Here is a 273,422-nt window from a genome sequence, read left to right as displayed (position 1 = left end):
ATTTAGTATTATTATAGGCGAATTCAGCTAGTAATAAGAGACCTACCTAATTATTTTACTTTTATTATAGAATATACGGAGGTAATACTCTAGCGTTTTATTTACCCGTTAATTTATGGGTAAAAGGCTATACTTAGCCTACGTTTTATCTTTATAGTAAAGTATAGCTCTAACTANAACTTTCTAGTAAAAATACTACTATAATTAAATATAATCCCTCTAGAGATTCCAAAACAGTATATTACTTTATTAAAAAATAGATCTATAATTTCGGTTATAGTAATAGTTTTAACTATTAGTAGGTATAAAGCTATTTTAGTATAGCGGTTAACTACTATATATATCACCTTATCTACTAGGCGGTAGGCCTATAATAAAGTCTATTATAATCTCCTGCTACAGCTTATCTAGGTAAGGCAGCGCTTAAAACTCGCCGTAAGGGCAATATTAAGGCGTATATATATATTAATATAAGTTATAGGTAGAGATCTAGTTCCTAACATCTATATTTATATTAGGCTAATAGTACTTATATAAAAGTAAACTTAGAGTCTTTTCTTACTAAAGTACCTAGCTAGGGCATTATTATAGTAGATCTATAGGAGTTTTATATAAACTACTAGGTCTAGGGGTATATATAACCTCCTATAGTAATAAAGTAGTCTAGCGGAATTAAACTGCTATACTAGCTTTAAGCGGGCGTATTAACGGCATCTTGCTATATTTAAGCTGTTACTGCGCTTTTATAGTATAAAGCTCTTTAATAAGCTTAATAACTATTTTTATACTAGACTTATAAGCACTTTCTTAAGCACTTACTTCTCTAACTTAGGTCCTTATTATATGCTACTTAATGGCATATATATAGGTTACCCAGTTAAACTATAATACTATATTACCTAGGCGTGCCTCCTTTAGGTCGCTAGCCTATAGCTATAAAAACAACGCCTTTATAAAAGGCTCGCTTTCCTATATACCTAATAGGACTTTTACCTTAGGTTAGTAGCCCTATATTTTTAAAGTTTTTTAAAATAGTAGTAGTATAGTATCTTCTTTTAGTGGACCCCCTACGCCTAGGGGTTNCCTTAATAGCGCNTTTANAGGGTTTNTTTTTCCNGCCCTATATTTAATTATAAAGTTATNGGNAGCTAATACTATANCTTATNTAGCTTACTATTTATTAAGGGCTTTTACTTTTATAAAACCCTTTAGATTATTATAATCTAAGAGTACTTCTAGGTAGCTTAATAGCCCCTTAATATAGTATCTCTAATACTTAAAAGCCTCTATAATAGCTAGTAGCTCTTAATTATAGGTTTTATAATTATACTTTACTAGCAAAAGCTTTCTAAACTAAATGGCTATTAGATACTAAAGGCCGTCTTTAAATATCTGTAATATAATTACTACTAGGCCTTATATTAAGGTATTAGTCTTTAACCGGGTTAGTAAGCCCGGCGTATAGTATTATAAAAGCGGCACCGTTATAAAGGTATTATAAAGCCGGCGTATTACCTACTCCGCCTCTTTTAGCTAACTAAAGGGCCTAGCTTTACGGCCGTTCTTTACTCCCTTAAGGAGATTAGTAATAGGCTTTGTAATAGTAAAGTACTTATAAATAAACTAGTAATAGAAGTTAGTAAAACCTAAAAAGACCTAAATATTCTTATAGGATTAAGAGCTCTTTTATTTAATAATAGCTTCTACCTAGCTAAAATCTATTACTATACCTTTAGGGCTAATAATATATTTTAGGAATTTAACTTCCTGTATACTAAGCCTATATCTCTTAAGGTTTATATATAGTTAGTATTATTATAACTATAAGCTTTACAGTATATAGGAATTAAATAAGCAACTTAATTATAAATCTATGGAAATTAAGAGGTATATATATATAAAATGGTAGCTAAAATAGGAACAGTAATCTGCAAGTAATATTGATCTGCGATTAATATATAGGGTAGCGTTAAGGCTATCTCGGTAGCACCCGTAGTTGGTTATACACCCCCCTAAATTTAATAGTGTAGTTAAAGCTATAGAAGACAAATAAAGGTAGAAAACTGTACTAAAAATAGGAAATTTAGATACAATTTTAGGAGTAGTATAGGGTAGGGTAATAGTAAGGCTTAATTTAATTCACTAATAGGCCGATATTAATGCTCTGGTAACGTTATAGACGTTATATTTAGTAATGTTGCGGTTATTACAACTAGTGACGTTAAGACATTAAGTTTGGTGACGTTAAGACGTTAAATTTGGTAACGTTGCGGTTATCGCAACTAGTGCCAATATAGGCTGTTTAGGAGTTGGTAACTATTTAGTGTCCTTTATAGGAAGCTCTTCTAAATCATTTAATTTAGGAGATACCATTTTAATCTGTATTTAAGGCAGTTAATTAATCCGTACTTATAGTAGATCCTTTTAATATATAGTTAAGGTAGATATAGAGGTAGGTCTTTTTAATCTGGTTAAGTGACGGTGGCGTCGTTTAGTATAGTAAGGCTTTAGATATAGCCGTTATATTTAATTAAGTCTCTTAATAACTCTGGTGACGTTAAGACATTGAATTTAGTAACGTTAAGATGTTAAGATTAGTGCTAATGTAGGCTTAACTGGTACTTTGGAATTAAAATTAATTATTCCTGTATTAATATTGGCTTTAGCCCAATTTAATTAATTAATTAATTAAATTGTTTTAGTGTTTAAACGGTCGTTATACGGCTCTGGTAATAGTTATCTCTTAATTAAATATTATTTAGTAACTGTCTATCTAGTATCTAGCTAAGTCGTAGTAGTACTAGATCCTTCTATACTATTTTAGTAATTATCTATCTAGTATAAGCCTCGTATCTAGCCCATTACCTTATATCTAGTTTGCCCTATAAGCTTATAGTACTAGAAGTCGTCTATTATAACTAGTTATAGGAGGTTATTCGCTATTAATTTAAAAGGGTTAAAAAGGGTCCAGTTAGCGTCTTAGTATAACCTTATTTTAACATTCCAAACTTTTAATTTAATTTATAGGTTGTCGTTCGTTAGTTAGGTTCGTACGCTTAGTTTAATTATCCGTTTAATGTAGTATTAGTACCTCCCTAGGAAGCCTTAATTTAATTTAGCGATAGGCCTATATTAAGGCTCTAGTTTGGTTTAATTTAATATTTAGTTCAGTTAAATTAATCTAGTATTTGCTAGCTAGTCATTTAAACGGTTGTCTAGTTTTAGCAACAGTCCTTTACTAGCTGCCGTTAGTTTAATGCCTTCCTTATATCTACCTAATATCCTTATCTCTTACTATTAGTATATTTAAGCTAGCTTATACTCTAGCTTTATACTCTAATATCTCGCTCTAGCTCTATACTCTAGCATCTCACTCTAGCTTTATACTTGGGCTATTATACTAGCTAGGCTTTTACTTAGACGCCATATAAGGTTATTACGCTATAGTAGATAGGTTGACTTTATTAATTAGTTATATATCTAGGTTAAAAAAGGTTAGGGTTTATACGGTTGGGTTTATACGGTTAGGTCCAGTTCGGTTTAATTAATATTTAATTGTCCATCTGTTTAGTAAATAAAGGTAATTATAAGTATAAGAGCGGTACCTAGAAGAAGCTTAAAACACTTATAAAGGTAAAAGAAGTAGTAACTTCTTAAACGAGGTAGCAATTAATTGCTTAATAAGCGCTGAATGTATAGATCAGATATAGTACGGTAGGTAGGCCGGGCTTATAACTATAAGCTTTGCAGTATATAGGAATTAAACGAGCAACTTAATTATAAATCTATGGAAATTAAGTGGTATATATATATAAAGACGGTATAAGAAATAAAATAAAAGGGGAGACTAATACGTAGTTAAAACGGGGTAATATAAGGTATACAAGAGTAGTGCTAACGCTAGTAACTAGGGTAATATACAAGGTCCGGTAGTCGGTTACAGTAGGCTTAGTCTTATAGAAATCCTGCGACCTAAGGATTCGCTATATAGTTCTGGCGCTAATATTAGTGTTAAAAGCAAGTTATTTAGTACTCTTTTCTCTGCTATAGTAGTTACGATAGACCTTCTCTATAACTTCTTAAATCTTAGCAGATATACGTTTAGTTAGGTAACCTAATTAAGGTGTATCTCTAAGGTAGATATTAAGAATTATACAGCTTTTGGCCTCATTAAAGCCGCGTTTTCGTGCTTCTTAGATAACCAATTTAATACGGGAGACGCTTATTCTAGTAGCGGCTTAAATATTAGCATTTATACTACCGTAAATCTTTATAATAAGGGCCTAAGCCCTTATATAGATGTTATATAAGTTACTTATTATAAATAGTAAGATATAATAAGGATTTAATAAATTTTAAAAGCTTATAGAATATAGTATTAAGGGGAGAGCTATATACGCCGCAACCCCGTAGTACGCGCTAAGCATTACTTACGCTATACTAAGCTACTAACAGCTAGCGCACACAGGGGGGGGGCTAGGTACTTTTAGCTACTACCTCTATACTAGCGCTAAGTATAGTCTCCCCTAGCGTCTAAATAGTAAAGACTTCCCCTTACTCTAAGTATAAAAATTATAGGCAATTTATTAGACCCTTAAAGGGATTCTTAACATTTTTATTTTTATTTTTTTATATCCGTTATATTATACTACGTATAATACTATACATATAGCCTTAGGCTATAGCGCTATAGTTTTATATATATAAATCCTTTTTAGGTATCTTAATATATACTAGTAGCTATATTTTAGTAGTTTATAAACCTCTAAACTAGAAGTTTATAGTTTCCTAGTAAACTAAGTTACTGCAACTACTAGGGAATAAAAAAACGGTAAGAAAAACTATAAGAAATTCTAATACCTGTCCCTATCCTTTTACTCTCTATAGTCCTTTTAAAAGCCTAGTAGGAGTTACCTCCTTCTAAAGTCCTATTTGTTTTATTTTTCTATAAAACCTTCTACGCTAATACTACGTACTATATACTAGTTTAGCTACTTAAAGAGTCTTACAGTCTTTACTATTAGTAAAGTGGTTTTCCTTATAATTAATATAAAGAGGGGTAGTGTGCTTATAAGGCCTGCCTAATATTAAATAGGTAGGATAGTAGTAGTCTTTAGATAAATATACAGCCGTATAGAATCTATAGGCTCTAGTAGAGTATCTATCTCCTATATAGCCAAATTTTTGGCAGTTAGTGTACTGCGTAGTAAGAGAGACTTTAAGGTATTTTTACTACCTTAGTAGCTATACCTGCAATTAATATCTCTTTTTACTTAAGGATTTCTTATCTTTTTTCCTTATTCTCTATAGTAAAAACTATAGAGCTAAATCTAGTTTATAGATTATATCTTTTTACGCTAGATAAAATCTATCTAGGTAGTCCTTATATCCGTATAAAATTAAAGGTCTTAATTTCTTCTTTTAGAAGCTTAGAGCCTCCCTCTTTTAGAAAAGGTAGGGTAGGAACTCTATAGGCTATAATTTAAACCTAGGGTTCTAGTTTTTATTCTCTTTAAAAAATAAAGCAGTTATACTAGATATCCTTATATTTAATTAGGAAATCTATATTATACTCTTCTATAGTTATAGATTCTTAATATAATATATACTTTAGTACGTGGCGTAGCGTATACTAATAATACTTATAGGCTAATATACCTCCTATTATATGGGATAAGAAGGAGGATAAAAATAAGGAGGATAAAGAGGAGGTAGAGGAGGATATAGAGGGAAAGGAGAAGGAGAAGGAAGAGGAAGGAGGGGAGAAAAGAGAGTATTTATATTTCTATCGGCGTTTTACTATTACTCTACTATTGCTTTACTATTGTCCTACTAGCGGGGCGTAATCTATATTATAATTTAATTACTTTAGTCCTTCTACCTACTTTCTTTTCTATTTACCCCTTAGAGTAAAGTAACTTTTTTTATAATTTATTATATTATACTATATATAATACTACGTATACAGCCTCTAGGCTATAGCGCTATAGTTCTATATATATAAATCCTTTCTAGGCAACTTAATATATACTAGTAGCTATATTCTAGTAGTTTATAAGCCCCTAAACTAGGAGTTTATAGTTCCTTAATAAAATACTAAGTTACTATAACTACTAGAGAATAAGAAAATAGTAGGAAAAACTAAATCCTAACCCCTATCCCTATTATTTTACAATTTATTTCTATCCCTTTACTCTCTATTATTATTTTACTAAGAGTAAAGTAACTATTATACACCTCCTTTATATCCTTATTAATATCCTTTACTAAAACCTATTAGTTATATTCTTTTAATTAGCCTTTTAACTTAACTAAGTACTATAGGGTTTAGTTATATCCCTTACTTCTATATATTTCTTCTACCTTATACTAGGTCTTTTAGTCCTTTTAGTTATCTAGCTTAATAGGCCCTAGTAATAGGTCTCTATATTAGGAAAATATTTATAAGCTAGAATTTAAGTTAAGTTTATTAAGCGCGTTTTACGTAATTAATATATAATTAACTAACTTAATATATTTAAAATTTAAATAATATATAGTTAACTAACTTAATAACTTTAAAAGCTAACTATATATTTCTTAATATGCAATTAAGGTAATATATTATATTATTTTAAAGTTATATACCTATTTATATTAATTTAATAATATAAGTAAGTTATATCTAGGGGCACAAAATATATATAGTATCGTATACTCTTTTAGATAGTGGTAACTGTTAATTCTATTAAGGTAGACTACGTAGTCTATATACTAACACGCCCTCCCCCTAATTAGTTAATGCTTTATAAGTAAGTAGTTAGTATACTAAATACGTAAATACGCGTTTAGTATACTAGGTGCTATAATTATATACTAGCGGCACTTAAAAATAGACCTACTTATATATAGCCCCTGTAATTACTTTGATAGAACTATAAAATATAAAAGGAATATATAGGAAATCCCTCCTAAGGTGCCTTTTAGGCTGCCTTCTAAATGGTGCTCTAAGCTAGCTATAAGTCCTATTTACGGTCTGTAAAATAAACCGTATAACCTTTTAATAGGCCGTAAATAAACTATAAGTACTCCGTTAGTCTTATTCTACCTATTTTATAACCTTTAGATTAAGCTTATTTATATTAATTAGGGTTTTAAAAGCTTAGTATAGCTTTACCTTAGTTATAGCGTCTACTAGGTTATCTCTACTACTAATCTATTTAACCTCTATAATCTTACGCCGTTTATAGGCCTAATATAAGCACATTAGGTCGACTATAAGCCTCTTCTCTTATATTATACCTAGTTTAACTATATAGTCGTAATGGGACTTTAAATCGGTATATAGAACTAGGGGTAATTACTCTAATTATAGGATCTTCTGGATTATTAACTTAATTACAGCTCTTATATTAAAGCTATAAGCTAGTATATATAGTTTAGAAGCTAGTATACTATAAGTTACTTATTTATATTTAATTAAAGACTAGTAAAGTATATTTACATCCTAATTATAGTCTATAAGTACAATTATAAAGCTGATTTATAATAATAGGTCCCTATTATTAGTAAAGGAGGCGTCCGTAAATACTAGTAAGCTAAGGGAATTTAGGTCTAGTAGTATAAAAGTAAGTCCTTTTATTACATTATTAATTTACTACTAAATACGCTTATTAAGCTACTTAATATTTTCTTTTTATAGATCTGTTACTTAGGCTACAAAGGATAAATTATAGGCAGATTTAGGTTAACAGACTATAGCAATATAGGCGCCTCTTATACGCTATACAACGTATTAATCCTTTATATTTATAGTCTTATAGGTCTCTCTATAGAAGCTAGTAAGGTCTATAGGCTTTACTATAATAAGCCTTAGGTTTTAAGCTTAGCGTTCCTAAGTTAGCTAGATTAGGTTGCCCTTTTATATAATTAAACCTCTATTAAACTTAATTAGAGTTTACTTAGTTAACTACTCTTATGGCTTTACTAGGAACTTAGCTTCTTATAGTTTAATCTCTTTAACGTTTATAAAAGTCTAGTCCGCTAAAAAGAGAGTATTATCTATTTAGAGTCTAATAATACTAAGGCCGTTTAATGGGGTATATAGAAGGTAGGGGTTATATATTAACTGCTCCATCTTAAGTTTATAGATGTAATACTAGTAATATATCTTAAATTAGTAGTTTTTAGCTTCTAGCACTCTGTAAAGGGGTTTTATAACTTATAAAATTATTCCTAGTTATAAATTAAGCTTAAGGGGTAGTTATAAAGATATTTCTACTTAGGTAGGTATTAGACTATACGTAGGCTTATAAGATATCCCATAAGTAAAGGGCTGTAGGTTTAGTTTACTATAGTTTAGGCATAAGTATAAGTATAATCCGTTAACTAACTTATTAAATTATAGGTAATTATATAAGGACTAAGTCCTTTTCTTAGTTATTATAAGCTTATATAATAAGCCTTAATTTCTTAAAGGCTTTATTAGTACTAGGGTGCTTAATTTTATTAATAAAGTATAAGTTAAATATATAGACGCCTTATAGAACGTCTCTCTCTATTATAACCGCAAAGATGCCCTTTTTAAGTAGTTTATTAATCTCTTTACGTTATAAGTCCGTAAAAAGGGTTTTCTAGACTAAGACTAATATATCTATAGGTAGGAGTTGCCTTACGGATATACCTATAAAGGTTAAGTAATTCTTTATTATAGGGTTCTTAGTTATAGGGTATTTTTAGAGGCATCCTTAGCCCTACTTTATAGTAGGTTTAGTAGGTTTAGTAAGTTTATAGGGGATTTCTAGAGTAGGTAAGGGTGCTTTTAGTTTATCTAGTTTAATATTATAGGTGTTTTTAAACCGAAAATAGGGTTTTATAGATATGCTTCTAAAGCTAGTTAGTATGCTAGGGAGTTATATATAGTATGTTTTATCTTTTATAGCTAGTAAATAATAAGGTCTAGTCTAATTGCCGCTCTTATACTATATAAGGACTTTAGAATTAAGCGGGAGGTTGTATACTAAGGTTATATTAAGTCTATTACAGTAGTGCAGAGCGCTATTAATAGTTTATTTAGCCTGTAACTTAACTATTTTAGCTATTACCTTCTATATTATAGCTGCTTAATTTATAATAAATGGGGTAGGAGGGTCTAGTTTACCTATTTTTAGATAAGCTCTATAAACTAAGAGGGTAGGTACTAGTCCGTTAAGGCTAGCGGTATTATTAGTGGCTTTTACGGCTATCTATAAAGCTAGTTCCTTTTAGATATCCTTATACTTATCCGTAATAATCTAGTAAGCTCTTTATAGAGCTAGGTAAGCTTACTTAATAAGCCTAATAGACTAGTACACCTTAACTAGAATAGCTTTTATTAAAATAGCTATAGCCGTAGTATACTATTGGAATTCCTTACTAATAAAGTTCTTATTAGCGTTATAGGTAATATACTTAGGGGGTCCAACATATATATTAATCCAGTAGGTCTATAAAATATCCTAAGTATATTTTATAGATATATTTTACAACTAATAGGCAGGTTAACAAACTATAGTAATATAGGCGCCTCTTACGCGCTATATAGCGTATTAGTCCTTTATATTTACGGTCTTATAGGTTTCTCCGCGGGAACTAGTAAGGTCCGTAGGTTTTACTATAATAAGCTTTAGATTTTAAGCTTAGCATTCCTAAGTTAGCTAGATTAGGTTGCCCTTTTATATAATTAAGCCTCTATTAAACTTAATTAGAGTCTACTTAGTTAACTACTCTTATAGCTTTACTAAGAACTTTACCTTTTATAGTTTAGTCTCTTTAGTATCCACAAAAGTCCAGTCCGCTAAAAAGAGGGTATTATCTATTTAGAGTCCAATAATACTAAAACCATTTAATAGGGTATATAGAAGGCAGGGGTTATAGGTTAACTATTCTTTTTTAAGTTTACTAACGTAATACTAGTAATACGTTTTAAACTAGTAGTTTCTAGCTTCTAGCACTCCCTAAAGTAGTTTTATAACCTATAAAATTATTCCTAATTATAAATTAAGCTTAAGGGGTAGTCATATAAAGATGTTCCTACTTAGGTAGATATTAGACTGCATATAGGCTTATAAGATATCCCGTAAGTAAAGGGCTATAGGTTTAGTTTGCTGTAGCCTAGGTATAAGTATAAGTATAATCCGTTAACTAACCCGTTAAATTATAAGTAATTATATAAAGACTAAGTCCTTTCTCTAGTTATTATAAGCTTATATAATAAGCCTTAATTTTTTAAAGGCTTTATTAGTACTAGGGTGCTTAATTTTATTAATAAATCGTAAGTTAAATATACGGACGCCTTATAAGACGTCTTTCTCCATTATAACCGCAAAGACGCCCTTTTTAAGTAGTTTATTAATCTCTTTGCGTTATAAGTCTATAAAAGGGGTTTCCTATACTAGAACTAATATATCTATAGATAGGGTTTATCTTACGGATATGCCTATAGAGGTTAGGTAATTCTCTATTATAGGGTTCTTAGTTATAGGGTGCTTTTAGGGGTGTCCTTAACTACGCCTTATAGTAGGTTTAGTAGGTTTAGTAAGTTTATAGGGGACTTCTAGAGTAGTTAGAGGTGCTTTTAGTTTATCTAGTTTAGCGGGTGCTTCTAGTTTATCTAGTTTAGTAGGTGCTTTTAGTTTATCTAGTTTAACGGCATAGGTGTTTTTAGACCGAAAATAGGGTTTTACGGACATGCTTCTAAAGCTAGTTAGTCTGCTAGGAAGTTATATATAATATATTTTGTTTTTTATAGCTAATAAATAGTAAGGTCTAGTCTAATTACCGCTCTTACGCTATATAAGGACTTTAGAATTAAGCGGGAGGTTATAAACTAAGGTTGTATTAGGTCCGTTACGGTAATATAGGGCGCTGTTAATAGCTTATTTGGCCCATAATTTAACTATTTCGGCCATTACCTTCTATATTATAGCTGCTTATTTCGTAATAGATAGAGTAGGAGGGCCTAGGTTACTTATCCTTAGGTAAGCTCCGTAAACTAAGAGGGTAAGTATTAGTCTATTAGGGCCAGCAGTGTTATTAACGGCTTTTACGGCTATCTATAAAGCCAGTTCCTTTTAAATATCCTTATACTCGTTTATAATAATCTAGTAAACTTTTTATAAAGCTAAATAGGCTTATTTAATAAGCCTAACGGACTAGTACGCCTTAACTAGAATAGCTTTTATTAAAATAGCTATAGCCGTAGCGTACTATTGGAATTCCTTACTAATAAAGTTTCTATTAGCGTTGTAGGTAATATACTTAGGGGGTTTAACGTATATGTTAATCTAGCAGGTCCATAAAATATCCTAAGTATATTTTATAGATTTTTGCAACTAACAGGCGGCTTAGTAGTAGGTTACCTTATTAATTATATATAATACTAGGCTGCTGTTAATATATATAATATCTACGTACACTAAGTAGTTAAAATTAAGGTCCTTATAAAGGGTGAACTTAAATTAGCCTAGGAAATATCCGTATTTCTAGTAAAAGAAACAGTATTTAGTTAGGTAGTTAATTACCTTCTTATTAACGTTATTATGTCTAGAGCGTTTAAGGACTCTATATAGCCTTTCGGCTAATAAGTAGCCAAAACGGCAGTATAGGCGGTAGATTTTAGTACTAGTAAGGTAACACGGGTTATAGTTAAAAGATTCCTAAATATAGGTCCGTAAAGTCTCTCCCTATATAAGAAATGGGTATCTAAATCGTTATATAATTAGTAGGGTAATATACTTACTTTCTAGGGCAGTTACGGGGCCAATTAGGGTATCCGTAACATTATTATAGTAAACCTATAACCTATCTATATCCGTAAGATAAAGTAAAAAAGGGGTATCCGCTTTTACTACGTGGAAGTTAACTGGGCTAATTAGGGTCTTAACTATAACTAATCTAATTAATGCGGTTAAGCTGATACCGAATTAGACGTTTACGGCCCTAGTTTGCATAGTATTAATATCTATATTGTTATTTATAGTGGTCTTATATATAAGGTATTATCCGTAACCTATAGTAGACTTCTTAGAGGCACCTATATTAATTATAACGCTATAGAATTCTTTAGGGGTATAGCGTTCTGTAGTAATATATGTAAATAGGTCCTATTTATAGTCTATAATATCCGTAACGGGTCTAACGGGTATACTTATAGGTTAGTTTTTAGGTGTAATTAAGTGTATAAAGGAGCGGTCGGCTAATATGGTCATAATATTAAAAGCTTAGGTGTCCGTAAAAGGTCTAAAAGTAGTTAGAAACGTCTCTAAGATCTCTTATTCCTAAGTATTTAAGTTAAAGTTAATTATAAGGGCTTCTATTAACTTGTTAAGAGACTCCTCTACCTCCTTTTCTTTATAGTTTAAGATAAACTAGTTAATCTAATTGTTAAATCTCTTTTTAGACTTATTACGTTCTTCCTAGGTATACCTTATAAACTAATATCCTTTTTTACTATATATAAAACACTTCTAGCTAGTTTATCTATAGGGGTATACTTTTATATAAGAGTTGCTGCGGGGGTTATAGGTAGGGCTTAGTCGGTACGGGTACTGCTAGTAGTAGTAGCGGTCCGTAAAGTAGGCGTCTAAATTAGTTTACGGATTTTGTAGGTTTGTAATAAAGGCTTAAGTACTACCTAGCGGGTTTAAGACTTTATACATTATAATAGAGGACTGTAAATTATTAATAAGGCCAGTTAAGGTGTCTATAGGCTTATAATAGGTATATTTATAGGGCTCTACTTACTAGTAAGCCATAATAAGTTTGTTATACAAAAAGTTGTCTGTTTAAAGCTTAATATTAAGGCCGTACTATAGGTGCTAAAGGTCTTTAATAAGGATTTACAGGCACTTTATAGTTAATTTTTTGGTATTCTTATTAATTACGGTCTATAGCTTAGTCGCATTCTATTAGGTAAGGATATTACACCTATATTCTAGTTCTTTAAAGTAGTTATATATAGCTTTATATAGCTTATTAAAGGAAACACTAAGGGGGTTACTCTTAAGGTTAGTATAGTAGTAGTTAAAGGTTAGGCCGCGTAGTATAGTGGAATAGGCTTAGCTAAATTCCTATTTAGGAATATTAGCCTTCTAATAAAGGTCCGTAAAGATAGTAAGTTTAAAGTTAAAGTTATCGTTTTTACTGCTATACTTAGATTTATTAGTATAGAGCTTAGCTAAGTTAGCTAGCTCCTTACTATAGGTCTTTACTTAAGTAGGTTGTAGATCTATAACTTAGGTAGGTTATAAATCTATAGCTTAGGCAACGGGAGGGTTTTAGTCCATATTTTAGTTTTTAGGGGTATTACGGTCTATAACTTAAGTACTAGGTATACTTTAGCCCGTAAAATTAATTTTAAAATTACTTAGGTTTATAGGAGAAATATAGTTAAGTAGGTTAGGTATAAGGCTAGTAATGCTATTAAGTTTAGGAGAAGCAAAGAGTTTATTAGTAGCTTTAACCTAGTTTAGGATTTCCTCTTTAGTCCATTCTATTTGGTTTATCTTTTATATTATATTATATAAGAACTATATAATAGTAACTCGTTTATCCTTTTTAACCTATACACCTTAGTAATATAAAAGGGTTTGTAGGTTATAGACGGTAGTAGGGTTATAAGCCTTAAGAATAGCTTTCATGAAGTCCATAAAGTCTTCCTTATATTACTTCCATAGGTTGTTATTTAAAAGCTTATAATATCTATATTTAAGGATTTTAAAATTAATATAGTTGTTAACGCCGTCTATAGACGTAAGGTTAACTCCCTAACTTTACTTCTTTTAACCTTTACTAATTTGCTTAGTTATATCTACTATATTATATAGCGTAGTATATCTATATAAGCTATAGTAGGTAATAGTAGCTTATAGCGGGTAAAGGAGGTCTTATAACGGTCTGTAATAGTTTAAGAGGTCTTATAGTAGTCTATAAAGGTAATTAATAGGTCTGTAATAGTTTATAGAAGGGTAAAAAGTTCTATAAAGGTCTAAAGAGGTTTAAGGTTTAAGGGGGTTAAGAATAGGGGGTTTTGTAAGGGTCTATATTTATATTTATAAACTTCTAGTAAACTGTATTAAGACTTAAATAATAATAAATTCAATTTACCGCCCGTCCCGGTCCCCCTAGTGGGTCTACGCAGGCCAATACCTTCTATAGGAAAAACTCTAGTTTAGAGAAAACCTAAACACGGGCTACGCTGGAGAGACGACAGTGTCCCGACATCGGAGCGCCGGCGGCTTGCCTTCTTCCTGTCTATAAGTCTGCATATTAAGCTTATTGGCCGCGCTTCGCGGACAATCTTACTCTGCCCCTTCTTCCCTTATCCTTTTGCCATTGTTCCTTTTACTAGTCCTTTTACTAGTCCTCTAAACTTTAAAAGGGCTGGTATTTACTTATATCCTCTGCATCCATTACCTTTATAGCTTAGAACTGGGTTAAGGCACCTAATTATATTAGCCATTTTGCAGCTACTTAGGCGCTTCTTTTGTTGTTTAAAACTTCTTAAAGGTATTCGGAAGCGCATTCTTCTATAAAGTCCGCTCTTTAGTAGCGTGGGCATTAGAACAGTATATAGTGGACTATTTACCTTATCTAGCTACATTTACACTATAGGAGAATCTCTAGTACTCTAATAGATATAAGCTATGCATTAAGCCCTATTACCTCTATACAGAGAAGAAATAGTGCTATAGCCTCTGCCTTTGTTAAGTCCTTATATAATAGGATTATGGGTTTCCCCTATAGGGTCCTCTATGTTATTTCTGTGCGGTCTTTAGCCTTTACCTATTACTATCGGCGCTATTCTAAGTCTGCCTATTTCGCGATAAGGGTGGTTACCCGCTAGCGGTGCTAGTGACCTCCTATATAATGGCGGCGCTCTATCTACGCTCTGCCGGCGTTCCGCCAGCTACGCCTAGGGGGGTTTATTATAGCTTCCTACTCTATATAATCCTTCTGGTGTATAAGGAAGCCCTATATCTTATTCTTATGGTCCTTTACACGGTCTTTAAGCGCTTTTAATAGTACTATTGGCCGTCTTGCATTTCGCCGGCGTTTTATTAGTATTTTCTAGATACTATTAAGTGCCTCTACTAATTCCTTTTCTACCTTATTAGGAGCTGTCTTAGCGGCTCTTTAAAGGGCTGTTGTTTTAATATAGAGCTAGATTAGGGGAATAGCCGCTTCCTTCTCTATTACGGCTATTGGTGTTTGCTAGTATGCCCCTGTAATCCTATAGAGACACTTATTCTGGACCTTCTATAGCGGTTTAAGCAGGCTTTTCGCCGGCGTTCCGCTGTTATCCTATACTCCCCACACTTAAGCGCTATATAGCATCGCTAGTTAGACGGTGGCCGTATATAAGAGTCGCGAGTGGCGCATTAATGGGCCCTATATAGATATGGTAATCCTTAATATTACTTTAAATGCTACTAAGCCCTTACTTGCCGCCTTTTTAACCTGTTCTTTCTACTAGAGCTTAGGGTCCACCTAAATCCCTAGGACTTGCATGCTGGTTTTCTAGGGAGCTGTTTCGTAGCTGGCGATATATATAGTAGACGCAAGGTCTATAGTGGCATAGCGCCGTCGCCTTGTAAAATATATAAGTTAGTACTTCTTGGAGGCGAACGTTGCGCCGTATCGGTTTGCCTATACAGTATAGCATTTATATACAGCCTCCAATCGTCGACAGTTTTCCGCTGCGGAGTCCCCCTAGGTAATAAGGTTTATGTTGTCTACAAAGCCAAACCCTAGCGTGCCGCTATTAGGGCTTTAGAATTCCTCTAGGAGCTTTAATATAAAGAAAAGAAATAGAACTAGCGATAGGGGAGACCCCTAGGGGATACCTGTCTGTGTTTAGATCTAGTTATTCTTATATCCTATAAATTTAATGTAGGTCTTATATGCTATTAGGAAACTTTATATAAAGTTAATAAGCTAGTTTAGGAAGCCTTTTTTTTTTAGGATGTAGAGAAGCCTCCTATAGGAGACGTTATTAAATACCCCTGCTAGGTCTAGGCTTAGCATTAACACTACGCACCCATAGCGCGTTTGCCACGCTATTTATACATAGGAGCTAAGCAGTCCTACCGCTAATAGTGTGGATTACTTATGCCTTACTTCTATCTAGTTCTAAGGGAGTAGCCTATACTCCTCCGCAGCCTTAGATATAATATTAGCTATATACTTTTCTAGGACTTTTGCTAGCGTATTTTTAAGGGCAATTAGTCTATAGCTATCTAGGAAAGAGTAGTCTTTTTTTCCCTCTTTACGTAGCACTATAGTTATAGATTCTTTAAGGCTTTCTAGTATTATTCCGTTAGTAAAGTAATAACTAGCTACTTCTACTAAGTCTTTTACAATAACTAGGCTAGCTACTTTAAGGACCTTATTTAGTATACCATCTAGCCCTAATGCTTTTCTATTTAGAAGGCTCCTAATAAGCTTGCTAATTTCTTCTATTAAGATAGTAGGACTAATATTAAGTACATTTTATTCCCTTATTGTCTCTATATTACTAAGGTCTGCTATTCCAGTTTTAGAAAAGAACTTAGCTGTAAGGATATCAACCTTTATAGTGTTATTGTCTATTAAGGGGTCCTTAGTAGACCTCCTAAGGTCTAGTAAATAGGGGTCCGCCTTTGCTACGCTTACTTTTCTACTCTATTTTAATAGAATCCAAAGTCCCTTATTATATAGTTTTGACTAGTCTATAGTAAGTTTATAGATAAAGCGTCTCTAGTTGTTATAACTAACTCTCCTAGTCTCTTTTTATAGCTAATTATTTAAGGCTAGGTATCTTTAGTGGTCTTAGGGGTTGTTATAAGCTTAGAGCCGTCGTTGCGCCTAGTGGGCGCTAGCGTATAGCTATATAGCCTATAATAACCATTCCCGGCGGGCCTATTAGCTGGGCTATACTTATAGGCAGTGTTCTTTAAGTGCTTGCTTAATCCCTTCCTAAAGGGTATAGAGGGGATCTTTAGATGTAGCCTAGTTGAGCTCCTAGATGCTTTAGAGGAAGTTTTATAAGTTTAGCTTTCTAAGGGCGAGGCGCTAGCGTTCTGCTTATAAATAGCCTGTGTTATTAATTTAGATGCGGATGGGTATATAGTCTCTTATAAGGGCCTATTCCTTAACTATGCTATAAAAATTAACTTTCCTATATAGGTCTGGAAATATAAACGTGAGGTTAATTACACTCTCCTATTGCCCTCTTTTCTATATAGGTTCTCCTTTTAGTATAGCGAGTATAAGACCTCTAGCGTTGGTTTTGGCTAAAAGGCGTTCCGCCTGCTCCTTGCTAGCTATATGTTTTCCACCCTATATTAGGTAGTGGGCGTTAAAGTCGCCTAGGAGTATAATTTCTCCCTTAGCTTCCTTAATAGCTGTTTTAACTTTAGGCCATGTCCTAATCTAGGGGCTATTTCCGCGTGGGTTATAGATGTTAATAATTATAGTCTCTAGTCCTTCTAGGCGCAACTAAAGAGCTACGATAAAGGGGCCGTACTATCTGCGTTTCTAGTACTCGGCATTAATATTCTAGCTAATTATAAAGCAGACCTTTATTATAGGGAGAGCGTTATATATAAGCGTGAATCCCCTAGGGCAGTATGTTAATTTAGTGTACTTATTATATACTGGCTCCTAGACTACGAGGACCTAGTAATCCGCCAGCGTAACGCTATTAAAGAAGGGGCGATACGCCCCTTAGTTTGCATTTCCGTAGTTATACTAAATAATTATACACCTACTTATTTTAAGTAAATATAGGCTCGTCTATATCTATATCCTATTCCTCTTTATTTTTACTAGTAATTATTATTGCTCTATTAGCGCGAAGCCGGAGCCTTAACTATAATCTGTTTCTGCTTATTTTATTAATAAAAGATAGTTTACCTAATCCCCGTTTAAGTGGTTATTCTTAGGTCCCTAGGTAAGACATTTCCCATCCTCTTTTCTTATTAGTGATAATTATAAAGTTTCCTAGTATTAGGGGGTGGTGTATTATTTTTGCGGCTTCTCGTATACGGAGCGACTGCGTTAAGAGGGCTATCCTCTTTATTTAGATACCCTTAAGGTAACTCTAAAAGGTCCTACACTCCTTTCTTTACTATACTTTATGGGCTTTACCGTAGTTAACGCAAGATACCCTCTCCTTAGGGCAATTTGTGGTGCTATATAGTCCTATATATTACCTATATTTAATTTGCTTTCCGCACGCGCTTTATATATATCCCTATTAATTACAATAATAGCATTACTTTATAATTAGGCTGTTCTTAAATAACCTAGTCTTAAAAAGCTAGGATTTAATAACTATCCCGCTTTTTATAATCTTTTGCTAAATTGCCTAAGTTAAAACGCCGATTATAATTATTCCTCTAGTCTTCTTAGGTTCTCTTTAGGCGCTATTAGGGTTTGCCTAGCATTTCGCCTGCGCTTTAAGGTTGTATAGCTATTAAATCCAGCTAATAGTTACCCTAGGCACTAGACGCTTTATAGCTTCGCAGATAGATTAGATTAGTTCTAAGTTATTTACATTCCTTCTACTATTAATTAGGGTCTTAAGTGGGACCCTAGGTACTTCTAGGAGGTAGTCTTTTTTTAGTATCTTAATTTCTAGCGCGTTTAGTCCGTTTAGGATTTAGTCCTTTATTATTTAGGAGGGGATATAAACATCTATATCCCTACTATTAAGGGTGCGTACGGCGTATACGCTTAGTATTATCCTTTAAATAGTCTTAAGGAGCTCCCCTAGTTCTTAGCCCTAGGGCTCTTTAAGCCAGACGCGTACGGTTGCTCTCTGCGGTGTTACGACTGCGTTTACTATATAGGCCGCCTGCGCAGCGACAGCTGCCTAGGTCTGGCCTTATACTAGGGGGACTCCCAGACCTAAGGGTTCTCCTTTACGCGTTTCCTTCTAAATTTCCTTAACGCTAGCTTTAATCCAGTTAAGTTAAGCCTTAGTTTCCTTTTCCTAGGTTGTCTAGGGGGCTAGTTGTATTAAGAGGGCCTTAACGCGTTATATTGCCTCCTAGATGACAGCGAGTATCTAGTGCCGTAGAGTTTCTTCCTCCTCTTTTATAAGATCGTCTTTAATTTATCTAAGTATTTCCTTTAGTTTTTGCTATTACTGGTTAAGCTAGCAGCTATCCTTTTCGCGTTATTACCTACCTGGTTTATAGTTTAGCTCCCTTATATTATAACTTTCGCGACTCTAGCGGGAAGCTTGCGCCCCGCCGCCGTCCCCTATGCTTTGCAGATAGGGGGCGACGTGGTTTTATGGGGTTTCTCGGTGCGGGGGGTAGGATTCCGATGTCGGATTGCTTTATTGAGTGGTTTTAGGCTGGTTTCGCTGCTGTTGCGGCTTTAGAGGTGTTTTTAAGACTTAAATAAGTATATAGAGTTAGTAATAGTCCGTAATCCCTTAACTTCTAACCTTTTAGTAGGTTGTATTAGGATTAAACGGGTAGTTGCTATTATATATCGCTTAGGGGAGGTATTAAATAATTACTAATCTATACGCGCTTACTAATTAGTATTTATATTAATTTAATAATATAAATAAGTTATATCTAGGGGCACGAAATACGTATAGTATTATATACTCTTTTAGATAGTAGTAACTGTTAATTTTATTAAGGTAGACTATGTGGTCTATATACTAACGCGCCTCCCCCTAATTAGTTAGTACTTAAGTAGTTAGTACATTAAACGCGTAACTACGCGTTTAGTATACTAGGTGCTATAATTATATAATAACTAATCTAATTAATACGGTTAAGCTAATACTAAATTAGATATTTACGGCCCTAGTTTATATAGTATTAATATCCGTATTATTATTTATAGTGGTCTTATATATAAGGTATTATCTATAACCTATAGTAGACTTCTTAAAGGTACCTATATTAATTATAACGCTATAGAATTCTTTAGGGGTATAGCGTTTTATAGTAATATATACAAATAGGTCCTATTTATAGTCTATAATATCTATAATAGTTTTAATAGGTATACTTATAGGTTAGTTTTTAGGTATAATTAAGTATATAAAGAAGCGGTTGGCTAATACGGTTATAATAATAATAATAATAATAATTTATTGCTTAACGTCCGATTCGGATCCCTATTAGGCCCACGCGGACTACTCCTTATTTACATATAGGGAGAAAACTCTATTTAAGAAAAATAAGAAAACCCCGTGATCCATCTCCCCGCCTTTTAAGACTCGCCTACTTAGCGCCTATAAGTCGCCTATAGTGCTTTACTATCTTACTATTTAACCTCCTTAGGAACCACTGCTACCGTAATAAGCCTATAGACGCGCTAGTATTATAAACTATTACTCTACTACTGTAGAGTTACTAGGGGGCACCTACTGCTTGCCCCCTTGCCTTCTATTACCATTTCCCTTATAACCCGGAACTAATTTAGCATATTTTAACTAATAAGCTACTAGGTAACCGCCTTAAGGCCTTTTTATATTAAGAGCAGTGTATTATAGTTCTCTATGCTAGCTGCTAAGAGTATTATTTCTTAATTGGTGCGTAAGAGGCATAGCAGTATTATGTGTTTTAGTGTCTGTCTTAGCTAGCCACATTCGCATCTTAGGCTACCTACTAAGATACCCACCTAGTAAAGCCAATCTTTTAGTCCTATTATTCCTGTTCTTAAGAGTGTTGCTATTATATTTTCTGCCTTTGTTAGGCCTTTTTAGAGCCCTTAGGTATTTACCCCCTATGGCGTTAACTATGCTATAGCTTAGGTTTATCTTGCCTAAGTTAGCCTCTATACCTTTAACTCCTATTTACCTCTTTAGCGTTAGTCTAACCAGTATTATATTACGGTAGATGGTTTCCTAGCGTTCTTATATATTCTACTTTGGCTCCTTTTTCTATCTTACTATTATCTTTACTAACCTCTTATACGTCTCCCTTTCTCCTCTATATAGGCCTAGGCCCTAAAGCGGCACCATTCTTCTTTTACTTTCTTTACCTATTTCTCTAATATCTCTTCCCTACTTTAGGGTTGTTAGTTTATTCTTCTATAAGGCACCCTAAGGTCCCTCCATAGTTTATTTAGGCGTGTCTTAATATACTTTATAACATTAGAGTTATATTTATTTTGCGTCCTTTATATTACAGCGGCTTTAATATATAACTATAGGGGGGGAATATTGGATTCCTTCTTAAGTAGTACTGTAGCCGTTTGCTTGTACCCGCCTATAATACTCTAAAGGTAGGCTATTTAGACCTTTTAAAGTGGTTTAAGGAGTAATTTAGGGGGGCCCTTCTTAGTTTCTCTAATGGCCCAAATACTAGATCTATATGTTATAGTTGGCCGGACAACTACTATATATAGTAGGCGTAACCTCTAGAAGTATAGACCCTATATAGAATTAATAATCCTAGATAAAGTAATAAACTATACTTAGCCTTTATGGGCCGCTTATACCGCATATACGCTCTACCGGAGCTTGCTGTCTACCTATACTCCTAATACCCTTAGGCCCTAAACTGGTTAACCCCTAAAGCCTTAAATATAAATTATATACTAGAGATCTGCAGATTAGTTGCGTTTTCTTATAAAACGGATTAGCTGGTATTTCTCTGGTAAGAATTGGACTCTATAACATTTTACCTATTCTATATAAGTGTTATAAGCTTTCTCTAGTGTTCTGTAATTTTCTACGGCTATTAGCCCGTATGTAATTAGGTTTATATTATTAACGAAGCCTATCCCCTAGGTCGCCCCTTCCTTAAAGGAGTTAAGTAGGTTGCTTATAAAGAAAAGGAAGAGTATAGGCAAGAGGGGTAATCCTTATGGTATTCCTGTTATAACTGCGATAGGGGGGCTCTAGTATCCGCTAAAGACTAATAATATTTCTTTCTGGCCTATAAACCCTTAGATAAATTATATAATCTATTTTAGGAAGCCCTTTGCCCTAAGGATATATAGGAGACGCTTATAGGGTATATTATTATAGGCACTATTAATATCTAGGCTAAGCATTAATACTATAAAGTCCTTTCGCATCGCCTATACAGATTCAATGGTGGTAGCGAGTAGCGTAAGTACTAATAGTATTAAGCGGTTCTTTCTTGCCCCTATTTAGCTTTGTAGTAGTAGGGCGTATTTCTTTACTATGTCTACTATATGTTTCACTATTACCCTTTCTAAGATCTTACTAAGGGTGTTTTCTAAGGCAATAGGGCGGTAGCTTCCTAGGATTAAGTAATCTACTTTACCTTCTTTTTATAAGATAACCGTTGTTATAGATCTTCTAAGTCGCGGGTAGTAGCCTATAGTAAAGTATACTCTGGCTATATCTATAAGCTAAGGTGCTATAAGTGGCCTATAGGTTTTTAGGGCCTTATTTAGAATTCTATCTAGTCCTAGTACTATATTATTTAAAAGGCGGCTAATAGTTCTAGCTATTTCCTCTATTATTATATCGCTGTTAACCCATAGGCAAGTCACCGGTGTTTTACCCGTAATATTACTAAGGTCTGCTAGAGCTGGTTAGGGGAAAAACCTTTCTATAAGGATCTTTACCTTTTTATTATTATTATTTATAGCCTATAATTCTCCTACTCTTTATAGGGGTGGTAGGTATAGGTCTTCTACTAGGCGCCCTACCTTTTTCTTTACCTATTTTGCTATAGCCTAAAGGCCCTTATTATAGGGGAGGCTTAAGTTAGAAGTATACTTATTTATAAACTATCTCTAGTTATTCCTTGCTTCTTTTTTTAGGGTATTCTTTAGCTAGTTTCTTATGTCTTTATATTATCTCTTGTCTTTAGGGTTATAGCTACTTATATATTTCCTTTTTACTTATTATTGGCTGGTAACTAGAACTGTATATTGTGTAGACTATATATATTACGCGTAGGGGCCCGGTTTTAAGATTGGGCAGTGCTCTTCTAGCCTATTTTTAATCGCTGCCTAGATCCTTTTTAGTCTTTGGTTAATTTCCTTAGGGGTAGCCAATAAGCCTCACTTGTTTAGTATTAGGTGGATTTCTTTTAGGTCTTAAAGTTGTTATTTAACTATATTAAGGAAACTATTTATCTTAAGCTTCCTTATTACGTATCTTTTTTTATTTAGTTATACTTTAGTATCTAGGTTTAGCTATATCTAGATAGGGATATAGTCTAGGGTAAGTACCCATTTTTCTTTAAGGTTATACCTTTTAAGTCTCTAGTATAGGCCTTCGTCTATAAATATAAGGTTAATTATACTTCTAGCGGTGCCTTATTGCTATATAATTGCTCCTAGGGGGGTAGCTAGCTTAAGGCCCCAAATATCTATAGCTCTTAGTAGGCACTCTAACTATTAATCTGTAGCAATATAGATACCCCCCTACCGCGGGTAGTAGAGGTTTATATATCCTAGTAGGATAAACTCTATACCTTTAGTTTCTAGTAAGCTTATTACTAATATAATATTCTCTATTTATAGGACCCCTTTAACCCTAGGGTTATATACATTAATAATTTATACCGGTCCCCTATATATTTGGATTATTATAACTATAATATCTAAGTTAACTGCCTACTATAACTATAAGGATAGGCTAATAGCCTTACTAATTATAAAGCATACGTATATGGCTGCTTTTGGTTTATATAGGAGCTAAAATCCTTAGGGGCAGTATATTAATTATATAAAGGTATTATAATACGGTTCTTATATAGTAAGGATATAGTATTTCTCTAGGTCTAGACTATCTAGTAGGGGCCTTATAAGGCGGTGGTTTATATTACCGCAGTTATACTATATAATAGATAGGTGGTGGACCCCCAGCAAGGGTCCTTCGACTCTCCTTTATTCTTTACTTCTTCTATTTCTACTTTCTCTAGGATATTTAGAGCTTCTGTTTCTTATATCTATACCCTAGTTACTACTTATTTTATATAAAGCTTTCCATTCCCATATCTTATATTCCTATTAGCGCTTCTATATCTAAATCTATTACTATTACCAGTTCTTCCCCTATTCTTACTAGTTAGCTATATACCCTTTATAGGTTGGCTGCGAATATTATATTTACCGCATTAAGTCTAATTCTTAATTATCCTAGTCTTAAGCCTACTATTACTGTCTATAGGGGTCTTCCTACGGGGCGTCCTCTCCCTTATATCCCCTATAACCCTTATATCCCTAATCAGTCTAGTAATATCGCGCGGCGTTACTTCTAGCCCGTTAAGGCTTGGGATAGCTAGCCTAGCCCTTTAGTATTAAAGGTAGGAAACGCTAGGAAGGCGCCTGCGTCCCCCTAGCTTATTACCTATTATTTCCATTTATATAACCTAGCGTACAGTTATTCCCGCAGCTGTTAAGCCCTTGCCTTCTATCTCCTATATTTAATGCAGTCTTCTCTCTCCTATACCTTATATATACTTCGGTAGCAGTTTACACATTTTATTTAGTCTTAATTTAAGCAATGTCTCGTATTATAGGGGCCTGTATAGTGGCCGTAGCACACCTATACTGCGCATATAGATTAGGTGTGTCCCTATTATATATAGCGATAGCATTATTCTAGGCGTAGTCTGTGGTTATAGAGCCTTATATTATATATAAGGCCATTTATAATTATTCCTTTTTAGATAAGGAGTTTTTATATTTTTGGTGTATATATGCTAACAATAAGGGAGCTATACGTTCGTTTAGCGTCTCCCTAGTAAATCTCCGGCGACCCTTATATTCTCTTATTATTCTTATTATATACTTAGTTTACATTTTCCTGTTAAAGCTATTAGATTTAGGTAATTTTAAGTCCTAGTATAAGGCGTTCCGTTTGTTTTACTATCTCCTATATAATTACTATATTATCCGCCTAGCGTCCCTTTTCTACCCTAAGGCTTATAGGAACCGCTAAGACTTTAACTAGGTAATCCTTACGGAGTACTTTTATACCAATACGTTCTCCTAGCCTATCCTCTACCCTTATAGCTCGTTCCTTTACCTATTAGTCCTTTAGGGTAACTCTAATATCTCCGCTCTTAAGGTGTCGGACTATAATAGCGTTATAAACCTCTTTATATATCTTTATAAGGACTTCTGTTTCTAATTATTCCCTAAGCCCCTCTATTTATTTTATATTTAGTCGTATTATAATTATATACCCAGTTATTAACTTAAGGGGGGTGGGTTCCCTATACTATAAAAGCGTAGCTATAGCGGCCTAAGTGCGGTTCGCCGGTAAGGGGGGGTTATACTTATTTTTAATTTTGCTTAGCCGTTAGAGGATTTAATTAAGGGTTTACTAGAAGGGTGCCTAAGGTTCACTAGACTGGCGGAGCCATTCTACTAGCTGCATTAGTTCGTTATAGCTAACGGTTACTCCCCTATAATTCTAGATACTAGACACGTCTAATAGGCTTTATATTTTATTAAATGCCTTCTTAATAGAGGTATTTCCGCTTTATAGTGTGGTATTCACCCGTCTTTATTATGGAGGGCTATTGCTAGGTATAGTTCTAGCGGTCACACACGAGTGCGAGCCACCGTTGTTTAATGTGTGCCTCCCCTACGATGCATGCATCTTAGGGGGATTCTCTAGGTGTTTTTTAGGGTTTTTTTAGTTGGTTTTAGTCTTTTTGGGCCGGGTGCAGCAAGAGCTCCTTATTTACTTTTGTTAATACGGTTATAATATTAAAAGCTTAGCCGTCTGCAAAAGGTTTAAAAGTAGTTAGAAATATTTCTAAAGTCTTCTATTTCTAAGTATTTAAGTTAAAGTTAATTATAAGGGCTTCTATTAACTTATTAAGAGACTCCTCTACTTCCTTTTCTTTATAGTTTAAGATAAACTAGTTAATCCGACTATTAAATCTCTTTTTAGACTTATTATATTCTTCCTAGGTATACCTTATAGACTAATATCCTTTCTTACTATATATAAAGTACTTCTAGCTGGTTTATTTATAGGGGTATACTTTTATATAGGAGTTGCTATAGGGGTTATAGGTAGGACTTAGTTAGTATAGGTACTACTAGCAGTAGCAGCGGTCCGTAAAGTAGGTATTTAAGTTAGTTTATAGGTTTTATAGGTCTGTAATAAAGGCTTAAGTACTACTTAGTAGGTTTAAAACTTTATATATTATAATAAAGGACTATAAATTATTAATAAGGCTAGCTAAAGTATCTATAGGCTTATAATAGGTATACTTATAGGGTTTTATTTCCTAGTAAGCTATAATAAGTTTATTATATAGGAAGTTGTCTATTTAAAGCTTAGTATTAAGGCCGTGCTATAGGTGCCAAAGGTCTTTAATAAGAATTTATAGGCACTCTATAGTTGATTTTTTAGTATTCTTATTAATTATAGTCCATAACTTAATCGCATTCTATTATATAAGGATATTACGCTTATATTCTAGCCCTTTAAAGTAGTTATATATAGCTTTATATAGCTTATTAAAGGAAATACTAAGGGGGTTACTCTTAAGGTTAGTGTAATAGTGGTTAAGGGCTAGGCCGCGCAGTATAATAGAGTAGGCTTAGCTAAACTTATATTTAAGAATATTAGCCTTCTAACAGAGGTCTATAAAGATAGTTAGTTTAAAGTTAAAGTTATTATTTTTACCGCTATACTTAAATTCGTTAGTATAGAGCTTAGCTAGGTTAGTTAGCTCCTTACTATAGGTCTTTACTTAGGTAGTTTGCAGATCTATAACTTAAGTAATAGAAGGGTTTTAGTCCGTATTTTAGTTTATAGGGGTATTATAGTCTATAACTTAAGTACTAGGTATACTTTAGCCTATAAAATTAATTCTAAGATCTCTTTAGTCTATAGTACAAATTTAGTTAAATAGGTTATCTATAAAACTAGAAATCCTATTAAGTTTAAAAGAGGTAAAGAGTTTACTAGTTTTAATATAATCTAAAATCTACTCTTTAGTTTATTTTATTTGGTCTTTCTTATATAGGGTGTTTTATAGAGACCGTATAATAATAACTCGCTTATTTTTTTAACCTATACGCCTTAGTTATATAAGAGGGTTTATAGGTTATAAGTAGTTATAAGGTTATAAGCCTTAAAAATAGCTTCTATAAAGCCCGTAAAGTCTTCCTTATATTATTCCTATAGATTATTATTTAAAAGCTTAAAGTGTCTATATTTAAGGATTTTAAAATTAATATAGTTATTACCGCGGTTTATAAACGTAAGGTTAACTCCCTAACTCTACTTCTTTTAACCTTTATTAATTTACTTGCTTATATCTGCTATATTATATAGCGTAGTATATTTATATAAGCTATAACAGGTTAAGAGGAGCTTATAGTGGGTAGTAGTATCTTATAGCGGGTAGAGGAGGTCTTATAACAGTCTATAAAATTAATTAATAGGTCTATAATAGTTTATAGAAGGGTAAAAGGTTCTATAAAGGTCTATATTCGCGTTTATAAACTTCTAGTAAACTATACTAAGACTTAAATAAGTATATAGAGATAGTAATATAATCTATAATCCCTAACTTCTAACCTTTTAGTAAGTCGTACTAGGATATAAATAGGTAGTTACTATTATATATCGCTTAGGGGGAGGTATTAAGTAATTACTAATCTATACGCGCTTACTAATTAGTGTTTATATTAATTTAATAATATAAGTAAGTTATATCCAGGGGCACGAAATACGTATAGTATTGTATACTCTTTTAAATAGTGGTAACTGTCAATTCTATTAAGGTAGACTACGTAGTCTATATACTAACGCGCCCCCCCCCTAATTAGTTAGTGCTTTATAAGTAAGTAGTTAGTACACTAAACGCTTAAATACGCGTTTAGTATATTAGGCGCTGTAATTATATAATACCAATTACGTAAATAAATTTTTATTATTTTCTTAGCCTATAGTATGCTAGCTTATAATATATATTAGGATTTAAATAATTTTATATAGTCTTATATAGTCTTATTACTTAAAGGCTCTATATAAGGCTCTATATAAAGCTTTATATTAGAAAAATTTTTACTAGCATTTTTACAGCATTTAGTAGCATATTACGGCCAAATACGCATTTTGCGTATTGTAACGTATAGTATATAGTATTAACTTAGGTGCGGTATACTGCCGCATTTAATAATATAGTATAGCTAATTGCGCATTTATAGCCACCTAGAAAAATAGTACTTAATATGTAATTAATATATAATGCCCTTCTTGCGCATTCTATATATCTTATTTACTTTAAGCAATAAATAAACGTTGCTCTTCCTATGTATTTAATAGTATTTACTTAGTTTATATAGTTAGTATAAAATATATTATATTATTTTAGATAATTTAATATAATATAGTAACGGTTCTTTTCTACCTGCCTACCTATCTACCTTCTTACTTACCTACCTGCCTGCCTACCTGTCTATACCTATTTATACCTATATATCTATACCTACCTATCTATACTACCTTAATTTAATTAATCGATTAAATTATTTATAGTATTCGTTAGCTAGTCGTCCAAACGGTTGTCTAGCTCTAGTAGCGGTTGTCTAAATCTAGCAACGGTTGTCTAGTTCTAGCGACAGTTATCTAGTTTTAGTAACGGTCCTCTACTAGCTGCTATTCTAGTGCCTTTTTAGGTAGAGAGGATATAAGAAAGGAAGAAAAGGTAAAAAATAAGGTGGCTATATAGGGGTATACTTGGCAGAGGTATATGTAGAGGCTATTAGGAATATAGTAGGGACTTAATATAAAGCCTCTATATATAGAGTTTTACGTAAAGCCTTATATAGAGCTTTATATAGAGCTTTATATAAAGCTTTATATAGAGCATTATATAGAGCTTTATACAGAGCTTTAGGGGGTAGTAATTTTAATATTTATTAATAAAGTATTTAAAATTATAAAATTATAAAATTATACTTTATATATGCTTACTAATATTAATAAAATTTATACTTTTATACTTTTATATATACTTACTAATATTAATAAAGTATATATATAATATAAAATTTATAAAATTTATACTTTTATGTATGCTTAGTAATCTTATAGTTAGCATTTAGTAGCTAAATACTAGAAAATGTTAGAAATGCTAAAAAATGCTAAAATGGCTAAAAAGTAAAATTAAATACTAGTAAATTTTTTCCTAATATATTTAAAGCTCTATATATAAAGGCTCTATATAAGGCTTTATACAAAGCTTTATATATAAAGGCTCTATATAAAGCTCTGCATTAAGTCCCTACTATATTCTTAATAGCCTCTCTTATATAGTTACCTTATTTTTTACCCATTCTTCCTTTCTTATATCCTCCCTACCTAGAAAGGTACTAGAATTACAGCTAGTAGAGGATTATTACTAGAATTAGACACCCGTTGCTAAAACTAGACAACTGTTACTAAAACTAGATAACTGTTCTAGAGCTAAATAACGATTATTAAAACTAAATTACGACCTTTTAAATAACTAGTTAGCAAATACCATAAACGATTTAATTAATCGATTAATTAAATTTAATATCGGCCTATTACCAAATCAAATTAAGGCCTCTTAGGGAGACACCTTAAATAACTACTATTTAAATATATAGCTAGCAAACGGCTATAGAGAACAATATAAATCAATTAAAGCCTTTAATTAGGCCGACCCCTCCCCTAAATTAAATTAGATATTAATATAGGCGGGTAGGCAGGTAGGCAGGTAGGCAGGTAAATAAGTAGGTAGGTAAGTAGGTAGATAAGTAGGTAGGTAGATAGGTAAAAAAGGACTATAGCTAGAACTAGAGACTATCGCCAAAACTAAACTACGTCGCTAAAACTAGACAACTATTACTAGAACTAGAGAGTATTGCTAGAACTAAATAACCGCCCTAAAACTAGAATAACTGTTACTAGAACTAGACAATAATCGTTTAAATAATTAGCTAGCGAATACTATAAACAATTAATTAATTAATCGATTAAATCTAGAGCCTTTAATATCGGCCCATTATTAGATTAAATTAAGGCCTTTTAAGAAGTGCCCTAAATAACTACCGTTTAAATATATAGCTAGCGAACGGCTATAGAGAACGATTTAAATAAATTAGAGCCTTTAATTAGGCTACCCCTTCCCTAAATTAAATTAGACACTAATATAGGTAGGTAAATAGGTAGATAGGTAGGTAGGTAGGTAGGTAGGTAGGTAGTAGGTAGGTAGGTAAGTAGAAGAGAACTATCGCTATTATATTAAATTATCTAAAATAATATAATTTATTTACTAGCCTTATAAATAGCTTTTAAAGTAGCTTTATTTATCTAAAATATACTATTAGTATAAAAGAGGTAAATAGCTCTAAATATAATGTGTTTACTAAATACGCAGTTTGCACGTATACTGCGTGTTTAAAAAAACAATATAATATAGGCTAGTTAGTATTACGGCACTATTATAGACACTAGTTAGGGGCTTGGCCGAGCTTAGCTAACCCTTAACACTATATATATAGACGTGTCTTTTCCTTAACTTCTTCTAGTCCTTATCTTGGAATTCTTATTCACTAGCTATTATAAGATTCTATTCTTTTAACTAAGCCTTATAGGTCGGTTAAGTTCTAAATACCCTTAACTACGCGCCAATTACGTTAACTACTAACTATTAAGGCTATTAAGAGGGGGACCATATTTTGCTAATATAATAGTACCCTTATATTATTTATATAGCTTTATTAGCTATATAGAATATAGGGTAGATATAGTAAGATATAAGTAGATATAGCCGGTATACTTACTTTCTAATAAAGCGTGCTATAAGCTTCTTATTTAGCCTTTTTTATTTAAGGTTCTTAGTTAATAGTAGGACTAAATCCCTATATTATATATCTATAGTTAGTAATAATTAATATATATTTTACCTATGCCTTAGTAGCGCTTTCCTTAGCGTTTCGCTAATACTTTACGTTTAAGGGATATTCTTTTAATTCTCTTAAAAACGGCTAAGATAGAACTACTATTATCCGCCTTAACTTTATATTTTAAACGTAGGTAAAATCTATAGTAGATATAGAACGGGCTTATACCAATTATCTATATTTAGTATTATTATAGGCGATTTAGCTAGTAATAAGAGACCTACCTAATTATTTTACTTTTATTATAGAATATACGGAGTAATACTCTAGCGTTTTATTTACCGTTAATTTATAGGTAAAAGGCTATACTTAGCCTACGTTTTATCTTTATAGTAAAGTATAGCTCTAACTTAAAACTTTCTAGTAAAAATACTACTATAATTAAATATAATCCCTCTAGAGATTCCAAAACAGTATATTACTTTATTAAAAAATAGATCTATAATTTCGGTTATAGTAATAGTTTTAACTATTAGTAGGTATAAAGCTATTTTAGTATAGCGGTTAACTACTATATATATTACCTTATCTACTAGGCGGTAGGCCTATAATAAAGTCTATTATAATCTCCTGCTATAGCTTATCTAGGTAAGGCAGCGCTTAAAACTCGCCGTAAGGGCAATATTAAGGCGTACATATATATTAATATAAGTTATAGGTAGAGATCTAGTTCCTAACGTCTATATTTATATTAGGCTAATAGTACTTACGTAAAAGTAAACTTAGAGTCTTTTTCTTACTAAAGTGCCTAGCTAGGGTATTATTATAGTAGATCTATAGGAGTTTTATATAAACTACATTAGGAAATTTTTTTTAGGTACGTTGTTGCAAGCGAAAATCGGGTCTGCAAAACCTGCGTAAGTCGCGATTTGCGGCAATTCGCAGCAATTTGCTACAAACACGCAGCTACTTATAAGTAGCCTATGCAAATTGCTATAAATACGCAGCTACTTATAAGTAGCCTATACGAATTACTGTAAATTACCGCAAATTGCTACAAATACGCAGCTACTTATAAGTAGCCTGTGCGAATTACTGCAAATTACCGCAAATTACTAAAATCGCGACTTAAGCCAGCTCTGCATAAAGCTCCGCATAAAGCTCCGCACGAAGCTCTATATAAAGCTCTGCACGAAGCTCTACACGAAGCTCTATATAAAGCTCTATACAAAGCTTTATATAAAGCTCTGCATGAAGCTCTATATAAAGCTCTATATAAAGCTCTATATAAAGCTTTATATAAAGCTCTGCACGAAGCTCTATATAAAGCTCTATATAAAGCTCTATATAAAGCTCTATATAAAGCTCTATATAAAGCTCTACACAAAGCTCTATATAAAGCTCTGCACGAAGCTCTATATAAAGCTCTATACGAAGTTCTACACGAAGCTTTATATAAAGCTCTACGTATAGAGGCTCTGTATAAAGCTCTGCACGAGGCTCTGTATAAAACTTTGTATAAGGCTCTGCACGAAGCTCTATATAAAGCTCTATATAAGGTTCTGCACGAAGTTTTACATAAAGCTCTATACAAAGCTCTGCGTATAGAGGCTCTGCACGAAGCTCTGCATAAAGCTCTATATAAAGCTTTATACAAAGCTCTATATAAGGTTCTGCACGAAGTTCTACACAAAGCTCTATATAAAGCTCTGCGTATAGAGGCTCTATATAAAGCTCTGCGTATAGAGGCTCTATATAAAGCTCTGCGTATAGAGGCTCTATATAAAGCTCTATACGAGGCTTTACACGAAGCTTTATATAAAGCTCTATACAAAGCTCTGCACGAAGTTCTATATAAAGCTCTATACAAAACTCTATATATAGAGGCTCTATATAAAGCTTTATACAAAGCTCTATATAAAGTCCTATATAAAGCTCTATACGAAGCTCTATACAAAGCTCTATATAAAGCTCTACTAAGACTCTATATAAAGCTTTATATAAAGCTTTATATAAAGCTCTATATAAAGCTCTATATAAAGCTCTACACAAAACTCTATATAAAGCTCTATATAAAGCTCTATATAAAGCTCTACGTATAAAGGCTCTATATAAAGCTTTACGCAAAGCTCTATATACGGAGGCTCTACACGAAGCTCCGTATAACATATATTACTTTAGGTCCCCGCTATATTCCTAATAGCCTCTACACATAGGTAGCCACCTTATTTTTTACCCTTCCTTCCTTACATCCTCCCTACCTAGAGAGGCACTAGAACTGCAGCTAGCAGACAACCATTACTAAAACTAGATAACCGTCACTAGAACTAGACGACTGTCCCTAAAGCTAGACAACCGTCGCCAGAGCTAGACGACCGTCGCAAGAGCCAGACGACCGTCGCCAGAGCTAGACAACCGTTATCATCTAGACAACCATTACCAGAGCTAGACGATTGTCGCAAGAGCTAGACAACCGTTACTAGAGCTAGACAATTGTCGCCAGAGCTAAACAACTATTATTAGAGCCAGACGACCGTTGCTAGAGCTAGACGACCATTATTAGAGCTAGACGACCATTGCTAGAGCTAGATAACCGTTATTAGAGCTAGACGACCGTCGTCAGAGCTAGACAACCGTCATTATCTAGACAACCGTCACTAGAGCTAGACAATTATCGCAAGAGCCAGACGACCGTCGCCAGAGCTAGACGATCATCGCTAGAGCTAGACGACTGTTATTAGAGCTAGACAACCATTGCCAGAGCTAGACGACCGTCGCCAGAGCTAAACGACCGTCGCTAGAGCCAGACGACTATTATTAGAGCTAGACAATCGTCGCTAGAGCTAGACGACTATTACTAGAGCTAGACAACCGCTAATTATTTAAACAACCCAGCTAGCAAATACTAAACAATTCGATCGGTCGAATTAAACTAGAGTATTATTATTAGTCTATTACTAAATCAAATTAAATTAAGCCCTTCTATAGAGGCACCCCAGATAACTACCGTTTAGAGATAGTATAAATAGATAGGTATAGACGGTAGGTATAAACAGGTAGGCATAGATAGTAGGCATAGATAGGTAGGTATAGACAGTAGGTATAGACAGGTAGGTACAGATAGTAGGTATAAATAGGTAGGTATAAGTAGGTGGGTATAAATAGACAGATAGATAGATAAATAGGTAGGTAGGTAGGTAGGTAGGTAGGCAGGTAGGCAGGTAGATAGGCACTAGGCTAATTAACAATTTAGAGGCTCTAAGTATTTTATATAGTTATAATATAAATATATTTAAAAGTATATTATAGCAATTTATAGGAAATGTGCAAAATATATAAAATATATAAAACGTGCGAAACGTACGAAATGTATAAAACGTATAAAATGTATAAAACGTATAAAATGTATAAAACGTATAAAACGTACAAAACGTGCAAAATGTATAAAATGTACAAAATATGCGAAATGTGCGAAATGCAAGGGCTACGTATAGGCTTCGCGCGGATTACCGCAAAAAATATAGGCTTCGCGCAGGTTGCTGTAAACTACCGTAAAAAATATAGGCTTCGCGCGGGTTACTATAAACCGCCGTAAACCGCACAGGACTATATACGACCACCGCAACCGTATAGTTTGCAGTAAATTGCCGCAAATTGCTGCAAACTGCAACAACGAGCCAAAAAAAAAATTTCCTGATGTACTAGGTCTAGGGGTATATATAACCTCCTATAGTAATAAAGTAGTCTAGCGGAATTAAACTGCTATACTAGCTTTAAGCGGGCGCATTAACGGCATCTTGCCGTATTTAAGCTATTACTGCGCTTTTATAGTATAAAGTTATCTATAGTCTAAAGCTCTTTAATAAGCTTAATAGCTATTTCCGTACTAGACTTATAAGCACTTTCTTAAGCACTTACTTCTCTAACTTAGGTCCTTATTATACGCTACTTAACGGCATATATATAGGTTACCCAGTTAAACTATAATACTATATTACCTAGGTATACCTCCTTTAGGTCGCTAGCCTATAGCTATAAAAACAACGCCTTTATAAAAGGCTCGCTTTCCTATATACCTAATAGGACTTTTACCTTAGGTTAGTAGCCCTATATTTTTAAAGTTTTTTAAAATAGTAGTAGTATAGTATCTTCTTTTAGTGGACCCCCTACGCCTAGGGGTTNCCTTAATAGCGCNTTTANAGGGTTTNTTTTTCCNGCCCTATATTTAATTATAAAGTTATNGGNAGCTAATACTATANCTTATNTAGCTTACTATTTATTAAGGGCTTTTACTTTTATAAAACCCTTTAGATTATTATAATCTAAGAGTACTTCTAGGTAGCTTAATAGCCCCTTAATATAGTATCTCTAATACTTAAAAGCCTCTATAATAGCTAGTAGCTCTTAATTATAGGTTTTATAATTATGTTTTACTAGCAAAAGCTTTCTAAACTAAAAGGCTATTAGATACTAAAGGCCGTCTTTAAATATCTATAATATAATTACTACTAAGCCTTATATTAAGGTATTAGTCTTTAACCGGGTTAGTAAGCCCGGCGTATAGTATTATAAAAGCGGCACCGTTATAAAGGTATTATAAAGCCGGCGTATTACCTACTCCGCCTCTTTTAGCTAACTAAAGGGCCTAGCTTTACGGCCGTTCTTTACTCCCTTAAGGAGATTAATAATAGACTTCGTAATAGTAGAGTACTTATAGATAAACTGGTACTAGAAGTTAGTAAAACCTAAAAAGACCTAAATATTCTTATAGGATTAAGAGCTCTTTTATTTAATAATGGCTTCTACCTAGCTAAGATCTATTACTATACCTTTAGGGCTAATAATATATTTTAGGAATTTAACTTCCTGTATACTAAGCCTATATCTCTTAAGGTTTATATATAGTTAGTATTATTATAACTATAAGCTTTACAGTATATAGGAATTAAATAAGCAACTTAATTATAAATCTATGGAAATTAAGAGGTATATATACGTGAAATGGTGGCTAAAATAAAAATAGTAATTTGCAAGCAATATTAATCCACAATTAATATATAGGGTGGTGTTAAGGCTGTCTTGGCAGTACCCGTAGTTGGTTATACACCCCCCTAGATTTAACGGTGTAGTTAAAGCTATAGAAGACAAATAAAGGTAGAAAACTATACCAAAAATAGGAAATTTAAATATAATTTTAGGAGTAGTATAGGGTAGGGTAATAGTAAGGCTTAATTCGATTCGCTAATAGGCCAATATTAATGCTCTGGTAACGTTATAGACGTTATATTTAGTAACGTTGCGGTCGTTATAACTAGTGACGTTAAGACGTCGAGTTTAGTGACGTTAAGACGTTAAATTTGGTGATGTTGCGGTCGTCGCAACTGGTGCCAATATGGGCTGTTTAGGAGCCAGTAACTGTTTAGCGTCCTTTATAGGAAGCTCTTCTAAATTATTTAATTTAGGGGATACTATTTTAATTTGCATTTAAGGTAGTTAATTAATCCATGCTTATGGTAGATCTTTTTAATCTAGTTAAGCAACGGTGGCGTTATTTAGTATAGTAAGGCTTTAGATATAGCCGTTATATTTAGCCGAGTCTCTTAATAACTCTAGTGACATTAAGACGTCGAATTTAGTAACGTTAAGACGTTAAGATTGGTGCCAATATAGGCTTAACTAGGGCTTTAGAATTAAAATTAATTGTTTCTATATTAATATTGGCTTTAGCCCAATTTAATTAATTAATTAATTAAATTATTTTAGTGTTTAAACGGTCGTTATACGGCTCTAGTAATAGTTGTCTCTTAATTAAATGTTATTTAGTAACTATCTATCTAGTATCTAGCTAAGTTATAATAGTACTAGATCCTTCTATACTGTTTTAGTAATTGTCTATCTAGTATAAGCCTCGTGTCTAGCCTATTGCCTTATATTTAGTTTACCCTATAAGCTTATAATACTAGGAGTCGTCTGTTATAACTAGTTATAGGAAGTCGTTTACTGTTAATTTAAAAGGGTTAAAAAGGGTCTAGTTAGCGTCTTAGTGTAACCTTATTTTAACGTTCTAAACTTTTAATTTAATTTATAGGTTGTTATTCGTCGGTCGGGTTTATACGCTTAGTTTAATTATCCGTTTAGTATAGTATTGGTGCCTCCCTAGGAAGCCTTAATTTAATTTGGCGATAGGCCTATATTAAGGCTCTAGTTTAGTTTAATTCGATATTTAGTCTAGTTAAATTAATCTAGTGTTCGCTGGCTAGTCGTTTAAATGGTTATCTAGTTTTAGCAACGGTCCTTTACTAGCTGCTGTTAGTTTAGTACCTTCCTTATATCTACCTAATATCCTTATCTCTTACTATTAGTATATCCAAGCTAGCTTATACTCTAGCTCCGTGCTCTAGCATTTTACTTTAGCTCTATGCTCTAGCATCTCACTCTAGCTCTATGCTCGGGCTATTACACTAGCTAGGCTCTTACTTAGACGCCATATAAGGTCGTTATACTATAGTAGATAGGTTGACTTTGTTAATTGGTTATATATCTAGGTTAAAGGAGGTTAGGGTTCATACGGTTGGGTTTATATAGTTAGGTCCAGTTCGGTTTAATTAATATTTAATATAATTAATGTTTAATCGTCCGTCCGTTTAATAAATAAAGGTAATTATAAGTATAAGAGCGGTACCCGAAAGAAGCTCAAAACACTTATAAAGGTGGAAGAAGTAGTGACTTCTTAAACGAGGTAGCAATTGATTGCTTAGTAAGCGCTAAATATATAAATCAGATGCAGTACGGTAGGCAGGCCGGGCTTATAACTATAAGCTTTGCAGTGTGTGGGAATTGAATAAGCAACTTGATTGTAAATCTATGGAAATTAAGAGGTATATATACATGAAATGGTAGCTGAAATGGGAACAGTGATCTGCAAGCAATATTGATCTGCGATCAATATATAGGGTGGCGTTGAGGCTGTCTCGGCAGCACCCGTAGTCGGTTACAATAACCTATATAGTACTTCTACTACGTAGCGCCAATATTCCTCTAGATTTTGAGGGGAAATTAGAATATTATTAAGGTAGACTATATAGAAGACATCTGCTAGTCCTAATAAGGCTCGATTAATATAGCTCTAAAAGGTTACTAGTCTATTAGTTAGCTTAAAAGGTAAAACTAAATACTTAAAGTGACCGTAACGCGTACGAAACGCTACTTTTTACTTATTACCTAATGGATATAAAGGCGGTAATACGCATTTATTAGGTCTAATTTAGTAAAGATTTTAGAACCTACTAAGCGGTCTAAGGTCTTACTAATTAATAGTAGTATAAGACTATTCTTAATTGTTACCTTATTAAGGCCTCTATAGTCTATATAAAGCTATAACTTTCTATTTTTTTAAAGTATAAATAGGATAGGTGCTCCTATATTAGTAGGACTAGTACTTAATTAAATCTAGCCTTTAGCTAAGGTGTTATCTAAGTACTCCCTTAGGACCTCTAGCTCCTTAATTAAAAGGTTATAAAGCGGTTTATACAGGACCTTCTATTCCTCTTTTAGGTTAATAGTATAGTCGCCTTAGTAGTATTAAGGTAGCTTCCCTACTTCCTTATATAAGAAGACATTACTAACTTTTTTTAACTATAAGGGAAGGACTAGTAAGCCGCCGCCATTTTATATACTAGGTATTAGTCTAGTAATTACTAGGGCGAAGACCCTAAATTCTATCTAAAGAGACTTTGTAAAAACCTTAAGGGTTTATAGTAATAGGGACGAGCTGTTTAGCTTCTATTACTATGTCTTTATCTTATAGTTAATAAGAAGTTATACTTTCTTTAACCCTAATATACCTAGGATAATAGTAGGGGATGCGTTAGCTATCCTATAGTAGATAAGAGTTACTTCCCTAATTCTACCCTAGCTGTTTTTTATTCTTAGTAGTACCTTATAGGCTTTATAGTAATATACCTAAGTTTTATTTAACTAGGAGTAAGTAGGCAATTTTATGTCTAGCGTTTTAAAGTTATACTTTATAGCGAATCGCTAGTTAATTATATTTACTTTAGCGCTAAGATTAAGTATTACTAAGGCCTCCTTTTAGGTCTACTTAGATAGAACTTTACCTAAGATAGTAATAGCTTTCTTGCAATCTAGTAGCAGCTTACATCCTATAGGTATAAGGGGCTTTAAGGGCGCTTACCTTTTCCTAATATAGAGATGGCGTTTACGCTATTAGGCAGCTATTACTATTATTACTCCAGGCACTATCGCCACTAATATCCTAGCTTACTATAGTTTTTATAGTTTTTATTAAATAGGGTTAAACCCCTAGTGGAATTACTTCGCCCCGCTGTTAAGTCGCTAGCAGTAGTTTTAGAGTTCGCTTTCCCTAAGTTACCTAATAGGGTAGTCTTTAGATTTAAGGTCGTGACGTGCCTATTACTCCTAGCTTATAGGGCGCTTGCGCTTTTCTAGATTTCCTTTAATAGAATAGCTAGGGAAACTAGCTACTTTTAAGTTTATGGGAATTCCTAATAGTTAATAATAGTGAGCCGTAACTTTAGCTATATCTTTGCGAATAGATATATTATTAGATACTTTATATTATAAGGAGGGTTAATTTACACTTTTAAGAAGGTTAGGTAAGTAGTAAACTCGTTTATAGGTTAATTGGTTTACTATTTTGCCCTTATATAGGTTAGGGCTATATAAAGTTCTTAATTAATAGGACTCTTAATCTAATTAAGTAGGAATTCTATAAGATCCTCCTAGGTAAACTATATATCTAAATAGTTATCTTTGTATTATAACTAAAGGGTTTTATTAGTCCCCTTTATATATTATATAGTAAACGTAACTTTAGTATCTTTATTCGCGAAGGCGTCGGGCTTTAAGTAAAATACTAGCTTTAAGCTATTACGGAAGTCTTAGTGCTCTTAAATAGTCTTACTATTATATAGAGAAATCTTCTCTATTTTAACGGCCTGTTTTAATAAAGTGCTTATTATATTAGTAACCTTCTACTTAAGGTTTAGATATATTAAGCTACTATTTAAGTACTCTAATAGAATACTCTAAGGTAGTAGATCTGGGTTAGAAATAGGAGTTAACGTTATATTAGGAAAAAATTTACTAGCATTTAATTTTACTTTTTTGCCATTTTAGCATTTTCTAGCATTTAGTAGCTAAATGCGGCATTTATAACTAAGTCTTAGCATTTAGCTACTAAATACGGCATTTATAATTAAGTCTTAGCATTTAGCTACTAAGTGCTAACTATAAGATTACTAAGCATATATAAAAGGATAATTTTTATAAATTTAATATGTTTTATTTTTTGTATGTACTTTATTAATATTAGTAAGCATAATATAGGTAATAGGGTTATAATAATTAACTACCGCCTTTCTAATTAGGCTTACTGCGAGAATAGTTTAGAATATTAAAATACTGCCTTTTTAACAAGTGTATGTGCAGAGCCTCTATACGCAGAGTTTCGTATAAAGCTTTGTGTAGAGCCTCCGTATAAAGTTCTGCATAAAGTTTTATATAAAGCTCTATGTACAAAGGCTCCGTATAAAGTTCTATATAAAGTTCTGCACGAAGTTCTATATAAAGCTCTATACAAAGTTTTAGGGGCCGTTTAGTTGTAACTCCATATTTAATATAGAGGCTCTATATTTAACCGAAATGGAGCTTAAATCTAAATATAAGGTTGTCGTTCGGTAAATCTAACGACTTTTAAATATGGAGCTCCTCCATATCGGTAAGCGCGTTAAATTTGCAAGCTATACTGTATATAGTAGTTAAAATGAGGTTCTTGGCACCATTTTAAAATGGAGCTTTAAGCTCTAGTTCTATATTCTATATTAATATAGAGCTCCCGTATACGCGCCAAAGTGACGACTTCTTATAATATGGCAACTCCATACACCCCGATCGCAATACTGCAGTCGCATTTGCAAGCCTTATACAATATTATTATTTTAACCTTTATAATCGCGATAAGCTTATTTCTGGGGGGCGCTTATACTTAGCATACTAATATATAGCAAGGAACAAGGTGGACGACGTAGTTGCTTTACAGCCATAAGTAACAACTTTTAAATGTAACTTGTATAAGGCCTAAGGTGTTTAGGAAGCTCCTTAATTAGTTATAACTATATAGCGACTTAAAGGACACAAAGCTTCTATTAGCGGCTAAAAAGTTAATAATATTCCTAATAACATTTAGTAATAATTCGTTATATAGATTACTAAGTAAGGTAACTTAACACTTATCTACAACGATCTACTAGTAAGTATTTACCTACTAGCTAAACTTTTAGTACTAATTTACTGCCTTATAGAGCCGTATATAAAGTCCTTCCTAGCCTCCTAAAACTATATAAGGAAGTCATTCGGCTCCCTTAAAATTTTACTTTAGAAGAGATTGCTAATAACCCTAAACAATATCCTTTCTTTACTAATTATATTAGAGCTCTTAACGGTACTTATCTACTAGTCTTTATAAAAGGCGGGTATATAAGGTAAGCTCTATAGCGTAAAAGGAAGGGAGGATTATTACAGAATATTCTTATAGCTATTAATTTCTAGATAAACTTCCTATACGTTTTAGTGGGTTAAGAGGGCTCTACTTATAACTCTAGAGCCCTTAACCTAGCAAAGGCTAAAGGATCTAAAGCCTTACCTGGTAGATACTATGTTATAGATATTAGGTACTCTAACACGCCTATAACTCTAACTCTCTACTATAGTGTACGATATTATTTTTATAAGTAGGTATAGGTAAATATAAAGCTATAGAACGCTAAGGAGCTCTATAATCTTTAATATACAGCTTTAAGAAATATAGTAGAGCGTATTATAGGCGTTTTTAAAAATTATTTCTGGTACTTTAAGGCTAATAGGTGTAGTCTCCCTTTAAGTATATAGGTAGATATAGTATACGCTTTAACTATAGTATATAACTTTATAAATCTAAATAATTTAGATAATCTAGGTTACTTTCTAGAGGTATAGGATAAGGTTATAGATAAGGAAGACGCAAGGCTTGTAGAGGTAGAAAGCGATACAGCTATAAACTAAAGACGTAATAAGATCGCGGAGCTTATATAGCGGAGTTACTATAAGGCAATTAGTAGGCCAATTAATTAAGAATATACGGTAGATTTAGGTGTATTTACTATAGAAATCTATATAGCTTCCCTCTATATATTGCTCTCTAATTAATAATATAATAATAAGGCTTTAAAGAGCGACTTAGATCTTACCTAAAATCTTACCTAAAGCTTGCTCTCCTATATATCCTCCTCCCTACTAGCTAAAATATCGTTAATTAGGCTTCGCCGAAGCTCTATAACCCTAGCCGTTATAAAAAATAATCTAGCAGTAGATTCCGTTTTAAAAGCTTGTAAAATAGCTAGTTGCTTTATAGGATTTAGGTAACTAAACTTATGGATAAACTCTATAGAGGCCTTCTCTTAAGGAGACTTCTGGGCCATTAGCTCTCTCGTAGCCCTTATCTCTCTTATTACCTTCTCTACCGTCTCCTCTAGTGCCTTTGCAACTCGCTGTCTTCCTTACTAGCGCTTCGCACTAAATTTAGTGGTTTTAGTAGCTTACTTAATAGCCCGCTTTTATATAGCTAGTAAAAAAGGTTAACTTAGCGTTAATAAGGAAGATTTAGAAGGACCAGGGCGTTTAACTAAAGGTAAGCTTAATTAACTGCGTTTAATAGAGCTAAGAGCTAACTCTAACTCAGAGGCCCCATTTACTTCCTCCTCGTTTTTCTCTTTATCTTCCTTATCTGTTAAACCTAATGCCTGCGAGGTGTCACGGGACACCCCCGTAACACCTTGCATATATCTACCTATTTCCACCGACTTAGCAATTAGAGACTAACTGCGAAATGGCAATTTAACGGCAATCTAATAGCAATCTAACGGCAATCTACGGCATTCTGCTATATTCTGCCAAGTTCTACTAAATTCTACTAAGTTCTACTAGGACTACAACCTAAACCCTATTCTACCTATGTATGTATTAACTAAGTAACCAAGTTAACAATATATGCCCTTTCTTCCCGTTTTCTTACCTTCTTTCCTTATATAACGTCTTAACTTTATTACGCAGTTTATATATATAGCTTAATAATACCTACTTCGCTATATATTATTACCGCTTATGCTTACTCCGTAACACTATATTGCGTTAAAAACTTACACTACCCTCTAAAAATGCAGAACGACCCTAAAGCCCCTATAATGGCTAACGCTATTATAGCCGTACTCTAAGAATAATTAGTAGGTATATAGAAGTCCTTTATAAACGCCCTTATATAGCACTAAGCTACTTTAACTTAATAGCAAGCCGAATAAGAAGCACGATAATAACAATTAATTAAAGCACTTTAAGAAGAAGTCCGCATCCTTAAAATGCCTATATTAAGGCCCTAAAACTAAACGCTATCTCTAGAGATAAATACGCGGAACACAAGCCCTAAATTAGTAGTAGTTACTTACCCTATAGAGCCAACTACCATACTAAAATAATCTAAGAAACTATTAGACCCCCTAGTATTTACCAGTAAATAATAAGAGCTTTAGTTATTCTTAAGCCGGCTTAAAAATAAGTTAACTGGTAATACTAACCGCTACCTAACTAAAGCTAACTAACTCTATTACGCCCTAAGTTAACTAAAAGGAGACGCAGCTAACCTTATTAAACCTCTCTAACTAAACTTAGTATAAAGCCTAGTTACACTTCTTAAAGCTATATACGGTAACCTAAACCGCCAAGCTACCGCTTAAAGAAAGATAAACCAAATAACTTAAGAAAAGAAAAGTTTCCTAGTATACTTCTCCAAATTCAACCGCTACGCAAAGGAAATAGGCTAGAATAACTCCGTACTAATTAATAGCCTCGTTAAATCCCTAAGCCCTAAACTAAAAACCTCCCTAATAGGCGTAGACCTCTTAGAAACTCTTAATGCTTACGTAAACGTTATTAACAAATAGTATAATAATATACTACGCCTCACACTAAAGCCCGTTTATTAGTATAATATAACAACCCTATAAACGCCTACTAAGTTATTATCTTAACCTAAGCACCCCGACGCCATAGATATTAACACTAGGACCCTAGGATATGCCCTATTAGGGTCCTCTAAATAAAAACAACGCATTAAGCTAGGCCTCTGCTTTAAATATAAAAGCGGCTCCCACCTCTTAAACTACTACTTTGTCTCTATGCCCCAAAACAATTTATAAACGGCCAGCACTGGCAGCCGTTTACTATATTAATCTTCCGGTTACCGTCCCTAATCTTTATCTAGTTCTAGCCCTACGTCTAGTAAGTACTACTTATAAGGACAAAGCTCCAACTAACGTCCTATAAAAACCCCGCCCTAATTACCTCTAAAAGGAAGGTCCTAGAGCTAAGTTGCTCTCTAGAACAGCTCTACTATAGGATCTTATTAAACGCATTTAACGTTATAAACTCCGACTCTTAGGACCGTAGCATAACTATTAACTACCGCCTTTAGCAGAATAGTTAAAAGGCTAATACTCGAATCCTAATTAATACAGGAGCTAGCGGCATAGGATTTATTAACAGGATCTTTGCGTAAGATAATGGTTTTACCTTAACCCCCCTTAACCGGCATATTAACGTATTTGGATTTAATAGCAAACGCACTATCTTAGGCCGTATTACCCACGTAGTAGCCCTAAGACTTTAATACCTAAACTATAAAGAACTAATTAAGCTTTTTATTACTACCCTAGGTCACCTAGTAATCCTTAGACAACCCTAGATAAAGCTATATAAGGTAACCATTAATTAGGACAACCTTAAGCTTCTATTTACTACCTCCTATTATAAGCAGAAGTATTATATAACGTACTACCTTAACCCTAAACTAAAATCTAGGAAATCCGCTAAGATCTACTAGCCTAAGATTTCTACTAATGTCCACCCCGTGCCTAAGAAATCCACCAGATTCCACTAACCTAGGAATTCCACTGAACTCTATAAATTGGCCCTAAGCACTGCACCGCCCTAAGCTAAGTAAAAGCTTAAGCTCTATACACGAAAATACTAAAAGGACTAGTATTTTACCATAAAAAGGATTCTTAAAAAACCTAAACCTAAATCTAATACTAACTCTATACCTAATACCGAACCTAAACCTAAATAAGAAACTATGGATAATCTAAGCGAGCTCGGCACCTTAGATATCTATATAATTAGAGCTACCCCGCTAGCGCAACTTACTAAGAAACCTAAATATACGATCTTCGCTGTTATAATGGCCGATATTAAGAAGGCCTTAGCACTAAAGAAGTATACTAACCCTACTACGAAGGTACTAATAGAGTATTATTATTGCCTAGATGCATTCTTATGAAAGGAAGCTGATAAGCTATTAGAATACTAACTATACAACTATAAGATTATACTTAAAGAAGGAAAGCAGCCTAGATTTGGACCCTTATATAGAATATCCTAAAATAAACTCTAAGTACTATAAAAGTATTTAGACGAAAACCTAAGCAAAGGATTTATTAGAGCAAGCTCGTCGCCTATAGCCGCACTAGTAATCTTTATTAAGAAACCCAGCGGCGGTCTATACTTCTGTGTAAACTACTAAGCTCTTAATACCGTTACCGTTAAGAACTAATATCCGATCCCGTTAATATAAGAGACGCTAAACTAACTAAGTAAGGCTTGTTACTACACAAAGCTTAATATCATCTCTATATTTAACCGTCTCCGCATTGCAAAAGGGGATAAATGGCTTACTGCATTTCGTACCTAATATAGACTATTTAAGTACTTAGTAACACCCTTTGGCCTTATAAACGCCCCAAGCTTGTTTTAACATTATATAAATAATACTCTACGCCCCTACCTGGACATCTTCTATACTACTTATATTAATAATATCCTAATATACAGTAATAACCTAACCAAATATTGAAAACACGTTAATCTTATTTTATAAGCCCTATATGGAGCTAGTTTATAATTAGATATAGATAAATACGAGTTCCATAAAATAGAAGTCCTATACCTTAGATTTCTTATTTCTATAAATGGTATATAAATAGACCTAAAAAAAGTTAAAGTAATTATAAACTAGTAAAAACCTGAGAACGTTAAGGACGTAAAAGCCTTTATAGGATTTACTAATTTCTACTAACGGTTTATTAATAACTTCTTCGCCCTAGTTTTACCCCTTATAGCTCTAACCTAAAAGGATAAAGTCTTTGTCTTTAATAAGGAATGTAAGAAGGCCTTTGCCTATCTAAAGGTTATATTTACTATTACGCCTATGCTTTAACACTTTAACCTAAACTAAATAAGTGTTGTAGAAGCCGACTTATCTAACTACGTTACTAAAGGTATTCTGTCTTAATATAATAAGAATAGAGTATTATACCCTATAGCATACTTCTTAAAATGACTAAGCCTAGCTAAATATAACTACGAGATCTATAATAAGGAATTGTTAGCTATTATTAGGTATTTTAAATAATGGCGACCCAAACTAGAAGGCGCTGGATTTCTAATTAAGGTCCTTAACAACTATAAGAACCTACAGTACTTCATAACTATAAAACAGCTAAGTTATCGTTAGGCCCGCTAGTTAGAATATCTATTTTGTTTTTAATTTTTAATTACGTACTGCCTAGGTGTCTAAGGTTAAAAGCCTAATACCCTAACCTAACGCTTATAAGATACGCTAGCCCTAGAAGAAGCGCGCTCTTACCAAAATCAGACCCTACTTCGCCCTAAACTATTTAACCCTCCTACTAAAGATCTTATGGTATACGTCCTTAAAATAACTAATTAATTAATTAAACAGATTATAGTTAATAAATACCTAAATAATGAGTTTATCTAAGAGACGCTTAAGCTAATATAAGATAGCATTAGACGCTTTAAAAAGATTTCTTTAAGTAAATGCAAAGCCTATAGAAACCGCTTATATTACTAGAACCGTCTAGTTATCCCTAATTACGATAAGCTTAAGCTTAAACTCCTTAAACACGTATATGATTTACCTATCGCCGGCCACCTAGGCCAAGAAAAGACCCTAAAATTACTCTAATGGGAGTATTATTGGCCGAATATATATAATATAATACGAAGGTATATCTCTAGCTGCTATACCTACTAATGAGCTAAAGCCTTACATAAGACGTATAACGGTCTTTTAAAGCCACTACCTGTTCCAAACCAAAGATAGAAGGATATCTTAATTGACTTTATTATTAACCTTCCTAATAGTAGAGGCTGTACGAATATTATGGTAGTTATAGACCGACTATTTAAAATGAGACACTTAATTGCCTACCCTAATATATTAATGCCTGCTATTACCTAACTATTCCTAGATTACGTATAGAAACTCCATAGACTCCCTAAAACGATTATCTCCAATAAAGGCAGCCAGTTTGTTTTGGTATTCTAGAAAAAACTAACTACTTAACTCCGCATTAAAGCACTATTATTTACCGCATATTACCTAAAAACGGATAGCTAAACGGAACGCGTAAATGCTATAATAGAATAGTATATTCGAATATACACGTCATATTTATAGGATAACTGGATTAACTGGCTTGCATTTACTAAGTTTACTATAAATAATTCCGTCTCGGAAACCACGAAAGTCTCCCTATTTCTAGCTAATTACGGCTAGTACCTATAAATGGGTTTTAAACCCTTTAGTAATATTCCTTACCCTACTTATTACGCCTTATAAGTTATAGAAGTAAATAAATTTATAGAGAAGATAGAGGAACTATAATAGTTTCTTACTAATGAGATAATATAGGCTTAATCTATTTATAAAGCCGCAGTGAATAAGAAACAAACCCTAGCACCAGCCTACTAAATTAGTAATTTTATCTGGCTAAATACAAGAAATCTAAACATAAAACGACCTACTAAGAAACTTAATTAGAAGAACGCTAGCCCTTATAAGGTCGAAAAGGTTATCTCTCCTTATGCCTATGTCACGGAACCCCACCGCAGGGGCCTCTATAGGAGAGCCCCGTGCTCTCGCATACACCTCACATACAGCTTATGTCAGCTACGCGTAGGTATATCACCTCCTTACGCCCTCGACCCTTACGATCGATCGCGCAACGTCTTATAGACTCCTTAAATACATACGTCTTATAGCCACTGCCCCGTCCCGTGATATTACGTTACGCCTTTTTACCACCAACACCCAGCCTATAACTAATTCTACGTCTCTGTAATACTATAGGCGCTGCTAAAAGCAGCGTGCCTATAAGTTACCTTACTTTATACTTCTAAGGAACCTATAATAGTAAGATAATATTCCTTACTAGCCACTATATTAAACCTAAAGAATAATCCAATACCTATACTTAACCTACAACGCCAATTAATCCTAGAAGAATTCGATTTATTAGCTTTAGCCTTAACCCCTAAGAAGATGGACACTAATAATATCTTATCTTTTATTAACTATATAACTACGGACAAGTAAGCGGAAGGGCTACTACCTATTAAAATCAAAATACGAGACGCTAAGACGTTTGTAAAAATGGTAGCACAAGAACCTAATAAATACTACCGCCTTCTATAGAACTACCACCTAAAGCTTATATAAGCCGAGATGCGTACTGCCTAAGATCGCGATATTATTTAAGACCTATAAGCTTATAAGGCGCTCGCCGATAATACGCGTTAAGAAACCGAAGATAACTTTTACGTATCTAAACGCGACGTCTAACAGTTAAAGAAGGCTAAGATTATACTTATTGCTACAGTTACTAAAAGAGAAGGTATAATTAAATACTTATAATCTTAGCTTAATAAGCATATTTATAATAACGCTAGACACCTCTCTACTATATATAACGCCACTTAAGTCTCTACGCCCCCGGCAACTTTACCTACTTAATACTTAACGGAGGGTTAGCGCTAAGCAGCTTTACCTAATGGGAACCCCTACTAAAGCGATAATAAAAGCTATAACGACTGAACCTAAGCTGCCACTATAGGGTTTAATGCACATTACCCTAATCCCTTAGTTTTTTAGGAAAACCGTAAAGAATACAGCTACTAAAAAATGTAAATCCGTAAGAAACTAACTTAGAGCGCCTGCCTTTTTCCTATAGAAGACACTAAGATTAGCTACATTATTAGGCGAATAAAGGGTACACCATTTAATAGACTCTTCGCCTAATAGGAGACCAATAGCCCCTAGAAGTGGCAGTCCTACTAAAAAGTCCTTAATAATCTTAACCTAATATACCGCGACTATAACCTACTAGCCACCAACTAAGCTAAACTATATACCCTAAAGATAAGCCCCACTAAATTATTTAATAAGTTTTATATTAAATTCCAGGAATATACCGGAGCCCTCGCCCGAGACGATACTAAAGACCAGGAAGATCTCCTTAAAAAAGTTACTTATCGCCTTAGTTACGCAGCCGCTAGCTATAACTACAATAATGTTTATAATATAGTAGCAGCTATATAGAAGATTAAACAATAACTAAATTAGATTGCTACTATAAACCTTTACCCGAAGACCTCCTTATAGAAGCCCTCCGGACCTACTAAACCACTAACGCCTACTACCCTAAGCAACACTACTAGTCCTAATATTAACCTTTCTATACTAACCTTCCCGTAGAAGCTACTAGATGGAGAATGCGAGCTACTCTAAAAGCTAAAGCGTTGCTATAGATGTCGTTAAAAAGGCTATTACAGCTATAGCCTAAACTGCCTAATAGCTAGGTTTAGCAGCTGCCGCCTAATACCTAACCTAGTACCTTAAACACTAAATACGTTGCTATATACCACTACCGTATAAGATAAAGACACAGTAATAGCAGTAGAGTCGGATACGGAAATAGAAAACGCTAAGTCCTAGCCCTAAGTTACAGGTTAGGACGCCCTAATAATAAGGGGATCTATATATCGGCCTGCTTAATAAATAACTTAGTAAAGATAAATAGACAGAAATAAATAGTTTTACCTATAATAGGAACTACTGCTAAAAAACAATATAAAAGCCGTTCTATAATTAATTGCGGAGCTACTAATAAATTTATAGATACCTAATTTGTGCGCACTTATAACCTACTTACCTTACCCCTTACTAAAGCCCGCGCCCTATAACTCGCTAATAGTAGTTATACCGTATAGAAGATTACCTATATAGCACAACTTTACCTAGATATAAATGGGCACCAGAAAGAACTTTGGGCCTATATTACACTACTTACTAACTACCCTATTATCCTCGGAATAAACTAGCTTAAATAACACAACCCCGCCATTAACTGGAAAAAGAGAGAAGTAACCTTTAACTCTAAATACTATAGAGAGACCTGCCTAGGATATAGCCTAGCCGCCTCTATCTACTCCCTAGGATACTAACCTAAGGAACCCCTTATTACCCTACCTACAACTAACTGCCACTATATAAGTGCCGCAGCCTTTTACCGCATAGCACGTAGGAAAGGCTAAACCGTTACCGCAGCCTCCTAATTACAACTATATAAGCTTAATAAAGAATAGGACTACGTCCTTTACAGTAATAGGATAGATATAATTAACCTCTTAGAAAATAATGCCCCCGCAGAACTCTACGGACTTTTACCTTTAGACTTTAAGAAGTTTATAAAGCTTAAAAAAGGACTTACTAATAAGGAACTCCGCAAGCTCCTCCCTAAAAGGTACTATAACTTTATTAACGTGTGCTTACAAAAGAGCGTAAATATACTCCCCCCACATTAACCTAATAACTATGCCATTAATATTAAATAAGGAAAAACGCTACCCTATAAAAGACCCTACCTAATATTAAAAGACAAACTTCTAGTTATTAAAAAGTATATCAACGAACACCTTAATAAAGGGTTTATTTGCCCCAGTATGTCCTTAGCAGCCGCCCCTATTCTCCTTACTAAGAAGCTAGGAGGAGGTATTTAATTCTGTATTAACTATAGAGGACTTAACGCTATTACGATTAAGAACCGATACCCTATACCGCTTATACGTAAGACTCTTAAGCGGCTTAGCTAAGCCAAAATCTATATTAAGCTTAATATTATCGCCGCCTTTAACCGCCTCTAAATATAAGAAGGTAATAAATAGAAAACCGCATTTGTATTACGCTTTAGCCAATTTAAATATACCGTTATACCCTTTAGCGTATATAACGGCCCAGGCAGCTTCTAAAGCTATATTAATAACGCCTTATAGGACTACCTTAATGACTTCTGCTCTACGTACCTAGACGATATACTTATTTACAGCAATAACCCTTTTAAGTATACTAAGCATATTTAAAAGGTCCTATAGCGCCTTAGGGACGTAGGACTTTATATTAATTTAAAGAAGTGCAAATTCTTAGTTACAGAAGTAAAATACCTTAGACTAATTATTACTACTAAGGGTGTCTATATGGACCCTAAGAAGGTATATATAATTACTAAATAATAAACCCCTAACTGCATTAAAGACGTATAAGCTTTCCTTAGTTTTATTAACTTCTATTAAAAATTTATATATAACTTCTTAGGTGTTATAGCACTACTTATAGCAATAATGCGAACAAAGGGCCTTTTCGCGAAAGGAAGAAAAACATATTTATATTTTATCTGGACGCCTAAATGCAAGAAGGCGTTCCAAAACCTTAAAGATGCTTTTACTAAAGTACCTATCCTAGCTTACTTTATACTAGGACGACAACTCTATCTTAAGACTAACTCCTTAGACTACGTTAACGCAGGCGTCCTCTCCTAGATAGGCAATGACGGTCTCCTCCACCTAGTCATATTCTATTCGTTTAAGCTTATACCATAAGAATATAACTACAAGATTTATAATAAGGAACTTCTCGCAATTATATAAGCGTTTAAGGAATTCTAACCGGAACTCTCCTTAGCAGAACCTAACTAGCCAACTAAAGTTCTTACGGATTATCGTAACCTTAAGTACTTTATAACTATAAAATAGCTAAACTAACACTAAATACGCTAGAATAAGTTCCTTTCTAGTTTTAACTTTAAAATCGCATATAGGCTAGAAGTATAAGGTACTAAGCCTAATAGCCTAACACGCCGCTTATAAGACCTTCCTTAGTCTAAAGATAACCCCTATAATTAGTTCTAATAATAAACGATCCTAAAAGTACGGAATTTGGCCTTAGGTATGCTACCTATAATAAAGCTAACTATACCTTAGCTCCACACTATAGAACTAAAATTACCTCCTAAAATTAACGAGCTTATTACTACGGTATATAACACCTCTATTAACCTATTACTGCATTAACTTATTACCGCAAAGACCGCCGGCGCCTATACGCTGCTAACTAAACTCTAAAGCTTAGGCTAGATTAATATAGCAGCCTTAAAAGTAAAAGAGAACAGGCTCTATTATAAAGGCCGTCTATTTATCCCTAACTTAGAAAATCTATAACAGCAACTAATCTAAATAGCCCACGACCTCCAATTAAGCAGCCATTTAGGCAGAGGAGGAACTTATAAGCTTCTTAGCCGATACTACTTCTAGCCTAAAATAATAGACTTAGTTAAACGCTTTATAGGCGCCTGCTATAGTTATAAGCGCGCTAAGGCCTTTAATATAAAGTACTAAGGACTACTGCACCCTCTACTAGTACCCATATAATAATAGGCAGATATTACTATAGATTTCGTTATTAACCTACCACCCTATAAGCGATATAGCCATACCTATAAGAATATCCTTATGATAATATGCCGACTTATAAAAGAGCGCCACTACGTCCCAACTAAAGGCGTAGCCGTTAGCGACGTTACTAACGCCTTCTTCCGCAAAATCTATTGATTACATGGGTTACCTAACTTAATTACATCCGACTAAGGTATATAGTTCGGCTCTAATGTATGGAGACGAATCTGCTAACGCCTTGGCATCTCCGTTAAGATGTTTATATCCTTCCACTACAAAACTACTAGGTAATTAGAAAACGCTAATGCTAGCATAAAAGCGTACCTACGATAAGTAGTTGCCTATAGTTAAGATAACTAAATAGATTACCTCCCACTAGGTAAATTTATAGTGAATAACTACGTCTTAACTACTATAGGACTTACCCCGTTCTTCGCGAATAAGGGATATTACCCCCAATTCGGTATAGAACTACCAGAACCTATTAATAAAAAACTGCCATATAGAAAACGCCTTAAGATGCTACTTGCCGACTAGCATATAGACCGTATAAAAAATCTACTCGACTATTATAAGGGAGAAATGGCCTAGGCTTAAGCAAAGTAAGCCTACTTCGCTAACCGTTATAAAACGCCACCACTGGAGATGCGTGTTGGTGACTGGGTATGGCTAGATATACGTAATATCTCTACGCAGAGGCCTATAAAGTCACTTAATTATAAGAACTTTAGCCCCTACCTAATTAAATAAGTTATTAACAGGGGAGCCGTATACGAGCTAGAGCTCCCGCCTACCTTAGCTACCCACGGAATATGGCCTGTATTTTACCTATAGCTACTACACCTTTACTAGCCTAACCCTTTACCGGGGCAGACACAGCCTAAACCCCTACTAGTACTAATCTAAGACAAAAATAAAGACGAAAACTATAAGGAGTGGACCGTTAAACAAATTATTAACTCTAAATACTTTAGTAAAGGTAGAGGACAACGGCTCTACTATAGAGCTATATACACAGAATTTAATATAAATTAGCTAGAATGGCAACTATAGGAAGACTTTAAAAATGCAAAGGATCTAATCAGCGACTTTTACTACGCGAACCTATAGAAACCGGGCCTAAGTAGAGATTTTATACCTAATCCTCTATAGGAGCCCTTATAGAGTTAAACCGTTGTACATTACTATATAGGGGCAAATTGCCGTTAAATTGCCGTTAGATTGCGGTAAAGTATAATTACATAACCGGAATATTATTAAGATGTCTAGGAACTTCAACCGGCGGTTAAAGTTATCTAATTAGTTAGATTTTTAGATGCTAAGCCTTATTACATAACATTGTTTTAAGCCTTTAGTAATACCCCCCTTTCTTCTTTTCTATACCCTAAGTGTCCCTTCTATATATATATAGTAACTACAGCGTCGCTAGAGCTCCGCCTCTATAGGAGGGGGGGTAGTGTTACGGAACCCCACCGCAGGGGCCTCCATAGGAGAGCCCCGTGCTTTCGCGTACACCTTGCGTACAGCTTATATCAGCTACGCGTAGGTATATCACCTCCTTACGCCCTCGACCCTTACGATCGATCGCGTAACGTCTTGTAGACTCCTCGAATATATACGTCTTATAGCCACTGCCCCGTCCCGTGACAGCCTACCGACTAAAGCTCCCTAATATGGTTAAAATCCACCCCGTATTCTATACGTTAGTCCTCTACCCTACTGCCCCTATATTAGACGCCCTACTTAGATAAATATAAGACCTTCCCCTACTAGTTAAAGTAGATAGTGAAAACAAGTACTTTGTTAAAAGAATTAACGATATTAAGTACGATAAACGGAAACGCTAATATATATATCTTATGAAATGGAGAGGCTTTACTAAGTCCTTATAGGAACCCATTAACTCTATAGGACTTATATAAGCCGCAGAAGACTTTTACAAACTCCACCTAGAACTACTATAGCCCTATCTCGCAGAAGCTTAAGTTTAAAGGGGGGGTACTGTTATAGGACACCCCCGTAACACCTTGCACACGTCTACCTATTTCTACCAACTTAGCAATTAGAGACTAACCGCGAAATAACAATTTAATGGCAATCTAATGGCAATCTAACGGCAATCTATGGCATTCTGCCATATTCTGCTAAGTTCTACTAAATTTTGCCAAGTTCTGCTAGGACCATAACCTAAACCCTATTCTGCCTATATACGTGTTAACTAAGCAACTAAGTCAACAATATATGCCCTTTCTTCCCGTTTTCCTACCTTCTTTCCTTACGCAACGTCTTGACTTTATTACGCAGTTTATATACATAGCTTAATAATACCTACTTCGCTATATATTATCACCGCTTATGCTCACTCCGTGACACGAGGCCACTATTAAGAGAAGTTCGGGGTCTATACAGCTCTTAATTACTTTATTAATTAACCTTATATAATTGCCTATCGCTAGAATTCCATTAAACAGCTCCTGCATTAGATTTAGGAAGGTAGGCGGCGTATTACGAAACTTCTTAGCGGTAGGATTAGCTTTAAAGTAGGCCTTTATAACTTCCTTACTAGCAATAGATACGCCTTTATCTTCGTTTTACCCTTAGCTAAAGAGGCTATAGAGGTCCTTCCACAGCTTCTAATCCTTCTTATAGTTATTATACTTACTCTTAATTTGCTTAACAGTAATAGGCTACTAGGTTATAGTAAGCGTATAATTAAGGGCAATCTTTTAGCCGTTAGCTTTATAGGAGCTATCTATACAATATCCTTTCTGAACGGCCTCGATAAGGCCTTCTAACATCGCCTCCTCCATCTCGTCTATCCATCTTACACGCGCATTTCTGTGCCCCGTGGGCGTCGCGGGCGTCGCAGGCGTTACTATAACTCTACTACGGCTCGTACGGGAGGTAGGTAAAGATATAGGAAACGTTAATCGCAGAGAGGGCGTTAGCTAAGGAGGAGGCTCTATTACTACACTAAAGTAGGGAGTCGTGATAGAGGCCTAGTGGCAGAAAGAGGTTTATTTAAATCGCTTACTAACGGCAATTACGTATTATGCAAAGTTAAATATAGAGCCTTATATAGAGCCTTACTAAATAATCGACTTAATTATATATTTAAATAAGCTACGGTAGTAGCCGTCACTAATTATAAAACGGGTGACACTAAAAGGCGTATAGATTGACAGATTATAAATATAGAGGCGATTTGTAACCGAATGGTCCCTTATACAAAGCTCTACGTACAGAGGCTTTATATTAAGTCCCTGCTATATTCCTAATAGCTATATATATGCCTCTACCAGGTATACCCCCTATATAGCCACCTTATTTTTTTTACCTATTCTTTCTTCCTTATATCCTCCCTACTTATAAAGGCACTAGAACGGCAGCTAGTAGAGGACTATTACTAAAACTAGACAACTATTGCTAGAACTAGACGACTACCGTTTAAATAACTAGCTAGCGAACACCATAAACAATTTAATTAATCGATTAGTTGAATTAAACTAGAGCTTTAATATTAGCCTATCGCCAAATTAAATTAAGGCCTCCTAGGGAGGCACCCTAAATAACTACTATTTAAATATATAGCTAGCGAACGGCCGTAGAGACCGATTCGAATTAATATAATTAATTAATTAATTTAATTAGGTAAAGCCTTTAATCGTGTTATGAACGCTTTAAGTACAATATTATAACTACTTAGAGAGGAGTTGGAAGAAGCTAGTTGGTTAATACAGGCACGGTCTAAGATAGAACCCGTAAAACCATATAATAAGGAATAGTAAGCAGAGTTACGTAATATAATCTATGTAATCTATATAATCTGCGAGATCTATAATAGAGCAAATAGAGCAGACAGAGCAGATAGAGCAACGACTTTCTTAGGAGTATAGTTGTGTATTTAAGGACCCACAGTCCCTACCTAAATAGTTCTTTCCTTATAGTGATTCTTAGAATATAATTAGAGTTAATCTATTAAGCAACCACTTTACCAGTTATTATTACGTTATTAACTTACTTGCAATACCTATATACCTAGCCCATTAACAAGTCTACCGTAGTTCTTACTATAAGGCTCCGTTACACAATTACTACCATAGTTATAGTTTTAATAAGTCAAACAATATGCTACCAAAAGCAGCCACTATAACGCCATTAACGGCGGTAACTACGTTAGGATTAGGTAACAACACTAGTATAGCAGACACTAATTTATAACAACCTATAACAGTAAGACAGTTATAAGCAATAGTTAATCAGTTAACGGGAGATAATGCGGCACTTAAAAATAGGATTAATAGAATAGGAGTAGTAAAGGTTAAGTTACTATCAATTAAAAGATTCTTAGGAGAAAGATCGAAGCTTAAAGGATTCCTTACGTAAATANACTTNAAGNTTNCGNANGAAGGAGTAAANCTNGNAATAACTATNGATTAAGTAGTATATGCAGGATTGTTCTTATTAGGAAGAGCACTTAAATAGTTTAAGCCTTACCTTATAGAGATATAAGTAAATAGAATAATAACAACAAACCAGGAAGTACGGTTTATGTTTTTAAGCTAAAATAGATTTATAGAGTAACTTATATAAATGTTTGGGGACCTAGAAGCGACAACTATAGCGGAAAGAAAGCTTTAGGACCTAATACAACGAACTTTAACAATTAAGTACACAATATAATTCTAAACGCTAGCTATATAACTTAAGTAGAACAATAAGGCGCTTATAGCACAGTATAAATAGGGACTTAAAGTTAAAGTCTAGGACGCAATTATTCTAATAAAAGATGCGGATACCCTAAGGGAATTAATAGATTAAGCAATTAAGATTAATAATAGGATCTTCTAAAGGGAATAGGCTAAGAGGGGCCAGTGTAACGGAACCTTATAGTAGGAATTACGATGGGTTCTATTAATAGGCTAGGTGTGTAGGAAATGCAAAGATAGTAGTTAACAACGTAATAATAACTAGTAGAGTGGTTACCTAATAGATTAACTCTAATTATATTCTAAGAATCACTATAAGGAAGGAACTATCTAGGTAGGGACTAAGGGTCCTTAAATATACAACTATACTCCTATAAAATCCTTCTTATATATAATGTACGTGTTATATATAAGGTACGTAAGTTCCCTTTATTCCTCGCGTTTCTTATATAGCACCTTATATAACCTTAACTACTATTCCTTATTATATAGTTCTATAGGTTTTATCCTAGACCGTGCTTATATTAACTAACTAGCTTCTCCTAACTCTTCTCTAAGTAGTTATAATATTGTACTTAAAGCATCCGTAACACTATCTCCCTTCTTTTTATCTTCGTCCTTAAAGATACCTAACATCTTTAAGTTGTTTATTAGAGGTATAATATCCATCTAATTAATTTAGTTAATATTATTACTTATAATACCTAAAGCTTCTTCTTCTTTATACGCGCAACGTTGTGCTCGCACTATTACTGCAATATTATTACTTAGTGAAATAATGCTATCTCTATATTCTCGTTGCTTAAAAGAGGGGCTTATATATATTGCGTTGGCAAGTCCTTTGTCCTAGCAATTCTCCTTTTATTTAGAATGCACTAAAGCAAACATTTAATCGTCTTATAATATTCGCTCTACTTCTAACACTAAGTATACGCGTCCTATAACTCTTAATAATCTTTAAGTTCCCTAAGTAATTTATTATAGGGTCTCGTATTTAATCTGCTGCTATAAAGCTTAATAGTGACCTAGCGTAGGCCCTTACTAAGCTTAAGCGTTTTTAGAATGCGGAATAGAAGACTCTAGATACTTATATTACGGCGTCTACCCGTTTACTTTGTCTTAAGAAAGTACGTAAGAAGGTTTATTCTAAGGAGTAGAAACTTATAGAATAGGGTCTTTAGGAACTAAATAATAAGAGAACTAACTCTTCTCTTATAGTAAGGGGAATAACTCCAAGTAGTTTAGCAGTCGCTCTTTCTAGGTCCCTCTTAGGTGACTTATTCTTTAACAATCCTTCTTTATTAATATTACCTAACCTATTTTCTTCTAATACTCCTATACCTTTTCTATAGCATTTTTTTAAATTCTCTAGTAGCTCCTAGGTAGTCTTAGTATAGCCTATCTACTTAACCTTATACTATATTTTATTGTTAATATCCTCGTAACTAACAATCTTTAAAACTTACTATTTATCTTCTTCCTAACCTCTATATATGTCTACCTTATAGACTAGTGGCTTAACATTCCTATATACTGGCTCTAGCATCGCAATATACTATATAGGGTAGATCTTTATTTTAGCTAGTAGGTTTAACTTAAATATAACTAGTAAAATCCTCTATATAATTTTAAAAGGTCCTAGTCTAACGTAGTCCAACTTCTTGCTTAGTCGTTAACTCTTGAAATTTTTATATAGTAGCTATACTTTATCTCCCTCCTTAAGATCTGGTCCCTTAGATCTCTTAGTATTATAGTACCTTTTTATTCTCTCTTATACCTTCTTTACTAATTCTATAAGGTCTATATAAAGATTTATTAACGTCTTTATTCTTTCTTTAGCTGTGCTACTTATTTTCTTCGCTTATTTTAGTAACAACGATATTCTTAGCTTATATCCATAATTTGCCTTAAATAGTAATATGCCTATTTCTTCTTAAGGTATTATATTATATGCAAACTATATAACTAGTAATAGTAATACCCAATTATTCTATACGTGATTAATATAATGCCTTAGATACTACTCTAGTGTCTAGTTTAATCTTTCTATTTAACTATCTATCTGCGGATAATATACAGTAGAAGTTACTGCTTAAACTCCTTATTCCGCCAAGAATACCTTCTAGAATACTGCTATAAATCTTAGATTTCTATCCAATATAATTTTACTTAGTGCTCTATGTCTTATAAACACTTCTTTAACATAGATTCTAGCGATATCTTCCGCTAAGATTTCTTCCGTATAGGCTATAAAGTATCCCCACTTTATAAGCTTGTCTACTATTACTAAAATCGCGTTATAATCTTATCCGGTAATAGGATCTCTTAACTTTAATAACTTAATAATAAAGTCCTATAATATAACCTCCTATAGTCTCTCTAGTGTTTTAATAGGTTATAGCCCTCTATACGGCTTATACCTCGTTAGTTTATTCCTTTAGCAATTTAGATACTCTCTAATAACCCTTCTAACTATCCTCTAGATTCTATTAATAATATACTCCTCTTAGAGTCTTAACACTAAGCCCATAGCTCCATTATGTCCTTAAGTTAATCCCTTATAAAAGTTCTTTATAAACTACTCTACTATGCTTCTTAGGATATACTTTACTTTTTAATTTTCGTATATATCTAACTATAGATCTTCTAGCTATACTTTTAGAATTCTTTATACCCAAAAGCTTTTTAGTATCTTATAGACCTTTTCTAACTTATTTTCTTAAGTTGTTGCGATTTTTAGATAATTATACCTAATTAGTCTATCTGTGTCTTTTTATAGTAAAGCCCCTAATAGCTTATCGTCATTTTATAGTTTAGCCTTTTGACTTAATATATTGGCTCGCGTGTTATCTATACCCTTAGTATACTAAATCTCAAAATAGTATTTTATAAGCATCTCTACCCATTTAACCTATCTTTAGTTAAGTTCCTTTATTGTTAAGAATCCTATTAGGTTCTTATAATCTATTTTAACTATAAATAGTTTTTTTATGCCTTATAAGAATGCTCTTTATTTCTTTAGTACTATAACTATACCTAATAACTCCTTATTATAAATGTTATAGTTTAACTCTAGTGGTATTATCTTCCAACTATAGTATATTACTGGATGCCATCTATCTAGATACCTTTATATAAAACATACTCCTAGTATAAAGTCTAATACATCTATTTCTATAACCGTCTCTAGTCTTAGTTAATAGATCTTAAGAACTAGCTCCTAGGTAAATAACTCTTTAACTTTTTTAAAGAGTTCTTACTATTCTTCTCCCTATACCTATAGTTCTTCTTTCTTCGTTAATCTTATAAATAGTTTAATATCCTTTAACCATTGCGCTATAAACCTTCTATAGTAATTGCAAAACCCTAAAAATAATCTTAACTACGTAACGTTCTCTAGTTCTTACCAATTCACTATAACCTTAATCTTTTTTAGATCTATACTAAGTTGGCCTAGTTTAATAATAAATCCAACAAAATTGGTCTTCCTAGTAAAGAACTCGCATTTCTTAATTACTACTAGCATTTGTTCTTTCTATAGTCTCTTTAAAACCTATTTAATATATTCTCTATACTCTTCCTTATTTATTAAGTAGATAATAATATCGTTAAGGTATACCATAACAAATTTATCCAAATATTCTTTTAATACATTATTAATACGCTTCTAAAACGTTACTAGTACATTTATAAGCCTAAATTATATAACTAATAGTTTATATAGTTCTTCCTTTAACCTAAAGATTGCCTTTTATTTATTGCCTTCCTTAATCCTAATCTAATAGTATGCTTATCTTAGATCTATCTTTATAAAGATTTACGCATTACCTATTCTATCTTAAATTTCGCTAATTAAGGGTAAAGGATACCTATCCTTTCTAGTAATACTATTTAACTGTCTATAGTTAATACACAGCCTTAGTTTGCCATTCTTCTTTAGTACAAATAGTACTAGATAACCCGCTAATAACTACAATAGTCTAATATATCCCTTTTATAAGTTCTCTTAAATAAACTCTTTTAATGCTCTACCTTCCTCTTTAGTAAGCTTATAGATTAGAAAAAACCTTAAACTTATTCCTTCTTTTAATTCTATCTTATAGTCCTATACTATATATTCTAACAGCTTTTCACTTTTAGGTAACTATAGTTTCTTACTATACTTATAGTATCTTCTTAGTATATAGCTTAGCCCTTTTTCCATTTCTTCGTAGATCGCTTCTACTTAGTACTATACCAACTTAGTTTATTATCGCATTTTACGGCGTTAAGTATCTCTAATATTAACCTAACCTATAATCTAATTAATCTTTAGATTATATTCCTGTAACTAAGGCATCCCTAATAGTAATATATTAAAAGACATCTTAATTTATCTTCCCTTAATAGTTAACTAAATAGGTTCTATTTTAAGATTAATAATGCCTCCTCTATAGGCTATCAGATCTCCTAAAATTGTCACTAATAGGTAAGGACGTTCCTTTTATCTATATAGTAATCCTATTCTTTTAACTACTACTAGCAAGATATAGTTCCTTATTACTCCACTATCTATTAATACCTTAAACTGTTAATCTTACTATTTAACTTATAAATTTAGGTATTGTCCTTAAATTCCTTTAAGGGTCTAAGGCTCTACCACTAGCTCCCTCTAGTTCTATAGGCCTCTACTTTTCCTAACTGCTAGCTACTAGATCCCGTTTATACTTAGTCTAACTTAGGCTAATACTTAGTTTATTTTTTATCTTTAATATACTATAGACAGGTATTCTCTAAATATTCCCACCATTATTATCTATCTAGGTATTCTTCCGTAAGGAATCTTCCTAGTTAAAGTATTAAGTCCCCTTATTCTTAAACTTCTACTAAGTACCAACCATATATATACTTAGCGTTTTAATATTTCGCCTCGTCTATTATCCAATATATCCTTATTAGATACTTTTAATTTTTATTCTTTAATGCTCTATATATATTACACGCATTATCTATATATGCTATCCATGATAGTATATAATATGCTTAATGTCTTAGGTTAACTCTTAGCTTGTCTTTATTCTAGAGTTTAAACCTTTCTTATATTAATCTAAGCGTTACAACTTCGTTTACGGGTACTAAGATTTACCTTTCGCTTCTTCAGTCCTCTAACTACTCCTTTAAATCCTTTAATGTTATAATTAAGGCCCCCTTAATATAAGTTATAGCCTTTTTTATAATTAGGTGGTCTTAAACAACTTTTTTATCTAACTATATATAGAAATCTTCCCACTTATTATTATATCGTTGCCTATACCACTTTTAGTACAGCTACTTAAGTATATACGGCTTGTCCGTAAGGAAGTATCTCTTTATTACTACGTCGTAACAGCCTTTAGTGTGTCGTTCCTTAAACCTAGTAAAAATCCCTAGATCCTCTTCTTATTCCAGTTTAGTAAGCTACTTAGCTCTTAATATGCCTACTCTAGGCCTATTAATAATCCTTCGTACTAGCGCTTTATCCCTTATACATCCTAATATGCTAGATCTTTTATTTAGTTTCTATTCTTACTATAAGGTAATTCTTGCCCTAAATTCCTCTATGGTTTCCTTTACGTCGCGTCTTATAAGTAGATCCTTAAAGTCTTTATACTTCTTAATCTTAGTATTAACTTTTTAATCTTTAGGCTAAACACTATATTTCCCTAGTAAGTCCTTTAGGTCTATATATCTATCTCCTAGTCTAATCGCTATTTACGCTATAGATTCTCTAATCTATAAAGAAGCTCCTTACCTCTTGCTTATAGGTGTCCTAATTTATGCTCCAAATTCTTAATTCCTTAGATTCTTTAATCCTAAGCTTACTTCTAACTTAAGCTTAGCTTTAGCCTTAGTCTAACTAGGCTTTACTAGTGTCCTTATCTCATCTTAAGAGTCCTAGATCTTACTTATCTCGTCTTAAAAATCTTATACCGTTAGGAATTCTTATCCTAAGCTTATTCGTATATCTTTAAACTAAGCTATTACTCTACTCCATCGGTTTCTATCCGTTATAGGTCTTTAAGCTTACCTTATCTTATCTTAAGAATCTTAGTTATCTCTTATCTCTTTATAAGAATCTTAAGCCTTTGGCCTTTTGCCTTTATTAAGTAGTAAGCTAGCACTAGCAGTCGTCTGCTTACTTAATCGTCCTTAAATATTACTCCTTCCGTCTTATAAAGCAATAGACGCCGTATCCAACAGTGTTATAATACCCGTTACTAACCCTTACTCTATAGCGGTCTCAGTCTCTACTTCTATTGCGTTATTAAGGTTTAAATACCCCTAGTTAGTTCCTTTACTGTCCTTATCACTATTAATTAATAAGTACTCTAACTCCATTATTATTATTACTAATCATTATCTATATGTTACTGTAACATCTTAATCTAGCTTATAGAGTCGATCTTATTCTTTATCTAACTCTTTAGTTCCTCTAAGTCCTTTTAACTCTGGCTCTTATAGCTAATAGCTTACACCATACTTAGCATCTTTATAAATTTAGCATGCGTTATTATAACAAAACGTAAAACTTTTAATTAAACACTCTTTTATTCCTTATAGTATACTATTATCCCTCTATACGTATATGTTATATACTATTAGTTTAGTTCCCTTTATTATATAGTAATTCTAACTATCTTTACAATCCCTTATAAAGTAACCCTATTTTTCGCAATTTATATAAGCTCCGTCTCTAAACTATTAACTTTATTATAGAGTCCGCCTAAACATCTTCTGCTGTTAAAATCCCTAGTTTAGCCTCTACTCCTTAGTCCTATAATTACTAAATCCTTAACCTCTAGGTTTTTATAGTTTCTTACTCTATCTCTTATAGGCTTCTTTAGTACTACTTAGGTCTATTAGCTCCGCGCTATACCATAGTTTCTAATTTAGCTTTAGTCGTTACGTACTCTACGTCTTATACAACTATAGAACTCTATCCTAGCCTTTCTTAGCCTATTCCCTTTAGAAGATCCTATTATTAATCTTAATCGCTTAATCTATTAATTCCCTTAGGGTGTCCGCATCTTCCATCAGAATAATTACGTCTTAGACTTTAGCCTTAAGTCCTTATTTATACTATGCTATAAGCGCCTTATCATTCCATTTAACCTATATTGCAAGTATTTAAAACTACATTATATACTCAATTGCTGAAGTTTACTATATTAGGTCCTAAAGCTTTCTTTCTACTATAGTTATTACTTCTAGGTCCCTAAATATCTATATTAATCATTCCACGAATCCTACCTAGCTAAAAAACATAAATCGTACCTCTTAATTAGCAGTAGTCATTCCGTTAGTCTGTATTTTTATTAAGTAGGGTTTAAACCATTTAAGTGCCTAACCTATTAGGAATAGTCCTGCGTAGGCTATCTGGTCCATTATTATGGCTAACTTAGCCCCTTCTTACATAACTTTAAAATATATTTGCGTTAGAAATCCTTTAAGCTTTAATCTTTCTCCTAAGAATTGTTTGATCGATAATAACTTAACCTTTACTACTCTAATTCCATTAAGTCTGTTCTTAAGTACCGTATTATTTTCTATTAATTAATCCACTATTTCCTATAATTATCCTACCGTCACAGGTTATTACAAGTCAGTGTCCGCCATACTAGTATTACCCCCTAACCTTAAAGTAGTTGCCACCGTTAATGGCGTTATAGTAGCTGCTTTTGGTGGCATGTTGTTTGACCTTTTATATTTAATACTATAACTAGGTAGTAATTATATAACGGAACCTTATAGCAGGAACTATAATAGGTTCTATTAATGGGCTAGGTGTATAGGAAATGCAAAGACAGTAGTTAACAACATAATAATAACTAGTGGAGTAGTTGCCTAACAGATTAACTCCAATTATATTCTAAGAATTACTATAAGGAAGGAACTATCTAGGTAGGGACTAAGGGTCCTTAAATACACAACTATACTCCTATAAAATCCTTCTTGTACGTAATGTACGTATTATACATAAGGTACGTAAGTTCCCTTTATTCCTCGCGTTCCTTACATAGCACCTCATGTGACCTCGGCTACTATTCCTCGTCACATAGTTCCACGGGTTCCATCCTAGACCGTGCTTATATTAACTAACTAGCTTCTCCTAACTCTTCTCCAAGTAGTCGTAATATCGTACTTAAAGCGTCCGTAACAGCCAGGACAGAGTCCCACAATCGTATAAGACGTAGAATACGCAACGACCAAAGCCAAATCAAAAACTATAGTATGGCGTAAAGCTAATAGACCTAAGTAGTACCAAAGAAACCTATAGAAGATGGAGTAAGAAACTATAGAAACCTAGAGGTTAAGAATCGAGTAATTATAGGACTAAGGAGCATAGGCTAAACTAAGGATCTTAACAACAGAAGACGTTTAAGCGAACTCTATAGCAAAAACAATGGTTTAAAGATAGAGCTTGCATAAATTACGGAAAATTGGGTTATTTTACTAGAGACTATAGAAGTAATTAGAGTTATTACGTAGTAAAGGGAACTAGACTAGTAGTATGTAACGCATACGTACAGAGGGATAATAGCGCGCTATAAGGAACAAAAGAATGTTTAATTAGAAGTTTTGCGTTTTATTATAACAATGTATGCCGAATTTATAAAGACGCCAAGTATGGTGCAAGCTATTAGCTATAAGAGCTAGAGTTAAGAGGACTTAAAGGAACTAAAGAGTTAGATAAAGATTAAAATTAACTCTACGAGCTAGATTAAGATGTCACAGTAATATACAGATAAAGATTAGCGATAATAATAATAGAGTTAGAGTACTTATTAATTAACAGCAATAAGGACAGTAAAGGAACTAACTAGGGGTATCTAAACCTCGGTAATGTAATAGAAGTAGAGACTAAGACCGCTATAGAGCAAGGTTCAGTAACGGGCATTATAATACCGTTAGATACAGCATCTATTGCTTTATAAGATAGAAGAAGTAATATCTAGAGACGATTAAGCAAGCAAATAACTGCTAGTGCTAGCTTACTACTTAATAAAGGCAAAAGGCCAAAGGCTTAAGATTCTTAAGACGAAAGACAAGATAAAAGACGACTAAGATTCTTAAGACGAGATAAGGCAAGCTCAAAAACCTATAACGGACGGAAACCGATAGAGTAGAGCAGTAGCTTAGTTTAAAGATATACAAATAAGCTCGGGATAAGTGTTCCTAACGGCATAAGACTCTTAAGACGAGATAAGGACACTAGTAAAGCCTAGTTAAACTAAGGCTAGAGCTAAGCTTAAGTTAGAAGCAAGCTTAAGATTAAAGAATCTAAGGGATTAGGAATTCGGAGTACGAATTAAAACACCTAGAAATAAGAGGTAAGGAGCTTCTTTATAGACTAGAGAATCTGCAATATAAATAGTAGTTAGACTAGGAGACAGATATATAGACCTAGAGAACTTACTAGTTAAATAAGATATTTAAACTAAAGATTAAGAGTTTAATACTAAGATTAAGAAGTATAAAGACTTTAAGGATCTACTTATAAGACGTAATGTAAAAGAAACCATAAAAGAATTTAGGGCAAGAATTACCTTATAGCAAGAATAGAAACTAAATAAGAGATCTAGCATATTAGGATATACAAGGGACAGAGCGCTAGTATAAAAAATCACTAATAGGCTAAGAATAGGCATATTAAGAGCTAAGTGGCTTACTAAACTGGAATAAGAAGAGGATCTAGGGATTTCTATTAGGTTTAAAGAACAATATATAAAGGGCTGTTATAACGTAGTAATAAAGAGATATTTCCTTATAAACGAGCCGTATACACTTAAGCAGCTATACTAAAAGTGGTATAGATAATAACACAATAATAAGTAGGAAGATTTCTATATATAGTTGGACAAAAAAGTTATCCAAGACCACCTAATTATAGAGAAGGCTATAACTTATATTAAGGGAGCCTTAATTATAATATTAAAGGATCTAGAGGAGCAATTAGAGGACTAGAGAAGTAAAAAATAAATCTTAGTACCCATAAATAAAGTTATAACGCTTAAATTAACATAAAAAAGGTTTAAACTTAAGGATAAAAATAAGCTAAGAGTTAATCTAAGACATTAAGCACATTATACACTATCGTAGATAGCATATATGGATAATGCGTGTAATATATATAGAGCACTAAAAGATAAAAATCGAAAGTATCTAATAAGGATATATTAGATAACAGACAAGGCGAAGTATTAAAACGCTAAGTATATACATAGTTAGCACCTAGTAGAAGTTTAAGAACAAGGAGACTTAATACTTTAACCAGGAAAATTCCTTATAGAAGAATGCCTAGATAGACAACAATAGTAGGAATATTTAGAGAATACCTATCTATAGCATATTAAAGACAAAAAGCAAACTAAGTATTAGCCTAAGTTAGACTAAGTACAAATAGGATCTAGTAGCTAATAGTTGGGAAAAGTAGAGGCCCACAGGACTAGAGGCAGCCAGTAGTAGAGCCTTAGACCCTTAAAGGAATTTAAGGACGGCACCTAAATTTAAGAATTAAGTGGCAAAATTAACAGTTTAAGGCATTAATAGATAGTAGAGCAATAAGGAACTATATCTTACTAGCAGCAGTTAAAAGAATAGGGTTACCACACAGGCAGAAAGAATATCTTTACCTATTAGTAATAATTTTAGGAGATCCAATAGCCTATAGAGGAGGTATTATTAACCTTAAAACAGGACTAATTTAGATAACCACTAAAGGGAGATAAATTAAGATATCTTTTAATATATTACCATTAGGGAATAATAAGGCAGTATTAGAAATGCCTTAGTTACAGAAATATAATCTAAAAATCGATTAGGTTATAGGTTAGGTTAATATTAGAGATATATAATAACGTAAGATACGACAATAAACTAAGTTAGTATAGTACTAAGTTAGAGTAATATACAAGGAGACTAATTAAGGATTAAGCTATATACTAAAAAGATACTATAAGTATAATAAAAAGCTATGGTCACCGGAAAGTAAAAAGCTATTAAATTATATAGTATAGGACTATAAGATAGAATTAGAACTAGAAATAAGTCTAAGGTTCTACCTAACTTATAAGTTAACAGAAAAAGAGTTATAAGCACTTAAGGAGTTTGTCTAGGAAAATTTTTAAAAAGGATATATTAGACTATCGCAGTTATTAATAGGATATTTAGTACTATTCGTACTAAAGAAGAATAGAAAACTTAGACTATATATTAACTATAGATAGTTAAACAATATCACTAGAAAGGATAGGTATCCTTTACCCTTAATTAGCGAAATCTAAGATAGGATCGGCAATGCGTAAATCTTTACGAAGATAGATCTAAGATAGGCGTACTATTAGATTAGGATTAAGGAAGGCAATAAATAAAAGGCAGCCTTTAGGTTAAAGGAAGGATTATATAAACTATTAGTTATGCAATTCGGGCTTATAAACGCATTAGCAACGTTCTAGAAGCGCACTAACAATATATTAAGAGAATATTTGGATGAATTTATTATGGTATACCTTAATAACATTATTATCTACTTAATAAGTAAGGGAGAATATAGAGAACACGTTAAATAGGTCTTAAAAAGACTACAAGAAGAACAGATACTAGTAATAATTAAGAAATGCGAGTTCTTTACCAAGAAAACCAATTTCGTTAGATTTATTATTAAACTAGGCTAACTCAGTATAGATCTAAAGAAGATTAAGGCTATAGTAAATTGGTAAAAACTAGAGAATGTAATATAGTTAAGGTTATTCCTAGGGTTCTGCAATTACTGTAGGAGGTTTATAGCTTAATGGTTAAAGGATATTAAGCTACTTACGAGATTAATAAAGAAGGAAGAACTATAGATATGGGGAAAAGGACAACAGGAACTATTTAAGAAGATTAAACAGCTGTTTACCTAAGAGCCAATTCTTAAAATCTACTAACTATAGCTAGAGATAGTGGTCGAAACGGATGCATTAGACTATACACTAGGGGCGTGCTTTCTATAGAAATATTAGGATGGATAGCACCTAGTAGCATATTATAGTTAAAAGATAATACTACCAGAACTGAACTATAATATCTATAATAAGGAGTTGTTAGGAATAGTTATAGTACTAAAGGAATAAAGGTTATTCTTGCAAGGTATAGAAAAACTATTTATAGTTAAAACGGATTATAAGAACCTAATAGGGTTCCTAATAACGAAAGAACTTAACTATAGATAGGTTAGATGGGCAGAGATGCTTATAAAATACTATTTCGAAATTTAGCATACTAAGGGTACAGAGAATGCACGAGCAGATGCTCTAAGTAAAAAGGCTAAACTATAAAATAATAAAAAGCTATTAGGGGCTTTATTGCGAAGAGATATAGATAGATTGATTAGGTATAATTATCTAAAGATTATAGCAATACGAGAAGAGAAAACCTATAAATTATTAGAAAGTGATTAGATATAAAAGATCCTAGAAGCATAAATAGAGGATCTAGACTTAGAGTAGTACGAAAATTGAGAAGCAACGTACGTACTAAGAGCTATTGCAAAAGAGTTTGTTAAGTCATTTTATAAAGAACTAACTTAAGGACATAACGGAGCTATAGGCTTAGTATTAAGACTTTAAGAGGAGTATATTATTAACCGGATCTAGAGACTAGTGAGGCAAGTTATAAAGGAATATCTAGATTGCTAAAGGAATAAACCTATAAGGCATAAACTATATAAAGGACTACAATCTGTTAAAATACTAGAAAGACTATAGGAGGTCATATTATAGGACTTTATTATTAAGTTACTAAAGTTAAGAGACCCTATTACCGGATAAGATTATAATGTAATCTTAGTAATAATAGACAAGCTTATAAAGTGGGGATACTTTATAGCATGTTTAGAAAAAATATTAGCGGAAGATGTCGCTAGAATTTATATTAAAGAAGTATTTGCAAGATATAGAGCACTAAGTAAGATTATATTAAATAGAGATCTAAGATTTATAGTAGTATTTTAGGAGGTATTCTTAGTAGAATAAGGAGTTTGAGCAGTAACTTCTACCGCATATTATTTATAGACAGATAGTTAAACAGAAAGATTAAATTAGATACTAGAATAGTATCTAAGGCATTATATTAATTACGCACAGAATAATTAGGTATCGCTATTACTAGTTATACAGTTCGTATACAATATAACACTATAAGAAGGAATAGGTATGTTACTATTTAAGGCAAATTACGGATATAAGCTAAGGACCTTACTATTACCACGCTAAGTAAAGAAGATAAGTAGTATAGCTAAATAGAGAATAAAGAGTTTAATAAATCTTTATATAGACCTTATAGAAACAGCTAAGGTAGTATAGCAAAGGATAAAAAGGTACTACGACGCTAAGAGATCTAAGGGACTAGATCTTAAGGAGGGAGATAAAGTATAGCTACTATATAAAAATTTTAAGAGTTAACAACTAAGCAAGAAATTGGACTATGTCAGACTAGGACCTTTTAAAATTATATAGAAAATTTCATTAGTTATATTTAAGTTAAACCTACTAGCTAGAATAAAGATCTACCCTATATAGTATATTGTAATACTAGAGCCAGTATATAGGAATATTAAGCTACTAATTTATAAGGCAGACACGTATAGAGGATAAGAAGAAGACAAATAGTAAGTTTTAAAGATTGTTAGTTATAAGGACGTAGACGATAAAATATAGTATAAAGTAAAGTGGATAGGCTATAATAAGACTACCTAGGAACTACTAAAGAACCTAAAGAACGCTATAGAAAAGGTATAGGAGTATTAAAAGAGAAAAGGTTAGGCAATATTAATAAAGAAAAATTATTAAAGAATGAGTTACCTAAGGGGGACCTAGGAAGAGCGACTGCTAAACTACTTAGAGTTGTTTTCTTCTCTATTAAAAGAGGACCCGTTCTTTTATTACCTAGTTCCTAAAGACCTTATTCTATAAGCTTCTACTCCTTAGAATAAACTTTCTTGCGAACTTTCTTAAGACAAATTAGTTAAGTAGACGCAGCAAGATAAGAATTAAGAGCCTATTGTTAAGCATTAGCAGCCTCTTTCTTAGCATTACGCGAATAATAAAGTTCCGCCAAAGCGACAGATAACTTATTATTAAGCTTTATAGCAGCAAATTAAACACAAAACCCTATAACAAATTACTTAGGGAACTTAAAGATTATTAAGAGTTATAGGACGCGTATACTTAGCGTTAGAAACTAAGCGAATATTATAAGACAATTAAATGTTTACTTTAGTGCACTTTAAATAAGAGAAAGGTTGCCGAGATAAAGGACTTACTAACGCAACATAAACTAACCCCTCTTTCGCATAACGAGAATATGGAGATAGTATTACTTTACCAAGCGATAATATAGAAGAGACTGTACGCGTATAATAAAGAGTTAAGGAAAAAGAAGGTGCTTTAGGCATTATAAGTAATAATATTAACTAAATTAATTAGATGGATATTATACCTCTAGTAAACAACTTAGAGATGCTAGGTATCTTTAAGAACGAAGATAGAAAGGAGGGAGATAGTGTTACGAACGCTTTAAGTACAATATTACGACTACTTAGAGAGGAGTTGGAAGAAGCTAGTTGGTTAATATAGGCATAGTTTAGAATAGAACCCATAGAACTATATAACGAGGAATAGTAAGCAGAGTCACGTAATATAATCTATATAATCTGTATAATCTGCAAGATCTATAATAGAGTAAACAGAGTAGATAGAGCAGATAAAGCAATAACTTTCTTAGGAGTACGGTTGTGTATTTAAGGGCCCGCAGTCCTTACCTAAATAGTTCTTTCCTTGTAGTAATTCTCAGAATACAATTAGAGTTAATCTATTAGGCAACCACTCCACTAGTTATTATTACGTTATTGACTTACTTGCAATACTTATATACCTAGCCCATTAACAAGTCCACCGTAGTTCTTACTATAAGGCTCCGTTACAAATCGGGCCGGCCCTTCCCTTAAATTATAGATAGGTAGGTATAAATAGGTAGCGTAAACGGTATATATAGATAGATAGGCATAGATAGGTAGGTATAAACAGTATGTATAAATAGTATATATAGACGGTAGGCATAGATAGGTAGGTATAGACAGGTAAGTATAAACAGTAGTTATAGATAGGTAGGTATAGGTAGGTATAGATAGATAGATAGGCAGGCAGGTAGGTAAATAGGTAGGTAGATAGGTAGGTAGATAGGTAGGTAGGTATGTAAATAGGTTAGTAAATAGGCAGGTAAAAAAAAACCGTCGCTATATTATATTAAATTATCTAAAATAAAATATTTTATTTTATACTAACTATATAGACTAAGCAAATACTATTAAGTGTATAGGATAAGTACTTAATAATAACTACGCAGGAAAAGTAATACTTATTTATTGCTTAAAATAAGCAAGATATATAAAATTTACGAGGAGGGCATTATATATTAAAGGCACTATTTACCTAGGTAGCTATAAATGCGCAATTAGCTGCACTATGTTATTAGTTTCTATTAAATGCGGCAGTATACCGCACCTTAGTTAATACTATACGCTATATATTACAGTGCTATTACGGACCTTATATTGGCAGTAGTAGTACTATTAAAGAGAGATATAAACGGACTAGTGGTAAAAGTACAGAATGTACTAGAACTAGTTAAACCATAGAATAAGGGGTAGCCGAGTTACGTGGTGTTATAGTACGTGCGGACTATCAAGGTACGATGTACGAGGTGACTATATATTATTGACAAACGATATTATGTAAGGATCTATGTATAGAGGTAAGGCGGTATATATATGTCGCTTAGGGGTTAGGTCCGTGCTTATGCATACGCGTATACAAGCCATAACAACGCGTTAGGTCAGTGCCGTAATATATAGCTAGTTACATTATAAGTTTAGAATGTAGAAACGTAAGAATATCGGAATATAACGTACTGTAAGGGATATTATTGCGGACACCTTGGGTTGCCCTTAGGACAACCCCCGGACGCCCCTTAGATAGTCGCCGGTTACATGCCGAAGGCACGTGCCTGTAGTATATAGTCTCCACGATCCTAGAGGCCTTACCTCCTTAAGGATTCGTCTCTTTCACTAATCTATCCTGTTCCAATTGTGTCCTTATAGCCCCCTATCTATAAGATCCCCTTATATTCAAATCCTTCCTACTCTTTTTTAGAAGGGTAGTCGGCTTTAAGGACCAGATTATTTGTTTATATCTTTTATTTATAACCACTATTCTCCCTTAAAATCTCGTAATAACCTAAACAGAAACTCCACGGATACCTTATAGAAAGCCGTCGCGTAAAGGCAGGAAGGTCCCTCTAATAGCGAGAGATTGCGATAATATAACCCTCTAGGCAAGACGGCTAAACGAGCCCTAATACCTAGATGCTTTAGGAGCTTAAAGACTCTTATATACCTACGGTTACTAGTAACGCTAAGGAAAATATAAATACCCTTTACGACGGTTATAACGCTGCTAAAAAGCAACTAAAACCCCTCTAGCCCTACCTAGGCTAATTAGAAGATTAAGCGCTAGAGGTAACTCTAAGATCTTCCCCTAAGCTAGAAATGCTAGAGGAATATATTAATATATCTAACTAGGGAACTAACCGGAACCCTTCCGGAAGACCATCGGCCTATAATTGGCATAGTGGCGGTATATAGACTGCTTATAAGCCAAGCGGGCCTACCCCTTTAGGTAATTTAAGCTAATTACTAACTTAAGACCTAAGCCTCGTTAGGAAGCCTATACTAGCTACTAGTACTAACACTACCTCTATAACAGGAGCCTCTCTAGGCCTAAGTTTAGAAGGTTAAAAGCCCTATACTAATCTCCTTTAAGATAGATATTGGGAAGCTATCGCAAGGCTCTCGGAAGCCATATAGGAGGAAGCCACTAATAAATATATTAGAACCCTTTAAGGGCAAATCTAGATCTAGTAGGGTCTAATCTAAGCTAGATAAATTTTTTTATAACCTAGTTAAGGCTAAAGGCTTCCTAGAAGCTACCTAGTACCTACCTAAGGAGGTATAGAAGACTTAGAGAGTTATTTACGCTATAAATGGAAAAAGGACATAGACCGACTGGCTAAGGCCTTTAGTAGTTTAGAACTCCGCTATAGACCTAACGCCCAGCAGTTAGATGATTGGGTTTATAAGGTAGACAACTTCTTTAAGATGCTAATGATACGAGATAATACTAAAGAGCGTATACGCTGGATTATTAGTAAGATTAAAGACCAATTACTAAACTAAATCGCGCTTAATTAGCTTAATAAAGAGTAAATTATTATATAGCCACAGCTGTAAACCTTCTTAAAGAAATGGACTTAAGATCCGTATATTATATAATATAATAATATATAGCTATTTTAGAATGAGATACAGCTAGACCGCTATAACTTCTACTAGTTTATAAACTTTATAGAAACTTATACTTAGTAAATAGATCTAGAGCCCTTTAAAAATAAGAACGGTAGCATCTGTAAAAAGGAGAAGATTGGGTTTATCTAGGCTAGAATTAAGCTAGCAATTCGTGATAAGATAAAGCGCGTAGGAGCCCTATTACGGATTACTATATATACGGATTTCGAACGAGCAGTTCTAAACGCTAAAGATACGGTAAGGAACTAGACCTCTTCTAGTAGAAAGCTAAAGGGTTACTAAAAGCGCGGGCACTTTAGTAATAATATAGGGCAGACCCAACCTTTAAAGAAGCCGTTCTTAAAGAGAACTTTAAAAGGGTTAAAATTAGGAACCTTAAATAACGGGAAAGACTTCTAGGGTTAACCTAATACCCATTTAGCACCTTTATAGGAACACTTTAAGAAGTTAAAAAAAAACTCCAGAGGTAGATTTTATTGGAAAAACAAATAGGGTGATAACCGTACTAATAATCTAAAAAAAGAAAAGCCCTAGTTGCAGACCTCTCCTAGTTATAACTAGGGCAAGATACGGAAGAAGAGACTCTCCGTATTACTGTTAAGCTAGAAATAATACTCCCTATAGGTAAGGTATAACAGTTCTAAGTACTATATAATAGCGGCGCTGAAATCAATCTTATATAATATAATTTAGTAAAAGAGTATAAACTTATCCTATTATAAAGGTAGTAGAAACCTATTATAGGCTTCCTAAATAAGCATTGGATTAAGCTATATAGTGCCCATAAGCTTATAGTATTAGTGGCCAATATATATAACCGCACTAAGGTAATTAGCCCGCAACCCTTTTAGGCGGCTAACTTTGTAGGTTATAACCTTATCCTTAGATACCCTTAGCTAGCAGAAGCAGATCCTAAGATACGCTTTAAAACTAGAGCCTTTAAATAGTAGAATAATAAAGATTTAGAAGGGCGTATATTACTAATAAGTTTAAAGAATATCCTAGAGAATATAGCCCTAAATAAAATAGTATACGCTCTATACCCAAAGGAGTATTAAATCTAACCCCTATTTAATAGCAAGATAGGTATAGAGCCTAGTATAGGTAATAACCCCTCTATAATGGAGACCCTATAGGGAACTGCTAGATAGGTTATAGAGACATTATAGGGAGGCGGCGATCTTAAGGATTTTATAAGATACTTTAACCGCTATAGGTTACTCTAGCTTAAGCAATATACGGAAAGTATGCTACGGCACCTCAAACGCTGCGTTAAGGAGTTCCCTACCCTCTACTAGCTACCGCATAAAACGGTTTAATATATAGTAGCAACTATATATAAGTAACTACTATAGCGTATAACGCTGCCCGTAAGCATTTTAAGGGAGCTCTAGGACCTACCTAATAATAACGCGGAGGATAAACGCGACCCTAATTTATTAAATATTCCAGTAGGCCTAAGGGACTTACTAAGGGTATTTTCGGGCAGGAGAGCTAAAGTCCTACCGTAGAACTTGGAGTACGATTATATAATTAATCTAGAAGAAGGTAAATAACCGCTAAATCTTCCTATCTATAACCTCTCGCGTAAAGAGCTTAAGATCTTATAGGAGTACCTTAATAGGTTACTAGAAAAGGGGTAGATCTAGCCTAGTAAGTCGCCATTAGGCGTACTAATCCTCTTCGTCCCAAAACTAGATAGAACTATAAGGCTATACGTAAACTATCGCGGTCTTAACAAGATTACAATTAAGAACCATTACCTACTACTACTAGTTAGTAAAATGCTAGATTAACTATTTAGGGCGAAGATCTTTACAAAGCTAAATCTATAAGACGCCTATTATAGGCTCCGTATCAAAGAAGGGGATAAGTAAAAAATCACTTTTAAGACCCAATACGGCCACTTTAAATATTTAGTAATGCCTTTTAGGCTAGCCAATACGCCTACAACATTCTAATTGTATATTTACAGAGCCTTAGGGGGACTAGTTAACCGCACATACGTTATTTATTTAGATAACATCTTAATCTACTTAGAAGACGAGGATTAATACAAGCAACACATCCGCGAAGTGCTAAAACGTTTAGATAATTAGGGCCTCTACGCTAAGGCGTTAAAGTATATCTTTAATACTAAGTAGGTTAAGTTCCTAGGTTATATTATAACGCCTATAGGTGTAGTTATAAACCTAATACGGGTGTAGACGATCTAGGAGTGGCCGAAGCTAGAGAGCTACTAGGATATTTAAGTATTCCTAGGCTTTACCAATTTCTATAGGCGCTTTATCTATAACTACTCGGACGTTACCTAATACCTATTTAACTATATTACGGAAGCTTCCTAAGACCTAACCTAAGGAGTAAAAAGCTTAAAGGCGGTAAGGAAGAAAACTAAGAAGGGACTAACTAAATAGTATAAGCCATGGTTATGGCCCGGAAAGGTTTAAAAGGCTTTTTAGAAACTTCGCGTAAAGTTTATAAAAGCTTTATTGCTATAGCATTTTGACCTAGATTAGCTATTAATAATAATTACTAATATATTAAATTTTGCCCTTATTAGTATCCTACTATAACCTAATAGGCACCTAAACGCTACCCAGCTCCATTAGAGACTAGTAGCATTCTATAGCAGAAAATTCCAGGGACCTAAAGTTAGGTATTATACCCACAATAAGGAACTGCTGGCTATAGTCGACTGCTTTAAATAGTGGCAATACTACCTTAAGCACGCGAGCTATACCACTTGTATACTCTCAGATCACTATAATCTATACTACTTTATAACTATAAAGGAGCTTACACCTCGACAAGCCAGATAGGTAAAGGAGCTTACGTGATTTAATTTTAAGATTAAATATAAGCTAGGGGAAAACAACCCTACCAATAGACTGTTATAACGGCTAGACTATACTAAAGGCTTTAAAACAGGAGAAGGAAAACAGATAATAAATATCTTACTCCCTATATTATAGAATAAGCTCTGGGTATAGGATGCTTAAGTACCTATAGCTCTATACACTAAGTCTTAGGCAGTATAAGCCCTATTAGTTTCTACTAATGTTCTAGCTAGTACCCGGTCTGTTATTAATAAGTGTCCAAATATACCTAAACAGGACGTCCCTAATATATTCTTAGAACCTAGTAATATACCATCCCTAATTGCTAAGCTATCCCTTTAAACTAATAGCGAAGCTATAGAGTAATTGGAACTCGGAGCCCTATAATAACTAAAGGACTTTAACCTTATAGCGGTCTTCCTAATATATACGCATTAAAGAGTTATAAGATCTATAGTACCATCTAGTCTTATACTTAAAGCAGTATAGGACAAAATAGCTTTACCTAGGAACTATCTGAAAGGTTAATAGATCTTATCCATAAGGTATAATGGAGGGACGCTTCCTATACTATCCTTAATGCGGAAGTAGACCGGAAACGTAACAGAAAGGAAGCTACTAGGCGCTACCATTAGGAACTAGACCCGATAGGCCTACTACGTAGAGGTAGTAAGGTTTAGGTGCTATAAAAAGCAAATCTATAACAGAAGATTTTTATAAAGAATTATAATGATCCTTTAGGCGGCCACTATAGTTAAGCAAAGATAGTGGAATTACTTTAATATAAATACTATTGGCTAAGGCTTAATCAGGAAGTAAAGGAGTATATTAGCTATTGTAAGAAGTATTAAGTATACAAGATCTATAGGCACAAGCTATAAGGTCTACTTAAATTAGTTCCCCCCGCTAGTAAGCTATAGCGACATTACGCCATAAACTTCATTACGGATCTCTTGCTATCTAAAAATAGCCAAGGACAAACATATGATTCGGTCCTTATACTTATTAATAGGTTTTTAAAGTACGTTTAATACCTTCCCGTTAATAAGACGATTAACGTATAAGAGCTTACTAACCTAATTAAGGAGAAATGCTTTCTTAAAAATGCTTTCTTAAAGTAGATTAGCCGCACTCTATTATTACTAATAGGGGCAGCGTCTTTATAAGTTAGTACTAGTCAGATCTATACTTCTATTTAAAGATAGATCACCGTTATAGTACTGCTTTTTACCCGTAGATAGATAGGCAAATGGAACGCTAGAACTAGGAACTAGAGTCTTACCTACAGATATATTTAAACTACTAGTAAGACAACTAGTATAAGCTACTTCCGTACGCGGAGTACGCTTATAATTTAAAGCAATACGCATTATATAAGTATGCACCAATCTAGATTGCCTATAGTGTCTAACTATTTGGGTTTAATAGTATACCTAATAATCACTAGCTAAGGCCGCATAATTAGTTATAGGATCCTACTAGAAAGTCTAAGGACATCCACTAAAGAGTATAAGAATACCTCTAGAAATGGGAGGAGTAATAGAAGTATATAAAGCAGAGCTTATAAGATGCCTAAAAGCAGCAGAGACTTTAGTATAACTATAAACACCAGGATAAGCATTTTAGAGTAGGCGATAAGGTTCTATTACGTTCAACAAATATTAAAACCCGTTAACTATTAAAGAAGCTTAATATAAGATACCTAGGTCCCTTTTAAGTTAAGGAACAAATTAGCAAGCTAGCCTATCGTCTCCAGCTACCCCTATCTATAGCCTATATACATCTAGTGTTTTACATAAACCTACTAGAGCTATAGCATAGACTACTATTAAAAAAGAACTTCTATCTAGGTCCAATTAAACACCCTAAAGTAGTGGGCAAGCGGTACGAGGTTAAAGCTATACTATACTATAAGTTTATTAAGAACAAGCTTTAATTTAAAGTTAAATGGCTAGGCTAGCCCGCTAAGGACTCTATATAGGAACCAGAGGATTACCTTAATTATTGCGAAGATATTCTAAAAGAATATTAGGACTAAGGTCCACAATCTACAAGTTATAAAAAGCGCTCTAATACTACGGTGTTATCGCGACCTATGAAGAAAGCTCGTAAAAAGAGTAAATAGGTTAAATCGGATATAGAACGGATAGGCTCCGGAAACCATAGGGATAGGGCTACGGCCTAAGGCAGAACGGGTCCTTAGCCTTTTTACGTATATAGCATAGAATTAATAGGGTATTTTGCTAAAATTGTATACCTATTAATTAATCTATACTAGGAACACTATTTTTAGAGCTCTTAAGCCATTTCTAAAAGCCTTCTAAGGCCTTCCCAAGCACCTAATTAAGGTCCTCAATTGCTACTATATATAAGAACGAATCCTAAAAGTCTAAACCATAAATACCTAATCTAAAAAGCCACTACGCCTTATTATTATTAGGAGTAGGATTAGTATCTATTGGGCCACTAAGTGATGGCTAACAAGAATGGGATCTAGATGCCTTAGTAGGTATATAAGTAGGCATAAAAACAGGGGTAGGATGATAAGGTATAGCTAAAACAGAGACTCTTAAACGCTTAACACTAATATTAGGTCCAAGCCAATACTAATAAAGCTCTTGCGGCGTAAGCTTATAGTTAATAAAGACACACTTAAGCCCAGAATAAACAGAGACGTTAGCTAGCTGGTATAGTCTAGAACCACCAAGACCTTACTACGGCAACTGTTAGTTACCTATCCGCTAGGTACCCGAAGGGTAACCTACCTAATACCGTATTATGTTATGCTCTTTTAAAACTTAACACGTATGTGCGAACTCCTTCCTATAGTAGACAGCGACCTTCTTCTTATCACCCCTATCCTTTACCCTATCCTTAGTATACCAACCTTGCTCTTATATTAGGCGTTACTAGCTAGCTTGCTAGGAATTATAGGTAGTATAAATAGCTATGGCATAGTCTTAAATTTAACCTAGATATTTAGCATTAGCGCTTAAATAGGAGAGAGCCCGGGCGATATAGTAGTTAAGGACATTAAAGGAACGTCGCCACTTAGGCCCAGGCTATTAAAGTTAGTAATGGATATCTATTAAGGATAGAAAAGTTTACCTTAACGCAACTACCGCTCTTAGTACGCATGCATTAATTATAAGGACTAAAGGTATTAGATCTAACGCAGTGCGTCTTATTATAAGCCTCTAGAATCCTATTATTAGATTTCTGGTCTTTTAAAGACGTACAGGCAAAATCATTTAGGTAGGACCAGCACCAGTTGCGGGTTAGTAGAGGTTAGGGTTCTATATATAAAGGCAGGGCTAGGATACGCTGTGGAATTTGCTTAAAAGAGCAGTTAGCAGAAGAATAAAGAGGCATATTAAATTAATAATAAAAAAGAAGAAAATCTTAATAATATATTAAAGATACGTCTAAATTAGACGAAGGTTAATAATAGGAAGTAAGGTGTTAAGGAAAAGGATCAAGCTTAATAAGTAAAGTGTTTTTATACTTCACTATCTAATACCCTTCTAGTAAATAGCCGCAACCTTACCAATATAACTCCGTTATAATAGCGCTATTTAGAAGGAAGAAAACACGCGTATAAGTTATTTAACCATCACTTCCTTATAAAAACTGACTACGCGGCTAGGGGAAGGCAATTAAGACGTTAAATTAAAGACGTATATAGGTTAAATTAGACCTAAAACGATACTATAGTATTAAAGAACAACGTTATAGACGTTCTTAACAATCGTATAATAGCTACAATTACTATTACGAAATGTCCCTATTTACTAGGCAGTAGAGCTACACTAAATATACAGTATAGGACCACTAGATTTAAAAGCATATACACTAAATCTTAAGAGATAAGTCTCTTTAACTAACTAATTAATACCTTAACCGCATCTAATAGCCTAAGGGCAAATGTGGGAGTAATATATTAGTAACGCAAAGGATTATAAAAAAAGGATTATAAGAAAGAATTATAAACTATATCTTAGTAGTTAAAGATAACGGCAAGCCAAGGCTCTATATATTAAATCCTATACCAAAAGGTTCTACGGAACTATACTAGAACACTAAATTACCTATAATACTTATAATTAATTATAGACCGGCATAAAGGCTTAGAAGCAGAGTTGTATAAAAATCCCTATATTAGCCTAGGTAGTTACCGGTATACTTCTAGTAGGCTTCTAATAGGTCTCCTAGTAATCCTTACGTCTTTTCTCCAGTTATGTTTTTTCCTTATTAAGGTTTTTTAGGAGTTTAAAGCAGGGGTTAGATAGATAGATAATATACAGCGGTATACCAATACCTCTCTAATATCTCTCTAAACCTCTTTTAGGACGAGCCCTTATAATCTCCCTACCGCAAGGTAATAGCGATCAGGGGCCAACCGTAAGAAGGGGGGGGTAATATAAGGGATATTATTGCGGACACCTCGGGTTGCCCTTAGGACAACCCCCGAATGCCCCTTAAATAGTCGCCAGTCACGTGCTAAAGGCACGTGCCCGTAGTATATAGTCTCCACAATCCTAGAGGCCTTACCTCCTTAAGGATTCGTCTCTCTTACCAATTTATCCTATTCCAATCATGTCCTTATAGCCCCCTGTCTATAAGATCCCCTTATACGTACCAATATACTAACGTACCAACATACTTAGTACATTTCTTAGGCGCAGTATTGTGTATTTAAAGGACTATAGTCCCTACTTAAATAGTTCTTTTCTTTATAGTAAATCTTAAAATATAATTAAAGTTAATTTATTAGATAACTACTCCACTAGTTATATTTATATTGTTAACTATTCTATACCTATATACCTAGCCCATTAATAAGTCTACCGTAGTATTTTCTATAAGGCTTCGTTATATATTTACTACTAAGGTTATAGTAAAAGAAGTTAAATAATATACTACTAAAAGTAGTAGTTATAATATCGTTAACGGCAGTAACTACCTTAGGATTAGGTAATGACACTAGTATAGTAGATACTAACTCTTAGCTAGTTACGGTTGGATAACTATAAGTAATAGTTAATTAATTAACAGACAATAATAGGATACTTAAAGGAAGAATTAATGGGATAGGAGTAGTGAAGATTAAGCTACTATCTATTAAGCGATTCTTAGGTAAGAAGTTAAAACTTAAAGAATTTTTTATATAAATGCATTTTAAGGTTATATAAGAAGTAAAGCTAGCAATACCTATAGATTAAATAGCCTATATAGAATTGTTTTTAATGGGAAGAGTATTTAAGTAGTTTAAACCTTACCTTATAGAGGTATAGGAAAGTAGTATAGTAACTACTAACTAAGAAGTGTAATATATATTTACTAGTTAGAATATATTACGGCACTGACCTAACGTATACTGTTTTATACTATCTTATACTATTTCCTACTATTAACTAGCCCACTACTAGCGACTTGGCGGCCGGCCCTACTATTTATATATAATACCCCCTTTCTACCTTCTTCCCCTCTTTATACTATAACGTAGTTATTTAGTCTACTTTATTGTAGTACTATGACAGAACGTGTTTATAGAACGCCTTATATAAATATTTAGAAACCTAAAAGTAACTACTATAGTAAAATAAAAGCTTTAAAACTTAATATAATGGACTTTAGTAATTAAGTATATAATATAGTTCTAGATATTAGCTATATAAGTTAAATGAAATAATAAGGCACTTATAGTATAATATAAGTAGGGACTTAAAGCAAAAGTCTCATCGGCAAAATATAGTACCCTTTAAATGGCCTCAATGGTTAGTGGTTGACGCAATTAGCGCGCAGTTGAGGGCATTTAGCAACTCGACCGACTAGCCTATGTCGTGTTTTTTTAATACGTAGCCTGCGCGTAGCCTGTGCGCAACCTACGCGCAACCTACTAGCAATCTACGCATTTGGTAACCATAATTATATTTACCTCTTTTATACTAATAATATATTTTAAATAAATAAAAGCTATTTTAAAGCTATTTATAAGGCTAGCAAAATAAATATTATTATTTTAGATAATTTAATATAATATAGCGATGGTTCTCTTCTACCTATCTACCTATTAACTTACCTACCTNCCTGCATCGCCTACCTATTTATATCGCCTACCTATCTACATCTACCTGTTTATATTTGCCTACCTATCTATATTTACCTACCTATNTATATCTNCCTACCTATTTATATCTGCCTACCTATCTATATTTACCTACCTATTAGCATCTACCTACCTATTTATATCTACTTACCTATCTATATCTACCTACCTATTTATATCTACTTATCTATATCTGCCTACCTATCTATATCTACCTACCCGTTAGCATCTACCTACCTATCTATATCTGCTTGCCTATCTGCATCTACTTACCTATTTATATCTGCCTACCTATCTATATCTGCTTACCTATCTGCATTTACCTACCTGTCTATATCTACCTACCTATTAGCATCTACCTATTTATGCCTACCTGTCTGTGCTACCTTAATTCAATCAATCGATCGAATCGTTTATAGTGTTGGCTGGCTAGTCGTTGTCGTCTGGCTCTGGCGACGGTTGTCTGGTTCTGGCGACGGTCGTCTGGTTCTGGCGACGGTCGTCTGGTTCTGGCAACGGTCGTCTGGTTCTGGTAACGGTCGTCTGGTTCTGGCGACAGTCGTCTGGTTCTGGCGACGGTCGTCTGGTTCTGGTAACGGTCGTCTGGCTGGCGACGGTCGTCTGGTCTGGCGACAGTCGTCTGGTTCTGGTAACGGTCGTCTGGTTCTGGTAACGGTCGTCTGGCTGGCGACGGTCGTCTGGTTCTGGCGACGATCGTCTGGCTCTGGCAACGGTCGTCTGGTTCTGGCGACGGTCGTCTGGCTGGCGATGGTCGTCTGGTTCTGGTAACGGTCATCTGGTTCTGGCGACGGTCGTCTAGTTCTAGCAACGGTCCTTGCCGGCTGCCGTTCTGGTGCCTCCCTAGGTAGGGAGGATATAAAAGAAGGAAGGGTAAAAAATAAGGTGGCTACATAGGGTAGAGGCACGTGTAGAGGCTATCGGGATATAGCGGGACCCGATGCAGAGCTTCGTGTAGAGCCTCTGTACGCAGAGCTTCGCGCAGAGCCTCGTGCAGAGCCTCTGTACGCAGAGCTTCTCGCAGAGCCTCGTGCAGAGCCTCTGTACGCAGAGCTTCGCGCAGACCCTCGCGCAGACCCTCGCGCAGACCCTCGTGCAGAGCTTCGTGCAGAGCTTCGTGCAGAGCCTCTGTACGCAGAGCTTCGTGTAGAGCCTCGTGTAGAGCCTTATGCGAAGCTTCGTGCAGAGCTTTGTGCAGAGCCTCTATGCGCAGAGCTTCGTGCAGAGCCTCTGTACGCAGAGCTTCGTGTAGAGCCTCGTGTAGAGCCTTATACGAAGCTTCGTGCAGAGCTTTATGCAGAGCCTCTATGCGCAGAGCTTCGTGCAGAGCCTCTATACGCAGAGCTTCGTGTAGAGCTTCGTATAGAGCCTCTATGCGCAGAGCTTCGTGCAGAGCCTCTGTACGCAAAGCTTCGTGTAGAGCCTTGTGCAGAGCCTCTAAGTAATAAGACTATAAGATTGTATAAGATTGTATAAGATTGTATAAGATTATATATAATAGTTAAATATATAGTATATAACTTTACCTTAATCGCACGTTAAGAAATATACAGTTAGCTTTTAAAGTTATTAAGTAGGTTAACTGCGTGTTAAAGGATATACAGTTAGCCCCTAAAGTTGTTAAGTAGGTTAACTGCATATTAAGTTAGTTAAATTGTATGTTAAGTAGGTTAACTACGTGTTAAGTTAGTTAAATTGCATGTTAAATAGGTTAACTGCGTGTTAAGTTAATTAAATTGCATGTTAAGTAAGTCAGCTGCGTGTCGAGTTGGTTAAATTGTATGTTAAGTAGGTCAACTGCGTGTTAAGTTAGTCAATTGCGTGTCGAGTTGGTTAAATTGCATGTCAATTACGCGAAACGCGAAAACTAAAGTCTACTTAAATCTCATCCTGCGAATATTTTCCTGATAAGGGTGTATTAGGGATAGAGCACTTATATAAAGAATTACTAATAGGCCTAGGGCAGGCATGCTAAGAGCTAAGTAGCTTACTAAATTAAAATAAGAAGAGAATCTAGGGATCCTTATTAGGTTTAAAGAATAATATATAAAGGGCTATTATAATATAGTAATAAAAAGATACTTCCTTACGGATAAGCCGTATATACTTTAATAGCTGTTCTAAAAGTGGTATAGGCAGCGATATAACGACAAGTGGGAAGATTTCTATATATAGTTGGATAAGCGAGTTATCTAAGACCACCCTATTACGGAAAAAGCTATAAGTTATATTAAGGGAGCCTTAATTATAACGTTAAAGGATCTAGAGGAATAATTAGAGGACTAGAGAAGTAAGAGATAAATTTTAGTACCCGCGAATAAAGTTATAACGTTTAGATTAATATAATAGAGGTTTAAACTTAAAGATAAAAATTAATTAAGAGTTAACCTAAAGCACCTAGCATATTATATGCTATTGTGGATTATATATATAGATAATATATATAAGATACATAAAAATCCAAAAGAGAAAAACTAGAAATACCCTATAAGGATATATTAGGCGCTAGATAAGTAATAATATAGAAATGCTAAGTATATATATAGATAGTATTTAATAGAAGTTTAGGAGTTAGGAGATTTAATACTTTAACTAGAAAGATTCTTTACGGAAGAATGCTTAAATAAATAATAGTAGTAGGAATGCCTAGAAAATACGTATTTATAGTATATAAAGAATAAGAAGCGAACTAGGTATTAGCTAAAGAGCGAGCTAAGTATAATAGGATTAAGTAGCTAATAGTTAGGAAAAGTAGAGGCCTATAGGACTAAAGGGAGCTAGTAGTAGAGCCTTAGACCCTTAAGGGGATTTAAAAATAACACCTAAATTTATAAGTTAATTAGTAAGATTAATAGTTTAAAGCGCTAATAAATAGTAGAGTAATAAGGAACTATATTTTACTAATAGCAGTTAAGAGAATGGGATTGCCTTATAGATAAAAGAAGTAATTTTACTTATTAGTTATAATTTTAGGAGATCTAATAGCCTATAGAGGAGGTATTATTAATCTTAAAATAGGACCGATTTAGATAACAATTAAAGGGAGATAAATTAAGATATCTTTTAATATCCTACTATTAGGACGGGATAAGGTAGTACTAGGGATGCCTTAGTTATAGAAATATAATATAAAGATTAATTAGGTTAATGTATTCCACCACCAAGCCAGCAGAACCACCGAGCCGGCAAGTCCATTTCCCCACCAAAAATCGTAAAAATCACAATATAATATCTTAACAACCACTAAATAATAAATTCTAATAATTTAGATTTAGACTTTTATATACACTCTATAGCTTCTATTAAAGTTATATAGTAAATAGTTTAGTAGTTTTTAAGATATAGTAATTTGGCTATATTTTGGCCCCTAAATTTTAATACCTTAAAAACTACTAACCTATTTACTATGCAACTTTAATAGAAGCTATAGAGTGTATATGAAAGTCTAAATCTAAATTATTAGAATTTATTATTAAGTGGTTGTTAAGATATTATATTGTGATTTTTACGATTTTTGGTGGGGAAATGGACTTGCCGGCTCGGTGGTTCTGCCGGCTTGGTGGTGGAATACGTTATAGGTTATATTAATATTAAAAATACTTAATAACATAAGACGCGATAATAGACTAAGTTAGTATAGTATTAAGTTAGAGTAATATATAAGGAGACCGAGTAAGGCTTAAGTTATATACTAAAGAAATACTATAAATATAGTAAGAAATTATAGAGCCTAAAAAGTAAAAAGCTAGTAAATTATATAATATAGGATTATAAAATAGAGTTAGAACTAGGAATAAGTTTAAGGTTTTTTTTAACCTATAAGCTTATTTAAGAGGAATTAATGGCACTTAAAGAGTTTGTTTAGAAAAACTTACAAAAGGGATATATTAGACTATTATAGTTATTAGTAGAATATCTAGTATTGTTTATACTAAAGAAGAACGGAAACTTAGGCTATGCATTAACTATAGATAGTTAAATAGTATTACTTAGAAGGATAGATATCTTTTACCCTTAATTAGCGAGATCTAGGATTAAATAGGTAATGTATAAATCTTTATAAAGATAGATCTAAGATAGGTATACTACTAGATAAGAATTAAAGAAGGCGATAAATAGAAGGCAGCCTTTAGGTTAAAGGAAGGACTATATAAACTATTAGTTATATAGTTTGGGTTAATAAATACATTAGTAATATTTTAAAAGAGAATTAATAGTGTGTTAGGAGTATACCTTAACGATATTATTATTTACTTAATAACTAAAGAAGAATACGGAGAATACGTTACATCGGGAAAATATTCGCAGGATGAGATTCAAGTAGACTTTGGTTTTCGCGTTTCGCGTAATTGACATGCAATTTGACCAACTCGACACGCAATTAACCAACTTGACACGCAATTGACCAATTTGACATATCCAAAAGTCAAATAACACGCAGTTGACCTATTTAACAACTTTAAAAGCTAACTATATATTCCTTGACACGCAGTTAACCTACTTAATAGCTAACTATATATTCCTTAACACGCAGTTAACCTATTTAACAACTTTAAATGTATATTCCTTGATATGCAATTAAGGTAAAGTTATATACTAATTACGCAAATAAATTTTTACACAGTTTTATTACTTAGAGGCTCTGCATAAGGCTCTACACGAAGCTCTACACGAAGCTCTACACGAAGCTCTACACGAAGCTCTACACGAAGCTCTACACGAAGCTCTACACGAAGCTCTACGTACAGAGGCTCTGCACGAAGCTCTGCACGAAGCTCTGCACGAAGCTCTGCACGAAGCTCTGCACGAAGCTCTGCACGAAGCTCTGCACGAAGCTCTACGAAGCTCTGCACGAAGCTCTGCACGAGGCTCTGCGCGAAGCTCTGCGTACGGAGGCTCTACACGAAGCTCTGCACGAGGCTCTGCGCGAAGCTCTACACGAAGCTCTATCCCTTAACCCGCTGACTGCAATGCCAAGCTGCACCGTGCACCAAACACCGAGAACAAGATGGGGCCGTTCCGTGTGTAGGATTCCGTTCTGCACGACAGGGCCCTGTTGGGAGGAACACCTGGCAAAGCTCCTCTAAGGACTAGCCTATAAATATATATATACATAGAAACCACGGATTTGAATGACCTTATGTCGCTGCAGTTCTTATCACAGTGGCCAAGAATCAGGCCTCTAATTGGCTAATCCTTATCGATAACTGAGAGCCAGAATCAGCGCGGGTTTAAGGGAGATACGAAGCTCTCTACGTACAGAGGCTCCTGCACAAGGCCTCTGCGCGAAGCTCTGCCGTACGGAGGCTCTACACGAAGCTCTGCATCGGGTCCCCCGCCTATATTCCCGATAGCTTCTACACGTGTCTCTGCCCTATGTAGCCGCCTTATTTTTTACCTTTCCCCTTCCTTCCTTACATCCTCCCTAAACCTAGGGAGGCCACGTAGAACGGCAGGCCAGCAGAGGAACCGTTGCTAGAACACTAGATAACTACTATCGCTAGAACCAGACGACCGTCGCCAGAACCAGACGACCGTTTACCACCAGACAACCAGACGACCGTTACCAGAACCAGACGACCGTCGCCAGAGGCCAGACGACCGACCGTCGCCAGAAACCAGACGACCACCGTCGTTAGAGCCAGACGAACTATCGCCCAGAGCCAGACAACTGTCGCTAGAATCAGACGACCGTCGCCAGAACCAGACGACCGTTACCAGAACCAGACGACCGTCGCTAGAGCCAGACGACTGTCGCTAGAGCCAGACGACCGTTGCCAGAACCAGACGACCGTCTCCAGAGTTAACAACTGTCGCCAAAACCAGACGACCGTCGCTAGAGCCAGACGACCGTCGCCAGAACCAGATAACCGTCGCTAGAACCAGACGACCGTCGCCAGAACTAGACGACCGTTACCAGAGCCAGACGACCGTTACCAGAACCAGACGACCGTCGCCAGAACCAGACGACCGTCGCCAGAACTAGACGACTGTCGCCAGAGCCAGACGACAACGACTAGCCAGCGAACACTATAAATGATTCGATCGATTGATCGAATTAAGGTAGCACAGACAGGTAGGCATAAACAGGTAGATGCTAACGGGTAGGTAGATATAGACAGGTAGGCAGATGCAGATAGATAAGTAGATATAGATAGGCAGGCAGATACAGATAGGTAAGTAGATGCAGATAGGCAAGCAGATGCAGATAGGTAGGTAGATGTAGATAGGTAGGTAAATACTAACGGGTAGGCAGATATAGATAGGTAGGTAGATGCAAATAGGTAGGCGATGTAGACAGGTAGGTAATGCAGATAGGTAGGCAATGCAGACAGGTAGGCGATGTAGGCAGGTAGGTAGATAGGCAGGTAGATAAGTCAATAGGTAGATAGGTAGAAGAGAACCATCGCTATATTATATTAAATTATCTAAAATAATAATATTTATTTTGCTAGCCTTATAAATAGCTTTAAAATAGCTTTTATTTATTTAAAATATGCTATTAGTATAAAAGAGGTAAATATAATTATGGTTGCCAAATGCGCAGATTACTGGCAGGTTGCGCGCAGGCTGCGCGCAGGCTGCGTGTCAAAAAAACACGACATAGGCTAGTCGGTCGAGTTGCCAAATGACCTCAACTGCGCGCCAATTGCGTCAACCACCAGCCATTGAGGCCATTAAAAGGGTACCATATTTTGCCGATGTAAATGGGTTTTAAGGAGACTATAAAAAGAATAAATACTAGTAGCAATTAAGAAATGCTAGTTCTTTACTAAGAAAACTAATTTTATTAGATTTATTATTAAACTAGGTTATATTAATATAGACCTAAAGAAGATTAAAGCTATAGTAAGTTAGTAGGAACTAAAAAACGTAATATAGTTAAGGTTAATTTTGGGGTTCTGTAACTACTATAGGAGGTTTTTAGCATAATAGTTAAAGAATATTAAACCCTTTACTAGGCTTATAAAGAAGGAGGAACTATAGGTATAAGGAAATAAGTAGAAGAAGCTATTTAAGGAACTTAAAGAACCATTTACCTAGGAGCTAATTCTTAAGATCTATTAACTAGAACTAGATATATTAGACTTTATACTAGGAGTATATTTACTATAAAAGTATAGGAACATATAGCGCCTAGTAATATGCTATAGTTAGAAAATAATACTACTAGAGTTAAACTATAATATCTATAATAAGAAGTTATTAGGTATAGTTATAGAACTTAAGGAATAAATAGCATTCTTATAAGGCGTAGAGAAACTATTTATAGTTAAGATGGACTATAAGAACCTAATGGGGTTCCTAATAATAAAAGAACTTAATTATAGATAAGTTAAATAGGCAGAGATGCTTATAGAATACTATTTCAAGATTTAGCACACTAAAGGAACTAAGAATGTAAGAGTAGACGTATTAAGTAGAAAGGCTAAATTATAGAATAATAAGAAACTATTAGGAGTAATACTACGCAGAGATAATAACGGATTAATTAGGTATAATTATCCTAAGCTAATAGCAACTTAAGAGGATAAAGAACTAGAAAGAGTCTATAAGACACTAGAGAGCTTTTAGATATAAAGAATTCTAAAAGTATAGCTAGAAGATCTACAGATAGATATATACAAAAATTAAAAAGTAAAGTATATCCTAAAGAGCATAGTAGAGTATTTTGTAAAGGTTTTTATAAGGGAATAACTTAAGAATATAACGGAGTAATAGGCTTAGTGTTAAGACTTTAGGAGGAATATATTATTAATGGAATTTAGGGCATAGCTAAAAAAAAGTAATAAAGGAGTATTTAGATTACTAAAGGAATAAACTAATAAGGTATAAGCTATATAGAGGGCTATAACCTATTAAAATACTAGAAAGACTATGGGAAGTTATATTATAGAACTTTATTATTAAGTAACTAAAGTTAAAAGATCCTATTACCGGATAGAAGTATAATATAATTCTTATAATAGTAGATAAGTTAACTAAATAGGGTTACTTTATAGCATATATAGAAGAAATCTTAGCGGAAGATATTGCTAGAATTTATATTAAAGAAGTATTTATAAGATATAGAGTATTAAGTAAAATTATATTAAACAGAGATCTAAGGTTTATAGTAGTATTTTAGGAAGTATTTTTAGCGGAATAAGGGGTTAGAGCAGTAACTTTTACTATATATTATCTATAGGCAGATAAATAGATAGAAAGATTAAATTAGACGCTAGAATAGTATTTAAGATATTATATTAATTACATATAGAATAATTGGGTATTGCTATTACTAGTTACGTAGTTTATATATAATGCAATACTATAGAAAGGAATAGGTATATTACTATTTAAGGCAAATTACGGATATAAGCTAAGAATATTGTTATTACTATAATAAGTAAAGAAAATAAGTAATATAGCTGAGGAAAGGATAAAGGTATTAATAAATCTTTATATAGACCTTATAGAATTAGTAAAAAAGGTATAAGAGAGAATAAAAAGGTACTATAATATTAAGAGATCTAAGGGACCAGATCTTAAGGAGGGGGATAAAATATAGCTACTATATAAAAATTTTAAGTGTTAATAACTAAGTAAGAAATTAAACTATATTAGACTAAGACCTTTTAAAATTATATAGAGGATTTCACTAGTTATATTTAAGTTAAACCTACTAGCCAAAATTAAGATCTTCCCTATATAGTATATTATAGTACTAGAGCTAGTATACGGAGATATTAAGCTATTAATCTATAAAGCAGATATATATAGAGGGTAAGAAGAAGATAAATAGTAAGTTTTAAAGATTATTAGTTATAAGGACGTAGATAATAAAATATAGTATAGGGTTAAGTGGATAGACTATAATAAGACTACTTAGGAACTACTATAAAATTTTTAAAAAAATGCTATAAGAAAGGTATAGGAGTATTAAAAGAGAACGGGTTAGGTAATATTAAGAAGGAGCTAAAGATAAAGGGATTAGTTAAAGGTAATAAACAAGCCGGATTATCTAGGGAGTCTACTACTAGCGTATTAGTTATTTCCGCCTCTTCTTAACTAGAATTCTTTTTAGCCTCCTTAGCCTTAAGTTTAAATAGACTTTACTTTACTAAACGTAGCTCTTTTAAGCATACCTTTTTATAACCTTTTATTAAACGGCTTAAGTAAGTATAAGTATTTAGTTAAGCTTTTAGAGCCTAAGTCGCCTTATTAGAATAACGCTAAACCTTAGTAAAGGCCTTAGCTAGCTTACTCTTTAGTCTTTTAGCTATTATTAATACGCAAAACCCTAAGATAGATTAGATAAGGAACTAGACGGTTATAAAGAATAATAAAACGTATATATTTAGCGTTAAAGACAGATTAAACATTATAGGATAATCGTATATTCGCTTGTGTATACTTAGTATATAAAGAAGGTTAGCGACTAGATAGAGCCGCGATCGCAATATATATTAACTTTTTCTCTATATAGCGAGAATAGGATAGCATAACTTTACTAAGTAAAAAAATTAACGTTACTAGCTAATTACAACGATTAGATATAGAGGATTTAGTAGAAGGTATTAATAATAATAAAGGTTATTAAACTAAAGACGGGAATGCTATACCTCTAATAGACGACTTAGAGATAGGAGATATCTTTAAAGATAAAGATAAAGAGGAGGGGGATAGTGTTACGGACCTTATATTAGTAGTAGTAGCACTACTAAAAAGAGATATAAATAGACTAGTGGTGGAAGTATAGGAGGTGCTAGAACTAGTCGCACTATAGGATAAGGGGTAGCTAAGTTACGTAGCTAGTTATATTATAAGTTCGGAATATAAAAATATAGGAATATAGAAACGTAACGTACTAACGTATTAATATACTAACGTACTTAGTACATTTCTTAGGCGCAGTATTATATATTTAAAGGACTACAGTCCCTACTTAGATAGTTCTCCTTTTTATAGTAAATCTTAGAATATAATTAGAGTTAATCTATTAGGCAACCACTCCACTAGTTATATTTACGTTGTTGACTATTCTATACCTATATACTTAGCCCATTAACAAGTCTACCGTAGTATTTCCTATAAGGCTTTGTTACAAGTGCGCGGAATGCGCATTTGGCCGCAATATACTACCAAATGCTGCAAAAATGCTGGTAAATTTTTTCCTAACGTACCTCGCCGCGTTAATACTATCTTAGTATTTCTACCTCTTCCCTAAGCAACTATAGTTTTTCTTACTCTAGGAGTTATAGCTTCTCGTTCTATAGCTGTCGTATTTCTTTTTATATAGTATTCTTACCTATAGCTTCTAGTTCTATCTAGGATATAGGTTTACCTATATCGTTCTAGGCCAGCTCCTAGACTTAGTACTACGTACTACGCTAGTATTACGCCTGCATCTCGCTATTAGGTTAATAGGCTATAATATAGTTAATAAATATAGGTTGTCTTTTTAATAGAGGGCTGCCGCTATATAGTCGTAACCTTAGCAGACCGCTATATTACTAGGCCGCTACCCCTAAAAAGGGAGGAGAATTTAGAACTATTGGGGCGCTAAGGCCCTTAAAGTATATAGTAACGTAATAATAGTAGCGGAATGTAATAAGTATTTGGTTCTTAATAAAGTAGAACTATAGAACTAAATTCTACTATTCTCTAGTACGGGACGACTAACTTTATATAGGCGCCAAGCCTGCGCCAAGCCTGCGCTAAGCCTACGCTAAGCTGGTTACGGTAAGTACGTCTCTATAGCCTAACACCTATAGTATACTCCTAAACTTCTTAATTCGCTCCCAATTAATAACCAAAATAGGTAGTAGTATAGCTATAGTCAGAGCTTACCGCGAGAAAGGTAGTATTGGCGGTAGAGTAGGTATTAGCGGTAAAGTAGGCATAGGAGTTAGTTCCGGTAAGGATATATTTAGGCTATTTAGAGTGCCTTTTTTGCTATATAGAGCTTTATCTATAGTATATAGCGGAGAAGTAGGTAAGTAAGCTTTACCCTACCGATTAAGAATATAGTACTTCTATTATATTACCCTAATTATCTTCCACCGTTTAGTTATTTTAGGGGTATCTTAACTATTCTAGCTGTAAGGTAAGAAGACGTCCTTAGTATCGGTTTTAGGTAAAGCATTTTGCTGGCGCTTTATAGGACGAATCTTAGTTAAACCAAGCTCTGCTTTCCGCCTATTTAAACTATATTTAGAGCCCTAGAAAAGTAAGTAAAAGTAAAAGTAAAAGTAAAATATAGGGAAAACGCGCCTTTAACTAATACGATTGACATTGCTTTAAAAGCTTAGTAGATGGGCCGTTTTTAATAAAATTAATACGGGGTTGTATTAAATAGCACTTGCTACACTTAATTAAAGTAGGTTCTACTATAGTTAAGACGCGTATAGTAGTATTAATAGAGATATAAATAAAAAGATTAGTTTGTTAATAGTAGGATTTTAAATATTTTGATGTTCGTCACGTGTATTCTGCAGGTAGATACCGCCTGCGACTTTTTTTTAGACCAATCAAAAGCTGGCTTGGCGGGGGTTTGAAATCTGGGACCCGAAAATATAGACCACTCGTACCTCGGGTCACCGCGCCAAATGACCCCCCTGATATGTGATAGAGCTCAGGATTGCTTACTAAGAAGCTCAATTAGAAACCGGCTTAGCTTATCAGTCTCGCAACTAAATGCAGATTAGGGAGTTGCAAAGACTCACTAACTAGGCTCCCCAGGTATCCATTGACGTCATATTTCCGAAAAGATTCTTCATTCTCAGCCTGATCGTTGTACCCTCGTTCAACATGTCTTCTTCCCGAGATCGTGGATCAAACCAAGCTGAATTCCCAATAAAATCCTCCACAATGTCACCCACATCTCTCTGCCCAACGTGCATCGCATGCCTCAGCCACCACCAAGGCCTGCAAACGCTCGAAAACTCCCCTGGCTCCCTAATGTTCTTCCACCATTTCCAGTCTCAGACGCTTCAAGACTCCGCAACTGCAAATTGCCCCATTTGCAGACCACTCTGGTTACAATTGGAGCCTTTACAGTCAAAGATCCCATACAAGGCAAGCGACAAGCAACCTCTCACGTTCTTGCTGCTCCAACCTCCCGAAAGTTTTGGAGTGGAGAGATCCTATGAATTGGCGGCGTATCTCAATGATGAGGCTACGACGGTTGATGGGATGGAGCATGGGTCTGTTCTGATTTTTTTGTTGCAGGATAGGAGAGGTAGGTTCAATATGTGCGTTATTACTCAATTCGTACGCTACAAGGCTGATCAGGCTGGAAGACTTGGAAAAACATTACAGCTCCACGAACACGTCAACATCAACGGGATCTCGGGAAGCCTGGGAGACTGCTCTTAGATGGCTCCAGAAATGCAATTCCGAACATTCCGAGTGTTTCGTTCCCGAAGAGCCTTCATGGTATCCAACAAGACTTCTTGACATAGGGTCCAACGCAAGCGATCCTGTCAAAGTAGTGACCACAGCCGATTTCCAACCCAAAGGAGGCTATGTGACACTCAGTCACCGCTGGGGAGACGCTGCGATAGTTAAATTGACCAAAAGCAGTGCTCCAAACCTCAGGTCCGGAATTCCTTTGAGCACTCTTCCTCTGTCATTTCAACAAGCCGCCGAAGTCGCTAGGCGTCTGCAAAAGCAACATATCTGGATTGACTCACTTTGCATCTTCCAAGATGAAGATGACAAGTCTGATTGGCTCAGAGAAGCAGCTTTGATGGATAAAGTGTATTCCAACACCTTTCTCAACATCGCCGCAACAAGAGCCGAGGATAGTTCACAAGGACTCTTCGTATTCCGAGATCCCGACTATGAATTGAAACAAATCGAAATCCCATGCTCAACAACGCTCACCGATTCTCGAGAACCGGGTCCAGCCCAGGATTTCATCATGAGCAACATCCTCTTCCTCGAGCACGAGCTGATGGGCGCGCCACTCAACCGGCGTGGCTGGGTACTCCAGGAACGCCTTCTTTCCCCTCGTGTTCTGCACTTTGGATCGGGACAGCTCTTCTGGGAATGTCGAAGAGGCGTACTCTGTGAGAGATTTCCTGACAGTCTGCCGGACTTTATGGCAAGATTGACTAGCACGAAGTTTAAAAGCTTTGACATGGCGAATCGAAAGTCGAATAAACCGGGGATGATGATCAGTGAAGTGCCACAGGGGAAGAATAGCGACTTAGTGATCTTCCATCTTTGGTCGAATGTTGTCAGAGCATACTCTGAAACACAATTGACTTTCAAGAGTGATAAGGCCATCGCTTTGTCTGGTATAGCGAAGGTCATGCGTAACACCTTCAAGGATGAATATGTCGCAGGACTATGGCGACGGTGCTTGGAAGCCCAGCTCTTGTGGTCTGTAGACGGCACGAGGCAAGCGGATTTCCGGCCATCAACGAGATCATTTCCGTACCGCGCGCCGACATGGTCATGGCTATCCGTGGATGGGAAGATCAATCCTGGAAGATGTCTTCGGGACGGTCTTTGTGCTGAAGTCCTTGAGTTAGATTTGAAGTATCGCAATGAGGACACTACCGGACTTATTGTGGATGGTTCTCTCAAATTGAAGGGACGATTGAGACGTCTGCAAGTACAGACACTGTTTGTACCCGTGGAAGAAGGTGTGAACGTTGACATGCCCGGTATGTGGATGTTGACCGTTGGCGGAACAGATCTCGAATCCTCCCGTGAAGGCCTCAAACCCTGGGAACGGATTGCGATTGTCCTTGAGCTTGACATACCGCACGTCGACTTCCACGAATCCAATCGATTACAGGAACTCTTCATCATGTCGATGGGAGGCCCATGGGGTACGTCTGACGATCCATTCACCAACGGAGACGTGTCTCCGTGGCATGACATGCTTCTTCTGAAATGCGTTGATAAGAAGGATGGTGTATTCCATCGCTTTGGCCTAGCGAAACTAAACACTGAAGATAAACCAGACGTTTGGTCACTTGTGCAAGCATACGATGCCGATGAGGCTGAGCTTCCTTGCGCTACTTACGACGCAGAAACTCATTCGCACACTATCATCCTCAAATGAGTATTGGCCGAGCAGTACGACACTATGTGTCGACCCAAATAGGACTTGCTTACTATTTTCAGCTGCTTACTCTCGTATATCTCACCACTCAGCTGCTTACCCTCATAAGTCTTACCACCTGTCTCAGTTGCATACATCTACCCCATGTATATATAGAGGCCCTAGAGCCGCATTTAATAAACAGGGTTCTCATCCCTGATCGTCCGTTCAACACTATGCTACAACTTCGAAAACAAAGAATCAACATTATCCTTATCCAACGTCCTCCAGTGTTCTTATCCATAATCAATATTGATTAACGATTATTGAATATCGCGTATTAACGTTCAATATCAATATCAATACAAAAAGTGGCAATATTCAATATATTAAATATTAAAGCTTTTCGCATATAAAGTGCCAAGTACACTCCTAAGTTCTTAGTAGATGTCTCTTTGGCCCTTTAATAATACGTATATCTTTCCAATTTGGTAGAGAGCCCTATACAAATCTAAAATATCTAAACATTACGAGTCGTTACACACAACATCTTTAAATTTTAAACTCCTAATACGCTTAAGATTCTATTACCACCATGCCTTCCTTATCTACTAATATTACTAATAATAACAATAAGACCTCCTCTATCCTTTTTAAGCTTAATTCAGATTAGTTTACCACTTCTACTAGTAATAACGCCGCTAACAACTCTACCATAAGCTCATCAAATCTATCTACTCTATCTACTCCTCAGCCTCGTAAAAAGCGGAAGCTTACTGCTACCTCTACCTAGGCTCTCTCTCGCGAACTACTTCTACATAAGGCTATCCGCGACGGCAAGAATAAAATCTAGTACTGTTCTATATGCGAATAGGACACCTTATCCTTAACATCCGCTTATACCTACCTGGGTAAGAAATACGGTATTTAAGTATAAGCTAGGGAGGTAAAGGCAAAGAAGCTCTAGCAAGAGCGCCTCTTAAATATTATAAATAAGTTAGTGGCTCTAAAGCAAGTGGTATATAAAGAGCAGAAAGAAAAGATCCTTTAAGGAGCAGTTAATTATAAAGCCTTTAATAAGGCTCTTGTACAACTAATTACCCTTTAAAACTTGCTATATAATGCAGCTACCTAGCCAGAGCTTTATACGTTACTTATAACGGTTAATTATACTATAGAGGAAGTAGTAATTAAGCAATCCTTTATGGTGCATCGCGAAATACTAAAATTAAAGCTTTATCGCTCTCTCTTAAAGATCCACTTCTTAATTAATATATAGGTGTTACTAAATTATTAAGCTTTCTAAGTAATAGTTGCCTATTTTATTAATATAGATATATAGGAGTTATAAAAGGCTCTACTTACTCTACTAGAGCTCCCCTTATATAGTAGTAAAGATTAAGCCGCTACCTTCCTTTAAGTTGCCGAGCGATATAATATTTTAGGTAATATTGGCTATATATACGGTAATAATCACGGCTTAAATAATAAGATATATCGCCTTATATTAGAAGGCCTTAAGGCCAAAAGACTACTAGATTGGAATTCTACCCACTACTAAATTCGATATAGCGGCTATATCGTTAACCTTACCCTCTAAACCTTTCTCTACCTTAAAGATAATAACGCGATTAATAAAGCTGTCCAATAGCTAGAACTTAATAAGAACTTAATAATTAATAAGAATCTTGTAGAAAAGATAAAGAAAGCTTAAGCAGCAGGGTGGAGAGAGATTAGTACACTAGGTAAAGTTTATAACCTTATTATATATATATAAGCTTTAGAGACTCGCTAGAACGACTTTAAAGCTCTCTACAGAAGATCTATTCCTTTAGATAATAATACTTGTTAGAACTCGTAGTTTTTTATACTTATAGTTATTAGAATATAGAACGTTTAATTAGCAATTAACGCGTACGCGACGAAGTAGTATAAGGAAGTAAAAGACGACTTCCTTACGCGCCTAATGATTGGACCATTATTAAGGAGACGTATGCCTTCCTAAAGCCGTTTTACAAGATTACATTAATAAACTAGGGTGACTTCTTATTAATTAATTAAACGCTCTATACTATGGATATACTAATTAAGCACTACGAGTAATTAAAGGTAGGATTTTCTAATAAAATTAAGCCCTAGCTAATTAATGATGTTATAGGATTAATATCGCCTAAATTAACGACTTCTCTCTGCTATTATTACTAGCTGGTACGCCTTTAATAAATACTATAAGCTTACTAACGAGACTTCCGCGTACGCGGTGTTAATCCTCCTATATCCGTTGTGTTGCAAAACCTATATTATAAAGCACTGGAATAAGAAGTGGTATAAGGCGTTATTCGATGCAGTAAGGAAGCTTTAGGAGGAGCAGTATATACATCGCAAAGTTGAACCAAAAGCCACCTCTACTAATTACTCTACTAAGCCTTCCGAAACCGAGCTCTATATGCGCATGCTTAACGTCACTGGTAGCGTAGAGGACGAATATAAAGACTTTACCAAAGCAAAGCCTACCTCGATTTAAGGCACGGCTCTATAGTAGTAGCTTAATCTAACTCGTAGAGCTGATTACCCACGGCTCTCTTAGATGGCTATTAATATATTATCTATACCGTCTATATTAGCAGAAGCCGAGCGAATCTTTTTAGGTAGCCGCCGAATAATTACATAGGACTGCATGCTACTTGGTAGTGCAAATATTAAACGTACGGAGTGCTTAAAGAGTTGGTTAAGAAGTAATATCACAGCTAGTAGTAGACTTGTGGCTATAGATATAGTAGATGAGGCTCTTAATCACGGAGTACTAATAGAGCAGTTAACTATAATACCAAGCCAAAGATCACCAGATTAATAATTTCAATTTTAGTAAAAGATCAGCTAATTTTAAAGCTCTGTAGGGCTTAATTTTAATAAGAACACTATACTAAAGCTCTCTCTATTGTATTTAATATTCAATATTCAATATTCTTTCAATATGAGTTATCAATTCAATATCAATATCAATACGCCCTTATATTGATATTGAATATGGATAAGAACACTAATACTTGTCATCCACTTCTCGGAGCATTGTGCCGCACTTGCCACGCACGACTTACCTAAGATACCAGAGCCTTGCAGTGTGGTCAGTAATAATACAATAATTAATAATACAATTATCATTATTAATCATTATTGATTATTATTAATTAATTTAATTATAATAATATCTGTATTTCTAATCTTATTGCGTTACTTAGGCCTCTATATAATGGTGCTAGGGTATATTACCTACTACATTGCCATATTACCGCATTCTGCTATATTCTACCGGTCCTATAGTTATTCCGAAAATATCAGTAAAAATCGCTAAGCCGTATAACGTACATCAATAGTATATTACTAAGTTCCACTATAACTTGTCTACTAGGTTCCACTATAACTATCTACTAACTTCCACCGTAACTGTCTACCAATTTCCACCGTAACTGTTTACTAAGTTCTACCGCAACTATCCACCAAGTTCCACCACAACTGTCCACCTATTTCCACCGCAACTATCTACCTACTTCCACCGCAACTATCTACTAAGTTCCACCGCAACTGTCCACCAACTTCTACCGTAACTGTCCACCAAGTTCTACCGTAACTATCCACTAAGTTCCACCGCAACTATCTACTAAGTTCCACCACAACTGCCGTTTTCTGCCTATGCCGTAATAAGTAGTAAGTAAGCTAATAGTAGGGTGGTAGAATGTCACGGAACCCCACCGCAGGGGCCTCTATAGGAGAGCCCCGTGCTCTCGCGTACACCTCACGTACAGCTTATGTCAGCTACGCGTAGGTATATTACCTCCTTACGCCCTCAACCCTTACGATTGATCGCGTAACATCTTATAGACTCCTTGAATATATACGTCTTATAGCCACTGCCCCGTCCCATAACATTACGTTGCGCCTTTTTACCACTAATACCTAGCCTATAACCAATTCTACGTCTCTATAATACTATAGGCGCTGCTAAAAGCAGTGTGCCTATAAGTTACCTTACTTTATACTTCTAAGGAACCCATAATAGTAAGATAATATTTCTTATTAGCTATTATATTAAACCTAAAGAACAATCTAATACCTATACTTAACCTATAACGCCAATTAATCCCAGGAGAATTTGATTTATTAGCCCTAGCCTTAACCCCTAAGGAGATGGACACCGATAATGTCTTATCTTTTATTAACTATATAACTACAGATAAGTAAGTGGAAGGGCTACTACCTATTAAAATTAAAATATAAGACGCCGAGACATTTATAAAAATGGTAGCATAAGAACCCGATAAATACTACCGCCTTCTATAGAACTACTACCTAAAGCTTATACGAGCTAAGATACGTACTATTTAAGATCGCGATATTATCTAAGACCTATAAGCTTGTAAGGCGCTTACTAATAACATACGTTAAGAAACTAAAGATAACCTCCGCGTATCTAAACGCGACGTCTAATAGTTAAAGAAGGCTGAGATTGTACTTATTGCTACGGTTACTAAAAGAAAAGGTATAATTAAATACCTATAATCTTAGCTTAACGAGCATATTTGTAATAACGCTAGATACCTCTCTACTGTATATAACGCCACTTAAGTCTTTACGCCCCTAGCAACTTTACCTACTTAATATTTAATAGAGGGTTAGCGCCGAGCAGCCTTACCTAACGGGAACCCCTACTAAAGTGATAACGAAAGCTATAACGACCGAACCTAAGCTGCTATTATAGGGTCTAATATACGTTACCCTAATCCCCTAGTTTTTTAGGGAGACTGTAAAGAATATAGCTACTAGAAGATGCAAATCCGCAAGAAACTAACTTAAAGCGCCTGCCTTTTTCCTACGGAAGATACTAAGATTGGCTATATTATTGGGCGAATAAAGGGTATACCGTTTAATAGACTCTTCGCCTAATAGGAGACTAATAGCCCCTAGAAGTAGTAGTCCTACTAAGAAGTCCTTAACGATCTTAACCTAATATACTATAACTATGACCTACTAGCTACTAACTAAGCTAAACTACGTGCCCTAAAGATAAGCCCCACTAAATTATTTAATAAGTTTTATGTTAAATTCTAGGAATATACCGGAGCCCTCGCCTAAGACGATACTAAAGACTAAAAAGATCTCCTTAAAAAAGTTACTTATTGCCTTAGTTACGCAGCCGCCAGCTATAACTATAATGATGTTTATAATATAGTAGTAGCTATATAGAAGATTAAATGACGACTAAATTAGATCGCTACTATAAACCCTTACCTAAAGACCTCCTTATAGAAGCCCTCCGGACCTACTAAACTACTAACGCCTACTACCCTAAGTAACACTACTAGTCCTAATATTAACCTTTCCATACTAACCTTTCCGTAGAAGCTATTAAATAGAGAATACGAGCTACTCTGGAAGCTAAAGCGTTGCTATAGATGTTGTTAAGAAGGCTATTATAGCTATAGCTTAAACTGCCTAATGGCTAGGTTTAGCAGCTGCCGCCTAATACCTAACCTAGTACCTTGAATACTAAATACGTTATTACGTGCTACTACTGTATAAGATAAAGATATAGTAATAGCGGTAGAGTTAGATACGGAAACGGAAAACGCCAAGTCCTAGCCCTAAGTTATAGGTTGGGACGCCCTAATAATAAGGGGATTTATATATCGGCCTACTTAATAGATAACTTAGTAAAGATAAATAAATGGAAATAGATAGTTTTACCCGTAATAGGAACTACTGCTAAAAAATAATATAAAAGCCGTTCTATAATTAATTGCGGAGCTACTAATAAATTTATAGATACCTAATTCGTGCGTACTTATAACTTACCTACTTTACCCCTTACTAAAGCCCGCGCCCTATAACTTGCTAACGGTAGTTATACCGTATAGAAGATTACCTATATAGCATAACTCTACCTAGATATAAATGGGCACTAGGAAGAACTCTAGGCCTATATTATACCACTTGCTAACTACCCTATTATCCTTAGAATAAACTAGCTCGAATAATATAACCCCACTATTAACTGGAAAAAGAGAGAAGTAACCTTTAACTTTAAATACTGTAGAGAGACCTACCTAGGATATAGCCTAGCCGCCTTTATCTACTCCCTAGGATACTAACCTAAGGAACCCCTTATTACCCTACCTATAACTAACTACTACTATATAAGTGCCGCGGCCTTCTACCGCATAGTATGTAGGAAAGGCTAGACCGTTACCGCAGCCTCCTAATTATAACTATATAAGCTTAATAAAGAACAGGACCACGTCCTTTATAGTAATAGGATAAATATAGTTAACCTTTTAAAAAATAATGCCCCCGCAGAACTCTACGGACTTTTACCTTTAGACTTTAAGAAGTTTATAAAGCTTAAAAAAGGACTTACCAATAAGGAACTCCGTAAGCTCCTCCCTAAGAGGTACTATAACTTTATTAACGTGTGCTTATAAAAGAGCGTAGATATACTACCCCTATATTAACCTAATGACTATACCATTAATATTAAATAAGGAAAAATGCCACCCTATAAGAGACCCTACCTAATATTAAAAGACGAACTTTTAGTTATTAAAAAGTATATCAACGAATACCTTAACAAAGGGTTTATTTGCCCTAGCATATTCCTAGTAGCCGCCCCTATCTTCCTTGCTAAGAAGCTAGAAGGAGGTATTTAATTCTACGTTAACTATAGAGAACTTAACGCTATTATAATTAAGAACCGATACCCCGTACCGCTTATACATAAGACTTTTAAGCGGCTTAGTTAAGCCAAAATCTATACTAAGCTTAATATTATCGCTGCCTTTAACTGCCTCTAAATACAAGAAGGTAACGAATAGAAAACCGCATTTATATCGCGCTTTGGCCAATTTAAATATACTATTATGCCCTTTAGCGTATATAACGGCCTAGGCAGCTTTTAAAGCTATATTAATAACACCTTATAGGACTACCTTAATGACTTCTGCTCTGCGTACCTAGACGATATACTTATTTATAGCGATAACCCTTCTAAGTATACCGAGCACGTTTAAAAGGTCTTATAGCGCCTTAGGGACGTAAGACTTTATATTAATTTAAAGAAGTGCAAATTCTTAGTTATAGAAGTAAAATACCTTAGACTAATCGTTACTACTAAGGGTGTCTGTATAGACCCCGAGAAGGTACGTATAATTACCAAATAGTAAACCCCTAACTGTATTAAAGACGTATAAGCTTTCCTCAGTTTCACTAACTTTTATTAAAAATTTATATATAACTTCTCGGGTGTTATAGCACTACTTATAGCAATAATGTAAACAAAGGGCCTTTTTGTAAAAGGAAGAAAAATATATTTACATTTTATCTGGACGCTTAAATGCGAGAAGGCGTTCTAAGACCTTAAAGATGCTTTTACTAAAGCACCTATTCTAGCTTACTTTATACTAGGACGATAACTCTATCTTAAGACTAACTCCTTAGACTATATTAACGTAGGCGTTCTTTCCTAGATGGGCGATAACAGTTTCCTCTACCTAGTTGTATTCTATTTATCTAAGCTTATACTATAAGAATATAATTATAAGATCTATAATAAGGAACTTCTTATAATTATATAAGCGTTTAAGAAATTCTAACCGGAACTCTCCTTAGTAGAACCTAACTAGCTAACTAAAGTCCTTATAGATTATTGCAACCTTAAGTACTTTATAACTACGAAATAGCTAAACTAATGCTAAGTACGCTGGAACGAGTTCCTCTCTAGTTTTAACTTTAAAATTATATATAGGCTAGGAGTATAAGGTACTAAGCCTAATAGCCTAATACGCCGCTTATAAGACCTTCCTTAGTCTAAAGATAACCCCTATAACTAGTTCTAATAATAGACGATCCTAAAAGCACGGAATTTGGCCCTAGGTATACTACCTATAATAAAGCCAACTATACCTTAGCTCTATACCACAGAACTAGAATTACCTCTTAAAATTAATAAGCTTATTACTACGGCATATAACACCTCTGTTAACCTATTATTATATTAACTTATTACCGCAAAGACCGCTAGCGCCCGTACGCTACTAACTAAACTTTAAAGCTTAGGCTAGATTAATATAGCAGCCTTAGAAGTAAAAGAGAATAGGCTCTATTATAGAGGCCGTCTATTTATCCCTAACTTAGAAAATTTATAACGGCAACTAATCTAAATGGCCTACGACCTCTAATTAAGCGGCTACTTAGGCAGAGGAGGAACCTATAAGCTTCTTAGCCAATACTACTTCTGGCCTAAAATAATAGACTTAGTTAAACGCTTTATAGGCGCCTGCTATAGTTATAAGCGCGCTAAGGCCTTTAATATAAAGTACTAAGGACTACTATACCCTCTACCAGTACCTATATAACGATGGGTAGATATCGCTATAGATTTTATTATTAACCTACTACCCTGTAAGCGACATGGCCGTACCTATAAGAATATCCTTATAATAATATGCCGACTTATAAAAGAGCGCCACTACGTCCTAACTAAAGGTATAGCCGTTAGTGACGTTACTAACGCCTTTTTCTGCGAAATTTACTAATTATATAGGTTACCTAACTTAATTATATCCGACTAAGGTATATAGTTCGGCTCTGATATATAGAGACGAATCTACTAACACCTTAGCATCTCTATTAAGATATCTACATCCTTTTACTATAAAACTGCTAGGCAACCGGAAAACGCTAATGCTAGTATAAAAGCGTACCTATAATAGGTAGTCGCCTATAGTTAAGATAACTAGGTAGATTACCTTCTACTAGGTGAATTCGCAGCGAATAACTACGTCTTAACTACTATAGGACTTACCCCGTTCTTCGCGAATAAGGGATATTACCCCTAATCCGGCATAGAACCACTAGAACCTATTAATAAGAAACTGCTATATAGAAAACGCCTTAAGATGCTACTTACTAACCAGCATATAGACTATATAAAAAATCTACTTAACTACTATAAGGGAGAAATGGCCTGGGCTTAAGCAAAGTAGGCCTACTTCGCTGACTATTATAGAACGCCACCACTAGAGATGCGTGTTGGCGACTGGGTATAGCTAGATATATATAATATCTCTACGCAGAGGCCTATAAAGTCACTCGATTATAAGAACCTTAGCCCCTACCTAATTAAATAAGTTATTAATAGGGGAGCCGTATACGAGCTAGAGCTTCTGCCTACCCTAGCTACCTATGGGATATAGCCTATATTTTACCTATAGCTACTATACCTTTACTAGCCTAACCCTTTATTAGGGCAGATATAGCCTAAACCCCTACTAATACTAATCCGAGACAAGAACGAAGACAAAAACCATAAGGAGTAGACCGTTAAACGAATTATTGACTTTAAATACTTTAGTAAAGGTAGAGGACGACGGCTCTACTACAGAGCTATATATATAGGATTTAATATAAACTAGCCAGAATAGCAACTATAGGAAGACTTTAAAAATGTAAAGAATCTAATTAGCGACTTTTACTACATAAACCTATAGAAACTGGGCCTAAGCAGAAATTTTATACCTAATCCTCTATAGGAGCCCTTATAGAGTTAAACCGTTATATATTACTACGTAGGGGTAAATTGCCGTTAGATTGCGGCAAAGTGTAATTACGTAACCGGAATATTGTTAAGATGTCTAGGAACTTTAACCAGCGGTTAAAGTTATCTAATTAGTCGGATTCTTAGATGCCAAGCCTTATCACATAACGTTGTTTTAAGCCTTTAGCGATACCCCCCCTTTCTTCTTTTCTATACCCTAAGTGTCCCTTCTACATGTATATAGTAACCATAGCGTCGCTAGAGCTCCACCTCTATAGGAGGGGGGGTAGTGTTACGGAACCCCACCGCAGGGGCCTCCATAGGAGAGCCCCGTGCTCTCGCGTACACCTTACGTACAGCTTATGTCAGCTACGCGTAGGTATATCACCTCCTTACGCCCTCGACCCTTACAATCGATCGCGCAACGTCTTGTAGACTCCTCGAATACATACGTCTTGTAGCCACTGCCCCGTCCCGTGACACAGAATATGGCAGAATATAGCAGAATATAGCAGAAATATGGCAGAATATAGCAGAAATATAGCAGAATACGGCATAATACGGCATAATGCGGTAATATGTAAGAGGTAACCTGCCCTAGTACCATTATAGGCAGAAAATAGCAGAATGTGGTTAATATGGCAGAATATAGCAGGAGACACGCCCAGATAGTATTCTATAAGCTTTACTTTAGATACTAGCTCTTTAAGCACTTAGTTTTTTTAACTGTCTTTACTCTAAGCTGTATTCTTTCCCATAATATTATACGACGCCCATTAGAAAAAACTCTCTCTAGCTTATCACTTATTGTAGAAATTAATAGAACTTTAAATGCAAATGCTAAAAGCCATAGCTAACGCTTTTATTGCTGCTCTTACGCCTACTACTAAATTGCAGAAACCTTAGGGTTATACAGCTCTCCAGAATAGTAATTCTTATACTTATCCTAACTTACTAGACGAGTATACTTATTATTAATATCCCGCTTAATACAATTAAACAAGTCAAGCTATTCTTCCTATACTTTGGATTTAGGCTCCTTCTTATATAATATAGAAACTAAATACTTATCTTAATGCTTCTCCTAAAGCTTCTTAACCCTTAATAGGGTATTCTTCTACTACTTCTTTAGCCAATATCTCTTAATATAATTTATATAACGCTTTAGGTAAAGAATAAGAGCAGCTGTATAAAGAGGCGACTTATTAGTTTCCGTATAGTACTTATTAAACTTTACCTAGTAATATATAATTCTAAAAACAAAGACTTTATTGCCACAATATAGTTTCTATTATAGCGTTAGTTTTTGTAAATAAAAAATAAGAATAGACGTATAAGAGCCCTATCTATATGCTTAATTAAAATATCTATAGTAAGAAGCACTTAGTTAAGTGTTATATTATTACCTTATAATTTCCGTATTGCTTTCTTAAAGGGTATAAGGAACTCTAATATTATATAAAGTAGTTGCCAGTTTTATAGAGTAAGACTATCCTTTAGGAGCGTTAATAAGTTTTCCTCTATATACTTATTAACCGCACTCCTATACTTAAGTGCCATAGTAAGTATATAAAACCAGCTATTCTATTGCGTACAATTATTAAGTAGAATCCTTCTCCCTATATAACTCTTAAATAGTTTTGTATGTATAGCTAAGAAGCGTATATAAATGATAATATTATAAAGCTTGCCAAGTACACCTATACGCGAAAATAAGTCTTGCTTCTCCTTCTTTTCCTTTTTACTAAGTTCCTTCCCACTCTCCTTATCCTTTTCGTATAGCTCAATTTGCTTAATATTAATAACATCTTAAAATAAAAATGCTAGAATAGTAAGATTAATAATATAGCCCTAGTAATAGATCCGCTATTACGTGGGATCCTATTTAATATCTTTATTCTTAAGAAGATACTAACTAATCGCACGGTAGAGAGTATTATTTATACTAGAGTTATCGGCAATAATAGCTCTAAGCTTTTATATAATTCTAAAGTTCTTTAGAACTAGAAGTAAAGCATCCTATTAGTCCTTTCCACTATAACTAGCTACCATATAAAGAGCAAGAAGAGCCTTTATTAGTACCTCCTAGTTGTTAATAAAGTAAGCACAGATTGCAAGAAGAAGGTAGTTATTTAGTAAGGTCTAGATATTAATAGTAAGATAAATATTTATTAACGCAGACTAAAGCTTCTTCCGTATAATATCCATTTATAATTAGAATAAATTATTAACCATTTTAGCAATAGTTATATAAGATACTGGGATATAGCTTCTTAATTCTGGATTTAGAGCTTAGCAGAATATATAGAGTTCTAGCCATTTAATAGCCTAAAAAGGAAGGTTTCGTATAATAATTAAGTTAAAAAGAGCCTATTTAATAACGTCCTTATTAAAAATCTTCTTAAGCACCTAAAAATTAAACTTGGTTATATCATTCTAGGTAGAAGCTTCGTTGTAGAGTTGCTTTAATTTCTTATATACTATAACTTTAGTACTACTATCGCTAACTACCAGAATAATTTAATACTTCAACTTTAAGTAATTCCGGAGGTTGGTAGTTACTAATGCGCCATATAAGCACTTAAAGCAGTAGATAATCTTACGGCCTTTTCTATTAAGCTTTAGCTTATTATTATTTAGTAGGCGGGAGTATTAATAAATTAGGGACCTTAAACTCCTCTCTTGTTATATGCTAGAGGCGTTAATTAAGTTAAGAGTACCCATAAGAAGAAAGAAATTAGCTTCTGAAGCCATAATTGTATATAATACCTAGAGAAACCAGGAGATTTAATATTTTGCTCTATAGTAGGGTGCGCCAAGAAATTATTAGTAATTATTAAAATAAGCGAGTAATAAGCAATAATCTTTGATAACGATTATTGATTGATCTTATCATGATAAGATTTATTACTGACCACACTGGAGCCTTGTGTCGACCCAACTGGGCGCCAAAAGAACCGGTCCTACTGGCAGCGCCAATTAGGGCAATATATAACCTCAAATTCCAGCTAACATCTTGAGAAGGCTGCAAGCCTTGGGCCGTTAAACTTACTTAATCGGAGATATGCTTTTATCTCGCGGACAAAGAGACCAGCGAAGAGAAGTAGTTCAAAGAATTTAAGGGGTGAGTTAACAAAGCAAAGGTAGGCCCCGTAAGGCCTGGTGCAGCAAGCTAAGAAGGGGGGAGCCGGGCCGCTGCAGGTGTTCGTGTAGCCAACCAATTATGCAGGGCTCAAAAGCGCGGGGTAATTTACCATCAGTTTAGCCAGGATGCCATGAAATATCCGAATAGTTAACTACAATTTGAGAGTCGACCTCTTTCGTATCCTCTCGCCATATTTAAGAAATAGGAATGGAATTGGAATCATGGCCGCCGAGATGAAGCCAAGTAAGGAGTTTCCCCACCCATAGCCAAGAACGGCATACATGCGCTGTGATGAAAGGGGAAGTAGCGCGGCGGCAAGAGACCGCAAGACAGTATTGGCAGCCATTGCAGATGCAGCATGGATAGTGAACACGTCGACGAGATATGTATTCGCAGGCATCTGGGATATACAGACGTTAGCAAACAGCCTCGCTAGTACTTCTATTTTCCATTAACTTTGTGTGTGGACTTACGAAGGTCATCAGCATTCCAAATCCAACGAAGCTTGTGCCGAGGATAGGCACAATCCAGTGGGCATGAGCTTGGACAGACCAACCATACCAAAATAAGCCAACAGGCATGAAGAAACCTCCCGGGATCATTACTAAGAGACGATGCTCGGGCTTATAATCGCCCTTTTCTATGTGTTTATTCACAATTCGATTGCCATAGGCTGTGAAGATAATCTGTCCGATCGTAGCACCTATACCCAGGCCCGTAAAGGATAGACCGACAATCCGTCCATTCCAATTATATTGCGTTTCATATACGGACGTAAAGGTCGTGAAAAGGATGTAGAGGTAGGCGTAGGTCACTGCTGTATACAAGGATATGATGAAGCAAATTGACGAGCCGAAAAGCATCTTTGATGGTCGTACGATGGAAAATAGGAAGAGATCCCTAGGAGAAAGTCCACTTTGAAGTTTTGATTTTAGGTTAGGGTTTCCTGTCTCTTTACGAAGCCGCTTGGCCTTGCGAGCGAGAATTACAGGGGCGTAGGTTTCTCTCATAAGGATTGCGCACCCGATTGTAAATGCTCCAGACTATTATCGGTGTGAACTGGGTTTCGTAATAGTAGAAATGAGAATCTTACCACTATGGTTACAAGCCAAAAATTCCAGCGCCAGCCTTTGGCTTGAGTTAGGAAACCTCCTATAATAGGTCCGACACAGGGGCCAAGCGCTAATTGCTGTTAGAAAAAGAGTTCTTCAAGGTTTAATGTACTCACTTGGGCCCATCATCCAGACAGCCATCGCGGTGCCTCTCTTTTCTCTAGGTATTATATCTGCAATTGTACCGCCTCCAAGTGTAAGAGGCGCTCCTCCTAAGCCTTATTAAATATCAGTAGAAGTACAAGATAGTATAAGATGTTCAGAAAAAGGTCTCATACAGCCCATGAAAAATCGGAACACGATAAACATGCTCATGCTTGTGCTAACAGCGGCACCGACCGTGAAGCTGATAAACAAAACATTACAGGTATGGTATAACGGAAGGCGGCCGTACATTTCAGACATAGGAGCAATTACTGGTATCAAATTAGAATCGCGCGTCTTTGGCAAGATTTGCAATACTTACTAAGTGGTCCAAATGCAAATCCAAGAACATAAACGGACAACATAAAGCCTTCAAGCAAGGAATTTGTTGAGTGAAATTCTTTCATGATATCTGGGATACCAGGAGCAAACATCGAAGAGGCTAGAGGCGTGAGAAAAGTAATTGCGGATACGATCATAATTGTTCCCCATTTTTTCGTCCACGACCAATTCATTGGATTTTGAGGATCTGTTGGGCCATCCCACCAAATTATATTCGGGTCTGGTGGTTCAGAAGTATCTTCATTCGTTTCTGCTGTTGATAGGGATTCGGCTGACAATTCATTCTTTTCCAGGTCCTTCTCTATGTCCTTTTCCACACCTACTCCCATTTCTTTATCGGTGGTGGACTCATGTCTGGTGGAAAAAGTATACTTCTCCGGATTGCCTATAACGCCAATGTTCGTAGGAATGTCTGCATCGTGACCTTCTTGGACGGCCAATTCGATTATTTCATTTCTGGTTGCAGGTGCCCCGTAAACTGTACTCGCCATTTTGGCGGCCTGTACCGACGGGGATATCAGTGGCTTTCCTGACGTGAAGGCTTTGTATTGGACCATGTACGGATAGAGTGCTCACGAGAGAAAGTTAATCTGCTTCGTTACTCAGCGACTGAATGATGCGTGACACCAATTAAACAACGAGGATCTTCGTGAGTCAAGGATCTGGTAGACGATTTCCGAACATAGAATGCCAAATAAAACAAATAAAACAAATAAATTGGTGAGAGCATGGAATAGAACACAAGATTTTTGAGTGTCGTGAAACCCTTCTCCCTGCAATACACAAGCATCATAGAGGAGAAGGGCGGTGGCTGTCATTTGTAGAACCTCGCCCTCATACAGGCAACTAGTCCACCAGAGGGAAAATATCATGGTGAGTCGGGAAAGGTGGCAGAGAGAGAAAGTGCTTGCTGCGTGCCGATTTCCCGGTGCCCCAGGGCTCTGCGGTTGGAATTCCGCTTAAATCCGTTGTGGTGGTTTTTGGTGCCCTCTCCTACCGCATGTCGCTATCAATCTTGGTTTCAAGCTCCTTGGTGGCTTGAGCCATGCCACACAACACCAAGAGCCCAGGCCGATGCTACAGACACACTTCACCTTGGTTAGCAAGCTTACAAACCTCGCATTAAGAATTAGCCATACAATATGGACCACAACCACTAAAAGCTATGGAACCGTATGAGCGCAAACTAGCGCAGAAAAGCTTGATCTGGACCGGTTGCGGCCCATCGTGTCGGGGAAAAGACGGGAAAGAAACGTGCACCTTGCCCTCTTCGACGCTCCCAAACGTATCAATACCGCAGACTGAATGATCAACCTGGCTGAGATACAAACATATTGTGTTAGCCATCCTCGCGGAATGTGGACCACAGCGATGTTTCTTCGGACGAACACCATGAGATAACCTCTTGCTGATTTCTGAATAATCTTCTCACTCTCCTGTCGCTGATTGAGACATAAGACGAGTACCGAATCCTGTCTCGAAAATGCCGTCCGTAATGATCCTCCTGCGGGCCCAAGAACGGAGACTAGTCGTCGAGGAAAAGACTTCTGTCGTGCCACCACGCATGCACCCCTCTGACAGGTGCACTTTGAGTAGTACCAGAGCGTTGGGATCGAGTTGTGCCACCAACTTACCGCCCCCGAGGGGCCAATATACCAGGCCACCGGGATATATCATCGCCGAATGAAATACGCCCAATTGTCCTACAGTAAATGGTTCTGAGGCTCGGCCGAGCTCTCTTGATAGCATGCAAGGTCGCCCCTTCGCGGAGCCCCTGTGCTAATCCTTTCGGACTTGATGTGACACCCTTCACATTAAGCATTAGTCCGTCTCAGAACCATTGTTAAATATATCAAAGGTATATATATCCCCGATGTTCACCAGTTGCGCGGGCTTTTTTTTTCGTATCGATATCCTTCTAATTCGCGCACCGACTGTCTTTCAGAAATTTCCAGCTCAACCCAACCAAGCGAAAAAGGAAACAAAACCAGGAAATTTCCCCGCTTTTAGACATGATCCCCAGATATTCACCGCGCTTTGTGTCGGCCCGGGATCTGATATGCATTAAGAACGTGGGTCGTCCGGGTCCGATTACGCAGATTGCTTGATGAGACCGCTTCTTACGACCACAGCCATTGTGTTGAGGTGTTAGGAATTATTCCGTTGGATCGACGATATCACCGAAAACCACTGGTTTTAGGCCAAGCATTCTCTCCACCTCGAAAAACAAAACTTTCTCATCTGGTGATCGTTTAGAAGAGTTCGTGACATTGATCGGCATAACGTTATGTTCAAACTAGCAATTAGAAAACAAAATACGCCATCTAGGTGCATTCGTCCGAAAGCGGATGCTGATTGCGTAGACAATGTTAATGCATCACTACTTGTTTCAAACCTGAGTTTCCTCGCCATGGCAGGAGTTATCATCGACAGCCAACGCAACACCCGCTTTCAATTGGGTATAAGAGACGCTGTATCCCTGCGGAGAACTCCTTGTGGGCTTCCATCAGCACTAGCGCAAGCATGCAACTCCGAACTCGTGGTATTGATGACCCGAATAACAAGCCACGATGGCACAGCAGGATGTCGTAGTCATTCTGCCACGCTTTCCGTGCGTATTGAAGGATTGTGACTACCCGGAACATGGGATTGGGCTACACTCATGATACATTTACTGGGCAGATGGGAAAGACGAGTAACGTTTACTTTGTTATTAGTAGAGCGTGGTAAAGCTGAGTCATTATTAGGAAAGCAGCCCCTTTTGCAATTTAAAGATTTCCACGAGATTAAACCAGTCAGACGTACGAAGCTCCTTGATGTGAACATATGATGGCGAGAACGTAGAAGCTTAATTTGATTTCAATTTGTGTAATGGGTATGTAAGAAGGTTGTATGGTTTAGCGTTTCATACCAACTTATCGTAATGCCCATGCCCTAATTAGGTTATTCTAGCTCAGCAGGTTACCACAGCCGGGCCAGACACAGTGTATGCTTTGCCCCCACCATTCGGATTGCCCGAGTTGTTGTAAATATTGATCAAGGTGCCGCTGCAGTTACTGTCAGTATCATCCTACCTACAACTATGATGCAGTTGCACTGTACGCTCCTGGGGAGCTAACGGTCGTGCCTGTCTTCGAACCACCGCCGGTGACCAGTAGCGTTACCAATACTCAATATGAGTATAAGGCCATATTTATATTGATACTGAATAGCAATCCAATGTTAAAAAGATATTAAATATTAAATTCTTGCTAAGCCTCTATATAAATATAGGGTGCGAACCGTGTACAACCAAGGCCTCGACCCAATTACACGCCCGGACGTCGCCTAAAATAGATACTTTACGTCCAAACTAGACACCTTACATCGTCCCTATAACCTTTATACACCTTTTTATACTATATTACGTATAATATAGTATATATCTCTAATGCTTATTATGGTAAAAGCTATGAAACTGGCTGTTACATATATTTTTATATATTCTCTTTTAAGATTCAATATCATTCAGTATTGAACATATCGTATTGATATTGATATTGAATGTTCAATATTTAATACTGATAACACCACTGCCGGTAACATTAATCTAAGCACATATCATCTATACAATGCTTTTATCAATATTCAATACTCATCGATAAGGATTTAATATCCTTTAATAACGCCATAATAGTATATTATTAAATTAAATATAAATTAAAAAGGATTTAAATATTAAAAAATACTAAATCCTTATTAATAAGTATTAGGCATTAATAAAAGTACTATATCCATGCTATATCAGCATAAGGATTTTCCTATCCAAACATATTCTATTCCGTGATAGCGTATATAAAATTGTGCCCGGTCTTGCTGCGAGGTAGAGTGTAGTGCTGCAATCGTTGTTAGTTCTAGCATCTTACAGAAATGATCAGTGATGTAATTGGTCTGGTTGGGTTATTGGTTGGGCCGGTTGGCAAATCGCGAAAATCGCAACCGGTTATGAGTATTAATTGGCTCGCAACTGGTTGGTTAATGAAAATTTTAATTAACCGGTTAACTAGCTAAAAACCAGCTAAACTAGTATAGTTAGTATAGCGCTTTGGTGTTAAGGATTTAGGTTAGGATGTACGCTAAGTAAGGGAGCCAGAGCTAGTAGATCCTCTTAATTCACCACCTCATTTCCGTACGTTAATTTAAGAGTTAATCTAGGTGTAGTTGACTTCTGAATCAATCCGGCGGGCTTTAAAGTAGTACGCGGATTAATCCAATTAAGAAGGCAGTTAATCCAGGTATTTCGCGTCCCTATTTATACGAGCCGCCCTCATCGCGTTGCCCTTATCGCTTTTTCCTTATTACCCTTATACCTACCTATCGTTAATTTAATGGAGGGCTTTATTGTTTCCACCGGCTAATCATCGCGTAGAGTAGGGAGTAGCTTTGCAAGTAATAGTCGTACTATAGGTAAGGCTCCTACCGTCTCTTAAAAGCGTGTTAGCTAGCCCTCTAGTAATAAAAGAAGAAAGCGCTAAAAGATAAACCCGGAGCAAGCTCCAGCAGAGCCTCTTACCTATTACAAAGTTAAATCCAACTTAGAACCTAAGCCGCAGCAAAGCTAGAGCCCCAAATAACCGCGATTTAAGGTCTATAGCTAGTGGTATAGGCGTTATAAAGACCTTATAAGTAAGAAGAGGCCCTAAATAAAGTCCTCGCATATATAGGGTGAAGGAAAAGGATATGCGATCGTTTACGAAGCCTTAGGCGTGCGATATTACTACTACTATTAGTGCCTAGATAAGAAGAAGGATCTGACTTATAAACCTCTATATAAGTAGCCCGTACTCTCTTATAGATACCAGCTAATTTAGAAATAGCGCTTAATAGTAATTTAACAGTTTTAGGCCACTGGAAACAAGCCTATTAAATTAATTAGAAAGGTAATCCGGTTCCAACTTTAGGCCTAATTAAACGTCTTATTAAATAGTAGGAGTATATTTATAATGCCTAGTTTAAAGCTTTTAAGCTTTTACTAATCTAGTAGCTGGTATACTGCCATATTATATTTTACTAGATTAAAAACGTCTACTTTATTAAAATAATTTAGCACCTAAATAAAGGCCTTATAAAGCTACTTCCTATACGGAATATAATACGCAAATAGGTAATAAAGGAGTTTAGGAAGTAGAAGAAGTTACTACAGGAGGACTTATATAAAGCTCGCTTAAATATATACCTGTCCTTTAACTTATAGACATCACCAAATTACTTCACTATTATCGCGATAGTTGCCTATTATATTAATCGCCACGGAGCCCGCTAAACAAAGCTTCTTACTATACAACGGCTTAAGGGAGAGCACACTAGTATAAATATAGCCCAGGCAGTCCTTAATGTAGTTAGCGAGTATAGGATTAATAGTTAAATTGGGTATTTTATGCTTAATAACGCGTTAAGTAATAATATAGCTATTAACTTAATTCTGAAAACTCTCTACCCTAAGATAATAGAAAAGCAGCGGAAACGTCGTTAACTTTAGTATCTTGGCTATATAGTTAACCTCACTGCCTAGGCCTTCCTTCTAGGTAGGGCTATAGATACTACATTAGAGGAGCTAGAGTTAGCGTACAGCAGGTAGGACTTTAAGGCCATTAAGGGTATCTAGAGGAAGTAGGGAGCCCTTAGTCGACTGTATAATATCGTAAGGTATATTAGGATGTCGCCGCAGCGTCACAAGGAGTTTCGGAAGGTAGTAGTAGGTAGTAAGTAGGCAGAATTCGATCAGCTTGAGGTAAGTATTAAAATCTAGAGCCAAAATCTAGAGTTGATTTTCGTAATTTCGCAGTTACTCCCCTTGTATAACGTAATAAGACAGGGGTTTAATTAGATACGGGACCGGATTTTATATTACCCTAGGCTATAGTTGCAATACGGTCGCAATATTTGCAATATTTAAAATATTATAACTAACTCTCTACTAGTTAATTTAAAGCAATTCAACCCGATAGAATTCCTACTTTAGCTCTATTATACGTGCTATTAATTACAAGCAACGTATTTAAAACTTTTATAGTAACTATATACCAAAACGCGGCGAAGGTATAGAAAATAATACCCTTATAACTTACCACTGGTTTCTACTTAAGAAGCTATCCTTAGTCCTACAGCCATTCTATAAGGCGACTATATATAGCCAGGGCCATAAACACATACTTTACTACTGGTTTACTACAATAGATTAGCTTTTTAGGTGTCTTTTTAATGCATAGGAAGATTTTAAAGAACTCTAAGAAGAATATGGTGATAGTAAGGAGTATGCCTATTTAGAAGCTTTAGCTTATGCCTTATAGGAGAAGTACAAGTAATACTACAAATACGTAGACGACAGCGCCGCCTATTACGCTGCATAGGTTCTTCTTCTAAATAAGAAGTAGGAGTGGTTTTAGCAGGAATTTAAGAAGAATAAGAATAAGAAGTACTGGCTATATGGTAATCCTAAGGATCCTAAAGATCGTGGTATATAAGGCCTTGTGGAGGACCTCTGGTTAGAAGAATACAAAGGCAAGTATACAACCGCGGCCGTTTAGAAGTCACCTCCTACTCAGTATACACCTAGTAAAACCTTTAGTGGGCTCCGTACGCATAAGTAGATTAAATCTATACCTCTTAGTAAAGCCAACGCGTACTAAGCCTATATTAAATCCAAGCTCAAACCTACGCCGATCCTCTAGCTTACTAGAATTTACTATATTTCTTATAGCCAGAGCTCGCCTAATTCGCCCTTAATATACTAGCTATACTACTTATAAGCGCCGAGTGCAAACGAGTGTTTAGCTCCGCTAAATACCTTATTACTAACTCTAGTAATCGCCTTAAAGCTGATATTATTAAAGCAAATAAGTGCTTAAAGTCCTGGTATGGGCGCCCGGAGGCTAAGGCCTTTAAGTAAGGCGTTAATCCTAACGTTAATGATTTATATAAGGAAGAAGCTGCCGCTAAAGCCAAAGCTGCCGCTAAAGCTGCTGTCGAAGCTGCTGCCAAGAAGGATTCTAATACTTAGGACGACGCGGATCAACACACTAGCGAGCAAAAGGGTAAGCAGGCAGAGGAGGCAGAGGAGGAAGATGTGGAAGATGAGGAAGATGAGGACGATTCTGTTAAGTACATTATCATAGATAATTAATCGCGACTTTAACACCATGCCAAGACCTACGATATTTTAAATATATGCAATATTACCTGGTTACAGCTGGTTAACCGGTTTGCCAACCGGTTTGGAGCTCCTGATTCGTAACCGGTTGGTTAGGGAGGTCAGATTCGGCCCCAACCAGACCAATTACATCACTGGAAATGATTATAGATAGCAAATTGGCTTACCAATAATCTCAACCCGCAGGAGATACTGTCCCGAAGCGACACAGCTGGGCATGGTGAAGTATGGCCATCCACTATTGGCAATCATACGATCCAAACCCCACTTACCACTGCTATCGAGGCTATTTTGGGAGACTTTGAACCACTGCAGGCCACTCGTGCCAGATGTTGCACCATTGCTGGCTTTCGCCCTGATTTTGTAAGCAAAACTTCCCAGCAGCATAACTAGATCGTATTCCTTCACAAGGAAAGTTCACTAATGCTTCAACTCACATATAGGAGATCACGGACCTTTATAACTCTTCGCAATTGGGTTGTCTGGGTTGTCTGCAACCTGTGCACCACCAATGACATGGCCCCACATAACGCCCATCTTCGCTCCTGCAGGAACGTCAATGACCTTAGAGGAAATGGGTTGGTAAATTCCAATGTTGTAGGCGATATTTGCATTGTTGACGTTCATGATCGGGTTCGGTGCTGTTATTAATGTTCAATAGTTATTAACAATAAGGATTTAGTGCTTTTTAATATCTAAATAAAATTATATTATTAAATAAAAATTTAATATAGTGTTATTGTTAATTAGAGGTGGACCAAAAGATAAAGATTGAGGACTCTGTCTTATTGCAAGAAGCTCTAGAGCCTTATTATATACACGAGGTAGGTGGCAAAAGGATGGCGACGAAGCTGACGATAAAGCTGACGACTACGATTCGTAATTGCCACTGCCTACAACGCCATTCGGTTGGTAATAGGTAATGGGAATAGGTCGACAGTTATTAAAAAGTACTAATCCTTATTGATAAGTATTGAATATTGATAACAGCACTGATCGGGTTGTCCGAGCTAGGAGAGCGGATACCAACGAGTTGGCCGTTGTCGTTGCCGTTGACAGAGACACGCTGTGCGATAGTGTGAGCGTGCGAAATGTTGGAGAGAGCAAGGAGGGGGAAGGCTGATGTCTTCATGGTTGTTGACGTCTTATTTCTTCAAGCTGGATTACGCCAGCAGGGGCGCGATTCCACTGTCAAGTAGAGAAACTCGAGGTTAGACTACAACAGCTGGGGGAGCCTGTTTATATAGCATCATCTAGCGAACAGCCCGCGACTAAGCATCGATATCAGGAAAACCGTTACTTACTCTAATTAGATTCTAAAGGAGACTGCCCACAATAAACACGAAGCAGCAGTCTCACCAGCTGCTCTTTGCCTGACCTTGGCTTCTCCGCATTTGAACCTGTTCGTCTATCTGGATCTTGGGATCTCAAATTAAAAACGCCACACCCGCTGCAACAGTAATAAGCTTATTTCGCACTCCGAGGAGCAGGGATTTTTCGAAAATCGTACGGCGTGATTGGCTAGCCTTGCCTGAAACCAGCGAGGAATCCCTGTAGAACCTTTATATAGCCGACGGCCGGCTACATCCTATTTGAGAAAAGGCAGTTTCGAGGTGAGGAACGGACGGGGATGCTCCGACAAGATGTTTATATTGGAACGTGACAGCAGGAATAACGATGATATGAAGGGGTATATCAAGGATTCTGATGGGTTGGCGTTCTATGATTAGACTTGTAATCGTCTAGTGAGTAATGTTGACCGATTCGCAGGAGGCTGGCAGGTGAAGCGGTTGCTCATCTTTAGTCGTCTCTCTGGCGAGTTTCCAATAATTTGAGTTACAGTAGTTTGTACAACATCTGTCCTGATGTCAATGCGTGTGGATGTTTCAGGAAATCTGCGTGCGCTGCAATAAAATCATTAACCAGAATACTAATATTTGGGCGAGTCTAAGAGTCGCAAGAAAGCGAAGTTGTTATGGTATAAATCTTTTACAATGTGGACTGGTGAGTCATGACGGCAAAGAATGACTGCATCCCGGCCAAGGCGATCTAGGGAATGAAGTCTATACACTGTATTCATGGGTCTCATTTCGCTATTCCAGGTGAGCTAGACTCTAGTACCTCTAAACTTTAGCAAATACCGTGATTTCGGATGCTTAGAGTTCCATAAAGCAAACAGAAGTGTAGATAGCTGTTCATGAACCTATTCTGGCCAATTTTGTAATATACAAAATGCCCTACTCTGTAAAAGAACGAGTTGATTTGTGGGCCCCGTATCTAGGCTTCGCGGATACTCTTCCTTATTGGTGCTTTTGGCCAAGGAAATGCGTGAGTGTACCATAGTTTCCAAATTACTTGCTATGAGTATGTTGGAATTTCTGCCCAAAATACTAGTCGTGCTGAACCCGCAGGGGAGTGTTTCTCGGATCATATAGTCGTCACCGAAATATCGGTAAAAATCGCAACGTCGCGCATCATCCCCCTATCAAAACAATATACCCTGTATAGCCCCACCAGTATAGCTCCAATTTATATAAATAAGAGCTATATTGGTGGGGCTATAAGGGTATTTTTTTAAGGAGGAGAGGGGTTATATTAGTCAACGCAGAGCCTCAATTTAAGTTTAGCAGCTTTAGCAAAACACCCCATATAACTTTACTAATATAGCTCTATATTGGTGAAGTTATATGGGGTATACTGTTTTAGTGGGGGTTGATGCGCGACGTTGCGGCTCTGCTTTTTACCAATATTTCGGTGATGATAATTTTAAAAAATTTAGAATGCTGAAGAATGTTGGCTGAAAGATTATATTCCTACAACCTTCGAGCGAGGTCCAGTCTAGTAGCTGATTTTATTAGATGGAGCTCCGGACTGTTCTAAATTAGTTACTTGACTCGATTACGCTGCCTTTGGTAGCTAATTAACCATTAGTTGGTTATCTGATGGTAACGATCTAGGGTTAAGGCCGGATAACGTGATGGTGATGGCATATGCGATTCATTCCTGCCGCTCTGGTGTTCTTTGATGTCTTCTATGCAGGAGAAAATTCGTTGGGAGTCAAACGTCGGATGGCGATAGGAAGCACCGGCTCGTGATTGTCCTCATAACTGGCGACACTGGCGATCTTTTTTGGTGTAACTGGCGAAGATCTTCCTCTGGGCACGAGTGTAGCTGTTCAAGATCCGGCTTTCCTATCCGACCTGCCCTAAAAGGGTGAGATCAGAGAAGCACATGATAGCCATACCAGGTGGTGTGGAAAAGCCATACTCTAAGGTTGCGACGAGTGTCAGTATTCGATGTGTGGGACAACGTTGTCAGCGTTGTGCGGCATCGGCAGCAGGAGTGACATTAGCACCATGGGGGACTGCTACAAGGAAAAAGGAAGCGGTAATGGCCTGCCTTTTGACGGAAGGCGTGCAGGCGGAAGATGCATGATGATGACGCCGATCTCTGGTTGAACGTGCGGAGGGCCGCGGATCCAAGGGACTTAGGCGCAACGACGCACGACAGGGCGCAACGACGCACGGCAGGTCGCAACGGGAACTACTGTACTTGTGGAGAGTGTGGCTTGCCCAAAGATGACGTCAGTTGGTTTGAGTTTTGGTGTTGCCCGGCAACTCCAAAGATCACAGCATCCCTTTCATTGTTTGACGCTGCCCTCTTCATCTTCCGACGCTCTTTAGGAGAAATTAAGTCCGGGTAAGCAGCCGTTGCGATTCGCGTTACTAGCTGTCGTGTATCGTGAATGGACTTGCGCACACTGCTCAGCCTCAATCTCCTTGCCCCCAGCCGAGAAACGTCATCAACAGTGTCTCCCCACCCTCAAACGCGAATATCAGTCTTCGACCTCTTCGGAACCAACACCGCCCACTCAAAAATTTCCTACTGTCTAGCCAGCAAGCCAACTATTCAGTGTTATCCACAAGGTGAGGCGGCCGACACCTGCCGAGCGATAGAAACGCTGTCATGACTGGTGCCAGACCGCAGACGCCATTGCAGGGGCTATACAATTCTGTCCCTACACCAAACAATCCCACTCACCTAAATCGAGGCTATGGAGCATCTGCCAGTAATGTTTCCTACTTCAATGTCGAGAGCAACGATTTCGCGTCAACCCCCGGCAACCCGATCGACCCATCCCCTCTATCACAATCTCTACGGCCGCATCCACGCATAGGCAAATTCGACGAGAACTTTGATGCTAGCCAGCGGGAATCTCCAATACTGCTTGATGGCGACATACCACATCGCTTTGCCTCTACGGCATCCACGCTAAACCACGGCGCTATGCCGTCTCGAGGAGGAACTTTGAAGAAGAAAGGGTCTCTTCGTAGAACAGGAAGCTTAAAGCGGAGCGGAAGTAGGAGAAGTATTCACGCTGGTAGTATACACGGTGTGAGTATTGAAGACAGCGATCACATCTCGAGCAAGGAGAATAGCGTGTTCTATACTCCTGTTCCAACAACGGGCACACCAACCGAGATTTTAGCAAATCGGTTTCAAGGTATGTGGTCTCCATTCCTTGACTGATGTTAAATGTCTCAACTGGGCCCGCAGCTAATACTACATAATTGACAGCTTGGCGCAAATTACTCAAAGATCTGATCACATATTTCCGGGAAATGCAGACCTCATACGAGCAACGCGCGAAAGCTCTACTCAAAGTCTCTAATGTTACAAATAATACCAACACTCCTACTGCATTCCTGACTGAAGGTGGCCTTAACGAAGCAAACCGTATCCTGCGGGATTTCCACAAGCAGTCTGTGGTGGAGGCAAATAAAGCTCGTGATATTGAGGGTGAAGTTATTGCTTCATTAAATGGACTGCGGGCAGATTTAGGCCAAAAGATCAAGGAAATCAAGTCGCTTTCGGGCGATTTCAAAAATTCAGTGGAGAAAGAGAAGGAAAACACACGGAAAGCGGTCGCTGGTCTTGAAGAGGCTCTCGTAGCTGTGGATACAGATCCATCCGCGGTAACTGGCAAAGGAGATCCCTACGTAGTGCGGCTGGCTGTAGATCGCCAGGTCGAGAGACAGATCGATGAGGAGAACTACCTTCATAGGGTTTGCTTGAACCCACCATCTCGCATATTTGAAACCTGTAGACTGACTTGAACAGGCTTACCTCAACCTCGAAGGTTCTGGAAGAGAGCTCGAATCAATCATTGTTGGAGAGATCCAAAAAGCATATAACGCTTTAGCGGGTATCCTGAAACGAGACGCAGATGAATCTTACGGGACTGTAGACAAACTCCGAAATGGGCCAATTGCAATGCCTAGGGATCTTGAATGGAACCAATTCGTTGAACACGATCCGCATTTTGTTAACCCGAGAGTTTCATTACGAAGACTGGAAGATATCGAGTATCCAGGCAAACATCATCCAGCCACTGCTGAAGTAAGAGCTGGAATGCTTGAGCGCAAGAGCAAATATCTAAAGAGCTACACGCCGGGATGGTACGTATTAATTTCTATTCTTGCTAAGCTTTACTGAATTAATTGTTCAGGTATGTCCTGTCTCCTACTCATCTCCACGAATTTAAGTCTGCGGACCGAATATACACTCAACCTCCTGTCATGTCATTATACCTGCCAGATCAAAAACTAGGATCGCATTCTCAACCAGGCGGCTCGTCGCATAAATTTATCCTGAAAGGTCGTCAGACCGGACCCATGCACCGAGGCCATTCTTGGGTCTTTAGAGCCGAATCCTACGATACGATGTTGGCATGGTACGAAGACATCAAAAGCCTGACAGAGAAGAGTGGCGAAGAACGAAATGCCTTCGTACGGCGTCACGCCCGAAGCGTCAGCCAGGGAAGTCACCGGTCTGTGAGTAGCGATGGAGGTTTAGACGAGGATGAGGCAGACGAAGTTCCGTATTCTGCGAACCAGTCGATGACGAATGAGGCCGTGAGGGAAGAGCCCCCACAACGACCGTCTCCAGGTGGGCGATTCCCAAGCGATATCCAGGTCAATCACTTACAAGCTCCACTTTCGCCTTCTAGTGGTAGCTCGGAGATCGATCATGATTTAACAACGGCGTCTGGAGGCCTGCAAGGGCCGTATCTAGGCTCCGGGTATCAGGAGCACGAACCGAACTACGAACTTGGCCATCCTCAACAGCACGGTGCTCCACAGCCAATTCCTCAACCACAGCAAGCGTATCCACAACAATACGGCTACAATGACGGCACCATGTCTGCTGCGCTAAACTTACCCTCGCAACAATCACAAGCACCTTACCCAACTTCACCGGACCCCGCTCCCGCCGCCTATCAGCCTCAAGCTCCTTATGTATCTCCTATTCAGCCATCTTCGTATCCTAACAACCCTCCTGATATTGAAAGACACAACAGCATGTATGGTGATTGGATGGCACCAGCAGCCAGTGGGGCAGCTGCAGGGGTTTTAGGTACTGGGGCCTATCACCATCACCAACAGCAGCAGGAACCCCAACCACGATATCCAATTGAGGAAACCCCAGACCCAGTCTCACATTCACAAGTCCCAGCACGAGTACCCCTCAACCACACATCTCTTAGCGAACCCGTCAGTCTCACAAGCACAGTTTCCACAGTCCCCACATCCGTTTCCAACGACCCAGCCCGCAACGAGCCTTTTTTAGGCGAGGCTGAGGCAGCTCCCGCTGTTGCCTCCGCGGTAGCGTCTAAAATCGGCGGGCCTGCTATGCAGGAGACAGAAGAGATCTTCCCTTCTGTCACAAGGCACAACACGGATGTCAGCGTCAGTGACTTGCATGTCCCTGGACAGTATCCGCAGACGCCTGTTGCGTGATGGGGCTGGATCTGTGCTTGTATCATATTTTCCTTGTTTTATCTGGTGGAGGTATTTAACTTCTTATACGGTCGCTTATTGCTTTTGCTTGAGATGGCGCCGGGGGCGGGAGCTTTATGTCACGGTCTTCATTCTGCTGCACTCGTTCTAGCGTTGGGTGGAAATGTCCCTTTTCTCTTTTGCTTTCGTAGCAGGCGAAGAGCTTGCAACGATTCGGAGGATTGTTTCTTTGCTGAATTTGCTGATACGCGATGATACCTATGTAAAATGCAAACATCTTATTTATGATATATTCCGTGTTGCGATATAGCTAAAGCGCTCCTGCACACATCAACAACATGCCACAAACATACGCATGACCGTATCAACCGCATCGATCCCCCCAGACAACCAAGCGCCGCAGATCTCCATCCCCATCACCCGTCCACCAACCCCTCGAACAGCCCATCCCGTCTCCTTCTCACCGTCTCCGCCTCCGCCTCCAGCCTCCGCACCTCCCGCCTCGCCGCCTCCTTCTCCATCGGCAGCCCGCGAAACCGCCGCACCTGCCCCTCCAGCTCCTCGACCCGCGCCCGCAACTCCCCCAGCGCGGCCTCCTGCTCCACGAGCTGCACGATCCCCGCCGCGGAGGCCGGCTCGGGCGGTCTGCCGGCGCCGCTGCCGGTGGTGCTGCCGGTGGTGGCGGCAGGCGTCAGGGAGGAGAGGCGGTCTTCGTATTCGCGGAGCTTGGTGCGCAGGTGCTTGGTTTGGCGCGTCCAGTCTGTTGTTTGGCGCGGGAGCGAGGCGGGCGTGGAGAAGGCGGGGGAGTGCAGGGTTGAGAGGTCGGTGCGGAGCGTGGTGAGGTGCGTGGTGAGGTAGGATTGGAGGATATGGAGGGAGTCGAGGTACGTGGAGAGGGAGGCGGAGGTCGTGGTGTGGTGGATTAGGGCGTGCGCGAGACTGGGGTCGGAGGTTACCTTAGCTGGTTAGGGAGGGGTGGAAGGGGAAGGGGAAGGGGATGTACGTTTCTGGGTCTGTGTCGGGCGTGTCGAGAGCTACGGAGGTATTGGCGAGAGCGGTAAGGTTGCGCTGTGCTTCGGGGGTTAGGTGGGCGGATATGGTGTCTAGGATGTGGGCGTCGGAGGAGGGTGTGTCTGTCTTGTCCGACGAAGTTAGCCGGCGTTGTCCACTCTCAGAAAACAAATACAAATCCTCTGCTGTCACATTTCTCTCGTTTTTGCACAGTTGTAGAATGCCTTACCTCCTCCAGCTCTTTCAGTGCCTCTCGTTCTACTCTTGCTATGAGCGCTCGTTCTTCGTCTGCATGCTCATTCACCGTTGCGAGCGCCCGCAGCGCTTTCAGCGTCTCCTCATTGCGCTCGAAATTGGGTATGCTCCGCCCGGCGTATTTATAGCTCAGCCAGCTCTCGATGTGCGCCCAGTCTTGGGCCTGGGCGCGCTGCTGGCGGGCTTTGGACGGCGAGAAGAGGTCTGTGGGGGTGAGGGATGTGTCCATTGGCTTGAAGGAGCAGTGTAAAAATTTAAATCATTGAAAAGAGGGTTGAGATAATAGGAAAATTGGGAGAGTATCAATTGTCGTGGTGGTCGATTTGAGGGTAAACAGCGAAGTTTGTTCTGGCTTGTGGCCCATGCTTTTCGGCCAAGACATACCCCGGATTTCATAGGGCTGAATTGATTCATCACCCCACCTCCAACTTTCTGAACTGCTTCAATCCTTCATCGTCGCAATTTTTATATTTCCCTCTGCGGCCGTCAGCTGTATAGCAAAAGAAACACTCCTTTACATCAATTCTGCCGTCAGGACGGCCTCTGCACCCAACCGCAAAACTCTTCTTCATAACAGTCCTTATCACCGCAATCACCCTGAAGTTTCTACCAAGTCTCCTCCGCTTTTTCAGCGGCCCCTCACAACATAGAAGCATCAGCATGGCCTGGCGCAGCTCCGGCGCAACAAACACAGCTCTCGTCCAAAACCTCACCGGCAATGGCCTCATCACCTCCGACCGCGTCAAGACCGCCATGATGAACGTACGCCACGCCCCCCCCTCCTCCTCCCCTCCTCCGTCACCCCAACCTGAGGCCAAGCTGACGTATCCCGAAAGGTCGACCGCGCCCACTACGCGCCCACACACCCCTACGAGGACTCCCCCCAGTCCATCGGCCACCGCGCCACCATCTCCGCGCCCCACATGCACGCCGCCGCCTGCGAGCACCTGCTGCCGTACCTGCAGCCCGGCTCGCGCGTCCTCGACATCGGCAGCGGGAGCGGCTACCTAACCGCCGTGTTCGCCGAGCTCATCAAGCCCGGTGGTGCCGTCGTCGGCGTCGACCATATCCAGCCGCTCGTCGACCTCGCCACCGCCAACGCGCAGAAGAGCGCCGCTGGCCGCGAAATGCTGGCATCGGGGCTCGTCAGGTTCGTCAGGGCGGATGGGAGACTGGGCTGGAAGGAGGATGCGCCGTATGATGCGATTCATGTCGGGGCGGCGGCGGCGGAGCATCATCAGACGCTGGTGGATCAGCTGAAGGCGCCGGGGAGGCTGTTTGTCCCCGTTGAGGAGGGCTGGGTGCAGCACATTTGGGTCGTGGATAAGAAGGAGGATGGGAGCGTGGAGAGGAAGAAGTTGTTTGGGGTGCAGTATGTGCCGCTGACGGATGCCCCGGCGGGGTGAGACGATGGATGTGGAAAGAGAGGATCAGATTGAGAAGTGGGGTTGGACGATGATGAACTACTGACTAATAGAACGAAGCATTTTAAATGGCATGGATTTGCTCGGCTGGTGACGGGACCATGGCTAGATGCAGATTGTACCTAAGCATTACCTGGAGAATCAATTATTAGTGGCGGTCGATACCTTGTGAGGACGCTGCGCATATTGAAAATCAAAACCAAACCTCTTTTCTCAAGTGGAAAATTGCTTCATGCTCGAGTTTACAATATGCGTTGTTCGTATTTGACATAGAGACGAATGCGTTATGAGCATCCCTACTCCCTCACAACCTCAACCCTCTCAATCAATTCCCCACCCAACCTCGCAATCTCAGCCAAAATCCCTTCTTTATTAATCTCAACCTCGACTCCAGCGCCCTCCTCCCCTTCTCCACGCTTACTCTTCTCCCCAGCCATCGGCACGCTTGAATACCCAACTCGAACCCTCCAGCCCCTCCGTGCCGTCGTCGCCGGATTCCACAGTCCCGCAACAACATCCCCGCCCTCAACATCATAGAACCAAATAACTGCATGCCCATAAATCTGCTGCAGCTCATCCAAAAACAGCGCTACGGGATCATACCCAACCAACTCCACATCCCCCCCCACCTCGGCCTGCAACTGCAAATTCCTAAACACCCCCCCATCCACGCCTTTCTTCTTCCTCGCCCGCCCAGCCCGCGTGAATTTCGCGCGCAAACGCAGCACGAAGTCGTAGTCATCTAGCGCTGACACGAATAGCGTCTCAGGTCGCAGCTCCGGCGCTGCGCCGCGCGCCCTCGCCATCGCTACATCCCACTCCCTGGCCGCGGCGACGGCGGCGCGCGCCAGCGCCGTCATGCGCGCCGCGACGACCTTGGGCGGGCGGGCGCGGTCCGTCCACGTTGCGCCGTCGGCGTCGAGGCTGGAGGCCGCAAACAGCACGACGCGGTTCAGCGCCGGGTCGATGCGGCGCCAGGCGTCGAAGCGGGTCGTCGTCGCGGCCAGCTGCTCGGGCGTCATGCCGGTGGCCGCGCCGTCGGCAGCGGCGCTGAAGTCGACGATGAGCGGCGCGTGGCGCCAGTCCCAGCGACTGAGGAAGAGCAGCGTGCGCAGCAGGGCGGTGCTGGCGCTTGCGGGAGGCGCCCATGGGTGCGGGTGGAGGAAGGTGCGCGCGACGAGGAGCTCGATGGTTTCGGGCGCGAAGTGCGGCGTCAGGAGGTGTGCGGCGAACCATTTCTTGACGAGGCGGAGCGAGGGCGAGAGTGCGGGGAAGCGCGTGCAGAGGGTTTGCATGGCTTGGGTGTGCGCTGGCGCGCGGAGAAAGTCGCATTTGTACGCTGCGAGCGCTAGGGCGGCGGCTTCGCGGTTTGGTCCATCGAGCGCTTTGTCTTTGAGTTTGCGCTCTAATAATGTGGCTTCGCGGTCATGGTGGATGCGGAGGCGGAAGGCGGGGCCTAAGGGTGTAATGATGTCGAGGAATGACTGGTTCTGGAATGGTTGCGAGGGGTTTTCAAGACCGACACGCGTTGTAAGCTCTGTATTAATCCCGGACAAAAGAGAGGAGAGTTTAAGGAGGAAGGCAACCTTGGTGCGTTGGATGGCGGCAAGGTCGTCGGGCCAGCGGCCGGAACCTTCAAACTGGACAATTATGGAGGCTGGATGGGTCATATATTTACCGGTATTAGAGGATGGGACGTTGATAGAGGAGTAGCGAAGCTGAGGATCGGCGGCTAGGATGTGTCTGATTTGAAGAGGTAGGCCGTCCAAGCCTCGAATCTCCTTTTCAAGAGCTGAGAAAGCGTTCATGAGAGGAAGGAACGTAGCTGTGCCAGACTGTCCGGTAAGCCGTCCGGAAGAAAGAAGCCGGGCGAATTGATCACTGGCGATTACTGAGTTGTCTGCAACCTCTGCACTGATATGCCTTCGAAGAAGGTGCTTGACAATCTGCCCTAGAATAGATTCACCTCCCTCTTTCTGCGACCAGACAACACTTTCCAGGATGCTGCCGTCCTTAAAGCGCCTCAATTCAGCTTTCTCACCCCAGAATTGCCGGAAAGATGCTGCCTCTTTCTTGTTCTCTGCTGGAGGCCCGTGATCCACTGTCCGCGCAGCATTGGCAGGGTCTGTAATAAAACCGACTAGAATGCGCCCTTCCCGGCCCTCTGACGGCTTAGCAGAACCGACCTGCCAGCTCGTCTCCTCAGGTAGAAGGATGGAGATCGATGTAACTCGGTCCCCGAGCCCACGGACCAGGGTGCTGTATAGCTTCCGGCAGGCCTGCGAAAGTTTTTCATGGAATTTTCTGTCGCTGAAGTCATAATTCAACGAAGAAAGCGGAACATCGACGATTCCATCGTATCGGTAGAGCAGTGGATCGGCCTTGATAATGAAAGTAGGTTCAAACTGGTCAAAGGTTGAACCTGCAAGCATTTTCACAGCCATACCTGCTTCTTGCTGTAGTAATTTGTATGACCAAGGCGTCACCTTGAACAAGATATTCAGGTTTCGAGGCCCATCAAAGAAGGCCGGATTACCATCACTTTTCGGAATATTGACATCTTTAGCCTGAAACAAGAATGGGGCCCTCGCAAGATCCCGGTTTGCAAGGAATTGGAGAGTCGCCTTAAAAAGTTGGTAACTGCTGTAACCAGCAGACAGAAGTGGCACACCGGCTCCTGGATTGCTTTGCAAAAGAACGGCCATTACAGCGGCCCACTCGAAGTTCCCGAAACCACCCTTTCTGATCTGGCTGTTAAACCCACGTTGGCGAAGCCATATACGCCCTAGTAGACAGGCATCCTTGTAAGCGTCACACTGACTTGATGCCGCATGCAGTAATTTCAGGTATGCTGTGACGGAGCAGTCGGCTTGTAAGGTTGCATTATAGAACGGCGTTGGTGTAAGCTTCGTGGAAGAGCTATTCTCTTCTAAGTCCTTAGGCCGTATGCAATTCTTCTCCGGAAGCAGTTTCTCAGTTGAAAATGTTTTATCTGCAGCAGTAGGGATGATTTGAATGCGACACTTGGAGCCCGAGAAGTCGTCTGGGCTTCCGTCTTGAAATAATATTAGTAAAGGGACTCCAAGAGGGCTAGTAAACACGCTCACCTCCGCTCGGGTTCACAACTATAATTGGCTGTAAATGGTTACCGTTAAGACAATCAAAGGTTATCTTGAACTTATGTTCTTTCGAATCCGTAATACCAGCAGCTATACAGGCTAAGTAATATGCCCGCTTGTAGAAGTATCGATGATTGAGGTAGTCTTTCTCTTGAAATAGAGACTGAAGATCATTAGCAGATTTCCTTAGTTAACCGAAAAGTGTGACATTACCATTGGCATGGTCACGACTAAATCAATTGCTAGATCTTCACCAGCTCTCGTAGCTATCTTCAGCGGATAGCTACCTGTCGCATTTATACCCGCGGGCCTATCATATTGCAGCTTGTATTTGGCATCTCGTGGAGGTCGAGGGTGTGGGAAGGGTACCGCAACTTTGCTGGATTTGAGAAGCGATCTTTCGGCATCATGGACCTTACAGTATTCTGGTCAGCCAAAATGGGTATGAGGGGTTAAATGAGTCCTTGAACGTACCGACAGAGGTTCGCGACTCGGTATTTGTTCAATGATAGTTTTGAGTGTCCGCATCGCATTCTCCGCTGGAGCTTCCTTCTTGGCATACTTCGGTCTGACTTGCTCCAAAAGCTCATCGACTTGCAATTTGAACATATTTGACTTGTAGACTTCGGCAGTGTACACTCCATCCTGGGGTATTTCGTTTCTTTTCTTGCTTGTCTTCTGTTCTCTCTTGACTTGGGAAAGCTTCGCCGGCTGGGTGTTTATGTGCTCTTCTTCCTCGCTCTCCGACGCATCATCCTCAGTTAATGCATCCTCTCCATCTTCACTGTCCATTGATTGCCCTCCTTCAACGTCTTCCGCGTCCTCCATTAAGTCATCAACCTCGTCAGAGCTAGCATTGTCGAAATTCTCCTCAACTCCATTTATGGCACTCAGATCACTGTCCAAAAAAGATGCAGCATCCTCCTCGCTGCTGTCGCTGTGGCTCAACTTCCTCCTCTTAGTGGCGGGCGGGGCCATGTTATCAGAATAGCTCGACTCGAAGTTGCACGAAACTACCGAGCGTAAATTTTCTCGTTGTTCAGGGTCGTGTGGCTTTGCACTTGATGTCTTATCGATAACTCTAAATTTTCACAGCCGAACATCGGACTTTACGGGCAGTCTCCGACGTGGCCACCAGTCATTTTCAACCGCGGAGTACGACTAGAGCTTTTCCTATGCTTAAATTTTGACACGAGCCTAACCGACTGCTACAGACAGCAAGGACATCATGACGGTTCCAATTGCTAACGTCGAGAACGAGGTGGGCGAGACCATTCCGCCTTTGACAGCCCACGTGAGTCACTGCAAGAGCCTATTGCTTGCTGCGAACTGACTCTATGGGTAGGCAGTAAGCGTGTCGCTACCGACGTGGAGCGCAAATGTGGGTTACGAGGAGGGGCAGGAGTGGGTGCTCAGCAGAATGAAAACTGGCTATCCTAGGTGCGCCAAAAGCATTCCTTCACGCGCACGTCTACTAACTTGTGTGGGCACGAAGGTTCTTCATCCACAAGTCAATTGAAAAGTTCGCCGCTGCGGTCGTCGAGAGTTACGGCCTTCTCGGCGAACGAGCGTTGCTCTTTCCATCCCACGCTGTTGCCACTCGCTGCGTCGGTTTCTTCCACAACCAAGCGCCTGAGCTAGGTCCACAGCAAGTCCGGATCGTTGATCTCGTCCCCAGTGCAGAGAAAGCTGGATCTGATGGTGTGGAGGGGGTGTCGCCAAAAGTCTCGGCAGTGATCTTCCCAGGCGACCATTTCAAGATTGCTAAAGCTTTTTGGCAACACTCTGGTGACGGCGTTTCCAGTCGGCGAGCCGAGTATTGCCACAATTTGTTTAGTAAAGGAATCTTGATAGACAGCAAAAAGCGAGAAGAGACCCCACGTATGTGCAAGGGTCCAAAACGATACCGAACGAAAACATCTATAGATATTACCGGCCATCCTTCCGTTACCAGCAACTCCAGCCCTGAAGGGCCTAGTGGGGCTGCTGAGGTGCAAGAACCCACTCAATTTGTAGAGGAAAGATTTGGAAGGAACCTGGATCTATCGCTTACTTCAAATGCCAAGCTAGCCATTAGGCGACGCATCGCTGGCTCGCTGACAGCCGATGTGGGATTGACTGAAGCTCTGGCTTTGGAGGAAGACCATGAAAGGTCGAGGAAAGTTGCAGGATTTTCCGAAGATGATGTATACCTGTATCCAACTGGCATGAGTTCGATATTCAACACCCACAGAAATTTAATGGCTGGAAGAGGGCACCTCAAAAGTATTAATTACGGGTCAGAGGGTTTTTCTAGTTAAGCAGAGGCCCTTGCTAACATGTTGCAGTTTTCCATACATAGACACGCTTAAAATTTTAGAAAAGTTTGGCCCAGGCTGTTTATTCTACGGGTTTGGATCTTCCGAAGATCTCGACGATCTTGAAAAGAGGCTAGAAAGTGGCGAGACGTATCTCGCTTTGTTTACCGAATTTCCTGGGAATCCGCTTCTCAAGTCGCCTGATTTACGCCGCATTCGAGAACTAGCCGACAAATACGGCTTTGTGGTAGTCATTGACGAGACCGTGGGCAACTTCCTGAATGTTAATGTCCTGCCGTATGCAGACGTTGTAGTTAGTAGCCTCACAAAGGTGTTCAGTGGGGATAGCAACGTGATGGGTGGGAGGTGAGTGTGCCGTCTCATGAGGTAGTTAGTTAGCTTACTGAAACAGTGCGATCCTGAACCCCAAGGGACGGTACTACGACGTTCTGAAGCAAACGTGGGAGGCAGATTACGAGGACAACCACTGGGCAGAAGACAGTGTTTTTCTGGAGCGAAATAGTCGAAACTTCGTCTCACGCATTGAGCGCATAAATGCCAATGCGGAAGCCATTTGCGACGTCTTACGAACACACCCACGTGGTATGGTAGCATCCGCTATCAACTGATAGTGAAATTTTCAGCTGATAAGATGGACAGTGAAGCAAGTCAACTATCCAAAATATAGCCCCACCCGGCCTTTTTATGACCAGTGCCGTACTCCTGGGGGGGGCTACGGCGGACTGCTATCGGCGACATTCTATTCTACTGCTGATGCCGTGGCTTTTTTTGACGACCTCGACACCGCCAAAGGGCCCAGCCTAGGAACAAACTTCACTTTAAGGTTCGTAAAATACACCGATGATCGTCGCGACTCGATCTGGGATCTTCCTGGAGGCTAATCTGACGCCAGCTCGCCATATGTAATCCTAGCGCATTATACAGAATTGGATTGGGTGAGTGAATCAAGCCATTGCAGTCCCATGAGCCTTTTTGACACGGCCAGGCCGCTTCGTTTGGAGTCGAGGCAAATTTAGTGCGATTCAGTGTCGGTCTCGAGGACACGGAGGAGCTGGTAAACATTTTCCGCCACGCGCTCGAGGCGATACCGAATTGAAGGGTGCGTTAATCATCGGGGTGAGACGAACAGTCGTATACCGTAGTTGCCCGTTGGTAGAAAATGGTTCTAAGATCGGTATAGTCTTTCGGCGAGGTCATAGGAAAAGGCTTGGTCTAGGAGCATTAGCATTGCGCTCAAGGTTTCCGGTGACTAGTATTTCGATGAACTAGATATACTTTTCAAAAGTGGAGAGCTCTGCGAGCATCTCTAGTTGCGAATGTTATATCACGAGGATATTCTCGGACTCTGCGACGCGGACTCGCAATTCTATGGAGATATTATTGGATTTGGCGAAGAGATGTCGGAGCTGGCCCTGTGGCCCTATGTCGAGGTTATTGCTCAGACACAGCCTGGCCAGGCGATCCTTCTCTGCCTTCGAATTAGAAGTTCTAAGGATAACTACCATGCCCTAACACTAGCTATCAGCGGGACCTACCGCGCTTTATTTAGCTGGTGGCTGTGCTCTGCACGGCAGGAAATACAGCCATTCTCCCCCAAAAAAGAGGGAGCCATTTTTCGGTGTCGCCGAAATTCAAAATCATTTTCTAAGACCCGGCGCGTTTCGAGCTCGTTCGTTTCAGAGTAACGCGCGAAGCTTAAGGACAGGAAAGGCCAGCATCGCCAAAGATGAAAGGACGTGACGTATCCAATTGCAGATCGCGAGCATGAAGGGTCAGCGGAAATGATTGTTGTGGCTTGGGGTGAGATTTCGAGATTGATGACTAGCAGCGACGCCCCCACAACCCTGGAATTTGGAGGCCCTGGCTCTAAACGAGCCGACGAATCAGGGTCTTAGAAAATTTGTTGGCAGACACGAAAGGGATTGGCAGCGTGCATGGCCTAAAAAGCATTTTATTGTTGTTGCAGTGATCGAGGGTCGGTGAGAAATGACGATGTCGAGGTCAATTGTAGGGCCAACCAAGAGGATTGCGGTCAAGCTCCTGGCTCTCCCGCCCGTTAAAATATTCCTGCCGCATCCTGCGATCCTTCGTTCACCGTCTCTCCCGCCCCTAGGGCCGCTCACCCACATCCACCCACGGACGACGGCCCTCATTTCGCTGCATTGAGACATGTATGTTCTTGGAGCTTCCCAATCCGCACGCGGGCGTCGGCCCTGCGACGCTTCTAGCACCTTACGGCAGCCACGCAAGAGACCACACGGCACCTTACTCATGGCCCGTGGGAGATGAATTATCTGTGGGGTAGGCTATGTTAGAACAAGCGATCACGACAGGCCTTTGATCAGCCCTCCAGGATCGTGAAGGTCGGACGCCCATTCCGCCACCTATTAGGCGAATAATCGAGACAACCCTCGGCGACTTGGCAAGCCCTGTGAAGCTTGAGAAATTCCCCGACTAGTAGGGTTTATTTCGGCAAAGCAGCAGCGCAGTGCAGTATAACTTCAGGCTGTCTGCCTGCGATGGTCCTGATTCACTGAGATTAGATTCTAATAGATCCCGTTAGATGACGTGGATGGGTGTAGCTTCAGGTGCAGCTTCAGGTATAGCTTTAGAGCGCCATTGTCCGTATGAGTGCATACTGGGTCCTCATACTGGGTCTCCAGACTAGCTCATCAGGACGACTTCTCTCGGCCAGTTCGTTCGGGGGACGAGGTTTGCAGGCATGCGGTGCCATGTTGTTACCCTTCTGCCAGCATCAAGGGAGCTCCAAGCCTGCTTGCCTGGCCGTGGTCAAACCGAGTGGACGGGTCTGCTCATCTCCACGAGGACCATGGTGGTCATGGTGGTTTGTGGAAATCAGACGATGCTGGCAGGTTGTTTTGGCAGCCATCGGTAGGCAGCTTGGCTCAGGAACGGTGTGGCTGTCAGCCAATCGCGAAACCACCGTCACACTCATCACCTCCCTCTTGCGGGTGCTGACAATTACTGGGCATCGTGCCAGTACGTGCCATTACGCGCGAGTACGTGCGACGGCTTGAGAGTGCGGGGGTTGTGCATGAACCCCATTTACGCTCGTCGGGGCAGGCCTACTCAACCCGAGCCCGTGGCCTACGAGAGTACCTCGATGTCCGGCTCACGGGCGGAGATTAGGCCCGATAGCAGTCTCATCCCTCGCCGCGAGGCTGCTGTGCGTCTGTCCAGAAGCGACCGCTCCCAAGTACAGAACCTCACCGTCTTCAGGTCTCGAGCAACTGCAAGCATTATGGCTTCTGGCAGGTGTTCTAGAAATCTCACTCCCTCCATCCATCCACCTCTCTCTCTCGCCTTCGCGCTGTGTGACTCCAACCTTTCCTGCCCTTGCTGCTGCCCCTGCTGCCCCTGCTGCCCCTGCATCTCTGGCCTCGACTGCTTCCTCTCCATAGCTTCGTTGTTCGTTTCTTCCAGAACTCTGACACGCCCAGACCACACTCTGTTGGCCACCTCCATTGTACAACAATGGCAAGTCATGAGCAATGGGAGCTTTAAGCATTAAGCTTTGGGCCCTGGTCTGGAGAGTCGCGCCTTAAGCCTTGCGGCCGTCGAAAATAGCTACAATGGCATTGCCAGACTGCTCTTGTTGCAGACTTGTCATCAAGCCTATCTAAACAAAGATCGCCGTGGCGCAGCCATGGTGCCTTTGAGTGCTCGGGCGAGGCTTGGAAGGACCCCGTTCCTTCAGCCCTCCCGCCTCACCTATTTTCGCACGCAGAAAGCAGCCGTTATCCGAGGGTCACTTTGAAACCACCGATGCCCGCCTGGTAGGGCTCATGACGCGCAAGAGATGCCAATCATGGACGGCGTTATGCTCCCTGGAAACGCCACCAACACAGAGCCTCCGATGCGGTATTGGTCCCCTCCGCCCATTCTGCGCATTCACCAGCTGCCGGCAGCATATACTGACACAGCAGCAGCCAGGTGTAAAAGCGGTATGCTGCAAGCAATGCTCACGATCGGCAATGCAGTGGCCGTGGGCAGCAGGCGGCCTTCGGGGCGCCTAAATCTCCCAGTGGATTTCTTCCAGGCACGCCCCTCTCGACCACAGTCGCTATCTGGATGCCCCCATGCACTGATGGGCCCGCAGCGAAGCGTATGTAGCATGCCACTCTGGCGCACGACCTAAGAAACGGTCGGGAACTGGGCTGCACACTTCTCTCTCAGTCTGGTCGACAGGGAATTGAATCCTTCAGGCACCGACCACTCACCAGCCGCACTCCGGGAAAATGCTGTTGGATTTCCTAGTACTGTGCTTAGATACTCTATGTATATGTTCTCAAGTCTCCCCCCGGGCATGGCGCAGACCAGATTCTCTAATCTTGATCTATGCAACAAGTCTGCCTTGCGTAGTTCCCGCCAGTCATCATAAGGCTGTTATAAAGCTACCCAAAGTTATCCCGATCCAAGAAACCCAAGAGTGTAAGAGAACCCTGACTAGCGCTTTTATTTCTGATGTTTCCCTCTCGTTGAACATGACCCCTCGGTCTCCCAAACCCTCAAAGTCCTCCACCATCTCACGCAGACTAAGATCCAGGGCAGAACAAAACCTTTCGGCCCAACCGCCAGAGATACCACGGATCCGGAACTTACGCTCGAGGCGTGCAGCCACCCATCTATCATCTTCTCAAGCTATCTCCTCGTCCACTTCTGTAGCGGAGCGGGAACGGGAACCTGTTTGGACTGCTGCAGAAATCCCAGATCCTTTTCTACGTGGAACAACCTCAGACCCAGTAGGATTTGCTGAACGACCGGACGCCGATTCGCACCTTCTTCTGTCCCAAACTCTAGATTTGCCACCTTTCCCCTCTTCCCATCCACGTACTTCAAATCTGTCCTCTTTATCACGAACACCCGAAGCTGGGCAGTGCGATCTTCCACCTTCATCAGGACCGGACCTTCTTTCCTCTCACCTAACTTCATTACCTGAGAATTCACCTGGCGAAGAGTTTAGCCTACGCCTTTCAGCAGAGCCTGAGCTTCATTCAAACCCTTCAGTAGAACTACGGGATATGAGGTACGTCCCTCTGTCCCTCCGAGGTCCGAATTGCTTTGCTAATTCAATTGCAGCACGTTGAACTTCATGGTGCCATCACAGTACGGGTCTCTAGAGCAATATGGCTCTCCAGCGCCGCTGGAGTCCCAAAGTAAGGCTTTCCATAAAAGGCAGTCCATTGTAGAGAGCTGATCATGTATTCTTAGACTATTCTATGGGCCAACAGCAGCATTATTCAGGTTCGCGACAGCAGCAGCATCAGCCTCAGACGTCGTCCGCATATCCAACTTACGCGTCAAGCCCTGCACTACGGGGTCACTCAAGTAGAACAGCAGACCAAACAGCAGTACCACATTATCAATCTACTCAAGTACCACGAAGCCCATACCAGCAACCGCTGGGTTCAATGAGAGCAAGTCCGGGGCCGATAGGTTACCCAGCATCCTCAAACGATGCCTCATCAATTCTCAGCTCCCCACCACACAGCTATTCTTACCCGGCATTGCAGCCTACGATACCTGGGCAAAATATGGCTCCCCTGGGGAGTAACAGCTCGAGTTACCCACCGTACGTCGTCGTCTATCCTCTTCTGGCAGTTTTCTTGCTTACTGACCGCGCGCAGACAAACTGGGTATCCCCCGGCAAGCTACGACATAACCTACAGCTCTGTGCCTACAACATTATACCCCTCTTCAACAATACCCACGTACTCGTATGAAGCCACTGCGGGGCTGGCACCATCCAGCCCAGCACCGACGCCCGGGTTATCGTCATCGCCCGACCAGCGCAACGTGCGAGTGCTAAACTCGCGGCCGAAACCGCAGTGCTGGGAGCACGGGTGCAACGGGCGGCAATTCTCCACGTTTAGCAACCTGCTGCGGCACCAGCGCGAAAAGTCTGGCACGGCGGCAAAGAGCTACTGCCCGCGGTGCGGCGCGGAGTTCACGCGCACGACGGCGAGGAACGGCCACATGGCTCACGAAAAGTGCAAGGCGCGGAGGCCCAGCGACACGAGCGGGTAGAGAAAAGAGCGGCGGGCGGCGCAACGAGCTTCGTAAGGCTGAGCCTCGAGGGAAAGGATCGACGCTCGGACATATCTCTCTATCTCCGGTCTGTTTGCTTCGGACCCGACCCGACGCGTGAGCTGGGAGGATTCCATCAGACAGCACAGGCATTTTCCTGGAGCGGCACAGGGGTTCTCGTTTTGTTTAGGGCAACGGGCGAAAGATTGCGGCGGAGAGGACAGCACATCATTCACCGGCATTGTTTTCATCTACCTGTCCTGTTTTTATCCTGCGAGCAGACGCCGCAAGGGGGCGTGGACCGCCAGGTTGGCATCGGAGGCGCAATCAGCATCAGCGGGTATCATGATCAACGCCGCGGCCTCCGATAACGCCATGAAAAAAATTAAAATTCTTGGGATAAAGTGTTTCTTCTATTTTCTCTTGGTTGTCTGCATCTGGGCGGGAGTCTTCAGCGTTTTCGCATTCGCATTCGCATTTTTGCTGCATTTGGCAAACGGTCTAGGAAAGGGGCTTTTTTTTCTTCGGTTTTATAACAGCGCTCTGGTTGGTCGTGTTTCTACAACTGGGCGCGTTTTAGGGGCTGTGCGGTGCGACATGTGGCACAGAAAATAGGCAAAGTTGGCGAACGGCTAAGCTGGCGAACGGCTAAGCTGGCAAACGGCTATTTTGTTTCTACCACTTGTGTTACCACTTGCCATGAGAGACCCGCTTACCTACCCTTACAACTCCCCTAGTACGAACAGCTGTCAGCGGCGTAGGATTCTTGGGCCCGCGTACTGATCGACCGCGGGGACGGGCGTGGCGGCGGCGGTGGCGGCGTTCAGGGGGTCTGCTTAATCGGTGTGCGGCGGGAAATCAATATGCGGGTTGGGGGCGGGAGGGTTCTGCTCGATGGCTACCGAATTGGGCTTTATTTCTTGTCGGAGCGGTTCGTTCTGGGGTTTCTTCCATGGGAAACCATAAGGTAGATTTCGATATCACTGCATGTAGCTGTTATCACAGGTTTCAATTACAGAGCTCGCTAGGAATTGGAAACTCATTTTACAGTCACATACTCACTTTGCGTATACCATGTTATGAAGGATGAGCAGGATTGAGGATTTGTTAGCACGCGGCGGAGAGACCCGTGACAGGGGAAAGAATTGCTGAAACGTATTCGTGGACAGTAAGCAGTGGGGCGGAGAAGGTCAATATCGTGATGCTAATGGTGGTCGTAAGGGTGCGGTGTCTGGGCGGTGGTACACAGTGCTGGCACTTGTCAGTCAGAAAAACGTGTATTTAATTACGGCCAATTTTACGCAGCTACGGTTATGCTTGATTTATCCATGGTGGTGATCCCCATGGGGCGCGATGCTTGTTCGGGCAAGCAGGGCGACAAGATGGTTGAGGAGCATATGCACACCAACTCTCAAAAGTAAAAACAAGCGACTAGGGCCTGGGTTGGCTGAGGCCACTCTAGGGCACTCTGGGTTAGCTGGAAGTGGGCCGCATGCGCCGCTGCTGTTGGATTTTGATTGAAACGCATGCCAATTTGGCACTGGTGCAGCAACGCAACGCAACCAGCGGCCTTTATCTGGCTCGTTACCCTTTAGCCCTAAGTCGCAAACGGGCGCTGGCCGGCGGGGTCTTCTGGGTTCTGCGCTGCCTGGACTATAGGCCAGAAAGTAGTCCAGCTGGGCGGGTCCAACACCTGCACTCGCGGGTGTTGGGGTTTGAAAGGGAACACCCCATTTTTGGCACGACCGCATCGGGGCAATGCGTGCACACCACTTCGGTCTGCCCGTCAGGACCGCTCGCCCTCTCTCTCGACTTAGAAATCTCAAAAATTCATCGGGCTGATGCTACCCGGTCACGACCGACCCAGTTCTCCGGCCCGGTGCGGACATCTGATAATACGAGTGCCGGAACTGCTGGCTAAATAACGGCGGGCCTCGCTGTGCGGCGTCAAGCCACCATACTTTGCTAAAGTCAGAGAGGCGGTAGCTGCGCCGCAGTCAAAACAGAGTGCTGACAGGCTTGCCACGTTAAACGGTTGCCTTGCTGAGTAATGGGCCGCTGTGAGCCATGCGGGAAGGGCGAGGCGATGGCGGGCGGGAAGGAAGAGTCGGCTGTGGGTTTGGGCTTGAGGGATTCGGTGGAGGTGAAAGATTTCAAGATTTGGGACACACCGATGAGGGTAGGGCTGCACTGTTCCATAGCGTCCTTTAGCGTTCATATACCTCGGCTTTCGTTGCTTGCAGATTTGTTGTTGTTTTTGTTTTTAGCTGCCAAAATACTGCACAATTCCCTGCGCCTGGTTAGAGGTCAGACCGCTCTGACCGCATCGCGTGGCACTCTACAGCATATCCCTGGCTTGAAGCAAATGCAGAATTCAGAGTTTAGAGCTGGTGCAGAGCAGAGGGGGAGCGAAACAACAAGGGGAAGCGGGCCTGGCTGTTCAGCACCACCACCACCAACAGTAAGCCACCACCACCATCACCAGATATCACTCACTGACTCTGTTGCTAGGCCGCGTCTTCGGTCGCATTGGTGGGCCGTCAGTGATTTGTAAAGAAGTCATGCCCCTGTGCAAAAGGTGGTAAGCCGCGAGCGCTTAAGCAGGCACGATCCTTCGGAGTTATAATGACGCTGGGTTGTGGAAGGGTTGCGGGAGGGGTTGCTAAGCCCCCCCCGCCCCCGGCGAAACAGAACGAGCCTGTCACTCCCCGTGGTGGCGAACGCGGACCAGGAACGGGGCCGAGGCTTGCGCAGCCCTGCGGAAGTACGAAACGGCTAAATGACATGGGGAGGCGGTGTCGGCTCGGGCTTACACTCGGCTCGAGATGTGTTTTTAGAACTCGCGGAAAAAGCTGGGCACCTGGGGCACCTGGCTGACGCACTCTGGCTTCAGATTGCGGTGGTGCGTGAGGCGGGAGGATTGGCGACCTGGCCATTCAAGCCAGCCCATAGCTAACGGAAGGATCAGGATGCTTAGGTGGGCTTGGACGCATGGAAGCTTGCTATCACAAAGCGGTCGACGAGGCGGTCTCTGTTCCGGCGAAGCGGCTGCTGGGAGCGGCCATGTACTTGGTCTGCATATGATGCTTCCCTGCCGAAACTGCATGCGTCCTCTCTGCCAGGGTGGAAAAGAAACTTATCACACGGTGAGTCTTGCGCCATCGTTGGTCCTGTCCATCATCTGGACTTCATTTGTTCAATTTCCTTTCTATTGGTCTCAATTTGTTGTTGACAGTAGGTCTAAGTCAGCATTGCAGCCCGCACTATTTATATGGTACTCAGCCTCAGACGGCTCAATGTAGACGATGCTTAAGGGGTCGTTTCGACTGGCAACGCCCGCCCACTTGAGACGCCTCTGAATTAGAACAACACTAGAAAACCCACTCCTGCCCTGCCGACATGTACGTCACACTCATGCTGCTAGACATGTCCCGTCTTATGGTGGCCTGTCTAACTTCCCGTCTCCGACCCGTTAAGCGCATCAAGCGTATCAAGCATATCAAGCGACCTCGTCGATCACACTTCGCTTTGCAATGCAGCCACTTTAAAAATATGTATCCGAAAAGCGACTAGAGAATGAGCTCAATAGAGACCTCGGGTCCGAACAATATGCCGACCTAATTGCTCCACTAGTCTTGCTCTAACTCCCCTCAATAGTCTCAATGGACTGCTTCCCAAAATTCCGTAGGATCCATCGTATTGGATATAGACCCATGACATCAGACAGGATAAGTGGTTATGTCCGAAATGACCCGGGAAATAGCTAGGGAAAATGCTGCTAGAAGAGCATAAGCCCGCTCTTTTTCTCCTCAGAAAATGTAGTTCAGACTGTCTGAATAGCTTTGGCCTCATCATCTGGGAAGTGTGCTGGTAAAGTGCCGTGAGATCAATGGAAGACAAAATTTCGGCAATGGCCTCGCCAAAGGCATCACCACAACCCTGCAACCCAGGCCTCTATAGGCTGTCCTTAAGTTTGAGATATGGAATTCCAAGAAGCCCGGGTCGAAGGGGAAGCTGCCAGTCTTGAGGTGAATTGTCATTCAGGGCTTGTACTCCCAAAGCCAGAATTGTCTGGAGATTGAAATTCAAACTTGAACCCTTGAATTCATCGGTTATTTTCGCTGGGAGGTTTCGAAGGCATCTCTAGAATCTATGAGCTGGAATGGTCAAGATCTCAGTGAAGGAGTGGTGGTCGTGATGGAATGCCCTAGTATGAGTCCTCGCTTTATCAGTGAAGAGAAGGCTACGACCTTTGTATTGCCAGTATTGTGGATCTTGATGCATTTCTACTACTTCCTTCCGGTCACCTTTCCAGCTGCAGTTGAAGCATTGGCATCTACACTCGAGGCGACTTAATCTGCTCGTTTTTGAGGCACGGAAGAGGTTAACGGAGTCCTGGACTAAAGCAAGAAGCAGTAGCTAAATACCTATTGCCGTATTCCAATTATGGGAGTGTGAAGAATGTGTTCTTCAACCGACGTGCCTAGGAGATCACAGGGACGACGTTGGAATTGCGGTATGGTTCGACGCGTTTGGGAATAGTTTATTAACAACATCGCGATTTCATATTAAAAGTACAACCTAACGATGGCATGTTTCCTGTCGCCGTTCCATCCCACAGTGAGTCACCAAGATGTGATAGACAGGAGGCACAGATAGGAGGCGCACTTGGATACATAATGGAGGTACTATAAGAGACATCACGTGAACGATGACTCCTTGTCCAGCTGCCACTACCACCACCACCTCCCTTGCAGACATCAACCTCACAATCACCACCTGCAACAGCGTGAATCCATCGCCCAGCCATTTTTGGACAGGAGAACCACTATCAAAAAGTGACAGTAATCATGGCTTCGCTGACGTAAGCCACTGTAACTGCTTCTAACCTCACCGCTGCCAAGAACCTTGCAGCTTTTATTTGCTCTCCCTTTGTCGACTCATACCTCAGAATTCCTACTGCCTCAGCCAAAATGCTTCCATTACTGTCACAGCTTTTTCGAATACATTTCTCACACACCAATTCTCAATCTATACTAGTCTCTCTAGCTGTTCACTGCTTACGACGGCGCATAAATTGAGGATATTCATGGTAAGGCAGAATCAGCTATTTTAAGTCTGAGAAGCGGATTTTATTCTCAAATAGCATTTTGTGCGGTGTGGCAGATCATGGCATCCATCTTTACTTTCGACCCTGACCCACCGCGAGTATCCTCGCCGTGGTCAACCCCTCCCTTATCGGGCTCGAGATCCCTACCGAGGTTCCACCAGGACTCCTCAGCGCTCAACTCGACTACAGGGTCAGATGGACGTGGGGCTACTTCTATGAAAGTTGAGCAAGATGGTAAAGTTACACGGCTCGAGGCCGAGCCCCAAGATGGACCAACCGAGTACAAGCTACATCTGCTCCTTCGTCGCCGTAGGTCCTTTTCCCTGGCCACTACGGGACACCATGCATCCGGGTCGCTTCACCCCCGTACTGGGAATTTTGCCGCTGCTCCTACCCATCGTACTGTTTCCGACTCAAACCTGTCCAATACGCCGCCGCTCATGTCTTCTTCCCAATCCCGGCAACACCGATTGGAGCAACTGACCACGCAACTACTTTGGCGACTGCAGCAATCGTCTCAATATCACTCATCTTCTGCTAATAGCTTGATCCTTCCGCATCTCCCGGACGAATCCAACCTCTCAGCAAATGCCGTTCCACGTAAGCTTTTACCGGGCCTTGAAGAGAGCAAAGGTGCACTGTATGAGATCGGAGTTGCCGATGATGGGACATTTGTGGGGCTTGCTGAGGACGAGATGGAAGAGAGTTTGAATAATCTTCGGGCCATGGCCGCTAGTCTTGGCTGTCGAGTAGATGTTCTCCGCATGGTCGCCGTGGGTGATTGTGAGTGGACCGAAGTGGTTGAAGTGTCTGGACTGCTGCAGGAAAAGCTCTGGAGCGGGAAACTCTGGGTTGCGGAAGCATTCGTGCGGCCGAATCTGGATCTCCTCGGATCAGAGCCTAATAAAGACGTGCAGGAAGATATAAGACCTGCATCGCCAGCAGTCAGTGGCCCCCATATTAATGATCTGCATTCTGCGACGGAGCAACTCCGGGTATCATTGACCGGTGCGACCATGTCTGGTAAATCAAGCCTTCTGGGCAGCCTTTCAACTGCCACGCTGGATAACGGGCGGGGAAAAAGCAGGCTGAGCTTGCTGAAACATAGGCATGAGATCGCGTCTGGGATGACGAGCTCGGTCACCCAGGAATTGATTGGATATCATGATCTTACCGATCAAGACAGTTCAGTTACTTCAACGCAGATCGTCAATTACGCCTCTGGAAACGTGTCCTCGTGGACTGATATCCATGCCTCTTCGGAGTCCGGACGTCTAGTTCTCCTTTCTGATTCCGCGGGGCATCCTCGTTATCGCCGTACGACCGTTAGAGGGTTGGTCGGGTGGGCCCCCCATTGGACATTACTCTGCATTCCGGCCGACAATGTAGATGATACGTCTAGCAAGATCAGAGGCACGCCATCCTCCCAAGATGTATTAGGGTCTAGTGTGGCAGATGTGGATCTGTCACAAGCACACCTCGAGCTCTGCCTAAACCTAGACTTGCCCCTGGTGGTTGCGATCACCAAACTAGATCTTGCCACGAAAACCGGGCTTCGCCAGACCCTGTCGAGGCTGCTGTCGACCCTGAAAGCCGCCGGGAGGAAGCCTAGCATTCTTTCTGATGCAGCCAGCGGAGGATCCGAAGCATGTTTGCAAACAATTCCCTCAAACGATTTACATGATGCACGAAAGACAGCTGAAATCGACGCAGCTGCACCTCTAAACACCGTTCCCATTATCCTGACAAGTGCTGTAAAAGGCACAGGGATCAGCAAGCTACATGCATTGTTGCATGAACTCCCTACTCCTCCACCCGCAGCTTGGCGCAGCAGTCTCGACTCAATTGACCCCGATGATGCGCCACCTTCCGTCTTATTCCACGTCGAGGACATCTACAGCACCCTATCGCCGAGTAAGCCACTCTCAACACCTGACCCGACCACAGGCCGTGGCGCTATCATCGGCGGGCACCTCCGCTATGGCACGCTACGGGTAGGCGACGAGCTCATGCTNGGCCCGTACCCCGCCGACGCCGTCTCCGACGACAGCGACAGCAGCAGTGGCAGAGGCGGCACCAGCCCTCCACCACCCTCCCATTGCTCCTCCACCCTCCCAACCTCCCGCTCGTTCCCCGGCGCCCTGCACAAAGGCGCCGGCGCGGGGATCCGCCCCGCCCAGCTGCTCGCGCAAGAGAGGCATCGCGAATGGCGTCGTGTCCGCATCACGTCGCTGCGCAATTTGCGCCTTCCTGTGCGGAGCTTACACGCGGGGCAGGTGGGCACAATAGGTGTTGTGCCGCTGGGCCAGCCCATCGCTTCGCCGGCCGTCGTGCGGGTGAGGAAGGGGATGGTGCTCGCGAACGGTGTGCTAAGGGCCAGGAGAGCCATTAACGTGAGGTTCTCTGGGAGAAGCGTGCCAGGCGTCAAGGGGTTGGGCGTGGGCAGCGCGGTGGTGGTCTATGTGGCTAGTGTGAGGGCTTCCGCAAAGGTTGTCACCGTGGCTGCTGAGGACCACCGACACAGTGCTGCGAGATCTGGTGGCGTTAAAGACGACGATGAGGACGCGGCCTTCGGCTTTGGCTTCGATGAGGACGTTAATGGTTTTGGAGGTGGGGCTGAAGGTGAGGCTGATTCTGCCGTCGTCACATTGCAGTTCATTGCGTCAAGGGAGTTCGTCGAGCTAGGTACTCAGGTGCTGGTTATTCCCGGTGGTGGGCCCGGCTTGTATGGCGGCACTGAAAGAGGAGAGAAAGGAATCGCAGGGTTGGAAGGGTTTGTGGGGAGAGCAGTTGAGGAATTCGGTTAAAGGAGGATTTAATGGGCGGAAGAGAAGAGGTAGGGAAGTGATGGTCTCGTTTGCGATTAGTCTTTTGTTATTTGCTTCCAGCATGGCGATGAGCGCAGTTCTGCACTGATAATTGGTTTTCGTTTTAGCCACATGGTGTAATACTCTGCTAGTTTAGTATTTCCCCGAAAAATAATAGTCTCTTCACGAACCTAAGTCTTTAAAGTAACGTCATACAGTGGGATAGTTTTTACTATCGTAGCCCCTTGGCCAGTAGTGGAGAAAGCGTGCCTTGCTGAAACTCATCAGTGAAGAAGAGCATGAATATCAAGAATGGGTTCAGAAATACTATTACATCAGTCTTTAACCTCAGGTCTGCTGGTTGCAACATTCCGTAAAAGTGCTATCGATAATAAAACTTGACATGAAGCTAATTTGAGCAGGTCCTGGAAGCGCATTCGGCGGCATATAAAGGCGATAACCTAAAGCGCCCCATCGTCTACTAATTAACGAATAAAAATCCAACAAGATTAATATGGCATATAAAGAATCCTGGACTGTAGATGACCGGGCGTGAAAGGACGCACAGCAATTTTGGCGTCCTTAAGAGGCAGGAGGTTCAAGTGCACGTTGGGCATCTACCTCTGCAAGTTACCGTGCCCGTGTATGATCACAATTTACTCACCTCCTCTTAGAAGCTAGTCCCGAGCAATCGCACCTGCTCTCTAGTTCCATTACATTAGGTGCTGTTTGGCTAGACACTTTTCAGGCGTACAGCAATGCTCAAGGCTTCGCAGGCACGAGCCCTCGGTGCAGACCCGCAGACTACCGCTTAAACGTAAGACTAGAAGCCAGCAATACACGCCTTTCACACATTCCCAGTTAACTGACGAATATCATGAATTAGGTTTGCCAGATATCTATACGTAGGCACGCCTCAGGCTACCCGCAAACCTAGCTACGGGCTGCCACCCTCCCACCCCTTTTTCCAATCTCCGATTTTAATAAAACAGTCTTGAGGACATGAACCATCAATGTACCGTAATCCCCGACCCGCCCATACGTTGCCCGCAAGCATGCCCGAGGGAAACACCATGCAGCCGTACAAGCCAGGGAGAATATGCACACCCCATCTAAGTCTTACTGCCTTCCAAACCTTGATAACATGGTACCTGAAACGCTGTGTGTAGAAGGTAAGCTAAGTAAAAAAATAAAAGTTGTCGTGCTGCCGATCTATTAGCATGAGATAGCATGGTCGCACAGTCTTTTTCTTAGGTGAAGGGCGGCCGGTCTCGATTGAAATATCGCCCCCTGCCTATAGGGCAAGTTAATCCCGAGTCAAAGAACGGCTTGGATCAAGCTGGCACGCCGTCAATAACCTCGAGATTCATGTACACGTCCGGAGCATCCTTCATTTCCACGCTGTCCGAAGGAGGCTTGGCCGGGTCGCGTCTCACGGCTTCCGTTAAGTCATCTTTGGCGTCCTCTCTGACGTACACGATACCGGTTGATGTTGCTGGCCACTTTTCCTCTTGAGTGAAGATCTCTTTAATGTCCGTGACCTCGGTGACCTTCTCGTCGTTGTATTTGCGCCATATGTTTTCCTTGAAATCGTGGATATAGATCCAGTAATGGCCGCCGGTCGCGGTGCCTCGGTGTATGAATATAGCGTGGAGCCGGTACGGATGATCCTTCAAGCCGTCAAAGTGAGATTCGATACGTTCCTCAAGTTGCTTGATCGGCTCGTCCAGGAGAGCGGAGTCCTTTCGTAGATTGTGAGCCTTAATTCGCATCTGTTCAGCTAGGTCTGATTGAATTGGAAGAGGGTCCAGATCCACAAGCAGCTCTTCATCAGCAGCTTTAAGATCGCTAATGTAATCGGCAGCACATTCGACAACATCCGAAAGACTCATATCAAGCGCAGTTTGGTCCAACTCAGATTTTCGGTGCTGCAGAGCTCTCAGTTGTCTCTTGTATTCCCACTGCTCCTTCCGGCTATCCAGGAGCTGCGCAGGTGTCATTGACATTGTTTGTTGAAGATAGCGATCGAGGTAAAGTGTGTCGTCCAATGCCACATGTCGTTCGTTCTTGAAGGATTTTTCCTCTTTGGCATTATACACTGCCCTTCGCACATTGATGATGAGGATAGGTGGCAAATGGGTTATGAACTCATACTTAGTAGATTTTTTATCATCCTGTGCTGATGGGTCGTCGAGGTCATCGATATCAAATTCATCATCGAGAGCTGAATAAATGTGACGATCCTTATCGCCTGGAGACGTCAGAATGTGGTCCTGAATGTCACTTTTGAGAGTTGTAGTGCCATTTGTGGCTCTTGCATATGTTATGTTTGTGTAAAACAAACTTAATAGGGTTAGACCGATTACTCCTAGAAGATCAGGATAGTACTCACTCCTTTATCATGTCGATCTGCTCGCCATCTTCCATGGTGCTAATAGGCTTGATCGCACATCCAAGCAAGTCAAAGATGTTCATCATGATCTCGGCAGCATCTTGTTGCCTAGCGGCATACTCGACCGTAGTGGAAACGCTGTCTTGTGGCGCCGTTTTCGGCCGAGGAGGTACTGGAGGAGGGCGAGACGGTGGATCTTTGTAGAGGTCGCCAAGGCCAATCACAGCAACTTCAGAATTGTCTTTGAAAGGATTAGCACTATCCCTTCGACCATCCGAGTCATCTTGGTCAGGCTTATCCGCAACCTGAGTGTCGCTACCGTTGGTCGCAGGAATTCCTGCCGTCGCTCCCCAATCTGTTGTAGAGGCATCACCGAATTTAGTCTCCAGCTGATCGGCATCAGACGAATTTGGCATTGGTCCCATTATAGGTATGCCACCAATTTCCCCAAGGCCCTTTGATGGGCTCACCTTCGTAGGAGGATCACCTTGAGCGTCTTTGACTAAAGCCAGGAACGCCAGTTTGACTTCGGGTCTGACACTGGGACTAGGGGCCTGGATCATCATATGGAAGAGCTTTTTCAATTCAAATACGACTAAAAAAATTAGCACGCGCCAAGTATGTCTTCTGGGCTACTCACATTCCTGAGCCTTTTTCACTACCTCTACGCTAGGTTTGCGCCTCCCAACGATCTTATCTTTTATTGCCTCTGGAGTACATTCCTGCTTGTAATCGTCGAAGTTGAGGACCATCTCCCGCAAAGGCTGGATGGTAAAGAGAAATTGGAGGACGCTGTTGAGATAGCATGTGTTCCCAATGTTCTGGCACCCGACAGGCCATGCATCAAGCGGGTGCGTTTCTATCGGTTCTTCGGGCGGTGCAGCGCCATAATCCCCTTCTCCGAATCTTTCCTTGCATATCAACCTATAAGCTTGCTCGAGCCTTGGGATGTTGTCCGGGTCTGCCTGCTTCTGCACTTCTAGTGTTGTCACTAACACGGTCGGGTCAATGGCTGCAACTCGGTCTTGGATGCCGAGAATTTGGTACGCTTCACCAATGTCCATCTCCGGGCCTGTCTTCCCGTTTATTAGAAAGCTTCTAAGTTGTGCGCTGTCGCGGGTCTGGGCAATGATTCCGACTGCTTTCACAGCTATGTCCCTGCTAGTCGGGCTCTCCTCTGTCTGCAATATGTTAGATAAACATCAGGATGTGTGCAAGGTTACTGGAAATATCTTCATGATAAGCGATGAAAGTGTCACTTCATGAAAAGAATTATGATGAAGGTGAATGAAATTTGTGCGAATAAACCAGAACGGGAGGTTGCAGGGCCGCGCTGAAACAAACCGCCCAGACATGTACACACCTTAAACGCAAACATTGCTTGTACAAATTCATCTGATGTTTCTGCATCGATATCAAGCCATGAAAGAGCTTGAGCGTATGTCTCAATAGCTGTGAAGGTGTGAGTGGTTGCATGTCTCCAAAAAGTATTGAGCGCTCACCATTGGAAGCTTCCTGCAGAATTTTGGAACTTTGCCGTGCCTGGCCAATAATTCGAAGCATGTTTCGGGTCTCATCTTCTAACGCAGGGCTTATATCCTGGAGCCGTGCTCTGAATTGACCGACAATGATCTCATCCGTGAGGTGTGCAGAGTGTACGGGATCAATTCCGAAATGTCTATAGGCCTTCGCCACTTCCCTTCTGTTTGTTTGGCCTTGTGAAGCCAAAATCTGGGCCTTTTCCTCCAACACAGCACTTTTCCTCCCTATAGCGAGATCCTGGAGGCATTCGAAATAGTATGCTGCATTGCGAGGGTCGGTTTCAACCTGTCTATCGTAGGCGAACAATATCAACTCGTCGGAAAAATCAGCCCGGGCACCGAGACCAGCGTAATATCTTTATTTAGCCGTTAACCTTTTCCAAGCAACCTCAACAAATACACAACTTACGGATGTTCCTCTACTTCCTTGAGGCTCTTGACCTCAGCGCGAGTCATTGTCCTCTTATTATCTACTCCAGCATTAAAATAGGCGAGTAAAGAACCGATCCAACTTACAGTCTAGAGATCCTAATGCTCTTTCAATTTCTGTTTCTGAAGGTTTTGGCAGGATGACCACGTTCCTAATATTTTGCTTCTCCGAGTCTGGCATGTCCAAGATTAGGACGGAGAGTTCTGCGACAACATCTTCCACTAGAGTGCGCAAAGTATCACTAGCTAGAGGATCGGATTCGGCTGGCGGCCTCGGGAGATACCAGCAAATCTCATCGCCATTCCCATGATTATCCTTTGAATCGAAGAGTTAGATCGGTGTCAATTCCTCACAACTAGGGTTCTCACCACTTCGCAGGTGAATCCAAATTCGCTCAGCATCTCATCACAATCCCGTCCGTAGGTGACCAAAAACTTCCGGTTCAGTAATGGTATCCGCGTTTTACCCTTTTGCGGATACAAAGAGTCGTTCATATACCTGATCAAGAAATCTAGCCCATCAATGGGTCTCGCCATCTGATATTCGGCTCGGTCTGGGTCTATCTGCTTGGCTGACTCTAACCTTCTACGCAGGAGAGTACGATCCGTCATGAGCCTAATGTACTGATCCTTTAATCGAGGAGGCCGCATGCGAATGCGTAGTTCTGCTGGGCATTTCTTCGCCGAACACTGAAATCGAAAGGTTTTAGGAATATTGTGATTTAGGAATGCATCCTGCTCGTTGACATCCTCCTCCTGGTAGATGAAGTGGTGCAAGGGAAAGTCTTTATTGGGACAGGGCGTATTTCGTATCTCATAATCGTGGAAGTCTACGATTAGGTCAAGGTGATACCGGCAATTTTGACAGAATGACGACACTTTATAAACAGTCTCATGGTTCAGCAAGATTCCAGGATTGGAGAATATGCTTTGATCATGTTTCGTCATGAACATATGTTTGCAATTATTAAGTGGTAGCGCCCGTTCTGGAGGTTTCGTTGGATCAAAGTGTGGAGGGGGATCTGTGAGGATATTCCGCCCGACCTGGGTTTCATGGCGTGGGTCATACGTTAAGATATCTAGGATGAGCCGAGGAGCAGTTTTCCCTGAACAAGAAGAGGGTAATTAGCATAAACGAGCTACTTACAAGAACACAGGGCAGGACTTACCAGGCCGAGAAGACATTTCCACCGCAGAACCGTAGGAGGGTTCTACGGTGGGGGGTATAAAACTTTACTCTTACAAGGCGCCTAAGAGATCAAGTGGGATCGTACTGCTGCAGGATATACGGAAGCGATGAGTACGAAGTGAAGCGAGTTGGAAGCTCGCGGATGAAGCATCGCAAGCGGCAAAGCTAGAGTGTGTAAGGCGGCAGTGGTCGAACCACGTAATCTGGGACAAAGTCTTATCAAATAGGAAGATCAGATGCTTCGAGAAGATTCAGCATCGTTAGCTTAGCTTGTCGGCCAAGAATGACCTCTTTTCTTATGCTAGAATGAGACAAACACGCACGCTGAACACACCTCAAGGCGGTGGCAGAATTAAGGTTATGAAGCACGGTGTTTGAGCCGCATGCCGCTGAGCCAAACCTTAGAACACAATACGAGACAGCTAGAAGTCTATCCCATAAACTTCCCATTCCTTTGCCCGCTATGGTTCCCCAACACGCCACCTACCACCCGAAGGATGCCGTTTCGGCTGCAGTCAGGGCCACCATGATCACTGCTAGTGCCGGCGCTATCATTTCTGGCGTCCAGAACGCTCTTACGAAACAGAACGTAGGAGCCTTTGGCATCCTGACCAAAACCGGTGGCACAATTGCAGTTTTCGGTACAGAGCAATCATAAACTGCCTTCATGCAGCTTCTATGAATGGCGCTAACGAAGCCGTAGCTGCTATGGGAGGTTCGTACGAATTCGCCAAGACTGCCTCAGCCAACTTGCGAGAAAAAGACGATAGCTGGAATAATGCCATTGGAGGCTTCTTTGCGGGCACGATGCTTGGACTGAAATGTAAGGGCAATCTCATCTATTCAATTGACATCGCTCAAGCTAACTTCAACCAGTCCGCACCCTTCCAGCAGTCCTCGGTTACGGATCTGCTCTTGCGGTGGTACTAGGCACATTTGACTACGCTGGGGGTACGTTAACGGGTTACACGCGGGACCCAGCGGTCGATGAGGTTGATAGGAAAGAGTTCTTGAGGAAAAACCGCAGGATACCAGTTGAGCAGACAGTTGCCGAGTTAGGGGAGGGCCGAGGTATGCGTAATATATTAGACATACATTATGTCCCAGCCCTAACGATTGCAGGTATATATGGCCCTGGATATGAAGAGAGGAGACGGGAACGGATAAAGGAGAGGTACGGCATTGACGTATCAGCCGCCCCACCCGCCCACTAGACCAAACCGAAAATATCTTTCCTTCTCCAGATATCCGGTGCTGTGTAATAGAGCGGCTCCTAAAGCTGAAGGTAAGAGCCGTGGTTGGCTTTCTGTACATATATATTCTACAAGTTTGCCATTTCGGGACGTAGTCTGGGAATAGCTTGTGCAGACCCTATGGAAGTCTGATAGATCCTGCTGTAAAATTCTAACACAGTACACCTCAACTCCCCTAACAGACTTTGTGTAGCTTTAGCAGTGCCTCAACTAATTGAATACGATCAAAGAGATCATCACACGAGCAATTGCAGGCGAGAGTCCAATGTTTTCGGAAGAAACTCCGAAGTCAGTATTGCGGGTAATTGATTGAGGTTGAAATCAGGCATATATCTGACAATGCATGATCACGAGGATTCTAAATGGGCGCAACAGTGACGATCAGATGAACGGAAAACGGTTTGCCAGCTCCTGTAGCTGGATTGGGCCTGAAGTGCGTCCGTATCACTAAGCTAATAATCAGTAATTGTTGCAGGTAATGGCCGTCATCAATGAGCGCGCGGTCGGTGAGTTACCTCAGAAGCTCACAATACCTGTCGACATAAAAATTACACCAAATTATAGAGAAAAGCCTACTCTATAAAGCTATGAGATCTTCAGCTCCTTATACGCGCGCGACGTTAAGAGGAATTCGTCGCCGTAGAGGCCCTAATTCTACCTCTGCACCGCCGAGCCGCGCAGTAAACACCAACGCTGAACGCTTACGNCCACGCCGCCAGCCCTNNNCGTAGAGCTTTGCGAGAGCTCTGCGGAACGAAGCTCAGGGGGAGACCTGCACGGAGCTCTGCAAAAGCTCTGCACGAAGCTCCGCACGAGGCTCCGCACGAGGCTCCGCACGAAGCTCTGCTCGAAGCTCTGCTCGGGGCTCTGCTCGAAGCTCTGCTCGAAGCTCTGCTCGAAGGCTCTGCTCGAAGCTCTGCCCGAAGGCTTCTGCTCGAGGCTCTGTTCGAAGCCCTATATAGAGCTCCAAAGCTCTACTACACGCAGCGCTAATATACTAGGAAGGTCTACAATTGCCCGTACGAACGCCGTACGAACGCCCATACAATCGTTTCTACAAACGTCTCTGCAATTAATCGCCCGTACGAACGTCTGCACGTCTGCATAGTTACACGTCTGTACGCCTGCACGTGGCTCTGCACGGAAGCTCCTGCACGAAGCTCTGTACGAGGCTCCTGCACGAAGCTCTGCACGAAGCTCTGCACGAAGCTTTGCACGAAGCTCTGCACGAGCTTTGCACGAAGCTCTGCCAAAGCTCTGCACGAAGCCTCTGCACGAAGCTCTGCACGAAGCTCTGCTAAGGTTCTGCACGAAGCTCTACACGAAGCCTCCTGCACCAAAGCCTCTGCCTAAGGTTCTGCACGAAGCTCTACACGAAGCTCTGCACGAAGCCCTGCATTAAGCTCTACACGAAGCTCTACTAAGGCTCTGCACGAGGCTCTGCACGAGGCTCTGCCCCCTAGTAGTAGCAGAGACACTCCGGGCCAGGGAGGATATTTTTTAAGAAGGACCAACTATAGCAACCTTCTAGGTGTTGCAATAGCTTTAAGTAGTAGATATCTATATATCTGTATAGTTTTATCTTATATTAGCAGACTATTCAATAAGATATAATATATGCTTACGCTTTTAACAACGCGTTTTTTAACTTTGGACGAAATTAATGTCAGGACTAAGCAATAGCCGTATAATAAAATTATAATACCATTTAGAAGCCCTAAGTCTTAAAAAATGTGACTATGGGGTTTAATAATAACGGCGTTGTGTGAATGATAAATTAGATATCCGCAATATCCGTTTTGGCGATTTTGCTTACGTTTTTAACAAAACTCGCCAAAGCCTCTCAGACGTGATTTTGCAATTCGGAAGACGGCGTAGGTTATTCCGACGCTAGCTAAAAAAATCACGTCTGAGCTCGCTGAGGTAAGTCGGTGAGGGAGATAGCACCATTGATCGAAGACGATGGCATACGACAGCCCAATCAGCCCAAGTAGATTGACTGCTGGGCAATGGTTGATGGCGAGCATCGGCCGTCAAACGCCCCTTGATGCGGGGTACGTCCAGCACCCACGCAGTTTAGGATGCAAAAATCACCACCGAACGCGCCCTGCGCGCGGGGTCCGCCCACGCGGGGTGTCGCCCCTTGACAGGCTGACGGGCAGCGATCGGTTTTACAAATCATCTTGTGGCTTAAGATGCTCAGGCTTGCCGCTGGGCGTCCCACAACCCTTGTATTATATTTCTCTACCCCACCATTACCGTCATTGCACAGCACCGCCCGCATTGAGTCGGCGTCAGAAGACCTCATCGAAGCGACATCGTGTGCTCCTAAATTCACGCCCAAAGCTCAATTGAAAGTTATGCCTGCTTGCCTGAGCAATACTGTCCTTACAGTTTGCATTAAAGTAACTCACTACTTCCGCGTTTCCGATCTGAAGACAATATGGCTTCCACCGTCGCAACTCAGCCACAGCCACAGCCAGAGGTTGGCTTGAATGAGCGATTTTTTCGCTATTTTCAACATGAAGTTACTGGTATGAACCTGCTCCTTAGTCCTAACCAGACTCACACTGACAAGCATGCGACGAACAGCCCTTCAGGAGCAAATGGAGAAACTGGCACACACAGCACTGGCTGGTGGGGAGAGAAACGATGCAGTCGACCACTGCCTAGCAGGAATCGCCAGGCTATCACATGAAGTCAAAGACGCGTCGAGCTACCTTCCAGCATATGATCAGAGGACATATGGCGAGGTACTTCCTTAATCCCTCTCTAAGCTATGAACCAGTACTGATTTTAGTCCTACTGCTAGGCCATCAAAGCGCTTTCTGAAAAGCTCCAGAAGACACGCTCAGCCTTCGCACCCCGCAGCAAGTTCAGCTTCAAAACCACGCAAAAGAACCCCTCCGCCATCTCCCTCAATGACGCCGCCGAACTCGCAGCTCAGAACCGCCTACGTGTTCCTGGCTACACTTCTAACACATCTAGCGTAAACTCATCCTTCATAACTAGTCCCGTGGATGCCACATCTCCCGTAGAAGAGAGGCCCGAGGCCGAGTTATACACAAATAAGAACCTCGCGGGTGCGACGCAGGAGAGCTCGTCCGCGATCCGGCAGTCATCCTTCTCAGACTCGACCAGCGTCACCATTTCCAGCCACACAGGCGCGCATATCATCCTCCCTACATCCGCCTCGCATACCACTACTTCAGGCACACTATCGAACCTCCGCCATTGCATCGTAGACATGTCGCGGCCCACATCTAACGGTGGCCCCTTCGCAGGTCTCACCCTCAAAAACATCAAAGAGTCATTGATCATCTGCGGCCAAGTCTCCGGGCCAGCCCACATCACCGGCATCGAGACCAGCGTGGTCGTGGCAGCATGTCGCCAGTTCCGCATGCATGGCTCTAAGAACGTCGATGTCTACCTGCAGTGCTCGAGCCGGCCGATCATCGAAGACTGCGAGGACATCCGGTTTGCCCCGTTGCCAAAGACCTATGTAAGTATTTTTGTCGCAATTTGCCCAAGAAACTAGCCCTGACCAGATAATCGCAGATCATGAAAGAAAACGCCCAAACCCAAAATCAATGGGATCAGGTCGACGATTTCAAATGGCTGAAATCAGAGCCAAGCCCGCACTGGAGCGTGCTCCCTCCCGAGCAGCAAATCAAAGACAGCGTGTGGAAAGATGTGGTGCCGGGCGGCCCTGGCCTGGGCTTGGATGAGATCCTGAAAGCCGTGACAGTTCTCAAAGCATGAAATCATAAGCTCAAGAGAGCCGAGCCCGCGGCGGATATTTCGGAACATTCTAGCAAGCAAATGGGCGAATTAGCGAAGAACATTTCAGGTGTTTTTGACATTTTTATGGGAAATATCAGAGTCCTGTTTTTAGCAGAATTAACCAGGTATCACTACTTATAGTAGTCGAGGTGTGGTAAATGGGTAGAGATGCCCTAGTTTAGCCTAGGTAGCATAACGATTGCAATGCTGCCAAGTTTTGGTTTGAGAGGAAGGTTTTGAATTGTCTTGAATTTAGCTGTAATTAATAATTTCATCGTTGAATTCACTGCATGGCTTCTAATCATGCGGCTGTCTGATCTATCAAGGTGGTTTTGAGTGGCTGCGCACTCGTGGAGATTGGAAGGATGTTATCTGACAACACATCGTTTACCGCTGAAATTAAGCGTGGCGGACTCTGTACATCAGCACTGCAATTTTAGCGTGGACGAGGTATGCATAGAACCACATTGGAAATGGTTAATGCTATCTTGGCGTATCGAAGTTACCTTGAGAGACTGAAACGCTCCCGGAGATTTCAAACATCTCGTCTGAGTGTGGCCGACCCAGCACTAGTTCGAAAGACCCGCAGCACGTCGCATAGTACTCCACAGGATGCAGATATACCACCGAATGCATCTCCAAATGACCAGAACACCACCCGAAATGCCCATCTCCTGGATCTTGCTCACTCAAACTCCACCCAATGCGAAATACACCAGCGCGCTGCCGACTCGGTAATGAGAAAGCGCATCAAACAGCTTTCCTCTTCCTCCCACCCCCCCTCCTCCAATTCCACAGCGCCTCCTGCGCATACGTCCTCGCAGTGAGATGCCCACTCTCCTTCCCCGCCTCCTCCATTAGCGTATCCAGCACTCTCCCCTCCTCAATGCACTCCCACAACCCCGTCGCCATCGCCGACGCCCCATCATCCTCCTCTCCCTCGCGGGCCCCCTCCCCACCGCCACTATCCGGATCCCTCACCACCTGCGCCGGCCCATCGACCTTCTGCTGCCCTTCCCCGCTCTCCTCCCCAAACTCGCCCTTGCCCAGCCGATACAGGACGCGCCCGAGCGTCTGGTACGCGACGCAGCGCTGCGCGGCGACCTTGCTCCGCGCCAGCCGCGCCAGCTCCGGGATCGTGTACCCGGCGGCCTCGGGCGCGTCGGCGTGGTGGTGCAGCCCCTTTGTGACGGGGATCTCGCGCGCGCGCCGCGGCGCCAGCAGCGTGCCGCGGAAGGAGAAGCGCAGCTGGTCGGCGGAGAGCGAGCGCTGCGAGGGGTGGTAGGGCGAGCTGGTGTCGGAGGCATCGATGGGGGTCATCCAGGCTAGGCTTGAGGGGTCGTAGGGCAGGTTCGGGAAGTATTTGTCGTGGAGGTCTGTGAGGAAGGAGGGGGAGGAGGGGTCGATTTCGGGGGGCTGCGGCGGGAGCGGGAAGTGGATTGAGGGGGGTGGAGGTTCTGCTGCTTCGTCGGTGGATGTGTTTTTGGCTTGGGAGGAGGGAGAGGAGGGCTGGGGTGACTTAGTAGGTTTTTCGGTGGTGGCTGTGGTTGTTGCCGATTCTTCTTGAGCTCCAGTATTGCTCGTTCCTGGGATGTTGGAGGTGTCGAAAGTAACTTTTTTAGTTGTAGGTTCTGCTTTTGGGGCCTGACTGTCAGCAGTAGGAATGTATGAATCGAAATCTTGCTCGTTCCGCCCATCGTCAAGGTTGGCTCGCGCGAGCAATCTCTGGATAAGACCTGGGCTCAACCCTTCGAAGAGTTCTTGCCGTTCTCTTTCGATCTCCTCAGGTGACATCTCAGCTATACGCTGTTTATTCTCCTCGTCTATCCTTCTCCTCTCAGTATCCTCAAACGTGGTTCCATGACTCGGCTGGATTGCTCCCGCAGACGTGGCGTTTGAAATAGAGGCATCTGGGGGTTGATTCATCCTCAAGGCTTGCTGCTGCTTGAAAGTAGATGTTTTCACCCGCTTCTTATGAGCAGGGAATCCGGTAGCATTTCCCTTGAGAGTAGGTGCTGCGGGTGGCTTCGCAGCTGTGGGAATGCGTTCCTTGATATCTCTAATGAAGTCAGTTAACGGCGGCGCGGGTACGGATCTCCTATTTTCGACTCTGGAGTCTTCCTCCTGATCTGAGTCTAGATCGGCGTAGAAGCGCTCTCCTGCGGCGAAAGCCATTTGCAAGGGTTTGGATCGCAACTGGTCTTCGTTGCCCGCCTCGTTAGTAATTTGTCTACGGGGTCAAAAGGAATGTCTTGGCATTCGGCTCATCTTCCACAATACCCGCACGCCAGGACGCTTGGTACTTGATACTCTTCATTCAAGGGCATGGAACTGCAAGTGACAATAGTGTAAGATATTTCTATATTAACCCTCACTCGCCGTTCTGTTCTCTTGTTACAACATGGACATATAGCGAACTTTCGTTAGCAGATGTATGCGGCGGATTCACCTCAAGGCATAACCCGTGCCACACCCTCCTTTTGGACAGCGTCGCCTCTCCATTTAATTCCAGCACAGCCTTTTCATCAGCACTCTTGTCAAGCGCACCTCTCCTTAACAATTATTTTCATCGTCACTCAGAGTGGTAAAGCAAAAATCAACAGCCATGCATCTGCTTCACACTAGGACTAGTGAACTAAGAGAGTTTCACGGTGATGAGATTCCGGCATATGCAATCCTTTCGCATGTTTGGGGGGAAGGAGAGGTAACATATCAGGATATGCAGGCTTCTCGTTTTCAGGCGGCCAAAAAAGCTGGATTCTCCAAGATATCGCAGACTTGCAGGAAAGCACTCGAAGAATCGTTGGAGTATGCCTGGGTTGACACTTGCTGCATCGACAAGAGTAGCAGCGCAGAGCTCACAGAAGCGATCAACTCAATGTTTCGCTGGTATCAGGAAGCTAAAACATGTTACGTCTACCTTGCGGACGTTCCCGCACGAGAGAATACGGAGGTGTTCGAGCGGGCATTTGCTTCCAGCCGCTGGTTCACAAGAGGCTGGACACTTCAGGAACTCTTGGCGCCTAGAAATGTCTGCTTTTATTCAAGCGATTGGACCTTCCTTGGAACGAAAATGGACCTCTGTGACCAAATCTCCAAGATAACTACAATAAATCCTCCATTTTTGAGAGGCGCCAATGTTCAGCATGCTAGCGTCGCAAAAAGGATGTCCTGGGTATCAGAACGCAAGACAGCCCGCGTTGAGGACATTTCGTACTGCCTTCTTGGCATATTTGGTGTCCATATGCCAATGCTCTACGGCGAGGGAGAAAATGCCTTTCGTAGGTTACAAGAGGAGGTTATCAAGGTCTCAAATGATCAATCACTCTTCGCGTGGGGTGGTGAATTCGGGGATGAGGAGGTAGTAGGATTGCTTGCGAAGTCACCATCCCAATTCAGGAATTCGGGCAACATCGTTCCTTATAACTCAAAACAAGATATCTCGTACACTACAACAAACGCGGGTTTGCGGATAGCACTTCCATTGAGCAATTTCAGTGAAATGGGATTACTTACGCGCTTCAAAATAACCTCCATTGGAATTCAGTTTCGGATATCGTCTCTGGTTGCTCTAGCCTGCCATATCGAAGACAACTTCTGGGATGTTCTAGTGCTACTACTATCCCGGCTGACAGAAGGTCGTTATGTAAGGTTAGGTGCAGGGAAGTGTATGCTCGTTCCGCGCGATGTGTGGATGGAATGCAAAAGCACCGTTAGAGAAATTAAAATTCTCACTGACAATGTTAAATTTGAATCCCCCGTCCTAAACGCTTCGGCTGTGCTCCTTCGTTTATTTCCTCTGAGCAGGCGGAAGCACAAAGTATATGAATACTATCCTGACGGGACTAGCGAACCTTGGCGCGAAGTGGCAAACGAAATCCAACTATCCACACTAAGAACAGGACTATTATTTACTGGAGAAGGGAAGGAAAAGTTCATGTTAAATCTGCAAGGCGATAAAAATTTTCTTGCGCCATACGCCGCCATCGATGGGTTTAAAGGGCAATTTCATTTGGCTATTGGCTCGAGACCTCATCATGACGTGAATACAAAACTAATTTTTCGACACGACCGGCTTGGTGTTGGTCCAAATTTCACCAGTTCTCGTAAATTAAACGGGGAGACGTTTGACGTTACTTTATTTCGTACCGCGGTAATGGGCGAGCAGAGGTTTGTACTAGAGGTGGATATTTGGAGTGAGGAGCAGATGTCAAGTGAACAGATCCAGCAAATCAGGCATTCACGACGATCAATACGACAGACCGGTTCACTCTTTAGCGAATAGCTGGGTGAACGTCGAACTATAATCGGAGGTCATCTAGCCTCACTGTTTGGATCGAGCCTAATCGAAACAAACGTCATACCGTGGCTAGAGTGTGCCATCACTCTCCAACATGATCGCACGTCTTAAATAAGCAAGCCAATCTAAATGACCTCCTTGCATAGCATTTTACATCCAACATTTCCCGGTCCGACAGAAAGACAAAGAAGTCAAAGGATAGGATATCCCAGTACTGCTCAAACAATACATATTGTTCTAACATCCTGCTCCCTCCCGGCGTTCTTTTCCCCAGCAGCTCTCCTAACTGCGCTAGTCCTATCCGTCTCCACGACTCCTTCTCCCTTCCTAGCACCTCTTCCTCGCTCCTATCCACGCTACTTGTACTCCGCTTCACAATGAGATAGCAGTCCTCCTTCACATGCTGCAACTCGAAGCCCCACCACGGCCCCGTCACATCAAAGGTCTCAGGGCCGAAATCGGCATCTAGAAAACAGTTCAGCACATCGCCCGTGTGTGTGTTGCTATGATGCGGCGTCCCCTCCCCGTCCGCCCTCTTCCACTTCGAAAACGAGATTGTCCCGTCTGGGCCTATGCTGCATAGAGCCTCTTTCGCGCCGTCGCTGAACGCCAGTGTGAAGCAGCGGCTCGAAACGTCGATGCCTAGAAAGAGCGTCTGAGCCTAGCGCACGTAAGCAACGGCGTCTTCTCTCCGCCGCACATAAGTTGCTGCTGGAGAGGTGGCTTCTAGGTGGACAATGCACTAGCGCGAGGAAAGCGTCAGTCGGCTGGCGGTGACCTGTCCGAAGGGATCGGGCGACGCTAGAGCGATGTCGATGTCCAAGGCAGTGGCATCACTGCCCAAATCAAGCGCAGAAAGGGTAGATGAGAGTTGCAACTCGCTGTCTGAGTCGGAGTCGTCGAGCTCCGGGGTGAGGAAGTCTACGATGCGGTTCCTTGCAACCCACGTCCAGGTCGGGGCAATATACTCAGCTTCTGAATCGGGCACCAGCTCGTACTCGCGTGACTCTTTCAGCGTCCAGAAGAGGCTGTTTAGGAGGCTGCTGCGCCACATGCCAACAACGTACGCATCGTTCCCAAGAAACTTTTGCGTTTCGCGGGCGAGCCATAGCGACCAGCCTGTCCGTTCGTTTGGTGAGGCGGCGCGCCGAGTAGTTCTTGACAAGCTCATGCCATGTAGTATGGAGTCTGCCGTGTCTTCTCCTCCCTCATCCGCGCTTCAGCGCCAACATCTCTCTCCGTCCCGCGCCACCTCTCCCAGGCTGCGGTAGCGGCGAAACGCTAGACGCAGCCAACCAACCTGCCAGAATAACCATGAGCCCAGCAAGCCAGGAAGAACAGAGAAGCCTTACATCCCACTTGATCAACGACGCCTTCCGAGCCCCCAGGGAACAAAAACAGCTTACTAACCTCCCAATCGCCCCCGACTCGGAACCACAGCTCGTCACCCGCACTCAGCGACCGATAGGCATGGCCCTCGGGGTGCCTGCACTCACGGCACTCCCAGAACAGCTGCTCGCGCCCGAAATGCAGTGTCCGCGGCGCCTGCAGCAGCTCCTGCAGCCCACCCGCGCCCGCTCAGCGGGCTCGCCGGCCCGTCCACGCTCGCGGCCCACGTCTGCAGCCACGGCCGCAGCACCAGCGCCCTGGTGAGCGAGGGTGAGGTGGGGGAGTGGCGCAGGGTTGGCGGGTGGAAGCGTGGGCGGCGGGGGTGCAGGAACCCCTTTTTGGAGTTTTTTTTGGCGGAGGTCGCGGAGAGGGTTAGGTGAGCGTTCTGGAAGATGGCACCCATGAGTGCGGCTTCGCGCGTCCAGTCGTTTGGGCCATCTTGGATGATGCAGCTGGGAGAGTTAGGCGTCAGGGTGAAGGGGCGAGGGAAAGGAGGGGCGCAACGGACAGGGAGTCTATCCAGAATAGGGGCAATATAATGCTCACGTTACGAGCACTGCGTCGCGGAAGGAGGCAGGAAGATCCGCGAGAGGTACCTGTCCTGGTCTCTGCCCCAACGTTGCGGTGGTTGTTGTGCGGGATACTACGCCGCCCCAGCAGTGACTCAGCGCCATGTAGGGCCCAGCGTGCTCCCCGGGCGAGCCATGCCCTCTGATTCCTCTGAACCAGCCGAGCCAGGCCACTCTTTAACATCGAGCCCACTCCTACATGAAATAAGAACGCCTAATCCCGCTTCGTTTGCCGTAGGAGGGAAATGTAGCACAATCTGTGAGTCACCCGCCTCTCAAAATTCTAGTCTCTTTCTCTAGAACAGCCTTATGTCGTGTTCAATGACCGCCGGATCTCGATGGCCATGGCGTGGCATAGTCGGCATCCGACTTGGGCAGATTCAGCGAGGCCGCCGTACGAGGCATGGTGCTAGTAGCCAGGAATCTTGTACGTGAGAGGCCTGGGGGGGAGAGCCAAGAGGAGATGTCGTAGACGTTTGAAGAGAGGCAGAGCATTTGCGCAATGTCCATGTCGCGGCAGTGAATGCACATCTCGGGAATGCCCGAGTCTTGCAGGTGAGCCATTAGGGGAGGTTTGGAAACTTGGGACGTATTGATATCAACCACTCGTTTAGCGTTTGTTCTCGCCTGAACTAAAGATCAAATTTGAAGGATGGGAATTGGAAGTGGGTCGGCAAGAAAGTTGAAAGATCGATCATAGTATATCCGAACATCGTGACATGGCACTTATAAAGTGTGCCCCGACAGGGCTCCTAGATCTTATATACGTACATTTTCGCGAAAGTCTCTAAATTTTGCTCTATCCCTTGCATAGATAGATACGTCCTATCGTAGGGTTCTACGAGAGTTAGACCCGCGAGCACCAAAATCAAAAGTACGCGTATGGTCACGGACGAATTCCACTCCGAGGGATACAGTGACCAGCTTCCACCCCACACCCCCTCTGGCAAAAATTTATTTCGCGGGCCCTAGCAAGCGTAGCGAACGCCCATGCTTGGCTGTAAGAACTTCAAAACTGTTCACGCCCCACAGTATCGTTATCTTTGTCAAATATCGTGAGGTTTCCACCCGTGCGATAATGCTAAATTTGAGCGCTATATTCGCGTTTAGCGGCTGTCGTAAGTCTATAACGTAAGCGTAGGCGTAGGTAAAAAGGGGGGTAAAGAAACTTCAATAAGTCGTTGAAAGGGAGAAGTCGTCAGCATTAATCGTTCTCCTAGACAACCAAAATAGCCCGTGCGTACAGCCATAGGTAGGCGCTCGCTACAATTGCGGTTTAGCGAGCTCGCGTACCGAAGCGAGATAATTTTTTTCCAGAGGAAGCTGGTCATGCACATCACTGTATACAGTTGTGGCAGTATTAATAATTCAAAATTAACTATTATAATATATATTTAGGGCTAGCAGGTATCTACCCTCTTTTTCTAAAGTTGATAAAGGCATTATATTGTAAGTTATTTAAGAAGTAAGATTTGTTGTGTGGTGATACAAAATGTTGATCTCGCTTGTGGATCACGTTGCAAACTTTGCAACATCTTCTATATGACTCGCACCCTATTGTCTTTCACGCTTCAGATACTTAAACTGTTGAACATCAGAAAACGGTAAGCTTTTCCTGGAAATATGGCTTTTGATTGTGTTTACGAAGCTTAAACTTATCCAGGTCTCGATTATATTATCGCCAAAGTCCATATTCAACAGCCTATTTGCCACTTTCGTTGCTATGGCCCCATCGCTTCCAGACCTTCCAGTGGAGCTTATTAACCTTACACTTAGCTTCATTCCGAAGGAAGAAATCGCGATCATACCAGTCCGCAAGGCATGCAGGGCCCTAGCATCCAAAACCATGGAAATCTTCGCAAGGGAATACTTCTCACTGGGTTCGTGGTGCCTAAGACCAGGAGCTGTCTCAGCTCTTACCGGAATTTCAAAGAACAAATTTCTAAATCCAACTTTGGAAGACATCACACTTTTCCGATATACCAACGAATACGAATATGGCTCGGAGGACTCGGGACTCTCGCTGGCCAGGAGGGTCGACATCAAGGAACTTGGCCAGAGCCTACAAACATTGGCGAACCTACGATCACTTTGTCTGGCAGATTTCGGCTTTAGAGGGTTCGAAAAATTTCTCGGCGACCTGCTTGCTACGTTATCGCTTCCCTCGATAACTGACTTCAAGCTCTTAGAAATTATCCTACACTCCTGTGATCTTCAAAATTTTATTACTCTGCATAGTAACACCATCAAAACCGTTGTGTTTGATAAACTAGACCTTACTGCCCCAGCGGAGGGAGCTTGGTCTGGGCTCTTAAGTTCCTTAACTCTGCTTAAAGATGTAAAGCTCATTCGCATTCGTGAGCCACTAAAATGCGGCGATGTCGTCAGATTCGAGCCTGAGGTCAAAAATTATTATACATTCTGGAGATACGTAGACTGGAACACGGAATATGAGTGTGACTGCGATTCTAGCCCGAGCTATGCGGAATACAGACTAGGCACGGACACAAAGAAGGAAGATTGGACCAGAGGACTTGAACTTATGATGGCTGGAAGTAGAACTGTTCAATTTTTCGGCGGCAGTAGCTCTTGGATCAGAGATCCTGATCCATAACTCGTAGCAATATCTTCTCTTTTACAGATTCCAGCCAGAGAATCGCCTGGTTTCGTGAATCGCGAAGAGTAAAGAATCGAGTGCGTTTTATAGTATCCCTTTCCGCTCTTTTTAATGGATTTTCAGGCGTAGATGGGGCCAATCGTGGTGTTGAAGTTGTTGAGTTGTTTTGGTCACGATCGAGTTGAAGCTGGTTAGGTAACATTCAGCCAGCCTTGGTATAATAGCATATGGGACTGCTCCATTAGTTTTGCTCAATGTGTTATACTCTCGTCACGATACGCACACTTATGGAAAAAGCTTGTCCGATAGGTGCAGGCATAGAATCACCTTTAGGCATACCTGATTATTTAAGCCCAGACCCAAACATTAAACCCTAATTTTGTAGTGGAAATAGATCCGAAAAGACCAATCGTGCCATCATGGCCAAACACGCCGACTCCAAAACTCGCTCTACTCAAGCATCGTGCGTCTGCAAATTACTCAATCCCTAGACACCAGCAATTGCTGGGTCGACATTGAGGTTCCAATCAATCTCAGCTTCCTTCCCATACCTCTGCACCAACCATTCGTTGGTCTTCTTGAAGTGTCCGCAGTCAAACTGATGCCTAACGGTTAGCTCATTCATTCTCAATCATAGACCCGGTGCATGGTAATTGAAGACTCACGAAGCCTCTTGCTGCGCTAAGCGGACTTGGGTGAACACTCTTTAGAATCAAATGTTTTTCCGGGTTGACCTTCTGCACATTCCTTGCTGCCGGTGTCCCCCAGGCTAAGAAGACAACTCCATTGATCCTAACCTTAGCAACTGTATCGATCACCTTCTGCGTGAGACGCTCCCAGCCCCTATCTTTGTGAGAATTCGCTTCACCTCGGCGAACGGTGAGTACGGTATTAATGAGCAATACCCCCCGGTCAGCCCACGGCGTCAGCAAGCCACCGTTTTTTGGGGGTGCTTTGAAGGATGGGTAATCTTTGGTGAGGGCCTTGTACATATTCTTAAGGGACGGCGGTGCAGGGGTAGGAGGACGGACGGAGAAGCAAAGACCGTGCGCTTGGTTAGGACCATGGTACGGATCCTGACCCAGGATGACAGCCTTGACACTATGAAGTGGTGTGTGTCGGGACCTACGTCAGTGACGGTCAGCATGTGATGGAGAACTGCACGGTAGACCAGTGGGCGCAGGAGAGAGGAAGTAGGGATGCATACCAGGAATAAACATCCCTCATTGGAGGATACACCGTCTTCCCGTCCTCGATCTCCTTTTTCAAGAACCGCTTCAGGTCAAGAAACTGAGGAGTCACAAGCTCGTCCTTCAGATGAAGCAGCCAGCTTTCATCAAGCGTGTCAATCTCCAGTTGCAGCAAATCCTTCTGCTCATCAGTGAGCTTCGCAACCCATGCATCTTTGTTGAACTTGGATGGAATGGTAGCCTTTGCTGGATCTGCGGAGGAAGCACTAGACTTGGGCGGTCCAAAAAAGGAGGTGATGCTGGTATTGACTTTGGGCTTCTTCGCCTCTGTAGCAATATCTGCTGCCTTACGTTTGAGGGACATGATTGCAGGTGATTGCAATTAGTTTGATGGGATTAATGAAGAAAAGAGGAGGAGGTTGGGGAAATCGGAGATTTATGGGGGCGGCCCATCTCGGGGTTCTCCAGCTGAGAGATCGCTTAGCTTCACGCGACGCGCCCCAACACGAGGTCACGTATGATGTCACACCAAACAGTCGGACGTTCCCAGTGGACAAGCAGCGAGCAGTTGGACCATGGATGTGTTGGATGTGCGCTATACTGCCAAACAATATGACATCAGTGGAGATGAAGCAGAGGCTTAAAAGGCCTCTTGTTTCCCGCTTTCTGAACACTTCGTTAGCACTTTATCTAAATTCAATATAGTTTCAATCAAACTTCAATACATCAATCGCAATGACTACCAACACCAATCCCGGAAACTTTGCCAATCGCCCCACTGAGGAGGTTCGTGAGATTGCTGCAATGGGCGGTCGTGCTAGCCATGGAAGCGGAAACACTGCTGAGTCTGAAGTAAGTGACCTTTTAGCATAAGACATGACGAAAAGTTGTGCATAGAGGCACTAGCAAAGCCGCCCAGCAATTATAACACTATTGTAAATCATTACGTGACGCTTGTCATGAGTGCTGGGAGAGTTGCTTCACTTTGTGAAAGCACCTTTGCTATGCTCGAAAACCAACAACCACCGCTTACACACAACTTCAATTCTCCTTTCACGGCCACCTTGTACTGACTCTCTTGATGTAGACATATCCCGACCGTAACCCAGACGGCACCTTTACCAAGGGAAGTGAACTAGCGCGAGAGCTAGGAGCCCAAGGCGGCCATGCTAGTCACGGAAGCGAACACGCCACTGAAGTGAGCTCTTTTTACCAAGTCGTACATACTCTTCAATGACTTACCTAGATGTAGTCTCATCCCGACCGTAATCCTGACGGTACCTTCACTAAGGGTTCCGAGGCTGCTAGAGAGGCCGGAATTAAGGGAGGTCATGCCAGCCATGGAGGCGGAAACACTGAAGAGACTGAGGTAGGTATTATTTTGCCCAATGAGACTGGCAATTTACTGACATTCGCTCATGCAGACTCTCTCTGGCCGTAACCCGGATGGTACTTTCACTAAGGGATCTGAAGCCGCCAAGGAGGCTGGAGTTAAGGGCGGACATGCTAGTCACGGGGGTTCTTGAAGCTGGGGAGCTTTGCTAATCTGACTGCAAGAAAATAAGCCTATTATGGATTGGGGTGATAGCAATCAATGATCGTATGGGCAATGAATTGATGAATAATTCAGAATTAACGAAATTGGCATTGTAACCGTCAATTAGCAGCTTAAAAATATCTCAGAGACATTCGGCAACTGTGACTGGATAACTCGAATTGTGATTGCTAATGAGAGCGACGATTTGAGATTTGTTAACAGGTATTTCATTGAAATTTGAAGACTCTCAGAGCCTGATGCGGACATCCTGAAAAAGTTACTCGAAATGACAAGACGCTGTCAAATCCAGGAGTAAGTACTGTTGGCCACGGAGGTAGCTTTCGACCGTATTACAATTATCTTTGATGCCTAGTACCCTATGTAAAGACTACCCTAGTGCTTACCCTCGTATTTCGTATGTCTTAGTACGTATCTCTATTGCCTATACCTCCCTCCTTTCCTATTCTAGCATCTTCCTCGTGTATATATAGACCCTCAAGAGCCACCTTAAATAGAACAGATCACTCATACAATTCTGTGTCTCTACCTACCAGCCAGCTTAAGTCATTTCGTGATACCTACCTAGCTAAAAGTTATAAGCCCAGTAACCTTCTAAGCACCAGGGAGATCTCAGTAGCCAGACGACTACCACTAAGCCTCTTTAAGCATAGTTCGTCACAAAATATCGCGTGCCTTACGCGTAAGCGCGTCTCTTTACGCAACCTCAAAAGAACCTCAAAACAAGAGCCACTATAGCAACCAAGGACTTTACGAACCCTCTTTTACTAACCCAGAAAGACTGGCCTATATAGTTTCAATTTATCCATTAAAAAGCAAGTTTTGCGAAGATCTGGGACTATATTAACCCAGATAAAACGGAGAACAAAATCAAGCAAAACACTGAGCCAGCTATACCTTCGATAGCAGCAGCTCCTACAGCTCCTACAGCAGCACCGGCAGCTCCTACCGCACCTATAGCAGCACCTGCAGACCCTACAGCTCTAGCAGCAGACCCTGCAGCTCCAGCAGTAACTCCAGCGTCTACTAGAACAACTACACCTGGGTTATCAAGTTAACAAGAATAATAACCTAAGCAATCTCTAGAGACACAGAGAATACTCTTTAAGCTCTATAAGCTATAATAACAGAACTACCTAAAGCGGGAAGAGAAGCTCCATACATTTGTAGCACTTTTGCATACCACCATAGGCACCAACTTCTCAGGGTATCTTAAGAACCTTACTACACCACATTTAATTATAAGACAGTTAAGGAAGGTAGTAAAGCCATCTTAAGCTACGCTATAGTAGATAGTATTAGACAATCTTAAAAAAAGAAAATAAGGGCCTAAATATTAGACTCTGGAATTATGGCTTTAGCTTTATATTACCATTATATAAAACGGCAAAGAGCTAGAGGAAGGGCTAATAGAGGTAATAGAAAGCAGCGTTGTATAAGCCTTTATCCAGAACTATAAGGAGATCTGTCTAGCTCTATACCATACCTTTATTTAGAAGGTAGTGAAGAGGTTAAAGAAGCTCGAAATATTAACAATAATTAAGAAATTTAACCTCCTCTATAAGCATCCAAATACGGGACGTAACGCCTATACTATACTATTAGGGCAGCCGTCTGCAAATCCTATAACATCTACCACCTTAGCACCTTTTCAATTACCTAAAGCAAAGTGTTTTACTTATAGTTTACCCTATAAGTTAAAGAATTATAAGTAGCTATTTTAGTCTCTTTAAGGTCTAAATTTTATACCAAATAATAAGTGTCTATAGAGGTGTTAGGAATAGCTTAAGGGCCTAATAAATAAGCAGTATTATAAAAAAAGGGTTAAGCAAATTAAAAAGGAAGGCCCTAGGTTAAGGACGTCTCTAGCTTCTACTAAAAGGATTAAGGATCTAAATAGGCCCCGAGCTACAGCGGCTACTATAACAACATCCTACTTATTATTATTATCGCAGGAACATCCGGATTTATCCTTAATTAACGCCTAGGGGTATAACACTATAGCAGATACCCACTTCTGCAACAATATTAGATACTTCCATAACTTTAAGCTAAGCATGTCTATAGCAACGGCTGGAGATTCTAGAGCAGAAATCTATAGATACGGTAATATTAACTTGGCTATTAAGGTAGGCGAATAACGTCTAACTAGGTATCTAATATTAAGGAACGTAGTATACGCTCCTTATTTTTATACCAATCTAATATCCGCAGCAAAGCTCTATAGGGTTAGAATAATTATAGACTAATTTATAAACCACCTACGCTATAAGGATAACGGAAGCCTATTTACTAACCTTACGGAATACGGAGGTCTCTACCTTATTAATGCCATTGCCTACTTACTACCTACTCCTACTGCCTACGCTACGTCTACCAGATTCTTTAAGACCTTAGTATATAACAAAGTATAGCATTAACGCTTACTACACTGCGATATAGAGTTAGTAGATTATCTACCGACTACGGTAGATAGGGTTAAGGTGGTTAAGACGGATAGAGGAAGAACTCCGTATAATGTACCACTTTATAAACTATATATTCTCGGAAAGATAATATAGTAGATATCTCGCAGAATATCTGTAAAGGGAACCTACCCTTTTAAACGTATACACTTTAATATCATTATAGAAGAAGACGGGTTTAATGGAGATACATATATAGCTTATTTTTAGTGTAACTACATAAAGTACTATTATGCCTTTCCCATTAAGAACTATAAGCAAGAGACGCTATTTCCACTCTTTAAATCAATAATAGCATTAGCGAAGAAATTTAATACTTGAGGTATCTACATTTAGCATATAGATAAGGAGCAAAGTATAGGCGCTAGGGTAAAGAACCTTATCCAGCTTAATAGAGGTGTTATTAAGCAATTAATACCAGATACTCCTACTTAAAATAAACCTATAGAGAGGTTAGGGAGAGCCATTTCCGAATAAGTAAGGACTACTGTTATTAAAGCAAAGTTACCCGTGGATTTATGGCCCGAGTTCGTGCTCCTTATAGTATTCCTACTTAATTAAACTCCCATTAAGTCCATTAACTGGAAGACCCTATTTAAGATGCTGTATAAACGGAAGCTATGGCTAGCAGGGCTTTATATAGCCGGATCTTTAACTTACGTACTTATTAAATATAGCATTCCTAAGAAGGCAAAGTTTAAGCTATAAGCCTAAATAGGCTATCTCGTTGGTATAGAAGCGTTAAATATCTATAGAATATAGATACTAACCACTAACCACATTATCCAATCTCGTGATGTACGAATTAATAAGTTAAAGAGATATTAATCTCCCAAAACACTAGAACACCTTATTATCTTATAGGCTTAAAAGGACCATTTTTAGCAAGTCCAGGACCTATTAGATAATCTTTAAGATGGCAGTAAGGACTAGATAGAGAACTTTAACAAAGAACTAGATGTAAGACTACCGCATTTAGTAAGTATTAACATTACTCCTATATTAAAAAGCATTCAGATCTTAACAGAAGAACTCCGTTAGCTACCTACCCCAAAGCTAACTCCAGAACCGTCTATACCATTAGCGTCTTCGGCGCCTCAGCAATTACTATCTACGGTAGCATCTACGCCATAGATATTATCTACCACTTAGTCATCTTCTAAAGTCACTAAACCACCATTTGTAGACCCTATACCTTGTTCCGAACCTTAGATAACAGCAGGCTTATTATTAGGGGGTAAGAGACGTTCTAGCCGTGAAAAGCGGCCTATAGTAAAGAAGAAAGATATACCAAATCAGGATCTATAATAACGAGCCTTTGCGGTTTAAAATAGTAACGGTAATAATATTATCAATCCAGATACGACACTATTGGCTTACGCGTTCTATACTACTGCTACGAAAACATATAGATATTAAGATAACTTTCCACCACCACCAAAGTCATAAAAAGAGATGCTTAATTATAGGTACGCTATGGAGTTTAAAGTAGCTGCTTATACCAAGATAAAGGCCTTAATGGGAAAATATACCTGGGACGAGGTACGACTAGTTAAGAAGGTTTATTAACTTCCTACTATATAGGTCTTTACATATAAGGAAGATTTGGACGGCTTTATTATAAGATTTAAAGCTCGTCTAGTCGTCTGTAAAAACCTTTAAGTAGTCTTATAAGAGAAGGTTAAAGCTATTATAGCAGCCTATTAGACCTTCTGTCTACTCTACGCTCTTATTGCCGGCTTCAACCTAGATGTTATATAGATTAACGCCGTTAACGCCTTTATTAATGCCTTAGTTAACAATAAGGTCTACCTTATTCCCCCTAAGGGTGTAGACCTACTACCTAGATTCTCTCTCCGTTTAAGAAAGGCAATATACGGACTACGGAAATCTCCAAAATTATAGTTTTTAGAAATGTCTGCTGCTCTGCAAAGTATAGGTTTAAAAGCGGTACTAGATAAGCCATATCTCTATATATACCCTACTAAACCTATCTTTATATTCTTCTATGTTAACAATATCCTAATTATAGAATACCTGAGCTATTAATAGCAGATAGAGGACATCCTAAAGCAGCTATAAGATCGATTTAAGATCCGTAAAATACCTTAATTCACATTATTCCTAAATACTCGTGTCATACGAGATTGATAAAAGGGAAAGCTTTAGCTCTATCTAGATTAGTATCTTAAGAAGCTAGTCTTAGTATACCATCTAGAATATCTAAAGCTATCAGCTACACCACTATTGGGCCAGGAATTAACACTATATAAAGGAAAAGCTACGCCGAATTAGATAAAAGGATATTAACGCCGTATAGGTTCTATAACGTATCCTACATCTACTACACAACCAGACGTTGCTTTTTCTGTCAGTAAGCTGGCTAAGTTCTTGTAAAATCCGTCACCAGCTTATCTTATGGAGATTAATAGATTACTCACCTATCTCTATAATACCAGATACCTCGCTCTTAAGTTCTCTACTATTATACCGTATAAGATAAACCAGGTTTTAAAAGCTACTTCTAATACTAGCTTTACTAACAATACTCTAACACGTCGGAGCTCATAGGGCTTCTTAATAAGCTTATTTAATAGGCCTATAGCATAGCAGGCAACTAGATAAAAGGTAGTAACTAAGTCTACTACGGAGGTAGAACTCCTAGCTCTCTCACACGTCGGTAGGGAGGTCGAGCATATAGTGCGGATATTTAAGGCCATTAGATTCGACCCAGAACAGGATATTATTATTAATTATAACAATTAGCAGTTAGTACGGATCATAACAAAAGAAACTCCTACGGTATCTATAAAGCTCCAACACGTAGATATTTATTAATTCTGGCTTCGCCAAGAGGTCCAAAATAGAAGCTTTATTATACAGTGGGTACCAATAAGCAAAATAGCTGCAGATGGACTAACTAAAGCTCTCTCAAAGCAAAATCATCAAAAATTCGTCGATGTAGTAGGGCTCCGCGATATCAGACATCTGGTAAATTAACACTCGGACAGCAGCAAAGCTCACCACTAGGTCGTCTATCCCAACTACCTAATCCGGTAATCCAGCTCTGCCGCTCTACGTCAGATCTGAGGGGGTGTGTTGGCCACGGAGGTAGCTTTCAACCGTATTACAATTATCTTTAATACCTAGTACCCTATGTAAAGACTACCCTAGTGCTTACCCTCGTATTTCGTATGTCTTAGTACGTATCTCTNTTGCCTGTACCTCCCTCCTTTCCTATTCTAGCATCTTCCTCNTGTATATATAGACCCTNGAGAGCCACCTTGAATAGAACAGATCACTCGTACAATTCTGTGTCTCTACCTACCAGCCAGCTTAAGTCATTTCGTGATACCTGCCTGGCTGAAAAGTACTACCCTAGAGTACTTGCGCAGGCGCCAGGCCTTTTATACGAAAATTAAACGGTTCGACGACCGATCCAGAAGCCATATCTTGGTTGTAGATACGGCTAAATTTCTAATTGTAATATCGTTGATCTAGAATTGAGTCGGGTTAGAAGTGAGGAGAAGGGCCAGGTAAGCAAGCTGTTATCAAATCTGCAGTGCTTCATCAAGGAATCCTTCAACTTACTACCTGAAACATCGATCCAGGTCTACAGTACATTATGCTTGAGGAAAATTTGTGTTCAGCAGTCGAAGACTACACGTGTACGTTAGCAGGTACTTTGATATCGTAGTCTCACGAGGCTTGCTTCCAATTGGATGATCTGCACTCTGCACTCTCTGTTGGTCATACGCTCCGTTGTGGGCGGCATATCCGGAGCCGTCAACGCCATTTTGATGCACGTCAGAAGCCACGAAACTGTCATCCTGAACAGCACACACCGACAGTCTGGAAGTCAGTAAAGGCCGGGATACGCAATAAGCAGCCACCCGAGCGGGATGACACGATGTTGGATGGAAAATTACGCCATGAAAAAGAAGGCATAAACACAGTCGGGAGCAGCTGAGAGAACTTCAGTTCATGCCCCTCGTGTGCGCCGTGTTGACGTTCTAAGTCGACGCCCTGATATTAATAGCGAGCAATCCCCCCTCATTTTTTCCCGCGGCGTGCCGACCTCGACCTCGGTGAACAAAAAAGTAAGAGTGGTGCGAAAAGCTAGAGGCGCCCACCCCCGACCCAAGTCCTTGGTATTGGGAACACGGAACTAGACCACCACACTCGATACCCTCCTGCTGGGTTCCAGCAAGTCAAACCGTTACGCACCGACAACCGCTATCCAGATGTTTAACGCTCCCGCCAATATGTCTCTGGCTGTTCCACTCTCTCCAGCTGCCGAGTCTGACCCTCCATCTTCCCTCGAAGCTGTGAGCCCACGCTCCATAATCGAAGCCGACGTACGTCTAGACGAATGGCTCTCTTTTCAGCCTCTTCTACCGCTTCGCGCCTCATCCAACTGACTACCCCTCGTTGCACAGTCCGAACCCTCGGATGGGGCAGAAAGTTGTAACACGTTGGTCTCCTTCGCAAAAATGTGCCGCTCAGCTGCCTGTGACTGACAATTCCACAGGAGTACAAAGTCTGTTAATCAAAGCATATTCGATTTCATTCGAGAGAATGGCAGGACCTATCATCGCTACCAAGCCGGAAGTATGCCTCTGCCAGTAGCCCTCCGTTGCGCGCGTCCTTTACTAAGACTATTACAGGCTACATGTTTCCGAATGACCAGGTATATACCTACCCAACCCCACCACAGACCCGACACCTAAATCGCTTTTCAAACGCTGTACTAATTTGACGTCTTTTCTAGTTGGAGAACGAGAGGCTCGACTTACAATATGAGATAATCAAAGTGCTATTTAAGGGTCGCAACTTCTACGCGCCGCTGAAAGACCCTAAGAAAATAATGGATATTGGTACAGGCACTGGAAAGTGGGCAATCGAGATGGGTATGAGACCTTGCACCATTCTCTAGGGCTGAGGCTAACAATGCGCAGGAAACCAATTCCCCAATTGCGAAGTATGCAGCTGCAATATGTTCCGTAATCTCCGCTGACCATGATTTAGGTAACCGGAACCGATTTATCACCAATCCAGCCTGAGTGGTAAGCAGATAGCAGCACCTTAAATGCGCCATTGCTCACGATGCTAAAGGGTACCGAACAATGTGAAGTTCGTCATTGACGATGCCAACGAGGAGGATTGGATGATTGCTCCAAATTCCCATGACTATATCCACACTCGCATTCTTCTTGGTTCCTTCGAGGACTTCAGAGATATCATCAAGAAGTCGTTCCGATATCTGAAACCTGGCGGATTCATGGAATCCCAGGAGTATATGCCCACGGTGTATTGTGATGACGGCACGATGGACTCCAGCTATGCGTTCGCTGAATGGACGGCTACTCAAGACAAGGCTGCAATGATCCTTGGCCGTCCGCTACGTATTGCGAACAAATTGAAACGGTGGTACGAGCAAGCCGGTTTTGTAGATGTCCACGAAGAGATTTACAAGCTGCCTGTGAACTCGTGGCCAAAGGACCCGCAGTTCAAGATGTTGGGACGATTCACCGAAAGCAATTTGCTCGATGGTCTTCAAGCCTTCAGCCTACAGATGTTCCAGAAAGGGCTGGGTTGGACCAAGGATGAGATCGAGGTTTATCTAGTCCATGTTAGAAAAGCTATATCTGACCGGAACGTCCACGCATATCACAAGATGTAAGATAACCGCCTTTGTCTTCCAAATTTCTCTAGACTATTTACTAACCTTGTCTCTTAGCTACGTTGTATGGGGCAGGAAACCCGAAGAAGGAGAAGCTTCGACAAGCTAACACATGGCAATTGTCTTGAGTGCTACGCATGCGACACGGCCTCTATATTATGGTTAACGAATTTTCTTTTCTTTTCTTTCTAGCATTTCAGCGGCGTAAAATCAATACATACGGCGGTTACTGGAGCGGCGTTGGTTGGACTCAGCATGTCAAGTAATCTCTAGCAGCGACGGAGCTTAGGCGCATCTTCATTCCTAGAACACCCTGTCGGCATGGAGCTAGCTCCTTTGCACTCGAGAGGCAAGGACAGTAATGAAGATGCACATGCACCAACGGGATGACGCGATGGGACGATGGGACGATGGGACGATAGGTGAGGTGGTTAAACATGGGGAGAACATAGCATACATATTCTCCCGTCTAGAAGCGGGCTTACTCTCCACACCGCTTTGTATCTAAAGACATAATGTTTTTGGCTACTATTTCTGAAGCAGACTTTTGCATTGCGCGTCTCCGACACAGTGGGATGCGGATTCTCTTGTTACGCAAAGGAATTCCCGAACCTATAAGCCGCACATCCCAGAACTCATCAGACATGGATTTGCACCATCCATACCTCACTCGAAGCCAGGAAATTTTTAACATGGGCAGAGATAGGCGCACGTGACCTGTCAACCAAAGGGGCACTTCCTCGGAATAGCGAGGTCCTCGTTGATTGAAGATAAGACACGGACGAGAATCCCCCACGCTGAAGGGAGCTAGATTCGGCCTAAGACATTCCGGGCGAATGAGATAGCCACAGTGGCCAAGTCAGGCCCGAGACACTGCACGACACTACGCTCAAACCCAACCCCAACGGCAGCACGGGGAAAAATGGCCAGAGCTTTGAAAAAGCGTCTCACCCTTATTTACCGGGTGCAAAGAGAATGACACGTTGCTATAAAACCGAATAATCGAACAGTCGAACAATCACGATCCGGTGATCAAAAATTGGTAAACCAGAAGCAGGTAAAAGAACGAGGTACGAATGCTGCGGTCATGGCTGTGCCCAGGTATCCGCGACACAAAATCACTATGCGCGAAAAGCGAGTCTCGAAAGGTCTCACAAGGGCCAAATCGAGACGAAATACCATCATCTTAGCCGCGGAGAAGGAGGCACGTCGTCCTTTAAGTGTTTGTTGGATGGGTTACTGATAAGGAGAACACAGTCTCCAGCACTTCGAGACGCGCTACCCCAGATAAGCTGATCAACAGTGCTTGGTGCCTTTCTCGTCCAATCATACATGCGTCATTTCTTTTGTGCCACTGTCAGATATCTCAGTCGAAGTGTGGATGACTTCCTCGCGTCAGTTCCTTCATAGCGAACTGATAGGAGAAGACCAGATCAGGACCATCATCTGAGCTGATCGAATTCTATTTCCACGGTCACCCCAAGCCACAAGCATCTGCATCTTGAACCAACACCCACTACCTCTTATCAGGCTCAGACACCAAATTGGCATTGGTCCTTGCTTCCTCCTCCCGCCGTGGCGTCTCCGCAAGCCTAAGGTAGACCATAATCGCCGCACAGATCGCTGCATGGGCATTATCCGCGGATTTGTACAATATTAACATACACGGGTATGCCCGGAGAAGCTTCATCTTTTTGCCTAGACGTCGGAGCTTCCCTCAGGTTATAAAGTCTATTGCCGCAGGGCTGGTTTCGTTCGGTATCCAGGTCTCCAGGTCTCCAGGTCTCCCATTCTCCCTACCTGCTTCATAATCACGACCTCTTTCACTTTTATTCCTGCCATTGTTAATTATTTTCACCCAATCAGAGGCAAGAGCTCTACCTTGCCGCCATGGCCCAAACCTCTCTTCTCTGGGCCGCCCCAGAGGTGAACCCAGTCAATAAGAAGTAAGCCTCACACCGTTCGTTACACGCGAAGATGCATGGCTGAGACGTTTACCCAGAGCTCGCTCGATTCCGTTCTTCAACCCAATCAATCTCTACGGACGAGTCTTCTTCTTCGCCTGGTTTGGTTTTATGATTGCTTTCTGGTCTTGGTATGGTAAGTTGTGACAACGCTGTCACGCCCCCTTATCTATGACCTAGCGATGCTGATCTGGGGTACAGCCTTCCCGCCACTTTTACATGATGTAATTGCCAAGGATCTTGGGATGAAGCAATATCAAGTCGCCAACTCGAACATTATTGCTCTGGTTGCAACGTGAGTTTTCCCCAGAATATAGCAACACTTTCAACTAATACATAATCCAGTCTCGTCGTTCGTCTTATTGCAGGGCCTTGCTGTGATAGATTTGGTCCTCGCGTGACCTTTGCCGGCTGTCTCTTGGCCGGAGCCATTCCTACCTTCCTCGCTGGCGCTGTATTCAATGTCTCTGGTCTTTATGCGCTCCGATTCTTCATCGGCATTCTTGGTGGCAGCTTTGTGCCCTGCGAGGTGTGGACGACTGGATTTTTCGACAAGAATGTCGTTGGAACTGCCAATGCCTTGACTGGTGGACTCGGTAATCTCGGTGGTGGTATCACCTATTTCGTTATGCCAGCTGTGTATAATTCCCTCCTCAAGGATGGTCTTAAGCCACACAAGGCATGGAGAGTCTCCTTCATTGTCCCTGGAATCCTCATTGTCACTACAGCTTTCTTCCTCCTCATTCTCTGCCCCGATTGCCCGACAGGCAAATGGTCTGAGCGACAAGCGGCTGCCGAAACTAACCTCCGCACTCACAGCGTCAGCGGCGTCGTTGTCCCTGGCAAGATCTCAGCCAAGAACGACACCGCTGGCACGGAGTCGCCTCATTCAGACGACGAAAAGAAACACGGATGGGCCGACAACGAAGCCCAGATAAGCGACCAAGAGATGGTCGACACAGCGCGCGGCGAAGTGATCCAGAAGCCCACCCCGAAGGAAATACTCCACGTCATCTGCTCCCCACAGACCACCGTCATCGGCGCCGCCTACTTCTGCTCCTTCGGTGCCGAACTAGCTATCAACAGTATCCTAGGCAACTACTACGCGAAGAATTTTCCTAAGCTCGGTCTACAGGAGCAAGGCAACTGGGCGGCCATGTTCGGTCTCCTCAACGGCGTGACGCGCCCGCTCGGCGGCTTCGTCAGCGACATGGTGTACCGGCGCACACACAGCGTGTGGGCGAAGAAGATGATTGTGCACGCCTACGGGCTGATTACGGGCATATTCCTGATCACCATCGGCGTCGTCGACTCCAAGAACCAGCACACAATGTTCGGGCTCGTCGCCGGCATGGCCTTCTTTCTCGAGGGTGGCAACGGCGCCAACTTCGGCCTCGTGCCCCACGTGCACCCCTACGCTAACGGCGTCGTGTCGGGACTCACCGGCGCCAGCGGCAGTCTTGGCGGAATCATCTTCTCCATCATCTTTAGGTACAATGGCACCCAGTATGGCAAGGTGTTTTGGGTCATCGGTGTCATGCACATTGCCATCAACTTGGCTATAAGCTGGATTAAGCCGATTCCTAAGGGACAGATCGGCGGTCGCTGAAAAGTGTTATTCATTCCCTTCCAAATATTAAGGGTTGTAGAGCTTTGATGACTTACTGCTCGTCTAGATTGGGCTATAGACAGCTACTTGGAAAAGGCTTTGACCACACTGTTTTTGAGATATCCTTGACGTATTACGCCACAAATATAAAAGGCTCATGATCTGTACAGGTCACATCTTGCTGTTATGTGCGTGTGAACTTCGAGTGATTGATTTTGCGAAAGTCGTGACATGCTAATTCGAGGTCTCTACCTCGCTTCGAATAATACGACTTCATGGGTCTTCTGTCCATTCCATTCTTTTCACGTCTTGATTATAGTTTGGGCGGATATTCTGCCGGATTCAGAGATGTTATGACGCTGTAAAGGGCACTTTTCCCAAAATGGCGCGCATCACTGCCCCCGATCCCAAGCCCCCAAGAAATCCAACTAACCTACCCATAAGAATTTATTCTGACCTTTGGATCGTGGCGGTTACTTTCTCATACCGGTCTTCTGAACAGGTACCCTCAAACATTCAAATGCTCACTAGAGCACTCTAGGCGTGCTAATAAGTATTAGTGCTCTTATCAATATCAATACGATATGTTCAATACTGAAAGATATAGAATATTGAAGATTTTTAGAGCTAAGGTAGTAAAAATAAGGTAGATGTATCGGTAAATGACTCTCGGGCCTCCTGACAATACGTGCGCATTTCAAATTTGTAAGGTAAACCCATAGAAAGTAAAAATTACCAAACATTAAATTAACCCCACGTTAGACCTTGCAAGTCATCGCGCACACTACTAGTTTAGATCTTATACCTCGTTCTATCTATATACCTAGCCTATTAACGAGTTAACCGTAGTCCTCCTATAAGGCTTCGTTATAAATAGAGGTTTTAAGCTTTAAATAAGTCAATAGCAATATTATAACTATTTAAAGAAGCTTTGTAAAATAGTTTAAGGCCTTTATAATAAGTATATACTTAATTAAAAGACTTAATTACTTTTATAAAAAGTAAGATAATAACTTTAGTAAGTTATAAAGGTTATATAATAATAATTCATTGCTTAACGTCCGATTTGGATCCCTATTGGGCCCACGCGGACTACTCCTTATTTACATATGGGGAGAAAACTCTATTTAAGAAAAATGAGAAAACCCCGTGATCTATCTCCCCGCCTTTTGGGACTCGCCTACTTAGCGCCTGCAAGTCGCCTGTGGTGCTCTACTACCTTACTGTTTAACCTTCTTAGAAACCACTGCTGCCGTAACAAGCCTACGGACGCGCTAGTATTATAAACTTTTACTCTACTACTGTAGAGTTACTAGGGGGCACCTGTTGCTCGCCCCCTTGCCTTTTATTACCATTTCCCTTGCAACCCGGAACTAATTTAGCACATTTTAACTAATAAGCCACTGGGTAACCGCCTTGAGGCCTTTTTATATTAAGAGCAGTGTATTATAGTTCTCTATGCCAGCTACTAAGAGCATTGTTTCTTAATTGGTGCGTAGGGGGCATAGCAGTATTACGTGTTTTGGTGTCTGTCTTAGCTAGCCACATTTGCATCTTAGGCTACCTACTAGGATACCCACCTAGTAAAGCTAATCTTTTAGTCCAATTACCCCTGTTCTTAAGAGTGTTGCTATTATATTTTCTACCTTTATTAGGCCTTCTTAGAGCCCTTAGGTATTTACCCCCCATGGCGTTAACTATGCTATGGCTTGGGTTCGTCTTGCCTGAGTTAGCCTCTGTACCTTCGACTCCCATTCGCCTCTCCAGCGTTGGTCCAACCAGTATTGCATTGCGGTAGATGGTTTCCCGGCGTTCTTGCGTGTTCTACTTTGGCTCCTTTCTCTGTCTTGCTGTTGTCTTTGCTGACCTCTTGCGCGTCTCTATATGGGCCTGGGCCCTAAAGCGACACCATTCTTATAAAGGTTATATATATAGACGCTTAAATATATGGTCAACGATAATCATACACCCCCTAAATGATACGCGTACACCCCCCAATTGATACGCATACACCCCCTACCTTATTTAGTTTAGACGCTTCCTTATTAAGTTAGATGTTTCCTTATTAAGTTAGAATATCACGTGCGTTTGACTTGTTTGTGCCTGCATCGCGAAAATTAAAGTGCGCGCCATGTATGCAACATCACGATTAAGTCTTAATTTTAGTTATAGTATAAGTAGTAGAGTCTAAATTTGGATCGCGACTGAGTCGATTAATTGGATTGCGTAGTGCTTTATAAGGCGTCGCGTAAACTAATTTAGGTGCTGCCACCTACTTCGCGCCCACGTGCCCACGCGCCCGCGCCCGGTAGGACCTAAATTAACACCTCTGCTTCGCATTCAAGGGCCTGCAATTGTAGAGCGTCGCGGCAGTCGGCCAAACCCTACAACCGGCTCTGCAATTGCCAATCGCGTCGACAGATCTACTCGTAGAGAGCCCTCAGCATTTGAGCGAAATACTGGCTACACCATAGGCTCGCACTTTGATTTTCGTGATGCAGGCGCAAACAAGTCAAACGCACGTGATATTCTAACTTAATGAGGAAACATCTAACTTAATAAGGAAGCGTCTAAACTAAATAAGGTAGGGGGTGTACGCGTATCATTTAGGGGGTGTATAATTATCGTTGACCAAATATATAGCTTGCAATTACAACTTAAGGACCTTAAAGGCCTAAAATTTTATAGGTAGCTGTAGATTTAAATATAAATATATAAATATAGATTCAATTAAATAAGCCGTAGAGGAGGTAGAAAAAAAGGCTAAAATAAATGTAAAGGAGCCAGAATTAAAGCTTTAAAAGGCGTTAAGTAAAAAAGATAAAGACAATATATTAAATAGTATATAAGGGTGAATAATCAATCTGATTTAGTTGGGTGTAAATAGCTTCCAAAGTGGTAATAATCGATTTGGTAGGGTAACCGACAGGGGGTCTAAAGCTTATTAGGGTATAGATCAGGGGTGTCTTAGCAGCTGATCGTGACTGTATATATATAGAGGCTCAAGTTCTCATTCTAGATATTGATTTTGACAGATTCAATCACACTTGTAATTGAGTGCTCCTCTCATTTATAACGCCCAGTGGCAAAACGAGACCATGGATCTAAATCAGAACGAAACCTATATCCAGACAATCAGAGAGATTGTGGATTCCCTTACTGGTGAAACGATCAAAATCACGATCAGTTCCGGATTTCACCCAAGCGTGCATCACAAACTCCTTCTGTCACGGACTCCTCGGTTCAAAAGAGCTTTCACTGGAAACTTTTACGAAGCAGATACAGGATGCATCAATTTTAGGGATACAGATCGAAGACCAGCACACAATCGAGATGTTTGTTTTGTGGTTGTATGGTTTCGACCTTGAAACAGAAGACCCAGTCAGTCGTGGCTCCAAGTTTAGCAAGCAATTGGTTTTCGCTGATAAAATTCACGTCATTGGTCTCCAAAATAAGGCCATAGAGGTACTATTTACAAAATAGAGATTACAAGGGCCGAACGTCTCGGTAAATAACATATGCTGGATTTATGAACATAGCGTACCAGGATCAAAGCTTTGAGAGTTCTTTTAGGATATTTCTCTTCACATAGATTTAGCAAACGCCTGGGCTTCTGCTGAGGACATGCCTGTGGAACTACTTCAGCAGACCTTCGTCCCCGTCGGAGGGACCTACGACGCCCCTTAGATCTCACGAACAAAATATTACATGAAGGAAATCGCTAAGATAGTTAAGAAGGAAGTTTCAGATGCTTATCTTACCGGGATAATTGTAGGAAAACTTGGCGGTTATATTCAAAAGATCTCCTTACGAGATAGAGCTAAGACTTGAAGATTTTCAGCACCATTTAAGCCCTAAATGAGGGTGTCTAGAACGAAGCTATGAATACCAAGGGAAAATAAACGGTGTTTCCGAATAAGCACTGCGCCCATTCAAGATACTCTCCATTTGGAAAAGAAGATAAGAGTCGTGCTCTACTGCCGGAACTAGAGCGCCCCCTTGCGTCAAATGGATATGACTGCACACCGTTCAAGATGCCGTAGCGCTGATATGGCCTACCAGACCACCCTGTTGCTTTCCAGACAACACCTCGTGATACGACAAGCCATAGAGAGTGGAATGAGATATTTTGGGCAGCAGAGAGTCTCGATGTCTGACCGCTCAAGGTGCTGTCAAAGAGTTTCGGATTAGAAATATAAAGGACAGCGAACTTGCTGTCTGAGTTTCATTACAAAGCCCAAAACTCTCCATAATCACAAGCATTCCTCAGGAGTAGCCAATTCTACTCTCCACGTTACAGCTTATCCTCCAAGCCCCACAATTTCACCATGCGTTTCCGGGTTGTCACTATTACCAGCCTCCTCGCTACCTCAGCTGTTGCCCTCCTCCCTGAAGTCATGGCCGTGAAGTCGCGTGAAATCGATCAGTGCCAGTTCCGTTATCTTCTCCCTCCGCGTTAAACTCCCAAATTAACCGGCCACTGCATCCTCCATCAATGCCATCCAATACGCCACCACGCAAGCCGACTACAGCATCTGGAGCCATCCCAGTCTGATCAAAGATGCGGGCTGCATCGCCGCTGCCATAATTTCTGAGTCTGTCCCCGGCGTTCTCAAATGTGGCGCCAAGGCCTTAAGTGAGGTATGAATGTTACACCCCATTTGAAGCCGCGTTTTTGGTTCAGAGGCTGGCAGAGAGGCGGCAGATATGTCCTTGCGCTAGTTTCTTTCATGGCGCTCAGGATTTCTTGAAGAAACATCATGCTTGCTCCTGAGGGGGTCCCTTGGGTTGGCGGCGGCGAAAGGGAATAGTGGGACAGTGTTGAAATTTCACTTTTCTTCTGGATGCGGAATCATTCTGTGATTGCGTGCTTGTGTTTTTTATGGTTCGGTTATGCTAGGGAAGAGGTATGAGAAAAAAAAAAAAGTATGACGGGAGGGAGTTGGTATCCTAGGCTAAAACTAACTCTCTTCTCTCGCGGCCAGTGATAAGTTTGTGTAAGGAACACTGAACCTGCTTTAGGCTTTAAGGTAACTCCGCACTGTGCCACACGATCAAGTGAGACTTCAATTAGCTGAGGCCTGTAAGCGGAGGGGTCTGATGAAGCGGCGACTTTGCAGAGGCTTGTGTCTGTACTTTCCCGCATCAAAAGGATCTCTGGTAAGCTTGATGAATCGGGGGAGAATAATTAGTAGATGTAGTATTCCTATAATGTAGGGGGTTGGGTAAGGTAACGTAAACGACGCTGAGAGCATCTTGTACAAAAGAACTGAGTACGAAAATACTAAATGTGGAAAACCAGATTGAGTAAAAAAGCGTAACCCTGCTGTTACCTGTCGAGAGAGCTAGCAGAATGGGAAGATATATTAAGAGAGAGTGCATCGCATTAAAAAAGTCTCAGGCTGAAAGATAGAACAAGGCATCCTTTGCTAATGACGCTATTTGTAGTCTATGAGGATTAATGGTAATTGTGTTTTTAGTGTCTTCTAGGATGCTATGGAGTTACAAAGATTAATGTGAAGTTGGTGGGAGGAAATGTGGAAGTTCTTGGTCGAGTTTTCGTACTTCACCCACGCTACAAAATCCACCCGAACGCCCAGCGAAAGACCAAAACTGAGCCTTGGCCTAGGTTTCGAACATCAGAGCTGCGAATTTTAGGTTTTGCTTTCTAAATATAATACATTTCTTAGATTCCGTGCGTTCAAGTGTTTCGTAAGATCTGGTATTGTCTAAACTGGCTAAAAGTGAAGCCCAACTCTGGCCGCAAGCAACCCACGAGTAAAACTCTCAAGCTGGGAAAATCTAACCACCAAGTATGGCATGTGTAAACATATAACAGTGAGTAAATACCCAAGGCAGAAAGCCCTCATATGTGTAGCGAAGGAACTGAAAAGAAAGGCGTGTCTAAAAGTTCTCCTTACCCCACACGAAGTTGAAACCTGGCTCTGAATACATGTTGCACTTTATGTGCAACACACTTCCAAGTGGCTTCGGCCCACAGAAGAAGACACCTGCTTCGGAGGGTGCGTGGATTTTGCGGATAGACTTGAAGATCATGTCCCAATTCGGGCGGCCAAAATTTGTTGGTGCACGGAGGCCGGTGATAGCATCCTGTTCTGCATTTGCATCGTTGATCATAATGTTGGTTGCATCATCTGCTTTGATTTTGGCGGTGAGGTACTGTTTTAGATAAGTTAGCTTCCTGATTTTGAGGGTAGATTCGCTGAACTGGAACTTACAGTGTGGATCTCGATATGATCTTCAAGATCCTGTGCCTCAATGGCCAAGAGGAGAGACCTGAACCATTCGAAGGAGCCAAAGTCTCTGCAGATCCAGAAAAAGTAGACCTTTCGGAGACGAGTCTTTCCTTGAGGATAGTTCATTCGATACCAGATACTCTTCAGAATGGATGCAAATGGTGTAACGCCGATACCAGCACCGACAAGGACAGCGATCTCGAACTTAAAGACATCCTCAGAAGCACTGCCGAAGGGTCCATCGATGTAGACTCTAGGTAGGACTTTACGCATAGTCTCGACGCTTTCCTCATCTGGATTGGCCTTGATCACCGCGCCTTTCTCTACTCTTTTCTCAAAGTTGCAGCCAAGAGCTTTGGCGAATGCCTTCGTAAAATCTCCCACGCAGCGGATATGGACGGAGATGTAGTCCTCCTCAGGAGCGCTCGTGAGAGTGAAGGGGTGATACTGCCAAACGGAGACTTCCGGGCAGCACAGGAATATGTACTGTGAACAAGTTAGCGCTGTTACGTAATACCTGCTCAGGAATATAATGCTTACTTGACCAGCCCTGGTCTTAGTGTGCTCTTTCTTGATTTGGACCTCAACAACATTGCTTGGATGTTGGATGACTTTTGAGACGAAAGTCTTATGTCTTCCGCGCACTTCTCGGGCGATTCTCTCGGCTAGATAGAGGAAAGCTCCATACATCCAGAACTCCCAGAATACACCAATTCCGGAACAGAACGGTGCAAAGTCGGGCTTGATCATACAGAAAGCGCCATGAATGGACCAGAAAACAAAGAAAACCACGAAGAGATGGTGGGTGTACCAAAACCGCTCAAAATTTGCTCGTCGGGGTTTCTCAATGGCAGTGACTGCAATCGCCATCAGGGAAAACAACATTATATAGCCACTCCATCCAGGTCCCGTGGCGAAATTAATAAGAAGAAACCCCTTGAAACCGAGCTTTTGGGCGGCAGCTAACCTGGCGAAATTGTTCCAGTGTGAGATAGTGTGAACCCAAGTAAAGAAAACAATGGACCATGCAGTTAGCTTGTGAAAGGTGATGTTCTTGTCGAACTGAATAATCCCATTAAGCGGAGTTCGGCGGAGCATAGAAATCAGGTTCCGGCAAACAGGGAACAATATGAGTGCGATATCGACATGTAGCACCAGAGCTGCCGAGCGTGCAATAGGATACGTAAGTCCAAATGTCGAACGAGCTCCAACAGTGCGATCCTGCAAGGTTGCGGATTAATGAGAGATTCGCAATGGATGAATCTCGATTACATACAGTCATGCCGTAGTTCATCATTCCAAAGATGAAAACCATTAAGTGCAGCAACATAAAGACGCCGACAAATCTGGAGAAGTTAGATCGTCTGCGGGGATGTGGCGCTTCAGCTGACTTACAATTTTCGGTATCCTTCGTTAACCATCCTGCATACTGTTTAATGATGACCATTTGTGGTTTGCTGGCACGACTTACCATCTGTCTACCTTTTCTTTAAGATAAAGTTCTCTTGGAGCTTCATCCGTCATCTCGCCAGACATAAGCATCCGCGTAAGCGGTGGCCATCTCGATCTCTCTCTGCCTGATAGACTGCTTGCTGTAGACATGATTGCCGTGAGAAGTTGATGGTCAAGTTGATGGTGGGTGAAGGTTCCAAATGAGAATCTTTTCGTATTAAATGGTGCCGAGCTTCAGACCTGCTGAAATTGGCCAAAGGAAGGAACTCAAAGGTTCAATGAATGACCAAGTATCTGCAAAAGAGTTAGTAACCGGGGAGAAGCGAAGGACTGTCTATCCATCTAGATGACATACTAACAGTTGTGCCTGCACTGAAGGTAAAGATTGCAGGGAAAGAATCTATGCGCAGCCGGCTAAAGAGTGCCCGGTAGTAAAACCGGAGGCTCACGAAAGGGAAACAATGAACTATAAGCACATATGCACGCAGAGTGGGATGAAGGGGGACATGTTGGATATCAGATGCGGCGGCATTCTGTGGACGCGTGGCAAAGTCAACACGGGTAGCAACGTCATCCCAAAATCACACTACCACGCCTAGGCTCAGCAGCAAAAAGCTGCGACAGGAGAAATAGACGGACTATGAAGGCGTATCGCAATGCAGTGTGATTGTTTATTAGGTACAGTCTTTGCGGACGAATACGGGCAGTCGTGTAGCTGAGAAAGGTATGGCGTAGAGAAACAGCGAGCTCCTGAGACGTTCAGTGCTTGGGGTTTTTCCTTTTTCCATAGAAAAGAGAGGTTGGATTTCTGAAAAGAATTTGGCCAGGGGTAGTGATGTGCGTTTGGGTGGTGTCTCAAGCGCCGTCCCGAAACTCGCCTCGCGGTTTCACACTCCGGTCACTGCCTCTCCCCCAACCATCGCAGAAGTCTTGGTCCACTTTTCTCGAACACCCCCTCAGGCTGTAGATAAGCGTCGCCTCCCCATCGTGGCTTGTTTTTAATCAGTTTTGATATGAGCGCCAGACTGTGCCCTGCATTTGATCTGATTGTCCGAATCCTCCAACATGACACGAGTGACACCACTGGACTGTAAACTCCCAAGGCGTCACGCTCAACCCTCTTTAGAGCTGTCCACCTTCGCGCGCCCGGCCCAAGGCCATGCAGAACCGCGGTGAGAGGACTGACTCAGGGACCGACTGCCACGTAAAAATTGCTTTTGACTTTGGGTTTCAAGCGCCGTGGAGTATTTCTTACGGCTAATTGTTCACTTAGATTGGAAGAGAAGAGTAGAGAAAAATCTCAGCGCTTCTAACTGTTCTAGATACTCAAGATTTAAGATACTTGGCATTTCTGAGCGACTCTAGCGTCCCCATCCACGAATAGCAATCCGTACGCAAAAAAAGCATTGATTCAGGTCTGCTTTGCTTTCCAACCCCTTCGTGTCTCGACAAACAGTCTCAGCTTGTCGTCACTCGGTCTTTCACTTCTTCCTCTTCAGACACCCCGAGTGTGGGTGTTGGAGTTTGCCCCATTATCGACACAGTCGCTATTTCCCATCTAGAGCATGGTGTACCCTCCACTCGCGGATATGGTTTGGCCTGAGATCCATCTTGATTGCGCTTCAGCAAGCCATCCAACGACCAAAGCAATGTCCTCCGTCTTGCCAATCCTATGCTCCACAGGTGTCATAGTTCTCTCCAGTTCTACCAGGTCTTTCGGAATATTCTCAAGCATATCGGATTCTACCGGTCCTGGCTCGACGACGTTGACTGTGTGACCCGAAGCTCCAATCTCCGCAGCTAAACCTCTCGTCATCCCTTCAAGTGCTGCCTTTGAAGCCGAGTACACTGAGAATTTGGCAAATCCGCATCGTGCCCCAACAGGAAATATTAATAACACGTCCAGGAGCGCGCAGATGTGGAATGACGGCTTTCGTCATCAGATAAGCACCGCGCACATTGAGATCGAATACTGATGCAAAATCCTCTGGTGAAACTTCCAGGATAGGCTTAACGAGCTCAACCCCAGCATTATTGACCAATATGTCAATGGAGTTTCCAAAGGCTGATAGCGTCGCCGAGACGACTTTTTCTGGTGCCTCTATCTGGCGGAGATCAGCCTGAACCTTGATGGCTTTGGCCCCATTGCCCATGGAATGAATCTCTGAGATCAACTCATCCGCTGGCTTTCCGCTTCTTGCTGATGTGTACACAATGGTTATCTGGGGTCGTTAATTATTGGCTGTAATGTTACACAGAACGGACTCCGTATTGCTTACATTGGCGCCTCGTTTAGCTAGATCAAGGGCAATACTGGCCCCGATGCCTCGAGAAGCACCGGTCACTACGGCGACTTTCCCAAAAAGAGTTAGATGTTTATTGGTAGGTTGTGAACCCATTTTAGGATGAATTGAACCCTCCGCAGCGTGAGATTTAGTTAGGATGAATATAGCGAGAAGGTGACACAATTAAAGTCCAGCGGTGTGTGCTATTGAACTTTTGGACATCTGAATGTACGGAAGAGTTTTTCATATTTTCAGGTTCTTATATAGTTTTTCTACAGCATACTCTTGACTTTATCGCCGCGGCTACATATCTCCGGCTAAGGTGACTGGGGTGGAAATATCTTGCTAAAATCCGCTTGCCCAGCCTCCAAAATTCAGGGTTGTTGAACAATTGACCAGTGAGGATGCTGCCAACTGCAGAACGCCGCTCTGAATTGGAAACTCTGACGTTCCGCCCTAATCATCAGAAGCACGGTATCAAATTTAGCAATCGCCGCTTTCTTCAAAGCCCTTTAGTGTTCGGATCTTAGGTAATAAAAGTCCGCTAGCTTGGCGAAGGTTCACACCGCTGCCCGGCAAGAAACCTAAAAAACGCATTCCGTGCATCCCAACTCCGGTTCCTACTCTGTTCCGTACAGCAAACCCCGCCCTGACTTAAGACGACAGAGACTGCTGACTTCCTTTTACTGACCGAACTCTAGGCTAGATTGTGTTTTAAGAATTTGCTGTTGTACATCCTGCTATACTCCTTCGCATTTCATCGCTACATACTTTTCGCACACTTCAAATGGGTGGAGTCCAAATTCCAAAGGCGACCGAGAGGAGGTCTTCAAGAGAGTCTCTCACGCAGGAAAGGGGAAAGAAGCGGATCAGTCAGTTCAACACTGTTCAGTCCAACACTGCTTGATAGATTCCGTCCAAGTCTTTCACTTGATCGATATCACCTCGTCCACTGCGCAAGACGAAGACGTTTGAACATAACCGGTTAGAAACTAATTCAATTGATCGCTTACCAGGAACCCAGTCACTGCCACCACCCGACTTACCGAAGCTTGTCGCCGAGCAACATGTTCCTATCCCCTCCAGCGATAAAGATACCCAGCGGTTAATCGTCGTCCTTTGCAATGCGACTCTCGAGACATATAAAGCGTCGCACGGCTTAGGTAGGGGGCGTGCGGGAAGAGACGATAAATATAATCTTCTTAACAGCGATGATCATATTGGTGTCATGAGGAAAATGGGTCGAGATATTAGCGAGGCACGGCCGGACATAACGCACCAGGTGCGATCGAAAGGTTTAGAACGCTATGTTAACATACTAATCTTTGTATCCACAGTGCCTTCTGACTCTGCTGGACTCTCCAATCAATAAGGCCGGGAAACTTCAGATATACATCCAGACGGCAAAGAATGTGCTGATCGAAGTGAGCCCGACCGTACGGATACCACGAACGTTTAAACGCTTTGCAGGATTAATGGTCCAGCTTCTCCACCGACACCAGATTCGCTCGACATCCTCCCAAGAGAAACTGATCCACGTCATTAAAAACCCAATCACCGACCACCTCCCGCCGAACTGCCGAAAAGTTACATTGAGCTTTGACGCGGAGGTGGTGCGGGTTCGAGACTACGTCAAGAGTTTGAACAACAACGAGAGCATTTGCGTATTTATTGGAGCCATGGCGAAGGGGAACGATGACTTCGCAGATCATCTTAAAGACGACTCGATCAGTATCAGCAATTTCAATTTAAGTGCGAGCGTGGCATGCAGCAAGTTCTGTCATGCTGCCGAGGATGTCTGGGGTATTATATAGGCTGGACCATATGCGCCCTATCCTCTCCAGACACGCTTCACCTTTCGCCACGACTGACTAATATGATCCGGAATCCCTTAGGTAGTTGGAAAGAGGATTGGAATATGGGAGGGATTTTAGACTGCGGGACGCATCGGGCTTGCGATAACAACATCAAAAGCGCGGTGGTCAAGAAGCAGGTTTTGAGGTTACTGTCGACGGTCTCTGTTTTTGCAACCAAAACACCAGGCTTCAACATCCTCAAAAATGTCATTCTTTACAGAGCAATCAACTTGCTCTGCGGTCTCCTGTATTTCCCGTTCTTTTTTTCTCGGCACCCCAGCACCGGATCTCGGCCACCTCCTTTACCGAGGCGTTCACAAGTGTTCATGTCGAGGGGAGTTGGCTAGCCGAAGATATGTTGTAATGCATATCATCTGGCGGTGGCCAATGCGGCCGTAGTGTCAAAAAAATGTCATGTAGTTTTATGTAGTCACGCCCCCTGGAGGTTTCCAGAGGCGTGTCAGAAGTTTAATGAAGCTAATCACGAGGGGTTTCTCCAAGCCTGATAAAGAATCGGACGTTGCTGGATTGCTCTCACGGTGACAAGTGGCTGGCGGTGGAGAAAGAGTTTTGCTGTTGAGGGGCGTGCGTCGCTTGCAGGCGAATGAGAGGCGGCGGTGTCAATGAGGCTTGCTGCACTTAATACACTTCGGGCGGCAATAGATGTACCTCCTTTGTCCCACAGCGGCCGCTGTACAACGGTCGAGTACAAGCCGAGCACAAGTTGCGGCGATTTCGGTGAGGCGAAGAGAATATGCAGTTAGGACCCACAAGTGCCCACCTCCCGCAACGGGCCGGCGGTTTGAGCCAATCTCATCTTCTTCATCCTCCGTCAATCGCTAGCTGCAGCGGCGTGGACATGTGGCAGCAAAGCATGTGGTCCAGACACGGGTCCTTGAAAGCCAACAAGATCCGCAAGGCAAGCTGGGAAACGCCCGTCCGAGCACGGTATGGGCTGCCCTATTCGGTCCATCGCGGGTGTGACTTTACTCGCCTGTGATAGTAAGACTTTGAGTGAGTTGTTAAAAGCTCCGACAAAGACTCCAGCAATCTTTCTTCTTCTCTCTTTAATACCTTAAACTCGTTTTATTATTTGTTTACGTGTCTTATAATCCGCAAATTCTTTCTTTTCTTCACAACACCCGCTAAGCCTCCAAAGCCTCCAAAGCCTCCTTCTTTGTCTTCACCGCTATCATTCTCATCCCCCGAATACCATGCCTGTCTCTCATATTGGTCTGACTGTCTCTCACCTTCCTACTTCCTGCTCGTTCTTCCTCGCTGCTCTTCAACCACTGGGATATCGATTTATTGGTCAGCAAGGCAGTCAGATTGGCCTTGGTATCAACGATGCCGATTTCTTCATTTGCCAAGAGACACCTGGGTAAGGAAATCCGATGAGCTCAGAATTGCGCTCAATTGACGTCTTTCCATAGTGTCAAAGCCGGCGCAGCGCACATAGCTTTCTCCGCACCTAGCCGTACTGCTGTCCGGGAATTTTACGCCGCCGCTCTGAACGCGGGCGGACGCCCCAATGGATCTCCCGCTTGCCGCAACGAAGAGAACAAACACTTCAATGCCGCTGTAATGGACTGTGACGGCAACAGCATTGAGGTTGTATATCGGGAAGATGGCCAAGATCAAGATGGCCGCTCAGTTGTTGGGCCAAGCAGAGTATTGACATGGGTTACAGAGAGCCAGCGCGATGATAGGAGCGTGATAAGCGGAGCTTCACAACGTTCCATGAACCAAAGAGCTCTAACTGCTGCTCCTGCCTCCGTGGCACCTTCTTCTATAGCACCCAGCACCGTGGTGCCTGCTTCCGTGGCTCCTTCACAGAGAGCCCTGTCCGTAGCCTCGAAAGTAACCAGCGTAGTCAGGAGTGTTTCTGACCCAGTTGCTGTTACGCAGGCTACTCAGAGTATTCAGCAGGCTGCGCAGACCATTCAGCAGACCACTACATCCTCCTCCGGCGAGGATACTGCAAAAAAGATTATCGGCACTCTCCTGGGTGCAGCTGCTGGTGCAGCGGTGGCTTATGCCATGTGCAAGGGCGAAGAGGACAGTGTCAAAGCCGAGAAGGAATTCAATGCATTCCAGGCTTCCCAAAAGGGACAACCCAGGCTAGCCCTTCAGGACCCACAGCCGATCTACGAATCCCCGCCAAATCCCATTCACCGCAACATTAGCGACACAGAGTCATATTACAGCACACCAAGACAAGCGTACACCCAGCGCGCCATCGAAGAGGCCCCACTCAACTACCGCTCCCCCACCTATGCCTCCGTCCCGCCAACCCAGGTCCCGGAACAACAGTACGTGCAGTACTCGCCTGGCAAGAGCCGCGCACCAAGCTCCTTCATCTCCTCCCTCCATCAGTCGGAAGTGATGCAAGGCGGCGGAGCAATCCCCTCCGAGATTATGCGGGCTGTGGCCCCCTCCGACTACTCACAACGCACCGTCACTAAATCGCAGACCAAGTCCTCGTACACATCAGCCGGAAAGAGCCACAGTCCCAGCAAAGCACCTTCGGTCGCTCCCTCGGCCGGTCCAGCTGGCTCCATTGTCGGCAGTGTGCTCGGCCGCGACTATTCCTCCGAATCGGGCCGCATCATCGACATAGACGCCGAGACCGTCGCCCCCAGTGACAGCATCTCGCAGATCGGGTCCTCACGCCGCACCCACGTCTCCGCAGCGTCTGTCGCGCGCTCGGCGGCCACTAAGCACACGGAGAAGCACAGCGAGGCCAATAGTACTGCCAGCAAGCACACATCAGCTAGCAAGCATTCATCAGCTAGCAAGCACACGTCCGCCAGCAAGCACAGCGAGGCACACAGCTCGGCTAGCAGGCACAGCAAGCACTCGACTTCCTCCAAACACTCGCACAAGTCGTCGCGCACGAGCAGCCGCCACGGCTCTGATGATGACAATGTTGTGCGCCCGTCCGCCATGTCCGAGGTCAGTGATGCCAGCACTGTTAAGCCGACCAAGCGTAAGGACTCGGTTGTTGGTACTGGCGGCACCAATGGCCAGGGCGGCTGGGGCACTGTTGTTAGTCTCCCAGTCCGCGGTATTACGCCTAGCATGGTTGAGGAGAGCACTGGCGCTAAGAAGCGGAGTGTTGTTAGCTATGTTAAGTAGGTGTGGAACAGTCTTACCCACATGCTCTCTTCCATTCCGCTCTTCCCTCATCACCCGAGATGTGTGGGTCTGGGCTTTGAGATAGCAGGCCAGTTGCATTGTGCAAGGGTGGGGTTTCTTAGCTGGTGGCATTCCCTTTTATATTTTTCTTTAAAGAGGATGCGTTGAATGGGTATATAAGGTTGCATCAGGCATCCGGTTTAGGGGCCTGCATATACTGGCGCGGATGTGTTTTTTATCGTTCAAACTGGGCTAGGGCTTCATTGTGTTGCAGCATGGGCTGGGTTTTGCATGGCTTTTCCGTTCTTAGACGCATATATTTACGAATCGAGCCACATTTGCATCTACTAGTACAACTTTTCCATACAATATCTGGATAACGTGATTCAATTTGGTGCCGCAGTCATATCCCTGTAAATGGCTTTAGATGCTTAAGAAGACTTCATGCTCATCAGTATGCTGAATGCAAAGCGTTTTAGATGCTCGTCCAAAACCTCCATGTTGTGGTAAAGGCTAAACGAATCAATACTGCCGTGTAGGACGTTGTCGACGATGCCTGAGGAATCCTTCACCCATTCCCCCACGCGCCTTCTAATCACCAATCCAAAATCCAAAATCACGAACTCCGCAACTGAACTCCTAAACCGGCACCGCTCCCCCTCCCGCTACACCCTTTCCCCACCACCCTCCTTCTCCCTCTCCCTCTCCCTCTCCCTCTCCCTCTCCCTCTCCCTCTCCTCCCAATCCCCTCTCGTAATCCCCCAAAGCATAATATCCCCCACCACATCACCCCTAACATAATGCTCGCGCATGCACCCTTCAAACATGTACCCACACCTCTCCAACGCCCTCTCACTCCCCACATTCCCACCGCAAACCCCCGCCCACAACCTCCTGACCCCCGGCCGCTCCCGCATCACCCAGCCCGTCACCGCGCCCAGCACCTCCGTCATGATGCCGCGCCCCCACCACGCCTCGCCGAGCCAGTACCCGATCTCGGCGGTGTGGGCCTGGACGTCGGCGCCGGGCTTGAGCCCGATGCCGCCGATGACGGTGGCCGGGGCGGAGAGGGGCGTGATGGCGAAGTGGTGGATCGGGGGCGTCTGGTTGAGGGCGATCCAGGCTTCGGCCGAGGCGAGCGTGTAGGGCTGCGGGAAGGCGAGCGTCATGTAGCGCGCGACGGCGGGGTTGTTGGCCGCGGCGGCGGTGGAGGGCGCATCGGTGGGGCCGTAGGGCCGGATTGTGCATCGGGGGGTTGTGGCGATGGGGGGTGGGAGGGATATTGGGGGTTGGGTGGTTGGTGGTTGGTCTGGTAGTGGAGCTGTGGTGGTGATAGTGGGAGTTGCGGATGCCATTGTGACGGTTGGGGTTTCTCAAGGCTTTGGAGCTTCGAGGGAAGGGGCTTGTGGAACTGGAGGAGCGGGCAAAGAGGATGCTGGCTTCATATACCATTGTTTTAGTGAGTCATGCAGCTGAACTGCTTGCCTGAGTGGTGAGTAAAGGTGTATGAGCAACAGAGGTTGAGTCAAACCTTAAAAATTTTGGGGAAGCGGCGCCAAGAGCCGTAATGCTTGAAGGACCTTCCAATATCGTGCAGGTCTCGCAGGGCTGGTGAGCATTCCGAGCTCTTGTGGAGCAATCAATCTCTCGTATCTCATATTCAAATTTTCGAACGGATTAGTTTCTATTTATTGAATAGCAGTCTTATTAGTTTTCTATTAATGTTCAAGTCTCATTCTCCGAAGTGATGTTATAGGTATCTAGTTACATCCGCTCGGCGATGGATTGTGTCATGGTGTTGAGGCTTGCGCTAACATTTCGCGGATCAGCCCTAAGCCGACGTTATCCCGTCTATAACGCGCCTCGCGTTTTCTAGAATTCATCACCTCTAATTTCTAATCTTCACCCTCTCGGAATGTCTACTATGAAACATAGGTAGGTGGTTCTAATTGCTTCGAGTGCACCAACTAATTGTATCAACAGAAAGATCATCAAAACATATTCGCGCCAGAGAAACCAATCTATCCACGATGCAGAGCCAGCTGCTAAGCGGAGACGCGTCGATTCAGATACAAAGACAGCCGACCAAGGACATGCAATACATGGGAGTTCTCCCAGGAAGCTAGGATCTGCTGCCATCGCGTCTTCCAGCCCTCGAGAGTCGCCGGCGATTTTCTCGGATGATGTACCCACTACCTCCACCCCGTCATCATCCCCTCCACCATCGCAAATAACCCCCCCTCATCCAACTCGAGGTCCAATGTTCTCCTTTCTGAAAAGGAAACAGAGGCCGAAGACGTCAACCGCAGAGCCTCTCTCGGAGGAAAGTTACAATGTCCGGCCTCCACCACCGCCATCGAAGAAGAAAAGGCGCCTTACACAGATGCAGCTTGATCTAGGAGGTGATGTGCGCAAATCTTGCAAAGTGTGCGGAATGGACTATATCCCATCTAATGTGGAGGATGCTGCATTGCACCGGAAGTTCCATGCCATGAACGTTGGAGGAATAGACCTGGGCAAATCTTTCGTGGAAAATGCGAAAAAGAATAAAGTGTGGGCAGGAGGAGACGGGAGTTTCATTGCAGTCGTAGGGAGGAAGGACTCGTTAGCATTTCGGAACAAGGCAACGCAAGTACTGGATGTTGTCAACACGGAACTTGCGGCTGTTACAATGGGGGACAACCAGCTGTGGAGCCAAATTCCTGTTGAGGAACCATCGAATAGGGTTCAACCCGAAAAGGGGGATTCGACCAAGATGGGAAAGAAGAGTTACTCAAACACCGACCGCTTTAAGGTGTACCTCTACATTCAGGGCCTAAAGTGTATAGGGGCCTGCTTAGCGGAGAGAATATTGGAGGCTTATGCAGTGCTGGAGCCGGATGACGCGTCTGGCGGGAATGCGCGGCCCCCTGCTGAGTGGAGGAGTTCTTCTATTTCTGTCAGCAAGGCGGCCGAAGCTGCCATTCTGGGCATATCACGGATTTGGACGTCTAACTCGCATCGGAAAAGCGGCATAGCGACAGCTTTGCTGGATTCCGTGACATCGGATTTTCTGTATGGTATGGCAATCCCAAAGGAGACGGTAGCATTCAGTCAGCCAACAGAGAGCGGTGGTCAATTGGCGCGGAAGTGGTTTGGGAGGGATAGCGGATGGCATGTTTACGTCGACTGATATATATTGATAATGGAGTTGCTGAAACTATTCGCTGTCATCTGTCAGCTGGCCGTGGGGGAAACAGGTAGAACAACCTCTTGCAGAGAAAACCCCGCCCGCATTCCTGCGATATTAATAGAAGATACTCTAAAGAATTGGGGTAATAGTAAATATCGACACCTTAGCGGCGATTCTTTTCCAGTGGTGTTGTGGTGCCAGCGCAGATTCGAGCAAAGGCGGTCAACATTTTAGTGGGGAGCTGGGGAGTCGGGGAATTGGGCACTCGAGATCTAATCGGCGACGATCTTTCAACGCCCATCAGCAACACTCCAGCTCTACAACCGTACGTTGCACCCACGCTCCCTCTTCATGTACATAGAACAATGCATCGTTTTTAATCCTCACCATGTCCGGGAACCCCTTCCGCATATCTCTGCAGCAACAACAACAACAAGAGCCTGCTATCAATCCGACTTCTACATTCCTAACTCTCGATACAACATCAGGTAGGGCTGACGCTTCAGGGCAGCCCATAGATACTGGTATATATTGCCTTAAACAGCTTTTAATCTGCTAAAGACTCAAGAGTAATGCTATCGCAGTTAGATCGTCACCAAAACCGCTCAAGACAAAGAGAGTTGTCCGCATTGAATCCCCCGCCTCACCCTCTCCGCAACCGGGTTTTCCTGATACAGAGGATGTACTACTGCAGCGTTTGAATCGAGGAGGTCACATAGGCTCCCCGCCTCCTGCGTCTCCTACAACATCGTCGGACTCGGCCGAGGAATCCTTGGGTGACCCTTTCAACAGAGATACAGATGGAGAGGGAGATGGAAAGGAAGATGATGAACTTGTCAGGAATACACGAACAAACTCAGCCATGGAAGAAAAGGCATCAGAGTCTACAAGCACCATTGTCCCCGTAAACCCTTTCCAGAAGACTCTCGCGACTATGGAGCCCTCGGTGAAGGTTGCCACGCTACATCGAGAGGCGCTATTTGACCGGCCAACTCCGGAGAGGATGGGATCAGGAACAACAAGAGCTTCACTGGATGTAGACGCCTTCAAGAGGCTTCTCATGACTGGCAATACAAATCCGTCGGGTTCCGGTACGCCGTCATCTCAACCAGTCCTGCAGAATTCTATAAGTGGAGCTATCCTCGAAAGCAGTAGTAGCACAGATACGTCATCAATATCACGGCAGTCGATCTTCGAACCTATACACGAGACCCACACTGAATCTCCCCGAACATCATATGAGACGGCTGGCTCAGACGACGATGAAACTGCCAGCTTGATGACTGAGGGTCGGAAAATCGAGAAGAAAAAACCCCCACCTCCAAAACATCGACATGGGAAATTAGTTGCGTCAAGAACACCGCAAACGGTTTCTTTTGCAGATTTCTCTCCTTCATTCGCTCTTCCCACTCCACAGAATCCATCATCTCCTGGGGCACCGACATCTCCGCAGTTGAACAAAACAAATTCTGACCTAAATAAACCTCTCCCACCTCCGCCGGATGCTTCCTCTCCACCATCAGAACCGCAGGAAAGTCAAAAAGAACCTGTACTACAATCAAGTCCCATCGAATATCCTTCAGGCTCATCTGGCCCTGCGCCTCCACAGAAAAAGATACCTCCCGTCCCTCCATTATCCAGGCGGCACAGCACGCTCCGATCCTCCACAGGGCAGAACCGGTCCCGCAGCAACTCCTCCCTAACAATCTCCTCGCAAATCTCCGACGCCCCCAGCCCAAGCCTGACCAACGAACCAACCCAGCCCCTCCCCCAATCGTACAAATCGCCGCCCCCACCCCCACCAGCCCGCCGCCACGCCTCCAGCACCGTATCCACAAGCAACCACCCCTCAACCACCGACCTCACCCCCGCGCGCACCCCCTCCCTGCACTCCCCGCGCCCGCCGCGGACCTCCCCGGACACAGGCCCCGGCAGCAGCAGCAGCAGCATCACCGCCAGCAGCAGCACCACTATGCCTCCGCCCCCACCCCCGCCCCGCCGCGGCTCCGGGAAAACAAGCTTCGATATGCAGCGCCCGCTCCCCGCCTCCACATCCCCGACGTCGAGCCGCAGGGCTAGTGGCGAGCATAAGCGGCGCAGCCTCGACAATGGGGCGCGCAGGCCTAGCGGGGCTAGTGAGAGCTCGCTGCGGTATGAGTATGGGGGCGGCGGAGGGGTTGCGGTGGAGGGAGTAGGGGAGGGGGCTGAGACGCCGCTGGAGGAGCGGTCGAATTCCGCGGCGAGAGTAAGGGAGAAGGATGTGGGTGGGGAGGAGCTTAAGGTTAGGAAGATGGGGGGTGTAGGTGCGGAAGCTCCCGCGCCGGATATCCTGAGCGATATGGAGAGGTTGCAGCGTGAGGTTGATGAGTTGCGGGATCGGTATCGAAGGGTTAGCTAGGTGGGCTGCTTGATTTATTGGTCTTTCTCTGTGTGAGGGGGTTATGGGGGAGGGGATGGAAGGCTAGAACGCGGGAAAGCGGCTGGTTACGGTGATGTTTGCCTGTTTCTTGTTTTCTTTGTCACTTTCGAAACTGTTATTGATATGGTTGAGCCATAGCGATTTGAGTTCTTTTTTTTGGGCGGCTTGCGGCGTTGGAGTTGGGCATTCACTCCGCGCCATGGCGTTCTTTGCTTTCTGCCAATTTGAAGAGCTGGGGCTGGGAGGTGAGGGAGGGAAAGGGAGGGGTTGAGGGCGTTGTTTTTTTTTTCGAGTATATACGCTTGTGTTGAGAGGTGTGAATGCGATGGGGAAGCCCTATGAGTATCATGTTAGCTTTTACGATATCTTTGTACCATGCTATGTTTTAAGACTCTTAGAGTATTCAGATTTCCTGGAATGAAATATATTGAATCTCTTGAATTGAGTGCGCTTCAGTGGCGCATTGAATACATGCGGTGCGGTATTTTCGATGGGAAAAGAGATCCCTGAAATATCTATTTACAAAACCATTCTAATCCTCCTGGGTATCGTTCGCAAGATTCCAGCAGCGAGAAAGCTCGCAGGTCCACCTCAATAATGGGTGCCGACATTGTACCGTTCCTCCTTAATACATCTCCGTTCCTCGAAAGCGTAGCCGGCACCTTACAACCCCAACCTTTTAACCGTATTGACATGTGCGGGGCCATGCCCACCTGTCTCGATAAGGCGTCGTTTGGCACCAGCGATGACTTGCCCTCTCCACTCCCAGAAAAGCTTATCGAGCCTCTGCGCAACTTCCTCGCCCTCGACCTGGGAGACAAGAGACCTGAGCCAGATATAACGTCGGGTGCTGGCGAACCTGCGCTCCGATAGTGGTCTTGTGACCACAACTCGAACCAACGCTTTGGTCATCAGTGGCCCGATGGGCAGGTGATGTGATCGCAAGTACCTATAGAAATAGTAGACGAAGCGGGCGCTGGCACGACTGGTGATAGACTCATCCAGCGAGAACTGGTAAGCGATTTGGTGTGCCAGCTCGGCGCGGACGTTGAGAATATTCTTGAGAGAGCCGGTACGGAAGACAGCAGGGAGGTGGTCATGCCGCGCTGCCGTTTCTAGAATTTTGCGCATCCTCATTCGAGATTTGATGCCCTGGAGGAGCATTTGAATGGGGAAATACGGATCGTAGCACGTTCTGGAGTTTGAGATGTAGCTGCATATCCTCAACGCGTATTCCGGCTGGGTGTCCATTTTTTCCAGCACGATTTTGTAGAGAGCCTTGGTGTCGATCTGGTCCACTCCCCTCTCTTTTAGTATCCCTAGAAAACGCTCCATCTCCACTACTCCTACTTTCGCTTGGAATCGATTGACCAGTTCCAGGATATGTGTGGTGGTGACTAGGGTTGGAATCTTCCTTTCGTTCATACCTACAATGATATCAAGGAGCATTCGTTCAAGGCCTTTATTCTTGTAACCCGCCATGCGAGAAATGTGAGTACGCTGGAAGTGGGAGAACCTAAGCGCAACAACCCCCCCCCAGTGATTGGTCTTAGGGTCAGGAAGGTACTTCGGTATCCAGTGATTGAGCAATGCCTCAGTCAACACTTCGGGTTGTAGAGTCTCCAAGTGCACTGCTATGCTTGCTGGCGAGATATCCTTTCTGGCGAGCATAGCATAGACCATTTGCCAGTCTACCGGATTGGGGCTTGTGTTGGGGAATACTCGTAGAAATTCCAGCCATGCCGAAAGAGCGTTCTTGACCTCCTGGGTTTGCGGTTGATTTGTAAGATATATTATCACGGCCCTGAACCAGACATGCAGCCGATCTCGAGGCAAGCCATTGAATACCGCAATAAAACTCTCGTCCTTTTTCCGTTCGCGTTTTAAATAGCACATGCTGAAGCCAAGTACATGTTCAGCGATAGGATTTGAGCTCTTTTCCAAAGCCTCAAATTTTACAGGTTTGTAGGCAATCCCGAAAGCTTTTGTGACCCTTTCCAAAAAAGCGCAGTCCGAAGATGCATCATAGCTGCTGACAGAGTTGGAAGTGACTTCCCATAGGGCTCGATACGTGTGACTGTGTCCAATGTCGCTACAGACTAGCCGTGGGGTTTTGCTCAGCTCAGAAATCACATCCAGCGTTTCTGCTTCCGTCAGTAGACATCTTTCACTCATTGTCCGAAGCCTAAAGAGAAGTGCTCTGTAGCGGGTGGTCGCCTTGGAGATTGAATCTTCCCCGGCCTCAATCATGACGGTATTAACATGCCTAATCATTTTACAGGCATTTCCCGTACCAGGAAGACTCAGTGCAGGATCTGTCAAGAAACGGACGAGTCTTGGGAAATAGCTTCTAGTCTGAAGAAGATGCTCGAATACCAGTGTGCTGAATTTCGTAGCATCTTCACCATCTGGACAATACTTTTGGAATTTTGTTTTCAGTTCAGTATGATTTTTCGTGTTGTTAAAGATTGATCTTTTGAAGGCGCTTAATCGTGCGTCCAAATCAAGAGAAACTGCGATTTCAGCCGTTTCCTCAGCAACTTGCTCAGAGATTTCTGATATGTCCAAATATCTCTTTACTCTAGTAGCTTGTGTCTCGGGTTTGGCAGCGCGGGATATGATAGGTTGTGGCCCAAACATGGGAGGTTCGGTTCGAGGTGTCAGAGGCGATTGATCGAACACGGACAGCCAGCGTGGCATTGCAGGTCGCGATGCTAAATGCAAGTAAGTAACTGTCCCATCCAAGCTTCAAGTGTGGCTGTCAAGCACGTACGTGGTTCCAATTGCTCCTTTGGATTTCCAATTGAGGGCGGCTCATATCTCCACGATGGCGGTCCTCTGAATCCAAGGCCAAATAAGGCTCCGACGCTGGGAGCCCCTCCTCCACCTCCTGCCGCTGCAAGTCCCATAATGCGGCGTTTGGAGGCCCTCCTTCGAGCCTCCAATGGCCCTGGAACATTGCTGCCATAACGCCGTTGGCTTGTGAACGTTACTCGTAGGAAGTAGTGAAAGGCGTTGGCGAGGACTTCATCCGTAATCCAGACATGCTGTGCTGAAGGAGGAACTATCCGGTGCGCTGCTCTATGGCAGGCAATGGCAGGTTTGGGCATGAAGCACAACAGCAAGCATGAAGTATGGATGTGGCACACCCACTGTGCAGAGCTGGAGACAAAATTTACATAACAGAGCTTAGTCAGGCGGGTATTCAAATGCCCAATAAGCTTGCCTCTCACACATCTCCATCAGCCTCCCTGCGATACGCTTGGGGAACAGTGTTGATAACCGCCAATGGGAACTCAAGATTCTATAGTATCGAAAAAAAACCACGGCGTATGCTAATCATCTTGTTCTCAATGAACTACTTAACACGGATATGGATGACTTCCTGTCCTACAGAGGGGCGGAATACAGCTCCACCAGAGAAAAGAGTGACATGTGCGAAGCAGTGGCTCCGTCAGCTGTGCCTGTGCACTTTTTTCTCCGTCATCCGGATGTGGGCGGGAGAGATGAAAAGGCGAAACACGCAGAACAGCGGTCCAATGAGCTCGGGGTATCCCAGTGATCAGCCAGGCACGACATACCAGAAAGGAAGTCAGCTCTTAGATTCGACCTGTCCCCTTTGACCAGTACCTGACGCGTTCCGGCACGAGGGACAACATAGCTGGACAGCGAGAGATGGAGAATTTCGTCATCGAGAGGATTATATAGAGGCATGGTATTAATAGCAATGATAACGTCGATGCAGCGAAAATTGGCGCAATCAATAATTCAAATATACGGTCGGGCTCCACTGGGTGAGGCGCTGACGGGCTCGGGGCGATCGAGGGTGACATTTTGCTGCCGACATGCGCACAGACGCACAGAGCTCATTTCCCTCCCTCCTCCCATCTCCTTTCGCAAGCCTTCAATCAAGGCTGCACTATCACACTATCCATCGTTCGTGCGAGATTCTCGTCGACGCCCACGCTCGTTGCTGCTCTTCTTCCACCCTTCTTCACTCTCGTTGACCAAGGACGCGCCAATTCACCACCACATACATTCCTTTGCTTGCTGTGTATCCACTAGCGAGCCAGGAGAAAGGGGGTTGTCAAACGCGAAACACCACATTCCAGGGTCCGATCGCCTTTCCCAGCCAGCAATTCCAACGCTTCGTGTTTCGAAATCGCCAATTACAGGCTCGTTGAGCGAGTCCTGCGAGCTGAACAACCAGCATCCTAATTCCTGATAGACCTTCAACACCGTCACACGACCTTCTGTCAACAATAACCCTCGCCCAACCGTACCCGCCGCCTGTGTGGAGCCGCGTTGCAACAAACCAACCTCGGATAGCGTTTAGAGAGTCTGTAGCGACATACGACACCGATTCATGCGTTCTGGTTATTTTGTTTAGGCCAAAGGTACTTTGACGCGAGGCGTCAATTCCAACCTCACCTCAACGGCCACCTCGCTCACTGCAATCAGGATTGCTCCACAACGGCCTAGACGGCTGTCCGCTTTCGAACGCAAGACCATCCCTTGCTTCCTTTTTCGTCCACCATACTGCGTTGATACAACGAACATCTCCTTCAGCCATGGTGTCAACATCAGTCATGTCCGCCATGGTAGCGGCATCACTACTATCGTTGGTGTCGGGCCAAGCAATACCAACACCGACCTACACCGGTTCCCTTAATGCCATGACGGATGAAGGATGTTTTAATACTGGAGAGCCTCTTGAAGACCACGGATCATACACGTTTCAGACTACCGGCAACTGTCAACCAATATGCGTAGGCCTTGGGAAGCCTGTTATGGGTCTCGTTGATGGCAGTAACTGCTGGTGTGGTGACCTACTACCTCCGAAATCTGCTAAAGTGGATAACTCGAGTTGTGACACTCCGTGCAACGGTTACAATCTAGATAACTGTAGGCCTACCTGATATATGAACACTCTAGTCTAAAACTAACGGTTATTTTTGCAGGCGGTGGCAACAACTTCTGGGCCGTATGGCTCACAGGTCTCAATCATAACTCCATAGCAAACTATGACCCATCATCGTCATCGGCATCGGCATCGGCAACCAGTGCTCCCAAAACTTCAGCACCGGCAGCCGTAGTAACCGTTGGAGGATCGACCGTGGTTATGACCGTTCCAGGTCAAACTGGAACTAGCAAGCCACCCACCCCCCCCCCAAGCGGCCCCAACAAAGCAAGCATCGCTGCAGGGGTCGTTGTCGGTGTAGTTGTTCTCGCAGGAATCATCGCAGGTGTAATGCTGTATCTTCGACGAAAGCGTAGACGAGAGGTTGAAGAGGAGTACAGAAGACAAGCTGCTGTCAATCCCTTTGTCGGAACTGGCAAGCTTCACACCAGCAACTCCTCAATGAACGACTCGCGGCTTGACCCAGAGGTCATGCTTAGGAGACAGAGTGATGGCAGCATTGCAGACAACCAGGATTATTCCCGAAGGATATTGAAGGTAAGTGTTAGCTGCCCAGTGTTAATGTTGCTCCAGTCCTAACAAACCACAGGTCACAAATCCAGACGGACACTAGCGCGGCCATATGACGATAACGACCCTCGTCTTTTCCATTGGCCAAATTTCTAGCGCACCTCCCCATCTGTGTTCTGTCGATGACATTACTCATATCCTCCAAAAATCAACCCTCATGCACTCTATCCGCCAGATCCTCAGAATTTCCTCAACCTCTTGTATTATGCCCTAGGCATTGGGTTCCTTTTTTGTCTCCCAGTGCAGTCATGCTTGACGAGAGTACGGAACCCATCTAGATGTTCGCACACTCTTCGATAATGCACTTCACCTACGAAGTCAATTCCTCACAGAGACCGTGCGGCTCCGAGATGACTGTTTTGGTGATACTTTCTCTTCCATGATTGCTGTGTGTCGTCATCCTGTGTTATATACTTAGGCGTAATATGGTGTTTTTTGATCAAAGGGCATCACATGCGGGTGGGAATACACGGAGCGTTTGGCCATTCTTTTTTCTTACTTTCCCTTTATTTGGACAGCTATTGTCTGTGGTTGGACTTGTGGGTCCGATCCGTCCGCTCTCTCTATCTCTGCCTCCGTGCCACCCATCCCACCCATACTCTCTCGTTACGCCATCCTCCCAATCACTCATCTGCGTTTTCTGGCTTTGTCGGTTCAAAAGCGGGCAATATCTTTTAGTCTAAATACCTTTATAGCCAGGATCACAAGTGAACTTTACAAAAGTACTTTGACGTCTAATTCGTGAATGATGTCAACGGAAGCTTAACAAAGAATCTACGCGTCCTCCAACCACAGATCTTTTCCGAGCAACAGTCGTTTCGTAGATACTCTCGTCTGAGCCAGATATACGTAATCGAGCTACGGCAAGGCTATCCCCCTCCCAGACCAAGCATTCATTTCACTGACAGAGGGGTGATGTCAGAACTGCGTCGGGATCCTAGTTCTCAGCTAGCCAGACCCTTGCCAGACCCATTCCTCAGCCCACTTACCCACACCACTTTCCACACGCACGATTTCACATGCGCCTAGCCCAAGCCACGCACGAGAACCGACGAGCCGCGGGGTACGTGCACCTTCCGCTTCGAGCGCGGTGTAACAAACCTCGTCGAGTTTGTTTCATGTTTCAAACAGATGGATCCTCAATGCCCCTTCACCAATCCCCACAAAAGTAGTGGAGAAGCAAGAGGAAACCGGGTCCAGCAGAAATCCGGGGGCGCAACCCTAGACACAAAGAGCGCGGATGTAACGGGAGGAAATATTTACGTTTCCTGTTCATGACATGGGATCGAGTGACTTCCGACCGCTATACTAGGTACCTAGTTTTTTACATGACTTGGTGCCACGGCTCGGTGTGGTCTCGGCCTAATAAGACACGTACCTACTGCTCCATACCACGTACCATCATCCAGCACGGCCCAACGGCACCTAGCCCCCCAGCTCGACGCGCCGCCCCAGCACCGCGCGCGCCTCGACCTCCGTCAGCGCCTCCATGCCCAGCTCCTCCAGCACGTCGCGCGCGCTCTGGTTATCCGCGAAGAGGCGGCGCTCGACCTCCCACAGCCCCAAGCCGTCCGCCGCAGCCGCATCAGCCTCTCCAGCTGCCGCAACCACTCCTCCTGCTTCTGCGTCGTCCTCCGCGCCCCACGCCCCGCCCTCCCACTCCTCTTCCTCCTCCTCCTTCTCCTCCCCATCATCATCATCCCCGGCAGCCTTGCTCTTCGCAGGCGCTTTGCCTTTGGCAGGGAGACCGACCAGCCGCACGCCCTCGCCGCACTTCCGTAGCCCGGCCCCCGCGACGCCGGCGCCGACGCAGCCGTCGACGACGCGGCAGATGGCGCCGAGGTCCGTGGCCAGCTGGGTCGCGCCCGCGGTGGAGAAGTGGTGGCGCGTGAGCACGGCGTCCCACAGGACGGCGGAGAGGGCGTGCAGCAGGGCGCGCGTGATGCGGCGGAGGGGCGCGGGGGCGAGGGCGCGCGCGAGGAAGCCGAGCGAGGTGTTGAGGTAGGTTAAGAGGGGGTCGAGCTCTGCGGTTGGGGAGAGGGCGGTTGGGTTTGAAGAGGGGGCTGCGGTGAGAGAGCCCCAGGGGTTGCTGTGGTGGGGGGTTGGTTAGTGTTGGGCAGTTTTGGGAGGGAGCGGGGGTGGGGAGGAGTACATGTGGCGGTATGGTCGTAGTGCTTCGCGCATGTTTTGGGAGAGGAGGTCGATGATGATGCCTTCGCTGCGGATTCGTAGGCGAGAATATGCGCCTGCGGTTTCGTCGAAGAGCGCGCCTGTGTCGGCGTCAGAGCCGACGGCGCTGGAGGTGCGTTCGGCGACGTCAGCTACTGTCATTGGCCCTGTGAGGGGTTTGCTGCTATGCTGGCGTGCGCGATCTTGGAGCTCTTCCCAGAGCTCAAGGAAGAACTGTTAAACTTTATTAGTGCTGCAAGGGGAAGGCTAAGTATAGGCGTGGATCGAAAGCGAGGACTGACCAGATCATCACTCCAATCCCGCATTGCTTTCTCAAGGTAGTCTGCGCTGCCGTAAATTCTACACAGTCTTTCCAGACCTTCGAGGCCTTGAAGTTTTGCCTGTTCTTCTTTGGTAATACCTTGAACTGTGCGGCCGATGGAAGATGTCATGCTTAGGTATGCTTCTAAACCAGAATGAAGACGCTCGTGAAATCTATCAAATATTGATATTTGGATGTCGATTAAGAAACGAAGCTTTTGAGAGAACGAAGTCAAGGGCCGATAACGATCTGCAGACGTCCTTTTCAGAACCAGAAATTATCTTCAAAATATGATTAACATACCAGTGATTGTCTCTAGCAAATCGTTCACGTGAATGGCTGCCTTCGTAGGCTTGGTAGAGCCAGGGTCGACACTATCAAAATCAAGTTCTCCATTGTCCGGAGCATCCATAATATTCTGGTATCGAGCCAAAGCAACTACGTGGCGTCAGCAAAATGTACATTTCTAAATCCTGATATTGCCTACAGTCTTTCTCAACTTGAAGCCACCGGCTGAACCAGTCTTGTTGAACAAGCACTTCCCACGCAAGGCCTTTCCAGCCCTCCATCCTATTTCCGCCATCGTACCTCCATTCCTCTCGAATAGTAGTATCGAAATTCATGATCTCGTGTATGAAGTGGCTTAACAGCTGTGGCTGACCAGCGACCTGGGGCAGAGTGGAAAAAATCTTTGTCCGTAACATGGGAAGAAGCGCAGTGATTAACGCTGATGTAGCATCAATATAAACTGGATTAAGAGCAAGATCTGTCCCTCTGAAGTGATTGAAAAGGACTGGCTGTAAATTATCTAGCACAAAGTTGTTGTAAGAATTCAATTGGGTAGTAATGTGCGAAAGAAAATATTCCGGTTTATCAAGCCGATTAGTAGGTCTGTCACCTTCAAAATGATAACGAAACCTCATTTCCAGAGGCTGCACAAGCACCTCGAGAGGGAATAGCACTGCTGGTGGCTTACTCCTTGTCTTACTAGTTGAAGCGCTCTCCATGGCCTCAAGTTCAGGCATCTGAAGATCTAAAAGTTTGCCCACACAAGCATCCCATTTGTCCTGTAGATTATTCGGGAGTATTGCGTCTGCCTTTGGCCAAGTAATCTTCTTCAGGATAGCCTCCAGATCTGCAGAGAACGCATCCTTTATCTGCCTTCGGAGATTTTGTGTTGTTTTAACTATGTGATCGAGGAGGTGGGGAGCCGCCCCCTCAGCAGCTTCCTGCATCGGTATCATCCGAGAAACGAGGGTTTGAAATTGTCTATAAGGTTTGAGGGCAGCTTCATTCGACTTAGTAAGCTGCGATTGGGCTTCCTTACTGCAAGAAAAGTATCAGTGACCGTTCGTAAGCGTTTAAGCATACAGAAGATTACCTCAGGACGTCGACCTCTTTCAGCAACTCTATGTACCCATTGGCCACATCGAGCCTGCGCAACTTATCCATGCTCGATTCGAAGCGTTGCACAGCTTCACCGCTCGTTTCGGAGCTCGTAATTATCATCAGTCTTTGGTCAATGTCCTCCTGCTCTTTATTAAACTGCCAAGCCTTCTCCTGGAGTGTGGCATATTGCGTGTGAGAGTCCTTCTTAGCTCCCTCAAGGTCTCTTCCTGCATCTTCGAGCTATCCAAGTATCAGCATAGGCGCTAGACACGCGCTGTGCTCGCCTTACCTGCTTCTTGAGCAGGCCATGCTGGTTGCGAATGTTGGACAGCAGGGAATCGAGCGCATCAAGGTCGCCGAGATTTTGCAGCCTGTCGTCCAAATAGTCGGCGACTCTGACGTCCCTGTCCTCGGTTGTCTCCATTGCGGGTAGTGTGGGTGGTTGATGGAGGGGGCCGATTGCTCTTTCGGTGGTGGCTTTTGTTGGAGTGCCTGAAATGGGGTCCAATGGATGTTCCTCGATCTCAAACGCCTTGGCGATCCACAACGTGGAGCTAGGGCCGGCTTCTGGAAGCGAGATGCGCCGTGATAGAATTCTTTAGCATAGAAAGGCCCACCCCACCACAAATCTACAATACTATCGTGTCCCTAGGGAACCCCCATTAAATTGGCCATTGCCTTTGCTTACCCGCTCCCGTTCTCCCCCTTCCCCCTTCCCGCGCCTAATAATTTTTTTGTTTCGCCTTGCTTTGGATCGACATTCTTAACCGTCCCGCGGCACCATGCCTAAGGAAAATAAAAAGCGAGGGCGGCGAGAGGAACAGAAAAAGCGCAAGCGGGAACACCTCGACGACGAGTCAGCGCACAAGAAACGCAAGAAATCGGTCGAGCAGGCAGGGTATACTCCTCTTAACGAGGAGGCTCAGCAAGATGAAGCCTTTGATGGCGTCACTAGGCCAGGCGAAATGCCTTTCTACGGCATGTTGGACGAAGAAGAGCAGGAATACTTCAAGCGCGCTGATGAGATGCTCGAGCTGAATCAGTTCAACGATCCAGAAGAGCGATCCCTGTTCTTGGACAATGTATACCGAGAAGCGGACGGGAAAGAACTCAAGATTGCAAACAGCCAGTCTTGCTCAAGGCTGATGGAGCGATTGATCCTTCTGTCAACACCCACGCAGCTCAAAGGGCTCTTCCAGAAGTTCAATGGCCAGTAGGTAATTTTTAAAAGCGATATGTGTCCATTCTAATTGCTTGTAGCTTCTTATACCTCGTCCAACATCGATTTGCGTCCCACTGTTGCGAAGCGCTTTTTATTCACACTGCACCAATTGTCACACGAGAAATCGTTGCACCCATGGAGGGCCAGACCCCTTCCGACCCGAACGAAGTGGTCGTCTCTATGGAAAATCTCTTCCTATACGCAATAAACGAGCTCGAAGGTTACCTGGGCTACCTCATGACGGACAAATTTGCCTCGCATGCGTTACGAGTACTCCTAGTTGTCCTGGCTGGCCTACCTCTTACTCGATCTAATACTCGGTCGCTTTTACAAAGCAAAAAAAAAGAGAAGGTCGGTGTAGCCGGAGTAGAGAAGTCGAGTGAATTAAGCCTTGAGAAGAGGACTGTACCTGAGGCATTCACGAATGCTTTAGAGAAGGTTATCAATGACAGCGTCTCAGGCTTAGACACGACCTATCTTCGCGCACTCGCATTACATCCAACTGGCAACCCTACCCTCCAGCTACTCTTACAATTGGAGTTGTCGCAGTTCGGAAAGCAAAGAGCAAAGGATGAGAACTCGATAATACACAGACTTCTTCCAGATGATCCAATTGTTGAAGGCACAGAAAGCGCCTCCTTCATCAACGGTCTAGTGTATAGCCCTATTGGATCCCGGCTTTTGGAAACTGTCATCGAATTTGCACCAGGAAAAATGTTCAAGGCACTATATCGAGAGTTTTTCAAAGAGCGGATGGGCAGCCTGGCCCGAAATGAAATCGCAGGATACGTCGCTGCGAAGATTTTAGAGAGATTGAGTAAAGAGGACCTGGAAGAAGCAACGCTCTTGATTGTTGAACAAATGCCAGGATTGGTGGAGCGCAACCGGACAGCCATCATCAAAACATTGATTGAGCGATGCGCAATTCGAGGAGTTGATACCGCACCTATCGCAGCTCAACTTGAGCTCGGTGATGGTGGCGCCAATGGATTCGAAATCTCACGACTACTCAAGCTTGGCGAAGCATCATCCAACGATGGCAGGAAGTCATTATCTGATACGAAAGCGCATCAGTCTAATCCTGATAAAGCACATGGGTCTCTACTTGCACAAGCCATGTTGACCGTTCCAGGTCCTTTAAGTAACCTGATATTCGAGTCTTTTGCGCGCCTCGGGACACCGCTATCCCTCAATGCTGCGAAGGACCCCACCGCATCACGAGCGCTACAGGCAGCTCTCACATCTCCTAATGCTTCTATAATATTTCGAAGAAAGATTATTCAGCAATTTTACGGACATATCGCCGAGATGGCACTAGACCCTTCAGCGTCACACGTTATCGATTCTATTTGGGATGGCACACATGGATTGGCGTTTATTCGAGAGAGAATCGCAGAGGAGCTGACAGAAACAGAAGCTTCTCTGCGAGAGTCATTTGTTGGGCGCGCAGTTTGGAGGAATTGGAAGATGGACCTGTACAAGCGACGAAGAGGAGACTGGGTGAAGCAATCCAGGACCAACGCTGGCAACGAGGGATTTCAGTCTTTCCCAGAAAGTAATTACGGTGAGATGGAGAGAGAGAAAAACAGACATCTAACGGCGATCGAATTGGCAAGGCAAAAACACGCAGCGGCAAAGGCAAAAAGGGAAAAGGAGTTGGGCAAGGGCAAAGGAAAAGGGAAAGCAGCAATGACGGAATAGAAGAATGTAATGAACACGGCTGACGGCTAGAGCTTAATATCTAATCCGAGCAACTGGGCGGTGAAAAATTCTGCCGGCAATTACTTAGGGGGTGTTCGGTTGCAACTCCATATTCAACATGGAGATTCCACATTGTAGCCGAAATGGGGCTCAAATCTGAATATGAGGGTGTTGTTCGGTAAATCTGACGACTTCTGAATATGGAACTCCTCCATATCGGTAAGCGCGTCAAATTTGTAAGCTATACTGTATACAGTAGTTGAAATGAGGTTCTTGGCACTATTTTTTAATACGTAGCTTTGAGCTCCTGTTCCATATTCCATATCAATATGGAACTCTCGCACACGCGCCAAAGTAACAACTTCTTATAATATAGCGACTCTACGCACCCTAATCGCGATAAGCTTGTTTCTAGGGCATTGTAGGCGTTGCGGGCGTCGCAGGTGTCACTGTAACTCTACTACGGGTCATACGGGAGGTGGGCGAAGGCGTAGAAAACGTTGATCACAAAGAGGGCGTTAGCCGAAGAGGAGGCTCCATTGCCATACTAAAATAGGGAGTCGCGAAGAGGCCTAGTGCAGAGAGGGGCTCATTCGAATCGCTCACCGGCGTCAATCATGCATTATGCGAAGCCAAATATGGAGCCTCATCTGGAGCCTTACTACAGAAATCAATATCAATGTCGCCATCTCACATACTCCTTCTTACTTTTCTCAGCCTATCTTCTTATTCACTCTCCATTTTATCTTCTGTATTTCCTCTGTCTAATTACTAGTCGAGGAACCATCCTTATACAATTTTATCATGGCCTCGAACGGACTGGTTTATCCGGACGAAGCTACTAACACTCACCAGGAGCCACCTCTGAGTCGCACGGACGAAGTTAAAGAGGTACCTACTTCTTTTCAAATGCCTTTTTTTGTTGCTAACTCCTTTAGCTACTTGACGCTGTTCAAGAACTGATAATTCCATTCATACGCGCAGCTGATGAAGACGCTAATAAAAAGCATACCGGCCGTGGACTTGTTATACCAGGTGGACCAAGGACCACTCTGGTCGAATATCACTCCCCACAGAAACTAGAGCAATTGCTAGATCTTCAGATACCCCATGAAGGTGGTGGAAAAGATGGACTACTAGATATGCTACGGAAAATTCTGCAGTACTCGGTCAATACCTGGGATCAGGGGTTCATGGACAAGCTATATGCATCGACGAATGCTGTATGTAGTCAAAACGCCCATATCTGTGTATACCATCCCATGAACGTCACGCTGAAAGAATCCCCTAGGTTGGCCTAGTATCAGAGCTTATTCTGGCCGTGCTGAACACAAACGTGAACAAACCCCCTATCCCCTCCCCCCCCCTAGTCTTACACCCCCCACTCATACCATCGCCCTCGCCAGGTCCACGTCTACCAAGTCTCACCGGTCCTGACTCTAATCGAGAAGCACACAACGCGGCTCCTCGCCTCCCTCATCGGCTTCGACTCGCCGCACGCGGGCGGGATATCGCAGCCGGGCGGCAGCGCCTCGAACAGCAGCGCGCTGGTCATCGCGCGCAACACGCTGTTCCCGGAGACGAAGGCCTCCGGACTCGGCGCGCGGCGCTTCGTGCTCTTCACGTCGGCCCACGGGCACTACTCGCTCGAGAAAGCGGCGCAGATGTTCGGGTTCGGGTCGGACGCCGTGAAGAGCGTGCCCGTCGACGCGGCCGGCTGCATGAGGCCGGATGCGCTGGACGCCATGGTTGAGGCGGCGAAGCGGGAGGGCGAGACGCCGTTCTTCGTGAATGCGACGGCGGGCACGACGGTGCTGGGGTCGTTTGACCCGCTGGATGCGATCGCGGATGTCTGCGCCAGGCACGGCTTGTGGCTGCATGTCGATGGTAGCTGGGGCGGTAGCGTGGTGTTCAATGCGGAGCTGAAGGCGAGCAGGCTGAAGGGGATCGAGCGCGCGGATACCGTGGTTATCACGCCGCATAAGATGCTGGGTGTGCCGATGACGTGCTCGTTTTTGATCGGGAGGGACTTGAGGCAGTTTTGGAGCGCGATGACGTTGCCGGCGGGATAGTGAGTTGAATTTCTCTTTCCCTCCCCGTGTCTCTGGCCATATCTCCACCTCTATCCCTACCCCTATCCTCCGCTTCCCACCCCCACATATCGCAACCTCCTTGATCACGAACCCTAACCCTACCCTAACCCATCCCAAGCTAACCCTCCCCAGCCTCTTCCACACCACACCCCCCACCGCAACCTCGATCTACGACCTCGCAGACCTAACCCCGCAATGCGGCCGCCGCGGCGACAGTCTCAAGCTCCACCTCGCCCTCACCTACCACGGCCTCCCGCACTTCTCGGCCGCCCTCTCCCGCGCCTTCGCCACGGCATCCCACCTCGCGTCCCTGCTCGCCGCTTCCGCGAACATCGTCCTCGCCTCCCCGTCCCCGCTGCCGTGCTTGCAGGTCTGCTTCTACTGGGCCCGAGGGGGGAGGTTGAGTCCGGATGGAGAAGCGAATGGGGGCGTGACAGAGCGAATTGCAAGGGCTTTGGTGAGGCGCGGGTGGATGGTAGATTTTGCGCCGGGGGTGCACGGGAAGATGTTTCGCGTTGTGGTGGGGTTGGAGACACGGAGGGGGACGGTGGAGGGGCTGGTTAGGGCTGTTGAGGAGGTTGCGGAGGAGGAGGGGGTGTAGACTGGCGGCATCGAGGCATGCTTAGAGGGCAGGGCTGGGGGAGGGGAGTTTTATGAGGGAGTTCAGTGGGTCGGTGGCTCTTCGTTGTATGGGTTGGCGGCTTTTGTCGTGGTGCTTGGGTATGGGTGTGGCGCGTGGGCGGCCTGGCGGTGGATTCTTTGGCTGTAACTGCATCTCGAGAAGGAAACGGAGGTTGTCTGATAGGAACATTTTTGTATTGAAAAGACTAAGTATCGAGCACTAAGGGGGGTTAGGAGTCAATCTAACGACAATTTTAGTAAGTTTAAACTTCCTCTGCTACTCTATATTACTATTAAATACATGCTAAGACTTACTATAAATAGTATGTTTGCAATGGAGCGCCGCGGCGATCCCGGCGCCAAATCAATATTGAGGAAGTGGATTGGATCTGACCTCAGATCCACGTGGCACCGGTCCAAGTAGATACCTGGCTCGTTGACCGAGCTGCGCAGCTAGATGCAGAACAGGAAGCCAAGCTTCCAGCAGCATCATTCAGTTTCAGACCGATTGTTCGGAACAGAAGGCAAGTTGAATGCTTGGAAAGACCGCGTTAGATCGATGGGGACAGAGAGTTGGGTCTTCTCGTTTGTGGATCCCATCATCTGATGAATATTGTCCACAGTTGAGACGAGAAAACTGCCAATAGGATGCCTATATAAGTAGTTAGCATATGATTGACTGCGCCGTCCATGGCGGTTTCTCACCCAATGCAATCATTAGAAGAAGACCATGCTCCGGGAATTTGAACCAGGACTGTAAGACAAGCAAAGTAGAAGAACGTAGCCTCTCTGATACGATATCTTCTTCCATCTGCAATGCGGTAGCGTGCTTCTCATTTTCAGGCTCAAGCCCAGCAAATCCCGGTGTCTTGTTCTCTTCTTGGCTTGCTTGTTCTTGGTATTTGACATTCCTATCCAACAGCTGTAGCAGAGTGGCCGTGTTGTCGAGGTGCCAATATTCGATCATATCTCGAAGCGAGAGCTCCCCGCCCTTGCTATCAATCAAACCAAGTATTTCTAGTTTGTTGTAGTCCTGCAGATCAATACTGCACCGTTCTCTACCAATTATTAGTTCCATAGGGTCATCCGAAACCCAGATATGCGGGTCTGCACCGTATTCCAGGAACATCTTAACAGTTTCGCCGAATATCTTTCGAGTCTTAGGGTTACCCTCTCGAGGCCTCAACATTACAGCACAGCCAATAAAGGATTGCCAGATGCTCGTTGCTGCCCCCCTACCGCCGAATATATCCAATGATTCATCGAATATATGAGCATTAGGGGCCTGCTGTTGCTTTAGGAATGATTTCAGAATCTCGAAGCACCCTATGCGGTCATCGTGAACTCCGCCAAAGATAGCCCAAGCCAGAAGGCGTCCAATTTCGAAATTACTGCCTAGGACGTCGAAACTCCTTCGCGTTTTCCAGGCCACGTACTCATGGTCTCCAAGGTATGCGGAAATAGAAAGAGGCGTCTCAAATATACATCCCCCCTCGAAGGATCCGATGACCACTCGACCGCGTCTTTCGATCGCGATAGCCCACTTACTTGCTTTGCACTCATCTGGGCCTCGTGCCTTATCTTCAAGCGTTACAGAATTGAGGTACTCTTGGAAGCAATAAGGTTCATGGTCGGCCTTAACCTGAAGTCGCATATCAAGAACTGCGTAAATTAATAGATTTTCTGCGAAGCCCTCTTCGAAACTCTTTGTGAAACTCTTTAACCGTATCTCTGCCAGAAGTAGTTGAGAGAGTGCAGTTTCAGGGCAGAAGCATTTGAGATGAGACTTCATTTCAGCTTGAATATCTTCTCGGCAGAGGAATTCGGGAATCGAGCGATGTGTGAATGCAATCACATCTTTTGGTGCTTCGAGAAGACCTTTACAGTCTCCATTGAGTTTTCTACGGGCCAAGTCTAGCCTCTCGATTTGAGCAGCATGGTCCATGCTGTAGTTCGCAAGCGATGGTTTCATAGCAAACTCTGGGTCTTTTTCATAGTCATCAAGAAAGGAGTAATTGAGCGACGACAATCCAAGACCATAAGGCTTCAGCTTGGGCATCATGGCAAAAGTTTGATAAACCTTTTTTTTCTGCGAGGATTTATCAATCGACCCCAGCAGATGTTCGAAAAGTTTCTCCAAGTCCTGAGGGAGCGAGTCTAATTCCTTTTCAATTTCAGAGACCTGATATCCATCCTGAAGGCGTTGGCGGATAGACTTTACGGCCAAAGCTACCCAGAGGAAAATTCCTTTAGCTTTGTCGGTAATGTTTTGCACTAAACTTTTCATGGTCTTTTCGTCGTCGATATCTCCCAAGTTGTCCCGAATGTACCGTTCCATATCGGCTCTTGTGAGGTCTTGAAGACGGATTCGCTGCTGACCCGAGAATGCGTTGAGAAAAACGTTGTCTTCCCTGCTCGAGACGCAGATCTTCACACCTTCTGGCGCCGCATTTGTCCAATCACGAAGTAGTCGGGTCATGTGTAGGTGGTCTTCCTCGTGGGTTCCTACATACTCATCTAAGCCATCAATGAAGAAGCAGAAACAGAGGTCCTGATACAACTGCCGGTTTCTGATAAGCTGGGCAAATGCTGTTTGGATTTCCGTTTTAGAAAGAGTGAGCTCTGTTTGTACCTGCCAGGGCAACAACTTTACTTGATCCCACAGTTCTGGAAAAACCTTTGGTGTAAGTTCAGGGCATGCTTTTAATATGTCATGTAGGAGGGACCGGAAAAGGCCGGCCAGAGACTTTTGTAATACCGTGCCGGGTCTCCAAAAGAAGAAGTTTGCAAGTATGAGTTTCCTGTCATCTTGTTGGACTATATGAGCACTCATGTCCGGTGAGATAGGTGTTGGATTGTGACATACCTGCCCACTTCTGCAGTTCAGCTGTCGTGCGACGTTCGCCACATAGATATTTCATCAACGTCGATTTCCCAGATCCAAGTTTTCCAGAAATATGGAAGATACCTTTGCCGGATGAGAGCCAGTCTATGAACAATTTTCGGGTTGAACTATGATCTTCAACACCTTGATTGGGAGCAGTGTCGTTAAGAAGCCATTTGAAAGTCTTTTTATGGGCGTCAGGAACAGTCTCGAACCTTCCGTGCATATCTTGAAATGCGAGACTCTTTAGTATACGCTGCTGGGAAAGGAGCTGGCAAGCATGTTCAGAGATACCCAAAAGTTCCTGTAGTTGCTTTTGTGCTTGAGGGCTGAAACAACGGACGGTAACTCCACGCCGAAGGCGCTCGAGACGCTTTTGAAGTTGTTCGAGTTTGGTAGCATCGTCCTTAGCGGACTGTAGAAGCGTATCCAAACTCGCTTTTGTTTCGGAACTACATAATAGTTATTATCTACAGCAAGTAAAGTTGGGGATTATAAAACCTTGTTACAACGCTGAGGGGCAATGCAAGCTGGCCTCGATAACTGTCCAATGTAGCCTTGAGATCTGCAATTTTCCCCGCGTACCATAAGCTCTTTATTGCTGTGGAGGAGCTCGAGATGAATGAATTCGAGTTCTTAGGCTTAACTTTTTGCAGAATTTCAAAGATTTCCGTCGATAAACTATCGCATTCTTTTGCAATGCGACAAAGAGCAAGTTCAGCGTCACTCTGAAGAGAGGGATCTTCGGCCTTGAGCGTCGAATACAAGTTTTTCATATTATCTACGACAACCTCGAGGCTTCTGTTGGCCTCAGTGGCGCCAGACGTGGACTCGTAGATCTCTTTAGCATCATGGACCAGCTTGGTGCTAAAATCAAAGAATTGTACTATGGCGGAGGCCAAACTGATCGCTGTCAGCGGATCAAGCATCGCTTTGACGGCAGAGACCTTAAGGAATGACCATGGGCAGGACGATAATCTTGTTTATTTGTGTACGTTGTGAGGCAAAATGATACACGTTACAAGTGTAGGGTAGAAGTGCCCCGCAACTGCAGTACCAAGCGTAGGCTGATTGGTATTGAAAATTCGGCTGTCAAATTTTGTAATGCCAAGAATACACTTATACAATTTGGAAATCACGTGAAAAGAACTACATCCTCCTCTAGACCTTAAATTCAATAGAAGATTGTCTGATACGGTAGACTTGATACCTGGCGTCGTGAACGGTCGTCTTGGTTGAGGTGACAGACGATATGTAAAAGGAGAGAGTTGGACAAAGTAAACGGTTATCTGAGGCTTGCACAGCCTTACAGCAATCACGATCACATATCAGTCGAAGCAGAAGACTGTTCAGAGCATTTACTCGTATTTACGAGTTCGGGGCATCTACAGACATGCCCTCATCTCTTAAGTCCGCACCCATGAGAGCATCACAATCGCGTCCCAAGAATGCCAGCACCCCGTACAACCCTCGCCCTGTAACGTTCAATACAACCGAGAGCCAATGCGATCCTCTAATGGAAAACCATCCATGCGTGTTTCACAATCATCCCACTCTACCATCCAAACCCGACACCTCGAATCCCTACCAAGGAAACGAACAAGAGAAGACAGACGGGTATCATAAGAGCTCGAAATCTGCTTGAAGGCAGAGAGCGAACGCAAAGCGCGGACGCAAGAGAAACGAAAAGATAAGAAATGTATGAAGAATATGAGAAAAAGTAGGTGAATAAAACACAAGCAAAGACGAGAACCGAAGTGAAGTAAACTGGACAAACGCAGGTCGAACAGATGCAGATGATGAATATGCAGCTGTGACCCGAAGAAAAGAAAAGTGATGTCCAGCAACGCCGAAACTCCTGCGACGCCCAAAATGACGGCGCGTCCCCGTTTCAGTTGATGAATGCTGGATGAAATGCCCTAGATACCTGATGAACACGCTAAGAACGCTACAATAGACCAACAATACACCTAAGGAAACTCCGAACTATGAGATGGACACAGGAAATAGTCGCTCAAGCGTAGCCGTATTCGGCTGCACGCGAAATACAATCGGTTGGTGCTAGCAGACTTGCATGATGCAACGTGCAATGACGCAAGTTGCGGACGTATGGAATGAGTACAGGTATTGGTATGTGGTGGCGAGTTCATGTGCCAAGATCCTTGATGAGCGTTGACAGGAGCATGCAGAATCTGACGTGCAGCTCGACAAAGATGTTCTCTTTGCCTACAATCTCGGCCAATCCCTTGGCGCGCATGACTTCACGGGAGACGCGCGGGTAACCATCTGGATCGACTTTCTTAGCAGATAAGAATGACGAGACAGGAGTGATGTTGCGTGTCACCGGTGAACCAGCGGTTGAAGACATGGGTTTTTCTTTCTGTGGGGAGACAAATACTGGCATGGACGAGGCTGAAGTGCTCAGGGGAGGCGTGGTCGGTGTGGCGGTTGAAGGCCGGGATAGCGAGGTGTTTTGGTTACAGATTGACGAGGCAGACTCGCGCGCAAGTACATTGTCTGCCATAGCCACAATCTGGTTTGCGATAGTCTCGAAGACTTCGGTCACTTTGACCATGGCCTTGCTAACGCGCCAACTGTCGCGCCCACCTAAGGCAATAAGGGCATACGTGCGCTTTTGACCACGAGCACGTGGATCTTGTAGGCGGAATATGTAGGCGATGGTGTAGCCAGCCACTGGGTCACCAAAGTAGAGCGGCCCGGAGGGTTTGCCGCATGGGAGCATTTCGCAAGACAAGGTACGGATGCAGGAGCGGCGTAATAGTGAAAACTGTGACGGCGATGTCGGTTGCCGTGTCGTTAGGTAGGTCAAGGTATGCGTGTGTGTGTTCCGTGACATATACAAAGGCGATAAAGGTGTCGAGCCTGGTAGGCTTGACACTGACTTTGACGTCGCTGTAGAAGACTTGGATTGTTCCTCGTCAGAAGAATCTGGCGAACTGCTACATTCGTCATGTTGAACCGCGTTTCCCCGCGCAACGATAGCTTGGGACGTTCTAAGAACGGGGCTCCCGTTCCTTCCTCTGCCATCCTTTGAGGGACTGCCAGGTGCTCCGTTCGGGAGTCGCTCGCTGACCTTCTTGGGAACAAGGAACGAGCAGTTCTCACAAGCATCGTTATCTGAATCAAAGCTTCCGCTGAACCGTCTACAGAAGTCGGTGTCGTTAGAGTAGCTTGGGAAGTATGGATTATGGGAGCTACTTGGAGACCTCGGGCTCGTCGGTGGTGTCTCAAAGGGTGAAGAGAGCTGCGGTAGTCGGTCGGAAAGCTTCACCGATGGAGGGTCATAGAGTCCATTACAGGAGAAGGCGGAACGTGGTGGTTCATCTGAAGGAGGTGTTACGCATGGATGGTGACAGGTGACGCAAGGATTTGGGCTGATCTGGGTGCATAGGATAGAGGTAGGGCCGTGAATCTCGCAGAAGTGAGCAAGAGAGATCTGTCCAAGCCTAAGTTAGCTCTTAGGTTCTAGGGTGAGAGCGCCATGCTACGGATATAGCGGGAGTATATCCAAAGACGGCATGTAGGAAGCTTGTCTTCTCTAGTGGCTGGTGTCGCGTGGAAGATCTTACTATAAAATCCATTATTCCTCCTATCTAATCGTTTATGCCACCTTCATTGTTTCTCGGTCGTAGTGGAGGGTTGGAGTTGGTGGCTCAGCTGACAGCGCCCGTGAACCCCCTGCGCGCTCAGAGGGGTGTAGTCGCGGCGACGAGTTCGCGCCAGGAATGTTATGGTGTGGTACAGCGGTCGCTGTGAGTGGTAGATGGTAAGATAGCAGTCGCGACGAGCGTGTTTGGCGGGGGATGATCAATTAAGGGGAGAGGACTGGTGGCGGCTCAGGCTTATGGTGTTGAGGATTGTTAGTGTGGCATGTCCGACGTGGTCGCAAACGGCCTACATGGGTGGTGCAGACGACATAAAGGAGGGAGACATGTGCGAGCGGTGGTGATGCGAATTAAAGAGAGGAACGCCTGAGGGATTTGAGGTGACGGAAGAAGTTCACGATTCTTCAGTACTAATTACGGAGGAGGTGGTATATTATCGCCGGGCATGCCCAAGCTGGCCCCTCGGGCCGGATCTGGGGATAGACAGATTGAAGGCGAGGCGAGAGGCGGATTTGGCACTGGGACGTCAGTCTGCGAGTCGCACACCGCTCACCGCCATGATAGACGAGCCGCTGCTTATCACTACAACCTCCGTCATTGGTCCCCTTGCCACGCCCCCCGGTGCGAGAGCCCAACGCACACGACCGGCACACGACCGTCAAGGCCACCTTCGCATACTACAAAGATGTTGCGCCGCGACCACCCACACTAACCGCAAACCTCGCCATGCACCTCTGCTTCGATGCGGCCTTGTCGTGCGCCTCTGACTCTCCAAACATGCCTTTTCCTTCCATGCCTTCATGCAAGCCCATGACAATCGCTGGCCGGCTGGTTTTCCACCTACCCGTGCTACTCCTCCCCCTTTTGCTATTGCCCTGTCACGATGACTCGCTGGGGAGCACTTCCCGATCCAGGCGCCTGCCTGTTCTATTTCGGCCTGCCCTGTCTGGTTGGTCCGGTTGGCCTAGTCGCCCGCTCCGTCGCTCTCGTCGATTCCTGCCCGTCCTAGCCCGCCGTTGAACCAGAAGCACCAGAAGCAACCAAAAGCACCAACCAGCTCACAGGCCATCGCTGGCAAACGTCTTTCCCTCCCCACCTCCCCTGCGTCGAGGCCATTTTGACGTGCAGCCAAAAGAGCCCCATGAGTATTCCGCTCCCCAATGACGACGCCTCGGCAGTGCTTTTCCCAAAATACCTTACCTGTAATCAGATCACCACCCGCCCTAACTACTTTTTCCCTTCATCCCTCATCAATCTACCTTTTGGCTATACCGGGAGAATCAAACACCTATGCGTAAACTACTGCGCACTTCTTATTCGCGATGGTCAAGCAACATCCCTGATATTGACCGCTTCAACTGCTTCCGCCTGCATGCACGCCCATTTCCCTCCCTCACCGGCAGTCCAGACGGAGCAATCCGCTTGCTCACAAGACCAACCACAGTGTTGGTCAGCCAGCTGAAAAAATCAAGAAACGCAAGACATATTTCCATTTTTGGGGAGCCTACGCTACTAACTGGAGCCAGATTCAACATCTCCACCCTGGCCATGACCACCGTGGCCGCCATAGTTGCCACTTCTTGTCGCCAAAACGCCTGCAGGGTCCAGAAGGACTTCACTGGCTATGTTGATCGTGGTTTTCCTTTGTCAGGATTATAGCGCAGAAATTACCCGCACGGGCTTAGCCTACTTTTCAAAGCCTTGTTCCACTTTGAGGCCACCGTTTTTCTAGTTGCAACACCACTGCAGGACTCTAGGACACAGCCTCAGGGGTACCCAAGATCTACTAAGTTTGTTACTGAAGCACCTCCGGCCAGGTAGCTGATCAAAGGTTCTAGTTCAGTCCACCAATACCCGTTAGTTCTTAAATTCACGTAATATTCTTCCGAAGCTCCCGGAAACTAAGCCAAGACCTTCGAGCCATTTTCACGCAGGAAAGCCCTTAGCCAGACTCGTCGCTTGACTGCATTTCCTCGCCGTCTTCCGCTTCAGCTTCCGAATCGCCTCCGTTGTCTGGACGTCCTCGTAAAATATCGTAACCCATCAGTTCACTAACAAATCCTCTCGAAGCTTTGACTTCCGTAAATCGCGCCTTCTCCGCTTTCGTATAAGTTTTTGACCTCGGCGACATCAACTCCATTATCACCGGTTCCCAGATGAGGTCCAGTTTCGTAACACATATGCAAGCCCATGGTACACTATCCAAGGAAATGGCCGGCGACTCAACATCCAAAACTTTCCAGTTTTCCTTCCAACAGACATGATCCTTCGGCGAAAGACCTTTAATGAATTCGTCCAAGACTCTGCGTCTCTCGTAGTATTTCTTACAGGCTAGAAGCTTTGCTACTTGGTCGACTCCTCCAAGTACTAACGCAAACGCAATTTCGTCTGAGGTAGCGGGCGCGGTGTTCCATCCCCTGACAAACCTTTCCACAGATCCAGCGTACGTCGGCGGGCGCAGCTTTCGCGTAAGAACCTGGAGAATGAAGGAATACATGTAGAAGTAAGGTAAACGCAGCCGTGGGTCGTATCTCTCTATGATCTTCTTCTCTTCCTTCGTTATTGCAGGGCCTGGCTGGAAGTCGTAGCCGGCACCCTTCTTTCCAATTTTTAAATCTCTTTCGAGGATAACTCGACGGTGTTCGTCCAGGAAATATCCGACGGCAAAAACAAGTGGAATCATTTTGTCATACACGCTATTCCACATCTTCCGCTGTCTCGCACTAGTGTATCGCAGTGTGTCCTTCAGTACGTAATTGGCAAGCTGACGAGTGAGTCTGATAGAAGCGATATGTCGTCTTCGCATTGCTAGTAGGTAATGGATGTTCGCGTGGTTTGGCGGAGGGGCTGGGTAGAGCGAAGTATGAAGCGAACCCAGCCTGTACTTTACCCAGAATCGCACGAGAGCCGATTGACAGCTCAGGACGAGATTATTGAAAAAGCGAGATGTTATTCGCAATGCCAGGATATCGGAGATGGACAGTTCGCAAAGAATTTGTATGTGCAATTCGTTCGGTAAATGAAAGAATAGGTCGAATAGAAGCCTGTATCAAAACCAGCCTTAACATTTGGAGGATGGGGGATTACCCAGAAACCTACGTCGACTCTTCTCCGTCCTCACTTTGGTCAACTTTCTTCTTCCCGCACTTGAATGGCGCGGCGATCTTACTGTGCAGACTTCCCGCCGCCCTGCCAATACTCGATCTCTTCCTTTGTTCTGCATCGCTGCTCGCCACGCTGCCCGCATTGCCTCGCAGATGCACTGCCCCGCCTAAACTTCTCCATCAAGTGAATGCTTGACACGCTGGGTGAACGAAGGGAGCTGCTCATCGCGACACTTTTGATGTATGGGTTGGCGTACGATGGGAATTGCTTTTGAATTTCAAATATGGTGGTCATATCCCAAGTCACGAGTCGCACGACCAATTACAGGAGAGATAAACATCCCCCATTGTTCCGCATGGAAGCGCCCAGCCCTGGCGATCGCGGGTCCTAATGCGGTTTAGCGCACATTAGCGCACGATCACTGGTTAAGTTCTTCAGGGAACGACCTCGACGTCAAAATGTTAAGCAGAACTGCACAGTTATAAGTGTTATTGCGTTAATTATTATAGATTTATTCATTGTCTCAATAACTTGGTGGCCTGTGGAGCGAAATGGGATAATAAATCTGTCGATACTTGTGTACCATCACGGCCACAAAGTAAGCTTGACTGTGCTTTGCGAGTCCTGTTATAATCAACAGCTCCGGCTTCGGCTATGTCAGTGTTCTGTCTGGTATCACATACCTGAAGGTGCTCCTAACAATTCGAGCATTCCGGAGTACATAGTCGCAATGGCATTGTGAAAGCTGTAGTTAGGATTAGCTCACTACTAGAAATAAATCTCTGGAAGCCTAGGAGCTTCCCATTCTTCGCAACCTATCGTCCTAATTCCGTACTATTCGATTGGCCTTGCAAGCTACAAGTGTTATCGAGAACATGGAAGAGAGGTATCAGAACCACCATTACGTCTCGTGTCGAAGGACCGTACAATGATGATTCTACTAGGTAGTTCTAAGCCCATGACTGAAATGAAGATAGTAAAACAGCTGAGTATGAACACCCATAATCATTTTCTAAGCTTTTAATCCCTAAGCTGCGAAAGAGCTGAAAAGGTTGACCCTCTCAATCCCTGACTTCCCAAAGCAGCCTAGCATGGAAATTACCCCGCAACCTTTCCGGCCCAAAAAGGTTGCGGGAAGTCCTGGAATCACAGAACCAAGAAAGCACGCAGGTATCACAAGCCAAACGCATGTTCCATCGCACAGCATGAGCCAATCCCGGGATGCCCGCCTCAACCTGCGTCATCGCTTATCCAGCTAGGTGCCGTAAACCTGACGTCACCGCCCCACGACCAGAACAAAGCACAACAATCACTCGAAAAGTTGGAGGACACAAGCTATGCGGAGCAGGGGTAGCTCTGGCGAACCAAGTTTGTGAGCTTTGAGCTGGACGTATGGAGGAACGTAAATACCCTTCGTTGGGCCCTTATTCTGAGCTCTATCGATCAATCAAATCTGCAATTCACTCTACAATATCCCTCCAAAAGCATCATCATAAACCTAAATCTTGATCTATTCACTACTATCAAAATGAACTCCAACACTCAGAACACCTCCAACGTCAACACTGGCAACGAGGACTACGTCGACAAGGGTACGTTCCCCTTTCTCTCTTCACTAGCCCTCCAAAATACCCTACTCCCTCTCCTTCATCTACACGTAAACAAGGCAGGCCATCTTAATTAACCTTAACCTCCAGGTCTCGATACCGTTGAGAAGAAGTTCGGCGGTCAGTACGGCCTGGGCGACCCAGCCAAGAGCCGTAGCGTGAATGAGAAGATCGTAAGTCTCCCTTAATTCCTAAAGCCATGTCTCAGCCCCCCCTATCGCACGTTTGTTCTCAGTCTAACATCTTCTGCCAAACAGACCGACGGCGCCCGCAACCTCTTCGAGAAGGCGACTGGAAAGAACGTGCCGGACAAGTTCTCGAACTAGATTCTTCCACGTTGATACGAATATGGTAATTGGATAATGGGCTAAGACAGGGCTCAGGAGTACCATGGATTATGGCATTGGGACTTTTGTAATACTTGATAACCATTAAATCTTCGAATCAATGTATTAACACTTTGGCAAACAATATGTTATCGCCCATGACGTACCGTGAAACGTGATCAAATCTAATATTGATGCTTGATCATACATGTCCCGGGAATCTTTAACGTAGTAATCCATGCACCGTAGCCACGTTCATAAAGAGCCGTACCAGCCATTTTTCTTCCTGCTCCAATCCAGAGTTCTCCCCCCATTCATATCATCCAATCCTCCCCCTTCTTCCACCCCACTACCCCTTCCTAACCCCATACACATCCCCGACAGCGCCCAACTTCCCCTCCTGCACCAGCTCGCCCAACAACCCCTTCAACTCCTCAACCCCATACGCAAACCCGCCCGGCACGGCCATCTTCAGCATCATGAGTACCCTCTGCACGGGCATATTCCCCTGATTCGTAAGCATACCGAGGACAAACTGGCGATAGAGCTCCTTATTCTGCATGAGCAAGTCAGTCTGGCTGACGACCGCCGACGCCGACGCCGACGCCAGCGCCTGGGCCTCAGCAGCCTCCTTCGCCGCCGCCGCGACATCGTCCGCATCCGCGCCGTCAGCGCCGAGCCGCTCCATGACGGCGAACGTGTCCGGATGCGTCTCGCGCAGCACCGACCGCCCGACCCAGAACCCCACCGCGTTGCGCACCAGCGCCTCGTCCATCTCCAGCGTCTCGACCAGCTGCGCCACGTTGCGCGCGACGCTGCTCTCCGCCGCCCCACCGCCCCAGTTCGCGCGCGCTTTGCCTTTCCCTTCTCCCCCTCCACCGCCGCCGCGCACAGCCCACTCCTCGCTGGGCTGCGGCTGGAAGGCGTAGATGACGCTGGCCTGCCACGTCTGCACGTCCGCCTCGACGGTGCGGTCCGCGAGCTGCAGCTGCACCTTGACGCGGCCCAGCGCCGGCAGCCAGCGCAGCTTGCGCATGCCCTTGACGCGCTCGAAGCGCTGCTCGTACGCGCGCTGCTGCGCTGCGATGGGCGCGGGGACTCGGAACGTGTCGTCGCGGAGCGGCGGCCAGAAGAAGGACGAGAGGATCTGCGCGTTGAGCACGCGGTCCGCGGCTGGTTTGGCGAGCGGCGTCGAGGGCGGTCTGAGCGTTGGAGGTGCGGGTGCGGGCCGGCGTGCCTGGGGGGTTCGGGGGAGGCTGGGATTGTTGTCGGGCGTGTGCGGGCTGGGGAGGATGGGGGTTTTGAGAACTTCATCTTGGTCTTCGCGGATCGAGGCGTTGATGCGTTTGGAGTCGAGCACGTCACGCAGCATGACTTCGCATGCTTGGAGCTTGTCGTCGCCGAGACGGAGTTTGATGAGCTCAAGCAGCCGGATCTCTTTCTCGTATTCAGGGTCCTGGCTTTTGAGTAGATGGTCGCCTAGGATATTCTTTAACTCGTTGATGAAGTCTTCGCGATCGTAAAGCGTTAGTAGGAACCATATTACGTCTTCGATCTTCGACTTCTTGTAGTCTGGAGAAGCATCTGTCGGATGAGGTTGCCAGCTCATATCACCCCAATTTAGATCCTCATCCTGGTCCTGCGCGAACGTAGCAATCGGTTTCTGCATCTCGGCTGCTATCTCATACGAAAGCTCCCCTCCAGACACGAATACGGTACCTTGCTCGTCATGAATGTCTGTAAGTAAGCTAGAAATGATAATGCGAGCGGTGTCATCTCGATCTTTCAGATACCGTCTGATTGGGCGTGCAACACGCTCAAGAAGAACTCCCTTTGGTTCGAGTTCGTTGAAGGCGCGGATAATGTAGATGTAAACATTAAGGATATAAGTAGTAGTGGCCCCGGGGTGTAGAAGTCGCCTTGATACCTGTTGCGAGAAGCTTGTAGAGAGGTGTACTTTGGCAGCTGGAGTTTTGAGGTATTCCTGGGAGCATAATCAGCATATATAGGGTCTGTTTGATAAACTGAAACGCGCTTGAAAAATAATCAAAAACTATACCGAGGACTGTTGTGTCTAGGTCTTCCCAAAAGAAACGTACCTTTATATCTAAAATTGCACCCAAAGACCTATCCCAGTTGATGATAAAATCAAAGAGGTTCTCGACCCTAGCTCGTCCCAGCCTTCCAATAGCCATGTCCTGCCACTGCTGCACCTCAGTTGTCTGAATGGAGCCTGATTCGTCTTTCAAGCAATCTATGACCTGTCGTACGAGAGGACTGAAGCCATCTTTGACCCACTGGCGAAGATGCTGGACAACAGATTTTCTCGCATACCAATCCACCTTTATGTAATGACTGACAACGAAAGAACCCATGAGTCTATCCATTGCATGAGCGAATGCTTTCTGGGCTTGGTCGCCTCCCAAACCCACCTCGTGCAAGCCATGCAAAAGTTGCATTATGCTCTTTCGCAGACTCGGGATATCTTCCGCAGGGCCAGTTGCTGATATTCCATCTTCTTTATCAACATATATCCGGAAGAGCCTACATCCTCCATCGTATAAGACGTAACTTAGAGTCTTCGAAAAGCGTTGAGAGGGTAGAGAGTGCACAAATAAAGCGTGTAAGTCTCTATCAAATTTCCGGGCCGGAAAAGAAGGCGGCGGACTCGCGCCTGGTGCAAGTGGGGTAGCAGGATCTGTGTTGGCATTTTCAGGAGCGATGATTGGGAGGACATGTTCGGCGAACGGTTGCAGATATAGATGCTGGACTTGTAGTAAGATACGCCGAGTCTCCTCTAGAGTGCTCCATGCGTTTTGGCATTCAATTTCCTGCGTAGTTTAATCAGCTGTGTACTCATACCAGCCTCTTGAGATAGGCTGTACCCACACTTTCCCATAATGACTGCAGGGCAGGATGGATGTAAGTAACAAAATGTATGCGGACTTCGTTAATGTACCAATCTACCTAGCCAGAAAATAAGCTGTGTAATGCCGTTAGCAACGTTAGAATCTATACCATGCTCTCAGCGCTCTGCCCTTCGCCCACAAGCAGATATTCTAAGGCTTCTGTGACGTCTGTTCCTTTATGAGGTCGCGCTGCGCTAGACAGTACATCTTTGCTCTGGGATGGCTTTGGCAAGCTGAGGAATCTTGTTGCTGTGCTCCAGGCAAGGTTGCGTTTAACCTCTCGGTGCTGGTCAAAGCTGCTGCTGCTGCTGCCACCACCAAATGGCCCGCCAAAAGACTGTCCCGGAGCAGTGAAGCCAAGGTCAGGCGTCGCAATAGGTGTCGGGGTGGTGTGGGAGAGAGAAGGCACAGGGAAAACAGACGCGAAAACGAGACTCTTATGGTCCATAGCTGTGCTGTGGACCCGGCTCAGCCGTGGTCAAGTGAGGCTGGATGATGTCTCATGAGCTCTTTAGGTCGTCAATCGAGGCAACGCGCGCGTCGTGTGCAAGGAAAGAAATTAGTTGAGTGGGAGAGCACCATTGTAGATTTATGTAGTGAGTGGTTGATTAGATCGCGCCCTACAACTACAAGTGTGAAAGGCAAATTTGGAGCTGGAGCTCCGCGCGAGTTCACGTGCTATCCTAAATCCTTTCCCAAGGTTCCGCCATCAAATCATATACGAACTCCTCCAGTGACCCTTGAAAGCGCCAGTTGCCTTAAATAAAGGCCTACAGTTGCCAATATCGCCTGTCCCATCATTAAGATGAACTAAAACTCCTACAATCCAGAACTAAAGCCGACCGTGTCTGGCCTTGAAAATTGCAACCTTGTCGTCGTAGAAAAGGATTTCCCTCAACCGGAGCTTCGGTCCTTTCCTGTCATCCTGCAAGAAAGAGTCGTCCCCGTCAGACTCATCGTGCCCATCATCTGACGCATCGGACTCGGTATCATCACCGTCGCCAGCGGTTCCAATAGGGCCATCCAGATCGTCGTCATCTTCATCCTCAGTCTCATCCTCATCGTCTGATAGTAATGGATCGTTTGTAACATATTCGCCACCCAATGCGCCACCTGCAGGTCCATCAGCTCCACCGGAATTGTTATCGTGACGTAGATCATAATTCGATGGCTTGTTTTCCAATATTTCAAAGCACTTCGTCGATATGCCCATGTAGCATATCTCAACCTCAGGCCGCAAATGAACGATATCGACAATCTGAAGAGCTAACTCCCGGGGATCAATGTTGTTCCCATGAGCGTGGTCGGCAATATAGGGAATGTAGAGCGAGCGAATGTGTGGAACTTGTGGCAATCGCTGGAGGAAGTAGTGCTATTAACCATTAGCGAAACTCAGACCAAAAGAATAGTCGTATTCCCTCACCCAATCTCGGTAATCCACGGTGACGGCCATTTCCCTTAAACTGCTCATTCGACCGCTCGTGATGAAAGTGAGGATCTCACGATTAAGCATCCACCTTCTCCATCTCGAGCTAGTGGTTGCATGCCCATCTAGTCCCTTCTCACTGCTATCAATCATCAATTTCCTGAGGCTTGCCTTGTGTCTACGCAAAGGCCCACGGTATATGGCGTCAACCGTGACCGTTGAAGGATACGAACGACCTTCTTGAAGAAAAAGCACTTCCAAGCTATTGGGCGCCAACGTTTCCTTCAGAAAACTTATTAACGAAGGAGATACGGCATTTGTGTGGATCTTCTTGAGATTTAATCCATATTCAGATCGGGGGGAATAAGAAGGCTTGTAAGCCCTCGATGGCGATGGATAAGATGACGAGCTGGAAGATTGGTGTGAGCTTCGAGGAGAAAATGTACGTCGCAAGGATTTCCACAACTGTTCATGGTTGTGGCAATGAAGCAGGGTCAGAGTCGTTAACAGTGACCAGTCAAACGCCTTCAGTAAGACGGAAACCGAAAGCGGAACACGCTCGAGCTCGAGCGTTTCTAATTTCAATTTCCCATTAAGGAGAGGTCCAGCATTTTGATCTACTAAGCTTGACTCGTTCAAATCGTCCGGGCCGGGGAGTAGGGCCGCCGTCTCGACAGCGTCTTTTGATGTTGCGCTTCCTAATGGTGTACCGTCATGGTCGGCCATCGGAGGCTCGAGTGAGGTAGGAGTTGGTGGCACTTCCTGCTCTGTAGCTAGCGGCAGTGTGCCATTACCCAGCAAACTAACGCCTTCCTGTACGTTTGGTTCTTCTACAGAGTTCTCCACCTGCTCAGGCTCATTTTCGACATCCCGATCCTGTAGATTGGTAGAGTCGGTGACTGTTGAATTGCTTTTGGCAGCATTCTGGTCATTGATAAGACGGTCCGGAACTTCACCCGCCTCCGCGGCTTTGGCTGTGTGTTCCTCATTTTGGCGCATGTTGTACACCCTTCCCACTAATATTCCTAGCACGCCTCCCAATCTCTTCTCACTTATAGAACTCGCTGCAGTCCACGTGGTACTATAATCAACTTGTTGCACCCCGTCACCTTCCCATGCAGTTACCCAGTCTCGTTGTTGAGCGTGGCGAGCTATACCAACCCTGAGCTCGCGGAGACACATCTGCGATCGGGCGACTAGTATACTCATTTCGTCTAAGTATGGAAGCTCATCAATATCCAAAACACTCAGACTCTTTAGCGGAGGGATGACGGAAAATGTGGGATTTTCAACTCTATCTATCGCAGAGGCCGAGGAGGCAGTGTGATGAGCAGGTACTACCACAGGCGCCTGCGTTGCATTTGCACCGCTAGGATGGGCGGTGTTTGGTGGCGGCGGTAGATTGTTCAAAGGCATAGGAGGCGGCGGCGCAGGCGTTGGAGAGTCGATTTGGGTATTATCATGCCATCGGATCCACAGACGTTCGAGGCGACAACCTTCACCATCTGTTCGATCGGCCAGAGACGATAAAGCCAACCATACATCTCTTAACACTCCAGTAGGCATGTCCCAAACGAACGTTTCCAGATTTTTCATTCGCGCCACTGCTAGAGCGACGAGTGTACCAAGCATCTTCCCCCCTTCCTTTGCAATCATATACTCTTGCACCCAGGCGGCCGGACCATTACCCAGAGAGAATTTCTTAGTAAACTGAGCATAGTAATTTCCACGTCGACGTTTCATAAGCGGGTACAGAGTGTGAACAGCGCCGCTAGAGCCGCGAATAGGGGTAGTGGCTGAGGACTGGGGTCCTGAATATCGATGCGGATTTTGATGCGGCGCTTCTCCAAAAATCTCCTCCGCCATGACCAAAGTCGCAAGTCCATAAGTAAGAGCATCGACACCTGTCCTTGGCTCTGTGTGCGAACTCTCATCTGGCCAAACAATGTCGAATCGCGAATATATGCACGGGACTGTAAGACTGTGTAACGCAGAGTGACAGAGAGCGAGTGACGTGAGATCATTCGTATGCGGTAACTATCACCAATATATTAGCCAATAGTGCCATTTTTTCAATGCGCTGAAGAGTTCATGCTCACTTGATGAATAATTTCTTTAAGAATGTCTACCGGAAGATCAAGGAGTCTTAAAGGCCCCTTCCTAGCAACTGCAGCCCATTCCTTCTCCTTTCCTTTCAACAACTTAGACAGTGACTGCTTTGGTGTATGTTCTTCTTCTGCGTTCACGCCGTCGCCCAAGATGGAGTGGGAGCTTGCTGGATGCTCTACTTCATCTCTAACCATCTCAAGCGACGAGTTTACGTCCTCCGGAGAAGACGGGGTCGAACTAGTGAAATTCTCATCGTATGCTAAGGGTGTTGTTGCTCCGCTAGACCTGGGTGTGGAGGGCGGAGAGGAATCCATGCTGTTTCAACGACCTGAGCTCCTCGAAACTGGCGGGAAAGCAGGAACCCTCATGAGGGAAGGAAAAAAAGATGCGCGTCAAAGAGATAGGTTCCACAGAGACAACGCTTGGGTGAAGTGTCTAGGGTGAAGAAAGCGTTGTGCAATGGTTCGGGGAGTGTCTGTCAGAGGTTCATGTTGGTCGTTGTGGTTGGTGCAGTTTAGGGTTGCTCGCTGGCCCACGGTTACCGCGACATCTGCCAGTTGTCACCGCCTGCCAGTCACGACAATCACAAAATCCTAGAAACTAATTGGTTGAACATCATATCCCTTGTTTTCCTTCTCGTTCCCCGCGCAATAATAGATGGCGCCATCCTGCTGCAAAGTAGCCTCCCTAGCTGCCATTTTCCTTCTGAAACCCCAGTAAAAGCAGCCGCTGATAGAATATGGAGCAAATCATCCGGCGCAACATCAAGGTCCCAAAAGAATATTCATAAATTAGAAATGCTATCTTGCAAATGGCAAGACGGTCTGGCCTCGTTCCGGATCGCTCATCCTTCTCGGCTGTCAGTACGTGCCATGATCCTGAACATGGCAAGACGGTCTGGCCTCGTTCCGGATCGCTCATCCTTCTCGGCTGTCAGTACGTGCCATGACTCAACTTATGCATCTATAACTCACTTGATGATCTTAACATCGTCCGAAAGGGTAACATTTCCCATAGCTTGAGGTGTGATAAGAATAAATTGACGGCCAACAGAACGACGAGCTGCTCCGATCTAAATAAGTGGATCTATTAGCATTCTTATACAGCAAATGTAAGGAAGATTTGAGGTGGTGGTGCAAGGTTGCACTTACCATCATCTTCATGCTTATATCACGGTTTACGTTGTCCATAAATACGTCGCTAAAGCTTGATGTCAGTCGCGCAACGGTTCGTAAGTCAAATTAATACAAAACTCACAATTCATCCAGGCAGCGGATTGGCGATCCCATAGCATCCCACAGCGCGAGGAGAAGACAAATTGTGGAGAAGGATTTTTCACCTCCAGACAATGTTTTTGTTTGGCGGCCTTTGTCACTACTTTTAGTAATGTCAGGTTCAACCTGAAAGAATCAATTAGCATGATCTTACGGCAATGATCCAAAGCCTTATACCTTGATATCTAGAAATTTTGCCATAGGGCTAATCTCAAGATGGCCGCGAAAGTTCCTTTCACTAAGTAAGTATGTAAAAGTAATACGAGCACGGCTTGAAATAAAACGCCTAAACTTCAGCCAGCGGTCCTGTCGGTCGATCATCGAAGTTTTGAGACCCTTTCAGAAGAGCGTTAGTAAAGAATATAGGATCACAACGCTCTACACTTACATGGACAAGATCGTCCAAGTGCTTGACCTCCTCGACAGCTTTCGTGTAATTGAATTTCGCATCTATACAAGCAGCCGACAATTCCTGCTGCGTTCCACCAAGCCTAAAAGATCAGCCAAGAACTATGCTCGATTTCATTTTACTTACTCTCTCTCGCCGTTGCGTAAATCTCGACCCAATTTGTCATATTTTTTCTCCAAACTCTCATAACTTTCATTTGCATCCACAGGCACTCGGGTGCTAATTTGCGAGGCCATCCCTTCATATTCCTCAATTTTGGCCACTTGTTCCTCGCGGATTTGCTGTTGGCGTGCTTTATCATCCTTTGCATCTTGGATACATTCGAGAGCAGCATTCTTTTCGAGGAGCATAGCCTGCCGCTTTTCCGCAAGTTTACGCGCCTTGGTCTCTGCTTTAGTGATACGTGCCTTGATTTCTTTGACCCCCGCCTGCAAAGCCTCAAGCTGACTTTTCAGCGTGTGCGAGTTTTCATTCAGCTTGTCCATTGCGATGACTGAATCTTCATAGGCATTTTCCGAAATTTGCTTCCCCTCTTCAGCCTCACGCAACAATCGCTCCAATGCATCAATTTGGCCGGCTTGGGGGGTTTCGGCCTCAAGTTCGTCCCTCAGTTGTTCGGCACGCTCCTCAGCACGTTGATGTCGCAGTCGGAGGTCTTTACCCTGCCTCCTATGCCTATTTATCGCTTGGTCGCATCTCTGATATTTATTTTGCAGCTCTTTTAAGCTTGACTCAGCCTCGTTTAACTCTCGTTTGTAATGCGCAAGTGTCTCCTTCTCGATGCTATATGATTATTAGCGGAGTAACTTCAGAGCCAAAAGATACTAACTTGATTTGGGACTCGAGGTCTGTCTGCATGCGAAAATTCGCCACCCATGGAGCGATGGGACTAGATCTTTCACCTCCGCCATTACTATATTGAAGAGACATACCCCAGCCTCGCTTCGTATCGTGCATGCAGAAACACATCCTGACATTATTTGGTCTGTTTCCACTGTACATGAAATCCATAGCAACGTTCCGATTCTGGATAAGAACCGCCTGCTCGATACCCTGGCTGATAATCATTTGGTTACGAACAAGGTCATTATCAATCTGCACTACGTGAGCATTCTTTTACTAGATGTACTTTTTAAGTCTTACCTTGAGAACCCTCATCCATGTATCAAGCTGAGGATCTGGTTCGTTTCTGCCAGTGTTGATTGGAGTCGGGTCACCAATAAAGATTGAAGAAAAGCTAAAAGCAGTCAGCTACCGCAAAGTAGTGTCGCACCAAATCATATAATTACCAGTAGGTTTTCCGCATTAAGTCAGTTAGGAGGCTTTGGTCGCTCTTATTAGTCACTACGAAAGCGTTAAGAGAAGCACCAAATTGCTTCTCTAGAATAGAAGACCACTCAGGCTTAAGAAGCCGGACATGCCTACCCATCGGCCCAACAGGTTGATGTTTAAATCTCGGCTCGTTTCGTATAGCATTTAGTAGTTTTGGCATGTTCGCATGGTATGCCTTAATCCAACTTCCTTGATCCCTCATGAGATTTTGAATCTGATTTTCGCTCTTTCGGACATTATCTCGTTTTTCTGCGATTGTTGGCTTCATTCGTTTCAATGCCTCATCCGCATCATGAAGCTCTTTTTCCAAATCCCGAAATTCTCGACCATGGTTCTCCATTTCCAACTTGATCTCTTCTGCTTTAGCCTTAGCGTCCTGGATGTCTGCAAGCTTTTGAGCATGTTGCCCGCCATTCGCGCGTTCTTGTCGCTGACGCTCTTCCATGATCTCTTTCTTGTAACCCGTTATTTGTTTATCACTGCTGCGGATTGCCTCTTGAATCTGTCGTTGTTGCGTCTAGAAGATGTTAGCAGTGTAATAGCAATACCAACAAGGAAGCCCTACCAGAGTTGTCATCAATTCCTTCTTATTTAAATCGAATTGATCTTTTGCAGCCTTGCAGTCTTCTTCAAGGGGCACTACGTTACTCTGGAGCTCTTGCAACAATGTTTGTGCAGCAGCATGAGCCTGATCAGCACTGTCATACATTCTTGATGCCTCCTCGGCCTCCAATGTTGTTTGGGCTATTCTCTCATCCGCTTGCCGTACCCTTGTGTCAATCTGGTTGAGTTCCTATCCAGCATTTGTCAGTAGAAGCTAGCCAAACTAGCTTGTGGACTAACCCGCTCCTCTGCAATAACCTGAGACCACGCCATCTGTCTCCTGTACTTGTTGATCTTTTCTTGTATACCACGTAAGTTTTCCGCTCGTTCCAACCTTTTCTGTGCTTCCTCATAGATTTTTAGATAGTTATCCTTATCTTCCCTGCGAGTGGAGATATGGCTCTCTATTTGATCAATAGATTCCTGCAAGAGCCGGTAGTCATGGTCTAGGGCTTCCAACTGAGTGCCTTTCACAAAGAACTTGTATTTGTCCTGCGGAGACGAGTGGTTCAAGAATTGCCTAGCCATGTCCTGGGTGAGTACATTCATAGGATTGTCAAGCTGGAGAGCGAAAGCGTCTGTAATGTCTTCCAAGTAGGACTTTCTGGTTGATACAATCTTCTCTTTAGCATTCTTGATTTTGAATCCGCTAGCACCAGACTTCGAGAAATGACGTTCTATAATTATAGACTTCCCATAAATCTCGGGCTTGTACGCAGAAGAGCCCTGATTCTTCAGTCGTACTGAAAGCATAGCAGATCTGTACACATGTTAGAGATAGATTGCAGACGAGGCATTGGCCACTAACTCCCGGCCCTCCTTGATAAAATTCTTGAGGCTTTGGCCTCGATTAGTTGCAGTCGCCTTACCGCCAAGACACAGCGTAACAGCGGTGAGAACCGCGCTCTTGCCACTACCGTTATGCCCAATGATGAAGTTGATAAGAGGCCCGAGTTTGACGGAGAGCTTGTCATGACACATGAAATTGACGCATTTGATCTCCTCAATAATAGCATTATCTGCCGGACTATTCTCCCTCTCCTCATTGAACCGCTTCTTGACAATTTGTGTCGCCCTTTGGTCATCTGCATCTTGATATTGCAAATCTTCAAAGCCAGCATCTCGACGAGTCGCATAGTCCTCGATCGCACTCGCTTCACGGTAGTTTTCCCGCTCAGGCTCCTCTGACGCCTCTGACATGATGGTTTCCGTATCTCCATCCTCAGTATCCGTAGAAAGACGGGCTCTTTTGCTCTGGTAAAATAGCGTTAGTGGTTTGTTGAGAGCCAACTACAACGGCAAGACACTTACTCTGTCCCTTCGCAGGCTAGATGAAGCTGTGTGGACCTCGTACGTAGACTCTTCCGTATGAGCCCTTGGTCGCTTTGCGGGGTTCATTGGAGCCATGATAGAGGACGTTGGATGGCTGCGAAAATCATAAGGCTACAGGTAAATTGAAACCCATCGCGAAACAGGTTGACGCGACGTGGAAAGCGAAAAGCGCGCTAACTAAAAGCTTAATTATTTCCCGAACACGCCTCTCACTTTCACCAAGTCACGCCTTCTCGCACCTGATTAACGCGAAAGAGGAAAAATCAATTGCTTCATTGGTTCGATTGAATATTTGCATGGAATTCATCTACTATCCTACATCCTCCAGCCTACGCAAGGGCCTTTGCCCAACTCCTAGTCTTTCTTCTCCTCTCCTTCTGCTTCCCTCTTATCCAAGATACGATCTACAATGCCAAACTCCAAAGCCTCTCGAGCATCCATGAAATAGTCACGCTCCATTAGCTTCTCAATCTCCTCCAGTGAGTGTGGCTTCGTTAAATGCCGCTGGTATATCTTATTCAGCTTGTTTCTAACCCTCAAGATCTCTTTGGCGTGAATGGCAATGTCAGAAGCTTGCCCAGAGTAACCTCCACTAGGTTGGTGTATCATGACCGAGCTGTGTGGGAGGCAGAAGCGATTCCCAGGTGAGCCACCGCAGAGGAGAAGGGAGCCCATACTAGCAGCTTGTCCAATACAAATAGTAGTTATCGGACATCGAACGTAGGCCATTGTATCATATATTGCGAGTCCTGTATATAATCTTCAGCTGCTATCCCATATACTAATGACTTCGACCCCTAAAATACCTGCTGTGACAGAGCCACCGGGTGAGTTGATGTAAAGGCTGATAGCTTTCTCAGGATTATCCGCTTCGAGGAAGAGGAGCTGGGCAACAATTGACGCTGAGGTATCTTCATCGACTGCGCCATTGAGGCATACTATTCGTTCCTATGTAATCTTCAGTGTTGTAATATGAAGCAGGAGCGATCTATCTACCTTCAACAACCTCGAGAATATATCGTCTGGTGAACATTAGCATCGTAGAACTCAATCAGCTTAGAAATAACCGTACAGGTGTGCCAACCGCCTCCCTAGTCAATTAGCCAGATTCAAGTATCATTTGTCGGAGACATACAATCGTCTCAGTCACATAAGGTGTAGGCGACCATGCGCGGGGGGAATTCTTTAACGGAGAAGTTGGCGGAGCACCTGCTGGCAAAGAGAAGTAGGATCGCGCGCCATATCTTGCTGCACCTCCAAGGATTGAAGTATTCAGTGTGCGATGGAGCAGCTTCGACATGGTTTTTGTCAGAGTGAGCTGTCAATGCCAAATACTCGAAGCTTGTCCGGATCATTATTGTTCTTGCCGAAATATCGTGAACTCGCGCCGGAGTAAAGCCGGTCATCGCGCACCACCCAATTTCACATGGAAATCGATGCAATTGATTATTTTTGCTTGCACACGCCATTATAATGGGCCGTCGTCTTCTAATTAAGGTTATAAACTAAATCAAGCTTCGTTTAGATCTTGATGAGTACATACCTAATATAGCGGTCGCTTTAGGGCTGTTAAAAACAACCGTTTATAAGCTTTAATTGAACTAGGACCTTTAGGGCCGACCGTATTTACTACCTAGTGTAAAACTAGGTAGACCGGGCCTTNTTTTGGAGTATTAAAAGCAGGTTAGTATTCTTNGCATAGTATTAAGTTTTTTATTAATATTCCTGCCCACTTATAGCAACTGCTTAAGTACCTTAAAGACAGGCCTACTGCGTATCTTAACAAGATATAAGACTTCCTCTTTAACAAATTCGACATCTAAGCCTCTATTACCACTATTTGCCGTATTCTTAAGGCAGCTTAGTAGTTTTAAAAGGTAGTCTCTAAGCGTGCCGCTCAGCAAAGCTTATCGCTCCGTTATACATGATAGAGTAGGTAAAAANAATAGCTTGCTAACTAGCTTATCTTTCTTAATAAGTTAGCTTTAAATAAGAGAACTGGTAATAGAAAATAAGGCTAGGCGCTAGTTAGTACAGACTATAAGGTGTTAACGCTATATAAAAAATCTAAACAGTAGAGCATCTTACCGGCGTTAACGCTTAAAGGCTATATAGACTATATTATCTTTTAAGGAGCTTTTATAAGTAAGCTTTTTAAGGCTTTTATAGAGTATAAAGTTTTACCTAATTATACACCGTACCTAGGGCCGCGATTAATTATTATACTAGATAACGCATCTATTTATAAATTAAAGCGGCTTTAAGAGCTTTATAACTAGGCGGGTGTTATTCTTAAATTCCTACTACTATATTCGCCAGATTTTAATCCAATTAAGGCAACTTTTAAAGATCTAAAGGCTTAGATAAAAAAAACTATATACTAGCGGTTAACTTTAAGAGCTTTAATAGATTTCTAGAGTTTATAATTAGTTAAGCTTANAAAGTTTACGCCGAAGGCTATTTTAAAAGGGCTGGCTATATAGTAGAATAAGACTCTTTATAGAGACTCTCTATAATCTACTCTCTACTTATAGTATACTACTCTCTGCCGTTTAAACTCTTCTGTTTTCTCTCTTATCCGCGGTAGCGTGCTAATTAGAAAGCTATAATCCTTCTAGATTTTAATCGTTATCTCTTTTAGAGATCTTATTCTATTAATATCCTAATTATTCTTTACTAACGTATACCTAATTAACTCTAGAATCTGCCTTTAACGCTTATTAGAATAGCTTAGCTAAGCTATTAGCTAGTTAAAGAACTATAAGAGGATCTTATAATAATCCGTTTCTAACTATACTAAGCTTAACTAAGTAGGCGGCTTAACACTAGAGAGAGGTAGGGGTTAAGTATACTATTGCTAATCTAGACACCTTATTAAGTTTAACCCCTAAATGGTAATTAGCTAAATAAGGTCCCTAACTTACTTAAATAGTAAGCCTTCTACTACTCTTAGCTCTTAACTCTTTAGTAGCTACTATTTTATTTTTTAAGCTAATAGCTAACAGACTATATTTTATAACAGCTCCTTAACCGTTAATATATCTAATTAGATCTTTTTACTCCACCTTTAAAGGATATAAGCATTAATAGGATAGTGGTGCTTAACTTAATTAGCTTTATTTCCACGTCTATTTTACTAGCAGGTAGCTCCTTTATTAGAATAGTAGCTATTAATATAAGGCTACCTACTTACTAGAGCCGGAATCCTATTATTAGTAGCTTCCTCTACGGCAATAATATTAGGGAGATTGGCTTTTTAGATTTGGGTAGTAGTTTTTTTACTAAATCTTACTGCTTAGCTAGAGGGAGGTGTTAATAACGGTGCTAGTATCTCTTAGGGCTTCTCCTTAATTATATATAAGGTAAGATCTAAGTATAATAACTTAGTAGAATTCTGCTTATAAAGATCCTTAAGCAGCTTAGTTACCTTATATAAATTACAATAATTACCAATCTTATAGCAGAAGTAATTAGTCTTTAATTACTTCTTATAGAAGGCAGCGGCTTTAAGGCGGTTAACGGTAGAGATCTGCGGTAGGCGTTTGGTAATAATGCTATCTTGCTAGCGCTTNGTTAGGTAGTAAAAGAGGTTAGTAGTATTATATTTTAAAGATACCGTACTAGGTAAGGCCTCTCTCTTATATACTNCCTTTTACCGACTTATAATGCTAATAGGAAGCTCCTCCAACTCCTCCTCTAGCTCCTCCTCTNGCTGCTCCTCTAGCTCCTCCGGCTACTCCTCTAGCTCCTCTTCCTCCTCCTCTTCCTTCTCCTCCTTATCTAGCTCCTCCTCCGGCTCCTCCTCATCCTCCTCCTCCTTATCTAGCTGCTCTGGCCGCNGTGGCGAAGACTCTANAAATATTAGTAATGGTAGTTACTGCGGTGGTTCCGTACGACGCCTTGCTTAATAATTTAAAGCTTTCTTTAAAATAAGCTTTAAATGACGCTTTAGAGTCCTTTTAGAAGCCTATATTGGCGAGGTAGTAAATAATACACGCTTGCGATTTTGGCCCTTATTAGCGCGACCAAATATATATGTAGGCGGCTCCATGGTTAACACCAGCAATTCTATACAATTGGCTTAATGCAGCTAGACCAAAGTATGATTTTATGCCGTAATTGTTGGGGGTGGAAGGTGTAGGCAAGCAAAAATAATCAATGGCATCGATTTCTATGTGAAATTGGGTGGTGCGCGATGACCGGCTTTACTCCGGCGCGAGTTCACGATATTTCGGCAAGAACAATAACCGTGCCAAGCATGCCGCTAAGAATTTCGTGCATCTTCGCTCTTGCAGGAGACTTTTACATCAGTCGATCTTCGCACTGATGAGGGGAAGAGTTCTTCTAGAACGCCCTCAAATACTATCAATTGGCCACTATATCTGCAAGGGACGCTTGCGGAGATATGTCTCCACCTCAGCAACCACAAATAAGTCGGAGTCGCTAGGGCCAACGACCCAAGATGGACATCGTACTCTCCGTGTGCGCAAAGGGAACAACCCTCCCCTCCCAATACCGCCCGTTCTGGATCCCATAGCCCTATCCGAGCGTAATCGCTGGACAGAAAAGAAACCTCAACTAAAGCATGATGAGCTCACCCCGTTCCAACAGAAGCTGTATCAGAACCCTTATGGTATGCCTTCTATCATTCTTCACTCTACAACCAGCTAACCACTCCCTCACAGCCCACGCCCTCGCAACGCCCGTCCGCCTGTGCCCTATAACACACACCCGCCTCCCAAACGCCTTCCTCATCTCCCTGCACGTAAAGCCACACCCCGAGACAGCCGATCCCTGGCTCGTCCCCGTGAGCCTCACCCCCAACGCCTCCAATTCCCATGGGCTGCCCGCCCGCTTCGTCGCGCGCCACCTCTTCGTATCCTTCCTAACCCGCCGAAACAACTGGCGACGCTGTCTGGCGTTCCGCCTCCTCGAGAAACTCGGCTCCAACCTCAAAAAAGTCGTCTGGCGCGAAGACATGCCCACCCTACTCCTAACCCTCTTGCAGCAACAAGCCCTCCGCAAGCTCCGCTGGCATTTCACGCAACCTGGCCGCACGCTCGAGCGCTGCGCGGGCGCCCACCCCGCCGCCCTCGACCCCCTCGACGACGTAGCCTACGTGCTCTATCTCCGCACCCTACGAACACACGCTGACGAGCTGCATGCCGAAGCGCAGAAGATCGTCCTAGAGGTTGAAGGTAAAGTAGACCGTCTCGCCAAGCTCATGGGAAAACACCAGAGCCCAGCCATCCAGGCCATGATCCGCAGCCCCCCATACTGGTGGCGCGGCCCGTTATTTCCGCGCCTCCAGCCCAGGCTACGCTTTCCACCGCTCGCGTTCCAGACTGCAGAGTATCGGGGGCGCCGCGTCGCGGTGTATAGTCTCTTTGATCTGCTGGGCGAGGAACGTGTGAAGGAGCTTGTGGCAGGGACGAATTTCGAGGATGCGGATTGTGTGGTGTTGAAGGAGTCGCGCATGATAGTCTCGGCGCAGATGGCGTTGATGAAGCTGGAAGGTTATGTGGCGGAGTCTGGACCTTGAAATGGCCATAGTTAGATGTAAGAGCCAAAGCACCAAGGATCTCACCAGCGCCGAAGGGTGTTGGTGGTGCAGATTGCCATCCGGGTCCGTCAATCGGTTTGCGAGGCAAGCAATCTTGGGCTTCAGGCGTGATATAAACGCTAAAATCGGGCGAAATCTTAAGATGTCACCTCTCAACAAAGAGTTCAAAGATACTTCTCAGAAGCCAGCGAACAGTCAAAAACCAGTCCAGCTATTGATAAAGCTAAAATGTCGTTCGTTATCATTATCGTAATCAAGCAGACATACCATCACCCGCCAGTTATATCCAAAGCTACCCTATCCACTTACAATTTTCCCGGACCTTGAATAAAATGTAACGCTTAAGCCCTGGCCATAACCACCTGTATTCCACAAAACCGCAATTTATTAAGACCAGAACCCATCATATCTCTCAGACATTGACAGCCACTAACGCTGTGTACAAAGGGCAGGGACGTGATCAACAGTCCTAGATTCTCCTAAGAAGACCCCCCTGGAACCGTTCCAGTTCTCTTAGGCAAACCGCAGCAGCAACGTACTTCCAGCTCTGCAAGTTCTTTCTCTTCCAGCGACCTGGCTCAAGCATTGCATTTGCCAGGCACGCAATAGACCTTGCCAAAGCCTCATCCCTATCGCCATCGTCGCCTTGCGTGATATATTCGACGGTGAAAGTAACGTCTCTGTCAAACCGCTCTTTCATGGCTGTGGCCATCTCGCGAACGCGCCGATTTTGTGCACCTATCGACTTTCCAAGAATGGATCCACTGAAGACCTCGAGTTCTTTTAGGGGATGAGCGTGATGGATGCTGCACTGATCCATTGTCTCTAACAAATTCGACTCGTAGCTGTTTGAGCACATAGGTCAGCTACCCCGCTGTGATAATCGAAATCAGTTACTCACGCTTCTCTGGTGTCCCTAGCTAGGTCCGCGTATTCCTGCCACTGGACAAGTGCTGTTTCTCTCTTCACGTAGTCCCAAAGCTTTTCCATTAGTGTACGGCGAGACGGATCACGAGAAGCCAAACTCTTCGAGTCCTTCTGCATCTGCTCAAAGAAAGCCTTCTCGTCTATGGCACGGTACAAGCGCCCCAAGACATTGTTGCTCTCGTAGTAACGATAGCCTTTCCAATCCGGATCCATTGCACTGACAGGGTCACGCTCATCATCGTCCTCTTCGTCATCGTCGAACACTGCACCTCGTTTTTCGACTATCACACGAGGTCCGCTTGCCATAAAATCGGGCCTGAGATAGTCTTGTCTTGGAATCTTGCTCATGTCCGCCTATACATCTTTTGGTTAGTCTTGCCTTAGTGAAATATTCGTCAAACCAGCTTACCGGAATTCCCGTCTTCGAAAAGTCAACCGCAGTAGACGCCATTTCTGCTAAATTTATACAAACAGGATGCAGAGTTCCTTGAGCCTCTCGGTCGGCCATTTGCTGGTGCATCATTGAGATCCGGCCCAGCTGGTCGGTTTCCATGAATTGTATAAAAAAGTTAGTCATATCTCGTGTCTCAACCGGCCGGCCGATGTTGATTGGCGTCTGACGCGGATAATCTGCTGGGTGGTGAGTTACATTCGGCATAAGCAGCGGATCGAAGATTATATTGTAGATGTCGCCATCCAAATCTCCCCCACTGAGCTGACTTGGGAGATCACGGTCTCCTTTCTGGCTGAAGACAACACAATTACGCAGCTTAGTGAGAGGGGAGTTCGAAGGTACATCCACTGCCTGAACAATTTGAATGTCGCCCGGATGTAAAGCAGGCGAACGAGTAATAGCAACCTGTCCACCAGCGAGCACACATCGCTGCCAATTTCCGTCTTTGTCTACTTTCTCTGACACAGCGTAGATCTCGCCTTCATTGAGAGTATTCGTTTCATCCATAATACCAAATAATGTCATCCCATTTTCTACTAGGATGCGAGAGCGATGTTTGATTTCTCGGAGTTGCGACAAGGCCGCAATCTCGACTGTATCTCTTAAGAAATTGTCCTGTTGAAAGGGTAACCCGATATCATCCAAAAGTCGAATAAGCTGTGATGTTTTCGTGGCACTGCCTACCCTGCACCATTCTAGGAATGTGGCAGCATTTGGAGGAGTCAATGTAATCATCCTCAGTTTCTCAACCATGGCGGCTTGGAGGCCTAGGAAGACCTCGGGCTCCACCCCAAGGTCTTCAAGAATCTTAATGAATGGTCGATTGAGGTATAGTGGAAGAGGCCTCGTGGCCGCGCCACATATTTCGATATCAAAAACCCCAGCTGCATCAAACTTGGTCATGGATGGTCGAAGGCAGAGCTCCTTGCCCGTCAAACTAGTGTCAAGTGAGATCACTCCCTTCGCTCCTGTTATAGTCAGCATTGGAATTTGCTCCTTATTTAGTCCAAGTGCTTACCAGCAAAGCGAATTTGGAGCACGGTCGGTTTTAGATCGCGTCCAAGGGCATACCCACGCCATACTTCCTTCAGTAATATCTCTGATATCGTACCGCATCCATCACTAAAGGTACGTCCGTTTCTCTCGACATCGGGTTTTCTTACTAATGCCTCGGGCGTTATGGTTACTGCTCCCGTGGTATCCGAAAATGCCTGTCCAATTCTCGCTGCACATTTTGCTGGAGATCGAATGGCCGTAAAGTCCCCCAATTTTTTGATTACTTGAGGAGGGATAACTAGCCCACTTCCAGGGAGTGTTACAGGCGCCATAAACCAGCAAGTCTGGCTGCGAAGAGACGAATGTGAGAACCCGAGAAACGTAAATGATCGCCCCGCAATATTAATGCCATGCTCCAAGATTGATTTGAAGCGTTCATGGAAGATCTTCTGTTGAGAAGCCCGACCATCGAAGCGTATCAGCTCGCCATCCTCATCGGCGAAAGTGACGCGAATAAAGTAGTCGGTATAACCTGAATACTTCCGCAAGACTCTGTTTGTGACTTCTGGTTCTGGACCACCAAGAAGAAGGCCACAGGGTGTTACAGTGACCTTGTGGATCAAGGCCAGGTGTTCATGGCGCTGTGCTAGGTCGTAAATCGATCCCTCTCTAGAGAACCGTGCTGCGCTCTCGCGAATAAGTCTTGCTAGCTCCTTGATATCAAAATCTCGAGCCTCAACATCAGGACCAGGCCAAGGAACCTGTGAAGCGAGCTTACGTACTGCTACAGTGATCTTGAGCGGGCCGTGGGTTTGCACCAGTTCCTCTATCTCAGGCAAGAGACTGAGAACTTTTGCTGGTGGTAAATATGCATTTTGAACAAGTCTCTGGATTTGGAACCGAAGGCCAAAATGTAAGGATTTTAGTTGATTATAGTCACTCAGTCTCTTCTTCAAAAGATGGAAGTCGTCGATGAAGGATCTATGCGAAATCTTCATCGGGGTCGGAAAATATACAGTTTGTGGCATTGATGAGGATCTGGTCAGCAGGTGATGGACTGTGGCTACAGCTGCTGGCTCTGAGAGAACCACACTGTAGACCAAGCAAAGCGACACAACCGCAGCATGATTCGGATCAATCCCCCACAATCTCGTCCTTGTAGTCTGTTGCCCTGGCCTTGACGAATTTAGTGAGAGGTTGTTCATACCCTGCACAAGGCTCTCTGGTCCGGACAAGTCACTGGTAGTGTCGAGTTCATAAATCTTTGGAGGTGAGCTTAGAGTGATCGAAACTGTAGGGTTATTTGGCGCCCCAGTGAGAATATGTATGATGGAGAAGTAGGAAATGTCAAGCCTACAGGTCCAACGGATCTGCGGGCTGGCATACAGAAGGATGACAAGCGAAGACTTGCCAAATATAATGGACCCTGTTCTTAGGTCTCTTGAATGCGGGTTGAAATTCAACTTAGATTTCTCATAAGTCCATGATCCGCACGATATCGAATGGAAATGGAAGATATTTGTGAGCCGTTTTTTCTTTGAGCGGGAACTTGCGCCCGTCCGTTTCTGCTTCTGTAAAATTTTCTTCTCCTCAAGCTCCAATGTCCGGAGAAGAAATTCACTCGGACTGTTGTTACTTGGAGTGATAGTTAAGGACTTTCGAAAGAAGATGAGAGTAGTTTTTGGACGAGATTGCGGAAGAGGATTTGACGGCAACCCGTACTTCTCTAAGAAAAGTAGGGCTTTGGCCTCATCGCGAAAGGTGAGAATAGCGCAACCTTTTCCCTTTATCTTATTACACTCGAAGGAGACAACAGAAATTTCAAGTAGTATAGGACGGAAAAATTCAGTCAGTTGGTCGTTCCTTGACGATATTGGAATGTTGCGAATGAAGACGTCCATTTTGAAGCCAGAGCAACTGCAATGTGCTTCGAACACCACTAGTGCGCTCGAAAACCAATTGCACAAGTGTCTTTGTGCAGTATACTACGTTATCCGTGGCTGAGTTTAAGTTGGCGTGTTAGGTATTGGTGTTTGTTACTGATTGTTGCAGGGTTCGTGGTGTACGGAAGTAAAAGTGGGGGTGTTTAGGACTTGGGTGTGTTGCTGACTGAAGGCATATGAGGATTAAATAATAAGTGAAAAAAAGGCTCGAGCAGCTTGTAATGAACGGGTAACAGGCTAGATTTTCGCCGAAAGGTATTCACGTAGAATAGATGTAGAAGGAGGAAGACGAGGTCGAGAAGGGAACCTTGAGCAGTTGAGCGACGAGAAGCAGATGTGGAGTAAAGTGACTGAGAATATGAGCCCTCGCCTTGTACTACCAATGGCTGGGTTTGGCCTAATGCATGCAGCAAGTCACATTCTAACTTTACCCCGCCGAATGGCTACCTATAAACGAAGCTTGCCGATGTCAGAAATACCTTGTTCCAACCTCATACTTGGTCCAATCATAGTCACCAGCATAAAGAGTACGTATAAGGCAATGCAGCTCTAGCTATAATTGGCCAATGAACAAGACAACCCTTTATCACCCCAGGCAAGAAGCCCAAAGAGACGCACTCAAATGACATTCTTGAGAGCCCTGCTGTCACGCAACGCCGCCAACTTTTTAATCGCATCATCCAGAGGTATCAGATCACCCTTTACTTGTGTGGATTGATCATCACGGTTTCTGATATTCACTGTGCGACTCTCCTTCTCCTGTGCTCCCACCACAAAGATGAAGTTGTACTGTTGCAACTGTCCTGTACGAATCTTCTTCTGCATAGTGTTTCCGCTAACGTCGGCATCCACATGCATACCTTGTCCCCTGAAGATACTTTGAACTTCTTTGACGTAGTCATTGACAGCCGGCATGACCGGGACGACAAGGACTTGCCGAGGGCTTAACCAGAAGGGCCACTTACCGGCAAAGTGCTCCGTGAGAATGGCAATGAACCGCTCAAAACTGCCGTAGATAGCGCGATGAATCATGACAGGACGAGAGCAACCAGGTGTCAACTCTTTCTTGCCGATGTCGGGCTTCGATTGCTGCTCTACCTCAGTCTCAGCCTCAGCTTTAGGTTTAGCAGCCGCTTCTGGGCTCATATACTCGAGGTTGAATCGTTGAGGTAGTTGGAAGTCAAGTTGAATTGTGGCACACTGATATTCCCTCTTCAGCGCGTCCGATATGGTGATATCAATCTTCGGTCCATAGAAGGCACCATCACCCGGGTTAAGCTCCCATTTCTCCCCTCCCTTGGCCGTAAACGCATCTAGGGCTTTCGACAGCTTTCCTTCCGCGATGTTCCAAGTCTCGATCTCTCCCAGGAAGTTATCTGGGCGTGTGGAGAGCTTAAACTTGAACGTGAAGCCAAATTTGCCGTAGACCGTCTCAAGAAAGTCAAACAGGCCTGTAATTTCTTCTTCAATCTGTGAAGCTTTGTGAACATTAGAGAGCAAAAACCGCGGGATTTTTGGCATACCTGATCCTCTGTGCAGAAAATATGAGTGTCGTCTTGCACGAATCGTCGTACTCGGGTCAAACCCGTAAGTGCGCCTGAGGCTTCATTTCGGTGTAAGATGCCGAAGTCCGCTATTCGCATAGGGAGCTCGCGATAGCTTCGCTCCCTATGAGCAAAGAGAAGACAATGGCCGGGACAGTTCATTGGCTTTAGCGCCCATAGATCCTTTTCGACCTCGAAAGTAAACATGTCTTCTTGGTAATGTTGCCAATGGCCGGACCGCTTCCAGAGCTCAGCATTGTACATGTTTGGCGAGCTGACCTCCTGGTAGCCGCGCTTCCAGTATTCGGACCTCAGGAAAGCCTGAAGGGTGTTATAGATTATCATGCCGTGTGGAAGGAAGAAGCAGGAGCCAGGGGACCATTCATGGAAGAAGAACAGTTCTTGTTCCTTTCCAATCTTTCGGTGATCTCTCTTGGCTGCTTCTTCAAGATATTTCATGTGTTCGTCCATCAATTTCTTGTCTGGGAATGAAACGCCGTAGATTCGTTGCAGTGAGTCGTTCTTTGCATCGCCAAGGAAATAGGAGGCCGAATTCTGTGATAGGAATCAGCGTTGTCGGCTGGCTTTCATACGGCAATTCTTACCTTCATAATCTTGAATTGCTTTATTCTTCCGGTGTGTGGCACATGTGGACCACGACACAAATCGATTAATGGGCCACATCGGTAGACTGTTGTGCTTGTACCATCGGGTATTTTGTCTCCAATGATATGCTGCTTGTACTTGTTCGTCTTGAACATTTCCAAAAGGTCTGCCTTCGAGAGAGTGAGTCGTTCGAACGTTTGCTTTTCCTTAATCGCGTTGTTGGCCAGAGTCTCGAGGGGTTTATGGTCTGTCGGTTCTACGACACCTTGGTCTGGCAAAGCCATCTCGTAGTAGAAGCCATCTTCTACTGGAGGGCCAATACACAAGTCGCAGCCCCATCTTTTTTCCGCTGCTTCACCAAGAATGTGGGCGCTAGAGTGCCAAAATACTTTCTTGCCCTCAGGATGCTCAAACGGAAGAAGTTCAAGGCGACAGCTCTTTTCAAGAGGTCTTTCCAGGTCCCATAGCTCACCATCTACTTGTGCAATCACTGTACGCTCGAATAATGACTTGCTTATGCCTCGAGCGATGTTGGCTGGAGAAGTAACCCATGATTCTCCGACTCTCACGCTGCCGTCCTCTAATGTAATATCGATTTTCTCTCGGGGCTTATTTGCAACGTCCTCATCGTATTTGGCCTTGAGCTTCTCGAATATCTTTATGCGGTGGTCGAAGTAGGCAGGTGGGGGGTTGAGTTCCAAAGGACGAGACTCGGAGCCTTCAGCTGCTCCTTTCTTCTTTTTTTCTTTTTTGGGTTGTTTCTGACTCTCTGAAACAGCGAGATTCTTTACGCCTTCAACAGCGTCCTTTACGGCGTCCATGGTGTGGAATTGACGTGGCTTGTGTCTGCCCCTCAGAGTGCGCGAAAGTTATTTAAACCAAACAGTCTGGGCTTTGAGTCAGTCTTCGGTTGTTGTCAAGGCGTATAGTAAATCACAACACAATTGTATATGAGAGATCAAATACGAGGCCAAGCGTTCTGATATTTCAAGGCATGTTTAGAGCAGTGCGAATTAATTCGATCACTCAAACCTATTTGTTACGCTGTTTAGTGGGGGGCACATTCTGGGCCGGTGTGTTTTTGGCGTGACTCGGACAAGGTTCGGGTGGATCGCAACTTTTTTCCGTCTATTTCGAACTTTTTGCACAGGACTTCCCTCGGTGCGACAATTACGCTCCGAAACCTAACACAGATACCAATATGTCGTTTCGCGGAGGATCTCGCGGGCGCGGAGGTGGTGCATCTTTTGCAAGAGGCGGAGGTGGCTTCGGCGCTCGTGGAGGTCAGTCCAAGCGTGCTCCAAGGTTTTGAAAAAGAGCTAATATGTTGTTCAGGCCGTGGAAGCTTCCAACAGCAATCATATGGGCCGCCAGCAACTGTCCTAGGTATGGAATACCTGGAATTATTGTTTTGAAACACTGCTTACCCTGTCGTAGAGATGGGAAAGTTCGTTCATGCTTGTGAAGGCGAGATGGTGTGCGAATCGATAAATACCAAGATCCCGTACTTCAATGCACCTATCTACCTCGAAAATAAGGCAAGAAAACCCTATTGGGACTATACAGGGCTTCAGCAGAGCTAATATGAGCTTAGACGGCAATCGGAAAGGTCGACGAAATTCTCGGACCTCTCAATCAAGTGTACTTCACGATTAAGCCTCAAGAAGGCATAGTTGCGACCTCATTTAAGTCTGGCGATAGATTCTATATCGGCGGGGACAAGTTATTACCGTTGGAGAAGTAGGACAACTCAGCCCATAGGGAAACGTTAATAGGGTTAATGCTTTATCTAGGTTCTTACCTAAACCAAAGCCACCACCAGGTATGTGTAAATGTTTTAGGCTTTCAAGCATCAAGTACTCACAATTCGTAGGTGCACCTAAGCCGAAACGTATTGGAGGTGCCGGCAGGGGCGGAGCTCGTGGAAGCCGCGGAGGTAGAGGTGCGCCAAGAGGACGAGGAGGCTTCGGTGATCGAGGCGGGAGAGGTGGTGGAAGAGGGTTTGGAGGAGGAAGAGGCGGAGGCTTCAGTGCTGGGCGGGGTGGTAGTAGTAGGGGAGGCAGCAGAGGGTTTGGGAGGGGCCGAGGGGGCTGATGGACGTAACGTGCGAATTATGGGTTACTGGATGGCGTTTACGGTAGGGGTGGATCGTTTCAAACTTGTATAGCTTAACTGGAATCCTTTTTGATGGAGCCCATCTATGAACGGGGACTTCCGCTCAAAAATGGGTCATTTCACTAAATCATATGGGAGCCTTGGCAAAGCACGGGGCTAGTGTGGCTGCAACTCTCGTAATGACGTTCTGCCGTTGTGAAACTTGCAAAACAAAGAGCTGTCACACAGTCTCCAACGTCTTTACCTTCGCTGTTCCTCTTCCTAACTGTGTACCTATCTTACACGCTCACGAAACTCTTCAAATCGAGGTTTACCACATACTCAAGCTCTGATAGTAGACTGGGCTCTCTGCTCCGCCATGTCACGAAGAAACGGCGCCCCGATTGGCGTCGAGAAAGATGCTGCTTCGCCTCCCACAAACATAGGTTTGTAGCCTGTCGAACATCAGGGAGGTACACGACTGACATATTGGTAGCTCAGGACAAGCAAACAAGACTGCTATCCTCTGAGTCTGGCCACTTTTCCTTGATTAGGTGCGGAACGCACGCTTTTGATAGACCCCCGCCCGGTACAAATATCTAATCGTCTTGTAGAGCGCTTCATCTTGCAGACTTTATCACCGAGCTTAATGGTATACTATATAAAGACCTAATCTTATAATCAATATACTAATATGACAATAGGCTTCTGTGGTGCTATGTCCGTGTTCTCATCAATGCGATACTGTCTAGGCGATCCCCATGACTATACCAACCTCTGGGCAGCTCTAGGCTTCATACCTTTTGGTCTTTTCTTTGACTTCATGGATGGCAAGGTCGCACGATGGCGGGGAAAGGCGTCAGTGATGGGCCAAGAGCTTGACTCGCTCGCCGATCTGGTACGAACACTCCCCGGTGCATCCCCAATCATGATACTGAACCCTTCTGCCACAGGTTTCCTTCGGCGTTTCCCCTGCAGCTGCTGCCTTCGCGATGGGTGTACGGACGCCGGTTGACCATCTTCTGCTGACCATCTTCATCCTTTGCGGTCTCACCCGCCTCGCGCGCTTCAACGTCACAGTGTCCGTTCTGCCCAAAGACGCAACCGGCAAGTCGAGGTACTTCGAAGGAACCCCGATCCCGACCTCCCTCGCACTTGTTTTCACGATGGCATATTGGGTTTCACAAGGCTGGGTTCTTGACAACATTCCACTGGGCACGGCTTTGACCGGCACGGCTTTCGAATTCCACCCCATCGCTGGCCTTTTTCTCATCCACGGCTGCCTCATGGTTAGCAAGTCGATCCACATACCAAAGCCATGATTAGGGAATCGTAGAATAGGAGCCACCCCTGCGTATACATCGGAATAAAGGGTAAGGCAATCAATCTGTCTTCCTTGCAATCAGGAACGTAGTATTAGACAACAACGGGTTTGGGGTGATTTTGTACGGTTCGGGCATGACTATGACATGAGAAAGGTTCAAGGGCCAGCAAGACAGCATGACACGAGTTTTCTTGGCCTAAATTATTTCAATGCATATACCTTAAGAGCAACGTTTTAGTGCTTATCCTCTAGCTCCACCTGACGCAGCAGTTATAGAGATAATTACTTAGTTCCTTTACCAGCTTCGTTAAGAATTCAGACAAGTTCCGAGACACAAATAAAGTATCCGTTCACTACAGCTTACTAAGTCCTAAGTTCTTCATCGAGTCTCACATTGTTAGAAAGCGTGTCTTTACTAACCACTCCATACACCAAAGCGCAAAAGGCGACTGAGAGTGATGCGTTGGCAAGAGGTGCTGTCGAAAACGCATAACCAGTAGCAGCATACAACCGCTAAGCTAAGTATAAATTCGCATTCTATCAATATGCCGGTTTATAATCTATGACGTCGGGCTCTCCGCAAACGCTAGCCCACAGATATACAAACAAGAAACACAACGTATGCGATCACATAGAATAGACACGACCTCACCCCTACTCTAATATTAAATATTTCCGTCCCTAACCCAACTCAAACCCGTCTATCAGTGTGGATCAACCGACCACATCAACTGGTCTGTTCGTGAATTTGCCATGTGTATCCCCATTCCCATAATCGTATTACAAGGCCCATCCATTACGAATATCCAGGAAGGCCAAATCTAAACAATTGCCCTTTCTGGCGAATCTCTGGTTAGCCTATCTCAGGCTTTGTGTGGCAATGGCGGGGGAAGGAAAAAAAGGAAAGAATTAGTGCTACGCAAAGCCGCTGTCTATAGTTCGCAGATAGGATAGCTCTGCTAGCTCAGATAGCAGCCCGCGTAAGTGATGCAATGCCGTAACGCAAACGAGTTTGACGGTGTGTATTGTCAATACAGAAGCGAACCCAGGAAAAACGTCAGGAACAGCGGGACCGGTTGTATGCAGAAGCCGAGCTATATATTCCACATGCTATCGTACCAAAAAAGGGCACATTAGAGGAATTATGAGTACAAATATGGCGGTATGGTTGAATGATCTACCGTGTAATGATTAGTGAAAAGCCGTCAAGCCATTGTGCGCAGGAGCCTGAGATGCCTGCAACAGTATAGCCACGAGGCGGGATAAGGGTGTGCCTGTTCGCCACGTCAGTTAGCTTCTTATAATTCTTTCCAAAGTAGAAATATTTAGCTTGGACGTACCCGCTGCCACCAATAGGGTTTCCGAAAATCTCACTCCTCCGTCCTAGACTTGTCAATATCTGTAGCCCGTCGATCCATAGCCCAGCGCGGAGGTGGAAGCCCATCAAGGTTTCTCCTCTCCTTGTGTCTAATGCGAATTCAGTTCCACCTTCTTTTCCACTCCGTTTGCCAAACAGCTGAGTGGTCGTGTCTTCGTAAATAAATTCAACTCCATCTACAGCAAAGCCATGATACACGCGGATAGTTGTGAGAAGTTTCGTCTGGATATAACAACTGTCTATTATGAGTTCTTGCGCCTCTGAGCCTTCCATTTGAGAAAACCCAAGCTTGCTGCCTCGGAAACCCCATCGCCCATCTGGTAGTCGCACGCGTGAGTTCTTCGTTGATGCAAGCTGGCCGAAATTTTCAACAACATGTTTTCCTTGACCAACTGAATAAATTTCAAGCTTAAGCTGCTTGCTGCGCTTATCTTGTGGTAACCGGTCTAGAAGCTCTGACTCGACAAGGCTGATTTGGCGAGGTGACCCGTTTGAGCCGTTGTTTGGATCTAGGTATTCGATGTGTGAATGGCAGACATCATCACCCTCCGCATAAAGTTCAATGAAGGCAACGCCTGTAGCTGCCGTCACGAGAACCCCGCCATTGTCGACTGTCCAAACCTGGACACTCCCGTCTGTATTCAACGGCTGATCAGTTGGAAGGCGGAAGCACGGGTGGAATCGGAACCGTAGACAGTCCAGCCGATGCCAAGTGCATTCGTCCTTCTGCAAGCAAAGACGTTGACCTGGAGATTTCGTACGCGTGGAGTAAGGTTCCCGACAAGTAAAGGTTCGATTCAGGCGGACATAGTCGCGCAGCATTACACCAAACTCTTGATGCGGGCACCCGAAAAGATGTCCTGTTTCGTGAAGATGAGCGCCAATGCCAATGTTGGCTGCTTCCCAGTTGCTCCCTGATTCATTGCAATCGTTGGCTACATATACGGTGTCTGTCTTTGTGCAATCCGAAAATGCAGGAACAACTTCTTCAATACTTGCCGGATAGCTTTGCAACGCATGAGACCCAAAAATGGCAAGTTGAAGTGATCCGTCACCACCCCCCAAAGCGGCATGACCTCGAATTGTCTTTACCTTGGGGTCCCAGTGAGTATCCAGAAATAAGCATGAAACATAGTGCTGCTGCCCTGGTTTCGGTTTAAAATAATCTTTCACTGCTTCCGCGGCAATGCCGAACAAATCCCCGTTTTTCTTGGCTTTGTCGTACTGCTGTGCTAGATCAAGGTCTCTGATTTCTTGCACGGTCTTATTTGACCTGATAATATGAATCTTGGCTTCGTTCCGCATTTCTCCGGTCTTCATGTCTTGATATGTGAGCGTCCCCGGTTGCCATTCCTCTTCATAACGATAGCACCGTCGTCCGAGACCATTGCGGTTCATTTGCTCCCCCGTAAAGGCTTGCCAGAGGTAGGCAGCCATTCGAAACTTTCTAATCGCAAGGTCTAGCCCATTACCTTCTTTCTGCAGTCGCTCTGGCACGGCATCGTACGTTCCCGGCGAGTCCCGCCCAAGTATAATCGCCAATTGCAATGGAGGCGACGAATTTAGTGGTAGGTAATTGATATTAATCCACGACGAATGCGCTGGAATGGAAGTGTTGCTTGAAGACACTTTTGGCGAGTTGAAATCAAGCCTTAGACGATTCGGTCCAGGTTGAAGATGAACCAAGGCCTTGAAGTGAGAGTCACAAACAGGCCAGTTTGTTGGAGGAAAGCTGTCTTGATGGTGAACTACAGTCAGGGTGCCGTCCAGCGGTTTGTGTGCGGGTTCCCCGATTTGCCCATTGATTAGGAAGACTTTTTGATGTACCTGAAAATAAAGTTAGTTGTGTGGTATTGAGGTGAGTCCGATGTACAAACCCAAGAATTATCAGAAACGGAAGTAACTCGTGGGGCCAGCAATGATGTTGGATTAAACGATTTCTGAGAGCCATTGGCGGCCAGGGAAACCATGCCCTAGAAAAAGCATGCAGGTCAGCAAAGTTACCGGATGTTGGCCGAGATATGTTCCACGTACGTTTATGCTGTATCGCTTTGTATTTATAGAAGGCTGGGAAGGAAGTGGAGGTGTATTGCCGTTCAATCCCTTGAAGTTTGACGAAGAATCCTCTGACGGTAGGGTACTAGGTGGAGTAGTAGATTCGAAAGTGGAATTGAGGGTTGAAGAGGATTTGTTAGTGGGTACATGGCCATTGGGAGATCCGTTGGATTTGCTTGAGGACTTGTCGGTTCGGAAGCTTGATCGGGACCTTCGCAGATTGTTAAGGAAGGAAGGCATGGTGAGGGAGTATGACAGGCGGCGAGGAGGTAGAGAGTGCGGAGGAAAGCTAGAAGGCCGAGCAGTTGAGAATAGTGAGAGTTTAACAACAGGTCTCGGGCCGCGTAATGGAGGGGAGAAAGCCGATGGCTTTGTGGTTGGAGCTTGAACAGCGGCTACCCACGTTGTTGAGCAGCGAAAGTGGGGAGGAGCGGAAGCGTCGAAGCAGCAGAGACGGAGTCGTGTATGCAATGGCTCCGCGGCTGGTGTTGAGGATCGCTGCTGGTCGCGGCAGTGATTCGGGCGCTGGAGTTACCAGCAACTTGCAGCCCATTGAGGAATATCAAGGGCGTGACGGGGAGCTATTCTTGCGCCCGCAGCGAGAAATGTAGCAGTAGCAGCTAGGAACAAGCAAGATAAATGCGATAAATACGCATGGGGTGAATGGGTAATGTTGGCATGGCCATAACTATGGGCTATGGGCTATGGGGTGCCTTCTCCTCACTTCACGTGCGAGCTTGCTGGCCCGCAGTTTCATACAAATAACGGTGATGACGCTGAGCCGCACATTGGTCTTGCTTAGCCTAAAATGTTTGCATCCAAGGATTTGCCACCACCCAACGCCCCGGCAGCCTTCCCAGCACAACTGGCCAAGCCTAGCACGCCCTAAGCATCAACCCCCACATGACCGGCATGGCCGTTCTATACCGAAACCTCGGTGATTAATCTTTCGCTTGGCTGTATCGTAATATCGTAAGGTTTGTAAGGAATGTCTTTGCGCTTGTCATGGAAACGCCTCCATCTTCAGAGCCGGCAAGGCTGCTGCTAGAGCCCTAAGAGCGTAATTTCGATTACCACCACAAGTGCATTCCTTGCCGATTGCGCCTGTGCTTTGTCCTATCCAACCCGCTACGAAGCTGACTGCCCTTTTTTCTCTTCCGGCGCCGTGCCTAGTCGAGCCAAAACTCATCTCGACCTTCGCATTCCTCCGCTCTTCAGCTCATGCGGCACCCGACTAAAAGGTGAAACATTTGCGAGAGTACCTTGCCTCTCCTCCACCGAGTCCTCTACAACTCTGACCTCTCGTAATTATGGCTTCAACTGAGCGTTTGGACCAGCCTGCTGAGGTTGCGAGCAAGGTCTTAAGGAGAGCTCAGGTCTCAAAGGTAGCCTCCCTTAAACCACGCAGTCTTTGACATTGAGTGCTAATACTTCAAATGTAGATGACCCGCGCCCTACAGAACCGCCTCGCTTTAGCCAATGTCAAAATCAAGCATGGCTGGGAAAGTCTCAGCCTTGACACTCTGGAGCCCAAAGTGGAAATGGAGCTCAAGAGGAAGCGCCCTGGGTCGAGCAATGAAACAATGTCCGATGCCTCCTCCTGTGTCTCTGAGCGATTCTACCCCATGGGAGTTCTCGATTCCTCTCCCCTTACCGCCCCAATATTCTCCGACGATGTTCGACGTTCTGGAAGCAGCCATACCCAGAGCAAACGACCGAAGTATGGACAATCCTTCAAATACCCAGCTTCCAGCAATCATGTTCGAACAAAGGTTCGGACTTCGACTATAAATGCGACGTCTTGGAAGAGTGCATATCGGCTCCCTGAATCGTCACCTGTATATCACCGCAGACATGCACATTTTGGCAACACTCATGCGCCTACCTTGTCTTTCGTCTCGGAAACTGACACCATCCCGGATGACCATCCTTCTCCATTACTCTCTGAGGACGACGATGAAGACTTGCCTATCAGCTCATTCCAAATTGGTAGCTCCCATATTCGCTCCTCCCCTCCACTACGAGCCCCTCGCACACCACCTCCGGCTGTTGCACGATCAGCTCGTCTTCGCAACAGTGCTTTCAAGCCCTCCGCTCGCGATGGCCAAACTGGTGAAGAAGATGCCAATCTCTTAATGTATCTAGCTACCTCTCCTTCTCCAGCAAACCCCGGTTCATCCAAGACTCGTGTATTCGCGCCTTCCACCCCTCCACCGAAGGCGACCCCTCTACCATCATCAATGATGTCCACACCAGGAGGAGGCGGAGCACCGTTCCCAGGATTTGGCCTTAGCACTCCATCTGCGAATCTCAACTTTGCCGAATTCTTGAACATGACCCCTAGTCCCGCTCAAATGGCAGGCACTTGGGCTCGTACACCTGTAACATCCAAAACTCCATTGGCTGCTCGTGAAGCTAGGAGACGCCTTAACTTCGATACCCTCTTGCCTCCTACGGGTGGAAGTCCAAACATTGGACTCGAACGGTCTCGCATTGGCAAAGTAGAAACCGGCTTAGGCATGGACCTAGGAGGAGAACTGGTTTCATGAGCCTCAAACTTTGATGGATAACTCCTTCCTTTCAAAAACAAAATCTTCTCATACGACCTTTAACCTCAGTTTCAACGAGGTGAACGAGTAATGACCCCGAAACGACGCTGGATATTTCCAGGAACATGCTTGAACAGCACCAATGCCGCACACGGCCTTTTCTTGCTTCTCTTCTCGCGGTCCTTACCAACATAGCGTGGCGCTTGATACAATTGGGCGGATTGGTTTTACTTCCAGACACAGGTGTTTGGATACACACATACAGGAACGGTGGTCTCACTTTTAATATTTCGGATTCGTTGCCTTTTCTTTCCAAGGGTACACGATAGTATTTGGAATTCTGGCTATTTGCTTGAGCGATACCTTGACAATTGGTTCCTGCTTCAGCTTTATTTTGCTCGAGATACCTACGGCGGTTCCTTTTTTGTTTCTTCCCTTCCGTCCTATCACAAGCGAGTTATTAGCAAGCGCTTGTGCAACACACCTCGTCTTAGTGTACTTGTTTTACCTGCAGTGTAAGTTTTGAATTGCAATATCTGTTGCGGAGGGCCAGATAGATACCGGGGAGAGTATTAGGTAGCATAGCGTAGCGCTTGAACCAAGCGAAATGGAATAAAGATAGCATCATGATGCAAGACAAGCTTCCAACCCGCGTCAGAATCACGATTCTCGATAAATTAAATCACTAGTAGAAAGCATAACGAGCGCAATATCGTGACTCGCACGCCTAGGGGGTGTCCCAATCTCACCCAAAGCAATAATACCCTTCAATGGGAGTCATACTTGCTTTGCACCTCAGCTCAACACGCATATACGACCAAGCCACCTCGAATCCTACCTAGCCCGTCGCCATCGCTGCCAGCAGCGCAGAGTGGCCAAACCCCACATTACGCGCCGACGCGCCCGCTTCGCGAAAACCCAGCCCCCCCTTTTCCCGGCTAAAAAACTCGCCCTGCTGACAGAGACAGCGCCAAGCCGGCACTAGCGAGTTTCGTTACAAATCTTACCAGCCCCGTATCAAAACGGCGAAAGGGGGAGAAAGCGTCGCGGAACGGATCGCGACCAGCCAGCCCTTTTTTCAGTCCCACCAACGAGCGTCGAGGTGGCTGCGGAGTAGAAGGAGCCGGGATCGCCATTGGCGGTGGCGGACCTTTTCCCTTTCTTTTCCTTTTCTTTTTTTTTCTTTGAAGGGGAGCTTAGGCCGCCGCCGCCGCCGCCGCAGACCCGCACGCAGATAAAGGTGATCCCAAGCAGAGCACTTGCGGCCAAGTTTCCCGTCTTGGGGGATAAATTTCCCATTGGCGGAGGAAGCGGGTCGTGAGATTGCGGTCATCTGGCGCATGCGCATGCGTGGATCTGCGATAGGATTTAGGTTGCTTTTAGTGGAGAAGGGAAGATTAGATATTTGACGGCAGGGTGTTCCGGAAGGGCGTGGGAACTGCTGGAGGGGGGTTCCGGATTTGAGAGATCCGGCCAATGGGAAATTGAGAAAGAGAATAATTGGTGGATTAAAGGTGTTCTGTTGTTGGCCAATGGCGGCTGTGGATATTTACGATTGCTGGAGTCTCTCGCGAAGCGGGATGGAGGAACTGTTCGAATATTAGTTCGACAGCTAAAGATTTTCTATCAGGCTTCCGCTCTCTACATTGCCCATCTTTCTTCCACAAAGTGTAAACATTTTCTCTAAATGTTCAAATATGATAATTATACGCCAACTAAGCTCTCTGCATGTTTTATGGAACCTGATCTGGTAACTTGCCAACCCCTACAATGTATATACAATATAATAGATATCAACTCTTCCGTGAGATATTTCCGTGGCCCGATTCAAAGCAACAGAAACCAAAGAGCTTCCAATCCCAGGTACCGTCCTTTCGGTGCTCTTGCCAACCAACGCCTTGCCGCTCAAAAGCCGGATGGAGATCCGCCATGCTCATAAACACCATAAATATCATCAAGAAAATTTACAGGAAATCCACCAACATTCAACACATCCCCTTTCATAATGTAGCGTAGAGCCGCCGATGCTCAATTAGCTTATAGATGCTGACGGAGAAAGGGCTCTCCACGGCTCTCCACAGCGGCATCTTGCGTGGACTACCCTCTTACCCTCTCACCCTCTAATCGTACTGATTCTGGTTCACTTGGCTGGCCATGATCATCATCCAGATGAGGAACACAGAGCCAATTATCCAGAATGCAAAAGCAGCACTCCAGCAAGAGCCTTTGTAAAACCATATTAGCATTGATTCCTCTATTATCGTTGGTAATTTTTTTTGGCTAGTCTCAACTTACAGATATTGTTCTGCTGTAGCCACGCTAGAGTATTGATGCTCGGGCCCGTAACCTTCATATTGCTCACATAGGTATTGCATTGGTTGTTGATGTTCGGCCCGCCGAACAATTGTATTGCGGTCCCAATGATACCCGTTATAAACAACACAAGAAGTACAAAGGAGAGCAGCATCATTATACCGGGTAGCAGCCGCCGCTGGGCAATGAGGATGAGCTCGATGATGATGAAAATAATTGTTAACGCGCCAACGGTCACGCCATAAGGAAATAGCCTAGGAAGATGAACAAGTTAGCGGGTGTTCGTTTCGCATTTTCGCATACATAGCTGTCATATGAAGTCTTCGACTTACCATGATTATTGTCCAGATATTGAGCTGTGCATCTGGCCAGTAGTATTTCTCGCGCACCACTACTGCTGATGTTACCGTGCGCGCCATTGCTGTAGCTTTATGGCGCCTTGAGATGTAGGTGGTAAGGCTCTCTGATTAGGCCTTAGAACTACGCCGTAGAGGGGCCTTTGGAGACAATCAAGTAAATTAAGTAGCAAACTCGCACTCGCACTCGATGTCGCAAGGAAGCGAACTTGAGCAGAGAAGCCGGGGGGCGGCTTTTGGGGGTTCTTAAGTGCTGTGCCTCAATGCACCCAGAGCGTTACGCCGGTTGGATGCGATGCGCCAATTGTCGGGACCGCTGTTTAATTTTCTATTCAGCGCGGGGAAAGAAGAGATACGGTCAAGCTTCTTGCACCAGATATGTAAAAACGCGCCAACAAGTCAAGTTGCGGCGTTAGCGGTGGTGGGAAACGAAACAATCCGCGAGTGCCACGAAGACGTGAGGTGGGCCGAGCGAGTGACGCGGGATCTACGGGTGAGTGATGAAGATGCGTGGAGGACGGGAAGCTGCAGATACCGAACCCGAAAGAAGGAATAACGGAGGTTTGAGAAGGAAGAGTGTGAAGAAGACGGAGGCAGGAATTGGTTTCGTTAATTAGCCCGTCTTGAAAGTGCTACCTCCACAGTAAAACAGGTTGACGTAGTGGTTAGGTCCCGGTTGCGCCGCAATCGAAAAGGCTGGGCGGTGGCAGGAACGAACGGTGCCAATGCCCCGCGTGCCTGGTACTCCTGGTCACCCACCACAAGAACTCACCGCACTGCAACTCAGTGGACCGAGGAATAAAATCCTGCTGAGACTTTCGCACTGCTAGCATCTCTAACATTTTAATCGACGATACTCAGAATGCAATTATCTTCCGAGGTCCGATTCTAGTCCACAATACACGATCCACCTTTGTGGAGTTCAACCAGTCCCATATTGGAATTATTAGACAATTCTCGAGTCTTCGAAAACTTTGTGTTCGTGTAGATTGTGCGTGTTGGAATATATTTCCAGTAAGGATTGCTGTCACTAGAGTTGTACGAATCAGACGAGCAAAAGCACACTTTAGAAAGCTCTCAAACATTCAATAGACATTCCACTTATTATTTCCACTCATTTAGAAATGAATCCATGACTACAGTTAGCAGGACTCTAAGAATACCTCCATACGGAAGAACCATAACGCCGTTCATGCTGTAACAATGGTATAATACAGTCACCAACTGGAACTCATCCCACATACACTACTTCTTCCGCGTCACAATCTTAGTAATGGCGTGTCTGATGACGATACCAGCCTTCTCTGTCTCCTTTTTGGATAACCCAGTCGTGATGCACACCTTGAGAGCTGGCTGTGGCTGCCAGCCTTGATCACTTGGGCCAGCACGAAGAGCCGCAGGTATACTCTTTAGTCTAGTGATGAGAACGCTGTTGGCGACACACTACTTCATGTTAGTCGCTACATGCGTTTAAGAATCAGCTATTGGGCATACCTCATCGACCACATCTTGAAGCAAAAACTCCTGGTCCTCGATGCTCAGTTTTTTCGAGGCCACCACTTCCGGTTTCAAGACTAGAAGCATGATTGGGTTGTCGATAGAGCCAGTACACTTAACCCAGTCACTTCTAGGATCCAGCTGTGCTCGCATTGCCTTGATGTTCTCCCTTAACTGAACTATGATATCTGGATTTTCTTGCAATAGCGCTATCGTCTCGCTAGCTGTGGTGGCTAACATGGCAGGTAGAGCGGCGGAGTAAGTGTATGAAGCAGATGAGATACGTTGATGTTCCACAACTTCTCCTGTTCCTGCGCAAAAACCTCCAGCAGCGCATAGAGGCCCGGAAAGAGAACCAATGATCATGTCAACTTCAGCTGCATCCACATTTTGTTGTTCTGTGACTCCTCGTCCTGTTCGTCCCAAGACGCCATACGACCAGGTTTCGTCTAAAATAAGGCGGAATTTGTATCGTAGTTTGAGTTCAATCTGGAGTATGTTAGTTACCATAGACTACACCAGTTGAGTACTGCATAAAACTCACCACCTTCGGTAAATTCACTGTGTCCCCCACGCTCTCGAATAGTCCCTCTGTGATGATAAATCGCCTCGTCAAAGGCTTTTTAGCTTGTTCCTTAGTAACCTTCTCTAGTACTCGCTGCAGGTCCTCCATATCGTTGTGTTCGTACCATCGGACTGTGCTGCGGGATATTTGAATACCCTTACGTACAGCATAGTTTACGGCCTTGTCTGCAACAATAATATCGCCACGCTTCGAGAATGACGGGATGACGCTGGAAATAGTAGAAAAGGCCTGAGCATAGATGATACAAGCTGGTGTACCCAGGTGGGCTGCGATATCCGCTTCCGTCTTCATATGCACATCCTGAGTGCCATAAAATCCGGGAGGACCGCATGGCCCAACGCCGTAAGTCCGGAGAGTTTGGATAGCTTTCTCCTTCAGCGTCTCATTTGCGACAAAGTTGTAAAAATTGTAGGAGGCGAGGTTTGTAACAGTTCGGCCGTTGGACAACTTTGACTTTGGGCCGGTGGGACTAGAACTATCAGCGAGAGAACTATGCTGCATTGAGACGTTACTGACCCAATAATTACCGGGCGCTTCTCCTTTTCCAGCTCTTCGAATGCAGTTGGAGACGCGACCAAGGGCTCCGGAGTCCAGTCATCAACTAATTCGTCAATCTCCTATAATCCTCCTTTAACAACAATCCAAAGGTTGAAGCACAGGAAATGCCATACCTCCTCTGTCAAAGCGACATGTTTCTGCTTCTGCGTTGAGTATGCCGGAGCCAAAAGATATCGCACAGCAAAAAGGAAGAGAAACAGCTCTACAGCGGATCGTACGGGATCGTTCTGGTAGCTGGATTTAATGTATCTCAGCAGAATAGCCGATCCAGGGACCTTTTGGAACTGAGCATTCGCATCGCTTATGAGGCGCAATACTAGGTTTTGTGCGTCGTGGAGATCCATTGTGGTGTGGATAGTGTTGGGGGGAGGAATCGCAGGTTGCAGAATATATCGCTGAAATGAACGCGAACAATTGACTCAGCATGCTCAGACCAAGAAACAGATGAATATCCGCTGCGCGGATAATCGAATATCCGCAAGCTAACCTATTCGATCGATCCATCTGTTTCTTGGTCTGAGCCACTTTGGCAAGCTTTTGGAAGCCGAGCCGGTCTGTTTGTATGAGGCAAACCATCAACTTTAACGAAATTAATGTAAGCAACCGCCACGTCTATTATCCTGTCAATACCTGCATTAGAATTGCCTTAATCAGCTCTCTAATCGATGGATTTTCCAGAACCAACTGCCAGCCATGGGCGCATCTAAAAGGCGTCGAAGAAACCCCTCTATTTCGTCTAGCAGGAGCCAGTCTTCTCAAGCTTTTGACAATAAACTACCCTCTCTATTAACCAATACCGCTGGAGGATCAAGAGATACAGCGGATATAGTGCCCGAGGGCATCAGCCGTCTTGTCCCACCCCCATCATCTCCCCTATCGTCTCCCCCGTCGTCTCCCCCATCGCTATCCGCAGCTCAATGGCGGTCCTCAATAGCCNACTCACCACTGCCAAACTACATAGATCCCCAAGAGGATGAAGAAGCAGGAGTTGATGAAATACCCGCAATATCCGCAATATCCGCNGAGAAGATATCCGCTGCAGAGAAGGTCCGGGTAATTGTCGACCGTCTTAGGCCATGGCGGATGTCTATAGGAGACCTAGCGCTTGAATGGATTACAATGGCTGAAGGTTCACGCAAGGCACTAAAGAAAAAAAGAGCAAGGGAGCTCCTTAACAAACTCCTAGAGGATGCTGATATCCTAGATATCTATACTGAAGAGATGGAGAAGCGCGGCATAGTGGGTGCTAGTGTTGCTCTTACTATCCAGGGAGAGCTTGAAGAGCTAAGGGAGAAAGAGTCACTATTTGGCAGCTTTGACCAATATGCGGATATTGAGCAGCTTGACCTTGGGCAGTGCTATCAAGCCGTAAAGACTTACGCACCTACACTAGAGCATGTAATTACAGCATGTCAAGAGGGTCGACGCAAATGTTCTCCGCATGAAGGCCGTGCGGTTCTAATAGCTTCTACGCTTGCATTTGGCCTTTCACGAAACTCCGCAAACTGTATCCCACGGCTGCTAGGGATGTATCTCCAAGCCAACGGCGTTAAGCGCCGCGTGCTTTCTGTGCTCCATGGGCTTGGATTAATTGATGGTTATACCACTTTGAACCGGCAGAAGGAGCGGATAGCCCAGGAATCAAGGTTTAGCCCACAATCTCCGCGGTGCAGGTATATACTAACCTACATACAGGTGAAAATCCGCTTAATGGGTGCAGCTTCTAATACTATTGTTGTCTATGATAACTTCGACTACCTCCAACGAGTTCAGCATCAAACACTTGGGGATACTGGGACGTTCTATTCGCGCACGACTGGCAAGCTTGTCTTTGGTGTAAGTATACCTAATGGTGGGCTTCGACAGAGCATGCTTCGTGCGGATATTCCAATTAAGTTCTCGGATATTGCAGAGGCTCCAGGTAATTTACAAGACGAGATACAGAAGCAGATCTCGACAGCTTTAATCTATAAAGCCATTGTAGAGGCGTACCCAGGCCTTGATATATTACTCAGCAAAAACCCGCGGTTCAAACATCCACGTATGCCTTCTATTAATGTAATACCCGCTGCGCGGACGTCTAGGTTTAACCTAGGACCTATTATGACTGGAGAGGCTTCTATATCTGAAACCTATAAGGTACTAGACGACATTTTTCTCCATCAAATGAATCTACAACGCACCGATAAAGCATTTGAGGAGCGACTGTTTCTGATCTATGGTGATCAAAAGACCGCAAAGCTTATTCGGTCATGTCAGGGAGAACGTACTGAGTCAATATCCGCCTATGATAGCCTGCGTTGGGCTCTGCCTATTCCAGCTCTTTGGCACCTAAAGCTGAACTACCTGTATATGGTTATACGGTATCACTATGGTGGCAAGCAATCAGCCCAAGAGTACTCTACGCTGTACACCCACATGAACCACCTAGGTCGAAGAAATATCCCAGCCGAGCGCGCGCCGTTTCATCATATGGAGGAGCTAATTCTCCATAGCTTCGACGCTCGTATCNTAGCGTTGCTCCATACTCAGATTAAGGAGTCTTGTAACACCAAGTCGCCTATAGATATCAAGCGGTACCTTAAAAGCCTATCTCCGCAACGTCTATTAGCAGTGGTCGAGGATATCCGCACAGCGGTTTTCGGTCAGGAAGTCTCTCGGGCGGCCAACCATGCCAGCCAGCCTGCGGAACCACGGCAAAAGGGTCACCTTAAGCAGGCTGGCAGTGCTGCATCCTCACAAACACTTTCTAAGCCTGCTGATGCAGAGTTTCTAACGCACGTCCGCTTTTTACAACTGGTAGAGACGTACAAGGTCCTCAAGCACGCCATCAAGCTTGCGGATATTGGCCTGCTCAGCCGCGTGCTCCCCCGCATTTGTATCTATTTCGCAGGTGGTCGAAACAAGAACTATCTACCAGAGATGTTACGTTTCTTCCAGTTAACTTCAACAGATGCTTGTTCCCCTGAGCTCCAGCAAGCTATCCTAGTAAATAGTCTAGTGAATATCCGCGGCGAACAGGATAGTCACTACCCGATAGATCTCGACAACGAGCTACTTAATGGGGAGCTAAAGCAGCTTATGCACACTCGTGGCAATTCGACATTTAACCTAGACTCACTCTTCCGCTGGAGCATTCATATGACTAATTATACAGGGCCACTACGTGCAAAGTTTGAGATCACGTTCGGCGAACGGATGTCTACTCGACATACTGTTAAATCTCCTGCAGCGGATATTCAATCGCTTGCTAATGCGATTGCCGAAGGTTCTATTATCCGCCGTCAGGCACGGCGAGCAAAGATGGAAGCGCCGCCTCTACTACAACTAGGTATTGAACGACTTAATCAATCTGCCCTCAACGAGTTCAATTCACGGCTAGGCGGTGATCTTTCCGCCGTGTTTGATGAGCTTGATCTCCATGACGATGATAATGAGCTAGATGGCTTCGTACTCCCTGCCGACTTTGCTCAAACCCAGCTTCAACCTGCGTATGAGTTGCTCGATGAGTAATACAAGATATTAGCTATAAGCTATTACTACAACCGTTCAATATCCGCTATAGTTAGTAGCACTGGTACATATTCCCAAGTAATTGATATTATTAATTAATTAATCTATTTAGTTCCTGGGCCGCGCTTGCTAGGGGTGTAGGGTATAAGGGGAAGGGGGGGCGTCATCCTAATAGATATCAGCTACTATGGTTGCAATATCCGCTTGGCGGATATAAGGTAAACTCACCTAGTATTAGCTAACCCCGCCTGATATCAACTAACCTCGCCTAATATTAGCCCGCTGTATACTAATTGGCGTTGCCGTTGATTTCCTGTAGTGCTCTTCGCATACGTTTGCCTCTGTTTAATCGCGCCGACCGCCTTTGCGGTACCAATAAAGACGTATCCAACTGGCGGGTTGCTGGCGGCATAGATGTATCTNACGGCTGGTATAAGGGTAATGATGGAGGAGTAGGAGCTGGAGACCCAAGAGTTGGCGAAGGCATAGGTACATCCTCTTCCTGAGTTATTGGCAAGAGGTCTATGGCTGACTGTTGACTAGCCTGCGATATATCAGCGCCACAGTGAGGCGCTGATTGCCACGGCGCTGATATTTCAAATCTCCTATCTGAAACCTGCGAAGCCCGTATAAGAGCCTGTGATAAGCGCTCATCCGCAGCAGCGTGCTGCTCTAACGCTTGGGAAAACCGCTCTGACATCTGCATAATTAACCCAGAAGAACCTGAGAGTTGCCCTATTTCTTTCTGTTTCTGCTTTCGTTCCTCATCTGCTAAAAGCTTAATAAGGGACGGAAGCTCCTCACCGAGGATATCAGGATCCCACTCAGGCATTGCTTGCCTTAATGATGCCGCATCTGGAACCCACCCTATGTTACAGAGGCGACAAAGCTGCTTATCCGGTATAACACAATTAACTGTAGGCGTCCATAATGTATCCTGATACCTGGCCTCCGCCCATTGCGTAAACCACTTCTGTATATTGCTTAACATAGGCTCCCGGCGGGTTTTCGCAATATCCGCACTATGGCTAGTGCGGATATCGTACTCGCAATCCATGAATATTGCTGGGTTGCAGTTACTGCAACACAAGTCTTTACTAACAGTAGACTGTGGGTCTCCATAGTGTGTAAGTTGTATTGCTCGTAAGCATACCTGATCCTCATTAACTAGCCGCCATAGGGTGAACGGCAGTTTACCACGCAACTGCGCATTAGTCAACCGCTTCTTTGGGCGTAGGGTCGGTACGATAAGCTCTTCAGGTAGGCGTACTGTAGAACCACCAGGGCTTAACCCACGCCCGCTTCTTGTATCTACCAACTGCTCAGTACTGACTGACGCTATAGATGAAGCATCGCCCGCAATATCCGCAGTCTCTGCGTTTTGTCGCCCGCGGATATCATTGCGCAGCGCGCTTGCGCGAAGATCGCCTATACACTGAGGTTGTGTATGCTTAGAACCACCTAATTCATCGCAAGGACCCCGCCAGCGGCTCTCAACCATAAAGATTGCTTCGCCTGAGAGGCCTTCTCCTCGGCCTGCCCGGCCAAACCGCTGTGCCAGCATATTACAGGATTTGTGGCGAGGCATTCCATATTGGATCGAACGGTAGATATCCGGGACATCTGCACCGTGTGCTACTGCATCTGATGCAACGAAAATTCGAATTCGAGACGTTGGGCGCGCGTATTCGGCGTACAAGCGGTCTTTGTCAATATCCGCAAGCGTTGCGTGGTAGCTCTGCACCGCTTCTCTAGCAACAGCAGCATCGTAGCCGCGATGGATCAACCAGCTGCGAATAGTATTACGACAGGCAGCTATCCACTCCTTAGAATCAAAGAAGATGATCGTCTTTGGAATCAGCTGAAGTTGATCGAACTGTTGGCGGTATGTCTGCTGTGCGGATATTAAGCGGCTTCTTGATTGCTCGCCTTCTCCTCGGTCACTATTACTAGCAGTGTGCGAATACACTGGAGCAGCAGCAATAGTAAAGTAAAGAGCTCGAAAGTCCTTCTTCTCTGGCGCGGTCATGACCCTCCGTATAATCTTTAGCTCCGGCCGATCGATTGGGGTTTTAATAACTTGTATATTAGGTTTAAACCCAGCNAGCTTGCATACAGTCCGAAACGTAGATGGGTCTAGTGTTGCGGTACATGCAAACCAAGGCTTATCAACTAAGACTGAACGTACTTTAAAGAGTTGTGTGTACGCTATACGGAAGGTCTCTCCCCAATCAGCAAGCAGGTGTACTTCATCAACCACCACAAGGGCAACATGGGAACGAAATATCGGGTCTATCAGAACCTTATGCAGCTTGTCACTAACCAAAAGCTCTGGGGAGATAAGGATATGTGTGTAGCTGCCCGTGCGGATATCCTCAATCAGCTCGGCGGATATTGTTTTCTCCCACACATGAACAGGTCGAACATAAGGTAGCTTTGCAATCTTTTTTACTTGCTCTGACCCAATCGCGTTAAGTGGAAGAACAATAATAACAACTGCATTAGGTACAAGACATGGTAGTGCTTGCATTATCATACTCTTGCCAAAAGACGTCTTTGCCACAAGCATGAGATCTCGCCGCTCAAATATCAGCACCCTCAGGGCCTCGAGCTGCTCCGTATGACCGCGGTACGGA

General features: G+C 43.1%; 54 protein-coding genes across 54 annotated transcripts; 27 read left to right on the top strand and 27 right to left on the bottom strand.

Annotated features, from left to right (window-relative positions):
- Nucleotides 1-95,318: 95,318 nt before the first annotated feature.
- On the top strand, nt 95,319-97,869 carry K441DRAFT_665422 (HET-domain-containing protein). The gene is made up of 2 exons (XM_067649501.1): nt 95,319-95,845; nt 95,907-97,869. Exons 1-2 carry the CDS (start codon nt 95,416-95,418, stop codon nt 97,682-97,684), a joined length of 2,208 nt encoding a protein of 735 aa, XP_067500441.1. The 5' UTR covers nt 95,319-95,415; the 3' UTR covers nt 97,685-97,869.
- A 12,676-nt stretch (nt 97,870-110,545) lies between these two features.
- K441DRAFT_577148 (MFS general substrate transporter) lies at nt 110,546-112,483 on the bottom strand (the record flags this gene model as incomplete). Its single annotated transcript, XM_067644227.1, has 6 exons — nt 110,546-110,794; nt 110,868-111,437; nt 111,488-111,576; nt 111,623-111,724; nt 111,785-111,922; nt 111,973-112,483. 6 exons carry the CDS (start codon nt 112,481-112,483, stop codon nt 110,546-110,548), a joined length of 1,659 nt encoding a protein of 552 aa, XP_067500440.1.
- Nucleotides 112,484-114,945: 2,462 nt separating this feature from the next.
- On the bottom strand, nt 114,946-120,313 carry K441DRAFT_577056 (lytic polysaccharide monooxygenase; the record flags this gene model as incomplete). The annotated part of the gene is made up of 7 exons (XM_067644223.1): nt 114,946-115,039; nt 115,074-115,123; nt 115,561-115,581; nt 115,803-115,867; nt 119,349-119,554; nt 119,633-119,822; nt 120,175-120,313. The coding sequence occupies 7 exons, from the start codon at nt 120,311-120,313 to the stop codon at nt 114,946-114,948; spliced, it is 765 nt and encodes a 254-aa protein (XP_067500439.1).
- Nucleotides 120,314-122,826: 2,513 nt separating this feature from the next.
- K441DRAFT_698795 (PH domain protein) lies at nt 122,827-125,271 on the top strand. Its single transcript, XM_067653097.1, has 5 exons — nt 122,827-123,685; nt 123,760-124,247; nt 124,303-124,640; nt 124,691-125,130; nt 125,192-125,271. The coding sequence occupies exons 1-5, from the start codon at nt 123,148-123,150 to the stop codon at nt 125,218-125,220; spliced, it is 1,833 nt and encodes a 610-aa protein (XP_067500438.1). The 5' UTR covers nt 122,827-123,147; the 3' UTR covers nt 125,221-125,271.
- Nucleotides 125,272-126,189: 918 nt separating this feature from the next.
- K441DRAFT_229784 (uncharacterized protein) lies at nt 126,190-127,575 on the bottom strand. The gene is made up of 3 exons (XM_067640638.1): nt 127,222-127,575; nt 126,985-127,118; nt 126,190-126,920 (listed from the first exon to the last, which is right to left on the bottom strand). Exons 1-3 carry the CDS (start codon nt 127,474-127,476, stop codon nt 126,398-126,400), a joined length of 912 nt encoding a protein of 303 aa, XP_067500437.1. The 5' UTR covers nt 127,477-127,575; the 3' UTR covers nt 126,190-126,397.
- Nucleotides 127,576-127,674: 99 nt separating this feature from the next.
- On the top strand, nt 127,675-128,901 carry K441DRAFT_642378 (protein-L-isoaspartate O-methyltransferase-like protein). Its single transcript, XM_067646687.1, has 2 exons — nt 127,675-128,009; nt 128,084-128,901. The coding sequence occupies exons 1-2, from the start codon at nt 127,908-127,910 to the stop codon at nt 128,651-128,653; spliced, it is 672 nt and encodes a 223-aa protein (XP_067500436.1). The 5' UTR covers nt 127,675-127,907; the 3' UTR covers nt 128,654-128,901.
- Nucleotides 128,876-132,804, bottom strand: K441DRAFT_698792 (Nrap protein). Its single transcript, XM_067653096.1, has 4 exons — nt 132,265-132,804; nt 132,004-132,204; nt 131,779-131,953; nt 128,876-131,726 (listed from the first exon to the last, which is right to left on the bottom strand). Exons 1-4 carry the CDS (start codon nt 132,766-132,768, stop codon nt 128,968-128,970), a joined length of 3,639 nt encoding a protein of 1,212 aa, XP_067500435.1. The 5' UTR covers nt 132,769-132,804; the 3' UTR covers nt 128,876-128,967.
- Nucleotides 132,805-132,922: 118 nt separating this feature from the next.
- On the top strand, nt 132,923-135,638 carry K441DRAFT_665415 (PLP-dependent transferase). The gene is made up of 8 exons (XM_067649500.1): nt 132,923-133,084; nt 133,136-133,230; nt 133,286-134,068; nt 134,118-134,453; nt 134,500-134,690; nt 134,748-134,931; nt 135,001-135,043; nt 135,094-135,638. The coding sequence occupies exons 1-8, from the start codon at nt 133,019-133,021 to the stop codon at nt 135,202-135,204; spliced, it is 1,809 nt and encodes a 602-aa protein (XP_067500434.1). The 5' UTR covers nt 132,923-133,018; the 3' UTR covers nt 135,205-135,638.
- Nucleotides 135,639-137,032: 1,394 nt separating this feature from the next.
- K441DRAFT_731127 (uncharacterized protein) lies at nt 137,033-137,970 on the bottom strand (the record flags this gene model as incomplete). Its single annotated transcript, XM_067654228.1, has 2 exons — nt 137,229-137,970; nt 137,033-137,194 (listed from the first exon to the last, which is right to left on the bottom strand). Exons 1-2 carry the CDS (start codon nt 137,613-137,615, stop codon nt 137,033-137,035), a joined length of 549 nt encoding a protein of 182 aa, XP_067500433.1. The 5' UTR covers nt 137,616-137,970.
- Nucleotides 137,971-138,758: 788 nt separating this feature from the next.
- K441DRAFT_229651 (uncharacterized protein) lies at nt 138,759-140,329 on the top strand. Its single transcript, XM_067640637.1, has 4 exons — nt 138,759-139,155; nt 139,209-139,285; nt 139,341-139,701; nt 139,757-140,329. The coding sequence occupies exons 1-4, from the start codon at nt 139,151-139,153 to the stop codon at nt 140,154-140,156; spliced, it is 843 nt and encodes a 280-aa protein (XP_067500432.1). The 5' UTR covers nt 138,759-139,150; the 3' UTR covers nt 140,157-140,329.
- Nucleotides 140,330-144,921: 4,592 nt separating this feature from the next.
- K441DRAFT_665410 (uncharacterized protein) lies at nt 144,922-148,266 on the top strand. The gene has a single exon (XM_067649499.1). The coding sequence runs from the start codon at nt 145,326-145,328 to the stop codon at nt 148,071-148,073; it is 2,748 nt and encodes a 915-aa protein (XP_067500431.1). The 5' UTR covers nt 144,922-145,325; the 3' UTR covers nt 148,074-148,266.
- A 672-nt stretch (nt 148,267-148,938) lies between these two features.
- Nucleotides 148,939-153,900, bottom strand: K441DRAFT_665409 (cysteine proteinase). Its single transcript, XM_067649498.1, has 9 exons — nt 153,605-153,900; nt 152,805-153,541; nt 152,523-152,751; nt 152,416-152,476; nt 151,968-152,362; nt 151,829-151,917; nt 151,106-151,646; nt 150,466-151,060; nt 148,939-150,416 (listed from the first exon to the last, which is right to left on the bottom strand). Exons 1-9 carry the CDS (start codon nt 153,618-153,620, stop codon nt 149,408-149,410), a joined length of 3,672 nt encoding a protein of 1,223 aa, XP_067500430.1. The 5' UTR covers nt 153,621-153,900; the 3' UTR covers nt 148,939-149,407.
- A 128-nt stretch (nt 153,901-154,028) lies between these two features.
- Nucleotides 154,029-155,082, top strand: K441DRAFT_617012 (mitochondrial import inner membrane translocase subunit Tim17 family protein). The gene is made up of 4 exons (XM_067645777.1): nt 154,029-154,265; nt 154,328-154,447; nt 154,501-154,695; nt 154,747-155,082. Exons 1-4 carry the CDS (start codon nt 154,088-154,090, stop codon nt 154,836-154,838), a joined length of 585 nt encoding a protein of 194 aa, XP_067500429.1. The 5' UTR covers nt 154,029-154,087; the 3' UTR covers nt 154,839-155,082.
- Nucleotides 155,083-157,114: 2,032 nt separating this feature from the next.
- On the top strand, nt 157,115-159,107 carry K441DRAFT_617010 (TBCC-domain-containing protein). Its single transcript, XM_067645776.1, has 4 exons — nt 157,115-157,411; nt 157,470-157,630; nt 157,690-158,379; nt 158,436-159,107. The coding sequence occupies exons 1-4, from the start codon at nt 157,321-157,323 to the stop codon at nt 158,637-158,639; spliced, it is 1,146 nt and encodes a 381-aa protein (XP_067500428.1). The 5' UTR covers nt 157,115-157,320; the 3' UTR covers nt 158,640-159,107.
- Nucleotides 159,108-159,157: 50 nt separating this feature from the next.
- Nucleotides 159,158-160,835, bottom strand: K441DRAFT_642357 (uncharacterized protein; the record flags this gene model as incomplete). Its single annotated transcript, XM_067646686.1, has 1 exon — nt 159,158-160,835. One exon carries the CDS (start codon nt 160,833-160,835, stop codon nt 159,411-159,413), a length of 1,425 nt encoding a protein of 474 aa, XP_067500427.1. The 3' UTR covers nt 159,158-159,410.
- A 430-nt stretch (nt 160,836-161,265) lies between these two features.
- On the top strand, nt 161,266-162,153 carry K441DRAFT_441267 (HET-domain-containing protein; the record flags this gene model as incomplete). The annotated part of the gene is made up of 1 exon (XM_067641674.1): nt 161,266-162,153. A coding segment is annotated over one exon (888 nt), but the record flags the coding sequence as incomplete, so codon positions are not given.
- A 1,333-nt stretch (nt 162,154-163,486) lies between these two features.
- Nucleotides 163,487-164,367, bottom strand: K441DRAFT_229506 (uncharacterized protein). The gene is made up of 2 exons (XM_067640636.1): nt 164,313-164,367; nt 163,487-164,260 (listed from the first exon to the last, which is right to left on the bottom strand). Exon 2 carries the CDS (start codon nt 164,129-164,131, stop codon nt 163,703-163,705), a length of 429 nt encoding a protein of 142 aa, XP_067500425.1. The 5' UTR covers nt 164,132-164,260; nt 164,313-164,367; the 3' UTR covers nt 163,487-163,702.
- Nucleotides 164,368-166,641: 2,274 nt separating this feature from the next.
- On the top strand, nt 166,642-167,532 carry K441DRAFT_679976 (uncharacterized protein; the record flags this gene model as incomplete). The annotated part of the gene is made up of 1 exon (XM_067651327.1): nt 166,642-167,532. One exon carries the CDS (start codon nt 166,642-166,644, stop codon nt 167,530-167,532), a length of 891 nt encoding a protein of 296 aa, XP_067500424.1.
- A 490-nt stretch (nt 167,533-168,022) lies between these two features.
- K441DRAFT_577354 (uracil-DNA glycosylase) lies at nt 168,023-169,089 on the bottom strand (the record flags this gene model as incomplete). Its single annotated transcript, XM_067644236.1, has 3 exons — nt 168,023-168,133; nt 168,201-168,660; nt 168,743-169,089. The coding sequence occupies 3 exons, from the start codon at nt 169,087-169,089 to the stop codon at nt 168,023-168,025; spliced, it is 918 nt and encodes a 305-aa protein (XP_067500423.1).
- Nucleotides 169,090-169,263: 174 nt separating this feature from the next.
- K441DRAFT_665399 (uncharacterized protein) lies at nt 169,264-170,661 on the top strand. The gene is made up of 4 exons (XM_067649497.1): nt 169,264-169,577; nt 169,813-169,923; nt 169,978-170,094; nt 170,150-170,661. Exons 1-4 carry the CDS (start codon nt 169,461-169,463, stop codon nt 170,249-170,251), a joined length of 447 nt encoding a protein of 148 aa, XP_067500422.1. The 5' UTR covers nt 169,264-169,460; the 3' UTR covers nt 170,252-170,661.
- Nucleotides 170,662-176,902: 6,241 nt separating this feature from the next.
- Nucleotides 176,903-178,961, top strand: K441DRAFT_665394 (TAM domain methyltransferase). Its single transcript, XM_067649496.1, has 9 exons — nt 176,903-177,103; nt 177,185-177,219; nt 177,277-177,356; nt 177,413-177,435; nt 177,517-177,655; nt 177,704-177,726; nt 177,774-177,811; nt 177,861-178,424; nt 178,486-178,961. The coding sequence occupies exons 1-9, from the start codon at nt 177,011-177,013 to the stop codon at nt 178,535-178,537; spliced, it is 1,047 nt and encodes a 348-aa protein (XP_067500421.1). The 5' UTR covers nt 176,903-177,010; the 3' UTR covers nt 178,538-178,961.
- A 1,357-nt stretch (nt 178,962-180,318) lies between these two features.
- On the top strand, nt 180,319-182,001 carry K441DRAFT_679972 (nitrate transporter; the record flags this gene model as incomplete). Its single annotated transcript, XM_067651326.1, has 4 exons — nt 180,319-180,374; nt 180,431-180,528; nt 180,594-180,687; nt 180,738-182,001. The coding sequence occupies 4 exons, from the start codon at nt 180,319-180,321 to the stop codon at nt 181,999-182,001; spliced, it is 1,512 nt and encodes a 503-aa protein (XP_067500420.1).
- A 5,456-nt stretch (nt 182,002-187,457) lies between these two features.
- Nucleotides 187,458-190,157, bottom strand: K441DRAFT_616992 (uncharacterized protein). Its single transcript, XM_067645775.1, has 7 exons — nt 190,066-190,157; nt 189,730-190,004; nt 189,654-189,680; nt 189,535-189,604; nt 188,799-189,479; nt 188,241-188,744; nt 187,458-188,181 (listed from the first exon to the last, which is right to left on the bottom strand). Exons 2-7 carry the CDS (start codon nt 189,858-189,860, stop codon nt 187,906-187,908), a joined length of 1,689 nt encoding a protein of 562 aa, XP_067500419.1. The 5' UTR covers nt 189,861-190,004; nt 190,066-190,157; the 3' UTR covers nt 187,458-187,905.
- Nucleotides 190,158-191,014: 857 nt separating this feature from the next.
- On the bottom strand, nt 191,015-192,297 carry K441DRAFT_707467 (NAD(P)-binding protein). The gene is made up of 3 exons (XM_067653724.1): nt 191,990-192,297; nt 191,593-191,932; nt 191,015-191,558 (listed from the first exon to the last, which is right to left on the bottom strand). The coding sequence occupies exons 1-3, from the start codon at nt 192,107-192,109 to the stop codon at nt 191,269-191,271; spliced, it is 750 nt and encodes a 249-aa protein (XP_067500418.1). The 5' UTR covers nt 192,110-192,297; the 3' UTR covers nt 191,015-191,268.
- Nucleotides 192,298-192,562: 265 nt separating this feature from the next.
- On the top strand, nt 192,563-194,264 carry K441DRAFT_707466 (nucleolar essential protein 1). Its single transcript, XM_067653723.1, has 3 exons — nt 192,563-192,867; nt 192,985-193,277; nt 193,333-194,264. The coding sequence occupies exons 1-3, from the start codon at nt 192,783-192,785 to the stop codon at nt 193,807-193,809; spliced, it is 855 nt and encodes a 284-aa protein (XP_067500417.1). The 5' UTR covers nt 192,563-192,782; the 3' UTR covers nt 193,810-194,264.
- An 801-nt stretch (nt 194,265-195,065) lies between these two features.
- K441DRAFT_679968 (uncharacterized protein) lies at nt 195,066-196,989 on the top strand (the record flags this gene model as incomplete). The annotated part of the gene is made up of 2 exons (XM_067651325.1): nt 195,066-195,232; nt 195,285-196,989. 2 exons carry the CDS (start codon nt 195,066-195,068, stop codon nt 196,987-196,989), a joined length of 1,872 nt encoding a protein of 623 aa, XP_067500416.1.
- A 348-nt stretch (nt 196,990-197,337) lies between these two features.
- On the bottom strand, nt 197,338-198,817 carry K441DRAFT_229162 (acyl-CoA N-acyltransferase). Its single transcript, XM_067640635.1, has 2 exons — nt 198,521-198,817; nt 197,338-198,466 (listed from the first exon to the last, which is right to left on the bottom strand). Exon 2 carries the CDS (start codon nt 198,342-198,344, stop codon nt 197,655-197,657), a length of 690 nt encoding a protein of 229 aa, XP_067500415.1. The 5' UTR covers nt 198,345-198,466; nt 198,521-198,817; the 3' UTR covers nt 197,338-197,654.
- Nucleotides 198,818-198,889: 72 nt separating this feature from the next.
- On the top strand, nt 198,890-200,301 carry K441DRAFT_665386 (sister chromatid cohesion acetyltransferase-like protein Eco1). The gene is made up of 2 exons (XM_067649495.1): nt 198,890-198,924; nt 198,973-200,301. Exons 1-2 carry the CDS (start codon nt 198,905-198,907, stop codon nt 200,159-200,161), a joined length of 1,209 nt encoding a protein of 402 aa, XP_067500414.1. The 5' UTR covers nt 198,890-198,904; the 3' UTR covers nt 200,162-200,301.
- A 248-nt stretch (nt 200,302-200,549) lies between these two features.
- Nucleotides 200,550-201,710, top strand: K441DRAFT_424017 (uncharacterized protein; the record flags this gene model as incomplete). Its single annotated transcript, XM_067641569.1, has 2 exons — nt 200,550-200,685; nt 200,746-201,710. Coding segments are annotated over 2 exons (1,101 nt in total), but the record flags the coding sequence as incomplete, so codon positions are not given.
- Nucleotides 201,711-202,991: 1,281 nt separating this feature from the next.
- K441DRAFT_616978 (uncharacterized protein) lies at nt 202,992-205,707 on the bottom strand. The gene is made up of 2 exons (XM_067645774.1): nt 205,354-205,707; nt 202,992-205,294 (listed from the first exon to the last, which is right to left on the bottom strand). The coding sequence occupies exons 1-2, from the start codon at nt 205,688-205,690 to the stop codon at nt 203,244-203,246; spliced, it is 2,388 nt and encodes a 795-aa protein (XP_067500412.1). The 5' UTR covers nt 205,691-205,707; the 3' UTR covers nt 202,992-203,243.
- On the top strand, nt 205,633-206,314 carry K441DRAFT_229075 (uncharacterized protein). The gene has a single exon (XM_067640634.1). The coding sequence runs from the start codon at nt 205,715-205,717 to the stop codon at nt 206,201-206,203; it is 489 nt and encodes a 162-aa protein (XP_067500411.1). The 5' UTR covers nt 205,633-205,714; the 3' UTR covers nt 206,204-206,314.
- Nucleotides 206,315-207,151: 837 nt separating this feature from the next.
- K441DRAFT_577325 (uncharacterized protein) lies at nt 207,152-208,080 on the top strand (the record flags this gene model as incomplete). The annotated part of the gene is made up of 2 exons (XM_067644234.1): nt 207,152-207,485; nt 207,542-208,080. The coding sequence occupies 2 exons, from the start codon at nt 207,152-207,154 to the stop codon at nt 208,078-208,080; spliced, it is 873 nt and encodes a 290-aa protein (XP_067500410.1).
- A 1,171-nt stretch (nt 208,081-209,251) lies between these two features.
- Nucleotides 209,252-212,378, bottom strand: K441DRAFT_642321 (uncharacterized protein; the record flags this gene model as incomplete). Its single annotated transcript, XM_067646685.1, has 7 exons — nt 209,252-210,160; nt 210,224-210,474; nt 210,543-210,811; nt 210,866-211,000; nt 211,050-211,888; nt 211,944-212,191; nt 212,241-212,378. The coding sequence occupies 7 exons, from the start codon at nt 212,373-212,375 to the stop codon at nt 209,497-209,499; spliced, it is 2,541 nt and encodes an 846-aa protein (XP_067500409.1). The 3' UTR covers nt 209,252-209,496.
- Nucleotides 212,379-212,583: 205 nt separating this feature from the next.
- On the top strand, nt 212,584-215,225 carry K441DRAFT_642316 (ARM repeat-containing protein). The gene is made up of 2 exons (XM_067646684.1): nt 212,584-213,164; nt 213,212-215,225. Exons 1-2 carry the CDS (start codon nt 212,734-212,736, stop codon nt 214,872-214,874), a joined length of 2,094 nt encoding a protein of 697 aa, XP_067500408.1. The 5' UTR covers nt 212,584-212,733; the 3' UTR covers nt 214,875-215,225.
- Nucleotides 215,226-215,448: 223 nt separating this feature from the next.
- K441DRAFT_698766 (glutamate decarboxylase-like protein 1) lies at nt 215,449-217,568 on the top strand (the record flags this gene model as incomplete). The annotated part of the gene is made up of 5 exons (XM_067653095.1): nt 215,449-215,765; nt 215,813-216,097; nt 216,166-216,210; nt 216,281-216,945; nt 217,100-217,568. Exons 1-5 carry the CDS (start codon nt 215,679-215,681, stop codon nt 217,566-217,568), a joined length of 1,551 nt encoding a protein of 516 aa, XP_067500407.1. The 5' UTR covers nt 215,449-215,678.
- A 1,440-nt stretch (nt 217,569-219,008) lies between these two features.
- K441DRAFT_576993 (uncharacterized protein) lies at nt 219,009-221,401 on the bottom strand (the record flags this gene model as incomplete). Its single annotated transcript, XM_067644220.1, has 3 exons — nt 219,009-220,396; nt 220,455-220,924; nt 220,974-221,401. Coding segments are annotated over 3 exons (2,286 nt in total), but the record flags the coding sequence as incomplete, so codon positions are not given.
- A 1,217-nt stretch (nt 221,402-222,618) lies between these two features.
- K441DRAFT_679958 (uncharacterized protein) lies at nt 222,619-224,074 on the bottom strand (the record flags this gene model as incomplete). Its single annotated transcript, XM_067651324.1, has 2 exons — nt 222,619-223,929; nt 224,063-224,074. The coding sequence occupies 2 exons, from the start codon at nt 224,072-224,074 to the stop codon at nt 222,619-222,621; spliced, it is 1,323 nt and encodes a 440-aa protein (XP_067500405.1).
- A 1,305-nt stretch (nt 224,075-225,379) lies between these two features.
- K441DRAFT_665376 (uncharacterized protein) lies at nt 225,380-225,986 on the top strand. Its single transcript, XM_067649494.1, has 2 exons — nt 225,380-225,870; nt 225,937-225,986. Exon 1 carries the CDS (start codon nt 225,389-225,391, stop codon nt 225,755-225,757), a length of 369 nt encoding a protein of 122 aa, XP_067500404.1. The 5' UTR covers nt 225,380-225,388; the 3' UTR covers nt 225,758-225,870; nt 225,937-225,986.
- A 54-nt stretch (nt 225,987-226,040) lies between these two features.
- On the bottom strand, nt 226,041-227,926 carry K441DRAFT_689152 (uncharacterized protein; the record flags this gene model as incomplete). The annotated part of the gene is made up of 3 exons (XM_067652272.1): nt 226,041-227,142; nt 227,198-227,369; nt 227,887-227,926. The coding sequence occupies 3 exons, from the start codon at nt 227,924-227,926 to the stop codon at nt 226,041-226,043; spliced, it is 1,314 nt and encodes a 437-aa protein (XP_067500403.1).
- A 756-nt stretch (nt 227,927-228,682) lies between these two features.
- K441DRAFT_665370 (uncharacterized protein) lies at nt 228,683-229,137 on the top strand (the record flags this gene model as incomplete). Its single annotated transcript, XM_067649493.1, has 3 exons — nt 228,683-228,795; nt 228,901-228,983; nt 229,068-229,137. Exons 1-3 carry the CDS (start codon nt 228,732-228,734, stop codon nt 229,134-229,136), a joined length of 216 nt encoding a protein of 71 aa, XP_067500402.1. The 5' UTR covers nt 228,683-228,731.
- Nucleotides 229,138-229,485: 348 nt separating this feature from the next.
- On the bottom strand, nt 229,486-232,493 carry K441DRAFT_576967 (uncharacterized protein; the record flags this gene model as incomplete). Its single annotated transcript, XM_067644218.1, has 4 exons — nt 229,486-231,120; nt 231,236-231,967; nt 232,026-232,103; nt 232,155-232,493. 4 exons carry the CDS (start codon nt 232,491-232,493, stop codon nt 229,486-229,488), a joined length of 2,784 nt encoding a protein of 927 aa, XP_067500401.1.
- Nucleotides 232,494-232,877: 384 nt separating this feature from the next.
- K441DRAFT_576944 (uncharacterized protein) lies at nt 232,878-235,894 on the bottom strand (the record flags this gene model as incomplete). Its single annotated transcript, XM_067644217.1, has 3 exons — nt 232,878-233,417; nt 233,469-235,508; nt 235,571-235,894. 3 exons carry the CDS (start codon nt 235,892-235,894, stop codon nt 232,878-232,880), a joined length of 2,904 nt encoding a protein of 967 aa, XP_067500400.1.
- A 278-nt stretch (nt 235,895-236,172) lies between these two features.
- K441DRAFT_665366 (putative DNA repair protein Rad18) lies at nt 236,173-240,633 on the bottom strand. Its single transcript, XM_067649492.1, has 14 exons — nt 240,510-240,633; nt 240,007-240,452; nt 239,439-239,958; nt 239,161-239,388; nt 238,553-239,112; nt 238,407-238,500; nt 238,093-238,358; nt 237,390-238,046; nt 237,243-237,345; nt 237,032-237,190; nt 236,838-236,980; nt 236,732-236,780; nt 236,555-236,652; nt 236,173-236,429 (listed from the first exon to the last, which is right to left on the bottom strand). The coding sequence occupies exons 1-14, from the start codon at nt 240,603-240,605 to the stop codon at nt 236,381-236,383; spliced, it is 3,468 nt and encodes a 1,155-aa protein (XP_067500399.1). The 5' UTR covers nt 240,606-240,633; the 3' UTR covers nt 236,173-236,380.
- Nucleotides 240,634-240,798: 165 nt separating this feature from the next.
- K441DRAFT_642291 (ATP-dependent Clp protease proteolytic subunit) lies at nt 240,799-241,868 on the bottom strand. The gene is made up of 5 exons (XM_067646683.1): nt 241,666-241,868; nt 241,603-241,621; nt 241,527-241,552; nt 241,337-241,478; nt 240,799-241,279 (listed from the first exon to the last, which is right to left on the bottom strand). Exons 1-5 carry the CDS (start codon nt 241,828-241,830, stop codon nt 240,885-240,887), a joined length of 747 nt encoding a protein of 248 aa, XP_067500398.1. The 5' UTR covers nt 241,831-241,868; the 3' UTR covers nt 240,799-240,884.
- A 2,293-nt stretch (nt 241,869-244,161) lies between these two features.
- Nucleotides 244,162-244,505, top strand: K441DRAFT_665365 (uncharacterized protein). Its single transcript, XM_067649491.1, has one exon. The coding sequence runs from the start codon at nt 244,196-244,198 to the stop codon at nt 244,436-244,438; it is 243 nt and encodes an 80-aa protein (XP_067500397.1). The 5' UTR covers nt 244,162-244,195; the 3' UTR covers nt 244,439-244,505.
- Nucleotides 244,506-244,816: 311 nt separating this feature from the next.
- K441DRAFT_228617 (uncharacterized protein) lies at nt 244,817-246,317 on the top strand. The gene is made up of 2 exons (XM_067640633.1): nt 244,817-245,163; nt 245,216-246,317. Exons 1-2 carry the CDS (start codon nt 244,857-244,859, stop codon nt 246,070-246,072), a joined length of 1,164 nt encoding a protein of 387 aa, XP_067500396.1. The 5' UTR covers nt 244,817-244,856; the 3' UTR covers nt 246,073-246,317.
- A 245-nt stretch (nt 246,318-246,562) lies between these two features.
- Nucleotides 246,563-250,371, bottom strand: K441DRAFT_679951 (RdRP-domain-containing protein; the record flags this gene model as incomplete). The annotated part of the gene is made up of 4 exons (XM_067651323.1): nt 246,563-246,938; nt 246,995-247,374; nt 247,430-248,442; nt 248,493-250,371. 4 exons carry the CDS (start codon nt 250,369-250,371, stop codon nt 246,563-246,565), a joined length of 3,648 nt encoding a protein of 1,215 aa, XP_067500395.1.
- Nucleotides 250,372-251,031: 660 nt separating this feature from the next.
- K441DRAFT_577010 (threonyl-tRNA synthetase) lies at nt 251,032-253,384 on the bottom strand (the record flags this gene model as incomplete). Its single annotated transcript, XM_067644221.1, has 3 exons — nt 251,032-251,883; nt 251,937-252,512; nt 252,563-253,384. The coding sequence occupies 3 exons, from the start codon at nt 253,382-253,384 to the stop codon at nt 251,032-251,034; spliced, it is 2,250 nt and encodes a 749-aa protein (XP_067500394.1).
- A 1,482-nt stretch (nt 253,385-254,866) lies between these two features.
- Nucleotides 254,867-256,341, top strand: K441DRAFT_616938 (phosphatidylserine synthase). Its single transcript, XM_067645772.1, has 5 exons — nt 254,867-255,103; nt 255,154-255,211; nt 255,272-255,309; nt 255,362-255,555; nt 255,611-256,341. Exons 1-5 carry the CDS (start codon nt 255,037-255,039, stop codon nt 255,977-255,979), a joined length of 726 nt encoding a protein of 241 aa, XP_067500393.1. The 5' UTR covers nt 254,867-255,036; the 3' UTR covers nt 255,980-256,341.
- An 817-nt stretch (nt 256,342-257,158) lies between these two features.
- Nucleotides 257,159-259,654, bottom strand: K441DRAFT_577276 (zinc metallo protein-like proteinase; the record flags this gene model as incomplete). Its single annotated transcript, XM_067644232.1, has 4 exons — nt 257,159-257,255; nt 257,322-259,186; nt 259,237-259,332; nt 259,394-259,654. The coding sequence occupies 4 exons, from the start codon at nt 259,652-259,654 to the stop codon at nt 257,159-257,161; spliced, it is 2,319 nt and encodes a 772-aa protein (XP_067500392.1).
- A 791-nt stretch (nt 259,655-260,445) lies between these two features.
- On the top strand, nt 260,446-261,963 carry K441DRAFT_616934 (uncharacterized protein; the record flags this gene model as incomplete). Its single annotated transcript, XM_067645771.1, has 2 exons — nt 260,446-260,799; nt 260,857-261,963. Exons 1-2 carry the CDS (start codon nt 260,725-260,727, stop codon nt 261,961-261,963), a joined length of 1,182 nt encoding a protein of 393 aa, XP_067500391.1. The 5' UTR covers nt 260,446-260,724.
- A 2,120-nt stretch (nt 261,964-264,083) lies between these two features.
- On the bottom strand, nt 264,084-264,695 carry K441DRAFT_689142 (uncharacterized protein; the record flags this gene model as incomplete). The annotated part of the gene is made up of 3 exons (XM_067652271.1): nt 264,084-264,187; nt 264,259-264,530; nt 264,580-264,695. The coding sequence occupies 3 exons, from the start codon at nt 264,693-264,695 to the stop codon at nt 264,084-264,086; spliced, it is 492 nt and encodes a 163-aa protein (XP_067500390.1).
- Nucleotides 264,696-265,877: 1,182 nt separating this feature from the next.
- Nucleotides 265,878-267,617, bottom strand: K441DRAFT_689141 (PLP-dependent transferase; the record flags this gene model as incomplete). The annotated part of the gene is made up of 5 exons (XM_067652270.1): nt 265,878-266,075; nt 266,127-266,618; nt 266,674-267,184; nt 267,232-267,329; nt 267,387-267,617. The coding sequence occupies 5 exons, from the start codon at nt 267,615-267,617 to the stop codon at nt 265,878-265,880; spliced, it is 1,530 nt and encodes a 509-aa protein (XP_067500389.1).
- A 5,195-nt stretch (nt 267,618-272,812) lies between these two features.
- On the bottom strand, nt 272,813-273,422 carry K441DRAFT_731042 (uncharacterized protein; the record flags this gene model as incomplete). Its single annotated transcript, XM_067654227.1, has 1 exon — nt 272,813-273,422. A coding segment is annotated over exon 1 (543 nt), but the record flags the coding sequence as incomplete, so codon positions are not given.

This window comes from Cenococcum geophilum (genome assembly GCF_001692895.1).
Source record: "Cenococcum geophilum 1.58 unplaced genomic scaffold K441scaffold_43, whole genome shotgun sequence".
Classification (NCBI taxonomy): Eukaryota; Fungi; Ascomycota; class Dothideomycetes; order Gloniales; family Gloniaceae; genus Cenococcum; species Cenococcum geophilum.
The sequence above is the reverse complement of the archived record's forward strand: the minus strand, read 5'-3'. Positions and strand labels throughout refer to the sequence as shown.

What these genes read in the sequence shown, in the direction of transcription:
- K441DRAFT_665422 (XM_067649501.1), top strand. Translation starts at nt 95,416, where the DNA reads ATGTCTTCTTCCCGAGATCGTGGATCAAACCAAGCTGAATTCCCAATA. An exon ending in TTTGTTGCAGGATAGGAGAG is followed by an intron (nt 95,846 to 95,906) that starts GTAGGTTCAATA and finishes TCAGGCTGGAAG; the next exon opens with ACTTGGAAAAACATTACAGC.
- K441DRAFT_698795 (XM_067653097.1), top strand. Translation starts at nt 123,148, where the DNA reads ATGACTGGTGCCAGACCGCAGACGCCATTGCAGGGGCTATACAATTCT. An exon ending in TTTAGCAAATCGGTTTCAAG is followed by an intron (nt 123,686 to 123,759) that starts GTATGTGGTCTC and finishes CATAATTGACAG; the next exon opens with CTTGGCGCAAATTACTCAAA. An exon ending in CCCACAACGACCGTCTCCAG is followed by an intron (nt 125,131 to 125,191) that starts GTGGGCGATTCC and finishes TTCGCCTTCTAG; the next exon opens with TGGTAGCTCGGAGATCGATC.
- K441DRAFT_229784 (XM_067640638.1), bottom strand. Translation starts at nt 127,476, where the DNA reads ATGGACACATCCCTCACCCCCACAGACCTCTTCTCGCCGTCCAAAGCC. An exon ending in CACTGAAAGAGCTGGAGGAG is followed by an intron (nt 127,119 to 127,221) that starts GTAAGGCATTCT and finishes TCGTCGGACAAG; the next exon opens with ACAGACACACCCTCCTCCGA. An exon ending in CCCGACACAGACCCAGAAAC is followed by an intron (nt 126,921 to 126,984) that starts GTACATCCCCTT and finishes CTCCGACCCCAG; the next exon opens with TCTCGCGCACGCCCTAATCC.
- K441DRAFT_642378 (XM_067646687.1), top strand. Translation starts at nt 127,908, where the DNA reads ATGGCCTGGCGCAGCTCCGGCGCAACAAACACAGCTCTCGTCCAAAAC. An exon ending in TCAAGACCGCCATGATGAAC is followed by an intron (nt 128,010 to 128,083) that starts GTACGCCACGCC and finishes GTATCCCGAAAG; the next exon opens with GTCGACCGCGCCCACTACGC.
- K441DRAFT_698792 (XM_067653096.1), bottom strand. Translation starts at nt 132,768, where the DNA reads ATGGCCCCGCCCGCCACTAAGAGGAGGAAGTTGAGCCACAGCGACAGC. An exon ending in CGAGTCGCGAACCTCTGTCG is followed by an intron (nt 132,205 to 132,264) that starts GTACGTTCAAGG and finishes GAATACTGTAAG; the next exon opens with GTCCATGATGCCGAAAGATC. An exon ending in AGTTGTGAACCCGAGCGGAG is followed by an intron (nt 131,727 to 131,778) that starts GTGAGCGTGTTT and finishes TATTATTTCAAG; the next exon opens with ACGGAAGCCCAGACGACTTC.
- K441DRAFT_665415 (XM_067649500.1), top strand. Translation starts at nt 133,019, where the DNA reads ATGACGGTTCCAATTGCTAACGTCGAGAACGAGGTGGGCGAGACCATT. An exon ending in ATGAAAACTGGCTATCCTAG is followed by an intron (nt 133,231 to 133,285) that starts GTGCGCCAAAAG and finishes GTGGGCACGAAG; the next exon opens with GTTCTTCATCCACAAGTCAA. An exon ending in ATTATACAGAATTGGATTGG is followed by an intron (nt 135,044 to 135,093) that starts GTGAGTGAATCA and finishes TGACACGGCCAG; the next exon opens with GCCGCTTCGTTTGGAGTCGA.
- K441DRAFT_229651 (XM_067640637.1), top strand. An exon ending in AGCGCCGCTGGAGTCCCAAA is followed by an intron (nt 139,286 to 139,340) that starts GTAAGGCTTTCC and finishes ATGTATTCTTAG; the next exon opens with ACTATTCTATGGGCCAACAG. An exon ending in AACAGCTCGAGTTACCCACC is followed by an intron (nt 139,702 to 139,756) that starts GTACGTCGTCGT and finishes GACCGCGCGCAG; the next exon opens with ACAAACTGGGTATCCCCCGG.
- K441DRAFT_665409 (XM_067649498.1), bottom strand. An exon ending in AAGCAATGTTTGCGTTTAAG is followed by an intron (nt 151,647 to 151,828) that starts GTGTGTACATGT and finishes AACATATTGCAG; the next exon opens with ACAGAGGAGAGCCCGACTAG. An exon ending in CAGATCGACATGATAAAGGA is followed by an intron (nt 150,417 to 150,465) that starts GTGAGTACTATC and finishes AACCCTATTAAG; the next exon opens with TTTGTTTTACACAAACATAA.
- K441DRAFT_617012 (XM_067645777.1), top strand. Translation starts at nt 154,088, where the DNA reads ATGGTTCCCCAACACGCCACCTACCACCCGAAGGATGCCGTTTCGGCT. An exon ending in CACGATGCTTGGACTGAAAT is followed by an intron (nt 154,448 to 154,500) that starts GTAAGGGCAATC and finishes AACTTCAACCAG; the next exon opens with TCCGCACCCTTCCAGCAGTC. An exon ending in CGAGTTAGGGGAGGGCCGAG is followed by an intron (nt 154,696 to 154,746) that starts GTATGCGTAATA and finishes TAACGATTGCAG; the next exon opens with GTATATATGGCCCTGGATAT.
- K441DRAFT_617010 (XM_067645776.1), top strand. Translation starts at nt 157,321, where the DNA reads ATGGCTTCCACCGTCGCAACTCAGCCACAGCCACAGCCAGAGGTTGGC. An exon ending in TTTTCAACATGAAGTTACTG is followed by an intron (nt 157,412 to 157,469) that starts GTATGAACCTGC and finishes TGCGACGAACAG; the next exon opens with CCCTTCAGGAGCAAATGGAG. An exon ending in CCCCGTTGCCAAAGACCTAT is followed by an intron (nt 158,380 to 158,435) that starts GTAAGTATTTTT and finishes AGATAATCGCAG; the next exon opens with ATCATGAAAGAAAACGCCCA.
- K441DRAFT_229506 (XM_067640636.1), bottom strand. Translation starts at nt 164,131, where the DNA reads ATGAGCTTGTCAAGAACTACTCGGCGCGCCGCCTCACCAAACGAACGG.
- K441DRAFT_665399 (XM_067649497.1), top strand. Translation starts at nt 169,461, where the DNA reads ATGACTACCAACACCAATCCCGGAAACTTTGCCAATCGCCCCACTGAG. An exon ending in GAAACACTGCTGAGTCTGAA is followed by an intron (nt 169,578 to 169,812) that starts GTAAGTGACCTT and finishes CTCTTGATGTAG; the next exon opens with ACATATCCCGACCGTAACCC. An exon ending in GAAGCGAACACGCCACTGAA is followed by an intron (nt 169,924 to 169,977) that starts GTGAGCTCTTTT and finishes ACCTAGATGTAG; the next exon opens with TCTCATCCCGACCGTAATCC.
- K441DRAFT_665394 (XM_067649496.1), top strand. Translation starts at nt 177,011, where the DNA reads ATGTCTCTGGCTGTTCCACTCTCTCCAGCTGCCGAGTCTGACCCTCCA. An exon ending in GCTCCATAATCGAAGCCGAC is followed by an intron (nt 177,104 to 177,184) that starts GTACGTCTAGAC and finishes CTCGTTGCACAG; the next exon opens with TCCGAACCCTCGGATGGGGC. An exon ending in AAAGTGGGCAATCGAGATGG is followed by an intron (nt 177,656 to 177,703) that starts GTATGAGACCTT and finishes AACAATGCGCAG; the next exon opens with GAAACCAATTCCCCAATTGC.
- K441DRAFT_616992 (XM_067645775.1), bottom strand. Translation starts at nt 189,860, where the DNA reads ATGTCTACAGCAAGCAGTCTATCAGGCAGAGAGAGATCGAGATGGCCA. An exon ending in AACGAAGGATACCGAAAATT is followed by an intron (nt 189,605 to 189,653) that starts GTAAGTCAGCTG and finishes TAACTTCTCCAG; the next exon opens with ATTTGTCGGCGTCTTTATGT. An exon ending in ATCATATCGAGATCCACACT is followed by an intron (nt 188,182 to 188,240) that starts GTAAGTTCCAGT and finishes TATCTAAAACAG; the next exon opens with TACCTCACCGCCAAAATCAA.
- K441DRAFT_707467 (XM_067653724.1), bottom strand. Translation starts at nt 192,109, where the DNA reads ATGGGTTCACAACCTACCAATAAACATCTAACTCTTTTTGGGAAAGTC. An exon ending in TAGCTAAACGAGGCGCCAAT is followed by an intron (nt 191,933 to 191,989) that starts GTAAGCAATACG and finishes TAACGACCCCAG; the next exon opens with ATAACCATTGTGTACACATC. An exon ending in ACGTGTTATTAATATTTCCT is followed by an intron (nt 191,559 to 191,592) that starts GTTGGGGCACGA and finishes CCAAATTCTCAG; the next exon opens with TGTACTCGGCTTCAAAGGCA.
- K441DRAFT_707466 (XM_067653723.1), top strand. Translation starts at nt 192,783, where the DNA reads ATGGGTGGAGTCCAAATTCCAAAGGCGACCGAGAGGAGGTCTTCAAGA. An exon ending in AAGGGGAAAGAAGCGGATCA is followed by an intron (nt 192,868 to 192,984) that starts GTCAGTTCAACA and finishes ATAACCGGTTAG; the next exon opens with AAACTAATTCAATTGATCGC. An exon ending in GGCCGGACATAACGCACCAG is followed by an intron (nt 193,278 to 193,332) that starts GTGCGATCGAAA and finishes TTGTATCCACAG; the next exon opens with TGCCTTCTGACTCTGCTGGA.
- K441DRAFT_229162 (XM_067640635.1), bottom strand. Translation starts at nt 198,344, where the DNA reads ATGGCATCCGCAACTCCCACTATCACCACCACAGCTCCACTACCAGAC.
- K441DRAFT_665386 (XM_067649495.1), top strand. Translation starts at nt 198,905, where the DNA reads ATGTCTACTATGAAACATAG. An exon ending in ATGTCTACTATGAAACATAG is followed by an intron (nt 198,925 to 198,972) that starts GTAGGTGGTTCT and finishes TTGTATCAACAG; the next exon opens with AAAGATCATCAAAACATATT.
- K441DRAFT_616978 (XM_067645774.1), bottom strand. Translation starts at nt 205,690, where the DNA reads ATGCCCAAACCTGCCATTGCCTGCCATAGAGCAGCGCACCGGATAGTT. An exon ending in AAAGGAGCAATTGGAACCAC is followed by an intron (nt 205,295 to 205,353) that starts GTACGTGCTTGA and finishes ACTTGCATTTAG; the next exon opens with CATCGCGACCTGCAATGCCA.
- K441DRAFT_229075 (XM_067640634.1), top strand. Translation starts at nt 205,715, where the DNA reads ATGGATGTGGCACACCCACTGTGCAGAGCTGGAGACAAAATTTACATA.
- K441DRAFT_642316 (XM_067646684.1), top strand. Translation starts at nt 212,734, where the DNA reads ATGCCTAAGGAAAATAAAAAGCGAGGGCGGCGAGAGGAACAGAAAAAG. An exon ending in TTCCAGAAGTTCAATGGCCA is followed by an intron (nt 213,165 to 213,211) that starts GTAGGTAATTTT and finishes AATTGCTTGTAG; the next exon opens with CTTCTTATACCTCGTCCAAC.
- K441DRAFT_665376 (XM_067649494.1), top strand. Translation starts at nt 225,389, where the DNA reads ATGCGTAAACTACTGCGCACTTCTTATTCGCGATGGTCAAGCAACATC.
- K441DRAFT_665366 (XM_067649492.1), bottom strand. Translation starts at nt 240,605, where the DNA reads ATGGCTCCAATGAACCCCGCAAAGCGACCAAGGGCTCATACGGAAGAG. An exon ending in CTAGCCTGCGAAGGGACAGA is followed by an intron (nt 240,453 to 240,509) that starts GTAAGTGTCTTG and finishes CTATTTTACCAG; the next exon opens with AGCAAAAGAGCCCGTCTTTC. An exon ending in TTAATGCGGAAAACCTACTG is followed by an intron (nt 238,501 to 238,552) that starts GTAATTATATGA and finishes GACTGCTTTTAG; the next exon opens with CTTTTCTTCAATCTTTATTG.
- K441DRAFT_642291 (XM_067646683.1), bottom strand. Translation starts at nt 241,830, where the DNA reads ATGTCGAAGCTGCTCCATCGCACACTGAATACTTCAATCCTTGGAGGT. An exon ending in TATTCTCGAGGTTGTTGAAG is followed by an intron (nt 241,479 to 241,526) that starts GTAGATAGATCG and finishes AAGATTACATAG; the next exon opens with GAACGAATAGTATGCCTCAA. An exon ending in CGGTGGCTCTGTCACAGCAG is followed by an intron (nt 241,280 to 241,336) that starts GTATTTTAGGGG and finishes GATTATATACAG; the next exon opens with GACTCGCAATATATGATACA.
- K441DRAFT_228617 (XM_067640633.1), top strand. Translation starts at nt 244,857, where the DNA reads ATGAGGGGAAGAGTTCTTCTAGAACGCCCTCAAATACTATCAATTGGC. An exon ending in GCTGTATCAGAACCCTTATG is followed by an intron (nt 245,164 to 245,215) that starts GTATGCCTTCTA and finishes ACTCCCTCACAG; the next exon opens with CCCACGCCCTCGCAACGCCC.
- K441DRAFT_616938 (XM_067645772.1), top strand. Translation starts at nt 255,037, where the DNA reads ATGTCACGAAGAAACGGCGCCCCGATTGGCGTCGAGAAAGATGCTGCT. An exon ending in TTCGCCTCCCACAAACATAG is followed by an intron (nt 255,104 to 255,153) that starts GTTTGTAGCCTG and finishes ACATATTGGTAG; the next exon opens with CTCAGGACAAGCAAACAAGA. An exon ending in CTTTATCACCGAGCTTAATG is followed by an intron (nt 255,310 to 255,361) that starts GTATACTATATA and finishes ATATGACAATAG; the next exon opens with GCTTCTGTGGTGCTATGTCC.